The sequence below is a fragment of the Macaca nemestrina genome, chromosome 5 (genome assembly GCF_043159975.1).
Source record: "Macaca nemestrina isolate mMacNem1 chromosome 5, mMacNem.hap1, whole genome shotgun sequence".
NCBI lineage: Eukaryota > Metazoa > Chordata > Mammalia > Primates > Cercopithecidae > Macaca > Macaca nemestrina.
This window is the reverse complement of record NC_092129.1, coordinates 34672845-34961202: the sequence shown is the minus strand read 5'-3', so window position 1 is coordinate 34961202 and position 288358 is coordinate 34672845. Positions and strand designations below refer to the sequence as shown.

Sequence of the window (288358 nt, the reverse complement as noted above, 5' to 3'; positions counted from 1 at the left end):
CCCATCCACATACAGCTCCCAGTCTACTGAAGTTTAAGGATGGTCTTGGAGGTTGGGCCCACTAGAATAAACTAAGTCCAATACCTCTCTACACGGTTATGTTCAACTGAACTCTCTGATACTGGGAGCAAGGTGGCGAGGTTTAGGGTGTTGTAAACTTCAATGGTTACATGGGGATTTTCACAGAGCAAGCTTTGGCATCTAGTTAGTGTAGCATTTGTTAGCTAATGATGTCTTTTGGTATTTATTAAAGTCACCACAGCATGGGGGAACTTTATGTTTAGGTTTTGCCCAAGAGTTAGCTTATCTGCTTCTTGTGCTAACAGGGCTATTGCTGCTAGGGCCCTTAGACATGGGGGCCAGCCTTTGGAAACCCCATCTGGTTGTTTTGAGAGATAGGCCACCGGCCTTGGCCAGGGTCCTACAGTCTGGGTTAAAACTCCAACTGCCATTTTTTCTCTTTTTGACACATATAGCGTAAAACATTTTGTCAGGTCAGGCAGGTAGCCTGACCTGAGTTTTTCTTTTAATTCATGAAAAGCTTGTTGCTGTTGGTAGTAATAGATGTAGTTTATCTAATCTACATTTTTATTAACTGTCACCCACTAAAATATTGACTAAATCCTGTAGCTATTTGATTTCAAGCTTTAAATTGATCTAGTATTCCTTTTGGGGCTCCAATTGCATCTAAACAGATGTGAGAGTCAAAAGACCCATAAGGGGCTTCTATCACTTTATGATGTTTTATTTTTTTTTCCCTCTGGTTAATGAAATGCCAGGGTGAAAGGCATAGCCAAATGGACTAAAGCACAAGTGCCACTCCAGTTATTCGGCAGAGTGCCCAGTAAAGGTCCACCACAGTACCACCACACATCCACTCAGGGATGAACAAGGGCTGACTGATAAGTGCTTGAAAATTCTTAAGCTCATCACATCTCTTCAGATGTCCAAGGAATGCTGTTTCCTCCCTGTCATAAGAGACATGACTTGAACCTAGTGTTGGGAGATGGAAGCTGGATGGCCCTCGGGGGCTGACCCACAGGGTGCCAGACTACGGGATATAGCAGAGAGAGCTTGGCATGACTTACTACTCCAGGCTATAGAATCCTGGAAAAGAGCTACCATGCAGCCTGTGCCTGGCCGACTGGAGGACCACCTTAGGGGAAGGGGGACAATCTGTGCCTCTGGCCTGCCATGTGCTCAAGCATAACAATTGCTTTTGTTTAACATGCAGATGGAATATTTGATCCATTTTAACCGGGCATTTGCATTTTGGTATCCTGTCTTTATTGCTAAAGTTTGTTTTAAGTCTTTAACTTCTATGATCCTTTAGTAAAATGAATGTATGATTTTAGGAAATTACAAAATTCAGTTGGGGCAGTCCATCCTAGCTCTTTAGTAGTCCACAGAATGTTGGACCAACTATGGCATAAAAGCTCTACATTGGGGTAAAGACTCCATGTTGGCACTGGGGTCTTTATCGAAATTTCCCCAGATTAAATGGTCCTAGTTTACTTATGTCCAGTCTGAGGAGAGTCAGGAGGGACAGAAGTACTTTTCTGAAGTAAAAAGCTGTCTTTGACTTGGCAAGTCTCCATAGGGTATAACAAGGCAAGCATTAAATGCAATAGTTTGAGGTGAAATTGACTTGGTTATATTAATAACTAGATGGTTAGCAATAGAACAAGGAAAAAAGGAAGAGTAATAGAATAGATGAAAAGAGTTAAATTTTTCTTAGCTTTAGTTTGGTAGGGTTTTCCCCTGGGACTATGGCCCATCACTCTAGATGGAGCGGTGGTTTCTTGACTCGGGTGTGATGAGTCCATCCTTTTTTGCTGTACAAACAGCATTCTTAGTGGTTAGCAGCACAATGTAGGGTCCTTCCCAGGCTGGCTCGAGTTTTTCTTCTTTCCACACTTTGATGAGAACGTGATCTTCAGGCTGGTCCTAGTTTACCAGAAATTCTAGGGGTGGTACACGTGCTGAAAGTCTTTTAGGTTTTGAGGGAAAGGAAAGTGGAAGATAAACCAAGTATATAATTTTTAAGAAATTGACTTTTGTTTTAAATGTGGGAAACTTGGCAGTGGACTTTATAGTCCTTAGTGCGTTTTTACTGAGAAATTTCCTTTAGGTACTTTTATTAGTTTTTAAACCAAAGAAAGCCAAATACCATTTTATATTTAACAATGCTTTTTGTATGATTTTTATACCAGATAAGCTAAATTTTACCTTTATATTAGTGTGTTATTAATGTTAAACCTAATTTTAATAAAACCTTGTAGACATATTTATCCAATTTTTAATGTTTGACCATAAGGTAAGATTTTATAGACTCTTTTTAACCTTTTATAATTTTTGCTAAAGAGCAGGTTGATGCTTTAAGAAAAACCTGCTATGCTTTTATTTTAATGTCCAGTTTACAGAAAAACTGGGTGATACATCTTTAACTTTAGCCAATGTTTACACACAGAATTTTCTTTCCAATTAACATTTTAAAACTTGATTAATCCTTTAAAACAAAATATACATATTTTTAACCTTTTTAAGTAGGTAAAAACTTATATTCTTATGCCTCCTTATAATTCTTTTACCAAAGATATATCAAAGGTATATTTTACTTTCCTTACACACCTTGCACACAAACTTTTTTTTTTTTTAATTTAGTTTTACATTCAGGAGGCCTATTTACTTTTAAATTATACAACATTTCTTGCATAATTTTTTGTATAACATTTTTCTCTTTCACAACTTTCACAGGCAATTCTTTGACATGCTTCAACTTTCTGACTTATTACAAATATTTATGTCTTTAAATAACCAGTTAATTTATTTCAGGACAAGAATGTACCATATAATACTTCTTTTACATAAATTCTGCTCCCCCCTTTTTCCCCTTTTTCTCTTCTTTTTTTTTTTTTTTTTTTTTTTTTTTTGAAGATGATAATCATTCTTTTTCAAAGCAAACTTCTTTTATGTCTGTGGACTAGACCACAAGATTAGAAGTTACTATAATACATGTCACACTGTTAACTTTTACCAAACTTTACTTTTGTTGAAAACCTTGTATATCTGGGAATTTAATTATCTTTTGCTATTAATAAAACCTTATTTTGTCCAAATTAACTTAGAATTGGTATAGATGGCTTTTTTTTCTGACAGAATAGCCCCATACTTTAAGATTTTTGAGTTAGTAAGCTACTTTTTTGCTTTTTTTTTTTTTTTTTTAGGATAGTTCTGAACTGAACTAGTGAGATGTGCTCACAATGAGGTTTCCTCTAAAAGTTATTTTTTTTACTTTTTTTTTTTCTGTTGGCAAAGCAGTTGCCCCTACAGATTGAATGCATTTGGGCCATCCATGGGTTACTGGGTTAAGGATTTTTGATAGGAAGGCCTCAGTGCTTTCAGGATATGCCCTTGTTTACACTGACAACAAACTGGTATTGGAGTGATATAGGGTTATGGAAAATACCTTCAATTATCAATCACAGGTTTTAAATTTACCTTGACTTTTAAAGGAATAGGGTACACAGTTTTTTTTTTTCTTAACTACTTGTATATATCTCTCTTTGACTTTGTCTCTCTCTCTTTGACTTTCCTTTTGCCTCTGTCCCTTCTTCTCTTTCTCTGGTCTCTCTTTCACCTCTCTGCCTCTCTTATGCTGCAGTTTTCTCAACCACTGTGGAGAGATCTAAAACCAGCTATAACCAAGCATCTATGTACAGGAACTGGTCTGGGTGCCCTGGATTTACAGGTTGCCTTGTGCCATACCTTTGAAACAAGGGACCTGTCCAGGCTTCCTTCTGATGGCCAACCCACCTCTAATGCTGGTCAGTCTATTTTACACAAAGTTTTAAGGTTTCCTGGTGTCATAGTACTCCATAGTCTCCCTTAAATCCTTTTTTGAAATTTTTCAACATAGTTCCTAGTAGGGTGGGCTTTTTTGTGCCTGACCCATGCTTCTTCGAGACAAAACACCATGCTCACACCACACGCACACCACAGAACAAAGAACGAGTAAAAAGGGCACACACACACTTTTGCAGTTTATACCAAACCAAAATCGAAACCAGAATCAGAGTATCAAGAAATTCAAGCCAAGTCAAAACCAAAACCAAGGTATCAAGCAATTCAAGTCAAGTCAAAACCAGAACAAAAGTGCCGTGGGTGATCAGGCCACACTTCCACTCAAATGGAGTGAGCAAGTTTCAAAGACTAGTCTTACCAAGTTTCAGATGTCCAGACTCCAAGTGGCAGTTCCTTCCCAGTGCTCAGCCACTGTGTTAATCCTCCACGGGGGCCTTCTATGCGCTGCTCTGGCAAGGTGTTCCACCAGGCCAATTGCTTACCCAGCAGCGCTCTTTGGATTGCATTGCTCAGGCTGCCCAGAGTCCCCTGCAGGAATGCTCCACAGGGTAGGCCTAAGCTGCCTAAGGGGCTGCCTTGGCTGTCCATCAGTCACCTCGCTTCCCAGTCAGGGAACCAAGACATGTAGCAGGACGAGCCATGGACAACACCCCTCAGACACCGAGATAATGAAGAAAGTGGCATTAATCAGCTGGAAGCATCGGTCGACTAACGTCTTAAAATCCGAGCTTGTCAGGTGCCCAACTTCTGTCCCTTTTAAGGGCTCACAACTCTAAGGGGGTCCGTGTGAGAGGGTCATGGTTGATTGAGCAAGCCAGGGGGTACGTGACAGGGGCTGCAAGCGCTGTAGTCAGAGTGAAACAGAACAGAACGGGAGGTTTCACAATGTCCTTCCATACAATGTCTGGAATCTGTAGATAACATCAGTTGCTAGGTCAGGGGTGGAATTTTAACTGCCAGGCTTAGGTCACGCAGGCCAAGGCCTAGTTTCGGGTCTGGTTCCTTGATTTCGGGTCTGGTTCCTAGGTGCCGGCTACCTGCCTTTTGTTTCGCTTTTCTTTCCTTTTCTGAGTATAAAACAATATAAAACAATATGAGAGGGTCTGTCTCTCTTCTCTCAACGGTGCGGCCTAATGGGAGATGTTTGGGTCGTGGAGGCTGATCACTCATGAAAAGTTAATGTCCTCACTCAGGTGAGTGAGTTCTCACGCATTCATCCCCAAGAGAGCTGATGTTAAAAAGAGCCCCATGCTTTTGCTTTCTCTCTCACCATGTGATCACTGCACACATCAGCTCCTCTTTGCCCTCTATAGTAAGTGGAAGGAGCCTCAGGCCCTCTCACCCGATGCAGATGCCCAATTTTGAACTTTCTAACCCTCAGAATCATGAACCAAGTAAACCTTTTTAAAAAAATAAATTACTCAGCCCCAGTATTCCTGTATAGCAACATAAAACAGGCTAAAGGGTTTCTTTGCTTTGCTGTTACTGGCTAAATAAAAAACCTTTGAGAAAGTAATCTAAGACTGAGATTTCTCCTTAATCCTCTCTCATCATGAACCTGTAACCAACCTGTATGGGCTGGGCCAACTCACCTCTTTATCTCTCCTCTAAAGTACTTCTCCATATCTTTCCTTTGTTTCCACCATAAAAGTCATAAAAAGGTAAATCTCGCTAATTGTTCCCACTTCCTCAGTTCCTGTTTACTCTTATTCAATACTATTAATAATCTACTTGCTAAAATCACTAAAACCTCCCAAATTGCCCCGAATTTTAAAGAAATTTGAAGTAAATGATAATCAAAAGGTAACATCAAATCTACGTGAGATAACCACAACAATCTCTAATTTAAAAGACCTTCCCAAAATAAAATTCTAAAAGTATATTTGTATAGAAATTCTAAAAAATGAAAGCTAATCTACAGTGAAAGAAAGTAGATGAGTGGTTGCTGGGTGACAAGGAGGTGAGAAGGGTCCAAATAGAAGGATTATGAAGGAGCATAAAGACTCTTTTGTGTGTGGTAGTTATGTTCATTATCTTGATTGTGGTGATAATTTCACAGGACTATTCATATGTCAAAACTTATCAAATTGTGCACTTTAAATATGTGTGGCCAATTTTACCTCAATAATGTTAATTTTAACTAGCTGATAAACCCAAAATAAGACTGAAAATACACAAAAAACAGAAAGGGCAAGTGGACAACAATTAGCAAATGGCAGATTTAAATCATCCATATCAATAATTACATAAATGTAAATAGACTAGACACTTCAATTAAAAGGTAGAGATTCTCAGGCTGGATAAAAAAGCAGAGCTACCATGTGCTCTCTACAAGAGACCAACTTTAAATATTCAGGGAGAGATAGGTGGAATGTAAAAAGAGAGAAAGCAATATATCATTAAAACAATAAGAATAAGGAAGCTGGCATGACTATATTTATATCAAACATAATAGACCAAAAGATACATACAAGAATGTTCAAAAAGGCTTATTGATAATAAACAAAACATGTCCATTTATAGTAGAATGAAAAAATAAATAGTTATATATTTATTCCATGGAACACTCACAATAATTAAAAAAGAAAAAACTACTCCAATATGGTGTACAGTAACATGTGTTGTATGAACATGAACAAACAGAAACATATATTGCTACAAGCAATAACAGATGAATGTCATAAGAGCATGGATCATATAATTCCATTTTTGCCTTACGAAGAGACAAAACTAATCTATGGAAATATAATACAGAATAGTGTTTACCTCCAGAGTACCAGCAGGAAAGAGCAGAAAGGAATTTCCTAGATACTTAGAAATGTTCTATAACCTCATCTTATTGTTTATTTCCTGGGAGTATATATTTGTATTAAATTCATCAAGTTGTACACTTAAAATGTGTACATTTTGCTGTGTGTCCATTATAATTTCAATTAAAAATTTTTTAAGTCAATAAGATTTTTTAAAAATTAAAACTTAATATTTCTATTATACTTTGAGTAAATTAGATATGAATAAGTACCCGAAAGTTTGATCTAGAGAGAAGAGTTGGCATTGAGAGGTATTCAGAATTGAGGGATAGGGAATTAATGGTTTCTGACTTACGGGTTTTCTTAATCTGTCAGCAGTGAAATTGTTCTTCTGATTTTAAAAATAAATGAAATGAATAACAACTACTATATGAAACCAAGTTCTCTGTTATTACTAAAATGCCTTAAATCAGGTCAATGCAGTCATGAGACTGAAAGACTTGTACACCAGGACTGTCTTAGTCTTTTTGGTATACCATAACAAAATATAAGGCTGGGTAACTTAAAAACAGAATTTTATTTTCTCACAACTCTGAAGGCTGGGAAGTCCGAGATCAAGGTGATGGCCAATTCAGTTTCTGATGAGGGCTCTCTTTCTGTCTTACAGATGGCTGCCTTCTTGCTCTGTCCTTATAAGGAGAGAGAGAGAGAGACAGAGAGAGATCTTCCCTTATTATAACGCAACAGTCTTATCAGATTAGGGCCCCAACCTTTGACTTTACCAAGGCTTAATTGCCTCTTAAAGATCTCATCTCCAAATATAGTCACATTGGGGATTAAGGCCTCTACATATTAATTTGGAGTCAGGGACACAATTCAGTTAGCAAGGACACAGAAAATATTTTTAGAGTTACTTACAGAGCAACTATTTCCAAAAGAATCTGAGATAGCTAACTGGTGATTTGGGCTTACTTGTAAAATAACCCTTATTTCATGCCATTTCAGAAAGCTGAATAAAATATCTCATAAAGTGATAGAAAATTAAACTCATCCATTTAATGATATCTGGTTAAGCTGGAGCATCTGGGTTTTATGTTTAAAATAAGTTTGCAACCAGAAAATGTTTTATTTTTTATGTCAATTCTATTTCATTTCTTTTATTGGGGAAATTGCTTAGGCAACAACATCTGTTTCCATGAGCACTGGGAGAGGACTGCATATTGACAAAGCATGCAGTCATAAACAGACAAGTAAGAGGACAAAGACTCTCCTAGCTAAAAAATGGAATGACATGCAGCAATACAAATTAGAGAGACCTTTGAGCAAAAGAAAAAAAATTGTTCCCAAGAAGAATCATAGCAGTCAAGGAAATATTCTACAAAGAATGATAATGGTTATGAATTTTTTTAAGTATTTTATTTTTACATGACAGAAAATAGTCAAGATTTAGTGCATAGTGGTCACTGGTCTTGAAAGCTCCTTGGAGTACAATTACATGTGGTTGTCTTAGATTCCAATAGAAAGGGCATATAACTAGGTCAAGTAGCAAATTATTCTATGTTATAAAAGTCCTAGTTACAGAAGAGAATCTGATATGAGGATCTCATATCTAACTTGTGCTAAAATACAAGAAGCCTGGAGTTCCACAATTAATTAAGCAGCTCATCAATGAAATAAAGAGTCCAAACCCTTTCTATCTTTCCAGTGTGCATCTTCATCTATTTGGTGCTTTTGCTTGTTCTCATGATTTCAAAATGGCAAAAATCTATACTAGATAAAGCAAAAATAGAAAAATGTCAAAGTATACCACTACCAAAAAACCATCAAACCACAAAGGAAGACAGCAACCCAGAAAGAAAGAAGCAAAATACTGACAAAACAACCAGAAAACAATTAATGAAATGGTGTTAATAAGTTTTTGCTTATCAATAATCACTTTGAATGTAAATGGATTAAGTTATCCAATAAAGAGACATAGAATGACTGAATGGTTTAAAAAAAAAAAAAAGGCAAGATCCAATGATATGTTGCTGACGTGAGACTAACTTAACTTTTAATAACACGGACTAGGGTCAGGTGTGGTGGCTCACACCTATAATCCCAGCACTTTGGGAGGCTGAGGTGGGAGGATCACTTGAATTCAGGAGTTCAAGACAAGCCTGTACCATGTAGTGAGACTTTGTCTTTATCTGTCAAAGAGAATATTTTTAAAAATAGACTATATACTAAAAGCAAAAGTAGGGAAAAAGATATTTCACACAAAGGAACCAAAGGAGAACAAGGATAGCTATTCTTAGATAAAATATACTTTAAATTTAAAATGTTAGAAAAGGGATCAACTAATCAAGAGGATATAACAACTGTAAATATCTATGCACCTGATATTTGAGCACCTAAATATATAAAGCAAATGTTAAAGTATCTGAAAACAGAGATAGATTGCATACAATAATAGTAGGGTCTTCGATACCCTATTATCAACAATGGGCAGATCATCCAGACAGAAAATTAATAAGGAAACACTGGACTCAAACAATGCTTTAGATCAAATGGACGTAACTGATGTTACAGAACATTACATCCAACAGCAACAGAATATGTATTCTTTTTAAGCACACACAGAACATTCTTCACAATGGATCATATGTTAGAACACAAGACAACTCTCAGCAAAGTTAAGAAAACTGAAATCATATCAAGTACCATTTTCTGATCACAATGGTATGAAACTAGAAGTCTATAACAAGAGGAATTGTGGAAAGTTTACAAATCCATGGAAAGTAAACAACATTCTCCTGAACAACAAATGGGTCAATGAAGAAATTAAAAGAGAAATTGAAACAATATCTTGAAACAAACATGGAAACACAGGATACCAAAACTTATGAAATGTCACAAACCCAGTTCTAAGAGGAAAGTTTTAAGCAATGATTATCTACATCAGAAAAGAAGAAAGACATCAAATAAACAACTGTACACCTCCAGAAAATGTAAAAGCTAATTCTACCAAACATTTAAAGAACTAATACTAATTCTTCAAAAGTTTTCCAAAAAGTCAAAGAGGAGGGAATACTTTGAAACTCTTTTTATGAGGCCACAATTACCTTGATTCCAAAGCCAGACAAAGATATCACAAGAAAAGAAAACTACAGGCCAATATCCTTGACCACCTTAAATGCAAAAACCCTCAACAAAACACTGGTAAACTGAACTCAACACACTAAAAGAATCATTTACCATAACCAAGTGAGATTTATCCCTGGGAGGCAAAGATGATGCAACGTACACAAGTTAAATAAATGTGATTCACCACATAACAAAATAAAGAACTAAAACACATAATCATCTTATTAGATGCAGAAAAAGCGTTTGACAAACTTCAACATCCTTTAATGAGAACAGCATGGAACAAATTAGATATAGAAGAAATATATCTTGAGCTGGGCACAATGACTCACACCTGTAATCTAGCACTTTGGGAGGCCGAGGTGGGTGGATCATCTGAGGTCAGGAGTTTGAGACCAGGCTGGCCAATATGGTGAAACCCCCTCTCTACTAAAAATACAAAAATTAGCTGGGTATGGTGATGCACACCTGTAGTCCCAGCTATTCGGGAGGCTGAGGTACAAGTATCGCTTGAACATTGTCTGATTGTTGGAAATATAAACAGCTAATCAAGATTGGCGTTTTTAAAAAAATAAAATTAAAATTTTAAAAAAAGAAATAAATTTAGTCATTTATGACAAAATGGATGAAATTGAAGAACATTATGCTAAGTGAAATAAACCAGGTGCAAAGAGACAAATGCCATGTGTTCTCACTTATATGTGGAATCTGAAACAATCAAATTTTAAAAAGCAGAGAGAGTAGAATGGTAGTTACCAGAGACTGGAGGGTGTGAGGAATGGGAAGGTGATGGTCTAAGGGTTCAAAGCCTCAATTAAACAGAAGGAATAAGTTAATTTTTGTTGTTGTTTTTACTTTGTGACATATTGCACAACCTGGGTACTATAATAATAATGTAGTGTAATTTAATTTTAAAAATATTTTTAAAAGTTATAATGCAAGAACACTTTCTAAACAAAAATATAATAACATTGAAAGTGCCCATTTTACACCAGGAAAAATTCACCCAAAATAATAGAAACCAAAATATAGTATATTAAAGCATCAGAGTTGAATAATAAAGAATCATCTGGGAAACAAAGCAAACTATCCAGTTATTTATAAGGAGAAAAAATCAGGCTGGCTTCAAATTTTTCACAGCAGTATTCAATGACAGAGAAGCAAGATCTACAAAGCCTTCAAAAAAAAAAAAAAAAGAAAGAGTGATTCATTGATTTTATACTCATGTACTCGAATTCAAATACATACACATCAAAAAGCAAGTTTTGAGCATGCAAGAAATCCAGAAATATTATTTCTATGAATTATTTTTAAGAAATCTCACATTTCTTGTCTGGCTTTACATATTAGGGCTTTTTTCCTATTATTTTTGTTTTATTTTGGGGGGATGCTGATTATCTATCTATCTATCTGTCTATCTGTCTGTCTGTCTATCTATCTGTCATCTATCTATTTATCTCTATTAAGAAATGATGGCCAGGTGCTGTGGCTCACACCTATAATCCCAGCACTTGGGGAGGCCAAGGCAGGCAGATTGCTTGAGTCCAGGAGTTTGAGACCAGCCTGGGCAACATGGCAAAACCTTATCTGTACTAAAAATGCAAAAAGGCAGGGTGCAGTGGCTCATGCCTGTAATCCCAGGACTTTGGGAGGCTGAAGGGGGTGGATCACCTGAGGTCTCGAGTTCGAGAGCAGACTGCCCAACATGATGAAAGGCTGTCTGTACCAAACACACAAAAAATTAGCCAAGTGTGGTGGCGGGCACCTGTAATCCCAGCTACTCGGGAGGCTGAGGGAGGAGAATCCCTTGAACCTGGGAGGCAGAGCTTGCAGTGAGCCGAGATCGTGCCACTGCACTCCAGCCTGGGCAAAAAAAGCAAAACTCTGTCTCGGAAAATAATAATAACAAAATAAAAATAAAACAAATAAATAAAAATACAAAAAGTTAGCTGAGTGTAGTGGCACACACTTATAGTCCCAGATACTTGGGAGCTGAGGTAAGAGAATCAAATGAGCCCAGGAAGTCAAGGCTGCAGTGAGCCATGATCTTGCTCCTGTACTCCAGCCTCGATGACAGGAGTGAGACTTTGTCTCAAAAAAAAAAAAAAAAAAAGGTGGGTAACCACAGCAAAATGCTTGCTGGTACATTTTGAATGTCTCTAATTACAAACTGAAGACCAAGACAAACATGAGCAATATAGTAACAGGAGAGAATTTAAATGTTATATACCCTAACAATGAAGATACACTAATAACAGGAGGAGAGTTAAGGGGTAAATAACATTATTTAATGATGAAAAATCAGATAAAAGAGGTATAAGCACATTTACTAGTACAAAGATATACCCCCCTCCACCAAAAAAGGAAAAATAATTTAAATTTGGTGGCAAGGAAGAAGTAGAAGAAAATGTTATACTAATTTATTTCTTAACATAGAAAGCATTGATATTTACTTAAAAAGGTGAGAATATAAAATTATACATCTAATATATATTTAAAATTTTATATTCTATAAATATAGAATTGTTGAATTATGTTTATAAAATTATAGAACACACATTCTCTTAACTGACAAAAGACTTCTGCAAATGAGACAAGACAATGGATCACATTGTTAATGATTTTTAAGCCCTAAAATATCCAAAATAACACACAAGGTAAACACCTAAAATCAAAGATATTATCATATCAATAAATGTAAGCTCATCTATTGAAAAAGAATTTTAGGTAGTAGCTCAAGATGGTTGCAGCCCACTGGTTCCAACTGAACAAAGACTGCACCCAGACTCACAAGAACTTGAAGTTTTCCTCTGTTCTTTCTGCCTCCAAGAGAAGCCAGAGCTGGACTCTCACAAGGATAAGAAAAAGAGCTCACTTATTTTTGTCTTATTTCAAATTACTTCCACCACAGGAAACTTGTCACTAATAAAGAGTTCCCAGAAAAGGCTGTGCTGGAAGTAGTGAAGTTTTATAACACTGCATCTCTTGTGCAATTGCTAAGGAAAGGATACAGCACAATATGAACTGAACTTCACTAGGCTGTGTGAAGTATGTACACAGAATCCTGTAGAGTCAAGGAAAAAACCTGACCCAGATGGCCTTCACTTGTCTGATTATTGGAAAAGTAAACAACTAATCGAGATTGGCATTTCCTAAAAGGATGGAAATTATGGCTAAAATAATTTTACCAATGTCATTGTCTTAAAACCTACCAAAAAGCAAAGATTCTTCAGGTGGGCAGATATCCAATATAGACTGAGAATATAACACCAAAATTCCAGGGATCGAGAGAACCCTTCTACAGAGTACATCTCGGAAGCTTGCTCCTGTGCCACATCTGAATTAATACCAGTTGAAGCTAAGCCTACCAGTGGAGAGCTGTTTTGGTTGCCACAAAAGAATTCCAACCCAAATCTAGGAAACCAAAAACAAATGACACTTCAGGCAGCAGAAACCCTTTCAAGTTTCTGCTTTTGTTGTCTTAGTTAGTGTTGTAACAAAGCTTTACACCAGCAGTTGGTTTAGTTTGTCAGTTGAAGTCTTTATGGAAATTTAAATCAGAGGAGGACAAGATATGGCCAAGTGATTTGCCTTGTTTTCACCCCCAAGTGAGCTATTTGCAACTACTTGCTTTACTCTATCTTTCCTTTTCTCTCTCTGTAATTAAACTAAAGTTTTGAATAAAAGTACTGTACCCTTATTTCTTATGAACAAATACCTATTTCAGGAAGAAAAAAATGAGATGCAAAGGAAAGCAAAGACTGTTAAAATAGAGAAAAAAAACACTCTAATTATATATGCTGTCTACACAAGACTCACTTTAGATCCAAAATGCAAATAAGTTGAAAGTGAAAGGACAGAAAAAGATATATATACCCTTCAAAATCAGTAATCAAAGAGACCTGGGGTGACTATGTTAATATCAGAAAAATAGGCTTTAAAACACAAGTTGTTACTAGAATTAGGCAAGGACATTTTATAATAAAAGGGTCAAAATGTCAAGAAGATATAACAATTATAAACATATATGCATGAAACAACAGAGCCCAAAATACATGAAGTAAAAACAGATAGAACTGAACAGAGAAGCAGACAACAATAATAGAGGCTTCAATAGCCCACTTTCAACAAGGAATAGAACATCTAAACAGAAGATCAATAAAAAAAAAAATAGAAAACTTAAACAATACTATAAACTCACTAGACCTAACACATCTGTAGACCTCTTAGGATCAGATTATTCTGTATTATTTCCTTAACAATTGCACAAGAGACCCAGAACAGCCAAAACAACCTTGAAAAATAAGAACAGGCCGGGCGCGGTGGCTCAAGCCTGTAATCCCAGCACTTTGGGAGGCCGAGACGGGCGGATCACGAGGTCAGGAGATCGAGACCGTCCTGGCTAACACGGTGAAACCCCGTCTCTACTAAAAAATACAAAAAAAAAAAAACTAGCCGGGCGCAGTGGCGGGCGCCTGTAGTCCCAACTACTCGGGAGGCTGAGGCAGGAGAATGGCGTGAACCCGGGAGGCGGAGCCTGCAGTGAGCTGAGATCCGGCCACTACACTCCAGCCTGGGCGGCAGAGCGAGACTCCGTCTCAAAAAAAAAAAAAAAAAAAAAAAAAAAAAAAAAAAAAAAAAAAAAAAGAAAAATAAGAACAAAGTTGGAGGACTCACACCTTCCTGTTTCAAAACTTACTACGAACCTACAGAAATCTAGATTGCATGGTACTGGCACAAGTATAGATCAATTAAACTTGAAAGCCTAGAAAGAAATCTTCACCTCTAGGATTAAGTGATTTTGGGCAAGTATGCTAAGCCCATTCAATCAGGGAAATAATAATCTTTCAAAAAATTGTGCTGGACCAACATCCACATGCTAAAGAATGAAATTCCATTTTTTCCTCACCTCATATACAAAAATTATCTCAAATAGATAGAAGACCTAAATATAAGGGTTATCATAAAAGTTTTAGAAAAAAATAGATGAAATATTTGTGTCCTTGCATTTTTCAATGGTTTCTTCAATATGACACCAAAAACATACTCAACCAAAGAAAAAAACTAGATAAATTAGACTTCATCAAAATGTAAAACATCTGTGCTTCAAAGAACACTATCAAGAAAGTTGAAAGGATGTAGAATCAAGAATACATAAATAACTCTTACAACTCAACAGTGTAAGACGAATAACCAAAATTTTAAAGGGGCAAAGAGTTTTAACAGACATTTCTCCAAAGAAGATATGCAAATGGCCCATAGATGCATACAGATATGTGTCACTATCCATAATGGAAATGCAAATCAGAACCACAATAAGATACCACTTTATGCCCACTTGTAGGGCTATAATCAAAACGACAGATAATAGCAAGTATTGGCAAGAATGTGGAGAAATTCAAACCTGCATTTACTGATGTTGGGAATATAAAATGTTTCTGCTGTTTTAGAAAACTGACATTTCCTCAAAAGATGAAACAAAGTTATCATATTACCCAGCAATACCACTGCTAAGTATATACCCAAGAGAAATGAAAGCATATGTCTACATAAAAATTTGTACATGAATGTTTGTAGCAGCATTATTCATAACAGCCCAAAAGTAGAAACAACCCAAATCCATCAACAGATAAATGGATATAAACAAAATATGGTATGTTCATACAATGGAATATTATGTGGTCATAGAAAAGAATTAAGTACTCATCCATGCTATAATATGAATGAACCTTAAAACCATTATGTTAGGAGAAAGATGGCAGACAAAAAGGATCACATATTGTACAATGCCATTCATATGAAATGTCCAGAATATGCACATCCAAAGAGACAAAGGGCAGGTTAGTGGTTGCTTGGGCAGGTTATAGAATGATGGGTGAAGGTGGAATGGAGAGTGACTGCTAATGTGTATGCAGTTTCTTTTTGGGGTAATATAAGTCTTAAATTGTGGTGATAGTTGCACATCTCTGGAAATATACTAAAAATCAATATACTGTAAACGTCAATGGGTAAATTTCATGTTATGTGAAATCTATTTCAATAAACATGTAAAATGGGGGAGACTACTATTTAGTAGGCATAACTGCTTCTACTGCTTTTCTTCACCTCATCTCTTCCTAGTCCTTTAGCACTAGGGCAAAAGAGTAAGGGCACTTGGTAGACCCTGTTTTGATAGTGTAGAATAGGAGGGGGAAAGCTTTGGAAGACCTCAGATGCAGTGTCCAAAAATAATGGTACTTTTGTGACTATCTTTAGAAATACCTTTATTCAATGTGCTGGGCTTATGCCTCTTTTTGGTTTCTAATCTTAGCCAAACCTGTCTCACTGTAATGTTGGTGATTCCAGTCTGCACCCTGTAACTGTTGCAGAGCTATTTGGGGGTTCCTGTGCCTCTCCATCCCCACATATTTCCTATTACTTCATTCCTGGGAGCACCATATTGTTTAGCCTCAAACCCTGTGATTGATCAGGGTTGGATGATGTAAATGGGAAGTCCTCCTCTAGGTTGTTACCATAAGGCTTATATCTGGACTTCCTCAGAGCGTGTGGGTCTCAGTGAGACAATTTTGGAACTCTTAATAACTAGAGTCTTGCTTTTTTGTTTTTCTTTTTCCCTGGATAACCTTCAGTATTATGTCACGTTCTACTTAGAAATATACCTTCTCTGGAAATGCTCTTTTGATAAAAAACTTACCTAAGAGTGATCATCCTAGGTGCCTTCAAATCTATCATTCTTTATGACCCATAGCTCATTGCCTGCTCGGTGGGTCTGGAGTGTAATTTTAGTACAGACTGTAAATATCTTTTGAGCTTATCATATTGCTATGCCCCGGTTAGTGTGACTCTTCTATTGGCTTCTTTCTTTCATTCCTTGTTTCCCTAATTCTGTATAATAGAATAAAAGCATACACCATGGGATGCGGGTGTTGATAAATACATGTATACAAGCCACTGTAAGTACAGATGCTGGAGTCTTAAAACTCTAGCCAGCACTCAGAATGTTCATAGCTGCAAAATGTAAGATAATTACAGTGAAAGCACCCATCACTTCTCCCTTCTAAGCTCCCAGACACCATTTCTTTTCAGAAATGAGGCTTTGGATGTATTCAAGAAAAACAATAAAAACAAAATTAACAGAAAGCCATTTTTACTAGCTTAAGACAATAGGTGTGAAAGAGGTACTCTTTGGCCAATTAGGGTAAGTCATATTAGGCTCATGAAGACAAAGAGGAGCTAAAATCAGGACATTGTGTCCAGTTCATGCTAATTGTTTAGGTTCCAGCCCTTTTATTTCCTTTCCTGGGAACTTCTGATAACCAACATGGCCCAAGTTCATATCTATGGGCCTTGCCCCTGGTCCTACCTAAGCTGTGTTACCAAGTTTTCTAGGAAAGAGAGAGGTATTCTGGAAGGGCGAATTTCTCAATGATTATCTCATGGATAAATTTTATTCTTAAAAACTGATATTGAGCCCTATAACAGACACAGATGATATTTATGCCCTTGAGGCCTGGTTTTAATCAAGTTTTACATCTGATCACCACCTAATATCAATTTAAAATTTCCCAAACCTTCAGGAATAAGAGCAGGGTTCATTGTTAAGATCTCTAGGCAGCATCTTAGCCAAACTGCTTATAAATGGAGCATAGATCCTTTCTTGAAAACCTTCTCTCCATTCTTCCTTCCTTCTACCCTCAAGGAGAGGCTGGCTTATTACTGCAGAGTTCTGCCCATAGTTTGGGTCAGCACTCACTCCCCCAGTGCCAGATACTGCCATGCTTGGAGCGTCTTCCTTGCCTTTTTCTTTCAGCTGAGGCCTTGCAAGGACCTTGGGGATGGACAGGCTGTGGATTGAACAGACAAGTATAGTGAGTGGACTGGCATCCCTGGGATGACAACAAGCAGTCCACTTCCTATTTGTTTCTCAGGCATCAAATACTTTTGCTTGCTAACAAGGTAGGGTGACTCCTCTAGGGTGATTTTGTTTCTGCACATTTTGTAACTCTCAGGGGTGTTAGTGAGGTACAAGAAAAGAAGAAATTGAGATGCTCAAAGAACAGAACCAGAGGGGACACTGCTCCCTGTAGCATGGTTTTCATCTAGACATTAAGCAGTTATTTGTTGGGGCCATTGGCTGTGATTTGTGTGTTTGAATAATGTTGAAATGCTGTGAGTGACTTTTTGTTAATAAAGGCATAGAAGCAAACAAATCAAACTTTTCAGATTGGATCACACACACACACACATACACAAACACTTAAAAACAAAATGATTCAGAACAGTTCAAAATAACAGGGTGATCAAAAGTATACCAGACAAATGCTATCAAAAGGAAAGCAAACGTATGAATCTTAGTATCAGTAAGGTTGAAAACTAGCCAAAGATAAATGCCACAATGAAGGGCAGTTTATAATACTATGGGGTGCACATCACACTAAATATATTAGGAATGCTTATGAACCAAATGATATAACAACAACCATAAAAGAGAAAAAGAAGGTACAAGCAGAAATAGAAACACACTAGAGGTAGACAACTGTAATGCACCTACCTAGGCTATGATGGATACAACAGTTAAAAATTAAGTAAAGACATAGAAATGCTAAATAACCTAATAATAACATTCATCTAAGAGTAATCTAAATCTTCCATTCATTTTCTACGTATTAGTCAAATATATCTATAAAAAACTCATCAACTATATGGTTATCCTGAGATATATTTCGTACAATAAAGACAGGATGAATACTTGGCTTTGTTGTTCTCTTATGCACCAGTTTTCAAAATTTTGGTTGTTTGCTGAGCATCTTCCAATAGTAGTCCCCCATTGTTGTGTTTCTGTATCATTACAAATTCACGATTTTAAATATATTTGCAGTGTTTCAATCCATTACAGATATTATTCATATTAATGGTTAAATTGTCCCATCTTAATCCAATGGGAACATTGTGTTTTTTCTTTTTCTTTTTCCTTTTTTTTTTTTCTTTTTTTTTTCTTTTTTTTTTTTTTGAGACAGAGTCTCACTCTGGACCCCAAGCTGCAGTGCAGTAGAACAATCTTGGCTCACTGCAACCTCTGCCTTCCAGGTTTAAGTGATTCTTCTGCCTCAGCCTCCCATGTAGCTGGGTTTACAGGTATGCACCATGCTTGGCTAATTTTTGTATTTTTAATAGAGATGGGGTTGCACCATGTTGGTCAGGCTTGTCTTGAGCTCCTGACCTCAGGTGATCTGTCCACCTCGACCTCCCAAAGCGTTGGGATTACAGGCGTGAGCCACTACAGCCAGCCAGGAACATTTTCATGATGATTCCTGACTCCTTTGACATGACAACAATAATATTTAATAGCTCCTTTAATTTCTAATGTGCAGGATGTCTCAGGCTTATTTTATTCACTTCTTGCTCTAGACCTGAAATCAGTCATTTCTCCAAGGAGAGCTGGTTCCTTTGGAAATGGTATTTAGAAATAATAATAACCTGGGTTCTAGGAGTGCTCATTGTTTCTAGGACTTTTTAGTAGTTAAAGTAATATATATTGAAAATAAATCATATGTTCATAATGTTATTTCCAACTCAGATTTACCTTTTCAATTGTGACAGTCTCACTTTGTCACCCAGGCTGGAGTGCAATGGCGCAATCTAGGCTCACTGCAACCTCCGATTCCCGGGTTCAAAACATTCTCCTGCCTTAGCCACCTGAGTAGCTGGGATTACAGGCACCCACCATCATGCCCGGCTAATTTTTGTATTTTTGTGGAGATGGGGTTGTACCATGTTCGTCAGGCTGGTCTTGAACTCCTGACCTCAGGTGATCCACCGGCCTCAACCTCCCACAGTGCTGGGATTACAGGCATGAGCCACTGCGCCTGGCTGAATTATGCATTTGTATTTGCTCTTTCCCACAACTAAAATACCATTTTCCAGCATTACCGTAATTGCCCATTTAATATACATGCAACATTCTCTCTCCCTCTCTCTCTCTCTATATATATACACCAATACTAGCTCCAAGACATGATTACCGAAAACAGCTTATAATTGATTTTTCTTGGTCTTTAGGGTGTACCCACTAGTCGTGTATAGTCAAATTAATGTGTTTTTAAGGTATTTGAAACAATTCCTCTTTTGTGTGGTTACACTTCCAACTTGATATACTATTGTGTTTCTTTGTTTCATTTTGCTTTCAGCTTTTAGAGATGGCTTTTAAAATTTTTACTGTTTATAATTATGTAACATATTTACACTGTTTTAAAGTCTATAAAACAAGGTACATATATATTTAACATTTTTTCATATGTTTGTATGTCTTGATTTTTAATATATTTTCTGGAAGCTTAGCCTTGATCTTTGTTCTCCAGGATTCTCAATTATTCTATGAACTTCTGAACATCTTTTAAAAAAACTCTTTCTCTATTTACTGTGTGAATTGCTTCTGATGCTTGCAACTGGGGGAATGACTGTTGAGTGGGCAGCTAATTCAGTTTGCAGACTGATTTATGCTTCCCTGCAACTGGCTTTGCATGAACAAAATTTCAATAAGTGACAGATTTGAGAGTTACTAAAGTTTCTATTGCGCCTTTCCCATTCTCCTACCTTCTCCTATATTCATGTAACTGAGGGAAACACACACACATGATTTGCCACAAAATGGAAACACAAATGTTGCAGGACAACATTTGATCACCACCTCTAAGATATGAAAGAGGTGGGAATAAATTTTAAGTAGCTAGCTCAGTTGACATCTCATAGAATTCCTGCCCTATCCTATTACGTACAGTTTTACATACATTTCAAGAGTTTCATTACACTCTCTGAGGCCAGTACATGGTTCTGCTCCAAAGGAAGGTTGAGAAGAAGTTTAAGCTTATTGGGAGCCTCGCTTATTGTGTTGTGGCCACCAATGTGCGCTCAGAGAGTGCTTTCCTTTATCAGATTTCAAAAGACACAGTGCAATAGCGCTGTTCCTCCTGGCAGGTGCCAGTGACCTCCAACCTAAGTGGAGCATCAGTTCCACTCTTTGAGTCCAGTGTAAGTCTGAATTCAGAGTGTCATCACATAGAAGCTGTGAGAGAGCACACTTTCCCTTGTTTATACTTGGAAACACATGGCACCCTGAAAAAAAGTGGGAGTTTTGAAAACTATGAGTTGGATCTGAAGATGAAATATAAAAGTGTCATATTGAAATAGCAATACTTGTTCCTTTCCAAAGCTAAGAGTCCTTCTACAATCTTCTAGACATTTCTGATCATAGTGTATTTTCTACTTGTCTTTGGCAGCAGAAACAACTTTTAATCACTATTCAAAGTAGTCTAGCACTTTCCACACAACTTTAGTTCTTATAGAAAATGGCAGTGCCTTGGCTGTAGTTCCAATGTCTTGTGGTACATTTTCCGAGAAACATTCATAGATATGCATCCAGAATATTCCTAACTCAAATGAATTCGTTAACTTCTACAGAGTTCACCCTATATAAGAATTCATACAGCCCACGAGCACATCAAAACACTTCAGTCACAATACTGTTTTTCATGCATGTGTCCTAACAATCTTCTTTTCAATGTCCCCCTAGAAAATGTTTTGGAAGCAAAAATAGCAAACATATACTGAGGGATCACTAGGGGCCTGGTATCGTTTTATGGCTTTGTTATATATGATTCTACAGCACCATCTTGGTTAATCACTACAGCAACCTTGTGACATCTGTATACTATTTTGCTTTTTTTTTTTTTTTTTTTCCTTGAGATGGAGTCTTGCCCTGTCACCCAGGCTGGAGGGCAGTGGCATGATCTCAGCTCACTGCAACCTCTGCCTCCTGGGTTCAAGTGATTCTCCTGCCTCAGCCTCCTGAGTAGCTAGGATTACAGGTGCACAGCACCACACCTGGCTAATTTTTATATTTTTAATAGAGACAGGCTTTCTTCATATTGGTCAGGCTGGTCTCGAACTGCTGACCTCAGGTGATTCCCCCTGCCTAGGCCTCCCAAAGTGCTGGGATTACAGGCATCAGCCACTGTGCCCAGCCCTACTGCGCTATTTTGTAGGTGAACAAACTAAGGCACAGAAATATTAAGTACTTTACCAGAGATTGCATAGCTAGAGAATGAAGGAGCCAAGGATCAAACCCAGACATAATGACCTTGAGCCTGTTCTTCAGTACACTTGGTGCCTTCCTAATGGAAAATGCTAGCAGAGAAGTTTCTCAATCATTTACATGCTTTTATGACACATCCTAAGGTTAGTGGAGCTACAAATTGTCTTTTGAATAGAAGTTTTATCTGTCTTTGTCACAGGCATGAAATATTTTCCTTTAAATCAAATAAACCAATAAAACTAAATTGCATAGCCCAATTAAAATGTACTTTCTACTTGCTAGGAACAAATTTAATAGTCCTACTTATACAGAAAAAGAGCCATTATTTGAAATCTATCTTCTTTTTTGTACTTGCAAACTGATTAAAATTTTGTTACTCATTTATCTAATGAGAATTTAATGGGTTACCCACTCTTTTTATCTAGGCTCATAAACGAGAAATCCAAAATCAAGTGGAAAGTTGCAGACGTATATATTCATGAGACTGTTTGAGAACACAACAACATTCAAGTAGCAGCAGATACATTTTGAAATTTTTTATTATATAGTTAATGTTGTATTTGTGGTGTGTGCATATGGTTGTGCGCTTGTGTCTGTGTGTGTAACATAAGAGATACTATTCTTCCCAATTATTGCACCTTTGGGAAAATGCCCAAATTCATTGATCCCCATAGTTTTTAAAGGGTTCATGGAATTATATGCACATATATTTAGCACACAGTATTTTTCAGAGTTGAAAGAGCCTGGAATTCGATAAGAATTCAGGCCAAATTTTAGTTCTGTAACTTTGCACAAATTATTAAACCTTGCTAAGCCTGTTTCTTAATCTGAAAAATGGAAATGCTACTCATCTTGTAAGGAGATTGCTAAGATTAAGTGAAATAATGTTTAAGGAATATACAGCTTTTGGTACTTTAGATGTCAGTTCCAATTCTCTCTTCCCCTCCGTCTTGTATTCTTTCCTCTCTTAGCAAAGGGGTGGTGAGCCATGGGGAGGTAGAGGTAGAAGTGTCTTCTGCTTAGGAGAAGCCTTTACTTGAAGGACTCAGCAAACGCTGGTGGGATCAGAGAAGAGGAAGCGAGCAGCCTTCTTAGGTTCAAAGTTTTAAGGAAGAGAGAAACAAAAGGACCTAAAATTCCTTTCCACTTATCTAACCCATCCTACCAGGACAGAAAAGTAGTTAGGGATTTTGGTGGAGACATAATTGACAAGCACTTGGCCCCGTTGGGTCATGTGCCCTTTCACACATGGGTGGCTGTGAAAGAAAGATGAGGTTCTTGGGATTGTAGCGGGGGAACCACTTGGGGAGGAGGCTGTTGCTCTTTGCTTCTGTGATGTGAAACTACACTCAGGCTAGTGGATGGATGCCTCTGCACCATGGGACTGCATTGCAGAATCCCTGAGATACCCCAGGCAATGAAGGAGCTGAGCTATTGTCACAGCTGACACCTGCTGTTGACCTCAAGACTTGCTCTCTTCACCTGGCAGTGCCTGACTCCAGCTGTCAAAGGGATGCCGGCTGAGCCACCAGAGCTAACTGTGCTTCCTAAGCTGAAGGCAAGCCATTGGCAACTGCATTTCCCCACATCTTATTCCTCACAGTGCATCTCAGTGTCCTTATTGTGCCTCAGCTTCCTGATTTTAGCAGAGAGAGAGAGCTCTTTGGACAGGCCAGCTCTGGATATTATTTTACAAGTCATTGCTATAATATCAGCTTGGAGCCTGTTCTTCCCAGATCCTTACATGGCCACTTCCTTCTTATTCCTCAGAGAGGTCCTCCCTGTAAACGTCAAAGAAGTAGAGCCTTCACTTTCAGGTCATCTTCTAATGTATTACCTCTTTGACTTCCCTTCTCGCACGTATTACTATCCAAAATGTCTTGTTTACTTATCATGTCTTCCCTTACCTGAAGTCAAGCTCTTGAAAACAAGAACTTTTCATGTATAATTTAGGGGTTGGCAAACTACTGTCAGTGGCCCAAATCTGGCCTACTGCCTGTTTTTGTAAATAAAGTTTTATTAAAACACATCCACACCCACTTATTGACATATTATCTATGGCAGTGTTTGTACTACAATAGCAGAGTTGAGTGGCTGAGACAGATACTGTCTAGCCAAAAAAGCCTAAAATATTTATTCTTTGGCCCTTTATAGAAAAAAAAATTGCCAACCTATTCTCCCTTGATGGGCTTTAGATACTGTTGCATTGAAAGGTTATGATAATATGAGTAGCTAAAGAATCGTAACAGATAATATTGATATTTATCCTTAAAGTTTTCCACTGTTTTTTGTTGCTGGTGGTGGTGGTGGTAGCATGTTTGGTAGGAGTCAGGACTGAATTTCCTGCCACATTTTCAGAGCCACATTAAACAAATGGATTTGGTCCAGAAAAATATCAGTCTCTTAAATATACTTTTAAAAATAAAGTTCATTTTAAAAGACAATGAAAATTCATTACTGAAAATGTAGAATAGGTGGGAAAAACACAGTCACAGAAACACCTGTGGCTGTTTTTTCCCAGGCATGCCCTCTTAAAAAAAATTAAAATTAAAATTAAAAAAAGAAAATAAAATGTAGAATAGGAAAAAATTAACTCTATCCCATCTTTCAGCGACGGATGATAACATTAAATACTCTCCTTTTGGATCTTTATTCCAAATTTAAGAAATTTTTCAAAGTTTTGTTCATATTAGTATTAAAATATTTCTATTTTGCTTTTTAATTTAATATAAAGAATATTTTCTTATACATTAGTAAGGAGTAATTGGTGGCAAGTCACAGAAACAAAGACTAAGTAAAAAAGAAAATTGATTGAAAAGTTTTAGGGTAGCAAACAGAACCAAAGGAAGTTTAAGGCCAGGTGCAGTGGCTCATGCCTGTAATCCCAACACTTGGTGAGGCTGAGGTGGGTGGATCATAGGGTCAGGAGTTCAAGACCAGTCTGGCCAACACAGTGAAACCCTGTCTCTACCAAAAATACAAAAATTAGCTGGGCGTGGTGGTATGCACCTGTAGTGCCGGCTACTTGGGAGGCTGAGGTAGGAGAATCACTTGAACCCAGGAGGCAGAGGTTGCAGTGAGCTGAGACCATACCATTGCATTCCAGCCCGGGCGACAAGAGTGAGACTCTATCTCAAAAAAAAAGGAGGCTTAAGTGCAAAGCAGGTTCTTCAGGGGGCCAATAGATCAGCTAAAGTTGTTTCTAGACTTGTATCACTCTGATCAATATTCAAATGTCTGGCAAAGAGAGTCTGACTGGCCCATCAGGAGTCCTGTTGCCTCCTTTGGCCAGGGGCGACTGGGGCATCTTGACTGACAGTTCGCCAAGGAGGAATTCAACAGAAGAAGGAAGTGTGCCTCCAAGATACTGAGGTGATATTACTAGTGGAAGCAGAGGAGGCAGTCCAGATAAAGACAGATGTCCACTGTCTTTGTTTCATGCTGCTGTAACAGAATACTTGAGACTGCATAATTTATAAGGAACAAAAATTTCTTCCCTCACAATTCTGAGGCCAGGAAGTCCAAGAACAAGGAACTAGCATACGGTGTGGGCATTCTTTCTGAGTCCTCACATGGTGGAAGGGCAAGGGAGGGGCAGACTCTGTGTCCTCACAAAAGGGCAGAAGAGAGAGAATCAAACCTCATAAGCCTTTTTAATAACAGCATTAATTCATTCATAAGGGAAGGGCCCTCATGACCTATACACTTCCCAAAAGGTCCCACTTCCCAACACAGTCACATTGGGGATCAAGTTTCCAACACATGACTTTTGAGGGACACATTTAAACCACAGCATTCCCTATGACATGTTATTACAGACTTTTCATAAATTGGTTTAGACTATTTTCAAAATTGATGTCAGAGCCAATAATTTAACAGGATGGAAAGAATTTTCCTTTGCCTCTGATCCCACACACGTCTATGATTACTCATCTCTCTGACATTTTGCCATCTCTGAGCATTACAGCTTATTCCACGTGTTCCCTCTTTGCCTCTGTTTGGTCCTGTGGATCTTTTATTAAGACACACAGAGATTTGGTGCTTGTTGTATGAATTGGGGTCATCAGCCCTGGGTGCCTTAGGACTGCAGGAGAATTCCACAGCATCTTACAGTATGGGTTAAGGAAAATGTTGTCTGTGAGAAGAGGAACCTTCCAGAGCTAAGGTTAGAAAAAGAAGAAAATGCAGGAAATCTTGTCCTTCTGTTTTCTCCATGAAGGGACATAATAATACCAGGCGCTGTGCTGATAACATGTACAGCATGGGTTTGCATTCCAGGAGAGGGCCCCAAGTCTTCTGGTGCTTTGCCTTTTAATAAGGCTTTATACAGAATGGATTTGGCTTGTCAGCTATTTACATGGTACTGGCTGCCCAGCAGTGTGAGAAGCCAGCAGTGCTCTGGGAAGCTGAGCTTGGACACACTCCTCCTATTAAGAGTAGGGAGCCCTGGTCTCAACTAGCTTGTCTTCCAGTCAACCCACAGTGAGTGTGTCAGGTGGCTTGGCACATTTTTCTTAGGTCCAGGAACCAACTTTCTGCAGTGGAAAGGAAAGAAGAGAAGTTCAGAGCAAAACTTGCCCCTCAAAATGGAAACCAACCTACTTATATAAGTTTGTGATTTTTTTACTTAGAAATTGGAATGTGCTCGCTTGTAGCATTTTTTTGTCTCGCTTACTGTGAGACCTCAGACAAGTGACCCAGGAGCTTGCTTGTTCTTCACCTCTCTTTCTCTTACCTCCCCTCTACAGTGTTCAATCTATAATATAAGTAGTTGGACTTCATACTTCTTAGATGTCTTCTTGCTCTTAACTCCTGTAAATCTATATTTATAGAATTAATTATAAATATTATTTGGTGAACCAAAAAATGCCTTCACTGGCTAAGTTCTCTTTAATGATGTAATATTAAAAATTTCTTTGTAAATTTTTCCATCAATCTAGTCTCATAATGGCTTATGTAAGTGCCTCAATATATCTACAGATAGGTATTTTCTAAGCTGCCACTATAGATGGTTTATAGTTTACTCATCTTTTGCTCACGGTTGCAAAGCAGACCCTAGAAAATGGTACACCTCACACCATTTCACCATATGCCGGAAAGCGTGAGAAACTAGTAATCAGGAAATAGAGGCAGTTTTATCTGCATTTGCAAGGTAGCCATGTAGCCTCAGGAGAGTTAATCTACTTCTCTGGCCCTCTGTTTGATGCCTCTCTCTCAGACATCGTCTCTTAGGTGTTCCTCAAGCATTCTGCTCCTCCTCCTAAAATCTGGGAAAGTGGCCAGGCATAATGGCTCATGCCTGTAATCCCAGCACTTTGGGAGGCCGAGGCAGGCAGATCACTTTAGATCAGGAGTTTGAGACCAGCCTAGCCACCATAGTGAAACCCCATCTCTACTAAAAATACAAAAATTAGCCAGGTATGGTGGTGGGCACCTGTAATCCCAGCTACTCGGGAGGCTGAGGCAGGAGAATAACTTGAACCCAGGAGGCAGAGGTTGCAGTAAGCTAAGATTGCACCACTACACTCCAACCTGGATGACAGAGTAAGACTCTGTCTCAAAACAAACAAACAAACAAATCTGGGAAACTAGGAACATTTCTCTCATCTACCTTGTTTTCTCCATCCCTTCCTGGTCCAGATATGGCCAAGCAGTAATGTGTTTACCATGTCCATGTGGGCATGTAGACAGCATGGGCTCAGTTTCCCCTCTTGCTCATACTCTTTCCTAGGGTCCTTTTAGAATCATGTATTTCCTAGACCAAGTATTTTGTGTGTGTGTACTTTTACTTGTCTTTTGATCATTCTTCACAAATGGCAAGAGACAATTTTCTCTCCCTTTCTCTTTAAAATAATTAAGCATGATCTCTTGCTATTGTTCCTCCTTCCTCATATTATTTTAAAGAATTGACTTGATAGAACTAAAAGTAAGTAATTATTCTTGATTTCCAAATATCTTTATATGCTACTTTTTATAGGGAGAAAAAGAATATTAGTTGATAAAATAATCCACTTGCTATCTTCCCACAATATTTTTTCGTTTTTAATAACTATCAATTATTTGACTTAACTGTCAACTTTGGTGGCATAAATATTAATCCCCAGTCATAGACGGTTGGGTTTCTTCCTCTGTGCACATAGTTATCCCTGAATGAATTTCATTTTACAAACTATTGATAATGCTGAAAATTTGTTTTTTTATAAATGTGTATGACTTTGGAATACTTTGAATTATAAAACAAACTAAAAATATGATGATTGAGAACATTCAACATCTTTAATTCTTTTTTCTTTTATTTTAATCACCTATTTTGAGAATTAATTCTAATTAATTTTCATTGTGACTTAAATTTGCAAAAACAACAGCTAAATGGGTTTAGCATTTATCATTTTTATGTTTCCTAGACTTGGAATTGGAATTTTGCCAAATAAATATTTTTAAATACCCTACATTTGCATTCCTTCTAATAATCACAAACGTGAAATCACTGAATTCTCACAACTAATAAACTAACCTAAAGTATCACCTGAATCAATTTGGAGGTTGCATTTACTTTTAGACACAGTCCCTTATTGAGATCAGATTCAAATCTTGGTTAAGACACTTATTAGTAGTTTGAGTTGGTAATGTATTCACCTCCCTGAGCCTCACTCTCCTTGCGTATACAATAAGGATGGTAACATTGGCTTCAAAGGATTAAGGTGAAGTATAAATGGATATGTATTTGAAGTATCCAGCAATCAATAATGACAACTATTACTAATTGTTAGACATTTTAAGGCAGTTAAATAAAAAGTCTGACTCTTATCAAAATATATCTCTATCATTTCTATCCTTTGAATGGTCATTGAGCAGCAGTTTTGGGTAAAAGTACTTCAAGAGAGCTCAGAAATTTAAATCAATTCAAAATGTACCAAGTACAAAATGCCAAGTTCTTTGCAAAAAGATGAGATATGAGAACTAGGTAAGAAACAATTATATATACAATGAATTATGCGAGTATAATAGAGTGGAGGGGTGCTGTAATGCATACAACTAAAATATGTGTTCAGAAATAATTTGAATAACAAGTTACCATTAATTGAGACATATTTCTTGTGAAACAGAATAGTAGCTTCTCACTACCCAGACCCCTTGACCTTCAGTCCTCAACAATTCATAATCAACAGATTCTTCCTGAACTGCTGAAGATGGAAAAACAATTTTTAGAAAAATCAGCACAGCTTTATTTTTTAATTAATGTAGTACATAGTAGTCATTAATTATAATAAAACTATAATAAAGTTAAGAATGATGATGAATTTTCAAAAATGCGAAGTTTGAGTTGGTTTTCTATTATTAGCAGGGTTGGATAAAATTGGGCAATATTTCATTGATTGTAATGTAATGCAAATGGCTGAATCTTTTCTTAGTTTTCTGTTTGTAACTATATGAAGTTGATACAAGGGAAAAATCTTTCAAAATAAAAAGCCTATAGTCAAAAGGAAAATTATAAAACATAACAGAGAAAGTTAAAACTTTAACAGACTAAAATTCCTGGATTAATGCAAATGACAAAACGCCAATATTTTCATCTAATGAAATAGACAAGTAACCAGAACTACTAATTCCATAATATAAACTGGCCATGATAACTTGGGTAATATAAAAAGTCAATCATGGCCTGTCGCGGTGGCTCACGCCTGTAATCCCAGCACTTTGGGAGGCCAAGGTGAGTGGATCACGAGGTCAGGAGTTTGAGACCAGCCTGGCCAACATGGTGAAACCCCATCTCTACTAAAAATACAAAAATTAGCCAGTTGCAGTGGTGGGTGCCTATAATCCCAGCTACTTAGGAGGCTGAGGTGGAAGAATTGCTTCAACCCAGGAGGCGGGGGTTGCAGTGAGCCGAGATCACATTGCACTCCAGCCTAAGTGACAGAGCATGACTCCGTCTCAAAAAAAAAAAGTCAATCATTTTCTTGCTGTTTTCTTAACTATAATTTACTTAGGACAGGGAAAGTGACCTGAGGTCTAACTTCCACTGTCTTTGTCAGTTCATTCTGTACAACAAAACAGCACAGACTATTTTGCAGAGATTAACACATATGTGTAATCCACCATATTTAATCAAAACTTCCACAAAATTCCTTTTAAAATTAAATAGTTTGAAGTGTTTTGCTATTAAATAAAATTCATAAATAATTTGTATACAAAGACTTGGAGAAATAAAATCAATGCACTCATTTAAAAATCTGTAATAGATTTATCTAATCTTTATTAACATCTTGATAGTATTATTAAAATCTAATGATTTAATAATTTGTTAGGTTATGTGTATTGGGTGTTTGACCTCTAGGTTCAAAAACCAGCAGCTTTCTTTATTAATATTAAGTTGTTTTTCTACATCTCTACATCTCAACTACAGAGGGAACATAACAATAGTGCTACCACACAGAGGAGTAAATGATATAATATCTGTAAATCATTTGCACAGTTCTTGGGACATATAAATTGCTCAGTAAATGTTACTGTTTTTATTCTCATTGTACTTAAATACAAATTGAAAAATTTAGCCTCTGCTATATAATTTGAACATAAAACCATATGTTATACTTACTTGTTTCTTAAACATTTTTGAATACTGAGAAGCAATTACTCTATTACAACTTTTGAGGAAGCAATTGACTTAGACTCAACACAATGTCTTTTTACCTAAAGTTTGAGAGTCTAAAAGCATATCATTTTAGCTATATGTTTTGAAAACCTCAGGCTGTGATCCAGGTAGAAAATCTTCCTTTTAGTTTTTTTAACTGCTGATACTTTGTGTTCAATCTAATAACAGTGACCTTATACTTAATGATCTAGATTTCCAATCTATGAAAAGGAATTTAAAAGAAAAATTACATCATTGAAGAAGCCACTATCAAATTCAAAACTCACTACAATGCTCAAGCACTGCAGGGAATAAAATTATTATTTTCAAACTCAGTGCAAAGACTTGGAATTGATTTGTAAAAAAGGACTTGCAAAAGTAAGTTTTACATTAGAGTTGAATGATGAGAGTACTACACACAATATCATTTAGTTGTGCCAGAAGACAATATGATTACATTTAAGCAAGTTACATCAGAGAAAAACTTAGTTGTTTTCATATTACCTTATAAAGTCAAAATATAAATTCAATTTGTCAATTTAAAGAACTACAATTTCCCTATTTCCTTTTTTTTTTTGAGACAGGGTTATGCTCTGTAGCCCAGGCTGGAGTGCAGTGTCACGATCACCACTCACAGCAGCCTTGACCTCCCAAGCTAAAGCGATCCTCCCACTTCAGCCTCCTGAGTAGCTGGGACCACAGGTGCACACCACCATGCCTGGCTAATTTATTTTTATTTCTAGTAGAAACAGGGTCTCCCTATGTTGCCCAGACTGGTCTCGAACTCCTGGGCTCAAGTAATCCTCCCAGAATGCTGGGATTACTGGCATGAGCCATGGTGCCTGTCCCTCTATTTCCTTTTAAAGTTTATTGTGTATTCAAACAGTTTAGAAAAAATGTATAAAGATTAGAGTGTAAAGAAAAACTAGTTTTCAATTTTTGACATGACAAGTGAATATTAAAGCATGGATCACCCATTTCCTATCTGTAGGGTAGGAAACCAGTGGTAGGCTGAACTCTGAACAGAGCTCTGTATGTGGTCAAGGACAACCATCATCTTACACATTAGGTCAAATTTGCTATGCAGATTTGGCAGTGATCTGGGACATGTAACTTCTGGGGTGATGGAAATGTTCATTATCTTGATTATGATAATCGTTTTATGAAAATACAGATATAGATATATATGAATGGATAGCCATATATTCATGGATATATACGTGTGTGTCAAAATGTATCATATTGTCCCCTTTACATGTGTGTCATTTGTTGAACATGAATTAAACATTAATTAATTAATAAAAAACCTCTTATTGATATTGGGAAGAAATAGTCAAACAACCTAATAGAGAAATATGCACTTTATATAAAAATAAATAATTGCACTTCAGCCTGGGTGACAAGAGTGAAACTCCATTTCAAACAAACAAACAAACAAATAAATAAATAAGGATTTTGAACATATGAAGAAATAATTAACTTTACACATAAGAGAAGCAAAAATTAAGCCTCAGCTAACTACATACGAGTGACAAAAACTCCATAGTTTGGCGACTTCCAATGAATGACAAGGAAGGATGAGAGTTAGAAACCACTCTTCTACGTTGCTAACAGCAGTGAAAACATAAATGATAAATCCCTATGGAGGGCAGTTTGGCAATATCTACCAAAATTTCTGCAAAAATGACAAATGCATTTAATTTTAACCTGGTGTTCGTTCTCTGGAAAATTCATTCTACAAATTGTGATACTTGTAATAAATGACATATGCAGCATTGTATGGGGCTATATTCAGGTTGCAGAGGTATATGAAAAAATTATCCATAAACCTCACTTTTTAAAAGGAAGTAATTTGGTCTTAACTGCAAAAGCCACTAGTTTGTATTAGAGAGAATGTTTCATAAGATTAATTTTTAAAATAAAGTTGATTTCTACACCTTGAACACTAGATTAATCTTATAAATTCAGCCCATAAGCTTCCACAATGATAGAATTCAAGTGATTCTCCTTCAGGGTTTGGATTTAAAAAGAGAAACCAACTTACCCCCAAGAACAAATATCGCTTTTCAGCCTGTCTTGTTTTTTAAAGTGATTCCTTCCTAAAAAATCGCTGTTGAATGGAAGCTCAACCAGACGCTTGACAGTTTTTCCTCCATTCAGCTGGGGTTCCTTGATGACCTCATTTGCTTTTCATTCACATTGCTGGACTGCTGGGAGGACAGTGTGAAGCTTCTGTTCATCTGAAATTTAAATCAAATCCTTTCCATTTTTAGTGTGAAATCCAAAGCCTCAATGATCACTAACAATCAAGGCAGAGAGTTAAAAGTTGTCTAATAAGATTGATGGGTGCAGCAAAGCACCATGGCACGTGTATACCTACGTAACAAACCTGCACGTTCTGCACATGTATCCCCGAACTTAAAGTATAATCATAACTGTGATAGTAAGTACAGCACTTAAATGAGCTCTGTGAGTCTTTCTGGTGAATTATTGGACCTAGGGGGGTCATGGAAATCCACAAATTTGTAGCCACCCAGCTAGCCAGAAGTAAGGGTAGCCCTGGAGACCTCTGAACTTGCAGTTGGTGCCTGAAGTAGGGGAAGCCCTATGGGAGACTGTGCCTTCAGACTTTGCAGTTTGGAAAACTCGTTGTGCTGTCCTTCCTGAAGGACAGCCAGCCTTGTCTCTGCCCATCAGAAGCTTGGCACAGTAATCTCAGCTTGTGTCACGCAGCAAATGACCTGAAACTTGTGCCATATCTCTGAAATGCTCCCTTTATCTTCCCACTGGCCAGTTCCTTCAAAAAGCATCTTGAAAAATATTGTAATTTTTTCATTAAAAATATTGGTTTCTCAGCAAATAATATCAAGTGCCCCTTTCAAGTCATACCATTAGTAAAAGAAATAATAAAGGAGCAATAAATGCTAAGTACTAGCATTTGCTAATAGCTTTTTTGTGATACCTCAGTTTTATGAACCAAGTACAGTTATGATCTTTCTTTTCGCAGACGAGGAAAAGGAGGTTTAGGTTATGTAACTTGTCCAAAGTCATACATCCAGAAAGGAGGAAAACCAACATATAAACCTCACTTTTTTTACTCCATCACTTGAACCTGTAAGCTGTATACTCTCAGAACATACTGTTTCCAATTGTGCTGACAGGTAGATGTATTACTGGAATGAGTAGCACTCTTAATTTTGGTTTTCCAAGAAGTGGATCCTGAGAGACCTTGGATGCAAATAAATACTAGGAAAGGAACAGAAAAATGAAACAGGATAGTAAGACAGCCTGTAAAGAGTGAATTAATTAGCCCATTAACGCCATCGGTAACTGAACTCAATCCTGCTTGGGAACTCTCAAAGTCTGAGTAGAAGTTGTGCCTCTGAGAAATCTATAATGGCCTTGTCCAATCCTTTGGGGTCTTTTAAACACCAATCAGTCTGATGTAAGACTGTTCCCTTTCCAGCCTATCCTGGGCAGCATGGTCTCTAGTTGCAATGGAATTCCCCAGACAGTGGACAAAGGCCTTTCCTACACTGTATTGGCTAGGCCTGTGAGGCTGTGGGTGGACACTGACAAGTTCCTGGGTCACTATCGATCCAGGAACTGTCTATCTGTAATGTCTACTACAGTAGCCACATGTGGTTATTTGAATTTAACTTAATTAAAATTAAATAAAATTAAAATTTGTATCCCCAATCATATTATTCACATTTCAAATGCTCAATAACCATGGGGTAGGAGCCACAAAACTGACTAATGCAGATATAGAACGCTTCCATCAAAACAGAGAGTTCTGCTGTTCAGTGCTAGTTTATGCTATGTAGGATCATTTTTGGAACGTTCCTTCAAGAAAACAGTTTGGAAAAAAAAATCCAAACTATAATTGTTCATACCCTTTGAATGAATATTCCTGATCGCTAAAGGAAATAATCCTTGAACTACCTATGAGCCGCCTATGAAAAACGGGGATCAGCATAGCATTGTTTTCAATAACACACATACACACACACGGAAACAATTTAAACACCCAGCATTTAAAAGGGATATCTAATTAATTCATACTTCTGCAAATTGAAATGCTGTCACTAAAAATTACTTTTTTATTTCTATTTTTTTTATTTCTTTTTTTTGAGACGGAGTTTCACTCTTGTCACCCAGGCTGTAGTGCAATGGTGCGATCTTGGCTCATGGCAACCTCCGCCTCACAGGTTCAAGTGGATCTCCTACCTCAGCCTCCCCAGTAGCTGGGATTACAGGCACCCATTGCCACACCTGGCTAAGTTTTGTATTTTTAGTAGAGACAGGGTTTCACCATGTTGGCCAGGCTGGTCACGAACTCCTGACCTTAAGTGATCTGCCTGCCTCAGCCTCCCAAAGAGCTAGGATTACAGGTGTGAGCCTCTGTGCCTGGCCTAAAAATTACATTTTAGAAAGTTGAATAATGTGTGAAAAAATTTTATATCAGGCAAAATGACAGAAGTATGAAATAAATATAAATTAAAAAATAAACCGTGTATTATCTTAACCATTAAAATATATGTTATAAGATTTAAATATTTTTCCTTATATATTTTCCATATTTTCTATCATGATAATGTTATTTCTATTATAATTAAAAATATGTTGTACCCATGCACACAATTTTTAGGTCTTTGAAACCTTTATTTTCTTATTTAAGTCATTAATAGCACTGTTGAGCAGAACATGACTAAAGGCTAAACTGAGGGGCAAGACACTGAGAATCTTCCCCCAGGTGAAACGTAGCTGCCTCAGAACTTTTCAGGTGTAAGTATTCAACCAATTTTAACTCTTCCTTACTGTCTTAGCACCCAACCCATATTTCTTCATCTTGACTACAAGATGTTAATAAGAGTTCTGTAAGCATGTCTGAATATGTTTGCTCATTCAATTTATTCAACAAATATTTATTGAGGAACCACTCTGTCCCAAGCTAAACAGGAAAGGTCCAAGGACTGTACATAGAAGAGGCGAAGAGGCTGGGCGTAGTGGCTCATGCCTATAATCCCAGTACTTTGGGAGGCTGAGACAGGTGGATCACCTCGGTCAGGAGTTCGAGATCAGCCTGGACAACATGGTGAAACCCATCTCTACAGAAAAGTACAAAAATTAGCTGGGTGTGGTGGCAGGTGCCTGTAATCCCAGCTACTCGGGAGGCTGAGGCAGGAGAATCGCTTGAACCCAGGAGGCAGAGGTTTCAATGAGCTGAGATTGTACCATTGCACTCCAGCCTGGGAGACAGAGCAAGACTCTGTTTCAAAAAAAAAAAGAAAAAAAAAAAAAGAGGAAGAAGAAGAGGCGAACAAACCTAGCCTTACCTTTAAGGACAGCAGACCACCATGTTCTGGGCATGAATTGAACAGCACAACCAAGTCTCCCTGCCCAGCAATTACTGCTGGGCTTCCCAACCTGCTGAACATTCACATTATATACTTTGGATTGTGATGTAGACCCTCTAGGTGCAAAGAGTTCCAACGTAATACCGTTCTCCTGATAGGCTCGAAGTAATAGCTTCAATTGTTTAGGAACTCTTAAGGGCACTCTGTGCAAATAAATCTATGTTATTTTCTTTAACCATTTTATCATCAGACCTGTTCTGCACCACAAATTATATTACATAAGATATAATACTGTACATCAAATTTGCTGTAAAACATCTTATAATATTTGTATGAGCAGGTAATTGTTTTACGAATTATGACTGGAGAAAGATAATTTCTCCAGCTGTGAAAATTGCCTGTATTTCAGAGTCTGTAGTTATCTGTTTGACAGCCATTAAAACTGGTTGCTGTGGTGAGGTTTGCTGACTCTCTTTTGCTTTGAGCTTCCTTCCCCTCCTAGCTCCTCCCTATGCAGTTCATTTACTCATTATGAATTGATGACTTCCTTCGTGCCACTAAGCACTAAAAATACAAAGTTGGATAGGAAACAACCCTTGCTCTCAAATAACACAAAGTCTAATGGGGGAAAACACAGGTCTGTAATCAATTTTATTCCTAGGTGACAAATGTCATAATGGAAGCATAACATGATGTTATGGTGCACCTAATTCATGTTTAGTGGCCTCCAGTTTCTCTTAATACCTTATGACTTACCTCACTGTTTAAGAAAGTGTCAGCACACAGGTATAAATCTCAGTCCAATAGCTCAGGAGCACAAGACATGAATCTTCCACTGTTCCATGGGAATTTATATTCCCATGAATACTAAGTTCATGGCTCTGAGCCCCACTTCCACCAGGGTAAGGAGAAAGATAAGCAACCTCAGTCCTTCCTGGGGATCTCCCGCTCTTACTTCCTAGGGCTGTGCCATGAAGTCTACGACATGGGCGCTGCTAAGGCATTGGGAATGAATGGGTGCTCTAGTGGGGAATCTTGCCTTTGGTCATCAGACATGTAGTTTTCTATCAAAATACCCACTGTCCCTGTCGACACAGTCCTCAGGACCAGAGGCTCACTACTACATCTGGGCCATGCTTGGGCACAAGAAATTGGTCAAGGCCTCCGGGGCTCCCGTTTGTGCAAACTCACAGCACAGCATTGCTTTCTTGGGCATTGCTGTCTTCTCAGCAGTGCTACCAAGAAGGCAGGCCAAGGTCCTTCTCTCTCAAACGACTTTCTCTCCGGTCTAGGCCTCCTGTCTTTATGTTTCACCAGAACACACTCTCTAAACCTGGGAAGCACCTACATTTCCCTTAAGGCTCAAGCTTTTGTTTATAAAAACCAGAAACACCTGTAATAATTTATTGTTTCCACACTGCCCTGTTCCTTCCCAATGGCAAGGAGCCCAGAGCCCACTTGGGAGAGAGGTGGCAGTGAGGAAGAAGGAATGTGGGCTCGGGAATGATCCCAGACACACATAGAAATCCCTCTGCCCAGTACTGTCTGCTTACAGCTCCCCCATGCTGACTTCCATCAGGGTCCACGTTGAGTCCATTGCATGCAGTTCAAGAGAAGACTCAAGAGGGAGGAACACGCATGAAAACATCTTTCCTTGTTTCTGGATGTCTGTTTTCCTTTCTGCCTTGCTTAACACCCACGGCTCCCAGCCCTGACCACACATTGGAATCACAGAGGAGAGCTTTAAAAAAATACCTATGATCCACCCTCTTGAAATGCTCATGGAATTGGACTGATATGGAAGCTGGATATCAGCTTTTTTTAAGCTCCCCTGGAGATTAACTTGCAACCAGAAGTATGAATCAAACCATTCCTGTGTCCATCCGTTTCCGGTTCTCCCAAATTCCATTGTGTTAGCCCAGCCCTGCATTTTTTGAACTTTCAGGTTCATCATGACATGCAGAAAAAAACAATTTTTAATGCACAGTGGGTTCAACAAGTGAGGCTGCTTGAAGCCTCTGGACACGTCGAAGAAGCTCTAGCTGCAGCAAAGAGAACAATCAAGTTATCACAACCCGTCAACAGACTGGAAGTCACCAATGTGCTGAGACACTGGAGTTGTGAACACTTTGTTAAGATATCCATCTGGCTTTGTATATACAACATGTATATCATATTATAATGCTCAGCACAGGGAATACAAGGATGGAAACACACAATTGTCATCATGCATGGGCTTCTGGTTTATATTAAGATGAAAATACCTTATAGGCTGGTATCCTTAAGTATAACTAGTTTTACTTGCTTTGCTAGACCTGATTTTTTTTTACAAAGGGTATCCTTATTCAACTAGCTGTGTGTCCTTGGGCAAGTCACTTGGCTTTTCTGAAATTTCTTGTTCCCATTTAGGAAATGAGAGGATTTTACCAGATGTGGAAGATCCACATAGGTCTCCGTGTCTGCTGATGATGCAGCAGGAAATCAGAGGACATTGAATGATTCCTTCGATTTTTCTTTTCTTTTCTTTTTTTCTTTTTCTTTTTTTTTTTAGATGGAGCTTTGCTTTTGTTGCACAGGCTAGAGTGTGGTTGCACAATCTTGGCTCGCTGCAACCTCTGCCTACCAGGTTCAAGCGATTCTCCTGCTTCAGCCTCCCAAGTAGCTGGGACTATAGGCACATGCCACCATGCCCAGCTAATGTTTGTATTTCTGGTAGAGATGAGGTTTCACCATGTTGGCCAGGCTGGCCTTGAACCCTTGGCCTCAAGCAATCCACCCACCTTGGCCTCCCAAAGTGCTGGGATTACAGGCATGAGCCATCATGCCTAGCAAGATTCCTCTGAATTTTTGAACTATCAAAAGCAGATCACTAAAGCAGAGATTTGAGCAGCTGCTTGCACACCCCTATGTTCATATCAGCATTATTCAAAATAGTCAAAAGATTGGAAAAGCCCAAATGGACGAGTTAATGGGTGCAGCACTCCAACATTGCACATGTATACATATGTAACAAAACTGTACGTTGTGCACATGTACCCTAGAACTTAAAGTATAATTAAAAAAAAAAAGAAAAAGCCCAATATCCACTGTCAAGTGAATGAATAAACAAAATGTGGTATGTACATCAAATGGAATATTATTCAGCCTTAAAAATGAAGGCTATTCTCACACAAGCTACAAGATGAATGAACCTTGAAAATATTATACTGAGAGAAATAATCCAGATATAAAAGAACAAATATTGTATGATTTCACTTACATGGCATACCTAAAATAGTCAAATTAATGGAGATAGAAAGCAAAATAATGGTTACCAGGTACTAGGACTGCAGGGTGAATATGGGAGTTATTGTTCCATGAGTACAGAGTTTCATTTTGGGGATGATGAAAAAGTTCTGGAAATGGATAATAGTGATGATTGCACAATAATGTGAATATACTTATTGCCACTGAATTGTACCCCTCACAAAGGGTTAAGATGGTAAATTTTACATTATGTATATTTTTGCACAATTTATTTAAATGTAAAAAGATCAGGTTACTGTATTTATTGTACATCCTTAGCTTTATGAAAAATCCTTGTAAACACAATATTACTACATTAATTTCAGTGATGTAAACAATTTTTTTTTTTTTTTTTTTGAGACAGAGTTTCACTCTTGTCACCCAGGCTGGAGTGCAATGGTGCGATCTTGGCTCACTGCAGCCTCCGCCTTCTGGGTTCAAGTGATTCTCCTGCCTCAGCCTCCTAAATAGCTGGGATTACAGGCGCCCACCACCATACTCAGCTAATTTTTTTATTTTTAGTAGAGACGGGGTTTCACCATGTTGGCCAGGCTGGTCTTCAACTCCTGACCTCAGGTGATCCACCCACCTTGGCCTCCCAAAGTGCTGGGATTACAGGAGTGAGCCACCATGCCCAGCCCCTCATAATTATTTTTTAAGGTGTTATACAAATTTATCAAAGGTATAATTTGCGCATAGTGACATTTGGGGATGATTTGCAAACTTTGACCTATAGGGCTCTGTACATTGGAAATAAATCATAATAAATCTTTCAATTTCTCCTCAAACTTGGCTGATCATAAGAATCAATGGTAATGATTAGAAATACTATGGGAACTCACTCCACCCACCTGAATCAGAATCTTCTAAGAAAGGACTTAGAAATCAATATTTTCATGAAGTACACCCGTTGCTCTTATATTAGGTAAGTTGGAAAATACATTTTTAAAAATCAAATTCTGAATTCTGAGTTCAACAGAGAGAAACATAGGAGATCAGCAGCAACCTCTGCACCCTTCAATACCACTTCAAGCTCCAATCTGCCCATCAGGCCCTCCAGAAAGGTAGAGTGACAGCTTCACTAATGCCCTTTCCTGGGAAAACCTGTGCTGTCCTGAATTACTGCAGATACTTCTGCAACAGTGGATAGAAAACTGTACCAGAAAGAGAACAACTAGATGGGATAACTCAACAAGTGATCGGATCAATTCGATAAGAAGGGTGATGTGATCAGAAGACAATGGAGCCAGGATTAAGCCAACAGCAGGCTGACCGCTCAATTTCCTTAGGCGTCTCTCCTTTGCACTTTACCAGGAACAAGTGCCCAGGCAAGCATTTTTCAAGCTGCCAAATGCCAAGGAGTTTGAAATGACAAGTTAGTTTTTGGCCTGGTTATAGAAATACTGACTTTTCTCATATCTTAAGCTTTGTGGATAACCTAATATATGAATAAATTTTTTTCCTCTTCTTCCAACTACTCTCACCTTTATCTTGGTGTACCACATTTGTTCCCAAATGTAATCAAAGAATGGTAGAAGTGAGTAGGCAACAGTTAAGATTGAAATGTAAGGATTTTTAAAAATAAGTTTACCATGGAACAATCTAAAGAGGAAAGCTATATGTTTTTATAATCCTTACGGTCTTTATTTCTAATATGCCTATCTTACTGAAACTGATCCAGTCATCCCATAGATAATTTTTCTTAATAAACATAGAAATTAACCCTTCTGGTTTTAAAGCTTGAAACTCACCAGATCCAGACAATGAAATACCAGCCTCTCATTCATCTAATTGCTCCCTTACCCCTTCCACATTCCTGTTTTCCCATACATAGTTAACATTTCTCCCCCGCTATATAGACCTCTAATTTTAGTTGATCAGGAAGAGGGATTTGAGACTGAGCTCCCATCTCCTGGACTGCAGCACCTGATTAAAGCCTTCTTCCTTGGCAATACTTGTTGTCTCAGTCATTGGCTTTCTATGCAGCAAATAGCAGGACCTAGACTAAACCCCTTGTGTTTCGGTAATATTATTTTTTACTTGTTATCATTCACATAACCTTTTCCTTTCCTCCTTACTTTCTTCCCCATGCGCATTCACTCTCTTGCTCAGTACTGCTCTCTGTCTCTGTCTGTCTCTCTTTATCTCTCTCTCTCTAACACACACACACACACACACACACAAATTCAAACACACAGACTCATATTGAATAATGGACTATAGCCTGCCAATTGGTATGAATTTTACCTTTTGGGCCAACTCTAAAAAGAGTGCTTCAGGCTGGGCGCGGTGGCTCATGCCTGTAATCCCAGCACTTTGGGAGGCCGAGGCGGGCAGATCATGAGGTCAGGAGATCGAGACCATCCTGGCTAACACAGTGAAACCCCGTCTCTACTAAAAATACAAAAAAAATTAGCTGGGCATGGTGGCACGTGCCTTTAGTCCCAGCTATTCAGGAGGCTAAGACAGGAGAATCGCTTGAACCCAGGAGGTGGAGGTTGCAGTGAGCTGAGATCACACCACTGCACTCCAGCCTGGGTGACAGAGGGAGACTCCATCTCAAAATAATAATAATAATAATAATAATGATAAATAAAGTGCTTTTGTAACAACAAAAGTTTGAATATTCTGGCCTGTCCTCACATGAACCTAGGGCCGGCAGAAGCATGAGCATTTGTCACTCATGAGAAACACAGGGTCCCATGCCTTTTTTTGTCTCCACACCTCCCATCTGTGCTTTTGATACGGGAGGCGGGCAGGGAAGTGCTGCGTAGAGAAGAGTGGGGTCCCTGGCTCCACCCTCGGGCCTGTACCCATGGACATAAGTGAGGATGGACACTCCTATTTTCATGCCAAAATATTGAATTTTCCAAGAGCACCCTGGCCCACCACACCCCCATCCTGTGCCTATAAAAAACCCTGAGACCCTAGTGGGCACAGACACAAGTGGCTGGATGTCAAGAGGAACACACTGGCAGAACACACTGACAGACTCTGGCAGGCCATCGATAGCAGTACGATGTGGACCACGTGGAATTTGGGGATGGCTGGGGACGGTTGGAGGAGAGTCGGGCCACTGAGAGGCCTGACTCCAGGGGAAGACCACCTTCCCATCCCATCCCCCTTGTAGATCCCATCCATCTGCTGAGAGCTACTTCCACCATTCAATAAAACTGTGCACTCATTCTCCAAGCCCATATGTGATTCAATTTTTCTGGTATATTAAGGCAAGAACCCTGTGATACAGAAAGCCTTCTGTCCTTGTGATAAGGCAGAGGATCTAATTGAGCTGATTAACACATGACACCTGCGGACAGCTAAGCTGAAAGAGTGCACTGTGACACACTCCCACTAGAGCTTCAGGAGCTGTAAACACTCAACCCTAGATGCTGCCATGGGGTTGGAGCCCACGCTCCCCATGACCTACCCATCTGCATGCTCCCCCTAGGGGTTTGAGCTGCAGGGAACCAAAGAAGGGAGTCACACCTATCGCCTGATCTGTGAGGGCGTGTCCAAGTTTCACTTTGAGTCACACTGTATTAAGAAGACCCACTACCTTGTGTCCTCTTCTTCCTGTAGAGGTCTACAAAGTCAGACCAGCACTTAATGTAACAGATTAAGAGAGCCCAGCTTGACTGTACCAGCTGAGCAATATAGGCGGATACAGAAATCACCTTTCATGTGTTCTAACAAATGAGTACGTCCAAAAAAAAAAATAGTTTAATAGCTGTAATAGTTTAATATTGTAAGTTCTTGCCACCACTCAGAGCTATAAAACATTCAACTATCACCTGCACTATCACATACACACTGAGCTCTGTAACAGGAATTACATTCAGTCAATGTGTCTGCTAAATAAAGGTTTGTGCATTTTAGTTCAATGATGTAGCTACAAAGAAAATGAAGCCTGGAGACACTAGAACCTTCTGAGATACAAAGCTTTGAGTCCTTGACTTTGAATTCAACGTCTAAATTCCAATACATTATTATTATATCTGCCTTAAGATTGATATAGCAAATTTTTTTCTGGTTAGTGTTATTTCTTCTAGGAGCTTAAGAAAGGTAACTAAGGGAGAAAAAGATATATTATTGTGAACATATATGTACATACATGGGTATTTGTCACACTTGTCAGAACCTTCTTCCTTTGAGAGGTGCAAACATTAGCTGTCTGAGATCTATCCTGTTTCAAACTTACCTTATGTGTACTGTGAGGCTCCCAGTCTCGCTGTCTTTCAATGGGGCAGCCACTACTCAGTTGCTGCCATTCAGAAATATGGACCCAGTATCACCAGAACTTTTGATCTTTCAAGAGAAACCAAGATTCCAGATTTGTAGGTGATATCTTCCATTTTTCAGATAAAACAAAGTAACCAGAACCATACCCACTAATCAGATTTGCCTGGAGGAGGAGAAGGTGCTCTCTCCTTTGATCTTCTGATCTCGAAGAGATGGACCAAAAGCCTCTCCAGCAGTAATCTGTAAATATCACTTTTTACCTTTTCTCTATAAAACTCTAACTTTTCTGATATTAAGATAAAATTCTTTCATTGAGAAAAATTTAAGAGTAGCAGATTACAAACAAAAAACATTAATTCCTCCAAATAGAGGTTGCTACTTCTGCCATCTAGTACATGCTTTCCCAGTCTTTGTGTAACTAAGCATTTCATTCTACTTTTATTTTATTCTTTCCACAAAACTGAATCATACTGTTTTAAATCTATTTTCATTTAACCACATCCATGACTGTTTCTCTCTATATTGTTATTTTTCTAGATAAAATTTTTAATTACTACATAGTATTTTATTTTAAATATAAATTACTGTATTTCATTGGCCAATTCCTATTGTGGAAATTTTGTCTGTCCAATTTCTTCGCTATTCTGACCATTGCTATGGCAAACATCTTTTGTGTTCATTTCTGTTAATGTCTCTAGGCACATTCATAGAAATGCTATTTTGGGGTCAGAATGTAGAAATATTTTTAATGTTTTTGGCTTGCATTAGTACCCTTTGAAGTTGGATAGATTGGACTCAAATCACTTTTGCCTTTACAAGCAAAGGAACCTTAGGCGAGTTACCTTGTAAACTCCAGGACTTTCATCTATAAAATGGGAATAATATGACAGGGCAAGTTGTGCCACTTTATACTCCCCTTAGCAATGTGTAAGATAACATTTGACCTTGCACTCTTGCTAATTTTCACATTTTCCAATGGAACAAATGGAGATGGTATTTAATTCTTTTTATTGCAAATAATGTAGATTTTCAGATACTGGTTTAAAATTTTGTGCAAGGGTTACCTATTCCTATTTTTTTCTATTGGTATATTAAATTTTTAGTTGGTTTTATGGATTATAGAGTTGACCCTTGAACAACATGTGTTGGAACCTCTCAGGTTCACTTACATGCAGATTTTCTTCTGCCTCTGCCACCCCTGAGACAGCAAGACCAACTCTCCTCTTCCTCCTCCTTCTCCTCAGCCTACTCACCTCAAGAAGATGAGAAGACGGGTGTGAAGATCTTTATGATAATCCACTTCCACCCACATCGTAAATAGTAAATATGCTTTCTCTTCCTTGTTATTTGCTTAATAACATTTTCTTTTCTCTAACACATTTTATTGTAACAGTACTGTATATAATACATATAACATACAAAATATGTGTTAATTGACTATGTTATCAGTTAAGATTTGGATCAGCAGTAGGCTATTAGTAGTTAAGTTTGGGGGTAGTCAAAAGTTATATGCAAATTTTCAACTGCATAGCGGAGTCAGCGTCCCAACCCCTGTGTCGCACAAGGGTCACAAGGGTCATGTGACCCATGAGTTTTTCCTTTTTAGTCAAATCTATCAATATTTTATTTTATTATGTAATCTTAGATTATTTTAAACCCTTTTTAATTTTTCATATTTACATATTTAACTTATCTGAGGAATTTATTGTGTAGGTGTTATGAGACATTTTCCCAACAAAATGTATTGACTAATCCCTTCTTTGTCACCAATTTTAAAGATCTTTTCAGTACTTCCATATGAATATTTATGTTTCTAAGTTTCTATTCTGTTTCAATATCTGTTCTCTTTTCCTCCAGAACCATGCTGTTAATAGTATAACACTTTTTAACGTCTGGAAGTGCAAGTCCTTTTGCCAAGCATTTTTAGTTCTTTTTACCTATTTATTCTTCCACATGAAAACTAGTCTCATAGTAAGTAAAACATATAACCATGCATGATTATTAATTGGAATTTATAAATTAATCCAAGGGTAAATGACATCTTCAAACTATCAGGACTTCTCAGTCACACATCCAGCTTTTGATAAAATTCAATAGCACAGTTCACAGTTACCATCTCTGGCAAAACCCCCTAGGATTGTTATCTGTGTTGCTGAACCATAAGCTTTGGCTGTCAATGAGGCAGAAGCAGGGATAAACCATAAGTTTGACTCAAAGGCCAAAACACCAGGGCATTTGTGACTCAAAGGTTCCAGAGTTCCGGGACTCTGGCTCATTGCTATTTTTGTTCATTAATTTAACTAAACCCCCCAGATAAGTGGCTGTTTAGTTTCTTTGAAAATACGAAAATTGGCTGGGCACGGTGGCTCACGCCTGTAATCCCAGCACTTTGGGGGACCGAGGCAGGCAGATCACAAGTTCAGCAGTTCGAGATCCGCCTGGCCAACATGGTGAAACCCCGTTTCTACTAAAAACACAAAAATTAGCCCAGCATGGTGGCACGCCTGTAATCTCAGCTACTCAGGAGGCTAAGGCAAAAGAATGGCTTGAATCCGGGAGGTGGAGGTTGCAATGAGCTGAGATTGTGCCACTGCATTCCACACTTCAACCTGGGTGACGGAGCGAGACTCCATCTCAAAAAAAAAAAAAAAAGAAGAAAGAAAGAAAAAGAAAAAAAAAGAAAAATATGAAACTTAAGTTACTATGACTGTGCTCACCACTTTTTCCTTCAAATTTATTGGAGGTGTTGTGAATTACAGACAACTCTGGTAAGTTGCTAGATAAAAAGAACCAACAGAGACACTAATCTTTATAAAAGTAAGATTTTAATAACTTAAGCCATAGGAAATTACTGATCTTGAATTCTTATATGTACAAAAATGGCTGTTTCAGCAGAATTCTCAATTGCAAAAATGTGGGACCAACCCAAATCCCCATCAATCAACAAGTGGATAAAGAAACTGTGGTATATATATGATGGAATACTACTCAACCACAAAAAGGAATGAATTAATGGCATTTGCAGTGACCTGGATGATATTGGAGACTATTATTCTAAGTGAAGTAACTCGGGAATGGAAAACCAAATATCGTATGCTCTCACTCATAAGTGGGAGTTAAGTTATAAGGATGAAAAGGCATAGGAATGACACAGTGGACTTTGGGGACTTTTGGGGACTCAGGAAAAGGTGGGGAAAAGGGTGAGGGATAAAAGACTACAAATTGGGTGCAGTGAATACTGCTCCAGTGATGTATGCACCAAAATCTCACAAATTACCACTAAAGAACTTACGCATGTAACCAAACACCACTTGTTCCCCAATAACCTATGGGAATAAAAATTTTTAAAAAATAAAATAAAAATAAATCCTTATAATTAAAAAAATGACTGTTTCATATGCTTTAGCATAATGGATACAGACAGCCCCTTTTGGTGTGTTTCACCTGCTTGGTGTCTGCAAGCTTTATAGATGTCACTCCCTTTCAGACCAGGATGTATGAAAAAAATTAATAGTTTTGTTCCTTAAATGTTTAAAACATTAATATAAATATCTATGTTTTCAAAAACGAAGGAAAATTGGTGCATGTATGAATGTTTAGTAGAGGCTAAGGCCTTCCATCTCATACACAATTTGCTTCAAGAAAGAATGCTTTTCTGTCATTTATTTGACTCAGCTGCCTAAATAATCTTTCCAAAGCATGGAACATACTCTCAGTTCAATGACTCTCCCAAGCTTAGGCATATCTATAAACTCTTAACATTCTAAGCCTTTCTGCAATCTTCAGACCCTGTCTCCTGTGGTTCCCTACCATGTGGTGCCTATTCCAAGCAGCATGGTCCTCCCTGAGGTTCCAAAACATGACTCGTTTATTTCTGTTTTTTTACTTTGAGTTCATTACATTGGTCCTGCTTTCTCCAGTTTTTTTGCTATCTAAACTATGTCCATTATTTAGATTCCAAATCAAGATCCATTTGCTTCCAGGACACTGTGGGAAAATCCAGCCCCAGGGTGCTTTCTAAAGCATCCATCATAATTGGCTGTATATCATATTCTGCTTATCTATGTATCTTATCTTCTTAGTAAGGCTTCTAACTTCTTTAGTGTATCATCATCCACCCCACTTTGGGCTAGCTATCTAGTCAGTAAACATCTTGGTGACTAACATATGCAAAGTATTTGAGTTGACTATTTCAGTGTTTATTTCATGTGGTCTGGCGATGGTTGGAAGAACATCATCAGGCCATAGTGGATGAGATGTTATGTTCCATTGGAACATCATGCTGCTATTGAGACACCGGAGTACGAAGAGGTCCCTGGAGAACCTCCAACCAGCCTGCGCACTAAGAGAATGGCATGGAGCCACGGAAGTTCACGCAGTTTGCAGCAAGGAGGACCTGGCCTCTCTTATCCTGGTGTGGGAACTTGGAATTCAATCTGTGAGATGAGAAGCATATACTAGCAGGACTCTCGCTCTGCTGAGAGCCAGTTTCCCCTTATTTTCCTTTTAGCCCAATAAATTCCTTTTTTCTCACCCTTCAAAGTGAATGTGAGCCTTATGTTTCATGGCTGTGTGACAAGAACCCAACTCTTAGCTGAACTAAAGAGAGAGTCCTACAACACTATCACCTCCCATGGTAGCAAGGCTGCTACCCAAGAGAATTGCCCCGACATTGTTGTATGTGACAGCCACATCCTTATTTTTGTACCTCAATTTTCCTTCTTTTATACATGCGCAGCCTGGAACTGATTTTTGATAAATGTTTCGTCCCTTCAAGTTCAGCCACGGTAGGAGATACTTTTTCTCAGGGCAGAATGAGGTATTGATCCAGGAGACGGCATATGCTGCCAGCAAAACTTTTAGGAATCTTTTATTGTCTCAGCTTTTGGACTTCAGAGGAATAAAACTAAAAATGCAAATAGAAAGAAAGATGACAAAAAGTGTTCATAGTTTCTTAAAAAGTGCTCTTTGGTGGTTGATGTTTTTATGTTAGATTGCCCCTTGAAGATTATAAATCACATTCACAGCAGATGACCCTATAATCTTCCTTTGTAGTTTTAACAAATTTATTAAATAAAGCTTACCCATATTCAGGCTGCTTTAGCTAAAGTCTTACCTCTTCTTGGCTTTAGTTAGATGAAGCCCTGTAATATTTAATACAAATTTATTTTCTTGATTTTTAATTCAATGAAATAATGGAATGGTTTAGCAGGAGCATTCATACATAATTCTTCTTAAAAATTATTAATTTTTAATTATTAATTCTTCTTAAAGAATTATTAATTCTTTAAGTATTAAAGAATTCTTTAAGTATTAAAGAATTATTAATTCTTTAAGTATTAAAGAATTATTTTATTAAAGAATACTTTAATTAGTAAAGTATTATTAATTCTTCTTAAAAATTATTGTGCCTTCAACTATTTAGGGTTAATGCTTGCCTTCACATTTTGAAATATTTTCAGATGTTTCTGAAGCTCAGAATAAAGCTACCAGATATATCTTTTCTCATTTGATATATAGTTTATGCCTTCATGGTGTAGAAGATCATAAATAACATATCCATAATTTATGTGAGAAGAAGTTGTAACGTTACTACTCAAAAGATGTTACATTGTTTAGTCAGTGATACCGTTTTATAAACTCTCCAGAAAAACTACTGGGCAAAAACTATATGCTTTTTAATGTTATTATGTTTGTATGACGTTATAATTTAACCTGTTTTCTTTTTCCCAGAAGTAGAATTGTGGTAAAAATCTGCAAATTTAAAAATACGTGACCATTTCCAAGTACTCATTTTATTTTCAAATTTCCTTTTATCCATAGATGACTATAAGGCAGTATCTTCTGCTCTGCATACCTTTTTATCGTAGAGCTTAGAGAATTGTTTTATTTTTTCTTTATTTTCTATTTTTTCCCTAAGTCCTGATCTTCGCAAGGAAGCCAGAAGTGTGACAGAAAGGTGTGATTTTTAATTTACACCAGAGTCTCGCAAATAATGACTTTTCACACCCTGCTATTGCTGCTTAGCCTAGGGGAGGAGTTCTATGGCTACTGTTTGTCATAGCAAATTAAATCCACTGCTGAAATTCAGAAAGATGTTCTTCTATATTTAACCCTTGTTTTCAATTTTTCAAGTTGGTGTTTGTGAATACTTATGAGTATGAGGCTTAATACTTTGAAGTCTACCTGTTTTCTAGGAAATGATTCTTGAAGACTATCTTTCCAGCTTGTCACATATGCAAGGTAAACATCTTTCCCCTTTTCCACTATTTTAACTATAATGTTCGTAATTGTAACTTATTTAAATATACAAAAATGAAAAATACAACAATAGTTCTATTTAAAACTTCCATCAATAAAATTTAAATTCACGACTAATAAACATTTTTATCTTTCCTTATGATTCCATTTCTCCAAGAGTAGCTTTTTCCTTGGTCTTTATAGAATAGTCAGTATCTTAATGTACAAGTAAATCTATATCATTTAGATTGAGATTTCAAATTGACAAGTAATGATAAAAGGTTAAAATGTTTTAAATTTATTTCAGTTCCCTCCCCACCCACCCCGCCTCCAAGTCCATCAGAAGTCCTTTGGATTTAATTACAAAAACCAGAAATAAGCTTCCTTAGGGAAATAGCTTTAGGTTTTCTAAGTGGTTGGAGACAAGCGGCATGCAAAAATAACTGAAATAGTTAAAGAATGTATCTTGCAAACTTTGCCTACGCTTCTTTCACAATAATTATTAACATATTTAATTATTTTCCAATTTTGAATATGCCCAATTAAGTAAAAAATTTTCAGTCAGAGTGGTAGTTTATCCTAGTTATCTCACCAATCATAACAGTGTCCAATAGAGTTCTAGAACTCAGAGGGATATGTAAGAGTAGTATTGGAAGGAAGGACAGAAACATTCAGATTCTCCTGAGAAATTTGGGTCCTACTTCCTCCTCTTGCTAAAGGAAAACAATGAGAAGCAGTAAGTTACAATCTCCTTCTCCTAGCTAGGAGAAGCAAGGGGTTAACCAGTCTTGGTTTACTAAGTATCTCTGTCAGGCTTTTATCTGATCCTTCCTCCCTTCCTCCCCTGCCCACCCCTTCTGTAAATGTCAACCACTTCCTGAGGAGCCTGGTACTGGTGAATTTCACACCTTTCTTTTCTTTGTGAAGAAACCTGGGTGTTAATGGTACAGGATTGGGTACCATTGTGTGTCTCTGGCTGTCTGTTAGTAAAGCTTAGGATGCCTGTGGAAAAAAAGTAGGAGAAGGTGAAGAAATCTGAGAAATGAGATACTAGGAAATAGTTTTAAATCAAGTCTTATTTTTAAAGTGAGTGTGTGTTTTGTTAGCAATTTTTAAATGTACATTGTAAAAATCGTAATTTTTAAAAAGCTTAACATTGAGAGTATAAAGGAGTCTAGCAAAGGAAGGGGCTATTAAAAAAAATTAAGGCACAATCAGAAAGAAAAGCTGGAGAATTCTCTGACCTTTTGCTCTACAGGTGTATTTACAGGAGACAGCAATGGAAACTTGGTCAGTTGAGCAGGTCTGCAGTTGGTTGGTGGAGAAAAATTTAGGCGAGCTAGTTCATAGGTTTCAAGGTGAGTTGTTTATACTTTCCAAAAATTTTAATTGAGCAACCTAGATATTCTGATGTCCTCTCTTACTGAAAATTACTTTTGTTGCCAAATGTCTGTGTGCATGTAAATGTGGATGTGGGGTTGCTGCAGTAGAGAACTTTACATTTCTTTATGGACTGTAGCAGAGTTTCCACTTGAAAGTAACATCCACAGGAGAATATAGTGTTTCAAGAACTCAAATAAAATAAAGTCTTACGGGTCATTTAAAATACATATTTGATATATGCATTTAATATTGCTTTTGTTCTTAAGTAATACAGTATGTACTTTTTGTAGTGTTGGGTTTATAAGGTTGAATACCGGCTAGGAGTTATTACGAAGAATAATTTCCTAAGGTTTTTTTCTTTATAAAAACAATACCAGTTAGAGAGAACTAGAATGGGGAGGGTGTTAATGTGGAAATAATAAGTTTTTTATTGTGATTCCACGTTCTGGTGCTTTCTTAGGACCAGGCATTGATTTGGAATTATGCAACATTGGAGTTCTGTCTTTGTCAAAAATATGGATACATTTATAATGGCAGGGGACAAGTTTAGATGATCCTTTTATCACTAGAGGGAATTTTGCCTCTTCAGAATGCCTGTGTTTTGCCAGAAAGCCATGTAGAAACTAATTTTTTTTCTTTTTCCCAGAGGAAGAAGTAAGTGGGGCCGCTCTTCTCGCACTTAATGATCGGATGGTTCAGCAACTGGTAAAGAAAATTGGGCACCAGGCTGTTCTGATGGATTTAATTAAAAAATACAAGCAGAACACTCAAGGACTGAAGTCCCCAGAAAACCCCAAAGAGGCAGCCCTGGTCATGCAAACAGAAGCAGCCCGAGAGTGAGTATGTTCATAAATGGCCTTAATTTTTTTTTTCCCAAGTTTTCCCAATGGTGTCTAGAGCATGACGTTTGGGTTTAAAGCCCTTTGAAAATTGTGATCATTTTCTGCTAGACTGTATGTACAGTATTTCTAATATTTGAGCAAAGGACGTTGTAAAATTTTAAGAGTCAAGAAACTTTCTTATACACCATTTTTTAAACACTGATTCCAATCATTAGGGAAGTCCTATTAGCAAGGATTTTCTATGTAAAATGCTGTGGAACAAGCAGGTGAAATAGACATGTAACAGAAGGACAAACGGATCCTGAAGCTCTGGTTTTAAGATCAGGCTTTGGAAAAGGCATCTTGATTGCTCCTTTGCTTTTCCCAAAACTGTTTATTTATTAATCTAGTTATTTATTTTCCTAGGATTTCTTAGAGTAATGAACTTATACTCTCCTCTAGTTGCCTTTACGATGTAATTTGCTAAACACATTATTGTCACATGAGTTTTCTAATTTTTTAAGAGTATCCTTATAATAATGAATACTATGAAACACCCCAAAAAATCATGTAGAAAAAGTAGTGGTGGCAGATAAAAGCTCTGAAGTTTGGGGATGGTTTTATCTGTTTGTTTTTTAATCACTGACTTCTGCAATGGAAAGAAATGATAACAGGATTTATAAGGCTGAAATTTTCATTTTACACATCCATCTATGCCCTGGGATCATTTCAGCCATTCTGATTTGATTTTTCCATTTTCAAGATTTTTTTTAAGGTTTCTAAGATTAAATAAATTTTAAAGATTTTGATGATTGATAAAATCTATTCTATGTTTTTACTTTAATTTTTTGAGATTAGATTGGTAATAATAAAGATTTCTCTCTTTCTCCTTGATAAGTAATATAATGGTAGAGACCTGACATAAGCAAGTTTATTTCTAGAATATTTGAATATTTGGGACATGGAGGGGAATAGGTAGCCTTGAAGGGATGGTATAGAGCTGGACTGGAAATTCTACTAATTGATTTTTTTTTTAAAAAAGCTTTTTGGTTTTTTTGGAGATGGATCTCAGTCTGACCCCCAGGCTGGAATGCTGTGGCAGGATCATAGCTCACAGCAGCTTCGAATTCCTGGGCTCAAGCAATCCTCCTGCTTCCGCCTCCCAAGTAGTTGGGATTACAGGCACTCAACACCATGCCTGGCTAATCTATTTTTATTTTTTTAAACAAATGGTGGTCTCACTATGTTGCCCAGGTTGGTCTCCAACTCCTGGCCTCAAGCCATCCTCCCACCTCAGCCTCCTAAAGCGCTGGGATTACAGGCAAGAGCTGCTTCGCCCGGCCCCCAGCTGATTTATTTGAAGGATTTCTAAACATTGTTTTGGCATATCTGTGTAAAAGAGGACACTCTTGAACATGTAAGTTTTGATGAAGTTCCCATTGCAAGCTTTTACTCCTTCCCAGCAAGGGAAGGGTAGGAACCTGAAAGAGAGATCAGGGTAATTTCCTTGTATTTTGGGATGAGTAGGACTTTTGAGCTGGAAGTTCCCTTCCATTGAGTGGAATCTTGATATTGCCTTAGGCACAGCTTAGAAGAAAACAGGCAGTCTTGTTTCCACTGCAAATCAGTTTGTAATGTTCTCAAGCAAAAGAGAACTGGCTGGACTGCCAGGAAACCTGGGCTTCCTTCCTCGTTCTACCACTGACTTGGATTGATTATATTAAATGTTGGCATTCCTGCTTCTTCATCTGTACATTGTGAAAAGTAATATGGTACTTACCTCCTCTTTAATTCACACTGATGTTAGGAGTATCACAATCTTTGAGCAAATCTGTCCTTTTTCTCCTAGACTAAAATAGTCCTGTGTTAAATATGAAACTTTGTTAACCGGGTTAAGAAAGCTAGTTTCAAACATGGCCAAGACTGGGACCACTGTTTGTCTGGGGATTTATGAGTGGGGACTTTGCACTCTACCCACAAGCAGCTGACTCACCTTAGGGATTTGTTTGTCTTGTATTTAGATTAAATTCTGCTGGTGCAGAATTACAATTGCATGTGAGAAGAGAAAACTTACTGCTTTATATTTGATTAAAATGCTTGTTGGTTGTATTTGCTTATTGTCAAATATATTTATTAACTATGTTGTCACTTGACAATCATCAAGTGAGAATGATAGTAGAAAGAGGTATGAGAATACGCTGTGTAATTAAACCCCCTTAGAGAGTGTTTAATAAAGATAGGAGACTTGGTGTACAGAAGAACCCTGAAGCTAGCTATCAAGACACCTGATTTCAACCCCCTGTCATGATATTAGCCCTTCATCCAGCCTTGGAAATTTGTCTGACCCCTTTTAGTTTTAGCTTCTTCAATTGTAAAATGAAGTAGGTAGAATAAGTGATACTTTAGGTCCCTTCTAAAGAGTCTGTGATGGCATTCTAGATCTGAGATAGCTGATAGGTTTCCGTTTGAGTAGATTCCCATTAATGGCTAGTGGTTGCCTGTGTGAACCCAAAAGTCTCTGAGAGAGGTCTCAATCAATTTAGAAAGTTTATTTTGCCAAGGTTAAGGATGCATCCATGACATGGCTTCAGAAGGTCCTGATGACATGTGCCCAATGTAGTCAGGTACAGCTTGCTTTTATACATTTTAGGGAGACATAACACATTAGTCAGTGTAAGATTTACATTTGTTTGAACTGGAAGCGCAGAACAACTCAAAGCTGGGGCTTCCAGATCACAGGTGGATTTAAAATTTTTCTGATTGGCAGCTCAGTGCAGTGGGTCACGCCTGTAATCTCAGCACTTTGGGAGACCAAGGCGGGCAGATCACTTGAGGTCAGGAGTTCGAGACCAGCCTGACCAACATGGTGAAACCCCGTCTCTACTAAAAATACAAAAATTAGCCAGGCATGGTGGTGGGTGTCTGTAAACCCAGCTACTCAGGAGGCTGAGGCAGGAGAATTGCTTGAACCTGGGAGGCAGAGTTTGCAGTGAGCCGAGATCATATCATTGTACTCCAGCCTGAGTGACAGAGCGAGACTCTGTCTCAAAAAAAAAAAAAAAAAGCCAGGGGTGGTGGCTCACGCCTGTAATCCCAGCACTTTGGGAGGCAGAGGCAGGCGAATCACGAGGTCAGGAGATTGAGACCATCCTGGCTAACACGGTGAAACCCCGTCTCTACTAAAATTAGCTGGGCGTGGTGGCGGGCACCTGTAATCCCAGCTACTCAGGAGGCTGAGGCAGGAGAATGGCGTGAACCCAGGAGGCAAAGGTTGCAGTGAGCCGAGATCCGGCCACTGCACTCCAGCCTGGGTGACAAAGCAAGACTCCGTCTCAAAAAAAAAAAAAAAATTCTGATTGGCAATTGATTGAAAGAGTTATTATCAATAGAAATGTCTGGGTTATAAGGGGTTGTGGAGACTAAGGTTTTCTCATGCATATGAAGCCTCCAGGTAGCAGGCTTCAGAGAGAATAGATCATAAATGTATCTCTTTTTTGTTTGAAATGGAGTCTTGCTTTGTCTTCCAGGCTGGAATGCAGTGGTGCTGTCTCGGCTGACTGCAACCTCTGCCTCCCAGGTTCAAGCGATTCTCCTGCCTCAGCCTCCTGAGTAGCTGGGCTATAGGCGCCAGCCACCACGCCTGGCTAATTTTTTGTATTTTTAGTAGAGATAGGGTTTCACTGTGTTAGCCAGGATGGTCTTGATCTGCTGACCTCGTGGTCCACCTGCCTCGGCCTCCCAAAATGCTGGAATTACAGGCATGATCTACCATGCCTGGCCCATAAATGTTTCTTATTAGACTTAATGTCTGTGTTGATGTTAATGCTGGTCAACTTTTCCTGAATTCTAAAAGGGAGGAGGATATAATGAAGCATGTCCAACCTTCCCTTCCCATCATGGCCTGAACTAGTTTTTCAGGTTAATTTTGGAGTGCCTTTAGCTGAGAGGAGGGGTCCATTCAAATGGTTGGGGGCCTTAGAATTTTATTTTTGGTTTACACCTGGCTTTTTTTTTTTTTTTAATGGAGTTTCACTCTTGTTGCCCAGGCTACAGTGCAATGGCACGATCTCAGCTCACTGCAACCTCCACCTCCCAGGTTCAAGTGATTCTCCTGCCTCAGTCTCCCGAGTAGCTGAGATTACAGGTGCCTGCCACCACGTCCAGCTGATTTTTGTGTTTTAAGTAGAGACAGGGCTTTGTCATCTTGGCCAGGCTGGCCTCAAAATCCTGACGTAAGGTGATCCACCTGCCCTGGCCTCCCAAAATGCTGGGATTACAGATGTGAGCCACCATACCCGGCCTGGCACGTTATTTTAAAAAGGATTTGTAGGCCACTTCTGGGCAGGATATTTAGCATCTTGTTGATACCTCAGCAAATGATGGGGATATGAAATAGGCGGGCATATTTGCAGTTGCTTTTTGGTGGTTGTTCTTGTTGAAACTGGTAGAAAAATCATTGGTCAGGAAGGTGAAAAACTGAGTTCAAATCCTGGCACTGCTACTGAGTAGCTCACCAGGAGTTGCTTTGCCTTCTAGGCTTCAGTTGCTTTACTTGGAAAATGAGGGAGTTAGTAGAGTGTGTTTCTAAGATCATGAGGTTTCACAGATAATAAAATGTCTCCCAAAGTGGCAGAAAGCAGAGTAGGGATCTGAGAGTTTACCATTTAATTTTGCCAGACAAGAATATTAGCTAAAAAAGAAACATTCTATAATCACCATCATTTCATAAAGGAAAATATTGTCTTTTTTTTTTTTTTTTTTTTTTGAGATGGGGTCTTGCTCTGTAGCCCAGGCTGGAGTGCAGTGGTGAGATCTCGACTCACTGCAAGCTCCGCCTCCCGGGTTTATGCCATTCTCCTGCCTCAGCCTCCCGAGTAGCTGGGACTACGGGCGCCTGCCACCACGCCTGGCTAATTTTTTGTATTTTTAGTAGACTCGGGGTTTCACCGTGTTATCCAGGATGGTCTCGATCTCCTGACCTCGTGATCCGCCTGCCTCAGCCTCCCAAAGTGCTGGGATTACAGGTGTGAGCCACCACGCCCGGCTGGAAAATATTGTCTTAATGCCATTTCAAAATAGGATAGATCAGTGAAAACAGCATTATGAACTGGCAGCAGTCTGCCTCCTGGCACGTAGAACCAATTAATTAAATGACGCCAGAGGGGCCTTCTTTCCGTTCTCTTACTCATGAGTCTAATGTGGAACTTGGAAGTGGACACAGACCATGATATTTACTCTGGGCTGGTGCTACCCTCTGAACTGCTGTGAGATCAATGGTCATGTCACCTGTTGAATAGTGCCTGACCCACCTCTTCTTTCTTCGTTACAGGGATGAAGAGTCCTCTAGTCCAGCCAGCCATGGGGAGCAAATGCCATCTTTCTATCCAGCTGAAAACTTTGATAATGGACTAATTGACCAAAGAGTATTGAAACAGAGGTGGGGATACCAACTTTAAGACAGTTTAAAGCCAAATAACATTCTTCTCTATTTCTTCTTGATAAAGTTTCATATGTTTAGATGTATTTCTAATTTGAAACTTTTTGTTTTCCTGGAAGGGAATATATTTTTATCCAGTGATAAAGATATTTGGTAAAAGATGAAGATTAAATTTCCTGATCTTTGTACTGTAAAAGTGAAGTTTTAGAATGATAGTGTACATGTTTCAAGTGTACATTTTTAAGGAAAAAGAGGATTTCTCTGTGATAAACTCTTCAAGGTGATTGGCAGTAGTCACAAAGATGAAATTTATTCAGTGAATAATGTTCTATAGAGTATCCCTTGGTGGAGTTTGAGTTTTGAATTTTGTAGTTGTTGCTTTAACTTGACTCTCCCGTTAGGGGGAGGTACGCATTTGCTTTATATTCCAGTTGTTTTGGTAAACATTTCCTCCATGTTCCTACACTGGGTTTTACATAGTGTAATATTTCAATATATGGATTACAGCAGAACAAAGGAAAACGGTAGACTTAGAGAACCACATGTAGGATTTGGTGCTGAGATGGTCATAGGTAAGATGTGATACGGAGGTCACAGCATCCCCTAGAAGAGTGGTTCCCAATCTTTTCGACACCAGAGACTGATTTCATGGAAAACAGTTTTTCCGAGGACTGGGGTCGGGGGGATTGTTTGGGGATGAGTCAAGCACATCCCATTTATTGTGCACTTTATTTCTATTATTATATTCTAATATATAATGAAATAATCATACAACTCACCATAACATAGAATCAGTGAGGGCCCTGAGCTTACTTTTCTGCAACTAGACAGTCCCATCTTGGGGTGATGGGAGACAGTGACAGATCATCAGGCATCAGATTCTCAGAAGGAGTGCGCAAGCTAGATCCTTCACATGCACAGTTCACAATAGGGTTTGCGCTCCTATGAGCATCTAATGCTCACTGATCTGACAGGAGGCGGAGCTCAGGTGGTAATGCCAGTGATGGGAAGTGGCTATAAATATAGATGAAGCTTCGCTCGCTCACCTGCTGCTCACCTCCTGCTGTGTGGCTTGGTTCCTAACAGGCCATGAACCAGTACTGGTATGTGGCCTGGGGGTTAAGAACTCCTGTCCTAGAGCATTTCACAGCCATCCCACCCAGGCAATCCGTGCATCCATAACTCAGATTACCTATTGTCTCCAGCCACTAACAAGCAAATGCAATGCCTTAAACGTAGTTCATTGAAAAGAGAGACTGTCAGCTTGCACAGAAAGAATAATCGGGCAATAGACAAGAAAGGATGTAGTTTTCACAAACCATTTACACCATCAGCTCGTTTTGCCCACACAGCAGTTCAGAAAGGTGGGCATTATTCTCTCCTTTTTGTAAATGAGTACAAACGAGATTTAGAGCAGTCAAAGGGTTTCTAGCTATTTTTTCGAAGTGGGCTGTTACTGCCTCAGCACAGGACCTAGCCACCCTCAGCATGAGAGCTCAGGGGACTGGGCAATAACCTCTGACTCAGGCCTGCAAGGTCCCAGCAGCCCTATGAGCGCAGAGAAGAGCAGCAGCTTTGATGAGGAGCTCCTGCAAATGGGCTTTGGCTCTGGGCTGTCCTTTCTGCTCTCTTTCCCTCTCTTCAACCTTGGACCCCACCTCCAGCCCCATAGCCTCGGTGCCTCAAGATCTCCCAGTGTAAGGGCCCACTGACTCTTGTTTGGGGTGGCGACGAAGAAGGTGGAAGGGCATGTCCTACGTGTGAAATTCATTGCCTTGGTCTTCCTGGATTGAACTACGATTCAGAAAGTGGAAATCCATTTGTAAAGTGGCTTCATTCCCCTCCTTCCCACTCATGGGTGCTTGCTGATTCCTAGAGCTTGCCTGTGATTGGCTCCAGGTGCACGGAGTAAGCCATGAGCTCTCCACTACCCCTTCCAACAGGAAGCTGCTAATTGCAGCCAGTCCACATGTCTACAACTGTGGAAGTGTGAGTAGAGTTGGGGAGAACTGTGATTAGCCCCAGTGCTACCTACCCTGGTAGCACTGTCTCTGTATCCTCATCTGCAAAATGGAAATAATAATGATACTTTCTCATGGGGCTGTTTTGAGCATTAAGAATAGAGAATGCCTGCCAAGTTCCAAGCAGAGTGGAAGCACACAGAGGACACTCGGTGTACAACCATTTCTCCAGCCCTGCTCCTGGAGGTGTTCCTACTTTCCTTAGGGTGTCTTTTCTCTGCCTACTTAACACAGCAGATGAGGATGCAACCTTCTATACCTGTAGTTCTTCTTTTTTCTTTTCTTTCTTTTTTTTTTTTTTTTTGATGACATGGGGTCTCACTCTATCACCCAGGCTGGAGTGCAGTGATGCAATCAGGGCTCACTGCAGCCTTGACCTTCCAGGCTCCGGCAGTCCTCCCGCCTTAACCTTTGGAGTAGCTGGGACCACAGGTATGCACTACCAGGCCCAGCTACTTTTTTTAATGATGTGTAGAGATGAGGTCTCGGTGTGTTGCCCAGGCTATCTTTCCTCCTTTCTAAGCCTTCTGACATTTGGTCCTCATCATGCTCCTGTGATACTGGCTGGGCAGGGTTATTCCAATTGTTTTCACATGGCTCACTTAATGGCATTTCACATTCTTCATAACACCTGGCAAGGGGGAGGAGAAAAATAGGACTGGCTAAGAAATTGAGAGAAGTAGAAGGGTTTGGAAACTGGAAGTGACACGCCCCTATCTTTATCTCTGGTCGTAAAGTCTATCCTAAGCCCTTCACTTCTCTGTTTACCACCAGCTGCCCATCTCTGCATGCTGTACCTTGGGGTTAATGTTTCAAAAAGTAAACTTATCTTTCCTGACTTCGTATGTATTTGGCAGTAAGAAACAAAATTCCTCTCACAGTAAAGACAACGGGAGTTTATTGTAAGCAAAGCATTTCCCAGCATCTAAGGGCAGAACAAGTAAGTTCCCGAGCATGAAGAAACAGGCGCTGGAAAGCCAGGCAGAGAAGTGGTCCCTTCCTTTCTCACAGGTCGTCTCTGTCTCCATTCTGCTTCCCTGTCTAGTCGGCCTCATTTCCTTGCTTCTCCCTACAAGGACAGATTTATCATACTACTTCTGGCTGTTCTGCTTCCCTCAAACTGCCTGGCATACGACTGCCTTGCCCTAGTACTAACTCCAATGGAAATTCTCCCTATAAACAGCTCAGGTCCTCCCAGCCAACTGACTCTGTCTTTCAGTGTTGCTTTGTTCATGGGCCCAGCTTGAATCAAGTGTCCTCTCCTGGGCAATCAGCTGTGTGGGAGGAGTGGCCCATAAAGGCAGGGTGAAGTACCTATTTTAAATATTTCCCCTGTGGCCCTGCCGTTTATCCAGGGCTGTGGATTGAGAGGGGGCAGAAGATTCTCTCCCCTCCAATGTCCTATCTCAGATGGTGGCTCCACCATCCAACCCTGTGAGCCAGATTGTTGGAGCCACTCTTGGTCCCTTTCTCCTGCCCCTCTGCCTAGGGCACTATCCAGTCGACAGTTGTTGATTAAGGGCCTCCTGTATGATTTTTGTGTCATGGTGTGTAGTTCCCTTCCTCTGCTCAACATCCTTCTACAGAAAGCCTCTGGTGACATTCCAGGCCAGGCACGGAGCCCTTCCTCTGTGTATAGTACCATCTACTTATCTCATGCTTGACTTGTAAACTAGCTAATGAAATTGATCACTTTAAAGTTTGTATTCGCTCATTAGACTATAAGTGCTTCAAGGACAATGACCATTTTTTTGGCTATTGTAAACCTGGCATTTAGCTTGGCTGCTTGCACATAGAGGCTCAATAGGAGCTTTAAAATGGAACTTGGGGCCGGGCATGGTGGCTCATGCTTATAATCCCAGCACTTTGGGAGGCTGAGGCAGGTGGATGACCTGAGGTCAGGAGTTTGAGAGCAGTCTGGCCAACACGGTAAAACCCTGTCTCTACTAAAAATACAAAAATTAGCCTGGCATGGTGTCGTGCACCTGTAATCCCAGCTACTCAAGAGGCTGAGGCAGTAGAATCACTTGAATCCAGCAGGCAGAGGTTACAGTGAGCTGAGATCATGCCATTGCACTCCAGCCTAGGTGACATAGTGAGACTCTGTTAAAATAAAATAAAATAAAATAAAATAAAATAAAATAAAATAAAATAAAATAAAATAATCTTGGGATGTGTGAGCCAATGAAAGACTGAATACACTTTCATAGGAAGGGATAAATATTTGAATAACATCAATTTTTTTAGATATTTTAATACAATCCATATGTTAATTTTTTTTTTTTTTTTTTAACAGAGCCAAACTCCAGGGGTCTATAAGCCATTCATCCATAACAGGCTAGAAATCCGAAGGTGTTTGACCACAGGGCTTTCTTGAAGCCAGCCTTTTTCAAGAGGTAGAGAGGGATGGGGAATAAGTGCCAGCTTTTGGAGTCTCACATATTGGGTTCAAATCTTGACTCCTCCATTTGCCCACCAAATGGTTTCTGAACCATGTCTCCTGAACCTCAATATGTAGTCCTATGAGGTCCCAATGATAGAACGTATTAAAGCACCTGGCAGCTGTTACCACACCTCACAAGCTGGCAGTTACCATTCTTGTGGGGTTTTTTTTTTCCTGTTTTCCCTGAAGTGAACATGTCCATTCCATCCAGATTGTTTGCTGACAAAAAAAAAAAAAAAAAAAAAAAAAAAAAGCCTGGAAACTCACCTGACTCTAGCTCTTGGAATGGCTCTAACAGTAGTGCAAATGAGATGTGTGTTCCAGTGGGTGAATTGGGTGTCCAAGCAAACGCTAGAGTGCTGTGGCACATTGCATTTTTCTCCAGTGACAGCAGATACTGTGCTCTTTAAAAAATTTTTTTTGATACAGGGTCTCACTCTGTCACCCAGGCTGGGGTGCAGTGGCACTATCTCAGCTCATTGCAACCTCCACTTCCCAGGCTCAAACAATTCTCCCACCTCAGTCTCCTCACTGCAAGCATGCACTGCCACACCCAGCTAATTTTTGTATTTTTTGTAGAGAGAGGGTTTCAACATGTAGCCCAGGCTGGTCATGAAGATACTGTGCTCTTTACTGAATTGCTTAAATGCCCTTTCTGGAAGAAGAGATTAATAGGTCCCATATTCATCATGTGCTGGTGATTTTTGGGAAGAGCATTTTTTTACAATGTTATTCTTTGTTTTTTTTTTTTTGTCTATCCTATTTGAAACTGTTCACCTCTCTTTTATAGCTAATAAGGCATGAAATCAGATAAACAGGTAGAGGCTTCCTAAATGCTACTTTCAAGACTGCTCACTTGAATTTTAAATATATGTGTCCAGATGTTTTGCTTCTGTTTTTGGGTATAATTATAAATTAGTCATGGTTTCATGCATATGTAAAAATTATTTTAATGACAAACTTTCTTTTTGTTCTCGGTCTGGCCACTGCAATGAAATGGTGTAGAATAAGCTAATCCTTCTGCCTTTGCTCAGTGATTAAGGCAAATGTCAATGGATTTCAACACATCTGATGTATTGTTTGCAGGCTCTTCCACACGGGTAGTTCAGGCAAGAGGCCACACAGTTGGGTGTGCATCCAATACCAGTGTGCAATAAAGGGAAGCTGCAATGAAGTGTGCCAGCCTAGTTATGGGTTCATTAATGCAGGTTCCAATTAGATGTGTGATTTATCTACTCAATTCCTACTCCTCAATTCCTTGGTCCCCTAGGCCAAGAGCTCTGGGTGAGGGAATGATGAGAGGAACCAGTCTTATTCATCTATCCAGTCCCTGACACAGGTGATCAACAAATGTTCATTGCATGAAGGAACAGATGTATTGAGCATTTTCTGTAGGCTCTTGTTAATTGAAATATATGTGACCACAATAGATAATGCAAGAGCCTTGTAGGAAGACACGGGGGTGAGATGCAATATCTTGAGATCCATTGTCACTCATGGTGATTCAATTATAGAGCTAAAGGGCAGATGGTCTGGGAGAGCAATAAGTATAGATATTAGACCAGGATGTCAACCTGCTAATAGCCAGGGTTGGTAAGTCTGGAGATGAAGATAGGCAAGTATTTGAGTTTAGTTTTAAACCCTAGCTCTGTCATTTACCAGCTGAGTAATCTTGGACAAGTTATATAACCTCACTAGGTCTTACTTTTCTTATCTGTAAAATAAATAGAAGAATGAATTAATTTATGAAAAAAACTTAGGAGCTCATTAGTTTTACCTATTGTTGTTCTTGTCTGGGCAGTCACTAAGACACAGGGTCCAAAGAGATTTAAAAAAAAAATTCTGCTCTCAATTCTAACAAGTGGTCCCAAAGCAGAAGCAGCTCTAGGAACGGCAGGTAGACCAGCAGTATCTGGAAACCTTCCCAGGACTCAGGGCTCCAGGCAAGAGGAGGGTATGCTTCAGGCCTCCCAGAAGGCCTGGGACACCTGTTGGTTGTTGCTGTAGAAAACAAAACAGAAACAAGGTCTATGAACCAATATGTACCATGAGGTGAAGAGGGAAGTTTCAAGAATCTGATTAGAGAAGCCAGTTACCACTGAGACGGGGGGAGGGGGGGGGAGGGGGGGGAGGTGGGCATCAAAGACCACACAGGTGTTGAATTGACATGTTTAGATCTGAGTCCCAGGGCAGTGGAGCAAGGATCTGAGAGTGAAATGCAAGATCCCATCATTTTGTACCACTTGCATGTGTAGAACCTTATGCCTAAAGGTTCTGTGTTGTGGAAATATTACATACTAACTCTATTCCTTGATTAGAGATTCCCAGCATACAGTAATGTAGTAATGTAGGCTTTGAGAAGTCCTATAGTAAAGCAAACAAACAAAAAAACCGACTTAACTTTGTTTAACCCGGGATTCTCTTTGTGTAACATCTATTAACATTACAACAAAACACCTTAGGAAATACTTATTTAAAGATTCCTTACCTAAATCAGGATTCATTCATTCATTCAATATGTAAATCCTTACTGAGTGCTTACTATGTGTGAGGCTCTGTTGTAGGTACTGAGGATACAGTAGGGAAAAAAGACTGACCAAGCCTCCCACTTTGCAGAGCTCACCTTCTAATGTGGGGAGAAAAATAAATAAATATAACATGAGATGATAAACGTGCTTAAATGCTATGAAGACCAGTGATGCAGAAAAGCAGGAGTAGGAACAGAGAGTGAGCAGTGTGTGTGTACGTGTATGTGTCAGTGTCTAGGAGGGCTCTGTTTCAGATGGGGTTCTCAGGGAAGTCCTTTCAGCTTTGACTAGGTGATATTTGAGCAGGGACCCTAATGATGTGAGGAATATTGGCTTTGAGCTAGAACCAAACTTTCTCTCAGGGGAGGATATCTGTGGACCCAGCCAAACAGGAATTACAGAATCAGGGGAGATTGGGCTGACATGCTTGATAAAGAACCCTGACTCCTGGTCATTTCTGTTAAATGTATTATTAAGTCTTTATAGAGGTCCAAAATAATCTTGATTTCTAATCCTGTTTTTCTTTCGTTCAGTCCAAATTACTGACTATACCCCATGCGCTAGGTACTATGTAGACATGGAGTTGGGGGTGGACACTTTATTCCTTTCCTTGGGGAATTTAGAGTCTGGTAGGCAAGACAGATATGTAAGCGAGTACCTGCAACACAGAAAAATATGCCGAAAGAGAAATGTAGACGTAACACAGAGAGAGGGAGAAGTAAGACTTTCTGGGAAGTAAGCGTGGCAAAGACCCTTGGGGAAAGGCCCACAAATACTGAAGAGGGATTTTGAAAGATGATTAGAAATTTATCTTAAGGAAAATGAAGCTGTTGAAGAAAAGGATGTTTACAGTATGTGCAAGGTTACAAACACCTGAAATCGCATGGAGGATTCTGTTTGGATTATTTTCAGAATGTGACAGAGACAGAGAAAATGGAGTTGCTATCACCAGAAAATGGTGATATTTTGATAGAGAGGTAAGGAGGGGAGTTCTATGCCATGCTAAGCATCTCTTAACTTTGCATATTAGATTCATCTAGTGGACTTGCAGGAAAAATACCAATGCCCTAAACTGATGATTCTCAAATTCTACTGTACTTATAAAACACGGAGGAATCTTGTTAAAACACAGACTCTGATTTAGTGGGTTGGGGTGGGGGCTGGGATTCCGCAATTCTTAACGCCAGTGCTGTTTTAAGACCATTTTTTGTTTTTGTTTTTGTTTTGAGAAGAAGTCTCACACTTTTGCCCAGGCTGGAGTGCAGTGGCGTGATCTCAGCTCACTGCAACCTCCGCCTCCCAGGTTCAGGCGATTCTCTTTGCCTCAGCTGGGATTACAGGCACCTGCCACCATGCCTGGCTATTTTTTTTTTTTTTTTTTTTTTTTTGTATTTTTAGTAGAGATGGCTATTTTGTGTGTGTGTGTGTTGGCCAGGCTGGTCTCAAACTCCTGACCTCGTGATCCACCCGCCTTGGCCTCCCAAAGTGCTGGGATTACAGGCGTCAGCCACCACGCCCAGCCAAGACTATGTTTTGAGTAACAAAGCATTAGATGAATAAGAACTTCTGGGGATGAGAACAGCATCGGTATTTTCCTTTTTTTAAGTTCCACAAGTAATTCTAATGTATAGTGAGAATTGAAAACTACTGCTGTACGTTAGGAAATAATCAAAGAGATTCAGTGATTTGATCAGGTACACATACTTTTCATCATTTATTGTGGCAGTGATGTAGAGAATGGATTGGAGAAAAATTAGAGGAGGAAGACCCATCAAAACACTAAAGTTCAAGCAAGAATTGATGAAGGTCTAAACTAAGCTGGTGGTAATGGCCATAAAAAGGATGCTTAAATATAAAATCAACAGGACATGGTGAGTCTGTTAATGAGGAGAAGGGGAGAGTTTGCTAGGTGGTAAACTTTCTCCTGTACTTCTGGCTTGTGTAACTAGCGGTGCTATCAACCAATATGAGAAACCAAACATGAGTATAGCATTGCGAAGAATATGACCAACAGTTTATTCAATAGAACTTAGTGGGATGAAAAATAGGGATTCTGATAAAGCTACAGCTTCTGCTCACTCTTTTCCATATTAACATTTCATATAAGAAAACACTCAACAGAGTAAGTCTAAACAGTTCAATAATGCCACCACCTCCCAAAGAGAGGCCCTCATCATTTTTGTTTAAAGACCCAATTTTCTGTATTCCTCAGTAGCTACCAAATGTCCTTGCTCACTTTGATTGTTGGTGATAAATTAAACACATTTTAATACTTATGAACTGCAAAAATAGCACTACTGAACCATTTTGCAACAACTGAGTATGTCATGCCTCATTACTTTTTTTTTTTGGCGGGGGAGGTGTGGGGACGGAGTCTCACTCTGTTGCCCAGGCTGGAGTGCAGTGGTGTGATCTCAGCTCACTGCAACCTCTGCCTCCCAGGTTCAAGCGATTCTCCTGCCTCACCCTCCCAAGTAGCTGAGACTACAGGCATGTTCCACCAAGCCCAGCTAATTTTTTTTGTATTTTCAGTACAGATGGGGTTTCACCATGTTAGTCAGGATTAACTCTATCTCCTGACCTTGTGATACACCCACCTCGGTCTCCCAAAGTGCCGGGATTACAGGCGTATGAATGAGGAAGAAAAAAGGAAAAGAAGGACTCAGAGGTGATAGCTCTGTGAGACTTGTTGATATATGTGTCGTGGTGGTAGATAAGATAAAGGCTGAGTTTCTGAAACTTTACATTTCTGTCAATACCAAGAGGAATTGGGGAATGGGAAGATTTTTTTAAAAACTTTTCTTTTTGCTTCATTTTTGATGAATTAGGGCTTCAAAGACTCCCGAGGCCTTGAATCTCACATTGGGGCCCAAGAACATGGAGGGTTTGTGGGACATCTGTCTAACTTTGCCAAGACATGGTGCCTGATGCTGGTCACATCTCTCTTTTCTTTGGGCTTGATTATAGATTCACACATGCATTTCAGACATGTAATTCCTCTGGAAATCTCATAAATGTATTGCCAGGTGTGAAAGCCCTGGGCTATAAAACATAAATTAAAAGCAAACATCAAAATTATAGGAATGTGACTCAAACGTTTTTCTGAATTCACAGTGGGTGCCATCAGTTGCTGCAACAAAACAGCATTCTCTTCATAGTTTATAGGTGCTTTGAAGTGACACTGTTCAATATTTTCAGAGACAGCATCTCACCTTGTTCATTGGCATGTGTCTCTCTATTGGGCTCTTCAAAACTTCTTGTTTCCTTTGTTTTTTTAGCAGTAGCTACTCTTGCCAAGGTAAAGCAGGAAATTCCCAGGTTACTGGCATAATTAACTCAGAAGCAGAATTTCTGGTTCATCTGTAATTTGGTAAAATTTGTTCCCTGTTTGGAAGGGGTGTGCACCATAATATCTTCTGTCCTAGGATAAAATGACAGCAAATTCTTTAAATAGATATCTAAGCCTCCACTGGCTTCTTCCTATTCTATGCCCCCAAAACATTTCAGGTTTGGGATGTTGCAGAGATCACATGCCATTTAGCTTCAGAGTTGATAACATAAACTGGGTATCCCAATCTATACCATTTTCAGTGTATAAAGTCTGCAGGCTTGGATGTAGAGAGGAATTAAATGAAAATGGGATGCCACAATACACCTACTTGTGGGACACAATTTCTTTCAGTTCAGTCCCTGGAGAGCAGCATAGTTTCACTGCTTTCTCTCCCAGTGGTGGGAGTACTAATAGTACTGCAGGTGGCACTCGAGATGAGAAGACCAAGCCCTGTAGCCAGGATGTGTGTTCTTCAAGGCAAAGGATTCTGCTCGTCCCTTATTCTCCTCCCTGGAGGACCAGAAAGCAATACCATTTTACAAGACTAGGAAAGTATCACAGTTCCTCAAAGCAGGAGATTGTCTCCAAGTGGGTGCCCTTGGAGAAAGGTACAATTTGCGCCCCGAAATTTGGGAAAACACGGATGATTTATGAGCTATGACTCTAAAGGTCAACCAGGGTTCAGCTGAGTGCGATATGAACTCTCTCCTGGGTCCCATAAAGCCACATGGGGTACGACTGAAGCCTGGTGAGATGCTGAGAAAACAGCTTTCGGAGGGTTTATTTTTGGTGTGTTTGACCTTTTTGTAATTCTCCACAGTCACAGTCTAGTTCTCAGATACCTTTTGTGTTTCCAGAGGATTCCACCTCAATCCCCAGATCTGCCTCTCTAGCCTGCCTCACTGGTTTTCGTATCTCAAATTTATGGGCTTAGTGACCTGGCACTTCTCTTCACTCACCACTTGACTTGGTGCCTTGCTAGTGAGTGGTTTCTTTGTCATGAGTGGGCTGTTTTAGCATAACAGAGAGCTCCTTTTTGAAAGGGAACAATATTACGTCTGAAAACACAAATTTAGGCTAGATGTGGTGGTTCACATCTCTAATTCCAACACTTTGGGAAGCCAGGGCAGGAGAATCACTTGAGGCCAGGAGTTTGAGACTAGCCTGGGCAACACAGCAAGACCTCATTTCTACAAAAACAAATTTAAAAAATTAGCTGGGTGTGGTGGTGCATGCTTGTAGTCCTAGCTACTCAGGAGGCTAAGGTGGGAGGCTCCCGTTGAGCCCAGGACTTTGAGGCTACAGTGAGTCATGATTGTGCCACTGCACTCCTGCCTGGATAACAGAGAGAGACCCTGTCTCTTAAAAAAGAAAAGAAAACACAAGTTTATAGAACTACAGACTATCTTTATCAGTCATAGAATGTTTTCTTTGATATTTTTTATCTTTCTCAAACATTCTGAAATCTTTCTACAATATTTTTGTCACAGACTATTTCATTCAACAAGGACATAGGAAAATCAAGACAGATAAGGAGACTAGATGTAGTTGAGTGCTCACGGGGCCAGCATTGGACCAGGCCAGGTCGGGGATTCAGATGAGGGAACCACATGCATGGCAGGAGTGTGGCAGTGAGTAAAACCCAATGGAGAAGAAGGCTTGAGATAAACCTAGAAGAATGAGGGCAACTGAGGGCATTCTAGGTAAGTGAAGCAACAGCGAACACATGTATATTGCATTCTGGAGATTTAGTAAGGCTTGTGTCTGGACTGGATCTGATAATTCACAGTGTGTAGTAGATGATAATAAGAGAGTACAAAAACTCCTAATTAGTAAATATGAAGAATTCAAATTTGGGATTTTAAGAAATTACAGACCATTGAATTTTATTTTTCTCATAGAATTTTAAAATCCTATCACCTGTTTTATTTGTAGAAGTAAAAAGAGAAAGAAAAAATTCCTTTAAATTTAAGTCGATGAAATTGGAAGCACCAATTTCAACAAAGCAAGAAACTGTGGCTCTGTTTAAAAAAAAAAAAAAAAAAGGAAGGAAGCAACAGTTTTAAACTCTTAAGCTTCCTCCAATTCAAAAAGAAATGCTGAAGCTTTCTGGTTTGGAAATTGAAGAGCTTACTTTTTCCCTAAGGCAATATTATCCACTTTCATGGGGATTAAATAACTGCCAAACACTGAGTAGCTCCAAAAGGGATTTAAATACAGAGAATGGACTCAGAGTTTTCCTTCCAAATGCGAATATTTACATCCAAATATGTCAACAAATCATAGTTATTTTCCTCTTCCTGGGGAGCCCCAGGAACCCAAAGAGATGATAATTAAGGAATGAGCCTGGCTCAGGTTACCCTCAGAAATAGGAAGCCGTAACTCTCCTCTCAGGGAGACCACATACTGAAGATGTTATTGGTCAAAGAGACTAACATAGTAAACTCTCACTGCATAGTAAACTCTCACGGTGTCTAATTGCTGGGGATAGAGGAATCCTGAATCACCTATGTCGCTCAATACATATATGGGTTACATTGTCCGCACACAGGAAGATTATCATGCCTATGACAACTGGAAAATGTGAAATCGTGCAAAAGGCAGTAGTCAAGTGCTGAATGTGAACTTGCAGATCTTCTATATACTTGATCTTTAAACTATGGGACTTATAAATTTGAAGTTATAGTTCCACGTTGGTTGCCAGTGATGTTTCAGTACCAGGAATAGTGTTTGAAGTTGGACATGATTATGGTGTCAAGCAAGATTGGCTTATTTTGCTTGGACCTTGGACCATGTCTTGGTTCCAAAAGTAGCCCTGGAAGCCATTGACCAGTTCTACCTGCCCCCTCCACTGATTAAATCGGTGTTTATGTTAAATTGGATGATGGATCAGAGAGGAGAAGGGTTTATGGCTGTATAGGGGGATAAATTGTGAGAACCTGAAATTAGAAAAAATGAGCTACTTATTTTTTTTTAAATCTCTTTTCCCCATGTTTTTCAGGTTGGATCATTTCTGTTGATCTGTCTTCAAATTCAGATGACTACTTCCTCCTAAATCTCCATTCTGCTATTAATCCTATCTAGTACAATTTTCAATTTCAAATTTTGTATTTTTTTCTTCTAAATTTCTATTTGTTTCTTTTAAACAATTTCTATTTCTCTGCTAAATTTTCCTGTCATTTCAGTCATTCTGGCATGTATTCCTTTAATTCACTGAACATTGTTAGAATAGCTGCTTTAAAATCCTTGCCAACATCTGGTTCATCTTAGCATCACATTCTAATGATTATCTTTACTCTTGAGGATGGATTACATTTTCTCGGTTTTTTTTGGTATATTACATAATTTTGGATTAAATATGAATGTTACAATGTGGAGTCTCTTGAATCTGTTGTGTTCGCCCAAAGAGTGTTGACATTTTGTTCTACGAAACAACAAAATTGGTTGGACTCACGTGGAAAACTCAGTCTCCTGGGTGTCGGTTAAAATCTGTTGAGTTCTTTTATCTTTAGTCCAGTTATGCATGTGTGTAGTTCAGGATCATCCAGAGATTTGATCAGTTTATATACAGATTGTGGAGTTTTTCCCTCATTAGTTCATTCTTTTCTGGGGTTTTCCTCTTCTTTTCCACAGATGCGGTTGCCCGAAATTCTGCCCCCAAGTCTTTGCGTCCAGAAATACTACAGGGTTTTCTATTTGAGTTTTGGCAGCACATGGTGAGGCCTGCCTCCAGGCCAAAAGCCATGAAAAGGGAACCTCGTCAAAGGCCCAGTGTCTTCCTCTTGTTCTAAGTGTAGGCTTCTTTTCAAAACCTGCATTCTGTTTTTCACCTTTCAGTGTTTTCAGTTAGTTTTTTAAAAATGTGTTTAATGTTTATGGTTAATGTTTGCGAGATAGCTGGTCCAGTGGGAGCTCATTAAGCCATTCCAGCAGAACTCTGCTAGGAGACTATCGAAGCAGTCCACATTTGAGTGGCGAATACTTGGATTAGTGTAGTAGCATGAACCATGGATATAAGTAAATAAATACAGAGATAAAATATAGGGAAAATTTCATGACACTCAGGAGTGAAAAATGAAGGTAAAAGAGACATCACGATGTTAAACCTGAGTTGCTAAGAGAGACGGGTACAGTAAAAGAAACAAGGAAATTGGAATTCTGTGTGTTAATCCACACATACCGTAGACTTGGTGACCTAAACACAGATGTTTATTTTTTGGTGGTTCTAGAGGCTCTAAGCCTGAGATCAAGGCACTGACCTCTTCCGTTTCTGTTGAGGACCCTCTTTTTCACTTGCAGATGGCTACATTTTCTCTCTGACCTCACATGGCATACAGATCTTTTAAGAATACTAATCGCATCATCTCAGGGCCCACCCTTATGATTTCATTTAACTAAATTACTTCCATAAAGGTCTATCTCCAAGTACAGTCACATTGGAGGTTAGGGCTTCAACATACAGAATTTGAAAGGAACACAGTTCAGTTCCTAGAACATGAGAGCCTAGTTTTGGGGGGTTTTTTTGTTTGTTTTTTTAAAGATTATTAATTATTTTTGGATTTGTTGAGTATAAGATAAACAATGTACAAGTTGTTGTTGGAGATCTAAGATGGAGCATGGAGAACAGATTATTGATGATAGATTTACAGTGCATCAACATAGAGCTCAGAGCTGAGGTCATGGGGCTGGGTGAGTCTCTGAGGAAGAAAGCAGAGAGCAATACAGAGGATTAAGCGGGCAGGAACCCAGCCATGTGCAAATTCTCACAGAAAGTAAAGGAGGTATAAATCAGCAAATAAACAAGTTGTCAGAGAGAACAGAAGAGAGGCAGGAAAATGAAACAGTGTCAAGGAAGGTAAGGAAGAAAAGGGGTGTGAGGAAGTGGTCAATAGCACTAAATGCAGTTACAAAGGTCTTATAAAAGGCTGTGGTCAAAAGGCCCTGCATTGGTCAATTAGGAAATCATTATTGACTTTTGAGGAAGCAGTCCAGGTGAGGTGATTGGGAAGAGAGTCAGGTAAGAGAGGTTAAGGAAAAGCAGAATGAAAGTGATTTGAAAGACATGCCTAGAGCATAAATGGGTAGCCAAATCTACAGGGTAATGAATGCAATCACGGACCAGTGAAGTGTCCATATCTTTGCCCAGACCAAATCAAATTCAGCCCTGCTTAGATAGCTACTTCTTTCAGATGTCTGGTTTATTCTTTCCACAAAAAATCACTGTATTATCAACTCTGCTAAACAATGTTATATACACTGGAGATTAAACAAATAGTCCCCGCCCTCATATAACATCTGTGCTGCTTCTGCTCTCCACCAACTGCTGTTTTGTGCATTCAGATTTTTCTTTAGAGAGCTGGTGCTCACCTGAGCCCGTTCTTAACAGAGCCATCTTTCCTACCCTGTGTGAGCCTCATCAGAGTATACCATATGCTCTTTGGAAGTAGGGTAAGAATTGGATATTTTTTCACTCTTACTAAAGTTAGAAAATGTTGGAAAGTCAATTAGCTTTTTCATGAAAACACCATCTAATCATTTTTTAAATTAGCACCTAATACAATAATGATATGGCCAATTATCAAATGTGTTGTCTTAACTTTACTGTAAGTTTTATTTTATTACAAATATAAGCTCTACATATAAGCTGAGAGTTTAGTAAGCAGTGAACTCTGAATCAGTTAGCCAGGGGCCAATTATAGGCATTAACATGTTTTAAAAGCTTCCTGGTTGATTTTGCCATGCACCCAGGATTGAGATACTTCGGGCTAGATATCTGTTGTTTTGTGGTGCTGATTTTGTCAAAGAGCCTGGTTCTGAGGTGGGAACAGTAATATAACCGGCCTTTGGGTTGAACTGCTGTCTGCTCTCTGCCCTTACTTTTGGCTGACTTATTTTGGTGTTCTGCCCAACTCCAGCTTAATAAAAATATTATGAATAATCTTAACCCCACAGTAAAGCTTTTTTTTAATCCAGTGCTAATATAATTTTACAGATGAGAAATAATTTTGCCTGCAGTTATCTACTTGCAAATTAGAATGTATTTTTAATTTCTGATGAATCACTTTTCATGTGTAATACTCATTTTGACTGGCATTAGGTGGCATGGGTTGGTTTTTAGTCAATTCCAGAGTATCTTCTTACATTGTTTTAATGTAAAGAAAATGAAAATTTGATGCTTCTGATCTTTCCTAATACATTACTCTATTTAGAGCAAGATGGAGTATCTGTCTTCTTGGATCCTTTATGCGTCTAGCTACATTCTGGATGTTTGAGAGAAATAATAACATGCAGTATAGTCTCTGCCCCGACACTGAAAAAAAAAGGGGGGGAAGTATGTAGAATAAAAAGACAAACAGCGTAACGAGCTTTATTTTATAACACTGGAACATTGAACTTATCTGTTGAGGTGGTACTAAGTAACATAACAACTTCAAAACCTGGACCTGGCAGGCAGCTAATTTAGCTACTTGGAAATTATTAGGAAAAAAGAGATAGATGTTAAGATTACTGAAACCAGCTTAACACCTGCCAAGTTACATCACTTTTAAAAAAATGCTAGGAAGGGCTGAGCACGGGGGCTCACACCTGTAATCCCAGCGCTTTGGGAGGCCAAGGTGGGCGGATCACGAGGTCAGGAGACTGAGACCATCCTGGCCAACACGGTGAAACCCTGTCTCTACTAAAAATACAAAAAATTAGCCGGGCATGGTGGTGGGCGCCTGTAGTCCCAGCTACTCAGGAGGCTGAGGCAGGAGAATCGCTTGAACCCGGGAGGCGGAGCTTGCAGTGAGCTGAGATCGCACCACTGCACTCCAGCCTGGGCGACAGAGCAAGACTCAGTCTCAAAAAAAAAAAAAAAAAAAAAAAAAAAATCCCAGGAACGCACAAAAGACATCCAACAAAACTGGCCATTACTTTATATTCCTTGGTCTCAGTAGATACAGGAGGGGTAATTTGGCCATGGGAGAAAGAAACAAAGTAATAGAATATGGAAGAAAATGAGGATTGTGAAAGAGTAATTGGCGTTTAGTAGACCCCCAATAAATGCTGGTTGAATGAATGAACAAAATGAAAGAGAAACATACTGAAAAACAGATTGGGCTACAGCAGAGACTTAAATCTGGAAATTTCCTGTTGTGGTATTAAGTATTAAGTTATTGGTGTGCTTATCTTAGCCAGGACATAATTTCACCACTGATAGAGTGGGGACCGCCAAAGGGGGGAAAAAGGAAAGGGAGCTTGTCATAAAAAGGGATGTCAGAGTGCTTTCTCCTGTGTGCTTGATTCTCCATATTGCATTATAGCTCGTGCATTCTTATAAAGGATGACCTAAAATGCTAAAAGAACCCTAGCCTTTCAAAATTCATCTGAATTTTGGGCTCCATGGATATCTGAAAATTAACCTACTTAGGCCAACTTAGGAAATCTTCCTGTTGTCTTCTACTTGGCTTGCCTCTGTTTCTTTACTTCCACCACAATCAATCCTATTTATAAATGGGTTAAGAGCTACGTAGTGCCTTTGATTCAATGTTAGTTGGATACTTTATTAATATTATAGAGTCTTCATTTTGCACACTCAGTGGTCAGTCACTAACTTTAAGGCTTGAATGTTGTTCTGATAATTTTATAAACAGTGTTATTGATGTTTCATTTACATAGCATAAAGTTCACCCATTTAAAGTGAACAAGAGGCTGGCTGTGTTGGCTCATGCCTGTAATCCCGCCACTTTGGGAAGCTACGGCAAGAGGATTGCTTGAGCCTAGAGTTCGAGATGAAACTGGGCAACATAATGAGACCCCACCTCCACAAAAAATAAAAAAAATTAGCTGGGCATGGTGGCACGTGCCTGTAGTCCCAGCTATTCGGGAGGCTGAAGTGGGAAGATTGCTCGAGACTAAGAGGTCAAGGCTGCAGTGAGCTGTGATTGCACCCCTGCACACCAGCCTGGATGGCAGAGCAAGACTCTGTCTAAAAAAAAAAAAAAAATTGGCTGGACGCAGTGGCTTACGCGTGTAATCCCAGCACTTTGGGAGGCCAAGGTGGGCAGATCACGAGATCAGGAGATTGAGACCATCCTGGCCAACATGGTGAAACCCCATCTCTACTAAAATACAAAAAATTAGCCAGTGTGGTGGCACAGGCCTGTAGTCCCAGCTACTCGGGAGGCTGAGGCAGGGAAATCGCTTGAACCCGGGAGGCGGAGGCTGCAGTGAGCCGAGATTGTGCCACAGTACTCCAGCCTGGCAACAGAGTGAGACTGTCTCAAAAAAAATTATAGTTAAAAAATAAAGTGAATAGCTCAGTTAATTTTAGCAGCTTTATATGCTTGTACAACAAATAATCACTACCCATTTTACCCACCTTCAGCCTCAGGCAACTCCTGATCTGCCTTCTGTAGTTCTAGTTTTTTTTTTTCTTTCTTTCTTTTCTTTTTTTTTTTTTGAGACCGAGTCTCGCTCTGTCGCCCAAGCTGGAGTGCAGTGGCGCGATCTCGGCTCACTGCAACCTCCACCTCCCGGGTTCAAGCGATTCTCCTGTCTCAGCCTCCCGAGTAGCTGGGACTACAGGCGCACCACCACACCCGGCTGATTTTTTTTTTTTTTAGTAGAGAGGGGGTTTCACCATGTTAGCCAGGATGGTCTCAATCTACTGACCTCGTGATCTGCCCGCCCTGGCCTCCCAAAATGCTGGGATTACAGGCGTGAGCCACCACGCCCGGCTGTAGTTATAGTTTTCTGTAGCCCTTCATAGAAATTTCATCTGGATGGAGCTGGAATATCTGTTATTTATATTTAATTTAGAAACTAAGTTCACCTTATCAAAATAGGCAAAGACCAACTAAATTAGGTGGATCTTGTATTTCGTTATAAACAGCAGCAGAATAAATTAATTAAAAGAATTTTCTTAACAGGTGCTAAGACTTTATGGCAGGCCTCATTTGCTTTGCTGAATTGCAACATATTTTCTTTTTGTCAAGTATATTGTCTAGTTTTGAGCTATGCATTACATTTTCTCTTTAAGAAAAAAGAATTTGTATGCATTTCAGCTTCAGGCTTTATTCTAAAGTCTATATTATTATGACTTTTTCTAAAGAATAAATATGTGTTGTGTGAATGGACAAAGACACTTAATGAGCCTTCAAACATTTGTGGATGGATGAATAGATGGAAGATAGCTTGATGACTTCCATATATTTGGGTCTCGGGAAAGTTGTTTATTTCGTAAGTTCTCAGGATGTAGCAAATTAATAAATTGCATATATTTGGAATAGAATTTCATTCTTTGTGTGTTTTTATTTCACAGAAGAAATGTGAAACATATTCTAGCTAGAAGCAAAGCATTACAATGGACGAAGTCCTATGTTTTACCAGAGTTTCCCTATGATGTCAAATGCATGTTAGCAGAGCAGAAGTGCCCGGATCACAGCATGAGGATAAGGATCATTGAGTTTCTTCAGGCCGACATGACTAAGTATCTGGAAGGCTCACTGTGAGTGACAACAGGACAGGCTTGCTGCTTTGGGAAAGGGTCTGTTTCGGAATAGAGTAGAATTCACGTGGAATCAACTCTCTTCAGATTGTGGATGACATATTGGTAATAGGTCCCAAATTGCCCAATATTTGAATCTCTTTTTGTTATGTAGAAAAATGTGAAGAAACATGAGTGTAATTTAGACTCATCTTAAAGGAAGGAATGTGGGCCGGGCGCGGTGGCTCAAGCCTGTAATCCCAGCACTTTGGGAGGCCGAGATGGGCGGATCACGAGGTCAGGAGATCGAGACCATCCTGGCTAACACGGTGAAACCCCGTCTCTACTAAGAAATACAAAAAATAGCCGGGCGAGGTGGCAGCGCCTGTAGTCCCAGCTACTCGGGAGGCTGAGGCCAGAGAATGGCGTGAACCCGGGAGGCGGAGCTTGCAGTGAGCTGAGATCCAGCCACTGCACTCCAGCCTGGGCTACAGAGCGAGACTCCGTCTCAAAAAAAAAAAAAAAAAAAAAAAAAAAAAAAAAAAAAAAAGAAGGAATGTGGGCTGCTTGAAGTGAAACATATCCTTCTTGTTTTGGTGAACAGGTACCCCAGCACCCAGCAGTACAATGACGTAGTTAATGCCCTGCTGCAGGCCCACCCTTTCCTGGATGAGGACGGCTGTGGCTTTGTAAGTGACCACCTGGGACCATTCTGTTAATTTCAGACTATCTTAAAATAATAGCCTTGTGTTGCCCAGTAATTTTATGCTTCATCCATCTTTTCTTGATGTCTCTCTCTCTCTCTCTCCCATTCTATGTATCTACGTCTATCTGTTTCTATTTTTCTAACTCTTTTTTTGTCTCTTTGGTCTCTCTCCGACTTTGTTTCTGTCTTTCACTTTTTGTTAGTCCATGCTTCTTTCTTGACTTCACGCGTGCTCTCTCTCTCTCTCTCTCTTTGTCTGTCTCCTTGTCTTCCCTTTTTCATAACTTCTTCGTCTCTCTCTGTCCTATGTTTCTTTGTCTTCTTTGTCTCTCTCCATCATCATATTGCTGCTCTCTCAAAACTTGAAGCTCAGTGTAACAGAGCTGATGAAGAGTTGCCTAGGGCTGAGGGTGGCCAAAATGGACAGTGATTATGGTTGCACAAGCATATAAAGTTGCTAAAATTAACCGAGCTGTTCACTTTAGAATCTTAAGGGTTTTAAGGGTTAGGAAGGGTCTTTAGGAGATGTGACACCTAGAAAGAGAAAGACATGGCTGCACCTGCTTCAGAGCTGTCATCAGGTGTTTCTTGCCTTCTCAGACCCAGTGGAGCTGTTGTCTGGCTTTGAGGTCCGGGCCTCCAACCTTACCTGGCCCTGTCACATCTCTGCTGTCCTTATGAAAGCAGACCCCTAGGATACTTTGGGGCAGCAGTTCTTTGTTTTTTAGTTTAGTTTTGTTTTGTTTTTGGAGACAGAGTCTCGCTCTCTCACCCAGGCTGGAGTACAGTGGCGCGATCTCAGCTCACTGCAACCTCTGCCTCCCGGGTTCAAGCAATTCTCTGGGGCAGGAGTTCTAACCTCTGGTTGCACATTAGGATTCCTAGAGATTCAGGTTGAATTAATTTGAGGATGGGACACTGTCATTAACATTTTTTAAATTTCCCAAAATTATTCTAATGTACAACCAGGGCTGAGAACGACTGCCACTGACATTTCAACACAAACTTTGCTGTTTGAACTTGCCTGTCTCCTGGATTTCAAAGACCAGTGTCTTCATTGCACAACAATGTAAATATAATTAACACTATTGAACTGTACCTAAGAATAGTTAATAAAAAATTGATTTTTGACGCTGTAACTATATGAGTTAAGGAACAATTACAAAGAGCTATAGCTATGTATAGGTAGCTATGTAAAGGTAGACTGTCTGTTATTTCCTGTATCTATATGTCATGTGCATACACGTTGGTAGTCATATCTAAAGAAGACAGATGTCTTTTTGTACTTTACTGTCTCAGATGTTTGTGAAAAGATATTTTTTTGCTGTGCTTTCTTAAGGACATGGAATTTCAGCAATTAATTCCAAGAACAACAAAGGATAAATGCCAATATCTATGCATATAAGGACACTTTAAGGTCCTTCCCTCCCTCCCTCTTTCTTCCTTCCTTCCTTCCTTCTTTCCTTCCTTCCTTATTTGTATTTACCCCCTCCCTCCCTCCCTTCCTTCTTTCTTTCCTTCCTTCCTTCTCTTTTTGTATTTTAAAGAAAAGGTTCATTATATATGGAGAGAATCACAGAATTTTCTCAATGGGAGAGGCCATTAAAGCTTTTTTTCACCACTCAGACTGAGGAAAGATGTTGTATACCATGTCTGGAAAAATAGTAATTATTGAAGCCAAGATTAGAATTCAGGTATTCTTGCTTCTAGGATGACATCCTTTCCAAAATATGCCGCTGCATATAAAGCATACTACAGAAGAAATTGAATTTTCTCTAAAAAACAAAACAAAACGAAACAAAAACAACAAGGCAACGACAACAACAATACTAAACAAACCTGGCGCCCCAACATTGACAATCATGTCAATATGGCTGACAAAACTGAGTCTCAGAATTTCTTCCACACTCGAGATACATCTACCGACTTAATATCTAATCAGTGTTACTGTGTATAGAACTTGTGGGTTTTTTTTTTTTTTTTTTTTTTTTTTTTGAGATGGGGTTTCGCTCTGTCGCCCAGGCTGGAATGCAGTGGCGCTATCTCAGCTCACTGCAAGCTCTGCCTCCTGGGTTCGTGACATTCTCCTGCCTCAACCTCCCAAGTAGCTGGGACTACAGGTGCCTGCCACCACGCCCGGCTAATTTTTCGTATTTTTTAGTAGAGACGGAGTTTCACCGTGTTAGCCAGGATACAGCTTGTGTGTGTGTTTTTAAATTTACATTTATTGTTTGAATAAATTACATATTTATATAGTTCAAAATTCAAAAACTACAAAAGGGTATAAAGAGAAAAGTTTCCCACCTGCCCTTGCTTCTCCAGCCACCTAATTTTCCTCCCCAGAAGTAACCAATGTTATTAGAGTCCTTCTAGAGAATCTTTGCATATACATAAGCAAATCCATATTGATCTAATACCGTTTGACCTTTAGTTTCATGGTTATCAAAGTGAGACACATACAAAGTAACAAATACTGCTTTCTTTGCTCTTGTGCGCATTTTATCCACATCTGTTCCCAGTGACATTCACTAAAGACCAGTTAACTGATAAAGAGACGTGTGCAAAATTGCTTAGCAGATTAGGGCTCAGATTTGCATCTGGTGCCTGGATGGATGTTTACCCAAATTCTCCCTGCAAAAGTGTATGAGGTTGTGTTTCTAATGTTACAGTGGAAAATGTACAAAATTTCAGAGAACATTAATGGGAGGCAGGGGTGGAGAAAGAAAAAGAATGCACAAACTTGGTTATTTTTAGGGCTAAGTTTATTTTTAACTCTTTATTTTGAAAAATTTTGGGCCGGGTGTGGTGGCTCACACCTATAATCCCAACACTTTGGGAGGCCAAGGCGGGCAGATCACCTGAGGTCAGGAGTTCGAGACCAGCCTGGCCAACATGGTGAAACCCCATCTCTACTAAAAACACAAAAATTAGCTGGGCATGGTGGCAAGTGCCTGTATTCCCAGCTACACAGGACGCTGAGGCAAGAGAATCACTTCAACCCAGGAGGCAGAGATTACAGTGAGCCGAGATTGTGCCATTGCACTCTAGCCTGGGGCACAAGAGCGAGACTTCATCTCCAAAAAAAAAAAAAGAATAAGGACAATCTCTTATATAACCACAATACCATTTTTATACCCAAGAAAATTAGCAATAATTGCATAATATATACAATCCATATTCACATTTCTCCAATTTTTCAAAAATGTTTTAAAAACAATTTTTTGCCATGATATCTAATTGAGTATTATGCATTGCATTGGTTATTATGTCTCTTTAATTTCTTTTTGCCTAGACAGTCTCTCCAAACCCTTTTTTATTTTTCCGCATATTTGCTTTTTAGACAAGTCTAGTCCAGTTGCCATGTAAGGTGGTCCACATTCTGCATTTGAATGTGCAAAGGTCTGCTGGTGATGCTGTGGACTGCTTCATATGTCACAACAGGAGGTCTGCAATTTCAGGGTCATTTTTTATTTCAGAGTGGTTGACAGAGAGCTGTCTTCATGTAGAACTTTCTATACCCTCTCTAGCTGGAAACGTGGAAGAGAGGGATGATTATTCTGTAACACAAATATTTCCTACTGAGTCTGCCTACCTGAGGCATCTGTGTAAGTAACTCACGGTGTCAGGCGTATAGCAGATGCTCAGTAAATACTCATTGATTGAATACTCATGTGGAAGATTGTATTTGATTTGTCCTTTTTCTGTTCCTATCAGACAGTTAATAAAGAGAGACAGGAGAGCCTAGAAAGAAGAAATTGGCAATTTAAAAATGTCCTAGTCGTTGATTGCTGTAATACCTCCCACCAGGTTCAGCATGTTTAGAAACCCTTCAGAGCTGTAGGAAACACGTGGGAAAAAAAATGTACTGTACTTGCACTAGTTCATATTTCATGGCTAAGAAAAATACAAGCCGTTCTTTTTGTCTGTTCTGTTGTAAAACAGCAATGGTAAAGTCCAAGCTCGCAAGCACGCCTGTGGGAGGTGATAAGGCATCTCTGACTCATGCATACCCGGGAGCTTAATCAGTGCTGCAGCCGTACTCCAGCCCTCAACCACTGCCTTTCTTACTAGGGCTGTTGAAGGACTTTACAAACAGCACTTGAGTTTACAGATATCTTCAATGAGTAACTACTCACTTGAGTCTCCCAAAAAGCCAGTGCACTTAATAGGACATATCTTATTTTTCTGTTTTATAGTTGAAGAAACTGAAATTAAGAGGGGTTACTTGGCTAATATGTATTCAGGCTAGCTACTTGGACCTGCAGTCTTCCCAGCTTAGGCTATGGTGCATTCAGGGATTACTCTTATTGGGACTTACAAACCATATAACCAGGAATAGCAAAATCTAAGTGCCAAACATTTGGCTAATGTTATTTTGGTGGCATCCCATTTGACCTGTGAAGAAATAGAGCTTAGAAAACATGCCCAAAGCCACTCAGTGACATACCACTCTCTCTCATGGCCAGGGCTCAGAGGGAAACACAGGCCTATATGCCTGCAAGGGTTTTTTTTTTTTTTTTTCCTTGCCTGAACTCACTGTGGGGATCTATTCAAGCACATGACATTGCAGGGGAGATGAGCAGCAGAAGCAGTCCTAAGTCACTGACTTCAAGAAGGGTTGAGCCAGCCGGGTGTGGCAGCTCATGCTTGTAATCCCAGCACTTTGGGAGGCCCAGAAGGGTGGGTCACCTGAGGTCGGGAGTTTGAGACCAGCCTGACCAACATGGAGAAACCTCGTCTCTACTAAAAATACAAAAAATTAGCTGAGCGTGGTGGCGCATGTCTGTAATCCCAGCTACTCAGGAGGCTGAGGCAAGAGAATCGCTAGAGCCCAGGAAGTGGAGGTTACAGTGAGCCGAGATTGTGCCATTGCACTCCAGCCTGAGCAACAAGAGTGAAACTCTGTCTCAAAAAATAAATAAATAAATAAAAGAAGAAGCAGCGTTGGGCCACCACTCATGCAGTGAGTTAGTTACCAGCTAAGCACTGCCAAGACTCAGAGTCTTGCTTCTGGTCTGTCCTGTTGACATCTGCATCTCCTGCTTCATAGAGTATTGACACAAGGTATCAAACATTTATAGTTTCCAGCATGCATGAAGCACTATGCTGGACTTGGTGGGCAAAGCAGGCATGAGCCTTTCTTTGTGTGCTTATAGCCTAGAGGGAGGGAGGGAGGGAGGGAGAGAGGGAAGGAAGGAAGGAAGGAAGAAAGGAAGGAAGGAAGGCAAAGGAAAATAAAAGAAAAAAAAAAAAAGAAGTAGAAATAAAAACAGACAAAGTGTCACATAGATGAGGGTAGATTACCACTGTGGTAAGTGCCAGTGAAGAAAGGGGAGCTCCAATGCCAAGCTGTTACAGAGGCCAGAGGAGGCTTCCATGAAGCACAGGCTGAGCTGAGACCCGAAGGCAAAGCAAGGGTCAACTACATACCAGCTAGGTGTGGGAAGAGAGGGATAAAGCTTTCCAGGCCCAAACTGAAGGCCCAGCAGTGGAAGAGATGTTGGCATATTGAGGAAGAAGTCCAGGGGTGCTTCCTAGGTGTTGTCCATGTCTCTGGTCTCACAAAAACTCCACATGCCAGATACATCCTTCCAGAGCTCAAATCTGACCATTCACTCTCCCAACTCAACATGGCCTAGGAATACTTCCTATCCTGGCTGTTCTGATGAATTCTCTATAGAGCTTTAAAAAATACAGACATCTGGGCTCCATTCCAATCTCCCGAACCAGCATCTGTGTAGTCTCGAGCAGTAGCAAGCAGCAGCATCGCATGGGAACTTGGAAGAAAAGGACACTCTCAGCCTACCCCTGACCTCAAAATCAGAGACGCTGAGAGTGGGGCTCAGCAAACTGTGCTCTAACAGGTCCTCCAGGAATTGATTCAGGCTAAATTTTGAGAACCATTGCTTTAGAGGAAAGACCAAGGGCAAAAGTTGCTATGAGGTTCTAATATAGCCTGTCTACAGAGACAGATTTAAGATCTGGTTCAGGATTACACTGAGGCTCCTTAATGGGGTGACCATGGCCCTTGATGATTGGGCTGGCTCCTCTCTCCCACCTTACTTTTTACCCCATCCTCTATCATTCCCTCATCTCGAGCTCTGTGCTCCAGCCTCTCAAAACTCTTGGTAGTTCTCCAAAGGGCACTAGCTCTCCCTCCATTCCATTGCACATGCAGCTTCATCCTCCTGGAACTTCTGTGCATCCACCCAACCGGTATTCCCTGATGCTATCCCCATCCCTTCATGCAGTTACCTGACCCTAAGACCTAAGCCTCAGTTTAGATTCAAGAACTTCCTACAGGAAGGCTTTTATGATCTCCTAACACAATGTAAATGAATGATGTATCTTCCCCTATTATAATAGTTTTCACTCTATATTAAAATCACTCATCCCTCTGCTACACTGAAAGTGAGGTCCACCTACACCCTTCTGCCTCCCAGAGTGGGGACTTGGTCTTTGTGTTTGAAACAGTAGAGGCGCCGCAGATACTTAGGGAGTGCATGCCAATAGTACTCACCAAAACAAATTTCAAAAGGTGACAGAAAATTATTTTTAAAGAAAATGCATCAATCCATAAGCCACTATCAGGTCTTTTCTAGAACCCACTAGAAAAATGGAGTTGGTTGTGGAGACAGCAGAGTCTAGCGGAAAGTATCACTTTTGGGAATTAGAAAATCTAGTTCAAGAACCGATATATTTACTCAATAACCATATGACACTGGGGAAAGATTTCTATTTCTGTGACTTTGTCTTCTTACCTATAACTTAGGGCTTATAATTTCTGTAGCAGTGTCACAAGATTGCTGTGAGGGTAAAAGGAAGGATAGATAAATATTATTTCTATTACTATGATGTGAAAATAATTTCAAGCCCAAAGATGATAGGTATGTGTTGTTGTTGTATAGGTGTATTGTTTATATAGGATTATCTCAATCTCCTTGAAGATTAACTAGCCTGTTGTGTTATTTTACAGTTTTTATGGAAACGAGCCCTCAAAGATCGCTTTAAATATGTTCGAAGACCCATAGAAGATGATGAGCAAGTGATTAGAAATAAGTGTAAATTTGGACACCGAAGAGGCCAGAAAAGGAAATCTCTTGCTGATATAAGATTTGATGAAATTAAACTTGTCCAGATAAAAGTAAGATTGAATTCATAAATGTTCTGATGACTTGATGGATTGATATATTGATTAAGGAATAATAAATACTACCGTTTAAAATAATTAAAACAAAATGAGATAACTTTTTAAAATTTGAAGTATAGTCAAGAACCAAGAAAGTCTGTTTTGCATGGCTAACAATGAGCATGGTATTTCCAAGAAAAGAATTCCCAAAGCAATTACTAAACATCTCATGTCCAGTTTTTTTTTTACAACCTTCAAAAACGTGGAAAAACCCTTAAGTTCCGAGTCCTTGAATGATTTTTTTTTCTCTTATCCTAAAATGCATCTTATGTTCTTGATGCTCTTATTGCTACAGGAAGTTTTTTAATACTCACATTGTCTGACTTAGGTAGCCTCCGGTCTCCAGGTTTCAGGAAAGAAATAACCCACATGCATGGATACAAAACTCCATCATGGCCTTCCCTTCCCTGCTGGTCCTGAAGCCTTTCCACCCAACCCAGAAGTGGCTGTCGGGAGCTCCAGGCTGAGGGTCCCTGGGAGGGCCTGGAGATTCTTCCCTCAGCAGCTGGGAGGTCACGGGAATTCCAGTTGTCCGAGATCCTGTACATATTCCTTTTCTACCTCAGAGCACCGAAATATCCTCAGAAACAAAAATTTCCCCTGCTATCAAAGTAGATTGAACTCTTTAAGAAGGATGTCTGAACTACCAAATATGAAAGTGAAATCTCTTATCTTCCCAATTCTGTTTCTATCTTAACCCCGTATGAATATGTAAATCCTAACTCTTCACCACAAACATGTTTATATTAGTGAATGTACTTGGTGTAAATATTCTATTTTCTTTTTCATCTGGTGTATTTATTTGACAATAAAAGGGCAAATCACTGAGTCACCTCAGTTTTATTAGTGCTAGTTATAAGATCCATAGGATAGGAATATTTTAAATATATTTTGTAAACCACTCATCCCAGCATCATGCATAATGCAAAACTTGGATGAAAGTATGTACTTTAAATGTCTTATTCTAATTTTCAGTGAGGCTTTCAAAATGATAGGTCAGTTAAGATAACACAATTCTATAACTGTTCTTTGACAAAAAGACAAGACAGCTGAAAGGTGCCCTAAATTTAGTAGTGAAACTTTTTAGAAACTTTGCAAAATTCTAATTACAAACTAAAATTATAAGATAGAATCATATTTATTTTGAAATATTTTATGTTCTTAAAAATCACTTTGTGAGAGGGACCCAGATGGCCGAATAGGAACAGCTCTGGTCTGCAGCTAGCTCCCAGACAGACCAATGCAGAAGGTGGGTAATTTCTGCATTTCCAACTGAGGTACCCAGTGCGTCTCATTGGAACTGGTTAGGCAATGGGTCCAACGCACAGAGGGCGAACAGAAGCAGGGTGAGGCATTGCTTCACCTGGGAAGTGCAAGGAGCCAAGGACCTCCTTCCCCGGGCCAAAGGAAGCCATGAGACACTGTGCTACCTGGCTGGGTTACGACACTTTTCCCATAGTTTTTGCAGTCTGCAGATCAGGAGATTCCCTCGTATGCCTACACCACCAGGGCCCTGGGTTTCAAGCACAAAACTGGGTGGCTGTTTGGGCAGACACTGAGCTAGCTGCAGGAGGATTTTTTCATACCCCAGTGGCGCCTGGAACCCCAGTGAGACAGAACTGTTCAGTCCCCTGGAAAAGGGGCTGAAGCCAGGGAGCCAAGTGGTCTTGCTCAGTGGGTCCCACTCCCATGGAGCCCAGCAAGCTAAGAACCATGGACTTGAAATTCTCACTGCCAGCACAGCAGTCTGAAGTTGACCTGGGACAGTCGAGCTTGGTGGCGGGAGCGTCATCCGCCATTACTGAGGCTTTAGTAGGCAGTTTTCCCCTGACAGTGCTAAGGAGGCTGGGAGGTCTGGGCTGGGCACGGCAAAGTGGCTGTGGCCAGACTGCTTCTCTAGATTCCTCCTCACCGGGCAGGGAATCTCTGAAGGAAAGGTAACATCCAAGCCAGGGGCTTACAGACATAACCCCCATCTCCATGGGACAGAGCACCTGGGGGAAGGGGCAGCTATGGGCACAGCTTCAGTGGATTTAATCCTTCCTGCCTGCTGGCTCTGAAGAGAGCAGCTGATTCCTACAAGAGGGATTCTCCCAGCACAGCTCACCAGCTCTGCTAAGGGACAGACTGCCTCCTCAAGTGGGTCCCTGACCCCCGTGCCTCCTGACTGGGAAAGTCCTGCCAACAGGGGTTGACAGACACCTCATACAGGAGAGCTCTGGTTGGCATCTGGCCAGTGCCCCTCTGGGACGAAGCTTCCAGAGGAAGGAATAGGCAGTGATCTTTGCTGCTCTGCAGCCTCCACTGGTGATACCCAGACAAATAGGATCTGGAGTGGACCTCCAGCAAACTGTAGCAGACCTACAGAAGAAGGGCCTGTTAGAAGAAAAACTAACAAACAGAAAGCAACAACATCAACGTCAACATAAAGGACTCCCACACAAAAACCCCATCCAAAGGTCATCAGCCTCAAAGATCAAAGGTAGATAAATCCACGAAGATGAGGAAAAACCAGTGCAAAAACACTGAAAATTCCAAAAATCATAATTATTCTTCTCCTCCAAATGATAGCAACTTCTTTCCAACAAAGGCACACAACTGGACAGAAGATGACATTGATGACAGCTTCAGAAGGTGGGTAATAACAAACTCATCTGAGCTAAAGAAGCATGTTCTAACCCAGTGCACAGAAGCTAAGAAACTTGATAAAAGGTTACAGGAACTGCTAACTAGAATAATCATTTTAGAGAGGAACATAAATGGCCTGATGGAGCTGAAAAACAAAGCACGAGAACTTCGTCAAGTATACATCAAGTATTGATAGTGGAATCGATCAAGTGGAAGAAAGGATATCAAAGATTGAAGATCAACTTACTGAAATAAGGCATGAAGAAAAGATTAGAGAAAAAAGAATGAAAATGAATGAACAAAGCCTCCAAGAAATATGGAACTACATGAAAAGCGCAAACATACGATTGATTGGTGTACCTGAAAGTGACAAAGAGAATGGAACCAAGGTGGAAAACACACTTCTGGATATTATCCAGGAGAACTTCCCTAACCTAGCAAGACAGGCCAACATGCAAATTCAGGAAATACAAGAGAAAACCACTAAGATACCCCTCAAGAAGAGCAACCCAAAACACATTGTTGTCAGACTCACCAGGGTTGAAATGAAGGAAAAAATGTTAAGGGCAGCCAGAGAGAAAGGTCAGGTTACCCACAAAGGGAAGCCCATTAGACTAACAGTAGATTTCTCTGCAGAAATCCTACAAGCCAGAAGAGAGTGGGGGCCAATATCCAACATTATTAAAGAAAAGAATTTTCAACCCAAATTTCATATCCAGCCAAACTAAGCTTCATAAGTGGAGGAGAAATAAAATCCTTTACAGACAAGCAAATGCTGAGGGGTTTTGTCACCACTGGGCCTGCCTTACAAGAGCTCCTTAAGGAAGCACTAAAAATGGAAAGAAAAAACTGGTACCAGCCACTGCAAAAACAAACCAAAATATAAAGACCAATGACATGATAAAGAAACTGCATCAACTAATGAGCAAAATAACCAACTGGCATCATGATGACAGGATCAAATTCACACATAACAATATTAACCTTAAATGTAAATGGGCTAAATGACCCAATTAAAAGACACAGACTGGCAAACTGGATAAAGAGTCAAGACTCATCAGTATGCTATATTCGGGAGATCCATCTCATGTGCAAAGACATACATAGGCTCAAAACAAAGGGATGAAGGAATATTTACCAAGCAAATAGAAAGCAAAAAAGAGCACGGGTCACAATCCTAGTCTCTGATAAAACAGACTTTATGCCAACACAGATCAAAAAAGACAAAGAAGGACATTACATAATGGTAAAGGGATAAATGCAACAAGAAGAGCTAACTATCCTAAATATATATGCACCTAATACAAGAGCACCCAGATTCATAAAACAAGTTCTTGGAGACCTGCAAAGAGATGTAGACTCCCACACAATAATAGTAGGAGACTTTAACACCCTACTGTCAATAATAGACAGATCAACGAGTCAGAAAATTAACAAGGATATTCAGGACTTGAACTCAGCGCTGGACCAAGTGGACGTAATAGATATCTGCAGAACTCTCCACCCCAAATCAACAGAACATACATTCTTCTCAGTGCCACACAACACATATTCTAAAATTTATCACATAATTGGAAGTAAAACTCTCCTCAGCAAATGCAAAAGAATGGAAATAATAGTCTTTCAGACCACAGTGCAATCAAATTAGAACTCAGGATTAAGAAACTCACTAAAAACTCACTGTACAACTACATGGAAATTGAACAGCCTGCTTCTGAATGACTACTGGGTAAATAATGAAATGAAGACAGGAACAAAGATGTTCTTTGAAACCGGTGAGAACAAAGACACAATGTACCAGAAGATTTCAGGCAAATATTCCTGACAAACAACAATGCAAAAATCTTCAATAAAATACTGGCAAACTGAATCCAGCAGCACATCAAAAAGTTTATCCACCACAATCAAGTCAGCTTTATCGCTGGTATGCAAGACTGGTTCAACATATGCAAATCAATACACATAATCCATTACATAAACAGAACCAATGACAAAAACCACATGGCTATCTCAATAGATGCAGAAAAGACCTTCAATAAAATTCAACATCCCTTGATGCTAAAAACTCGCAATAAACTAGGTATTAATGGAACATATCTCAAAATAATAAGAGCTATTTATGACAAACCCATAACCAACATCACACTGAATGGGCAAAAGCTGGAAGCATTCCCTTTGAAAACCGGCACAAGACAAGGATACCCTCTCTCACCACTCTTACTCAAGATGGTATTGGAAGTTCTGGCCTGAGCAGTCAGGCAAGAGAAGGAAATAAAGAGTATTCAAATAGGACGAGAGGAAGTCAAATTGTCTCTGTTTGCAGATGACATGATTGTATATTTAGAAAATCCCATCATCTCAGCCCAAAATCTCCTTAAGCTGATAAGCAACTTCAGCAAGTTCTCAGGATACAAAATCAATATGCAAAACCAACAAGCATTCCTATACACCAATAATAGACAGACAACCAAATCATGAGTGAACTCCCATTCACAATTGCTGCAAAGAGAATAAAATACCTAGGAATACAACTTACAAGAGACATGAAGGACCTCTTCAAGGAGAACTACAAACCACTGCTCAAGAAATAAGAGAGGACACAAAGGAAAGGAAAGACGTTCCATGCTCATGGATAGGAAGAATCAATATCGTAAAAACGGCCATACTGCCTAAAGTAATTAATAGATTCAATGCTATTCCCATCAAACTACCAGTATTTACAATAGCAAAGACTTGGAACCAACCCAAATGTCATCAATGATAGACTGGAGAAAGAAAATGTGGCACATATTCACCATGGAATACTATGCAGCCATAAAAAAGAATGAGTTCATGTCCTTTGCAGGGACATGGATGAAGCTGGAAGCCATCATTCTCAGCAAACTAACACAGAAACAGGAAACCAAACACACCGTGTGTTCTAATTAGTAAGTTGGAATTGAACAATGAGAACACATGGACACAGGGAGGGGAGCATCACACACCAGGGCCTGCTGGGGGTGGGGGACAAGGGGAGGGAGAGCATGAGGACAATTACCTAATACATGTGGGTCTTATAACCTAGATGACAGGTTGATAGATGCAGCAAACCACTGTGGTACATATATACCTATGTAACAAATCTGCACTTTCTGCACATGTATCCCAAAACTTAAAATGAAATAAAATAAAAATCACTTTGTAAAATAACAGCATTACATTATGCATAAGTTGCTTTCCTCAAACATTTGATTTTCAGTAGAATAAAGGTGGAGTTCCTTTCAATTCAGTTTTCCCTCTTTTTCTATGAGGTATTCCCCACCAAAATTCAATGGAATTGATGAATGGTAAAATCAATTGTCCCCAGCCTTAGAACTCAAGGGTCAGTCCGTGGGATCAGAGGTCACACCCCTGGACACGAGTCTAAATGCAAACCCCTCTCTTGTGTTGACACATCATCTTTGAACCAGCTTGTACACTCACACTTTCTGTCCCTTCTTCATGGAACTACACTCTTCGTGGTTTTTCCTTTCTAGCCCCCAAGACATGCTTGAATCCTAAGATGAACCCTGCTGTGGTCAATCCAGGGCCCTTTGCTACAAAATGAACAGAAAATTGAATGTATTGAGGTTAGCAGTTAAAGGGCAACGGAATTTAGTTTTGACCTTCCTGCCAGCTAAGGCTAAAAAAAAAAAAGATGATAGGGTGGTCATTGTTGACATCTGCAGAGACAACATTTTTGCTGGCAAACAAATCTAATTGTTAAGGATTTAACTTTTCTCCCCCTTACAAATAGTGCAAATTGCTGATTCTTTGAAGACTATAGCCTCTCCGTTTATGCTCTCACGTCTGTAAAGCAAAAAGGTTTAAAGGTTGTGAAAACTATTGATAGTGGAATATTACAGAAACACTCTGTCTCTGTATTTTGTATGCTACATGGGGATTAAGCAAATGTACAAACGCTAAGAAGTGTGTTTATTGGGGGGGGGCTCCATCCTTTGAATTTATCTCATATAATTTTATTTTTCAGAGTGATTACCAACATTATTTTTAATCTCTGGTTTGAACTTCTTCCGTTGATAGCTCCTTTGTAATGTCTTTAAGAATGCTGAGCCAGGCACGGTGGCTCACGTCTGTAATCCCAGCACTTTGGGAGACTGAGACGGGAGGATTACTTGAGTCCATGTGTCGTATATATTGAAAGCAGCCTGGGCAGCACAGTGAGACTCCCTCTCTACAAAAACTAAACAAAATTAGCCAGGTGTGGTGGCATGTGCCTGTAAGTCCCAGCTACTCGTGAGGCTGAGGTGCGAGAACTGCTTGAGCCGGGAGGTTGAGGCTTCAGTGAGCTGAGAATGCACCACTGCACTCTAGCCTGGGAGACAGAGCCAGACCCTGTCTCAAGGAAAAAAAAAAAAAAGATTTTTGAACATTAAAAATGTTTTAAGACACACTTGGGTAACTCTCATGTTTTAAAATTTTTTAACTGAGCATAATATTTTTATAACACAGAAAAAAATTATTTCCTATGCTGCAGAGATGGAAAATGTTGATGCAGGCAAGATACAGGGGTCTGGCCATTCACTCAAAGGCAAGAAAGTGGGTGTGGCTAAACTGGAGGAAGATCTTGGGAAGGGGTAAATAAAGGAAGAGATTTTCTTTTGTTTTGCTTAATTTTGTTTCTGTTCTTTTTTCTTTGGTTGTCTGATGGAATTTACCAAAGAATTGAAGGTAGACGTCTCAATGAAAGAAGGCAGATTTTTTTTTTTTTTTTTTGAGACAGTGTTTCACTCTTGTTGCCCAGGCTAGAGTGCAATGGCGTGATCTCAGCTCACTGCAACCCCCGCCTCCCAGGTTCAAGAGATTCTCCTGCCTTAGCCTCCTGAGTAGCTGGGATTACAGGTATGCACCACCACGTCCAGCTAATTTTTTGTATTTTTAGTAAAGATGGGGTTTTGCCATGTTGGGCAGGCTGGTCTCGAACTCCTGACCTCAGGTGAGCTGCCCACCTTGGCCTACCAAAGTGCTGGGATTACAGGCGTGAGGCACTGTGCCCGGCCAGGGTGGATTTCTTAGTCCCGTCACATGGGCTTCCACAGGTAGCACCACCTGTGAGTCAATACACCTGAGTTCCTCATGTCCCACTGCTAGAAAGACTTATCATCGTGTTAGATAGATATCTTTGCTTGTCAGAATCCCACATTGTGTTCCCAGACCAATCTTGCAAAATGCTGAGTATTTTGCAATGCTTAAAAATGCCTTTCCAATCTCAGTACCTCATGTGGCTACATGTATGGTTGTGCAGTCAATGCAGCAGCTGTGCCATCTCTTCTTATGCATCTTTTACTTTTAGGTCCAGAGAGTGTATAGCCCCATGAATTGATAAATCGGCTTTCTTTTCTTAAGTGTCTTTTACTGTACCTCATTGTGTATTTATAAACAGATATAATTAGATTCTCAAAACAGTACACTTAACTGAGTAATTTCATAAGTTGCTGACAGTCTCTTGTTAAAATGATGAAAATGTTGGATTTAAAAGCTTAGAGGACTTGTGTGGAACTGCATGGCAAAGTAAGATTGTACTTTATACAGTAGTTTTTTTTTTTTTTTTTTTTTTTTTTGTCATAATCCTTAAGTGTTAAAGTTGAATGAATCAAACTCCTTACTTCATGGCACATTATCACTGTTGCCCTGTGCTGGATCTTTCTCTGGTTTTATTATTCCTTTCTGTCCCCATTTCTATCTGCCTTTCTCCACACTTCTGACTGTAGGGAACCATTTTAAAGCGTTTCGTATGTATTTTTTGTTTGTTTGTAAATGTTCCAGAATGTGTTCTGTCATTTGGGATTCATGTGTATTTGATTTAACATAAATGGAGATTTTTTACCTCATTCAATTTCACCTTTTAAACTGACACTCTTTTAAAGATTCATTTGTGTATATTTCAAGTCCATTGATTTTAACCATTATAGAGTACTCTTGCCTCAAGTCCTGTTCCCACTACAAATTGCACCGCAGAGAACACTGTTATACAAACCTGGTTATGAAGCTGTGTGTCCTTTCTTTGGGTTGCACATCCAGAAGTGGAACTGATGGGGCTCAAGACACGTGTGTACTTAATTTGACCAGTTGCTCTTCAAAAGGACTTTGCTAATCTCACTCCCACACCAGTGCAGATCCCTGTATTCCAGCCAACGCCTACCATTATCTAGCCTTCAAAATGCTGCCAAGACTAATAGGTATAAAGTATAATTTCATTCTTGTTGTGATTTACATTTCCATGGATTACTGAGTCTGGGCATCTCTTCACGTGTGTGTTAGCCTTTTGCATCTCTTCTAGAAAATTACCTCTTTAGATCCATTGCCTGTTTTCGAATGGGTTTGCATCTTTTTCTTGTTGATTTGTAGACTGCAGTCTTTCCCATGCCCCAAGTCACAAAGTTTCTCCCTTATTCTTTCTTCCATTATGTTTGTAATTTTAACTTTCATGTTTAAATCTTTAAGTAATCTGCAGTTCATCTTTGATAGACCAATGGAATAAGAAAGAATGCCCAGAATACACCCATGTCTATTTGGGAACTTAATGCACAATAAAAGTGGCACCATAAACCCATGAAGAAAATGGGCTGTTTTGTAACTGGTGTTGAGAAAGTGGTTCATTATATGGAGAACAGCATATACAGCCTGTTCTTAAGCCATTGTATATTGCATTTTCCACTAGTGTTTATTACTTAGTACCACTTAGTGTAGAGACATTTTTTGTTGCCCAGTGGAGGATATGCTGTGCCAGGGGAGTCCCTCAGTGGAGAAGATTCTGTGTGGGTTCATCCTCATTTTCAGAAGAAGGAGAAGAGGGAGTCCTCTTAAACCATCCCCCAGGACCCCCTTGTAGCATCTGCCCTCTCACAGAATGACATCCTGGGCTGTGGTGCCACAAATGGAGGGAGTGTTGAACCAAAAGAAGGTTCTGAGCATCGGCCAGCACAGGGAGCACCAGGACAAGCTCTGCCTAGCCCTTGGGGGAGTATCCTGCTGTAACTGGATGGAGATGGACTGGTGGAAGGATCCTGCTCTTACTATCCTGACCTTAGGATGAAGGAGGTCGTATCTGGTCTACATGGGGCATGGGACCTTGGATCCCCATGTCATCACAGCTTGATGTTGATCCTTTCCTTGGGGATCTCTTCATCAAAAAAATTCCCTGGTGGTCCTCTTGGCCTCTGTCAAATGCCCCATTTGAAGCATCAGGATGTAAACATACTTACCGAAATGCTTAACTTCTTAATACTTTCTTGACTAATGCATGCATTTTCTTTTCTTAATTACTAAAGTTTCTTTCAGCCAGTAGAGCTATCAGACTATTATCATAAACTTTTTGGCCATGAAAAAAAAAGCTGACATTGATAATAGCCAGCGATTCTTTAAAAATTTTCTGAAAAAAATTTTGACTTGTACTGTATAGGTGTCTAGCTCTTTACATTTATGGCTGATCTTTTCAACTACTTTGAAAAGTTTCTTCTCTGTCTTTATGGGGTAAATTCACTCTAAATTTGATATTTGGTGAAAATAATTTTGTTTTCTTGAAGCAGAATACAAAGGATGTAAATACCATTTACATCTCAGCTGGAGCTTTTGCTTATCTCTTTCTGTGTTTTTTGTTTGTTTTTGTTTTGCTTTGTTTTGTTTTCTAACTGCAATGGAGTTTTCTTGATTTGGAGGCTTTTAATGTTACGTAGGTGGATAGATTATTTTATCTTTGTCAGTTAGTTTAGTCTACATTTGGTTTCTATTTTGCTTTAAGAGTTTTAAATAAGTAACTTAGTCCTATTAGTTTCTTCAAATTTTCTTTTAATGTCATCTGCTGAGAGGTCTACATTTTATGATGTATTCATTACTTCTGATTTCAAGTTCCTACAATGTATGTTGTCTTCTCCAGAAACAACAGTTGTTTGAGGTTTTTAGCTTCTTGTTTATCATATTTCTAGTAGTTTTATTTATCATTGAAAGTGAAGTATTGAAGTCTCCAACTATAATTCTGGAATTGTCTATTTTTCCTTTCAGTTCTGTCAGTTTTTGTCTCATGGTTTTGGGGGCTCTGGTGTTAGGTGTATATAAGTTTATAATTGCTATATCTTCCTGATGTAACCCTCCTGGCCCTGTTACTTACCAGTGTAACCAATTCTTTCCCTTTGTACAATCAGCAGGATTGTACTTCTCCACCCCCTTGAAGTTAGGTGTGGTCACAAGGCTGGCCAATGAAATGTGAGCAGATGTGACATGCGCGTTAAAGATCCAGCATACAATTCCTCATTTACCTCTTTTTTCAGTGACAATTGACAACATTCTAGATGATGGAGCCATGTCCTTGGGTAAGGAGGATTAGGAGCAGGGCCCCAAGATGGGCATGTCACATGTGTGATAAACTTTTGTCACTATAAGGTGTGGGGATTGTCAGGTGCAGCAGCGTAATCTTGCCTGTTGCAGATAATACCAGGGACTCCAAACACACTATGTCAAGCATTGGATCCACTTCTCTGTGATTCTCCTGTGCCTGTGCTGGCTTCATGAAGCAATGAAGGCATTTTTTGAGGATCAGGCTAGTCCTGCCATCCTCCCTTGTGAGTTTACAATCTATGTCCTTGTACCATCTTTAGCATGGGGAAATATATGAGAGTTATTGCCATTTGTTATAATAAGAACACTTAGAACATAGGGAAAAAATGATTTTGTTTTAAGTAAAAACACCTAATTTTTATTTTTACAGCTAATTTATTTGAAGATTCTTTCTAGGCCCTCAGTACTAGGAATAGATTGTCTCTTTTGTGAATTTAATTTTAAGGACATTTCTCTAAGTCTGAAACATAGAGGAAAAAATACCTAACATTTTACCTCATTCTGATATGACATATTCTATCAAATATATACTGGAACAACATGGCAATTTCTTTAGAGAGGATAACTTGTGCCTCTTATTTTTTTTTTTAACCTACTTTATGTGTAGGATACTGATGCATGGATTTGATAAATGCTTTTAGGATGTTCTTGTATTCCATAGTCTTCCACATATTTGCTAAATAAGTTAGTTAATTAACTACTAGGTGTTAAATTATTAACACTATACCTATAATTCATTAGTCTCTTAAAACATTTTATTTTCCTACTTATTGGGTACATATATATCCTATAGCTTTGAAAGCTATGAAATAGCTTTGTGTGTTAGATTTCTTTGGCTTAGAAATAAAATATAATTAAAGTTGTTCAAAAACTACCTAGTGAGTCAAATGTTAAGAATATTTACTAAGTTTCTTTGGATTTATCTTATGACAGTTACTGTTGTTTTTTTACTAGGCCTGACACATAATGATTTATTGTATAAATACTAATTATTTTATAGCCTTTTCCACAGATGTTTCTCTCATGATAGAAAATTGAACAAGACAGCAAAAGTTGAAGAAAAATCTTGACACTTAATTTCATTCTACATAGAGTGCAATTACTGTCATTAGCGGGTGGCATATTTACTAATACTGCAAAATTTTACAAGTAAGCTGCACACTTGGAAACATGGGGCAAGGTTGCGTGGGTGAAACTCTGCCTGCTGATTGACTGAGACACATGCCTGAATGCTAAGCTAAGCTACTGTTCAAGTTCCATAGGGGGTACATCATTTCCAAGTCAACACTTGATGACAATAGAATTGGAAATGAGGATGACTGGGATTTGGTATGAGGAAATCCCTAGTACCTAACACCACACTGTCCAATAGAAATATAATATGTGCTGCTTATGTAATTTTTAATTTTCTAGTAGCAGAAACTTTTAAAAAGTAAAAAGAGGCAAATGGAATTAATGTTAATAGTAGATTTAACTCACTATATGCAAAATATTATTTCAACACGTAATCATTCTAAAAAACTGTTAATGAGATATTTTACATTCTTTTTTTGCATACTAAATATTTGAAATACAGTGTTTGCAGCTTACATTTCAATTTGGGCTATCTCTGGCGGGGGGGAAAAAGCCAGGTTCAGTGGCACATGCCTGTAGTCCCAGCTACTTGGGAGGCAAATGCAGGAGGATTGCTTGAGCCCAGGAGTTAGAATCTAGCTGGGCAACAAAGCAAAACCCAGTCTTCTGTTAAAAAATAATAAAAATGACAATAAAAATTGTTAAAAATTAGAAATATCAATTTGGGCTAGTCACATTTCAAGTGCTCAGAAGCCACACGTGGCTAGTGGCTGCCATACTGGACAGCTGAGACAAATACACCCTTTGGGTAGTTAGAGAATGAGTGAGATGACAATCTACAGAGAACATTATAGTCAGCAGGGAGTATGTCCAGTTATTTGCTGGTGATGTTCAGAAGCTACGGTCCACAGTCTTAGGTATGGAACCTTGATTTACATAGTGCCTTTAAAGTAGATTTTTCTTAGGGTATTTACAAGAATTATTCAGGGACCAGATGCAGTGACTCATGCCTGTAACCCCAGCACTTTGGGATCTGAAATGGGAGAATCCCTTGAGCCCAGGAGTTCAAGACAAGCTTGGGCAACATGGCAAGATACCTTTTTCTTAAAATATTATTTTAAAGAGAATTATTCAATTTTCATAACACGATACTCTCTTTGTAAACTTATTCAGATTGTGGGATATAGAACAAAGTTATCTTTATCAAAGTCAAGATGAGTTTTTATTCATTTCTGGGAGATAAAAAAAGCTATAACTACATTTTTAACTATGCCGTCTTACTACTTCAAAAGCAGTCTCATTCTTCCGTTGAAATCAAACTTAGAAATATTCTCCTCCTTATTTCTGTTCCAGCTGTCAGCTTAAACTAAAAGTTGGCTATTACAACCAACTCTCTGGGAGCTTAGGTTGCTGTGGTGTTGGAGTAGAGAGACCACTCTATGTTGCCAAAACTGGTGTGGTAAAGGAAGCGTAGCATACACTCGTTATACAATTTGTTTGGCTGTAACTCAGGTTAATGTTCTGGTTAATTTATGCTGATTCCTCTAAAGTCACACATCTCACAGGTGAGTCCTACATTTCCCTTCAGTGTATTTCTTGGCCTGAAGTGATCTCTTCCCTGCTTCATGTCTTCTTCCATTGATTCTTCCTTGAGCACGGCCCTCCATTAACTTTCTCTACTGAGACAGACATCTTGAAGTCAACAGTCAGCAGCTGTTTCCAGCTGCTGTTCTGTAAGATTCAGACATTTCTTACTCACTAGTTCCCTCATTTCAATGTGCACTGTTAAAGAAATCAGCCTGTTAGAGAAGTGGGGAACTACCCTAACAGAAACCTCAACACCTGGGCATCTCTGTGCTTGGAAAAGTCACTTCCCTTTGAGGTTCTCAATTTGCCCATCAGTAAAGTGTGAGGCATGGACTAGGTGATTTCTAAGTTCTTTCCAGCTTTAATAATACATAAATCATTAACAGTATATCTAACAATATATAAATCTAATAATATGTAAATCATTAAAATGGTGAGAATTTTAAATTCTGATGTAGCCTTCTAATAATTAGGAAAATCACTTCGGTCTAGAATACAACCCACCAACACTGTGTTAATCCCATCAGTCTGATCAGGTGGAAGCTCTCTAGAAATGTTATTTTCATGATTGGGTAAGAGTTTTGGAGGAAGTAGTACATTATATACACAGTAGTATTTAAATGTCAGTATCAGCAATTATATAACTTCTGTATTTCAGTAGATGAAAGAAAGCTGTTTAATTAAAACATTTTTTCTGTACTTTAAAAAATTAGAATGTTTTCTACTTAAGAAATTGTCATTCTGTGCATTTGAGACATACAGAAGAAAAAATATATATAACATATATGTAGTTTATGAGACAAAATAAACACTGTTAATCCAACATTTAACTTTAAACTAGAACACTGCCTGCACCATTGTGTGTGCCTGAGTTTTCCTCCCCTCTCTCGTTACCTGCCTCTCCAACACCACCGGCCTCTAGAAGTAATCACTACTCTGAATTTTATGTTTATCGTTCACCTGTTTTTAAAATAAATGATATTGTCACATATGCATAGATTCTTAAGGGATATATTGCTTAGTTTTGCTTTTTTCTTTCAAGCACATATTTTATTTGAATAAATCCTCTGAGGTCCTTTTTTTTTTTTTTTTTTTTTTTTTTTTTGAGACGGAGTCTCGCTCTGTCGCCCAGGCTGGAGTGCAGTGGCCGGATCTCAGCTCGCTGCAAGCTCCGCCTCCCAGGTTTACGCCATTTTCCTGCCTCAGCCTCCCGAGTAGCTGGGACTACAGGCGCCCGCCACCTCGCCCAGCTAGTTTTTTGTATTTTTTAGTAGAGACGGGGTTTCACCGTGCTAGCCAGGATGGTCTCGATCTCCTGACCTCGTGATCCGCCCGTCTCGGCCTCCCAAAGTACTGGGATTACAGGCTTGAGCCACCGCGCCCGGCCGTGAGGTCCATTTTTATGTTCAACAGTTTAAAACATATACAAACAAAACTTGAAAGTAGATGAAGATCTGACATATCTGAAACTTAAAGTTTTTTTTTTTTTCTTTTCACCACCTTCCACATTTTACATTTGAAACTCCTTGGCTTCGTTGACAATCCATTATCCTGGTTCTCCTGCTCCTATAATTTTCTCCCTTTCTAGAAATCTAAATCTAGATAATTTATAAGAAATATCAAATCTGTATCTCTGCATTCACAAGTTTCCTAGCTATTCTTCCAACCTCAATTAAAAGATTTCATTGCCTTTAAGTCCCAGCTTTAAATCCCGGCCCTCTATGGTTTTCCACAATCTTCAGATTCGCTCTACTAAACTTTCCCGTAACATGCTCTGCCCTTCCTGTCTCTCCACCCAGAACTGTCCTTCCTTCTTTCAAATTCTATTACCCCTTAAAATCTGATCAGTTCCTCATCTTCCACGAATTTTCCTTCACTACTCCAGCCTAAAACAAATTCTAGTTTTGCTTGTTTTTGAGGTTTACAAAATGATATGAAAACTATATGTTATCTTTGATAAGTTCCTTTTTTTCGCCCAATGCAATGTCACTGGAATTCATCCAGGTTGTTCAGTTGAGTGTAGTTTATTCGTTTTCCTGTTGGTTTAATCTATTGTGACAGGCAACCAGTTTATTTGGTTCTTCTCTTCTTAACAGATATTTGATTTGTTTCCAGTTTTGGCTGTTATGAACTATGCTGCTGTGATTATTCTTGTATGTGTGTCTTGAAGCATATGTGAAAGCTTTTTTCAAGGATTTATACTTAGGAGTGGATTTGCTGGCTCACTGGCTCACAGGGTGTGCAGATATTCAACTTTATAAGACAGTGCCAAATTATTTTCCTGGATGATTAAGCTCCCTGAGCAGCACTTGTTAATCATCTGATTTCTTTTCCACTCACCCACCCCCATGCAATGCTACCACCCCACTTCCAATCTATTGGGAATAAAATGGTACCGTGTTTGGTTTCCATTTCAGTTATGTATGAGGGTGATCATCTTTTCATATGTTTATGAAATATTCATGTTGCCTCCTCTGTAAAGTGTCTGTTCATGTCTTTTGCCTATTTTTCTATGAGGCTGCCCTTTTTTTCAATTTACTTATAAAAATCCTTTGTATATTCTGTATTCTACTCCTTTTCTAATTAAATCAGTTCCAAATATCTTCTCACAGTTTGTGCCTTGCCTTTTAAATTTCTTTCTGGTGTCTTTTGACAAGGAAAGACAAGGTTGCAATTTTAATGTAGTTAGAGTAATCAGCCATTTATCTTATGATTAGTGCTTTTGAGGCAGGAGAATAGGGTCTGGAGGCAGGAAGCCTAAGGCCAATTTGCACCAACTTCCTAGAACTGAATCAAAAGAAAAACCCCAATTTACCATGCCCAGGTAACAAAGGGGTCAGAGGCTACTCCCTTTGCAACCTCCCACCCGCCTCTGTGTGGCAGATGAAAAATGGAAAGTCATCTGTATTAGTCTGTTTTCACACTGATAAAGACATCCTGATAAAGGTATCATGATAAAGACATCCCTGAGACTGGGCAATTTACAAAAGAAAGAGGTTTATTGAACTAACAGTTACACTTGACTGAGGCGGCCTCACAATTATGGCAGAAGGCAAGGAGGAGCAAGTCACATCTTCCGTGGATGGCAGCAGGCAGAGAGAGAGCTTGTGCAGAGAAACTCCCATTTTTAAAACCATAGGATCTTGTGAGACCCATTCACTATCATGAGAACAGCACGAGAAAGACTTGCCCCCATGATTCAATCACCTCCCATCTGGTCCCTCCCACAACACCTGGGAATTAGGGGAGCTACCAGATGAGATTGGGTGGGGACACAGAGCCAAACCATATCAATCTCTGATTGGTCCCCTCTTGCAACCAATCAGGCTGGTAGCAGGCCTAGTCTTCATTTGCATTGGGATATGACTTTGTTACTTCACTTCAGCCTCTGGTCCCTTCCCACAACCAATCAGACATTTGCATAGAGTGTAACTTTGTAACTTCACTTCAGTCACTGATTGGTCACCTTCCACAACCAGTCAGACTGGTTGTGGGCCTCTCCTTTATTTACATAGGGTGTAAACTGAGTCACCAATGGGAAACCACTAGAGACTATTTAAAACCCAGTAAATTTTCTTGAGCAGCCAGCTTGAGCCTGCTCCCACTCCATGGAGTATACTTTCATTTCAATAAATCTGTGTTTTTGTTGCTTCTTTATTTCATGGCTTTGTTATGCATTTCTTCCAATTCTTTGTTCAAAACACCAAGAACCTGGATGACTTGTAGTCAAGGCCCTCCACTGGTAATGCTTTTAAAAAGGAAATCCTTTCTTACCTTGAAGTGATAAGAAATATTTCTATATTTTCTTTAAATTTTTTTAAGTTTTTGCTCTTAAAATTTAACTTCTTAAGCCATATGGATTTTTTTTTTCTTATGGATAGAAAATTTTCTTGCACCTTTTAGAAAAGAGTCCTTCTCTTCCTCAGATTTGTGATGCCATCTCTGTTGTTTCCTTGGCTCTGTGTCTATAAGCTCTGCTGTTTTCCACTAGCAAAGTCATCTATCCCTGCATCAATACCAACTTCCTTACTTACATAGCTGTAAAATGGCTTGATACTTTCCCATCACTGCTTTATTATTCTTTAGGAATGCCTTGGTTATTCCTGAGTTTTTTAATCTTTCAAGTGAGTTTTAGAATCAGCTAGTCAAGTTCTGATTTAAAAAAACTTGTGGTTTTCAATAGGTTTGGTATTTTGACAGAAATATCGAATCAACAGCTCTACTTGGAGAAAGATGACTTTCTTACAATATTGAATCTTTCTAGCTGTAAACATAATAGACTATCCATTTATTTAAGTCTCATTAATATTTTATAGTTTCATAATTTTCTTAAAAGTCTTGCACATTTTTTGTTAGTTTTATTCCTAGGTATCTTACAAGTTTTTTTGCAGTTTAATTTTTTTTGCAAAACATAATTGTACAAAATTTTATTTTCTATGTTAGTATGTGTTAGAATATTTATCTTGTATTCAGTTGCTCTGAAAAACTCAGTTGTAACAAATCACATCTGCATAATTTTAAGTTTTCTTTTGAAGAATCACATAATTTATGAATAATGACAATTTTATTTCTGTCTTTTCAATTTTTATATCTTTTATTTACTTATCTTACTACTCTGACTGGAATTTCAGTACAGGCTGAGTAAGAGTATAATAAATCATCTTTGTGTTGCTTCTGATTTTAAAGATTATTCTTTTAAAATTTCACCATTAACAATCATATCTGTCAGGCGCGGTGGCTCATGCCTGTAATCCCAACAATTTGGGAGGCCAAGGTAGCAGATCACTTAAGCCCAGGGGTTCAAGACCAGCCTGGGCAACATGGCAAGACCTGTCTCTATAAAAAGCACAAACATTAGCCAGGTGTGGTGGCAGGGCCCTGTAGGCCCATCTATTGGGACGCTGAAGTGGGAGGATCACTCGTGCCTGGGAGTTTGAAGCTGCACTGAGCTGTGATCACTCCACTGCACTTTAGCCTGGGTGACAGACACAGTGAGACCTTGTCTAAAAAAAAAAAAAAAAAAAAATTATGTTAACTATAGGTTTTTAGGTATATAACTTTATAGGTTTTGAAAATTTCTGTTATTTTGACAAAAGTGTTTTTCTTTAATCATAGATGAATATTATATAAGATACTTTTTCTGCATTATTTGAAATGGTCATGTTTTTTCATCTTTAATTAATGCAGTATATGATGTTTACACGTGTTTAGATAGTCCAAGTAAAATTACAGAACTGTTGTAATTTTATTATTATCATTTATTTGTTTATTGAGACGGAGTCTCACTCTGTTGCCCAGGCTGGAGTGTAGTGGCACGATCTCGGCTCACCACAACCTCTGCCTCCTGGGTTCAAACGATTCTCCTGTCTCAGTCCCCCGGGTAGCTGGGATTACAGGCGTGCACCACCACACCTGGCTACGTTTTTGTATTTTTAGTAGAGACAGGGTTTCACCACGTTAGCCAGGCTGGTCTCAAACTCCTGACCTAAGGTGATCCGCCTGCCTCGGCCTCCCAACATTTATTATTATTTTTGTAGAGATAGAGCCTTGCTATGTTGCCCTGGCTTCTCTCAAACTCCTGGCCTCAAGTAACCCTCAGCCTCAGTCTCCCAAAGTATTGGGATTACTGGGTGTGAGCTGCTGTGCCAAACTATTCATATACCACATTTCTCAAAACCTACTCTTTTCTGCCCCGAATCTTTCTCTAACAGTGGCCCCCAAATTGAGATTTTAATATGACAGTATGTGAAACGTAATGGGTAAATCAATCATGTTTTCTTTTAATTTACTATAGTTCCCTTGCCAATTTCAAACCACCCTTGAGTTTCTGAGGTATAATAATTCAAGTTAGTTCTTCCTTGTTTCTAATATCTGCACCTTTGTTCATCAATGAGAGTGACCTGCACTTTTCCTCTCTTACACTGTTCTTTCAGGTTTGGGGATCAATGTCATAGAGGTTTCGTAGGATGGGTTAGAGAGTATTCCTTTTTTTTCTTCCTTTTTTCTTTTATTTTTCTTTCTTTCTTTTTTCTTTTTTTTTCTTTCTTTCTTTCTTTTTTTTTTTTTGAGACAGTCTCACTCTGTTGCCCAGGCTGGAGTATAGTGGTGTGATCTTGGCTCACTGCAAATTCCGCCTCCCAGTTCAAGCAATTCTCATGCCTCAGCCTCCCAAGTATCTGGGATTACAGGTGTGTGCTACTGCGTCCAGTTAATTTTTGTATTTTCAGTAGAGGTGGGGTTTCGCCATGTTGGCCAGGCTGGTCTTGAACTCCTGGATTTAGGTGATCCTCCTGCCTTGTCCTTCCAAAGTGCTGGGGTTACAGGTGTGAGCCACCATGCCTGGCCTCCGTTACTTTTTCTTGAAAATTTTTGCATAAATTTGAACATTCTGTTTCAAAAGTTAAGTATATTTTGTATAAAATATACTTAAAACCCTCAAGTCTTTCTTGATATTTTCTTTGTGGAAATACTTTTATCTTCCAATTAAATTTATGTAAGATTATAGGAACTTCTTCTTAATTTTGATAATTTTATTTTTCTAGGAGTTTGTTCACTTGGTTTAGGTCTTGTTAGTCATTCTGTGTCCACAGAAAGTAGATCTACTGAGGCTTTCCTATGTGCTTGTAAAAGCCTTGATATAAGAGGACTGTAGGCTCCTTATCGTTTTTTTCATCCTTTATAGGTATCATCTGTTCGCATTCTGGTCAGCTAGACGGCTGATCAACTTTCATTTATGTGCAGTTCAGCTGACTGTCCTCTTAACTCATATTTCTAGAAAGATATTTTTCTTATTTCCTCAAAGCTGATTGTCTTAGATTTTCAACAAGAATAAGTGAGGTGTTTCTTAGCTGCCCCCACCCCGCCCAACTTACCCTGTTGTATGGTGAATAAAATTATTAGTTTAATGATTTAGCATCAGAAAATAACCAGTTATTATTTTGAATTTGGATTATATGGCGTGGTACTGCAGCTATAAAAAGTCATTTAAAAAGAAAAAAGATAAACAATAGTAATAACAAAACCTTAATACTTTTTTTTTTTTTTTTTTTTTTTTTTTTTTTTTGAGACAGAGTCTGGCTCTGTCGCCCGGGCTGGAGTGCAGAGGCCGGATCTCAGCTCACTGCAAGCTCCACCCCCCGGGTTTATGCCATTCTTCTGCCTCAGCCTCCCGAGTAGCTGGGACTACAGGCGCCCGCCGCCTCGCCCGGCTAGTTTTTTGTATTTTTTAGTAGAGACGGGGTTTCACCGTGTTCGCCAGGATGGTCTCGATCTCCTGACCTCGTGATCCGCCCGTCTCGGCCTCCCAAAGTGCTGGGATTACAGGCTTGAGCCACCGCGCCCGGCCAAAACCTTAATACTTTTAAAAATATCTTCTTAACATTTTATCTTCTAAAATTTAAATGCATAGAAATGAGCAACATTTTATTCAGTGGGAACCTTCTGGATAATCTATCTCCATATAAAAGGATAACACAGGAATTAAAGTAATTCTTTTAGATCTTTCAAGAGAATAGATTATAATTCCATGATAAGTAATTAACTATCTAATTTATTGTCATTAAAGAGTGTCCATTTATTAGTTATGTTCAATGTCAAGTGTAACCAGGCATGGCGATACTCATCTTAGGAATGAGCTAAGAGTGTGCAGTAACAGCCTGAAATTCATGTTTTCATAGAAACATGGAATCCATTGATACGTTGAAAATGTTTTGCAGGAAGAAGCTGTTTGTTTCGATTCTGAGCTGGATGAACATATTAAGTGGTTCCAGCAAGAATATGTGAAAACAGAAAAGGACTGGAGAGAAATTGACAAGAGAATGAGCCAAACTTTGGAAATAAGAAGAAAGATGATTGGCAGCCAAACACCTCTGAAGGACATTCTTAAACTGTTTCCTTTCTTGAAGTGTCCTTATCAGGTATCTTTATTCACTTTATTCTCTCTATATATAATATATATAATATATATGTGTGTATATATACTATATATATATTAAATATATATACACACACATGCACACATATCTATTTTAATATTTTATAAATATATATATATATTTTTTTTAGACAGAGTCTTGCTCTGTTGCTCAGGCTGGAGTACAGAGGTGCGATCTCAGCTCACTGCAACCTCTGCCTCCCAGGTTCAAGCGATTCTCCTGCTCAGCCTCCTGAGTAGCTGGGACTACAGGTGTGTGCCACCATGCCTGACTAATTTTTGTATTTTCAGTAGAGATGGAGTTTCACCATTTTGACCAGGCTGGTCTTGAACTCCTCACCTCAGGTGATCTGCCTGCCTCGGCCTCCCAAAGTGCTGGGATTACGGTGTCCAAATGGATTTTTCCCTCTTTCCTCTTGGAGTGGTAACAGGACAGCATAGCGAGACAGTGGGGGTGAATCTCAGTGGGATGTGAGGCCCAAAGGGCTGCAACCAGAGTCATTTGATAGGAGTTTCAGGAAGCGGACCCTCCCCACCCACCCTCTTTCCTAACCCTGAAAAAGGAATATTAAAAAAAAAAGAAGAATTTCAGTAAGCATATCCAGATAATAGGCACCGGCTGCCTTCAGAACTAAAGAGTTCTCTGTCATTGGACATATTGTGGAGGCTGGTGGATCATCACTTAGGGGCATTTTGACAATGTGAATCATTATCCCCTGTCATGCTTTTATATAATCAAGGGAGTTTATTAAGGAACTGTTATTATGCATCCTTACTAAAAACATGTTTCCTTTATGATCCCACATAATTTCATAAGTGTTCTTAAAAATACATGAAATTTAGCGCCGGGCATGGTGGCTCACGCCTGTAATCCCAGCACTTTGGGAGGCTGAGGTGGGTGGATTGCTTGAGCCCAGGAGTTCAAGACCTGCCTGGGCAACCTGGTAAAACCCCATCTCTACTAAAAGTACAAAAATTACCTGAGCTTAGTGGTGCATGCCTGTAGTCCCAACTATTCTGGGAGACTAAGGCAGGAGGATCACCTAAGCCTAGGGAGGTCAAGGCTGCAGTGAGCCACGATTGGGCCACTGTACTCCAACCTGGTGACACAGTGAGACCCTGTCTCAAAGAAAAAAAAAAAATTATATACATATATATATACACACATATACATATATATATATATATGTTTATGAAATGTAATGGGTGAATCAATCAAATACCCTTCCATTTAGTTCACTTAGAGTGGCCATTCAAGGGTCTTTCACAATTTTAGGGTAATTTTTGGTGGTGGTATATAATGAAAGATCATCAAAGGTTTTACCCGAGAACATATTTCATGGAGAAATTCTATGTATTCAACTAACCAAATTAAACATGAAACATCTACATATTTTTCTTCTGAACAAAGGGAATTAGGAATTGCCTGTAGGTATTATTTTAATAGTGACATAAGTAGCAAATGTCTGAATGCTCCTCTGTAACAGCATGTTCTCAGTGCTTTCCAAGGATTAATCTACCTAATCCTCTCAGCAACCATACGGTGGCTTTCGCTTGTTTCCCCTTCATCTTTGGGTTATTAGGAATTGTAATAGCCAGTCGCCTCTGGCTGTTAGAAAAGTATGCCAAATGGACACAGCTGCAAAATACAGTCTTAAAGCAAAAGCCTGTCAAACTTATGGTCTAAACATTTCTTACATGTAGAGAGCATGTTTTAATATTAACAGTTCCCAAAGTGCCTAGCAGAGCCACACGTGTGACACAGCAATGTAATCTTGCTGTTTTGAATGCTGAATGAATTAGTGGAGGTTGGTAAGGCTGTTGTGATCACTAATGTCGCAGCCTTAGGGGTCTTCATTGGAGTGCAGCCTACAAAGTCCTACTGATGAATATAAATGGACTATGTTAAGCAGCTTTTTATTTTTTTATTTTTATTTTTATTATTATTTTTTGAGACGGAGTCTCCCTCTGTCGCGCAGGCTGGAGTGCAGTGGCCGGATCTCAGCTCACTGCAAGCTCCGCCTCCCGGGTTTACGCCATTCTCCTGCCTCAGCCTCCCGAGTAGTTGGGACTACAGGCGCCCACCACCTCGCCCGGCTAATTTTTTTTTGTATTTTTTAGTAGAGACAGGGTTTCACCGTGTTAGCCAGGGTGGTCTCGATCTCCTGACCTCGTGATCTGCCCGTCTCGGCCTCCCAAAGTGCTGGGATTACAGGCTTGAGCCACCGTGCCTGGCCGAGCAGCTTTTTAAAGAACCATTGGTGACAGTAAGGTGGAGGTCTGTCACAGCTTGTGTGAGGAGCAGAGAGATTTCAGACCTGAGGCTGTCCCCTGTGCTTTGTTAAGGCCTCCCACTGTGGCATAGGTGTATCTTCTGCACCATTCCTCAAGTATTTCACCCTTTATATCCAAAATATGGAGTATGGTTTTTGTAATGACTGTACTTATTGAATAGAGTTGCCTAGTGACTGTTTTTATTGATTGATTGATTGATTGAGACAGAGTCTTACTTTGTCACCCAGGCTGGAGTGCAGTGGCACAATCTTGGCTCACTGCAGCCTCTGCCTCCCAGGTTCAAGTGATTCTCCTGCCTCAGCCTCCCAAGTAGCTGGGACTACAAGGTGCACACCACCATGCCTGGCTAATTTTTATATTTTTAGTAGAGATAGGGTTTCACCATGTTGGTCAGGCTGGTCTTGGAACTCCTGACTTCAGGTGATCCACCTGCCTTAGCCTCCCAAAGTGCTGGGATTACAGCCGTGAGCCACTGCACCTGACCTTATTGATTGTTTTAAACAAAAGAACGAATCATTTTCGGTTTTTCCAGGATGTACCTCCCTAACTCAGCCCTATGCAGCTGGGATTTCCAATTTATAAAACCCTCGTGTGCTTCCTAAAATAAAAGCAAGTTTGACCTTGCAAATACCTAGTTAACAAACAATCCCATAAGAAGACAGTTGTCCCTGCACCAAACCACCCCCACCGCCTGTTGCTCCTGCCATTGTGAAAACACTGAGTGCTTAGGGAGCTGGTGGAGACAGGGTGGCAGAACACTAGCAGCTGAGGTGGGGGGTGGTCCTGACTGTTAACACTGACCCTCCATCACCTCCATGCTCATTAACCTCCTTCCTCAAAACACTTTCTTTCAACAGAATATTTAAAAATTCAGAATGTAACAATTTATTAGATTATCTAAAATATTATCAACTAAGAATGTGTTACTGGGATCTATTGGATATTGCACAAGGCAAGTAGGAGGGAGTTGAGAGAAGGAAAATACCAAACACAAACTGAAACCCTTCCCCAAATTTTCCAAAAAATCCTTTCAGATGTCATAGTTTCTGCTTTCCTGAGAAACAATTTCAATCACCATCTCTTTAAGTGAAGTACATGAGAATCGCCGCTAATAACGTCTCAAAAAATTTAAAAAATAAAGAATCTGAGTTTGGTTTTGGCCCAAATGGAGTAACTGGTACTGGCCTAGTCTTCCCACTGTTAACATGGATAAAGCTGAAAAAAAAAAAGTATGTATGAGGCAACTGCACTCAGGCATTAGGCAACAGGCATTGCAGGACCCTGATCCTTGATAACAGGGAAAGACATAGGATGTGCCTCAGTTTTGTGCATGGGTTACTTTCTAGCTCACTGTACAGAATGGTGGGAGTCAAGCAGAATGCGGAGGTCTCACGGAGCTACACAGGAGGAGATCAGAGTTGAGGAATGACGAAGCAGCTGGCCTTTGTCGGACAGGCACTGGAGGAAAGTGGGCTAGAGCCGAAGTCTACACACGGATGCCCTGGGGATCCTTGGCTGAGAGCTGAGACTTCACACAGTGTTGCTAATAAGAATTCAGGCCAGGTGTGGTGGCTCACGCCTGTAATCCCAACACTTTGGGAGGCTGAGGCAGGCAGATCACTTGAGGTCAGGAGTTCGAGACCAGCCTGGCCAACATGGTGCAACGCTGTCTCCACTAAAAATACAAAAATTAGCTGGGTGTGGTGGTGCACACCTGTAATCCCAGCTAGTTAGGAGGCTGAGGCAGGAGAATGGCTTGAACCTGGAAGGCGCAGGCACAGTGAGCCAAGATCATGCCACTGGACTCCAGCCTGGGCGATGGAGTGAGATTCTGTCTCAAAAAAAAAAAAAAAAAAAAAAAAAGAAAGAAAAAGAAAAGAAAAAAGAATTCTGTTCCAGTGTGTAGAGACGCTGCAGAACACCTCGGGCATTCATCTGAGACTCCAGAAAGCAATGCCTCATGAGTGAGAACCATGCCTAAGTTTGAGCCAGGACCTTAGCTAGGACTAAGGACAAACAACAAAAGAAAATTGCCCAAAGAAATGATAAAATCAAGTCTGAAAGGACCAGAAGATCGACCAGTAATTTATCTGCCTATCAGAATAAAATTTAACACCCTTTAAAGGAACATAATTTAATCCAGACTCCCCACTAGTGGACCATTAGAGGTTACAGTGAGCACTGCCATTCCCATTTCCACCTCTTGGTTCCTGGACCCATGAATTCTGGCTGTGGAAGAAACTGCACCGTGTCCTGGATGCCAATTCAGAGCTTATACAGCCTGGGGGAACCTTGTCCCAGCCCCACAAGGTATTGCCACCTAGCTAGTGCTGTAACTGAGTCTTCAACAGGCCACTCCACCAGTCTGGCAAGCCAGCTGCTTCAGGACAGGATGGTGGGGAATGTGATAAGACCAGTGAATTCCATGTATCATCACTATAGGGAATCTCAGCAGAGAAATGAAATACATGCAGCAGAGAAATGAAATACGTGCACACATGCGCACACACACACACGCACACACGAACCAAACTGAAACTCAAACCTGAAAAGAACATTTATCTGAAATGAAAACATCACCATGTGCATAGGCTTAAGAGCATATTGGAAAATGAAAAGAAAGGAGCTGTGAATCTGAAGATAGATTAATAGGAATTATCCAATCTGAGTAACAGAAAGAAAAAGGATTAAGACGATTAATTTGTAGGACATAATCTGGGGTTGTGAAAAAGTGGGCTTTTTTTTGTTCCAATGTTTATTTTAGGTTCAGCAGGGGATACATCGTGCAGGTTTGTTATATAAGTAAACTGCATGTCGTGGGGGTTTGGCGTACAGGTTATTTCATCACCCAGGAGGTGAGCATAATACCCAATAGGTAATTTTTTGATCCTTACCTTCCACCCACCCTCTAATCTCAAGTAGACTCCGGGGTCTATTGTTCCCTTCTTTGTGTCCATGTGGACTCAGTGGTTAGCTCCCACTTACAAGAAAGAACATGCAGTATCTGGTTTTCTATTCCTGCATTAATTTGCTTAGAACAATGGCCTTCAGCTGCATCTATGTTGCTGCAAAGGACATGATTTCATTCTTTTTTATGGCTGTGTAGTATTCTGTGGTGTACGTGTACACTTTCTTTATCCAGTCTGCTATTGATGGGCATCTAGGTGGATTCCATGTTATTACTATTGTGAATGGTGCTTCAGTGAACATATATGTGCATGTGTCTTTCTTTATATTCCTTTGGGTATATACCCAGTAATGGGATTCCTGGGTCAAATGGTAGCTCTGTTTTAAGTTCTTTGAGAAATCTCCAAACTGCTTTCCACAGTGGCTGAACTAATAATTTATATTCCCATTAGCAGTGCATAAGTGTTGGAGAGGAAGGCTTTTCTGTGGCTGACCATTCACAGCTGAGAACTTGGCTACACAGACGTTTGTGCTCATAAGTAAATACATTGAGATATAATGGGAGCCAGGTATCTCACTGTTGAAGAGAGTTAGAAGCTTGGGAAGGGGAAGGTTAGGAAAAGCCCTGTGGTATTGGTTTGGATGTGAAAGTATCAATGTGAACTCATGGTTTTAGTCTTTATGTATGGCTATTTAATATTTACATATAGATATATAGTTATTGATATTTCTGGATCAATGGGTGCCTGTGTTTATGTAAATTAAAACATTTCCTAGATTTCTTCTAAGAGAAAGTGTAGAGCAATAATATGTCTGTAGCAAGTAGTACACCAGGGCTGAAATATTTTTTTTTTTTTGGTTGGGTATTTTTTTGAGAGAGTGTCTCACTCTGTTGTCCAGGCTGGAGTGTCATGATCATGGCTCACTGCAGCCTCGGCCTCCCAGGGCTCAGGCGATCCTCCTACCTCAGCCTCCTGAGTATCTGGGACTACAGGCATGTGCCACCATGCCTGGCAAATTTTTGTATTTTTTGTAGAGATGGATTTCGCCCTGTTGCTCATGCAGGTCTCAAACTCCTGGGCTCAAATGATCCTCCTGCCTTGGCCTCCCAAAGTGCTAGGATTACAGGCATGAGCCACAGTGCCTGGCCTAAAATCTTAGTTTTTAAAGATAATTCTTCATGAAAAGGAATCAGGGTTCTTGGAGAAATAGCTCACTACACGGGGGCAAAACAAAAATGAAAACAACAACAAACCAAGACGAGTTTGAAATACTGTGTAATGCCAGAAATGAAGGAAATGCTTGCACACTAATAAGGATATGCCAGGAGGGGATGGGAATCCATTTGAAGCGGCTCCTACTGGCCAAGCCTGGGCAATTCGAGCAATTCTATAAGCAATGAAAGGATCAGATTTGTAACCGTTTGGGTAAAATGGGAATTTATTAACCTGTAGTGATAGAAATAAATAAGTAAATATATGTGGAAGAAAAGAAACTATCTTAAAACAGAAAGCCAACTAACCCATGTAGAAAGAATGGAATTAGAAAAGTCGCCATTTGGCAACTATTATAGTAGTACTTGATTCAGGCAAGAATCATTAATGGATGTGGAATCTGATGGATCAGAGTTATACAAAGAACAAGATATTTAAATAAACTCAAGGTATTTCCTTATAAAATACAACATATATTAATTTTACAGTGGAAAAACCTGGTGAATTCCATTTTTAATCAAGTAATAAAAGTTATTATCTCCAATACTGGAATCAGTTACCATTTTGTGCTTCCGGTTACAGTGAGAAATGCTAACATTCTTGCCAGAAATGCACATCTGAAATATCGTAAAACTGCCAGGGAGAAATGTTCTACAAAGTAACTGGCCTCCACTTTTCAGAAACTGTCAAGGAAACTAACAAGTTGTTTGAAACTGGAGACTACAGAGACTGTGGTATCTAAATCTCGTATGTGATCCTGGATTAGATCCTGGACCTGTTAAGAACATGACCAGAACAACTGGCAAATTTGAATGGAATGTGTAGTAGATTTTCCTGAATTTGAGTGTCCTTGTACTTAGGAAATACACAATGAGGTATTAAGGAATAGTGGGGCATTATGTCTATAGCTCATTTTCAAACGGATAAGAAATTGGGGGAAGTTGCACAGGGGGCACTTGTAAGTTCTATTTACTATTTCTGCAACTTCAATGTAAACTTGAAATTATTTCAAAACAAAAAGTTAGAAAACAAATTCTTAGGCTATGAGCCCAGAACAGTGGAGTATTCACCTTCTTCGTCCTTCACTTCACATCTTCCTGCTGAGAAAACAGTTTTCTAAGGGTATTAATCTAGATTAGTGGCCCACTGTGGGTTGCCTGGTAACAAAGACACTGTGCCTTATGCATTCCAGCTTTCTGACAACTTAACTTTCAGACCTAATCTCTGGGCAATTTATAGTCTACCAAAGCATTCAAGGAACAATGAGGCCCAGTGGGTAGTATGTGATTGTTCTTTATAGTTTTAGGAAAAGCAATGACTAAATTTAATTCATATGAGTGTGGGTGGCTAACGATCTGATAATGCCACTCTGTTAAAAACAAGAGGGGGAGTGGTGGGGGAATCCTCTGAGGGGGAAGAATTCAGGCAGTGGTAGGAAGGGGTAGTTTGAGGAAAGGGGCTTCCATAAAGTAAACTGGTTTTGCTTTGACCTTGTAGTCCAATCTGCACATACATTGTTTCTTTTTCTTTCTTTTCAAGACAGGGTCTCACTAAGTTGCCCAGGCTGGAGTACAGTAGCACAGTCTCAGTTCACTGCAGTCTCAATCTCCCTGGCCTCAGGCTATCTTCCCACCTCAGCCTCCTGAGTAGCTGAGACTATACACGTGTGTCACCATGCCCAGCTAATTTTTGTGTGTTTTGTAGAGACAGGGTTTTGCTGTGTTGCCCAGGCTGGTCTCAAACTCCTGGGCACAAATGATCCTCCTGCCCTGGCCTCCCAAAATGCTGGGATTATAAGCATGAGCCACAGTGCTCGGCCATATATTGCTTTTCACTGTTTACCTCTGTCTACTCTTACAGTGTTTCTAAAGCACTCTCCTTTCCCTAGATTTAGGATACTATGGTTAGGTATTTTTCAGGGGTTGCTTCCTAAAATCAGTTTTGGTCTTTGCTGCTTGTTGAACAAGACGTAACAATGTAGTTTACCTAAAGAAATGTAAGCTCTTAGAATCTTAGCTGGGTAACCCAAATAGCCTACATATGCATATACCCTTTGAATCCTCAATTTAGTTGAGTCTGCATCCAAAGTTTTAATTCTGTAGGTTTAGAAATTTGCCATGCCCATTATTTATCATTTCACATTCATTTCACGCTTTCATTCTTTTCTCCTCCCTCATCCTAAGGCTTTAATTCTCCACTAAAACTTCTAAAATACCGAGTACTTAGTTTAAACCAGCATTCAAAGCTTAATTCTAAAGGTTTTATGTCTTTACATTCTATATATTAGCTTTTCTTGTGATCTGATGTATGCACTGCTTTCTTCTTTTGTCAGATATTCAGAGAATTCCAACTTCTTACAAGAACAGATATTTATAAGAAAACAAGGCACATTTTGGAATCCTATTCAGAAAATATACTGACTTCTTTTTCAGTGGTGGACAATCCAATCAATATTCTATTGCAAGAAAAAATGAAACATTACACAGATGAAGACATGTTGAAATGTTAGTAAACCTTGTGGAGCGGCGTGATTTTGTCTGCTGTCTGTCAGGATATCTAGAGAAGTTATGCTTTGGTAGTCAGTAAAATTCAGTAATTTACATTTATTGAGTTTAAAAATATATTTAAAAATTATTAAAAATTTACATTACTAAAATATATTTAATAACAATTTTCAATATTTAAGTAATAAGTGAAACTGGTGGGGAGAAAAAAAGTTTCAAATTAGGGGAGGAGGAGAGCTATAGATTTGAAAAGTATACTGGATATTGTAAAATTATATTTAGGGAACTAGTAGCCTGTTAATTTTACAATACAAATCACAAGGGGCAGTATAAAATCTTCCTGGCTGATGGACAGACAGTACGAACTCTTGTCTACTCCTGGCAGTGCTCTGGAGGGCAGACATGAGGTTCTGAATGTTTTATTAGAAGAGGGTGTGGTTTAAAAAGGTGTGAAACACTGATCTAGGAAGGTTAGTTTGTTTTCTGTCCAAGGTAACAAAAAATCCAGATGTTTCAATACTAGCTTAGCTTACAACTGCTAAAAGCTTATTTTTACTTCAAATGTTAACGTATTTGCTTTGACAGACATGAAGCTGACAGCCACATGTTTACTCCTCCCAGATGTTTTTGGGGATGATCCCAGTCTTTTTGTCATCATGAATGAACAGGTGTGTAGTATGTGAATAGCCACTGGTTTGACATTTTACATCTTCATGCGATTATTTATATATTTAATTAATTAATTTATATTTTTGAGATAGAGTCTCACTCTGTTGCCCAGACTGGAGTGCAATGGCGTGATCTTGGCTCACTGCAACCTCCGCCTCCCGGTTCAAGCGATTCTTGTGCCTCAGCCTCCTGAGTAGCTGGGATTATAGACATGCACTACCACGCCCAGCTAATTTTTTTATTTTTAGTAGAGACGGGGTTTCATGGTGTTGGTCAGGCTGGTCTGGAACTCCTGACCTCAGGTGATTCACCTGCCTTGGCCTCGCAAAGTGCTGGGATTACAGGCGTGAGCTACCGAGCCCAACCGCGATAACTTATTTAAAAGCAAAGTTGGTGGCCTATTTTGAAGTATGTTTGTCGTATTTACAAATATGCTACATTGCAACAAGCCCATTTATTGTAACACCATGATTAAGTTCAGGTCTGTTTTATTATTTAGCTATTTTACGTATCACAGTAATGACTCCATTCTTTTTTTCAGGTGCAAGTATCCACACCTGTGTTGGAAGTTAAAAACCCTTTCAACATGGAGGTCTGCGAATTTTCTTTATATTTAGAAAGGGAGAGGCTCACAAAGGTGGACGACTGTGTTACAGCCTTGGCTGCGCTAGTAGCTGCCTTTCACGTATTTGGGATTGAGTGTCCAAGAAGACTGTCCCAAACCTTCAACTTCCTAGAAACGTTGATTTTTGATATGCACAGTCCCTATTTTCCTTCTTTGAAAGAAAAGGAAAAGGAAGTAGGATTTCAACTCCCAGTCACTTAATAGCATGCCAAACATTGTACTGGAATTTACCTCTGGGAAAGCTGAAGCTTCATAAAAAATTGTTTTGATTTAGGGTTGTGGTAGAGGTAGGTATGAGAAAAATAATCTTGTATCATAGATGCTAATGAATTTCAATGCTTTCTGTCTTTACACTTAGATATTAAGTTCTTTGTGAAATTCTGTAATAAAATTCTACTTCATTAAAGAGCTGTCGATTTATTTTGAGTTTTTAGAAATTCCACGGTTGAAGTTATATTTCCAGAGGTGCCTCGGTTTTTTTGAAATACACTGTACTCAAATCTTTCAGCTTAGAGAATGGCCTTGGACTGAACTCAGTGTGCACACTTTATGCCCAGGAGCTGCACATTTGCGGCCGGCCTGTGGGCTGTCTCTTTGGTCTGAACATCACTTGGGAACATTTTGAACTTGCACATTTCAAGAAGGGACACATGAACTCTTCTCTCCCTCAGGGGATCTGCCTTGCCCCAGGAGATCTGGTTGTCTTTAATCGCTTGTTGGGAATAAGGGCTGCGGCATTTTTGAGGTCTCCTCATTGCTGGCTGATCTTGCTGGTACAGGTCCTCATGTCTGTGACCTGTGTTCATCTGCTACTGCTTCTCGCCTTGGAGACACAGTGACTCATCCTGCATGCCCAACTGGCTACTGCCCAGAGTTCAGTTCTATCTGTTCTGCTTTTAACAATGGCTGCATAAGTACCTTTTGGGTCTAACAAGACTCAGTGCACTCTCCCTCTTTCCAACTATTTCACAAGGTAAAAACTCTAAGGTGCCCCTTGATGTTGTTATCAAAATATCAACATTACTTATTAGCTTTGAAAGATAGACCAGGTCCTTTTGGGAACAGAAAAGGGATTTAAATGTGTTAAAATACCTACACAGCATAATGGGATTAGCATTTCCCGGGTTACATCATCAAATTAATTTTTTTTAAGTTGAAGAAAGGTTCATGTGGGCTGGGCATGGTGGCTCATGCCTATAATCCTGGCACTTCGGGAGGCCAAGATGGGCAGATCACCTGAGGCCAGGAGTTTGAGACCAGCCTGGCTAATACTGTGAAACCCTGTCTCTACAGAAAAAACAAAAATTAGCCAAGTGTGGTAGCACATGCTGTAGTCTCAGCTACTTGGGAGGCTGAGGCAGGAGAATTGCTTGAACCTGGGAGGCGGAGGTTGCAGTGAGCTGAGATCATGCCACTGCACTCCAACAGGGTGAGACAACAGGGTGAGATTGTGTCTCAAAAAACAAACAAAAAACAAAAGAAAGGTTCATGTGAACTATTGAAGAAATAGTTTTACACTACCCATCTCTGGAAATACTGCAAAGTATTTATTCTATCACTGAAATGTCAACAGCCTGCTAGATACCTTTCTCTCTAATAAGGACTGTTCATTAACATGCTGAAGCCAGTGAGATAAAAGAAGTCAAAGAACAGTTGCCCATTTCTATAATTATTAATTAACTACTTACATCAGGCAGAGTAAGTAACAATTCGGCACAAGTCATTTTGCCTAACCTAGTTCCTATCCTCCAGTACTCACTTCTTCCCTTTCACTAGAATGTACCTTTAGTTCCTTGCAAACTTTCCTTTATTTCCCCAAATCACTCCTTCTTCCTTTTAGTCCTTTATTCCCAAATAAATTTACCAAGTTCTTACAGATTCTTTTCCTTATAAGGTACACACCCCTATGGCTAAAGTTGAATGACAGCCTCTCTCAGGCTGGGACAGGATGACAAGGTAGCTACAGGGAAACTGCAGTGAAGTTTGGCTCCAAGCATGACACAAACATGGGCTAACCTTGAAGGTAGATTCAAGCCGATTTTATTGTCTATCTCAATGGTGTATCTATCCCCAGTGCCCAGCACGGTTCTGACACTTGCTAAATTCAACATTGCTTGACCAACATACCCTATTTTATTTAGGGGCTGAGTCTACTGAATCTAGAAGTTGCAGAATGGCAGCCTGAGGACAAATATCAACCTGCAGAAAGGTTTTATTCGGCTTGCACAGTGTTTTCAATTAAAAAAAAATGCCTTTAGATGGGAAAGTCCTATTCAAGGTGTATATTTCTATTCCTCCCTTTTCTCTCTTTTTTTTTTTTTTGATATGGGATCTTGCTATGTTGCCTGGGTTGGTCTCGAAATCCTTGGGCTCAAGAGATCCTCCTGCCTCAGCCTCCTGAGTAGCTGGGATTACAGGGTTGAGCCACTGAGCTTGGCTTCCACCATCTGTCTTACCCCAAGCCTGCATCTCTCATTTCAGAGATCTCCCTACAATCATGGTGCCCTATATTCTCTGTTAAAACTTAGACTATATCCCAGGGATGGAGTGGTGAGAGTTTTCACCTTCTTGAGGTACAGTGAATTCTGCACCACCCTATGGATGCTTAATGCCTTGCCTCTAACATGTAACAACACGCTGCATAGAATGAGTGGATGTCTTCAATAAGATTTTAAAAATCAGCTGGGAGTGGTGGCTCCTGCCTGTAATCCCAGAACTTTGGGAGGCTGAGGCAAGCAGATGACCTGAGGTCAGGCGTTCAAGACCAGCCTGGTCAACATGGTAAAACATCATCTCTACTAAAAATGCCAAAATTAGCCAGCCGTGGTGGTGGGCACCTGTAATGCCAGCTACTCAGGAGGCTGAGGCAGGAGAATCACTTGAACCCGGGAGGCAGAGGTTGCAGTGAGCCAAGATCACGCCACTGCACTCCAGCCTGGGGGACAGAATGAGACTCTGTCTCCAGAAAAAAAGAGAAGATGTTTAAAATCTCATGATTTAAATTATGCTTTAGTTCTATGCTTTACACTTGAAAAGAAAAATTCCCAATGGGGATGAACTGTACTTGACCTAACAATATAATCTTTCAGTATTTTTGTCATCATCCTGGGACACAGTTTGACAATTCTGAATCCTACAGATTCATTACACAACTAGTAATGTCCGAATACTTGATGCTCTTCCTGCTCTTGTGCTGCCTCCCCTATTTGAGAAGCTTTCTTAAAAATCATACATATGTAAAAAGCATCTGCAATTAAGATTTTATTTCATTCATATCAGATATAACAAGTACAACTTGAATGTACAAATTCTGAACAAAACATAAAAAAGAAAAAAACAACAACAAAAAACTTATTTAAGCAGATTCATGCAAATAAATGACTGGGACACTGTAGATGTCACTGACCCTGTTTTACCTTGAATTGACAAATGCAAAGGACTGCTAATGGACTTCCAACAGGGACATCAAAGGAAGTCCTACATCATAAAAAACGAAAGCAACTAAAGAAGAGGTGGAACTTCCCCCAGAATTCAGACAGCATGCTACAAACTTACTTTCTATTTTTAAAATAGTCCTTGAATAAATATCCAATCCTGGAATCAGAAAGTACATCAAAAGACGGACAAAATAATTTACCTTTTGCCTTAGAAATGCATTCTTGCAAAAGAAACACTACCAGCTATCAATTTATAATCAAGGGTTTTCATTTAAAGTGCATCTGTATGCTTATATATCGAGGCAAAGTATTCTACAGAAAAAGGAATCCTTCCAAGATGGAGGTTCTTGGCTAATTACTTTGGGAAATCACCTCCCTGATATGTGAGAATTTCAGATTTTGTGTCAAATGAAGTTGCTCCTTCACACCTTGCCTTTTCAGTAAAACCACGACACTCGACACTAGCTCTTCAGCCAACCCTGAAAAAAACCTTTGGGTTTGGAGGACAATGCATGACCTGAGACAGGGCTCTTTACAGATTAGTGTTTCTGTTGACAGAATGAGCTCTCAGTCTCTGTAAAGCACCACAGTTTCCTCAATGACAATTAGAAGCTCAAGATCATCTCATAAATAGTTCAAGACCCTCACAAACATCCCCCCAACCATAACTGCATCCAACTGCATACTCCTCTGATATCATCTGGCTCTTGTAAACACGGGGGCACCAAGATGCGTGAGACTGATGCCACTCAAATACACTACCTAATTTATTTATGTTTATATATTTTATTTTTCAATTCCATTCTTTTATATACACGTTTTTGGTAATTATAGTAAAGATGCTGGTGAAAAGTAATTTGTTTAACATTTCATAATGCGTGCAAAAGGAAAAACACTGATTCAAAGAAAAGTCACTCTTACAACTATTCAGCCCTGACAATTATGACAAGCAGTTAGGCAATATCATGACTTGCAAAGTTATACTTAGCATAATGTTGCAATTCAAAATATGGCACAAAATTAACAATACAGATAACAGTCCTACCGGCTAAACTTAGCCAGGTTTTGACTAATTTGGTTTAAATTGAAATTTGATTATATAAAAAGGTTTCTGAAAGTATTGAAAAAGAAACAGTGTACATGAAAGAGAATTCAACAATGTTTACAAAATGCCAAAAGTTCTTACTCTGCCCCCCCATTACCATAAATAATTAATGAAGTCCCCCTTTCCCCCCGCCCCCCAGACTCAAAAAGATTTACAAAGATAAATTTAGCTCAGTGAACAGAACCAAAAGATGACTGTTGTTAGACAGTACCTGGTTAAAAGCTCAAGCACTTTCATAAGAATTCATATATATTGTCTCTTGAGGAATATAAATAATCCGATAGTGTTGCTCTTTTGAGTTTTGGAGACTTCCCATTTAGGAGTTATAACCGTCCTTGTGCTTTGAATAAAACATGAGCTTTAAAGCAGAATGCTGATGGTATTCAGAATTCACCATCTTCAAAGTTCATTGTGAGAATTCTTCTCTGCAGCTTTGAACATCAGGATGGAATTGAAAATTTTGAGAGCAGGGCCCAGTTTAATGCTCATAATTTTAACAATGTCTGTTTGAGTCATAAGTAGAAATGCTTCTCCATCAATTTGCTAAAATGGGGGAAAAAACAACAGAATGTGGATTAACAAGATGCAGTGCTGTAGAAAATATTCAAGGTTAAATTATCAGCTGTCTTCTACATAGCAATGCTAAAAAAGCACACACAGAAGTTCATGTGTGCAATGACATTTCCTGATATATGGACCTTTTTTATCCACAACGACACACCCAAAAGTGGACTGGGAACAAAGTAAACTAATTCCCCTGAAAAATCAGCCCACAGGAAAATAGAAGGTACTCATACCTTCCTGTGATCACTCTGAATTAGGTGTAGAGTTAAGAAGAATATGGAAAAATTCAGGGTGGCCAAAGTCTAGTTTTTATCATGGCAGTTTTTAAAATTAGAAGAGGTGACAGGTACATGAATGTTAGTGGACATAAAATAATTCAGAAATACATATCAGCTAATTCCAACTTTTTTTTTTTTTTTTTTCAAAATTAGCCTTCCACCATGAAGAAAATCAGAAAGATAACACTTATTTCTAGTGTGGCCACAGTTAGTCTTTACACACTGAAGAAAAGCATTTACTAACAGGGGCAATCAAACAGTGAATGTGAGGCTGGTGTTGAGAGTCACTGACTTTAAGGTGGTTCTTCTAATACTCGGGTAGGGTAACCATGAGAAAGACCCTTCCTCTCTCTGGGCATCTTCTAAGACAAAAGTCTATGCTTCTGAAAAATAGGCTACTATTCTCTGGAAGTTCAAAGGTACAACACATCTTTTAGGTTAAAAGATAAAATGCTATGAAGAAGATGTCTGGCTTACTGGGCAGAGCAAAGAAACAGTCTTTCAGCTCTTAGGTAACTTTGTCACCTTAAAAAAAAAAAAAAAAAAGTTTCCCTTTCAGTTTTCCCACCTTATACAAAAAGTCAAATGCACGTTTGTTCTCTGCCTTAGAACATCAGAAACCTTGACAGCAATGCACTCTGTTATGGGATGAATGGTGTCCCTGTCACAAATTCGTATGTTGATGTCCTGACCCCCAGTACCTCAGAATGTGACTTTTATTTGGAAATAGGGTCAAGGCAGAGGTAATGGTTAAGCTGAGGCCACACTGGAGTAGGCTGGGTGCCTAATCCAATTATGACTGGTATCCTCATAAAAAGGAGAGATCTGGAGAGACACACATAGAGGGAAGGCAATGTAAAGACCCAAAGAGAGACTACAAGAGACACACATAGAGGGAAGGCAACGTAAAGACCCAAAGAGAGACAACCATCTACAAGTCAAGGAGAGGCTACAAGTCAAGCCCAGGAGAGATCCTTTCCTCACAGCCTGCGGGAGGAAGCAACTCTGCCAACCCCCTGACTTCTAGCCTTCTTCAGATTCTCAGCTTCTAGAACTGCGAGACAATGCATTTCTGCTATTTAAGCCACCGGTTTGTGGTTGGCATTGTTATGGTGGCCCTAGCAAACTAAGACAACTCTAAATGCCGCTAACAGTTCTCTAAACAAAGGCTGATATAATTAAATAGCTACTTCTTAAGATTTTCCTCTCTCCTTTAAAAATGAAAGACTTGTAAATATAGACTGCCTAAATGCTTCATCAGCAAGAACTGGAGTCATCTTAGACAACTTCTTCAAGTAACAATTATATGGAAAAAGTGTGCTAATTTCAGTAAAAAGATATTCTGCTGTTGTAAACTAGAAGGAAAAATTGTTCCAATGTTAATCTCCAAGTGCAACACCGTTAAGCGGCAGGTATGAGAAATGTTCTCCTGTTTTTTTTTTTTTTTTTTTTTTTTTTTTTTTTTTTTTTTTGAGACGGAGTCTGGCTCTGTCGCCCGGGCTGGAGTGCGGTGGCCAGATCTCAGCTCACTGCAAGCTCCGCCCCCCGGGTTTACGCCATTCTCCTGCCTCAGCCTCCCGAGTAGCTGGGACTACAGGCGCCCGCCGCAATGTTCTCCTGTTTTTTGGAAACATTTCGTCTGTTCTCATTTGCTTGTGCTATGACAGCCCTCTGATAAAGCAAGGTCAGGAAGAAAGGCAGATCTATTAACATTTTGCTCAACCAAAGCAGACCTTAGTACAATGGATAGCCTGTAGAAGTCTTCTAAGTCATTAATGAAAGTGTCCACTGACATTCCCAAAGAGCCCACTACAAAGACTGATTGGTTTATTATAATCTTGGCCCTACTGAAGGCTTGCGGCAGACACCAAGTCTCCTTCTGAAACTATGTAAGAGTATAACACAACAGATGACTGATGAAAAGAAACATTCAGAGAACTTAGTGGCTGGGATTTGAAGTTAAAAGTGGGACAGGAAGGATACATTTTGGTAGGTTGTTATTTATAAGGTTACATACACTAGAAAGAAAAATCTTGAGGCTACTTCTAAACTCTTTATTACATACAGGTTGCTCTGACATGTGGCCATAAGAATAAGCCTTTACTGGAAGGAAGTAAACTTTATTCAAGAAAGTAGACCCTAAGAACAACAGTGACCACTGCAATGTATTACAAGGCTTACTTTTTTTTACTAGCTTCTGCAATGCATATATAATGCTATAATTCCAGACCCTACGTGTCTTGCTAATGGCCCCAAACGAGGGAGAGGGATATGGAATTCAGGAGCTCTTGCCTTCCATTTCACTGCCCTTTTCACTGTGCACTATTTGTTCTTTTCCAATGCCTTAACTCGAAACCACAGTGACATGCTCTGTCTGAATGAGTCTTTCTCAGAGTGTAAAGGCATGAGTGTATTGACTCAATAAAAATATACTGAATGTCTATTATATTCCATACACTCTTCTTGGGCCTAGACATATGGCAGGGAATAAAACAAATAAAACAAAAACAAGCAAGCAAAAAACTTTTTGTGCAGTTTACATTCTAGAAGTGGTAGACAGACCATAAGCCAATAAACATACTAAGTAAGCCAATTAATCAGTAAGTTAGAAAGTGACTCATGTTGGCCAGGAGCAGTGGCTCATGCCTGTAATTCCAGCACTTTGGGAGGCTGAGGTCAGTGGATCACTTGAAGTCAGGAGTTCAAGACTAGCGTGGCCAACATGGTGAAACCACATCTCTACTAAAAATACAAAAATTAGCTGGGTGTGGTGGCGCGCACCTGCAGTTCCAGCTACTTGGGAGGCTGAGGTATGAGAAGCACTTGAACCTGGGAGGCAGAGGTTGTAGTGAGCTGAGATTGTGCCACTATACTCCAGCCTGGGTGACAGAACGAGCCTCTGTTTCCAAAAAAAAAAAAAAAAGGTGATTTGTGCTATGATTAAACAGAGCTGACTAGGAAGATGAATGGACAGCAGGAGCAGGGATGCATGTGTGGCGCCAAGAAGCAATTTTTAAGTCAGAAAGTCAGGGCAGGACTAATTGGTAAGCTGGCATCTGAGCAGAAGTGAGCCACATGAAGATCTGGAGGAAGAGCGTTCTGTGCGGAAGGAGGAGCGGAAGCAAGCCTGGACAATCAGAGGAACAGCAAGGAGGCCAGCGTGTAGACCCGTGAGGGGCAGAGCAAACAAAGAGCCAGGGGCAAGAGAGGTAACGAGGTATCACACCGCAGGCCCTTATAAGGACTTCTGCTTTTATTCTGATTGAGAGATGAAGCTATTGGAAGGATCTGAACAGAGGAGTGACATGGTTTGACTTAGGTTTCAGCAGGGTCACCTTGGCTGTGCTGGGAATAGACTGCAGAGGAGCAAAAACAGAACCAGGAAAATGAGTTTGGAGGTTACTGCACTCATCCAAGTGGGAGAGGATGGCGGCGCAGACCAGGGTGGTGGTGCAGTAGAGTGATAGGGTTTTATATGTTTCAAAGATACACCGAATAGGATTTTCAACAGATGAGATGTGGCGTGTGTAAGAGAGAAGTCAAGGATAATTTCCAAGAAGAGCCTATCTGAATACTTGTACTTTGCCTTTTAGAGATGATTTATAAGACTTCAGTTAGATTTGTCCTATGGTTTACTTGTAGGACTCAAAACCCAAACCCACTGACTTTGTGAGACACTTGAGAACAAGGATTGGGTTTTACTATTTTCGAATCATCCTTCTCACAAGAGCATGACACGAAGTAACATACACATGGTCGGAATTTAACAAATGTGCACAAGATGAATGAATGATGGTGTGAATGAGTGAGTAATAGATATCGACAGACAATATTAACTATCTCACTCCTCTAGAGAAGGATCTGGCTTTGAGGGTATTTGGTAACTGAGGAACATCTCCAAAGACAATTTGCCATGAATAAAAAAATTACTCAAAGAAATACCGTATCATTTTGAATTTAGACTTGAATCTTACTTAAACTGAATAATAGAGCAAACCTATATGGATTATCTAGATATCAACAGAATAAAAAACAGAAGTTATAAAAGAGATGCATTATAAATTTATTTTCAAAAATGCTTTCTTATTTTCAAAGGTAATGACTACGTGACACTTTCCAAGACAGACCAACAGCTCCCTATGTGGCTCTATGTCCGCTAGCGATAGAAAATGAGTTCAGGCTGAGCATAGTGGCTCATGCCTGTAATCTCTGCACTTTGGGAGGCCGAGGTAGGCAGATCACCCGAGGTCAGGAGTTCCAGACCAGCCTGGTCAACACATGGTGAAACCAAGTCTCTACTAAAAATACAAAAAAATTAGCTGAGTGTGGTGGTGGGCACCTGTAATCCCAGCTACTTGGGTGGCTGGGGCAGGAGAATTGCTTGAACCTGAGAGGCGGAGGTTGCAGTGAGCACTCTAGCCCAGGCTAGAAGAGCAAGACTCCATCTTGATTAAAAAGAGAGAGAAAAAAAACAGAAAATGAATTCAGAATGTCAGTGAAGACACTTAGGACTCAGGGAAAGAAAATCTGAGTAACTGCCAATTAAAGATCGAATAGAGAGAAAATAAAACATTTGCACAATAAGAACATAAATCAGAAAAAGGATGTTGGAAATCAGATCCTTGTGCATTTTAACAGGCTTTCCTCTAATGCATAAATTATACCTCACAGTATAACAACACTGATAACTGGTGGCTGGATTGTTAGTTGTGTCTACACTCCTGCCATACAACTGAAAGTGTGCTGTTCTTAACAGTTGAGCTTTACACATAGGGGCAAACAAGGTGTGTATGCGTGTAACTGTAGACAGCAGATGTTGGAGAAAACCTTCTGAGATTACTCAGTCTACTTTCTGCCTTCTGGCAGGAGTAGACAGAGCCAAAATCAGAGGGGTAATTGACTGCTTTACTTGGAAGAGATGACAGGCAAGTGGCTTATTTTTCAAGGTCTCTACTGAATAAGGGTCTCCTGCTGTATGCTTACAGAATTAAAAGTTCGAAACCAGATTCCTTTTTATTCTAGTGCTCACTGCTGTAAGTGATACCATTCTTAATCACCCCTTACACTGAAGTTTTGGAGAGGTAGTTGAAAACAACTAATGAAATAATCTTCCAAAAGTGGACTGTGATAAATATCTTATTATAAACATTACTGAGGAATGTATATGACTTAAGGGATTTTTTTAGACATAATGCTAATATTACTTATTATAAACCTCAAATGGAGTCAATCATGTTGTTAGAATGATGTTGGAAAATAAAATAATGGAAACTAATTTCACTTTATTAAAAAGATAAAACATTGCTTATTTCTTTCCTTGGCTGCTTCTTCTGTACTATGAACTGTATAAATGCATGCTATTAAGTTCTGTGGGTTTTCTTTTTAGAAGGAGCCTAGTGTTACTGCTGTGGGGCATCATAAAATGGTACTCACAAACATTCTTTTGCATCTCATCTTATACAAAGACATTTTTATACAACTGATTCATACTGCCTGTTAGTATACATCAATTTGTCAATTTCAACACAACCCATCTCTTTTTGACTCTGCCAGTTCCACACATTTCACCATCCACTGCATTTCAGTGCTTTGATCCCATTAAGTAACATATTGCAATTTAGTGGAACACTTACTTCATCTTTAAATACCTTTCCATGTTCTTCACACCCAGGTAAGCTCTGTATAAATTCTGACACCTGTCAAAAGCAATATCAAAATTCCCAGTTAAAAAACATAGTCAGAATCTAAATGCTACAGGTTCAAAACATGTAACCCATATGCGTTAGTTATTTCTCTCAGAATGATTTCTTCTCTTTCAGAAAAAAAAGACTAAACGCTACCTACATTCAATGTTCCACACCTCTTAAGCCAGTACTCCTGTATCTGGTGTCTGGCAGCAAAGAAAATAAAATATACCTCGTCGGTGCTCCATTTGGAAACTTTACTGGCAGGGATTCCAGCGACAGTTGGAAGAAGTTTGCTTTGCTGCTCCCAGCGCAAGGGGAGACATGGAATTGGGGACTTAAAGGACAGAAAGACAGCTGACCGACGCTGTGCCTGCTGGACGGTGGGTTCTTCCCGGGCACCTGGTCAATGAAAACAAATGGGCAATCACTCTCTGAAAGCAGCAAGCCCCAAATGCCATGCATCTCCCAGATAATGAGACTGGGGTGGGGGTGGTTAAAGCATTGGTTCCTTTCAGCATTATGCTATTGAATAGGCTCTTCTTTGTCTTTACTGAAGGTCACTATAAAAAACAGCCTGTAAATTCAACTGATATTATTTGCTACAGCACTCATTGCTAAAAATATGCTTCATTATGTTGTTCAATGTTGTCTCTTTAATGCTTCAGATAAGAAACAGGCCTCAAAGTTTTTAATGGGAAGGAAAGTTAGTCTTATCCTAGGAAGTTGCTTATTTGTTCCCCTTTCTGCTTTGGATGTTGTAAGGGTAATAGCCAAGTTGCATCTCACGTCCAACACCTGTGTTTACCATGTATTCGCAGTTAGCGTCCTTTCTCTCCTTCTGTCTCAGGGCTTGCTTTGGTTTCTTAACTTCTTACTTACTAATCATACTGATTTCTTAAATAGCCAATTTAGTTTTTTGACAGGGATATGAAATTATTGCAATAAAAATAAAACAGCAGAAATGCAAATGCTTTTGTCATTTTTTAATTTGTTCAGATCAAAATTAAAACTATTAAGTATTCTTACTATAGCCTGGGCTACAGGACAAGGTCCCATCTCTTAAAACAACAAAAAAAACCTACTGAATATTCTATTTTTACGTTAGAGCTTCTGAATCCAAACCTAGTTTTATGGCTGCTTTCCTAAAACAGCCATTCTCTAGCAAAGGATTTTTGCCCTCTGGACGCTTGACTTAGAGCTGTCAATCGTCATCTCCTTATGGTCCTTTAGAACAGAAATCTTTTCTGAAAACTAGGTATTCAAAGCACCTAAGAAGAAAGGCACCTGGCACCTCCCCTACATTTCCTCTCTGCTCACACACCAGCTCAGTTACAAGGACACCTCAATTCTATCACAAAAGCCTTGCTTTTGTATTTCTATGATCTACAGAAAGATGTAGAAATCACTAAGTGTAAAGCTCACTGAATTTTCACAAAGTGAACACACCCATGTAACCAACACCCGGACTGAAAACAAAACGTGGCCAGCACACACTTCCAATCACATCTCACCTGTCAAGCAAAGGTGACCACTTCCTTGACTACTAACACCATAGATTCATGTACCCTCTTTGGAATTGTATTTAAAATGGGAACTTGGGTATCTGGCTTCTTTCTCTAAACAGCATGTTTCTGAGATTCATTTGCATTGTTGTGAATAGTAGAAGTTACCTTCTCTTTGTTGTATGGTTTTTCGTGGTTGTGAATACTCTGTAATTCATTTGGAGATCATGAACAATGAGCATCTGAGTTGTTTTTAATTTGGGGCTATTACAAACAGTGCTATTACAAACATTCTTGTACAGATTACTTTGTCAGAGGCATTTGAACCAGAGCAACTCCATCTTGAGCAGGAGCTGGGTAAAATGAGGGTGAGACCTACCGGGTCTGAGACAACTGCATTCCCAGATGGTTAAGACATTCTAAGTCACAGGATGAGACAGGAGATGGGGACAAGATACAGGTCATAAGGACCTTGCTGATAAAACAGGTTGAAGAAGCCAGACAAAACTCACCAAAACCAAGTAACCTCTGGTCATCCTCACTGCTACACTCCCACCAGCACCAGGACAGTTTACAAATGCCATGTCAACATCAGGAAGTTACCCTATATGGTCTAAAAAGGGGAGGCATGAATCCACCCCTTGTTTAGCATACCATCAAGAAATAACCACAAAAATGGGCAACCATTTGGAGTAGCCATTCTTTATTCCTTTCCTTGCCTAATAAACTTGCATTCTCACTTCACTCTCTGAATGTGCCCCAAATTCTTTCTTGAATGAGACCCAAGAATCCTCTCCTCAGGTCTGGATCAGGACCCTTTTCCGGTAACAATTTCTTGAACATATGTATGTATTTCCATTGCACATATACCAAAGAGTGAAACTTTGAGGTCAGAGCATTTGTGTACACTAAGCTTTGGGAAATCCTGCCAGCTTTCCAAAACAACTGCACAATACCTACCAACAGCATATGACAGTTCCAATGGCTTCACTTCCACACCAGTGCTTGGTATTGTCTATCTTTTTCTTTTTAACCATTATAGTGGGTGTATAGTGGTATCACATTATGGTTACAACTGCATTCGATGACTAATGATATTGACAATCTTTCCCTATGTTTATTGTCCACATAGAGAGGCTATTTTGTAAAGGGCTTATTCATGTTTTATGTCTATCTTTCTATTGAGCTGTCTCCCTTTTTTCTTAATGATTTATACACGTTGTCTATATATATTCTGGGTAGAAGTCCTTTGTTGGAAATATGTATTACAAATATCTCCTCCCACTCTGTGCCTTCCTTTTTACTTTCTTAATAGGGTTTTTTGAATAACAGAAGTAAATGTAATAATGTCTAATTTATTAATTTTTTCTCTTATGGCAAATATCTTATATGTCTATTAAAGAAACCTGTGCTTACCCCAAGACCATAAAAAGAGTTTTCTCTGCTTTCCTCTAAACACTTTATGCTCTACCTTTCATGTTTAGATCTACAATCCATCTGATATTTATGTCTTGTGTATATATTAGGCAAGAATCAATATTCATAGATTTTTTCCATATAGATTTTTAATTCTCCAACCATGATTTACTGAAAAGACTATCCCTTCCTTTCCCCACTGTGCTGCAGTGCTAGTTTTAACATACGTATCAGTGTCTTTCAGATTCCATATTTTGTCCCACTGGTCTCTTTATCCCAATCCATAGCTTTAATTACTATCACTTTGTAAGTATACTGATGTCTGTGATGTAGGTCTTTTCAAGATTGCCATGGCTACTGCATTTGCATTATCAATTTTACAATTCGCTTTAAAAAAAAAACAACAAAAAAAACCCGCTAAGATTTAGATTAGGCTTTCTATCAAACATATTTCTACTAGACAAATTTCCAATAGATAAATTTGGTTAAGAAATGACTTCTTTACAATATTGAGTCTTCCAATCCACAAAGAAGCAAAATCCCTCGATTTCTTTGGCTCTTCTTTAATGTCTCTCATTAACATTTTGTCATTTTCAGGTAGAGATCTTGCACATCTTTTGTTAAACTTATTCCTATGTATCAGATGTTTCCTGAGGCTGTTATAAGTGGTAAATTTTTTAAAAATTTATTTCTTACTGTTCTGTTACAGTTTTCTGATACATTTATTCTTAAACTAGCCTAATCTGAAATTTGAATTGCTCTGAATGCTAGAAAGTCACTATGCTGAGTCAAAAATCTGTTTTATTAGAGCTGACACCCACTGGTGCTGGTTCTACCTCATTGAGCTCATACAGAGAAATTCTAGTGTCTGCTCCACATGAAACAGTTCAAATCTTCAAACACGTTTTAAAAAGCCATCATTATCCCTCTTTCCACATTTCATCCAGCCAAGCTCAAAGGTGTAGGTCCTCATCCTATTTTATTGAATATCTATTATGAACCAAATATATAAACCAGAAACAGTTTGTTTTTATTCTCTTTTCCTTTTGGAATTGCCCAGAGTTTAAGCAACTTTTGTGTAGCAAAATACGAAGTAACTTAAAACATCTTTTTAATCTCGGGTATTCTAAAGAGCTTAGCTATTATTTGAAATACAATATTTGTACATATTTCATAAGACATTTTTATATGAAATGGTAAGACTTCCAATTCTACACTACAGTAAAACAATAGGGCTGACTTTATAATTTGTATCCTGAGTGGGTGCCATATAATTAGTCTTTTCCAAAACTATAGTCTTTGTCCTATTACTGTTTATGTTCTATCAACACTCAGCAGTGTTCATTCTATCACTGCAGATCTACTCTATTTTCATTTTATTTTCTGCTAAACGCTGTATTATTTACAATTCATTTCTAATGTTCCGAACATTGTTCCTCAGAAAAATAACTAACCCATTCTAAGAAAATCACTAAAAACACCAAAGCCCTTATGTTTGTGGTTGCCTCTGCATGTCTTTAAATCTGATACTATAAATAGGCCTAGACATACATGCTTTTCCAATCTTAGTACCAACTCTGCATCCTTCGCATTAAGACTTTCCTTCCTTTCACTGAGTCTTCTGATAACTAACTGATGTTATCAGCCACAGAACATGCCACCTCCTATGATTTTAATCCAAAAGGAATAAAGAAAGCAGCTTCATTTGAGCAAATCTGTACTGCATTCCTTGAACTGCCAGAAAAGTGACTCCAGGTTTTCATTTTAACATGTTATGATACAGGCTAAAATAAATGCAAATACATTCTGGCTCCAGCAGCTGGTTCAGTGCCAAGAGTGAGGAAGGGTAGGTTTAAATGTGCACAATGAGACTCAGGAAACATAGCCTAGTGTTCTAAAGACATTTCAGCCACCGTCCTTTGCCTAGGACCCTATTTCTTGCCACCCTCCTCTCAAATCATTGACATGCATGGAAAAGAAAACTTTTTAAGAAGTTTTCTATATTTCTGAAGTTTCCTGTGATGAAAATTGACCAAAGGTATGTGATCAAACTCTTTTCTCACTCGCCCCACTTGGTTTCAGGTTGTGTGCCTCCACAATGAGTACAAATATTTTAGGCTGACTGGGAATAACTAAAATTACCGTATGGAAGGAATGGTCATCCTTCCTGATTCTTGATTCAACAATCTGATACATTTTATTTGTAGAACCAAAGCTGTCATCCTCAACAGTGGAAAGATAAGAATTAAGAGAAAAGTGACAGTACATTAAAATGGACACAGTATACTGCAGAGAAAAATAATAACATTCCTTATGTTTATGAACAAATTAATCTACTCAGTCTAATGTTTAATCAAATAATCACATTTCTTCAAAAAAATTTTCTCAGTGAGGCCTATACATATGTATGAGAAAGACACAGACACTAAAGACCCTCTAGTCATTCATAAGAGGCATAAATACCAATGTTTTGTTGAAAAAAAAGATAAAAAGATTTTTATGTGCCAAATTTGAAGATCCAAGTCTACCTACAAGTCAGACAGGACCAGCTGAAAAGTGGCTTCCAGTCTTGGAACACGGTACCACCAATATCCCTGGCCCTACAAGCCATGAGATATTGCATGGTATAAGGAACGTACTGTTAGAATCTCTTTTATACTCAAATTTCAAATATTCACTGGCAAAGTCCCAGTAAGAGGTGCCTCTACCGACCCTGCACCTGTGCACCTCCATCAGGGTCAGCTGATGCTCTCTGGATAGACTGGATGGATGCTACCTTCCAGTGAGATAAAAGAATGTTTCCCATTCTTATCTTCATCATGCACTGGTATGCTAAAGAAACCACAAAACACTCCAAGGAAGCAGCTTTGGGCAAAAGTTTTTTCTCTCACCTGGAAAAGATTCCTTCTGAGTTATCATCCACTGACTCCACAATTCCAAGTTTAGAAGTTCATCTTAAGAAAATAATGAAGCATGAACGCCAACAATCATCTCCAAGCCAGTTACAGTGGAAGGTCTCTGCCACGTATGTAACTGTACTCTGACGAAGACTACATTTCCCAGCTTCCTTTTCAGCTAAAAGTGACCACATGACTAATGGACATAAGCAGAAGTGGAATCTACAATATCCTATGAGTTCTGCTAATTGGACTTGGAAGTGCTCTTAAAGGCTAAGAGCACACCCACCACCACTCCCCCAACATGTCCCTCCTTCCTGCTGGGTAGAATAGTACTTTAATGGCTAGCCTTCCAGCAACCACTTCTAACCCGTGATATGGTGTTGGGAATAGGTACTCTGCAAGGCAGAGCAGCAAGATAAATGGAACCTGATTTCCTGATACTGTTAAGTACCATTTCAATCCTGGACCAAGCTCTGTACTTCCTTTATGTGGAAGAGAAATAAGCCTCTTTTACCTTACATAAGTCACTTTTATGTGTTTATATTACACACACACAGCCCCTACGATTCTAATCACTACTAAAGTTTATTGCAAAAACATTTATAACAGAGATACAAAATAACTAGCCTAGATGACCCAACAGTAGGGGATTGGTTTGTTAAGTGATGCTACATCCATCCATAGAATATTTAATATTATGTTGCAAGAAGTATAAATACTTACGCAAACTGCAGGTTACAAAGTAATTTATACAACACTTCAGATAGAAATAGTCTAAAATAGTAGGTCCCCACCTTCAGAAAATGGTATAAAATTACATGTAATTTTGATTTCCTCCATTTTGCTTCCCTGTATTTGCTAATTGTTCTATAATAAACATGTATTATTTGGATAATAAAAGTTATATAAACCAACAGCTGGTATCAAATAAACTACTTAATGTTACTAAAAAATGACAAAAAAAATGGAAGTCTCACTTTGGTGACTTGGAAAGCAATTTAACGCATTTGTGGAAATATATCATTAAAACAACATCAATTGCTGGGTCTCATTAATATCAGAAGAAAATGACAGATGGGAGTAATAGTAAGAAAAATAAGTTTGTGGATCTTTGACTTCATTATTTCATCCCTCTAAAAACACAGAAAACAAGGGATTTTTTTAATGTTGATTCTTAGTGATAAAGACCTGCTTCTATTGTTTACTGTATGAAAGTTGTTCATTCAGCAATTATTTATTCAGCACTGTGCTGTATCAGAAACTCGACAGCTATATAAATACAGCATGTACTTGCAGACTTTTGTTAGGCTACAGAGGACAATGACCCAAAATGTGGCACTTTGGCATGCTAAATGCTCTGAATTAAAGGAAACTGAAAGGCCTCAGAAGTAAGCCTCAGAAGCAAGGTCTCCCTCTGACCTTCCCCCATGCCCTGGTCTCTCTGATCCCTTCTTTCCCATGTGCAGAGAGAAACTCTTTATCTGACTAAGAAAACTTCTTTCCAAAAGAAATGCAATTGCCAGCTTAGAAGTCTCATCAAATAGCCAAGAAAGACTTAACCACTAAAAGTCATCACCATGCCCAGAGAGACTTTTCATCTGTTCTTCTCAGAGCAGCTCCAAGACATTACCCAAGAGACATTATCTACATAATAAGACAACATTTGTTCACAGTGAAGTTCTGCTCCTTGCCTTCCTGCAATCTCCCACAGAATTCAGAGACACTTTGTCCCAGGCCATAGTTCTTTGGGCTCATTCATTTCTCCTGAAAATTATTTACTACACAGTTGCCTATTCCAATCCCACCCCCACTCCCCTTTCCTCTATGAAAAGCGGTCATAAGCTTCAACCATTGGCCCTGAGTCTCATATTTGCAGGACTCCCACGTTTATGCACGTTAATATATTCTCTTTCTCCTATTAATCTATAGTCAGTCATCTCAGTGAACCTTCAGAGAAGGCAGAAGGGAAGCTTACCCTCTGGTCCCTACACTTTTTTGAAATGAAGTTTAATAAATAATAATGTTGTTATCCAAAGTATAAATTTGCAAATCAAATCTGCTCACGTGTCTCTCATTTCTGATTGAGTACAGGTATTAAAATTCCTGATCTGGCTTAGGGTAGAAGAAAGTGATGCAGAGAAAATACCTTTGTAAGAAGACTTTTCAGATAAAGATGATCCTGAAATAAACATCCTCTGGTGTTTCAGGAGAAACAAGACAATAAATCTTCAATATAGGCAACACTATCTAAACCAAATATGAGGTCTTTTGGTGGAAAGAAACATCTCCACTACCACGGAGGGTAAGAACCTGCTTCTACTAGACTGTTCCCATTAGGGCCCAACAGAACCATCATGTGGTAGGCTGACCCAGGAGGCCAAGTGCCAGACAAAAGGAGGTACACATTATGCTCCTTGCCGCTTGCAAACTTGGATCCCAATCTGCTCCCTACTTCTCCAAGCCTGAACGATGCTAAGTCGACAAGCCGCAGCAGGAGCTACTGCTCACCACTTGTTCTGACTCATTTCTGTTCCTCTAGGCCAGTGGCAAAAGTGAAACCAGAATCTTCAAATGCCTTGTCTCAGTCTAGTTTCAAAACAATGCTTTGAGGGAGCTATCACGAAGATGAGGAAACGGAGGTCCAGCCCTGACGTGCTCAAAGCCACACTGTGAGGCGGCAGCAGCACCAGGAAGTGATCCTCAATCGCCTGCCTCCTAATACCAAATATAGGGTTGTGGTCAAGAGGGTCAGTTTTTGAGTATGATAAACCTGGATTCAAAGCCCCACTCTGCCACTGACCAGCTCTATATATTCCTGGCTAAATCAAATTAACAGTATTGTAGTAAGGATGACATGATATTTCTAAAATGCTTACCCCAGCATCTGGCATATAGTAAGCAGTTGGTAAATGGGAGATGTTATTCCTCTGTTGAAAGAAAGGCATATAACTGGGAGTATATTGGGTATAAAATAGTAAAAATGAAAATGAGTCAATAACTCTCTTAGGCTAACATTTCATGAATCTATAAAATATGCTTTCAATATGAAAGGAAAAAATAAAACCAGAAGAAATGGGATATATCTCTTAATATTTTTACTAACTGGTGACCAAATATAAAAGGATGAACAATAAAAGTGTTTGGGTAAAATAAGTGAATTCACGGCACGAAGGAATATAGATAAAATTAACTTCCAAGACACTTAACTCAGGCATGAACGATAACTGTGGATCACTTCAAGGTTAATAATCAAAATAAACCAATGGCTAAGGAAGCAAAAAGCAAGCCTGACTTTTTACATGAGAATCTGGCATGTTATAAAATACAATTCAGTTCTCTCCACACATGAGCCACCCAGGAGAGTGAGTGGTTGCAGAAGAGAAAACAAAACCATACCTTTCCCAGGAATACAACAATTTAAATTTGAAGGTCAAATCATTCAATTCTTTACTAATGGGCCTTCCATAATGGTAGGAATGAGCTACTTATTCAGGTAGAGAAGACAGAAGCAAAAAAAAGAGAGGGAGAGAGGGAGGGAAAGAGGAAAGGAGAGAAGGGAGGTAAGGAGGGAGGGAGGGGAAGAGGTAAGGAGGGAGGGAGGGGAAGAGGTAAGGAGGGAGAAAGGGAGGGAAGGAGGGAGGGAAGTACTGAGTTAAAGTCCCCAAAGATCAAATTCAGTAGCATAGCAGGAATCACCCCCCAAAGCTCATAATTACACATACTCTACTGAACTAAACAGAATTAACAGAAGAAATGGATGGGGGAGGGAAATATCCTTTTTTAAGAGGGGTGTGTGTGTGTGTGTGTGTGTGTGTGTGTGTGTGTGAGTGTGTGTGTGTGTGTGTGTGTGTGCATGTGTGCGTCTTTTAAATCAACTTGCTCCTAGACTCAAAATAGGCCTCATGGGCCTACTGAGTCTTAAACCCTCTTGACACTGTAAAGCAACTTAGCGTGGTTTCTCAAGTCTCCTCTACAATAAATGCTACCCACACTGCAAGGGGCGTTCTCTCCCACTCCCATGCCACCCCAGCCAGGCTAGGTTTGAAAGGGCTGCTTCTGCCACTGGAGGAGTGGAAATGAGAATGAACACTGGTAGGCACCTGTAGGTTCACAAGAGGGCTCCGGAAGGGAGCACATCTACCCGACCTTCAGCCTCGGGTTTGAAAGAGGAATTGTGCCAGGACTCAAACAGGAACATTAAGCGTTTACTGTTCTTCACAAAAGACCTTGGGAAAACTTCTCGGGATGCAAAAATGATCAAACAGAAAACAATTACCATGGGACCTCTCATAAAAAGTTCTAGAAAACATCAGAAGAAGAGCACTGAGTTATAGACAGAAGAGTTTCATGATGTTAGCAATGCACAAGGGGAAATAACTCTAAAAAACAAAAATAGGCTACGAAAAGAGAACAAGCCAACGTAGGAAATCACAGGAAAATAAGAGACATTGCTGTTAAAATTCATGTTAAAGGCAGTAAATAGCACACTTGACAGAACGAGAGACTGAGTGAGTTATTTCAACTTGAAAAACATGTCGACAACATCACAAAATGCCGAAGTTGGTAAAATAGTAAAATACTTTCATATTGGTTGGTAATAGTTACTTCCCACCATGTAGTCAGTCCCTTGTGGGACTTCTCCAAGATCCAGCATCTAAGCGTAACTTCTGTTATAGCACAGAGCCTCCAGGACCCCGCTCCAGTACTAAGATGACCGTTTAACTGTCCTGTGCTATGCTGGTTACCAAATGAGCTGTTAAGTATTTTTAATATCATTCCTTGGGTCTAGCCCAAGAAGAATAGGTATTACCTTCCAGAAAGAGACAAATGAAGTAGAAGTATTAATAATAATCAAAACTCTTAACTCTAACTTAAGGAAGCTTTCTGGATCTAAAGAAGACTGAATCAAAGAATCAAAAAGGCTCATGACTTCTCAGGCAAACATCACAAAAGAAGGCTCAATTGAAGAGCCAGGTTCATTTTCAAATCCAAGAGAGTGGACTGAATTTAGCTGGCCTAAGCTCACATAGTTAAAAGGATATTTTGGTTTGTTTCTTTTGTTCTGTTTGATTTTCCCTCAAAGAAGAACAGACCAAACATCTGGCTGAATATAGTGAATCTGTGGTGGGCCATTCTTCGCGCCCTTCAGAAACAGGGCTTCATTCTCCTCCCTGTGGAACGCAGATGTGCAGAGCTGCCTCCCTCTCTGGAACTGCCCAAAGTCAAAGGGAGCTTCCTTGCCCAAGGATATGTGCCCCTCCCAGCAAACATCCGAGGATTGGTCAATTCAGAGATACGAAAGTCTGGTTCCCTTGCCTGAATTTGGGAAAACTCCGAACGGCCACCTGCACAACTTGTGAGATGGGCTAAGGCCTCTGCTGTAACTACATCACAGCTCAGCTTCTCGGTCTGCCCAAACCTGCTTCTTTCACTCTCTCACTGGTGTTGCTCCCAAGAATACTCACCAACAAACCTCTTGTACAAAGCACTCTCAGCATCTGTTTAAAGGAAATCCAATATAAGGCACTCAGCCAGGGCTCTATTAAGAACTGAGAGGCAGGAGGAAACACACTGACTAGGCTCTGAGAGGTCCCCAGTGTTACTGAGAAACGTCTTCAGATGTTATAAGGCCTGGTTTCGGACAAAGCTCCCTGATTTTAGGTGAAGACAACCAGTAAACTACTGGACGGTGCTATCCAGTACTGGACAAAGTGCTATCCAAATCTCTTTCATACAAAATGGTTCTTGAAAAACGATTTCAAAAAGATAAAAAAATCTAAAGCTAAGAAAGATGTTAAAAGGAAGCCTAGAATTGTAACATGATTTCACTATAGATACATTTTATGATACAGTCTTATTCAAAATGTTTCAGAAATGTGAAAAAGAAGAAAAATTATATTGATTTTAGGAGGCTAAAGCCGGATGAGAAAGTAAAGGAGAACATTATAGACCAATCTCACCTATAAAAATATGTGCAATAATTCTCAAAAAACTTACTTTATAAAGCTCTCTTTCACAAACAAAAAGTAGGACAATAAGCAAAAACATGCACATTGAACTACAGGTTTTACAGGTAAAAAACAACAAAAATAAATGACTTGAAAAATTACAAAATTAAGAATTATATATGAATCCTAGCAATGGTTCCTTGAAAGGAATAATAAAACAAAAACTTAGGCAATTCAAATCAAGAAAAATAGAAAGAAAAAAATTAGAAAGACATAAAACTACCAAGAAAAATAAGAGAATACCATGCATAGTACATGTTAATAAACTGGAAATTCTCCATTACGCAAACAATTTTCAGAAAGAAATTATGAAAATTGGCCCAGCATATAAAATGTTAAATAAACACTGAGTTAAAAAGATCACTGAGAAACTAAAAATGTTATCAAATTATTACTCCCTGAACAAGCTTAAAGCCTAGAAGATTTTATTATCAATCAATCTGAACTTTTAATGATCAGGTAATTCCATACAATAGACACTTATTCCACAATACTACTACTATTAATAAAAGTGAATACTCCAGCCACTGATGCACTTAATCCTCACAATAATCCAATGATATAGATGCTATTACTATATCCATTTTACACAAGACGAAACTGAGGCACAAACAGGTTAAGTACTTTGCCCAGAGCTAGCCACACAGCTAGGAAGTGGCAGAGCTGAGACCTGAATGAAGGCCACGCTCTTACCTCCTCTTATAAACCACCATTCACAAAGAAAGGCCGAAGCTTTCGTCTAAGAATTCAAAATAGCCCTGATAACAAAACCTTCATAAATTAAATATTTTTCTACCTTTTCCATAATCAGAAACATTTTAAATAATCGAATACTTGCACAGCACTGTTCTAAGCAAGCTACAAATGTGACTGTACTTCATTCTCATTATGATCTGATGAGGGAGGTATACTATCATCATCCTCCTGGATAGATAAAGAAACAGAAACACTCACAGGTGTGTGATGACATGTCTAAGATCACAAGGCAGCACGTGGCAGAGCAGAGATTCCAACTCTGGCCATTTATAGGGTTTGTACACTGTGCTACATAAACACCATAAAGGGTGCTGAAGACAGCACTGACTATAACTTTTAAATTAATCATAAATGATTGCTTTATGAAAATCAGATATGGAAATCAAAGCATCACCTATGAAATAGGTCACTGCAAGAAGTCATCAGGTGCCATTCTCAAATCTTATAATAATCTAAACCAGACTTTTTACATGAAAAGCAAAGTTCACAGGGACAATCAAAATCACAATCAGTCATTTTCTTACAAAAATAAATAATTACTGTTATATTTGATTTATAAATAAATACAATCTATACTATGACTAACAGTTATTACAACTTCATGGCTTAATTAAACCATTAAACCACTGCATTTTTTTTTTTTTTTTTGAGACAGAGTCTCGCTCTGTAGCTCAGTCTAGAGTGCAATGGCGTGATCTCGGTTCACTGCAACCTCTGCCTCCGAGGTTCAAGTGATTCTCCTGCCTCAGCCTCCCGAGTAGCTGGGACTACAGGCATGCACCACCACACCTAGCTAATTTTTGTATTTTTAGTAGAGACAGGGTTTCATCATGTTGGCGAGGCTGGTCTCGAACTCCTGACCTCAGGTGATCCGCCTACCTTGGCTTCCCGAAGCGATATATTTTTAACAAAGATGTAGGACAAATTATTTCCTCCAATATAACTTAAAACATTGTTCAAGTAATTTTTTTTCATTTTGTGATATTAGATTAAGACAATATCTGGATTTCAAAACACATTCTGAATTGAGTTTTAAACATAGGAAGCAAATGACATCAACAATACTAAAGAAAATGTGTGACAAGGTCCAAAGAGAATGTCTTACCAAACTTTATGTACAATACTGTACCAATATGTGAGACTGTTAATACAGACCATAAATGAATCTATATAAAAAATTACATACTATATTGATACTGAACAATAAACTTTTATTGCCTGCAAAAAAGAATAAGGTAACCAAACTTAAAGTTCATCTTTTGCAGCCATAAAAAAGAATGAGATCATGTCTTCTGCGGGAACATGGATGGAGCTGCAGGCTATTACTTTCAGCAAACTAATGCAGGAACAGAAAAACAAATACCACACGTTCTCACTTGTACATGGGAGCTAAATGATGAGAACCTATGAACACAAGGAAAAGACAGACACTGGAGTCTACTTGCTGGCGGAGGCCAGGAGGAGGCAGAGGATCAGAAAAGGTAACTATTGGGTATTGGGCTTAATTCGTGGGTGATGAAATAACCTGGATAACAAACCCTCATGACATGAGTTTACCTACGTAACAAACCTTCACATGTATCCCTGAACCTAAAACAGTAAAAATAAACAATAAAATTCATTTTTAACATAAAAGAGACTGTTGTATTCCAGTTAAGGCTATGATTGTTTCATATTAGCAGTAATACACATCAGTAATATGAGAATTATTATGGCTACCTCTGGCTTCATGTGATGTTCTCATTTCACTTTCTGTTCTCTCTTCAAAGTCTTCTTTGACATCATCAGCATGCTGGTCTCTGAGAAAAACAGGCAATTCAATATTTTACAAGAGAAACATTTTTTAAAAATGGTTCAGAACTGCATCTCAACAACTGCTTTTCTTAATTTTAAACTAAAGGATGCTACTAAAGTGTTAGAAAGGATATACAGTTCTACTACAAGGCAATTAATTAATAATACCTATAAATGTCCATTTTCTTCGTTATCAATTTTCATTTCCTATTCAGGAAGAAGATTTTAAAGCTAAGGATAATAAAATGAACTATTCTGGAAAATGTAGCTATTGAATATTTCAACTACAATTTGGAACATGTATTCATGTGGAATTTTACTTACACAGTTTGGTAAGACTTCTATTTAAAGAACGAAGATGTTTTGAAAGTCCACACCATTTAACTAAGTCACTATACACTACTCAGCACCAGGATTCGGATGGAGGCTAAGATTGGCTAGGGGGAATCAATCCCAATTCTAGGAAGCTTTTCCTGGTTTAATCAGGTCAAGTTCACCAGCTGAAGTGATTTCACCTCTTTCTGACCGGGAATAACCTAATGCTAAACTAAACATGCCAGAGATGCTGAAAAATGGAATAGACCCATTACAATCTTAATTCAGAGCTTTACTCCTTATGTCAGGGGCAAAAATGGTTTTTTTTTTTTTTTTTTTTTTTTTTAAAAAGGAACTACTTTTCTTAAATTTCAGGGATTAAAAATTCTTCACCCTAATGTATTCCATTCTCAGGATTCACAATAAACCCCATTTTGCAATTTCTTCTATCCAGAATATGCTATCTGGCCTACACACTTCAGTGCTTTAAAGTATTCTGTGTTTATGATGTGCTATTGTTTCATACATGCTGTTACCATTACAAATACATGAGAGTTTCTTAAAGATCCAGAGCATAGTTCTGTTCAGTTTTAATAACAGCAAATACATTTGAAACAAAATATCCCAACAAATATAAAAGGAGTTCTATAGTTTTAATTACAAAGGCACTAATTGAGTCTCCATTTGAAAATATAATAACACCATGATACTAACACAGTAAGCATGCAATAAATACATTTTCTATTTTTATTGCTATTTTTAAATTATTTATTGTTTATTGTTAATCATCCTGTGAGGAGATATTATTTTTAAGAAAGATCATTTCCAGGAGCAAATGTGAAATTTCATTTGAATCTGAGCTCCCTGGCTTAGTTCATGCTAAAAACAACTTGCTACAACTGCTGAAGTATACTTGCTCTTTTGACAATGGGGGAGAATCATTATTTTTTTTCCAAGAGAAACCAATTAAATGGCAACAGGGTCTCTTATGCCATAGAAAGGAGAGGGACGAAGCTATAGTAAAAACAAATGTAAGAGTATCACTGATAACTGGAGAAAGAACATTAGTTGAAGTATTGATAAAAATTGTGTTTTCTCTGTAAAAATAATGCTGCAGTTATGCTCGGTAATTACAACATGTTAAAATTAGCTTACCATGCTAAAATTAACTTCTATGAACTTCCAAATTTGTTTTATATTAAATCGGAAATAATAGTGCACAAATTCTATCCCAGAAAGTACTGTGGTCAACAAATAGTTTGTAGATGGCTATATTAATTATTATTAAAAACCATACTCTACAGCGATATAACTTAAAATTGGCATTTCCCAAATAAAATAAATGTCCAATTATTGTGGTTTTTCTAGAAGCTCTGATGAGTAGTTGATTTTTTTTTAATAGAGAAACGTCATGAGTCCAAAAGCTAAAAAGTCAAAATTTTCTGTATATTTCAGTTTTCAGGATCACAATTATCCATGATAATCTGCAGTTACCCTTTTGTGGTTTTACTAAAGCATACCATTCCTTTAAAGTAAGCTTTGTTAAAATAAAGATAGAAGACTTGAGCTATGAGAAAAGTTCCCTTGTTTTCTTTTTTTTTTTTTTGAGACGGAGTCTCGCTCTGTTGCCCAGGCTGGAGTGGCCAGATCTAAGCTCACTGCAAGCTCCGCCTCCCGGGTTTACGCCATTCTCCTGCCTCAGCCTCCCGAGTAGCTGGGACTACAGGCGCCCGCCACCTCACCCGGCTAGTTTTTTGTATTTTTTGGTAGAGACGGGGTTTCACCGGGTTAGCCAGGATGGTCTCGATCTCCTGACCTTGTGATCCGCCCGTCTCAGCCTCCCAAAGTGTTGGGATTACAGGCTTGAGCTACCGCGCCTGGCCAAGTTCCCTTTTCTTATGCCTGAATACAATGACAATTACTTATTTCCTGAACTCCAAGAAAAAGATCACTTTCCAAGAGGGAACAGAGATAGAATAAGGAAGTAAAATCTTTGACCCAAAAAACTTCCTCATGCCTGGATCTGACATAACCTATCCCAAAAGAGAAGCAGAGTGGAAGCTATGTACTCTTACATAATTTATGTTGCTTCATTATAGAGGCATGTTCAGTTTTCACTGCCCCAGTTTTAACTCATGACACTTCATTAAACTGGAGCCATACAAACCTGGGAATATATAAACACAGATATGTATTTTTACCGAACGGGAAGAACTCCACAAAAAAATGTTTACTGAATGTTTTATTTCAGATTAATGTATTGATTCTGTCAATTCCTTCAAATTAAAAGCACCTACGCTCCTGTGGTTCTATGTGCTGTTTCCTTTAGCTAGAGAGTGGAAAGGTGGAAGACAGGGTCAATCTGCGCAGTCTATTAGAACAGGCATTATGAAACAGATGGGTGAATAGAACCACTGGAGCGAGCAGAATCTTAATCGAGCACATCCAGACATGTGGAAACAGTTAATATTAATAAGAAAAGTTCACTTCTTAAGAACACAGTATGAGCCAAAGACTGACTGAGCTTTTTACATGCCCCATATTTCATAGCACGTATTGAAGGAAGGTTTATTATTATAGCCACAGAAATGTAGAGACATTAAGACCAAATTCACAGGGCGAGTATAGCACCCGTTCTTTTTGACACCAAAATCCGCAATTGGATTCAGTTGTTTTTTATTTTTACACTTGTGCTTTTCCAAAATAAAGTATGACATAAAGTATGAAGTTAAAGGAAACAAGCTTTTTGTGCCATAAACTTATTCTCCAAATTTTCTTTCATTGACGAGGTCAGGAATGAAGAGCCTGACTCCGTATTCTCATTTGTTTTACATTTTATTTAAAATAAAAATTGAGGCCAGGCACGGTGGCTCATGCTTCTAATACCAGCACTTTGGGAGACTGAAGCGGGAGGGTTGCTTGAGTCCAGGAATTCAAGACGAGCCTGGGAAACACAGTGAGACTGTGTCTCTACCAAAAAAAAAAAAAAATGTCAGGCAGGGTGGCATGCACCTATAGTTCCAGCTACTTGGGAAGCTGAGGCAGGTGGATCACTTTAGCCCTGGAGGTCAAAGCTGCAGTGAGCCATGATTGCACCACTGCACTCCAGCCTCGGTGACAAAGCGAGACTCTGTCTCAGAAAGAAAAACAACAACAACAAAAAAATTGTTTATTCAATTGGACAACCATTATTTCTCTCTACTATAAGGTTAAGAATTTCATTACGCAAATTCTGGCTGAATATGTACTGTGATGAATCTTCCTCTACACAAAAATGAAATCCTTGTTCTAGAATTTCAACTTCCTAAGCAAAATGTTATTTTAGCTACATAGTCTTCCAATTACAGATAAAATATGATTATATCAGAATGCCAAAACTCTGGGATAACGTTACAACACCCTCTGGAACATAGTAAAAGATACGCTTCTTGACAGATTTTTTTTAAATGACAACCAGAAATATTTTCAGGCTATATTTTAATATCACAATTATTGTCAACCTAAACATTTCCTGACCTGCTTTCCTTGATCAACATTTTTCACTATCAACAATTTCCTTTCAAAGGAGGGTACAAGCTGTTTAGGCACAAGTGTGCGATTTTTTTTTTTTTTTAAAGAGACAGGATCTCACTCCGTTGTCCAGGCTGGACTGCAGTGGTGCCATCATTAGCTCACTGTAACCTCAAACTCATGCTCAAGTGCTTCTCCAGCCTCAGCCTCCCAAGTAGTGGAAACTACAGTCATGCGCTACCATGCCTAGCTAATTTTTAAGTTTTTATAGAGACAGGGTCTCACTATGTTGCTCAGGGCTGGTCTGAATTTCTGGCTTCAAGTAATCCTCCTGCCTCACCCTCTCAAAGCATTGAGATTACACACATTGCAGATGGGTGCCTGAATCTTAACATGGAGGAAGCAGCCCAGCAATAGTGGTTACACATGTGGTCTTAGGAAGTGAAGAGATCTGGTTTAAATTTCAGTTCTGCTACTCACTAGGTTTACGTGACCATCAGCAAGTTACTTAATTTCTCTAATTCTCAGTTACATCATTGGTAAAACAAGGATAACAAATCCTTTACCTCAGAGGGGCATGTTAAGAACGAAAAAATGTATAGAAAGCGCTTAGGACAGAGCCAGGCACTTAAGTAGGAGCATGATGCACAGCAGCTATTCCTAGATTATAAATTACTTATATTTTAGGATAAAATTATCTACTGATACCTGTTTTCTTTAACCTTATTTCTTCAACTATTAAAACAGCTTTTAGAGTAATGGTTCCAAGCACAGACTACAGTCAGACTGCCTGGGTTATAACTCAGGTCTGCTATGGACTAGCTATGTGGCCTCTAACCAAGAGGTTCCAAGTTTGTAGAATGAGGGTGTGATGATGACAACTACACCACATAAGGTATTATGAAGATTAAATGATAGGCACCGACATAGGTAAAAGCACCTGCAAAATAGCAATTTCTCTTGGAATTTCAAAATTTTCAAGAAGCCATTTACTGCAACATTTCTTTAGTTGCAATTCAATTCAATTCAATTCAATTCAATTCAATACATTTCAGTTGTATTGAACTGAAATACAATCATAGTGAAATCTTAACAATACTTTTGGCTTTTAATTAAGATAGTGGAATCCACTTGAATGGAAAAATGTATTCTTTATGACTCAGCAATTTCTTTTTCTCTGTAATTATGTGTCACCTTTTAGAGGTCTTACTGTCTTACTGTAATTATGCTTTGTGATGAATTTTAGTAAAACAGACATTAGAATGGTAAATGCATAGGATGGCAGTTGAATATGTGCAGCTGTATTTCTTCAAGTCTGTTTATTTTTCATATGAAAACAATTTCTAACCAATTATGTTTCAATTAGTCCCAGTCTGTTAAAAAATACTGAAAAACAAATTATTTTGCCCCAACTTAGGGATTTATTGATTTCAGTCACTTCTTTAAATCCACCATGAAAGGAGGCAGATGCAGATTGCAACGTAGATTGAAATATTTGCCAACCGGGTTAGGAAGCTCGGATTGACAGTTATTGTTGGCCCAGCGTCACAGACATGGCTATCTTGCCGTAGCTCAAGTGTAAAAGCTCACTCCTTAGTTTGGTTTGGTTTAAAATAACCTCACCCTTCTCTTTTCAAAATAGCTTATTCTAGTCTCATGGGGCCTTTGCAGAACCGAAAGAGACTTGTACTTCCCCAGTAACAAGCAGGGATGCTGACTACCAGAGAGCTGTAAGAAAATGTAGTTTTTCTGTTTTGGCCATCAAAAGAATGTCTCTTTGCATGCTCCCAGCATTTTTTTTTTTTTTTTAAAGTTTCTGAGCTGTGACTCACTTGCAGGTAAAAAGATCAGGGAATGAGAATCTCAGGGGTTACACTCTACAGAAACTTTAAAAGAATACTTGAACTGCCTCCAAAATGCCTCGTACAAATGAAGAGCGACTGTACTTGAGCTTCAGGTCAAGGAGGTCACCACCTTCGAAGGGATTCGGAAAAAGATGGCAAATAAAACCAGTGGGGCAACTATGAGCAACATTCAAATAAACAGCTTTTAAAATTCAATTCCTTTTGACAACAGCAATGGTTTTACTGAATTATGTTTTCATAAACACCACCCAGGAGAGGTAAACATGGTTTACTGTGTATCTAATGAATAAAAACATTTTGGTTAACAGGCCTATTTAATTATAATTTAGCATAAGGACCATACGCCAGTGAAAGAATACAATAAAAGGAATATAATGAATACATAAGGTGGGTATTACCAAGATAACAAGGAAAAATCCTCCGGAAAGATTCAGTCAGCAATTAATCCTCTTCTTAAATGAAAAGCCTTAACCAGTAAGGTGAGGTTTGGGAAATAAAGATGATGTCTCTTAAGAGTGAGACTCTATTACTTTATTGTTGTTGTTGTGGAAAAGAGAACAGATGTCACTGCCTTTCTACTCTACAGAAAAGGGTCTCCTGAGTCAGAAATTGGTGATATTCAAGGAGAGAAAATAAGATCCTGTTACAATATTGTTCCAACAACTTCACAGGCATATAACAATAACACACTCATCCTATCCTTGCATTTTGAATGGTTGCCTTGGTGTCACAGTGGCTGGCATCAGAACTGTGAGTGATTTAACTAAACACTGAGCTACTCTTTGGGGTACATAAACAACTACACAGATTTAAGTCAGGCTCTGAAGAGCTGGAATAGGAAAACACTTCCAGAGCTCCTAATTCATACCTGGAACCCATCAACAAAAAGGAAGAAGAGGTTTTACAATAGCCAGAGCATGCCTAGTCATTGAAATTACTTCCAGCAATATTCAACATCAAGCTCTCAGCCCAGAATACCTCAGGGGGCAAAAAACCAACTTCCCAAAGTTTACTAATTAACTTTGGTAATCTTTTAGAATGGCTGGCTCTAAATTGATTTTATTCTACTTGATGTGATAGTTTTGCAAAGTAAATAGATTTATATACGCTCATAGCTTCATACTTTATCTTAGCTTGCTTTCCTATCTGTTTAACTGGGTACAGACTTGGCTTTCGGTGTGACTAGCAAAATTGGATTCGTGTTAAAAATACAAACCAGATTGATGGCTGCAATTCCGGCAACGCTCTATGTAGTTCTCGTAGTGGAAACACTGGTCTTACAACTCGAGAAGCCATTTTAATGGCCTATAATGAACTGAACAGACTGATTTCTGCCATTGGATCAGTTAATAAGCAGTGGGCATTTGCCTTGCAAGATAATCTAAGCATTTGGCAGGCATTTTAAAGATGCTTTATTGGTTTCTGTAGTTGATGTTTAGCAGGCTTAAACAACATGGGAGCTTAAAACATTACGTGATTTTTAATAGAGATAGTACCTAATTTAGAACACAATTACAAACAGCCGTAGAACAGATTTCATGAGAACACGGCTATGTGGGATGGATGCCCGATGTTTCCCAACTGATAACACACTGTGAAGTATTACCCCTGAAAAGGGTATCTTCATTCAGTAGAGATTCCCAAAGCCTGGTTTATAGACTACTTGCATCGGTCACCTGGGAGAGCTTGTTAAAAATGAAGATTCCTGGGCCGGGCGCGGTGGCTCAAGCCTGTAATCCCAGCACTTTGGGAGGCCGAGACGGGCGGATCACGAGGTCAGGAGATCAAGACCATCCTGGCTAACACGGTGAAACCCCCGTCTCTACTAAAAAATACAAAAAACTAGCCGGGCGAGGTGGCAGGCGCCTGTAGTCCCAGCTACTCGGGAGGCTGAGGCAGGAGAATGGCGTAAACTCGGGCAGCGGAGCTTGCAGTGAGCTGAGATCCAGCCACTGCACTCTAGCTTGGGCGACAGAGCGAGACTCCGTCTCAAAAAAAAAAAAAAAAAAAAAAAAAAAAGAAGATTCCTGTGCCTTCATTTTTATGAACACAAGAATTCCATTTCCTGAATCAGTACCTCTGGGAGCAGTGCCTCAAAAGCCACATTTTTAACAAGCATCTCAAATGATTCTGGTGCAAATCAAAGTGTGAGACTCCCAGTTTTCTTAAGATATATAGAGAAACACACATATTGTTTTGCTCAGCTGTAGACATGCAGAGATTTAAGTAATCAGTCCCTAGGAAAAAGCTACTCCACTCACTGGTAGAGCCCATGCCTCAACATTTTGCCTCTAGGAGCAGCGTGAGGGCAGAGATGAGCTTTCACTGTCCAGAGCGAAGAAAGCGTCTTTTCACAGCAAGCACTGGCACGAAAGACACTCCTCGTACTTCCGATGAATAAATGGATCGCTGGGATAGGATTGTATACTCACATTTCTATCTATAAGTACCACGCACTCACATTTCTATCTAGAGCCACTGGGACTTCCCTTCACTCACATCCATTTGACAAGTCTCTGTAGGAAAAGAGATCCAAGCATTCAGCATACCTACAGGTGGACTCAGGGTGGGACCATCTTAATATCGGGCAGAGCTTCCTGATGAGGATGTCCTGAATCCTAAGGTACAAGTGTTCTGAGATATTGATCCCCGCAGCCCTCTGCACCCCTCTCTGGTGACTGGGAGGCAGCCTCATCCATTTCTTTGGTGTTTGACACAAACATTGTCATTTCTGTGATATCATTTTCTGTGTCGGCCAGGAAACTAAACAACAACAGTTTGGGACATCCCACCCTAATTAATGAGAGAGTGCAGGTGTGTTTGGGGGGAATTTATCTCATCATTTAATAATCACTCCTTACATATCTGGTGTGGTGATCTCACAGTTCAAAGTGTAGGAGTTTTAACTGAACAGAAAGGTTATACAGCTATTGCCTCTTAGGCTACGTAACTGATAGCTGTCCACGGAAGACGGATGGATAGTTCGAGGTCACTACGGCACACAAGGGAGTGTGCTCAGGTTAGGGCAACTTGGAGAAGAAGAAAAGACATGGCCCCTGCCTTTATGGAGCATATCATCAAGCAAAGTACACAGAGGTGTTTACCCAAGAACGTCAATGGCATTGGGTCGTGTGATGAGAAAGCATGTAATGAAGGACTTGGTCCAAAATCTGGATGAACAGATAAAGCTTTCCTGAGGAAAGGAGAGTGAATCTGATGCCCCAAAATGAGAGATTAGCTAGAAGATGGCACAGAGAGGATCTAGACAGAGGGAAAAGGGGTATCTCAGCACAGGGTGGCTGAAGCATAGGTTGAAAAAAGAGCTTGCAGAGACAAAGCAGGAGAGTTAGGCAGGGGCCAGATGACACAAGGCTTTGTAGGCCATGCTGAGAATTAGGGTCTTAATTCCAAGAGTAACGGGAAGTCACTGAACGTTTTGAGCAGGGGGATAGATGCTCACATAAATATTTGAGTCCGGACTCCAAAGCTCTAGCCTGGAAGAATGTGGTGGGCTGAGATAGGACCTCAAATCTGAGTTTTAAGGAAGTCCCAGGGGATCTGGTACGAAGCCAAATTTGGGAATGAGTATGATGGAACATTAGCTGCCCATGGCTCTATTCTGAGCAGGTGACCTTTAAAATAATGTTATGATAGGAAAAGGACATTCATTCCTCACACAGTTAATTTATGCTAGTCCTATTATATAAGCTCTGAATCAAAAGCAATGCTAGCACATCACTCATTCTGGGGACTGCCTGGCATCTGGAATAGGTAATGGGTTGGTGCCACAGCCCCCCGCTTCACTTCAGCACACACTAGCCTGATCCACCTGTCTTGCCTGCACTGATTTCCTGCAGGACTTCCCTGGGCTCTGGCTGCTTGGCAGGGAGGATGTGCCGGGGAATTAACATGTACAGTCTCACTCTGTGGTTCAAGGGAATTGGTGTTTCAATAGTTCAGCTCCCTCATCCCTATGGTGGGCTAACTCTGAGATGTGTATTTACAAGAAATCCCAGAGTTTTCCCAGCAGGTCTGTGTTCCTGCTGTCTGTGGTGGTAATCGGCGTGACAACAAAGCTTTTTCTGGCTGCCTGCCCTTCCCTGCATCACTTCCTCACTTGCCTACTGATATTTTCTTGACCTCCCAAGTAAACCACTTGCAATTAAATCCTTGTCTCAGAGTTTGCTTTCAGGGATGCAAATTGTCTCTTGTGTGGCAAAGTGCATTAAAAAAAAAAAAATGTCTGGCAACCAAATTTTAGTAAATTCTTAAGAAAAATGCAAAGAGAATTTGTTAAAATCTAAGTGGGAAATTACATCCAGGTGAGTAATGTGGTATTATGGGAATCATCCTGCTTGAGCAATCTATTCAAAGTTTAACTTAAGAACAGCAAAGAGGCCAGGTGCAGTGGCTCACATCTGTAATCCCAGCAGTTTGGGAGGCCGATGAGGGAGGATCACGAGATCAGGAGATTGAGACCATCCTGGCTAACACGGTGAAACCCTATCTCTACTAAAAACACACACAAAAAAATTAGCTGGGCGCAGTGGCGGGTGCCTGTAGTCCCAGCTACTCGGGAGGCTGAGGCAGGAGAATGGCATGAATCCGGGAGGCGGAGCTTGCAGTGAGCCGAGATAGCACCACTGCACTCCAGCTCTAGCCTGGGCAAAAGAGCAAGCCTCCGTCTCAAAAAAAAAAAAAAAAAGAATAGCAAAGAAAACTAGGTATTGATGGAACATATCTAAAAATAATAAGAGTTATTTATGACAAAGCCAATATCATACTAAATGGGCAAAAGCTGGAAGCATTCCCTTTGAAAACTGGCACAAGACAAGGATGCCCTCTCTCACCACTCCTATTCAACATGGTATTGGAAGTTCTGGCCAGGGCAATCAGGCAAGATAAAGAAATAAAGGGTATTCAAATAGGAAGAGAGGAAGTCAAATTGTCTCTGTTTGTAGACGACATGATCGTATACTTAGAAAACCCCATCGTCTCAGTCCAAAATCTCCTTAAGCTGATAAGCAACTTCAGCAGTCTCAGGATACAAAATCAATGTGCAAAAATCACAGGTATTCCTATACACCAATAATAGACAAACAGAGAGCCAAATTATGAGTGAATGCCCATTCACAATTGCTACAAAGAGAATAAAATACTCAGGAATCCAACTTACAAGGGACGTGAATGACCTCTTCAAGGTGAACTACAAACCACTGCTCAAGGAAATAAGAGAGGACACAAATGGAAAACATTCTATGCTCATGGATAGGAAAAATCAGTATCTTGAAATGGCCATACTGCCCAAAGTAATTTATAGATTCAATGCTATTCCCATCAGGCCACCAGTGACTTTCTTCACAGAATTAGAAATAAACTACTTTAAACTTCATATGGAACCAAAGAAGAGTCCATATAGCCAAGACAGTCCTAAGCAAAATGAACCAAGCTGGAGGCATCACACTACCTGACTTCAAACTATATTAATGTTACAAGGCTACAGTAACCAAACATCATGCTACTGGTGCCAAAACAGATATATAAACCAATGGAAGAGAACAGAGACCTCAGAAATAATACCACACATGTACAACTATCTAATCTTCGACAAACCTGACAAAAACAAGCAAGCGGGAAAGGATTCCCTATTTAATAAATGGTGCTGGGAAAACTGGCTAGCCATATGCAGAAAACAGAAACTGGACCCCTTCCTTACACCTTATACAAAAATTAAACTAAGATGGATTAAAGACTTACATGTAAAACCCAAAACGCTAGAAGAAAACATAGGCAGTACCATTCAGGACATAGGCATGGACAAAGACTTCATGACTAAAACCCGAAAAGCAACTGCAACAAAAGCCAACACTGACAAATGGGATCAAATCAAACTAAAGAGCTTCTACACAGCGAAACTATCATCAGAGTGAGAAGGCAACCTACAGGATGGGAGAAAATTTTTGCAAGCCACCCATCTGACAAAAGTCTAAGATCCATAATCTATAAGGAACTTAAACAAATGTACAAGAAAAATTAAACAACCCCATCAAAAAGTGGGTGAAGGATATGAAGAGACACTTCTCAAAAGAAGACATTTTGTGGCCAACAAACATGTGAAAAAAAAGCTCATCATCACTGGTCATTAGATAAATGCAAATCAAAACCACAATGAGATACCATCTCATGCCAGTTAGAATGGTGATTATTAAAAAGGGGAGCATTAGCACAGTTAATGCATGTGGGGCTTAAAACTTACGAGATGGGTTGATGGATGCAGCAAACTACCATGGCACATGTACACCTGTGTAACTAACCTGCACATTCTGCACATGTATCCTACAACTTAAAGTAAAATAAAAATAAATAAATAAGTAACAAATAAAATCTTCCCCCCACCAAAAAAAAAAAAAAAAAAAAAATAGTAAACAAATGGTCCAGTAATTGATTCGCTCCTAAGGAATAAAGACATATAATGAAACAAAGTAATCTATTCCTCTTTCAACAACACCAATAAAAACTAACATTTGGCCTGGCACGGTGGCTCACGCCTGTAATCCCAGCACTTTGGGAGGCTGAGGCAGCAGATCACGAGGTCAGGAGATTGAGACTATCCTGGTTAACATGGTGAAACTCCATCTCCACTGAAAATACAAAAAATTAGCCGGGTGTGGTGGCACGCGCCTGTAATCCCAGCTGCTAGGGAGGCGGAGCCAGGTGAATCCCTTGAACCTGGGAGGCGGAGCTTGCAGTGAGCCGAGATCCCGCCACTGCACTCCAGCCTGGGTGACAGAGCGAGACCCCATCTCAAAAAACAAACAAACAGACAAAAAAATAACATTTATTGAAGGCTTATGATTTATTAATCATTATTCTAAGAGCTTTATATTTGCACTTTTCATCTTGTGTAATCCTCATAAATTATGAGATTCAAAGCAAAAAGCTATTGAGTAATTCATCAAAGATCATAAACCTAGCAAATAGGGAAGCCGAGATTTAAATTCAAGCAGTGCCCCATGTTCCTAATCACCACATTCTGCTGCTCTTTTCTGGAGGAACAGAAAACACCATGGTGTGCTCTTGCTGTGCTGGGTTTCAACTACTTACTCATTTCTTCCTTGGGTCTGCATCAGAGACAGAACTAATCTTCAGAGCTACATTAAGAGCTTAGATGGCCTTGCATGCAGAACAATGGCAAAAAGCCAAGTGTTAGTTGCATGGGAGGAAAAAAACCCCTAAGAGAGTTTAGTTGCATCAACCTACTACCTCCAAAGTTTTAGGGTCTCTCACTGGTTTATGTACCTTAAACTATAACTAAGACAGTACTAAACAGAAAAAAGGTTGGCAACCTCTTTGTATACTGCTGATTTATCCAAGGTGGAACTGACTTACTGCATCTTGGTTATGTGGGAAGAAGAAAGAAAAAAATATAAAACTCTAAATAAATACTCGGAAAGTCTAAGTTGTAGCTCTTTTACATTTCCTACATATTAAAACTGTAGTTTTGGCCAAAGCTGGTACAGAAAGTGAGTCAAGAAGATGCAGTGCAAGCCTATGAACACCTCTACAGAGCACTCACCTCTGAACCCTTAAGAAAAAGACTCCAGGGTATCTAGGGAGAGGTATAAAGTCATGACACTAGGACAAACTGAGTCCTACCACTGCTTCTCACTCCTGGCTGATCTCAGGCCAGAGGAAGGTCACTGCTGCTCTGCCAGTATCTTCTCAAAGGTTAGGTAGACATGGACACCTCTGATCATTTTCACAATAACCAAATGAGACACTTTGAAATGATGGAAGACACATGCACACACACAATTCAAAACAGAAGATTACTAGTAACGTGGCATGCTCAGGATTTTCCTGAAAAGAAGGCAATCCACTGGGACATGAGTGGAAGGGTATTTCTTTACCTCTTAAAGATATGTTTCAAGCCTTGGGTTACACTCAAAGGCAAGGTTTATAAGAGACAAACAGGAAGGGAGAAGGGCTCTTTGATCTCTTTTTCATCTTTTTGATCTTTTTTGATCTTTTTGATCGAGACCATCCTGGCTAACACAGTGAAATCCCGTCTCTACTAAAAAAAACACACACACACACACAAAATAGCCAGCTGTGGTAGCACATGCCTGTAGTACCAGCTACTCGGGTGGCTGAGGCAGGAGAATCACTTTAACTCAGGAGGGGGAGTTTGCAGTGAGCCAAGATTGCACCACTGCACTCCAGCCTGGGTGACAGAGTGAGACTCCATCTCAAAAAAACAAACAAAAAAAAGAGTAAATATGCAAACATAGTTCTGTGTATACATTTTATGACCTTTTAAAGGAACACATCTTGTACAACTTAAGTAATTTAAATCAGAACATTCTACTATATGAAACTGAGGTGTATGCATGCATGTGTGTGAATTCACATAGGCAAAAATGCTTTCCTGGAAACACATAAGGACAAACCATTAAAATATTAATAGAGGTAACTGTAGTTCACTCTAAACTTAAAAACAAGCAGGTATTAATGTATAATTTGGATAATTCAAAATAAAAATAATTTTAAAAAGCATGAAGATTTTAATTTCTGAAAAGAACAATAAAGAGAGGCTGCGTGTTTAGAAAGAACGGAAACGTGGTGGTGGCCTACAGGGCAGGTCAGTGGATGGAGAAATCTGTCAAGTACCAGGGGGTGAAGGAAGCAGCTGTTTAGGAAGCCCAGTGATTAGAATCCTTCTTTTCAGACAGATCAGAGATGAAGCAGGAATTTGCCCTTAGAGAAAACAGATTAGAGAAAGGGTATCTTTTTTGTTATGCGGCAAAGAGTAGCATCAGCAGATGCCCAATAAACCAGTCTCACAATTTGGCAGTTTTGTTTATTCATTTTTGCATTTTCTAATAGTAGCAAAATATACATAACATAAAATTTACCATTTAATGGCATTTTGTATATTCATACTGTTGTGTATTTGGTATTTTCACATGCAATTTTGTATTTTAAAAATGTGTCAAAAAGCTATTTTTTTCTCTTCGACTGAATTATAAACACCCAGGAAAGGAGATAGATGGCTTGATTCTTTGCCTCATATTAAGAAGTTGGTGGTACCACAGCAAAGGCTTGGAATCAACCCAAATGTCCATCAGTGACAGACTGGATTAAGAAAATGTGGCACATATACACCATGGAATACTATGTAGCCATAAAAAAGGATGAGTTTGTGTCCTTTGAAGGGACATGGATGCAGCTGGAAACCATCATTCTCAGCAAACTATCGCAAGAACAGAAAACCAAACACCGCATGTTCTCACTCATAGGTGGGAATTGAACAATGAGATCACTTGGACTCTGGAAGGGGAACATCACACACCAGGGCCAATTATGGGGAGGCGGCGGGGGGGAGGAGGGAGGGATTGCATTGCGAGTTATACCTGATGTAAATGACGAGTTGATGGGTGCAGCACACCAACACGGCACAAGTATACATATGTAACAAACCTGCACGTTATGCACATGTACCATAGAACTTAAAGTACTAAAAAAAAAAAAAAAAAAAAAAAAAAAGTCGGTGGTAACGCCTTACACCACTCCTTCCAGGGTACGTAACCAGGAACCTGCTATTGTTCACTGGTTCACTGTTAATTAATCAGATCTCTGATCATGACCAAAAATGGTGGTACAGAAAGACAGACTGATAAACTGGGAATTCTAAAGGGATCCTCACACCATGTTAGATGGTGATAGTGGCAAAGAAGCAACTATGGCAATCACTGGCCACTATTATTTTGTAAGCCACAGGACAGACAAAGGAAGGCGGAATACAAAAAAATCTTCCAGGCAGCACTACTTTTGGGGTCATGAAACCATTAATATCTTGCTTTCTTTGTTTTTTTTTTTTTTTTTTTTTCCTGAAACACTATCTTGTTCTGTTGCCCAGTGTGGAGCGCAGTGGCATAATCATAGCTGACTGCAGCCTCGAACTCCTGGGCTCAAGCAATCCTCCTACCTCAGTCTCACAAATAGCAGGGTCACCTGGATGACTTTTAAAATTTTTTATAGAGACAGGGTCTCACTATGTTACCCAGGCTGGTCTTGAACTCCTGGGCTCAAGTGATCCTCCTGCCTCAGCCTCTGAAAGTGCTAGGATTACAGGCGTGAGCCATAGGTGTCCAGCCAATACTTTGCTTTAATGCTTCATGATTTATGTCAATGCTATTCCACCTTCAAAATAGTACTGGAAATGAGTCAAGACAGAGGCTTTCCTCCCTTTAATATATGAGAAAACTCGGGGAGTGGATAGGACTTGACTTGCCTATTACAGGAATGACTGGTCCTCCTGAGTGAGTAAATGATCAGACACTCTAAGTGAGACACTGTATCAAGGAACTGGAGACAAACTTAAAAATGAAACCAGTTGTTCCAATAGAATTTGAATCTCTCCAATCTTGCAGCTTACATGCTGCAGGCTACATTCAAAAACAGCTCCTAGTAAACCCAGGACTCACCCTCTCTCTGTGGTAAAGGCAGTCTTCATTATTCCTGTAAGTGTCCACTAAGCAATCGCCTACTGCGCAGGGATACTTTGTTTGATGACCGTGTCTTTTCATACCAGGAGTGGCCATGGTACCTTAAGTAGTGATGTACTCAGAAATACACTGTCTTGATTATGAAGAAGCCACAGAATCTGTTCTTCTTTTTTGTTTGTTTTTTCGAGACAGAGTCTCGCTCTGTTGCCCAGGCTGGAGGGCAGTGGTGTGATCTCTGCTCATGGCAAGCTCCACCTCCTGGGTTCACGCCATTCTCCTGCCTCAGCCTCCCGAGTAGCTGGGACTACAAAGTGCCCGCCACCACACTGGCTAATATTTTACATTTTTAGTAGAGACGGGTTTCACCGTGTTAGCCAGGATGGTCTCGATCTCCTGACCTGGTGATCCGCCTGCCTCGGCCTCCCAAAGTGCTGGGATTACAGGCGTGAGCCACCGCACCTGGCCAGTCAGGTATATTTTCAACAGTCTCCAAGAAAACATTGCTATAGGAAACAAAACATCTAATATTAGCTCTTTGATTACCTGATTTCAGGGGATGAAGAGCTTTCATTTGCATCTGTCCTTTTATTTCTTGGAAATGACGGACTAGCCGGAGGCATCTCACCACTTAAGCGGTCTGGAAAAATACGGTCTTTATTCAAATTGATTTCTGAATAGGGACAGTTGGCAGCACTAACAGATTAAAAGAAAAAAGAAAAGAAAAAGAACATTGAACATTTCCATTAGGCCATACTTCTTCCAATTAAAATGACAGGCTACAGAATATAAAATTCTAACATTTAACTGAATATGTTAAATTGTTATATTTTATAATCATACATACAGCATATTTTATCTTTAAAACATAACAAATATATACAAATAGGAAATGGGTTTTTACACTAGACTTTAAGAAAGAATCTGTTGCAATCTTCAGAACTGAGCAAGGGTCACTGAAGGACTCCCTCTGTGTGTATCTCTGGAAACAATCAGCCCCAAGAAAGAAACGCTTAAGACATCATTCAGGACAGAGGTGGGAGAGAGACTGATTGATTGGTTAATGGAGAAGATTTGCTTCTGCTTCCTAAGGGGATCCTCCAGGCCCAGGGCAGTCACAGGCTATTTAATTTCCTTTTTTAATAGTTACTACACTCCAAAGGAAGGAGGTTTCCTCGTGGGCTGTTCCTGTGTTCAGGTCTGGACCTATGCCTGATGTTCTAGAAAATACATGGGTCAATATGTAGCTAATCTTGTTCCTAATACGAAAAAGGACCAGAGGCCAACTTGGATAATGATGCATCGAGCTCATTTCCCTTCCATTTGTGACTACCAGTTGGTCTCTCAGGTCTCATTTGGTGATGATTCCTGAAAGGAAATCGAGGTCACTCATTGTTAACTCATCATTAGTTAGTATATTCCTGTGCCCAGGCCTCAGCATTCCAGTCTCTGAAACAACTGGGCAACTGCTGTCTCTCAGACCCCAATATACATGGGCCTCTCCCAATAACTGCCTATCGTGCCTCTCTGCTTTTGGGAAGCATTCTTAAATCTGGAAATGGTTTGGGCCTTAGGTAAATTACATCAGAATCTTCTATGTTCTTTTCTTCAGTGTAGAAGACAGAGAGAATGTTGATAATCACCCAGCGAAAATTTTTAAACAGTGTCTAGCTACCCTGCACCAAGAGGATCTGAGACACCCTCCTAAGAAAAGGAGGGAAGAGTTTAAAAGGGCTGCCAGCCAGGTGATTCTGATAATGGCCTATAAGATTTATCACAGATATCTGGTAAGCAAAAATTCCAACTTTAGTTTCTTTAAATACTGCTCATCTACACTGGTATCTATGCAAAAGAAGAAAGCAAATAACATGTGATCATGTGCTGACATAAATTTATATAATGTCAGCTTAACATCAACAAAAACAAAAACCAGTGACATTTATGGAGCACTTATGATACATTAAGCACTGTGCTAAGTGCTTTACATGCAATACTTTACTTTATCTTGCCAACATCCTAGAAAAAGGCATTTCATACAACAAATTAAAGCTTATAACAGTTAAGTAACTTCAGTCTTTATTTCATTCATTTATTCACCAAGCACTTATCATGTATCTATTGCGTGCTAATTACCTTTCCAGGCACTGGAAACTCAGTGGACAATAAAAAGACAAGAAACCAGCTCTCTGGTTTCATGGAGCTGATATTCCAGGGGGAGATCAGCAATACACAATTATACACATAAATTAGATAACTTCATACGGTGATACATGCCATGAAAAAGAAATACCATGATATAAAAGAGGGTGTGAGGATGCTATGATGGAGTGGTGAGGAAGGTCCTCCTTGGAGCAAAGCACCCGAGCAGAGCTATAATAGTCAGGAAGTAGGACCTGTAGGGAAACAATGTGGGGAAGAATGTTCCAGGGGATGGGAGGGGCAGTGCCAACAGGAAAAGCTTGACTTGTTTGAGGGAAAGAGAGACCAGGTTGGCTAGAGTGTGATGGAGACGAGATGAACTAGGAGAAGCAGGCAGGCAAATATTATGTAGCACCTAGCAGGCCAGTCAGGACTTTATACTTTTAGCAAACGTTGTATCTGAAGCTGATGGAAGATATTCAAATAAGAGAAAGACAAAGTTTGATTTACAATTTTAAGAATTACTCAGGATGCCTTTGGGAGAGAAGATTTTAAAGGCAGAGAAGATTTCAAGGGACGGAACTGGAGCTTGCTTAAAAGTTATTTTTCTCTTTTTGGAGAGAGGATTTTGAAAGCAGAGAAGATTTCAATGGGACTAAATTGAAGACAGAAAAGTTGTTCAACAGGTAAATATATGATGTAACTTGGATTTGTGTGGTTGAGATGGGGCAAAAATGAAGAGGACAGTCATGGTATCCTTTGTCATCCCAAGAAGACCTGTGGATGGATGGGAGATGGGAAGCAATGGAAAGGAAGAGTTCAGGAATGGCCATTTGGTTTTTGGCTTGAAGATCAGGGTGGTAACAGAGAAGCTTTTTTTCTTTTTTTTTTTTTCCTGAGACGAATGACTAAGGGGAAGATTTGGGGGTAACATCAGAAACTGTGGAATTTGTTTATTACATCCGAGCAGAGATGTTACTTGCCCAAGGTCACATAGCAATGAAGTAGCTCAGCAAAATGAACACACTATTTCACGCATCACCTTGAGCATGGGGAGATGGTAGTACTTCATTTTATTCATTTAGTAATAATGTGAAGGAAAATCCATTCCCAACTATGATGTCTCTTTTGAACACCAGCCCTTTATATGTTTCACGGGATCCTAATTCAGAGTTCATGAATGCAGGTGACCAAAACCAGTTCTGCCTAGCTTGAGCAGAAACACTCACTGGAAGGGCACTTGACAGCTCAACAGGAAGGCCAGAAAAATCCGGCTTGGGTAGGGAGCAGGGTACAAGCAACACACTCCCTCAAAACGATTTGCACAGGAGGAGGCTGCTGCTGGGCATGTGGCCCTCACGTCACTGCTCTCAGCCCCCCTGCCCTTTCCAGGCCCTGGTCTAGTCCTCAGTTCCATGGAGGCTGCAATCACAAGGTCTGACCTGCCTTCACCTCATTTCTCAAGATGGAAAGCCGGATGGCAACATCTGATTGGGGGGTGTGGGATTCCTGCCCACAGTGAAACTGCTAAAGGCCTGAGAAAGGGAAGTCTGGGTCCCTCGTGGCTCCCTAGTAAGAGGTGTCAGACCTAACACTCATCTTGACCTCAAGGAAAATACAAATGTTCACTAAACATTTCTACTCAGATGCCTTAGGGTCACCTCACAATAAACATGTTTAAAATCAACTTTATCATCTTTAACGAATCATGCCCCTCCACCCAAAAATGATTAAAAATTCACTCTCCTAAAAGACAAAAAACACAACCAGCTCCTCCTGCTGTTCTGACTCTGTTTCTGACAAGATAAATTTATTAACCCAACCCCAGGTCTTCACCATCTTTGACTCCACTCTATTATTTGTTCCTTATACTGTGTGTTTTTGTTGCAAATTTATCTACTTAAGCTTTGTGACAGTAAAAAAAAAATAACAATTCAAAGACAACTTCTTAGTTTCTTTAAATAAACCGTATGCAGCTATTCCTGGAATACCATGACCAGCATTTCATTCATTGTTAAATACCTGGCCTTATAATTATTAAATAACTGTATATATATTAAAATGGAAATTTAACTGGATATGAAGAAAGTGACAGGTTCTCTTCTTTACCTCATCCACCTCCAAAGATGGGAAGACTCGCAGGATTCTTAGATGGTCTGGGTCCCCAATTTAACACTAATTACGGTTACAGTGTAGACAATTTATATTCTAAGCCCTAGGAGGGCAGCATCTTCACCTATTTGTTGAATAAATGAAAGAATATCTCTCGAAATCACCATATGTAAACTTGGAAAGCTCAAGAGAGAGGTAAGACTGCTGGCCAGAATGAGACTTACCATTTAAATATCTTTTTTTTTCCTTTTTTTTAAAAAATAGATTGCTAGGACCAGAGAGTAATTTCAATTTCAAAACCTCAACCTAAAGCAGGGAAAAACATTCACAGCCCTCACAGTAATGATTTACTAATGATCTACCAAGGGTAGCCTATCAGCTATCGATTTTATGTTAACCCCCTTTCTTTGAACCCTGAGAAGAGTCAAAAGGGTCAAGAAACCTCCCATTTTCACACCTACTCTGGGGTAGAGAGGAAAGCGGCTGGCTCCTGAAGTGGGAGCTGGTGACGAAATGAAAAGTCACAAAATGCAAAAGGAGCTCAGGTGACAGGACATGCATGGAGGGGGGCATCAGGGAGCCTCATTCTGATCCTGCTCTGCTGCTTCATCCTCCACTCAATAATGAGCAAGCACAGGCTCCGAGATTCTGTTTCATCTGTAAAATGAGGATGATAATAACAAAACTGACCTCAGGTTAAGTGCATTACCCAGAACAAATGTTTACATTACCTATTTAATTCTCACAATCCTAAGAAGTAGTTCCTTTGGTGCTTAAAAAGGAATGTTGTTCAGTGTCATTCAATCGGTTCCTGATGGAATTACATCAGGAATTGTGGCTGTCTCTTAACCACTGTATTATATGGGTGAATAGTACCCTTGCACATTGAAGAATTTCCTTATTCCTAACCCATGACAATGAACTTGATCTGAGAGTACCACCTTCTAGCAAGATGCTACTGCCTGCTGTCTGTACTCATAGAGCTAACATGGATTGTGTGCTTACTATGTGTCAGGCACTGTTCCAAAATTAACTTCTTTACTTATCATACTATTCTTTTTAAGCAGATACTACTGTCACCAATTATTTTATAAATGAGGACACTGGCACAAAGAAGTTAAGTATCGGCTCAAGGTCACAAAGCTTTGTACAATAATCTTATCTGATGGCTTTAACCACAAAAGCCAACCTATAGAACATGGATCAAGTATTTCACTATTTTATCTACTCCCATTAACAAGCTCTTTGTATAAGAATTAGAGTAAAATTCACAAGTAATCATGTTTTTGAGGAGTTGGAACGACTCCTGTGTCATTTCAAAGAACACAAGTGACATATGTGATCTGCATCATGTTAGAAATGTTGCCTTTTCTTTTCCATATTTGTTCTGTTATGTACAGATACAAAGTTGTTAACTTCTAAAACTGCATATGAACTTTAAAAAACTCACCAGTGCTAATTAAACATCTATGGAAAAAGTTGGTTCTCACTAGGCTTATAGACTTCTAATTTCTCACATACTAAGTTTCTAGTGACAAAACTTTAATAAGGTGTGGCTTACCACATAACGTGTATATATTCTGTCATGGTTAGACACGTGCACATGTATATATACAGCTCTTTACTATTATGCAACTCCTCAGCAAGCAGAAGGATAGAGTCCCATAGGATGATACTGTTCTCTACCGTAAGTACTTTACTGAGGTGCATCCTACACTATTAGCACATTATTTCACATATCAGCTAAATATGCAAATACTTGCCCCACTGGCTCCTCTAAGGAGAATCATTTTCACACTCTGTCCTGACAAAAAACATTAAAAAAAAAAAAAAAAAAAAACAACCCACAAGGGGGGCTCTATCAGGACACTGTGCATTGCATGAATGCCCAGCAGTTAAGAGCAGGGACTTAAGTGCCTGACAGGCCTGAGCTGAATCCTGGTTCCACCAATGTACAATCTCAGGCACTTACTTCAGCATTTCAATTCTCTGTCTCCTCATCTGTAAAACAAGAACTAGAAAAGTGCCGAACGTTCACAGAGTTCCTGTGAGGACCAAGTAAGATCACGCATGTTAAGTCCTTGAAGCAGTAACTGGAACATAGGAAGTCATCAATAAATCCCACCGATTATTATTATTTAAAAAGAAGAGTGACATTTAACCCCTATTGTGTAAAAAGAACAGCAGCAAAAAGTAAACAGCAATAAAAACTCCGTAACACACCTCGTTATGAATGCTCTGCTTCCCTCATAAAAAGCTGATGCTTCTCTCTGAGCGCCACTCCACTCTTGCCTCTAGGAGAATGTTTACACCAGACTGGCCTCTTTAGAAGGAGGGACCCTCTCCCCTATACAGCCCCTCACCTAACCCAGCAGGTGACACAAAGGTTTGTTCATGGATAGATGCATGCTGAATTAATACGATGTTTACAGCTTGCAGGGGCATACCAAGAGTTACTACTGTTTAAAACATTCCACGGACTTCATTAATATCCTTTATATATTGCTGAAAACATTGTTTCCTCTTTTCTTGTTTCATTTCTCCAAGACTAAAACTTACATAGAAAAGATTCAGTTCTGAAGGGACTCGATATGTAGAATGTCTACTTTTTTTTCTGAGATGGAGTTTCGCTCTTGTTGCCCAGGCTAGAGTGCCGTGGCGCGATCTCGGCTCCCCACAACCTCCGCTTCCTGGGTTCAAGCGATTCTCCTGCCTCAGCCTCCCGAGTAGCTGGGATTACAGGCGCCCGCCACCATGTCCGGCTAATTTTGTACTTTTAGTAGAGATGAGTTTCTCCATGTTGGTCACGCTGATCTCGAACTCCTGACCTCAGGTGATCCACCTGCCTCGGCCTCCCAAAGTGCTGGGATCTCAGGCGTGAGCCACTGTGCCCAGCCAGATGTCTACTTTTATATAACTTTATTTCCTTTAACATCTTCCCATTCCTTACCCTCTCTCTTGGTAGGCCAAATAAATGAAGTGACAAAGGGAAACACTGTGACACAACCAGTATTAATGTTCCCTTGCTAGAGAGTTGGAATTAAGCAATTTGGCTCCTGAATATCCCTAAAGATGAGAAAACCACACCCACATCCAACCCTTTCACTGATCATTTATATTTCACCATTTTAAAAAATGTTAAATTATCAAGCTTCATTGTTTAGACACATGTTTTGTTTTAACACTTCTTAGATCAAATTCAAACACTAATCTTCAGAGAAGGTAATAACAAATGCTAGTCAAAACAATGTCTCTTGCTTATGTGTTCGTTAAATTGGTTATTTTTGCTAAAAGAGCAACTTTCTTTGTTATCTATGCAAAGAGTGCATGTTTTGATATATGCAGTTTCTCAGCAAATTAATCCAAAGAGAATTTTCTCATTATGTTTTCCTAAACACAGCATTCTTAGTAAGAACAAAAATAAGAGCCAGTGAAATGAACCTTTCAAAGAATATCCATAATGCAGCAAGCTCCTCCACAAGTCTACTAATGAAATGGAAAACAGGCTGTGCCAATTAAGGATTAATATCCTGCCAGAAAATGAGCTTTGAGTGTTGTAAATAGAACAGCATAGTCAGGGAGTCTAAGAACACCCAATTCAAAGACTGAGAAGGGATGTTAGCACTTGGGCAGAAACTGGGACCTCCAAGAGTTCTGTGAATTGCATCCCTTGGTCCAGAGGGCTTGAGTCAACCAACAACTCTGCCCAAGGCACAAAATCTGCTAGTTATGCTCTCTATATGTGACAAGAAAATGAATACAGGTTTTTTTATCAATGCTTTCCTTTAAGCCATCAGGTGTACTTCTGCCTCTCCTTCCAAGAAAACGAGTCATTCTCTATTATGATTCCAATTCCACTGGAAAGGGTTCCTTACCACGTTTCTCTATAAAGTCTTCCACTAATCCTCTTAACAAGCACAACACTGCATCTGTGAAGAAATGCTCTAAATATAACGACTGAAACTTGGTGAAATGGGTGTGGCCCAGCTGAGGAACCCTCAGAGGTCCACCTGCACACTTGGGGAAAGGCAGTCCTGATGAATGGCTGGGCCATCAAGGAGGGGACACAACCGTCACCATGGACCTTGCTGTGAAAGCCAAACCTCTCCACTCAAATGTAGAGCAGCCCTAAGGAGACCACGGACACCGCCGTAAGGTGTGTCTTCCTTCCAGAAGACCAAAAAAAGTTTTGTTTAATCTTCAAATTGCACCTCAACAACATATTGTTAGTACTGACTCATTTAAAAATTTTGTTTTTTTTCTACACACCTTGAGCAAATTCTCTTTGCTCCAACCAACACTTTGTGCAGCAGAAAGGGATGTGTGCCAAAGTTCTGATATTATTTTTTATGTTAGGTTTTAATTAAATTATGTGGCGGGGCGCGGTGGCTCAAGCCTGTAATCCCAGCACTTTGGGAGGCCGAGACGGGCGGATCACGAGGTCAGGAGATCGAGACCATCCTGGCTAACACCGTGAAACCCTGTCTCTACTAAAAATACAAAAAACTAGCCGGGCGAGGTGGCGGGCGCCTGTAGTCCCAGCTACTCCGGAGGCTGAGGCAGGAGAATGGCGTAAACCCGGGAGGCGGAGCTTGCAGTGAGCTGAGATCCGGCCACTGCACTCCAGCCTGGGCGGCAGAGCGAGACTCCGTCTCAAAAAAAAAAAAAAAAAAAAAAAAAAAATTAAATTATGTACAGCTTTTATAGCTCCATCAGCCTGTGAATTCTTTGAAGGTTGGGTCTGTGACTAATTTATGGAGTAGTGTCTTGAGAGGCCATTAGAGAGGAGTGGTCCAGAGCACAGACCCCTGAGTAACACTGGGTTCCCTTCTCCGCAGCTGTGAAGTAAGGCCAGTTACTAACCTCCCCAGTACCTCCGGTGGCCTCACCAAAACGTGGGGGGAAAACCAGTTCTTACATCATAGGGCTGTTATGAAGAGTATCCAAGATATGTAAAGCAATTAAAGCAATATCCGGCACAGAATAAATAAATGCTCAATAAATCTTAGTTCTTGTTGAAAAAAATGCTGCTCGAAAATATTTACTGAATGAGTTTCTAAACATATTGGTTGCAGTTTGAATACCTCCTCCAAAACTCATGTTGAAATCTGACTGCCACTGTGACAATACTGAGGTGATCAGGCTCTGCCCTCCTGGATGAATAAATGACATTATCGCTGAAGTGGGTTCGTTATCATGGGAGCAGTTGTTATAAAAGCAGGTTTGGCCCTCTCTGGCTCTCTCACACATGATCTCTTGCCCTCTACCTTCTGCAGTAAGAAAGCCCGTCGCCATATGCTGGCCCCTGGATCTCAGACTTCCCAGCCTCCAGAAAGTGAGAAATAAATTTCTTTTCTTTACAAATTACCCAGTCTACGGTATTCTGTTATAGCAACACAAAACAACTAAAATAATATTGGAAATTTAGTATGTTCATGAATTATTTCGGGCATCTAGATTTACATAATAGCTGAAAATCCAGCTGCCTTCACTAGGCAATATTTAATAACGTCTAAGATGTATCATATTAACTTTTGGTTTGCAGTCAGAAAAGCAACAAAAAGGATTTGCAAATGGAATCATCATCTTGTCTATGCTCAGACTTCTCACTCTGGAACATACTGAACCTCATAAAACAGAATGGAGAATGTTGAAAAAGGAAGCTAAGAAGCATTCAAGGTCGCAGAGATGAAAAAAAGGGAAAACCATATCCAGATGAAAATAATCACACCAATTTTGCAATTCCTATTAACGTTTGGAGGAACAGGTACAGTAATCTTCAAAATTTTTAAAGACCTAGATTCATAACCTGTACAAACTAGATAAACAAGGAATCATTTTTCTTACTGGGCAATCCAATTACTAAGTAGTCAGAACATTTTACCGACAAATTATTATTTTAAAATATACCTAAATAGGTGATACGTTTATTCCTTAAAAATGCCAGTTGAATGACAGGAATTTCTTAGTATTTCAGTAATTTTTTTTTTAAGAGACAGGATCTTGCTATGTTGTCCAGGCTGACCTCGAACTCCTGGACTCAAGTGATCCTTCCACCTCAGCCTCCAAAGTAGCTGTACTTCAGTAATATTTTTAACTCTCTACAAAGATCCCCAAATCACCAAATACATCACATTTCAAGTGTATAAATTTGGTTTCTTTTTAAAGTTACTTAGGGATAAGATAAAAATATTTAAAAAATGTGTTTCGGACCAATGCACTCTCATGTTTGACTATTTATATTGTGCCTTTTGTGATCTTTGCTGCTAATCTACAATAATCTCAGCTCTCATTATTCAAATTATTGAGTCACCGAATCAGATAATATTCTACTAAATGATATCAACAGAGTCTCAGTTCTTCTCATTATTAATGATCAATGCAAAATAACTATTGCAGAAATTAAGTATCTGTAAAACTAGTCAGGTTGCCAAGAAAAGTCAAAAGGCTAGAGTAAATCCATTTTAAACCGTGAATGCATTTTCTCCCAGGAAGATTTTACTATAGATGTTCCCTTCATTTTTACATGATCACCATGGTAACCACATTTCTTATGGATCTGAATTTAAAATTAGTTCACATCAATTTAGTATACATGAAATTCATTATATATACATGTATATGGAACAGGTACCCTATATTAGACCACGTCAGTGACAGCTACCACATACCTGTGAGGGCCCAGATGTCTTGCTCTCTTAAAATGGCCAATCCCTTTACATCCCGGGGTTGAGCATCCACCGTGTTCTGAAGCTTCCATTAATTCTAGGGGGCCTATGAAAAAGCAAAGAAAAGAAAGAAGGGGCAAAATATTAAGCAAAAATCTGTTAAGAGTCAAATGTCTGGGATCAGAATAAGGAAGAAAAAGACTCCCTAAAAATCCAATTTTTGAATCAACACACAACATATATAAACAGAAAAAGCAGATCCTATAAAAAGGAAAAATATTTTAAAAGACACTACGTTTAAAGGTTTTTCCTTATGACTGTTCACACTAGTTATCTTTCTTCAACAACGAAATGGTAAACTCTGATCTAACAATCTTTCAAAACACCATAAAGTCCAGAGATATCTAAATATGAATTAACAAGAAGAGTCAAACACCTTTTATTAAATAACATAATTAAAGCATGACTACTCACATACCGTGAACACTTCCAGTGCTACAGAAGAATCCAGAATGACAGTTCCAGATCCCTCCATGCTCTTCCTTCTACATTGCAGAGACCCTCCCTCATTCTGACCACTGAGGTTAGTGTGGGCTCTCCTGGAAACTGTTCTAAGCATTCAGACACATTCGGTTTTGTTTGACTTTGCCACATAAAAGGCACAACATAGATGTTTTATTTTGCCACATAAAGGCCCAATATCCTTCTTTGGTTTTTAACTTCTTGTCTTACAAATTTTTCTGTTGCAATACTAACATTCTTTGTGACTACTGCATAGTTTCTACAGCACAGTACACCACAATTTATTTAACTAATATTTTCCCCCAAGCTTTGTTATTCTAAACATGCTACACTGAATGCCATGTACATGTGCCCTTATGCAGGTTGTATGGAGCATCCGGAAGTGAAGTCACTGGATACAGGAAGTACACTAAATTTTTTAAAAACTTGATAATAATTTATTGTATTTCCTACAAATTTTTTTCTATAATGTATACATTTTCCTCCAAAATTAAGGTCGTGGTATGTTAAGTTCTCCATGTGTCTTTTCTAAAATTTGAATTTAACTGAGATTTGTATTAAGATAATTATAGATTCACAAGCAGTTGTACATAATAATACAGAAAGAGATCTCTTTTGCACTTTGCCCAGTTTCTCCCAATGTTAACATTTACCAAAGCTATCATATAAAATTACTATCAGAATGCTAATATTGAAACAATAAATTTTGAAAGTCTACAAATTGTCTTCCAAAAATTTAACATGAATTTTAAGAGGTGATATTTACTTCTAAATAAAACAGAATGTCTATACATGCTTTACTTTTTCAGGCATGTTTTTTTTTATTTATATTTCTGTGACTATGGTAATTAAAATGTAGTAAAAGGAAAGGATTACATAGAGAAGAAACATCAGTAGAGAGAGGAAGAGAAAGAGAACGGCTAAGGAATAAATCTTAAGAATGTTACTTATGGAAATGGAAATACTTTTACAAGCTATTTGTGTCTCTTACTCAAAGGAGGCTGAAGGGGATGTCCTGTTTTTGAACACCAGCCTACAGGGTGAATATCAGGAGAATCCGCATCTATCCAGTAATCATAGCAATTATTCCAGCCATCAAAGTGAACCTGGATGACACAAGGACATTAACAGTACAAATTAAGTCACAAAAATTCCTGTAATCAAAGTTCTGCCCACAGCATAACCATTTTCATTTTAACATATATAGTAGGATTTAAAACCCAATAAATCAGTTCAATTATTCAAAATACTTCACTCATAATGTGAAAAAAAAAGACATCTTTGAATCACCTTCAATGTATTATATAACCAGTCATAAATGCTCTGCCAATAGTTCTACAGACATATTATGTGTATTTCTCAACACCATGAGCAACATGAGAACAGGAACTGTTACAACATCTTCATATGATCAACATCAAGCACCCAATAAAAATGCAGAAGGAGTTAAAAATTCGGGTAAGGGAAGGAGGGAAGATGAGAGGGGAAAGTGGAGAGGAAGGAGAGGAAAGGAGGACATTTCAAGTACATGTCAAGCCTTCTGGATTTGTGTTGAAAAAGACTTAAAAAAAAAATTCAATGCCTGCTAAACACACATGCAATTTACAAAATATCCCTCCACCCAGTGTGTTTTTAGACATCATTTTTTTTTCCTTGCGAATAATTACAGTTTTTCTCAAATATGTGTTCTATTATTGTTTTATTTTAAATTATTATGGGTATATATTTATGAAGTACATGTGACATTTTGATATAGGCATATAATGTATAATGATCAAATCAGGGTAACTGGGGTATCCATCACCTCAAGCTTTTGTCATTTCTTTGTTTTATGAATATTCCAGTTCTACTAGTTACTTAAAAACATATAAATTATTGATAACTGTAGTCACCCTAATATGCTACCAGATACTAGATCTTACTCATTCTATCTAACTGTATTTTTGTGCCCGTTAACCACCCCCACTTTATGTCCTGCTCCCTGCTATGCTTTTCAGCCTCTGGCAACCCTTATTGTACTCTCTTGTCCTCATGAGTTCAATTATTTTTAGCTCCCACACATGAGTGAGAACATGCAATATTTGTCTTTCTGTGCCTGGCTTATTTCATTTAACATAATGTCCTCCAGGTTCACCCATGTTACTGCAAATGACAGTATTTCATTCTTTTTTATGGCTGAATAATATCCATTGTGTATATATACCACATCTCTTTATCCATTCCTTCAACTGGTGGATACTTAGGTTCCTTCCGTATCTTAGTGAGTGTGAAAAGATATGTCTTATTATAAAGCAGTCACTGCTTTATATTGGGTGAAAGGGCAGTTAGTCTTCTAGTGATGGTCACTAGGAATCGATTATGTTTCTTTTAGGTTATTATACATTTTTTACCTTTTAGGAAGAAGGGATATACTGAAATGCTTTAGATATTTTATTTTTAAATCAAGTTTGCTAGTTATATCCACTGATCACAGAGTATTAACAAAACAAGTCTGCCAGTTAGATTTCTTTTTTAAAGTCTACGAACCTCTCATTCCTTACAAGACAACAGATGCCAGACGGATAAAAAAAGTCAAAACACTAAAAACTGAACAATAAACATTTGAGAAGAATGTGTGAATGAACTTATTTGTAATCACAGAGTGGGTCAGCCTTTGTAAGCAAAACACCAAACTCAAAAGCAGTAAAAGACTGATCAATTTGATTACATGAAAATTTAAAGCTTCAGAATGGCAAGTATTATAAACTAAAACGAAAGACCCACAAGAAACTCCCCAAAATGCATTTGCAACACCTGTGTCAAGAACTCTGCTCCTCAATTTATAAAAATATGATGTAACAGCACAAAAAGATGAAAAATCCAATGGAAAGATGAAAAATGGATACAAATAGCTCATTATCTGAAACATAAATATAAATGCTTACTAAAGATATGAAAAGACAATAAATTTGAGGCCAGGCTCAGTGGTTCATGCCTATAATCCCAGCACTTTGGGAGGCCAAGGAGGAAGGATCACTTGATCCCAGGAGATCGAGATCAGCCTGGGCAATTTGGCAAACCCCATCTCTCCAAAAAAAAAAAAAGAAGAGAAAAGAAAAGAAAAACCTAAGTGTAGTCCCAGCTACTCAGTAAGCTGAGGTGGGAAGATCACCTGAGCCTGGCAGGTTGAGGCTACAGTGAGCCAAGGCCGTACCACTGCACTCCAGCCTAGGTGACAGAGTGAGACCTTGTCTCAAAAAAAAAAAAAGAAGAAGAAAGACAATCACTTTCACTTATAATTAAAAAACTACAAATTAAAATCACAAGATGCAATTCTTCTCCTATTGGCCTGTCAAAAATGGTCACATTTTGGTCATTCCTACAGCTGATTAAGAATGAGAATAAATGGGTGTTCTCATAGACCACTGACAGGAGCGTTAACTGCTTAGATATTTCTGGAAACCTACTGGGCAATAACAGCTGAGCACTTAAACGACATTAATTTTGACTTGATAATCTCAGTAACTCATTGTTTGTATTAGAAAACAACTAGAAGTTACCACAGTGCCCATCATCAGGAGACTGGTTAATAAATTATGGTATATTCATATAACGAAATAGAACATAGTTAGTAAAAGTATATATATGTGCTTAAAATAATGTTCTTCGCAATGAATCTACTTTCTTAAGCTTAGAAATAAACTAATCCTAGAATCGAAATCCCACAGAAGATATGAAAAGATGTGTGTCAGCAAGATAAGAGGATAACCCAAGAAAAACAAAGTATGTGATCCAGGAAAATGAAACACAACCTAGTCTGTCAGTAAAGAGAAGTGTCAGGATGAAAGCTTTGTACCAGGCTTAGAGTATTTCCACCCAGAGTGGAATAGGTGGCTGCTGACTATGAGAAGGAATTCGAGAAAAAAAAAAGAGTATTGATGTAAAAATTTTCTCCCATTCTGTAGGTTACCTGTTCACTCTGATGGTAGTTTCTTTTGCTGTGAAAAATGCTCATTATCACTGGTCATCAGAGAAATGCAAATCAAAACCACAATGAGATACCATCTCACACCAGCTAGAATGGCGATCAGTAAAAAGTCAGCAAACAACAGATGCTGGAGAGGATGTGGAGAAATAGGAACGCTTTTACACTGTTGGTGGGAATGTAAACTGGTTCAACCATTGTGGAAGACAGTGTGGCAATTCCTCAAGGATCTAGAACTAGAAATACCATTTGACCCAGCGATCCCATTACTGGATACACACCCAAAGGATTATGAATCATGCTACTATAAAGACACATGAACATGTATGTTTATTGTGGCACTATTCACAATAGCTGAGACTTGGAACCAACCCAAATGTCCGTCAATGATAGACTGGATTAAGAAAATGTGGCACATATATACCATGGAATATTATGCATCCATAAAAAAGGATGAGTTCATGTCCTTTGCAGGGGCATGGATGAAGCTGGAAACCATAATTCTCAGCAAACTATCTCAAGAACAGAAAACCAAAACTGCATGTTCTCACTCATAGGTGGGAACTGAACAATGAGAACACTTAGACACAGGGCGGGGAACATCACACACTGGGGTCTGTCGTGGGGTGGGGGGGGCAGGGGGACGGAGAGCATTAGGAGAAATACCTAATGTAAACGACGAGTTATTGGGTGCCGCAAACCAGCATGGCACATGTATACCTATGTATCAAACCTGCACACTGTACACATGTACCCTAGAACTTAAAGTATAATAATAATAATAATAAAAAGATAGAGTATTGAAAATACACTGAGCTTTTGACTCAAAGGCATGTGAGATCCACTGTCACACTTGTAAAAATTTAAGAAGACAACAAAACTAAATTATGAACAAATTACTGACTCCCAGAAAAACAGTCACAAGGAAAAGATTACTTTGCTCAACAGTGAATGAGAACCAAACTATGTAAAATAACTGCTGAAAAGGTAAGGGGAAGGGAAGAATAGCAAGATCTAAATCTCAAATTACCACAACATGAAGAAAATAAACCATATGTAAAGTTGATGAGCTGAGAAAGAGTAGAATATAGGTAATATTTTAGAAAATGACAGATAAAAAGGTCCTAAGCAAGAGCTAAAAGAGCCAACCGTTTTTGCTTCCGGGGAGCCAGGTTGGGGAGTGGGAAGGAATGAGGCAGGAATAATCTTCTGTTACTAAAAACATAAATGAGAGCAAAACCATTCTGGGCCATTTTTCCTCAATGGCATCTGATCAAATATAGAACAATTTTAAATGTTTTACTATAATAGCTCAAGGTGTGAAATATGTAATCTTAAAAGATGATTTTACTCAAGAGTTGATTTTATCACTGAAAAACTTAAAATATTAAGCTACACTAATAACTTGGTCTACATTTTCCTCTTCTTCCTTCTTCAAAAAGATTAGCTTTCCTGCTGTTTAATCTCCCATTTATTAAATAAACTCCTACTCTTGCAAGCTTTTTATATTCTCAGAAACTTCTGATGAATTCTGAAACTTAGTCACTGACCCCTGTATACAGGCCTTTTAAAGACCTCGTAAATACAAAGATGTTTGTTCCGTGGTTCATCTTCAGCTACGAAATTAATTCCAGTAATCACCAAAAGATAATTGTCAACTGTAGCCCTCACAGCCAGCTATTTCTGGGGTGTTAAGGACTGACCAGGATGTTGTATTAGAGAATCCAGCTAGAAGTAAGAGGTGGAATCTAGTCTACACTTTTCCTGTTAACTAACTGAACTACCCACTTTAGCATACTTGACCTCTCTGGGCCAAAAATTTCGCACGTGTAAGAGAGTTGATCTACGTTTTTAATTATAAAAGTAATCTACATTCTGGAAACTAAACGATTAAAAAACCTAATCATTTATAGTTTCAGCACCCTGAAAGAAGCACTGTCATTACTTTGGTAGGATTCTTTCCAGAATTGCTTATATATGTATTCTTGTAAAAATAAACGATAGCAGATACCAAAACATAATGTAAACCTGAATTTTTCAATTGCTGATATTAAATAGTCTTTGAAAGTATTTAATTTTACCATCATGTAGATATAGAGTAATACATTTTACCCATCAGCTACTGCGGTTGCTTCCAATGTTAAGTACTATAAACAGCACTGATATATTTTCCTGGGAGTTTTCATTTTTGCATATTCCTTTTCGCTATTCCCTTAACATTCTTAAATGAAAGGATAAACAACATTCTACGATTTTGTTAACCTATTGCCAAACTGCTCTTTGGAAAGGCTGACACATTTTATATTCCCACCAGCCATATGTGATAATTAAATTTTCATGCACTCAAACCAATATATTTTTTTTCAATTCTGAGCAATCTGATTTATAAAAGTAATATTGTGCTTAATTGTAAATGTATTTGATTACTAGTCTAGATTTTATTTTAAAAAATACTTCTAGTTCTAAAATACTGATTGCTTTATGACTTACTTTACTACCAAATATAGTAAGAAAATGTACTTGAAAAAATGGTAAGCACAGGTCTTGCATTTATAAAATTTTCTAAAATGCTACATGATTCTATAATCTTAACGGTGAATTAAATGTTAAAATTTCTATTCTATAGAAACACCACATTTGTGTAGTTTTTCATGTTATTTTATAATTTATTTTCTTATATACTATCTTATTAGAGACAGTTGAGAATGTAATTTTTTAAAAAAGAGCATAAACTTAAGACTCCTAGAGCTTAGAACTGAGATGTCATTCTGCCACTGCCAGTAATTAACAACTCATTTAACCTTTCTGAGCCTCTGCCTCATCAATAAAAGTAGTAACAATGTACACTTCCCACAAATGTTGAATAACATGAGAACAGAGTTACCCTGTAAAACATCATGTACATTTAAAGTCTTGCTGTTGTAACTATTATTCTTCCTAATAGGAATTCCAAACAATTGTATGAAGGAAGTAGAACAGGCATTGTTCCGGTTTGAGGGTGAAGTTAATGCTTAAGTCAGAAACAGAGATGAGTTCTTCCAGCTCGTTTCCTGAAGTCCACTTCACTTTATCATGGCTGGACATAACAAGCTGATCCCATCTCCCTAAACATTTGCTTATTTTCTAAGAGGCATCTGACTTTTACTACTCTAATTAAAATCTGATTTTATTCATGAAATTATTCACCTTTACTTGGCCTATATTAAGAGACAGGATGTTCCTCTGAAAAGACTACTACTAATCTACCCCACAAAAACATTAATCTTTATTTTTTTTAAAAAAAGGGCATACTATCAGAGAATGATATATCTTTTCTTCTGAATATACTACTACTTTAATGTGTGGTATCTACTTTCTTTCTCCCAATACATACTCAAAATATTGAGTCATTCATAATTAACGATAAATTGTTTTACACAGATTAAAGGATAAACCTGGAAGAATGCTGATTTACAAAGATGCACAGCCAATTATTTTGCATATTCCTATGATTTTGCTAATTACAGGACTTCACAAGTTTAAGTATCTACCAAAGTTTTTATCCAAAACGTCTATAACAAAAGATAAAGCCAATCCACCATACAGAACACTTACTTTTACTCGGTGATCATCTGTGTCTGCCACAGTTGCTACTCTAATAAACATGGGGTTCCTTTTGTCTACGACCTCAAGCTTCATTTTTTTCTGGAATCCATGAGGAGGTTTCTGCCGTAACAAAAAATTTTACACAGTGAGATAAAGAGGAAGAGAAGGTAAACTTGATGTTACAAAGGAGAAGAAGAAGAAGAAGAAGAAAAAGCTGGCCGGGCGCATTGCTTCATGCCTGCAATCCCAGCACTTTGGAAGGCTGAGGCGGGTGGATCACTTGAGGCCAGGAGTTTGAGACCAGCCTGGCCAACATGGCTGAACCCTGTCTCTACTAAAAATACAAAAAGTAGCCAGACATGGTGGCATGCACCTGTAATCCCAGCTACTCGGGAAGCTGAGGCACAAGAATTGCTTTAGCCCAGGAGGTAGAGGTTACAGTGAGCCGAGACTGTGCCACTGCATTCCAGCCTGGGCAACAGAGGGAGACTGTCTCAAAAAATAAAAATTAAAAAAAGAAATAGCTGAGCTATTTAGAGAATGATGTCACAAAAGAAGACAGAAAAATTTTAAATGGTTAGAACTTGCTGTCATTTTTGAAATAAAGAAAGAAAACAAGAGAACCAGCCTTTCAAACTCTCAACTTCCCAGAGTAGCTCTGAACTTCACCCTGTCTGTCAAAAAATTCCAACACAGATGCATGAGCAAGGGAAATAGCAAAGTAAAATTCAAAATACTGTAGTTATTTGATTACTCAGAGGGAAGACAAGACATTTTTCTTATTAGTTGGAGGTGTACTGGCAAAAATCTACAAGCATAAAATTTGTCTTTAAAAAGAGAAAGGAAGAACATTAAGGTGGTTGAGATGAGACACCAAAATTAGAAGTGGTAATGGGGGCAAAAAGCAGAAGATATCTTTAAAACAGAAAATTAGCAATCAAACGTAAAGGACAGAATCGGGAATGGGTTGGGGGAATCAACAGCTACCTACGCCTCAGTACTCAGCAGAAACTTATAAGCCTCTGAAAAAGTCACAGACTGTGGAAGATAAGGTGATTGTCTGACATGACGTTAGGCAAATCAGTTAATTTTCTGAGCTGCAGGTCTCTCTTCTGTAAAGTGGGTATAAGTGTTGCTGGGCAGGATGCAGTGGCTCATGCCTGTAATCCAGCACTTTGGGAGGCCGAGGTCGGTGGATTGCTTGAGCTCAGGAGTTTGAGACAAGCCCAGGAAACACAGCAAAACCTCTTCTCTATGAAAAATACAAAAATTAGCCCAGCATGGTGGCATATGCCTGTAGCCCCAACTACTCAGGAAGCTGAGGTGGGAAGATCACTTTAGCCCGGGAGGTGGAGGTTGCAGTGAGATGAGATGAGATCGTGGCACTGCACTCCAGCCTGGGCAACACAGCAAGACTCTGACTCAAGCAAACAACAAAAAAAGGGTTGCCATCAAAATTAAGTATGTTATGTAAGTATCACAGAGCAGTCAATGCAAGACACCTAAAAGACCAAACTAGAAAAATCTGTTTTCTCTCTGTTGTGACACTAGATATGTAGGCTGATCCTAATGTAATTGTATTCATTTAAAGTGAAGTGTAATGCAGCTCTGCTTCCCATTAGACAAGAGTTTAAAGTTAAAGGGGGGAGGGAGCGTGGATAAAAATTCATAAATACGGCATAACTCTAAACAGTTTTCTTTTTTAAATCTTCAACTTGCTATCAGATGAAATTACACACATTTTTTGATATAGTTTCTCTTCATGCCTTATGGTTTTGCTCTTAAAATTTTTTATGTTCTTTCTTCTAAATTTGGACCTATACCTAATAATTAATTCTAACATTAAAAATCCTAGCAATTTATACATAAAAGGATCACCTAAAGAAAATTATTTACCATAAGCTAATCATGACACATTTTAAAAAATAAATATTTGATATATTTTTCTCTTCCATTAAATTCATGAGAAATACAAATTATAAAGCAAGCTATTTGAGATGAAAAAATAAGAAATATGTTTCACTTCTTATTCCTTCCTTGCATAAAAATGAGGTTCATTTGAATCTTAATACTATATTTATATGCAAGAAGCAATGACCCTGGGTTAGAAAGATACTGTAATAAAAGCGGATGATCTTGCATTTTGGTAATTAAACATGCTGATCTATAGCAATAAAATAAAAAAAAAAAAACAGCATCTCAGCTTGCCATAAACAAATCCAAATAAATTATCAAATGGTTTTTATTGGAAAATATTTTCATGTTCTGTTCTGGTCTTTTAGAATATCTAGCTAAAAAGACAAGATTGCTATAAGATTTCAACAACTGGCCCCACATAGTATCAAGTAGAATTATTTTCCAAGGAGACTTTAAAGTCCAAAATCAAAGCATTTTTTTGGATGACAGTAACAAAAATCCCAGTAACAATTTTGACTTTAAAAACTGTAAAAATTCAAAAACATCTTATTTGGTGCTCTATTTTTTTCTCATTCCTGTTCTGGTTTACTAATACCACTTGTTCTGTTCTTAAATTTCAATAAATAAATGATCTCATCCACACAAATTAATCAAATAGTATAAAATGTATCATCTTACCACTTTGAAAGCTCTTGCAGGAGCAGGTAAAGAATTGGTTTCTTCTAAGTATTTATCCCAAGAAAAATGTTTCACATTTGGATAACCTATGAAAGAAAAATGTAAATCCTATGAGGTTTGTCCAACAAAAAGTATAAAATATTATAATCTAGAAAATTATGTTCATATATACCTGACAACTTTACTCACACATTCACAGCTATTAGTAATAATGAAACTGTTTTCATCTTGATCATTATTTTTCTATTACTTTTAAAATGAAAATTTTATAGATATATATAATTTATATTTTCAGATGAGGATAGTCTTACAAGACAGACACACAAATACCCTTTAGCAATTTTGTTTCTATGAATCTAGAAAAATCTGACATATGTAATAAAGGCAACACACAATTGTTTGTAAATGTGAAAATTAAGTAAGTTAAATGACCTTCAATATACAAATATGCAAAAAAGTGTACATAAGCAGAAAGTACTTATTAAAAAGAACACGGTAGATTTATATCTATTAATATGTGAACAATTCCAGATATAACTTCATATTGTTAGTTCCAACAAACCCGCACAAATGATGTAACATTATTCATAGAATGTGTAAAAATATCTTCTCCTTCCTCCTGCCCTCTTTTGTTCCCTCCAGGGCCCCAAATCCATTAGGCAGGCATGAACAGGAATAAACAGTGGTCCAGTATGGTGGGAAATTAGCCACATAGAGGGAACTGAGAAAAGCAGCAAATATATTGGAGATAATGTTAGCCAGGTTTGAGGGAAACTGGAATGAAGCTGATGCGTTGGATTTGAATTGGAACTAATGGTATAAATTCACAGTTTTCAATATATGAACAGATACAGAAATAGACATAAACATACATTTTTGTATATATGTATACACATGTATTTCCTAGCTATATTAGCTGAAATGCCTGGAAACACCAACAATCTTGTAGTAAATAAGCACACTTAGTGTTCAGATCTTAGTTTCTAAATATCATTCTCTACTAAAAAGAAGCATGGAACCTTGAAGAAATGGGTGACTCTACGGTGGGGTCAGGGAAAGTATGAGATAAGCCTAGCTGTGCCATAAAATAAGAAGTTCTCAAAAAATAAGAACATTTCAAAAGGACATGAAATGTGCCTAAAGGGGTTATAACTGGTTAATATCTGAGAAAATCTGAATATGAAGATAATGCTAGCAATCGATTATAACTCACTGATAAAAATAGTAATCTATGGGTCTACCCTGATATAGATAAATTGAACAAATAAATAGGAAGATAAGAAAAGCTATTCTTTGCAGGAAAATATCAACTAATTTTGTATAGGAAATGATAGAATAAGAAAAATTACAGTTTAACACTGTCAGAATAATATAATTCATGCTAGAAATGTCAACAGATGCTAAAACTAGCAAATGATATTGGGACGAGATACACAGTCTCAAAGTATCTCTCCAGAAAATACTTATTAGTTACAGAGAAAAAATAACTCCCTTAGTGGACAAACCGAGCAAACACCATCTTGATCCATCAGTGGTAAAAGCAAACCAGTAAAGAGACAGACTGACATCATGAGCCACCTGAGAGAAGGCAATGAAAACACAGCACTATGTCTATGATATTCCCGCCAAAAAAGCACAGCCTGCGTATGATCGTGAGGAAATACCAATCTGACTCAAATTAAGTAACATTCTACAAAATAACAGATCTGGAATCCTCAAACTTATTAAGGTCACAAAAGTCAAGGAGAGCCTAATTAACAGAAGCTGGAGGGATCTGACAACTGAGATCCTTTTGCTAGGAATGACATCACTAGGACAACTGGCAAACGTGACTGGGTCTCTGAGTCAGGGAAAAGATGAGTTCTGCACTGTTCTTGCAACCTTTCTGTACATTCAAAATTGTTTCAAAATAAAATGCTTAAAGAGTAAAGATGCAGCCGGGCGCGGTGGCTCACGCCCGTAATCCCAGCATTTTGGGAGGCTGAGGCAGGCAGATCACGACGTCAGGAGATCGAGACCATCCTGGCTAACATGGTGAAACACCGTCTCTACTAAAAAATACAAAAAATACAAAAAAAAAAAAAAAAAAGCCAGGTGTGGTAGCATGACTGAATTCGACTGAATTATAAACATCCAGGAAAGGAGATACATGGCTTGATTCTTTGCCTCACGTTAAGAAGGTGGTAACGCCTTACACCACTCCTTCCAGGGTACGTAACCAGGAACCCGCTGTTGTTCACTGGTTCATTGTTAATTAATCAGATCTCTGATCATGACCAAAAATGGTGGTACGGAAAGAAAGACTGATAAAAAACTGGGAATTCTAAACGGATCCTCAACCATTTTAGATGGTGATAGTGGCAAAGAAGCAACTATGGCAATCACTGGCCACTATTATTTTGTAAGCCACAGGACAAAGGAAGGTGGAATACAAGAAATCTTCCAGGCAGCACAACATTGGGGGTCATGAAACCATTAATATCTTGCTTTGTGTTTTGTTTGTTTGTTTGTTTGTTTTTCTTGAAACACTGTCTTGTTCTGTTACCCAGGCTGGAGCGCAGTGACATAATCATAGCTGACTGCAGCCTCGAACTCCTGGGCTCAAGCAATCCTCCTGCCTCAGTCTCACAAATAGCAGGGACTACAGGTGCATGCCACCTCACCTGGCTGACTTTTAAAATTTTTTATAGAGACAGGGTCTCACTATGTTACCCAGGCTGGTCTTGAACTCCTGGGCTCAAGTGATCCTCCTGCCTCAGCCTCCGAAAGTGCTGGGATTACAGGCGTGAGCCATAGGTGCCTGGCCAATACTTTGCTTTAACCCTTCATGATTTACGTCAATGCTATTCCACCTTCAAAATAGTACTGGAAATGAGTCAAGACAGAGGCTTTCCTCCCTTTAATATATGAGAAAACTCGGGGAGTGGATAGGACTTGACTTGCCTATTATAGGAATGACTGGTCCTCCTGAGTGAGTAAATGATCAGACACTCTACGTGAGATGAAACCAGCTGTTCCAATAGAATTTGAATCTCTCCAATCTTGCAGCTTACATGCTGCAGGCTACATTCAAAAACAGCTCCTAGTAAACCCAGGACTCACCCTGTCTCTGCGATGAAGGCAGTCTTCATTACTCCTGTTAAGTGTCCACTAAGCAATCGCCTACTGCGCAGGGATACCTTCTGTTTGATGACCCTGTCTTTTCATACCAGAAGTGGCCATGGCATCTTAAGTAGTGATGTACTCAGAAATACACTGTCTTGATTATGAAGAAGCCACAGAATCTGTTCTTTTGTTTGTTTGTGTTTTTTTTTTTTTTTGAGAGAGAGTCTCGCTCTGTCGCCCAGGCTGGAGTGCAGTGGTGTGATCTCTGCTCACTGCAAGCTCCACCTCCTGGGTTCACGCCATTCTCCTGCCTCAGCCTCCCGAGTAGCTGGGAGGCTACCACGCCCAGCTAATATTTTGCATTTTTAGTAGAGACAGGGTTTCACCGTGTTAGCCAGGATGGTCTCATTCTCCTGACCTGGTGATCTGCCCGCCTTGGCCTCCCAAAGTGCTGGGATTACAGGCGTCAGCCACTGCGCCCGGCCCAGAATCTGTCCTTTAGCACACAAAAGAAACTCAAAGTGATATAAAACAAGGACACTGTTTATCAGCAGTTACACTGTTCCCGGTTAAAGAGACAGCAAAGGAGCTGAGAAGGCTCTATGGCCAGAGGCAGACAGCAGAAGCGCCTGAAAACTTCAGCGAACACAGAGGCACTACTGGCATGAAGGTGCAAAATCTATTTTAGAACCAGGAATCACGACGGAAAAAAGAAAAGTGAGCGTGTGAGTTATAAACTAAGTAAAAAAATCTAAAGCCTCAATTTCTCACTTAAATGTGAACATTGTACTTCTGTGAGGACTGATGCTGACATGAAGTCTGTTCTCCAATCTACACACAACTGCTGTCCCTCTTATCCATTTTTCTGGACTTGTTCAAGCCTTAGACAATTTGCTTCTATAGTTAGACAATATATTTAAATATATACTAATATAAAGTCTAGAAATGAATTTCAAGTTGAGACGTGAAAGATTTTTTAAAACAGAACTTATTTTTTTTCCGAGAAAGACAAAATTTGAGACTCTGTTATGAACTAAGGCAATACTTAACATAGTTGAAAGTACATTGGGGTGAGCAAACTAACACCTGCAGGTCGGTTGCCTGTTTTTGTAAATAAACTGTTACTGCAACACACCCACGCACAATGGTTTACCTATTGTCTATGGCTGTTTTTGCACTACAATTGTTTTGAGTAGTGGTGACAGGAACTGCATGGTCTGCAAAGCCAAAATATTTACTATCTGGCCCTTTACCGAAAAAGTCTGTCCACTCTTGAAGTCTATGAATAGTATTAGACACATTAAAAAACACACACCTGGTGGAGTAATAAGGGTTCTTCTATGTTCTTTACACCAACCAACTGGATGAATGTGTGGACTGGACGCTTCACACCTGTAAGTTATACAAGTTAAAAAACTGCAATTATCAGGACAAATTCACAAAAACTAGTAAAATAAAAAGAAAATTAGAGATCATGAACACTTTACAGAGAGTTTCATTTATTACAATCAATCTAATTTGGAAAAAAATGCTAAACCAAAGAACTTTTTAATATATTAATATCAAGTGGATTTTTATTAGATAAGTATTACACGGATTTGACACCACGCAATTTTCTTTTCCCCACAAATTTTGTTATATCCAGTAACTTCAACTACAGCAAAAATGCAAACATAATATCATTAAAATCTATAATTTAGATTCATTAAAATCATGTGGAACAATAAACTTAGACTGTGTGTACATAGGCAAACCAAAATTATTTCAACATCACTAAGGGTAAACGCACAAAGGCAGGGAGTGTGATCATCCTTAATGACCAACATGTTATTTCTGTTACCCATTAGAGTAACAGAGACCAGGAATTAAGACAAACTGTTACTCTCTTTTCTTTACCTCTTTTTTCTCCTTTCTGTCATCTCTATTACGGTCAAGTATCTATTTTTCTAAAGTCTCTTTATCAGCATGTGTACCTGGTACATCTAATTCCTTGCTCCTACTCACACTTTTGCTATGTAAGTTTTCCTCTTCTCAACATGCAACACGTTTCAGCCTGTTAACATCATATGGAACCCGAGTGTTCTGCAGAACAGAGTCTGGAAAATGTTCGTCTAAAAGATGCCAGGAGTCCAGTCTTGCTATATTAACTAGGAGGTCTGTTGAGTCTATACTGAGATCAGGAAATCTCAACACAGCCCTCTTGATGGGAAACTAGAAGGCAGAAAGCCAGGAAGGTAATGGTGTGGCTGGAGTTTCTAGGGAAGAAGGAAGTCTTATGAACAGCGAAACAAAGAATTTTCTACAAAATGTCCTAAGTGGGTGAGATTAGCACACAGTCAACCAAGCCAACCTTTCTAAAGGCATAGCCTGGGACAATAATACATGGTGAGTTCATGTAACCACTACTGAATGCTGATTGTTCTCAGAACTCACTTCAGTAGAAAATACCTTTTTCTTAATACTTAAAGGCTTCTTCCTTTATTCAGTTGTTATCTCATACTGTCCCTACCACAAACTATTTTTCTTGTCACTATTTTAGGAATATGAAAAGAAAACAAGCACTGCTGGGTCAATGCCAAGTTCATGCTGCAATTACTATATTTCTTACAATACGTATTTTCATAGAAGATATTTTAATACACAATTCATTAAGATGTACTTTTATAAATCATACAAACAAGGCTTTGGGGCTCTATTTCCAGATACCATAGTGTTTTCCTTAAAAAATCATTTTGGTTATGGATTATTACTAATGTCTTACTGCCTTTATTTTAGGAAAGGATGTTAATTCATAGGTGGCATCATAAAAAATGAAAATATACAATATTTGTTTAACTTTTTTCCTTCTCAATCTAATATAACTTACAGAGTAGTTTTTATAATTATCTGCTGGACTCACAGTGTTTATTTTAAAGTAGAAACATTGAACATGACTCTGTTGATTTTACTGGATATATAAATTGCAATTAAGGAAAATATTGCGGCCTCTTTTTTTTTTTTTTTTTTTTTTTTTTTTTGAGACAGAGTCTCGCTCTGTCGCCCAGGCTGGAGTGCAGTGGCGCGATCTCGGCTCACTGCAAGCTCTGCCTCCCGGGTTCACGCCATTCTCCTGCCTCAGCCTCCCGAGTAGCTGGGACTACAGGCGCCCACAACCGCGCCCGGCTAATTTTTTGTATTTTTAGTAGAGACGGGGTTTCACCGTGGTCTCGATCTCCTGACCTTGTGATCCGCCCGCCTCGGCCTCCCAAAGTGCTGGGATTACAGGCATGAGCCACCGCGCCCGGCATATTGCGGCCTCTTAATGGTCACTCATTCTTGTACTATCTGAATCTAATATAAAGTTTAAATAATATCCAGACACTGATCAAAGTCACCACTTAAAACAAAGAAGCTGTCTCAATAGAGAAGATAAAAATATTGCTGTTTTTATCTATTTTACTTATATTTTCTTAATAAGTAAACAACACTTCACTCAAAAGTTGGAAGGCTGTGATAGCCTTTCTGCTACTATTGTAAAACAAGTCATCTCTTAGTCCCATCTAGTGTTCAAAAGTAGAAATGTAACTGAGAAGAAATATGAAGAACAACTAAAGGTAGAAAGCAAGACAAAACATTGATTGCTATACTCTTCCTTTCTTTTGGGTTTTTATGTATATCATGAAAGAAGTTCATTTCAAAATTTTTGAAGTACATTTCACATATAAATGCAAATTATTCATAATGACTGCTAAGACCCAATGAGACTGAGACAGTAAATTCTCAAAGGGCCAGAAACCAAAGAAATAACTTATTTTTAAAAAATCCATGCTTACGATATAAGGATAAAGTTAGGAGACATGAAGATCCTCATTTTACGGAAATCAAAGAGGTTAAGCGATTTCACCAAGCACTTGGGTAGAAAAGAAAGGGATTCTGGGTTTTGTCAGTCACAGCCAAAAGTTAAGCAAAAACTAATGCACACACACTGGGCTCTGCAGTTTCAGACAGAGTCAAAGGAGAACATTGCAAGACACTTACTTATGGAAAACATCAAAGTCTCTCCATTAAGCAAGAGTGGTTTAGATTATTTGAAGAAATACAGGACACTTGGCTTCTCCACTGCCTATAACCCAGGGCATGATGACTCTGCCAATTTATTATCCAGTACCCAGCTCTCCTGGCTCCCCTTATATGTGAACTCTTCAGGGCCTCCACTACTCTACACTTCACTACTAAACCCCAAACCTCATCAGCCTGAGTCATCAAGTGATCCTTTCCATCCCTAATTCATGTTCAATTCTATTACCCACAGTAGCTGTTTGAAATATTATTAATTTGCTTCAAGCTTAAAATCTTTCATTAACACAACGAATACTTGGAAGAGATAAAGGTGATAGCATCTCATCACCCTCTATCAATTTTTCCTTTTACTTCTTCTTTTTTTCCAGGCTGAGGGGAAAAGAAAGTTTATTTCTTCCTGAGGCTAGCTGCTCCTAGGAGACCTGGTCCCACCAATAACCCACAGTTTCAGAAATCACCGCTCTCTCCCTCCACAGTGGCCTCCTGCCTTCTACCTAAAAACCAAGCTCAAAAATGCTCATGGTGCAGGGAACCCTCCCTAGAAGTCAAGGCAACTTCCTCTTAAGCAGTGATCCATTTGCCTTCAGCACTAAACTTCTCTGCTTAATATCCCTTATTGCTCTTCAACTTTTTACGAGTCAGTTTCTGTTCCTAAAACTCTTATTTTAATCCCCACGACACCTGATGGGACAGGTATTATTATTAATCCCTTTCAGAAGACAACTGAAGTTTAAAAGTGTTAAGTAATGCACTGAATAAACTGGCTGCCATTACCCAAACACATTCTACCCCTGGGCCGAAACACAAGCAAGTGCTTTCCTTAGCCAAGAATATTCCATCCCAACCTCTAAGTACCCAGTCCTTCTTAGTCAAGCTCAAATCCCCGTGTCTTCTAAGAAGCCCTCCCCAAGAGCCCTCCAGTGAGCTTGAGTCAGTCCTTCCCTCCAAGTGCCATCACCCCTCCAAGTGGTTGGTTCTAAAAATTAAGCACTAACCACCATCTAACCCTGCAGCCAAGACAGTGGTGTTTAGTTTCTCTCCTTCCCCAGACCGTGAGACCCTCAGAGCTGAAGTTCAGAACAGCCCAGGTTCCATTCATCTCCACGACCTTCCCATCACCACCACCAACCAGAGCTTCCCAAATTTAACCAAATAGTGACAAGCCTATTAACTGACACTGCTCTAAGTAACTGACAACTTTTCAACATGATTTTAGGGAGACACATAAAATTACTACTGCTCTTAATCTGTAAATGTAAAAGAGATTCATCTCTTAAAAAAAAAAAGTTTACACTACACTTACAGGCAATAAGGAAAAGGCCCACTGCTATATTTGTTCTAATTCACTAACAACGCTTTTCTTTTTCATAGATCTTTTTGTTGCTAATTTTTGCCCTGACTCCACTGGGACACCAAAGTACAATGGAACCAAAAATCGCTGAAGCTGCAACCTCATTCATTCAGGCCTTCTACTAAACAATGGGCCAAATCCTGTTGTCAATCCTTCCGGATCCCAAAAGATAAGGGTACATGAAAACAATATTTTTTAAAAGAAAGGTTCCTTCCTAGTGCCTGGAAGAAAAGAGGAGGTGACTGTTCTCATCGTGTTCTGCCCCAGAGCCCAACCTTCAGGCAGCGAGAACAGAATCAGGAAAGAGGCTGCAGTGGTGGGAGGGCAGCAGCCCCCTGGAGCTACTCTCCCCATGGTACTGACTACCTTCCTGGGTCCCTAAAGTCCTTTCTAGTGCCAATATTCTATTATATCTAGGATTATTCCTAAATCTAACCAACTGTTAAGGAGATAGAATCAAACAGCTACCAACTATCAGTAACAAAAGCACAGAAGAAACCCAGAGGTAAAGCCATTTTTATTCTAGTATATGCTATTTTCCTTTCATAGAAGACTACTTTTTAAATCCTACATACATTTTTATCATGTTCCTCTTTGGAATTTAGAAATGTTTTATTGCAACTAAACATGTAGTAACACAAATGTATACAGACACATATATATTTTCAAATTCCCACTAATGTAAACAAGAGATATAGAATTACTATTCAATTCAAAGCAAAAAATATCTCATTTCCAAACTATTTTAAATTGGGAAAGGCAATCCAATCTGTAACCTCAATTACATACCTAAGTAATTTATGCAGATAAAAACCATTCCAAAATTCAAAGATCAAAGAGCATAATATTTAGTAAAAGTGGAGAAATTCCAGAGCACTTAAGCAATTTCCACTGTGCCTTAACTGCATGTTGAGGAAGAGAACACACTGGTTTCATTTTCAGACAATTAACAAAATATGATTCCGTGTCAGTAGCTGGAAGTCTAAGTAATTCTTAAAGTACATTCCATCCTAAAAATAATTAGTTTGTGCTCATAAAAGCACAAAACTCAAGTTAAAAGAGATCAATTTTTTTCTTTTCTTTGTATTTTTAGAACCCAGGATCTTTTTAGAATCCAGGATCTTTTCTAGAACCCAGGATCTTTCCTGTTTGTTTCCTAGACGTTTGGCATCGAAAAATGAATGTGGCGAATTCTTCTAGACTCTCCCCTTACTTTTTTCCACAATAATGTTTTCAAAGGCAACGCATCTTATGTCAAATTGGCAACTTATACCTCTAAAACACTGTAATACTATGAGACCACAAAAATTAAACTGACATTCACCTATTTTGTTTAAATCAGGCAAAAGCTTTAAAAAAATTCTCCCCCAATGAACCACAACTTAAAAACAAAATATTCTCATTTCAACAGATTCTAGTTATTGGTTTAGAATCATTTATTAAGAAAAGGCCTGGAGCCCAGTTATCACCCCAGTAGTGCCATCATCACAGTCCACCAAGCACAGAAGGAGACAAACAGGTTTGATTCAGGACAGATTTAGACTATTTCCAAAGTTAAAGTTTTCTCATGCACTCACCCATTCAAAATAGGTATAGAAAATTTTTTTTGTTTTCGAAATTTTTGTGTAGAGTCAGGGGTCTTGGTATGTTGACCAGGTTGGTCTCAAACTCCTGGGTTCAAGTGATCTCCCACCTTGGCCTCCTAAATTACTGGGATTACAGACATAAGCCACCGTGCAGGCCCGACAATTTTAAATAAAACCAAAAGCACCAATTTACAGTAAATAGGAGGAACAGAAGAACACAGTAAATAAGATGAGGTTTCAATGAGGAAATCAAACTGGGAGACTCAACAGCACAAACAACCTGGTGTCTTTAACAAAAGCCATAATCAATGAGGAAGAAAGGAGAGAAATAGGCATCTGTAAATCAAACGAGGTCAAGCAAGGCAATCACAAAGTGTATACCTTATGGGACCTAAAACCATCAAGCTAAAAACAAAAAAAAACTCACTGAAACAACTGGAAGAAATATTTAAGTATGTTAGTAATATCATGGTTATTATTATTTTTTAAAAAATAAAACTAATTCCTCTCTTTAGAAGATATATACTGAAATGCTCTGATATCTGTAATTGATTTCAAAACAATTGCAGAGTTGGGATTTGAGGAGTAGGAATACAGAAGAAACATACTGGATATAAGTCGATAATTGTTAGTGCTGAGTAAAGGCTGCAGTAGGGCTGCTCTATTATTCTACTTTTGTGTATGTTAGAAACTGACTGTATTTCAATGAAAAACTTTTATTATAAACTGAATATAAAGATGTCCTACAAGGAAAAATTATGCTCTGCAGAAAAAAGCTGGGGAAAACAAACAAAATACTCGAAAGCACAGTCATTCCTTGGTGTCAGGAGAAGATGATTCCAGAAGCCCCTTTGGACACCAATATCTAAGGATGTACAAGTCCCTTTTATAAAATGGCATAGTAATTGCATATAACCTACATACATCCTTCTGTTTACTTTATCTCCCATATACTATAAATCATTTCTAGATTACTTATCATACCTAATACGATGTAAATGCTATGAAAATAATTGTTATACTGTATATTTTTATTTGTATTATTTTTATTATTGCATTGTTATTTTTCTTTTTTTCATATTTTTGAACTGCGGGTGGTTGAATCGTGGATGTGCAACCCACAGATACAGAAGGCCAATTGTACTTGGGTCTGTGTAATCTAATCATGGAACTAATGGTCTACATTTTTAAAAAATTCTGCAAAAAGCGTAGGTAACATATAATGTAAAGCATTTCAAAAATATGAATAGAAAATGAATTTCAACATCTCTTCTTTTTTAAACAATGCAAGCAAAACTTATGAGTATCTAAGAATCCCATCTGAGAAGTAACGGAAATTATCGACGTGTCTACTGAATGTTTAAATACACGGATGCTAAAAAATAAGGTCAAAAAACAAACTTCCCTGACATTTAGCAATATTTACATGTTAATATTTACTTATCCTATAACATGAGCCATATTTTATATAAATATATCTGTTACTTCTCTAAAATGTTCTCAATTCAAGTGTACTCTAGAAAGAACTAAACACTTTAGAAATGCCTTTTACCAGGAAACTGAATTACAGCAATCAATGAAAATGAATTTGTTATGAAAAATCCTTATTCCAACTATTTAATCAAAATATAATGGCTTTATTATAATTATTTTATAATTACATAATTGTAAAATATGTTGCTTTTACTACTTTGTGCAGGATATCCAAAAACTGCAAGGATTAAAAATAATATTCTTCAATATATTTTGTAGTCAGCTATTATGAATGTTTAAATTAGCTGGTGGGCATGAAAATAAGAAGGGAAGATTAAAATACGTGTGAACATATGTCGGGAATGTGGAGTGTGCAGACTGCACTTCCATAGTAGGAAGTCAACTAAAATACCAATCATAAAGTAGAATTAAAGGATGCTATTTAAAATATATCCCATATGGAACAGGTAAAAAATTAAAAATCTGTAATAGGAAAAAGTGGGGCAAAATATTGGTTTTTTTTGTTATAAGCTTTGCTTTATTACTGTTTTTAAACCGTTTACTTGGATAAACATTACATTTTTAAAAGCATACAACAATGGAAAATGTCTCACCAATAGTCATAGCTCTCATCCCAGTTGTCAAAATGTACCAGGAAACGATTGTCCACCATATCTGTTACCGTAGCAACACAGATGAATGAGGGATTCTTTTTGTCTACTGCCTCAAGCTTCATACCAACTCGAAAGCCCGATGGGATCACTGTCTATGGAAACACACAGATTTAATTAGAGATAAGCACACACTTAACAACCGCAAGAACTGCACACTCTCTGCACCTCCTGCTCAAAGGCCCAGCATCCACTGCTGTATTCACATAATTTAAAAATCATATGCCAGTTTCACAGCAGGGTCGCTTTCCAACAAGCAGCAATAAAAAAATAAAAATGCCCTACTGCTACACCCAATTAGCTATCTGGGTCTCAAAATGAAAATATCCATCACCCCACAGAGTTTAAAATAATTAATTTTAACATGTGTTTTGATGCCTTAATTAGAAAACTATAATAGGTAGGCAAGTTTTATTCACCATACAGTTCATATTTTGTCCTTCTTTTCTTGATTACAGAGTTAACAATGAAAATTATTCACACAAAATATGCACTTAATCTAAGTTAAAAATGTGCATGAGTCAGTACAAATTCACTCCCACTTCTGAAAATATCTCTCAAAAGAGTACTCTACCGAAAGTAGGTCATCTTCATATATGAAAGGCTGCATATTATTACAACTTTTACTCAACACTACAGATACATTTTATTCCTAATAGCAGCAAAAGAATTGGCTGTTGATGCACACAGCTATTCAAAATAGTTGGTAACTTAAAGAAATCCACAGATAATCAGTCATTCAGAACATGGAACAAAAACAACAAAAGTTCTGTAAGAGTGCTTGAGGTTCAGTAATATATAAACATCTCTTACAATCTTTTGTGACGAATAATATCTTTATGTATCTGTCTCTACATATATATTTACATATGTACACACATATATGTAGAGAATTAAATGTCTTCAATTCTAGGGCTCAGAATCAAGCTTATTTGTCTGCAGATATATAGTATACCTAGATACCAATGATGCCAATCACGACACACTACAAGTCATTCCTTCCCTTTAAAAAAAAAAACTTCTGTTCAGACTCAATTATACAGATATTATTCTAACTACTTAGGCAAGATAGATGCTATCTCTCATTTTAATATGATTATACAATCATCATTGTAAAAACGTAGACAACCGTGTATCTGAAAAGGTTAGAATAAGTTGTGTCTGAATGGATGGAACAGGCACTAATGCTATACAGAAGTTTTTACTAAGGATCTAAGTACTGAAATTTATCCAAGTTCTGACCATAAATGTTTGAGTATTCTGAGGTAGAGGAATCTAGAAGTGGAAAAAGTGTCTCTTAGATACGAAATGGAGAGCCCAAGAGTAAGTTGTATGCTAGCAATGCATAATTTAGGAAGACGGTTCAAGGCAGTTCATCAAATCCCTGACCGAAGTCATCATCAGAGAACCAGACAGGGATTCGGAAACTTGGAGCAGAGAGGACACCAGGCTGCTAAGTCTTCCACCGAACTGACCTTCCTCCCTGGGATAAATTTTGACAGGGAATACCAACTGACAATGCACTGTTACACTTCGGCAATTACGCTACCCTCTCAATTAAGATGTTTTAAAATAATAAGCTGGCCCATTAACACTATTAGTAACCTAAACACACACACACACGCATGCACACAAACACAATTTGTCAGTTCTCTAATTCAACCTGGTTTGCATTTGATTAAATCAGAGAACATTTCAGCCATTAGACTGATGCTCTCAAACCAACTGGTTAACAGTGTTTCCCAAATGGAGGATTTTTGGAGTGAGGAGGTTTCTCCTGCCCTTGATATTTATTTATTTCCATTTGGAGGGAATGCTGTTAGTGAAACATTACTGCTTCTCTCCACTGTCTCACTCACTGCTACCTGCCTGGTGACTCTGGGAAGCAGGAACTGATCATACTAGAGAGAAAGCTGAGCTGCAGGGTGCACAGCTTCCACTCTGCTCTTTAAGAATCCAGTGTTCCCTGGGCTTGGGGGATAGGGGTGAAAGAAGAATGAAATCTCTTCAATTCTAGGGCTCACAATCAAGCTTATTTGTCTGCAGATACAAGCCATGCACGTTCTCCAACTTAGCTCTGACCATTTGTAAAGACGGCATTTTGGTTTTTCACTGGCTTGCCCTTTATTCTTTCCAATTAGATCAGAACTTGGGAAAAGAAAAATGTCATGGATCAAGTCTGCCAACGGAGGAACATGTTATGGAAAGTGGGAATACAGGTCAAGAAGTAGAAAAGACACACACATCCAGATTTTGCTTTTGTTTACTGTAAACAAAGCTATAAACTACAGTGAAAATACATCACAGTCTCCAGTGACCTCCTACATGTAAACTGAAACAGGGCTACCTTCATCTGGCTATGTGAATTCCATTTGAAGAGCACTCCCATATAAGTGATAATAACAATAAAATATCTCAGCCAATTTAGTTTTTTATGCATCTTAATTGTAAATCTCACCTGAATCTTATACTACCTTGTCTTCTACTATGCAATAAAAGAGACAACCATAATATGGCTATAAAACATATTTATTCATGAAGATTTTAAGCTAATTTTAAACTTTAATTAAGATAAGAGTACTCTATTTACCAAGGCAATATAATTTATTATAGTTCCTTGTTATCACTTGTAACTGATCCTATGAGACACTCAAAAATCTTCTTCCTTTGAAAGAAAACATGCTTTGCATGTACTTACTATATTCTGATTTTCAAATAATGACTTAGGAGCAGCTTGAGCTTTACATGTCTTAAGATAGGTCTGCCAATTGAATTCTTCTTCTTTATACCCTAGAGTAAGCACATATGAACAGACTGATTCAAATATCAAAATATTTTACACTTAGTTTTCCAGTCCCACTTTTATCTCTAACTCTAACATACCAAAATCAATCAAATGACTTTTTAAATAAACAAAATTTAACTCATAATTCATAACTATGTATATTTAGACTACATTTATTTTCAACAAACTGTATTATTATTTTCTAATTCTGAATGAAAGGTAATGGATATAAAGAAAAGGAATAAGGAAACAAATACGTATTATACCCAGGGCACTTATTATCAGGGTATTTCTACCAGTATTTGGGTAGAATTCCTCAGCAGTATAGATGCTGAACTAGAATAGTCAAAATTCTTTATTTTTCTCTCACCTCGTCTATTTTGGGAAGACTAACTTATAGGAACAAGTGGGAAGTTGGAAATAATAGAAATGAAACAGCTAAAATCTTTTTGGCCTATCACTTCAAAAAGGACAATTAAAGGTTTATGAAGTAAGGATGCTGGCAAATTACAGTAAGGGAAATGTCCTCCCTTAATTTTTACAATTTCATTGAAGTTAACGTTTCTTTTAAAAAGGAAATTGAGCATCTTATTTTATCTGCGAATATGCTTTCTTTTACATTCATTAAAGTCCAGAAGGCAGCATGAAAAAAACAGCTAATAATTTACCATATATAAAAGATCAATTCGTGAAAAGGCTTACAGATTTTCTTTCTCACCCTCATCTTTTCTATGCGATTTTGTTTAATCCTTCAGCTATCTGAAAATACCACTCTGCCATTATTTTTTCACTTAAAGGGATGGCTAATGCACTGAAGTCCTGAGATAGGCCAAAAATATCAACCTAGTAACCTTAATTTTTGACATAAAGTAAACAAAAATAAATGTAATGACTGAAAAAGAAGGGAATAAGATATTACTAAATATGGCCGAGCACGGTGGCTTACACCTGTAATCCCAACACTTCGGGAGGCTGAGGTGGGCAGATCACTTGAGGCCAGAAGTTTGAGACCAGCCTGGCCAACATGGTGAAGCTCTTGCTCTAATAAAAACACAAAAATTAGCCAGGCATGATGGCAGGTGCCTGTAATCCCCGCTACTCGGGAGGCTGAGGTAGGAGAATCGCTTGAACCTGGGAGGCAGTGGCTGCAGTGAGCCAGTATCATACCACAGCACTCCAATCTGGTGACAGAGCAAGACTCCATCTCAAAAAAAAAAAATTAAGGAATACTTTAGGGAGACAGTGAAAAAGATGATATCTGTTATTCTGGAACTTTGATGTAAACATGAAATAGGAAGATCACTGGGGGACTATAACATAAAGAACTCAAATAGAAGAAAAGTAATTGCTATGAGTTCAACCCCCCACCTAAGCCAATTTTTAGTGTTATAGTCTTCTTGCCAATCTCCTAAATATTAAGATCTAAACGGTCATGCATAATTTCTCCGGATTTTCTATATAATGAAAAACTGATTTGAAAAATTAGTTTAAACCAGTTTACACTAAACTTAGTTATGTAAACTAATTTAAACTAATTTTTCAAATCAGTTTTTTCAAAGATATATGTATTTAATAACAGAAATTTGCAGGTAAACATTATTTGCAGCCAAAGTTGAGTATCATGCAAATGTTATTTTACATGAAAATAAGCATATGAACATACTTTATTTTCTTAAGTTGGAGTATACTTTTATTTATTTTACTTTAATAAATGTGGTTTCATCATGAACAATAAAGTTAAATTTGCGCCTATCTGAATTTTCATGAAGTCCGAATTCTTAACAATTTTAACGTAGCATGTAAGAAAATGAGTTTTTACTGAATTTAAAATATGAAACAAAAAGTGACAAAACCTTTTGGAGGATGGAGTTTGTGGCCAGTTTTCTCACACCACCCAACTGGGTGGATATCCAGAGCGTCTGCATTCACCCAGAAGTCATAGCAATCAGAATACCCATCAAAGTGAAGCTTTATCCGGTATCCACAAACCTGAAACAGGTAAAACAGGTTGAACTATTTTTTTTTGATCCAGAATATTCATATATATATACAAAAATAAACATGGACACCAGGCATGATACAGTCTTAATGTTAATCAAACCACCCACATTAACAGCAATAAAACAACTAAACAAATATCCAGAATCTAAAGACAAAAGCTATTACATTGGGAAGAGCTGAGCTGCGGCATTCTGGCAACATTCTCAGTCACATTAGGAGCACACGGATAGGGGGCAAAGCATAATATCCCAAAAGTGCAGGTCCTTTCTCCACTCCCTACGTTGTACCAGGATGTGTCCCGGAGGTAAGCTGGAAGGCACACCAGCACAGCACACTCAGCTCTAGCATGGCCCCAAAGTGGATGCTCTGCCCTGCACTGAATGCTGCAGACCACAGCTGGTGCATATGCACAGAAGTCAAGCGTTTCTTCTCCACCAAAGCTGGGTTGGAAGGAAGAAAGAAAAGCATCTCTCCTGGTTTATTACTTGGATGAGACAGGCTCCTAAGAATGCTAGTAAGAAAGTACTCTGTATAACACATGCCGTACATATGCCTACAGGGCCCCACTTAGGGACATTCTGAGTTAGAAGGTCATATAGGCTTATGAGACCTGAGCCGGATCATACCCTCCCCCTGGGCTTTCAGAGAGAAGGTTCAGCCCCTCGGACTTCTTCCCACTAACACAAGCAGATGTGTTCAGGTAGAAACACATACCACACCAGACCTCTACCCGCTCCGTGAGCATCTGTCCTGCAGAACCCTGAATGATGGACTTAGACCAGAGTGCAGAGCCAGGACAATCAATCCTCAAATAGTGAGGCAGCTGTACAGTTACTGTCATGGCAAGTTCTCTAAAACATATTGCTAAAATTCAAGTGGCAGAACACATAACAGAGAATGAGTTAGTTTATGAGAAAATTAGACATGTGGGGGTCCACATGTATATTTATGGGTATATGATTATGTATACATATATGTATTGTGTGTATACATATATATAAGTATATGCATTTATATACATACATTAATATACACACATATGCATATATACATAAACACACAGTAAAAAGAAGTCGGGATGAATATTTGCCAAAATGTTAATAATGATTTCTTCTAGGAAGTGGTAGTAAAAAGTAAAGGGCAAAATGGAAACGATGGACTTTTAGTATTTTCTTATATGAGTATTTTTTCAATTAAACTGTATTGATACACCACATACATAAAATTTACAACTAAGCGGACTCCCCCCAAAGAGAACAGTCTCTCCATAGAACTCAGACTGGAATCCTTGGGAAATACAATCTCTCAAGAAAGGCAGGAGATACCGCCACTCCCTGCAGCCACCTCATTCAAAGAAGGCTGCTTCTCTCCTCTGACTCACAGTCAGCTGTCTCTGGCCAATCCTAAGAGCTCAGCCCTTCAGTAACTTACAGCCTCTAGTTCTTCGTGGGTACACAGTTCTGAGCTTCTGCTCCCTTGAGCCAAGCTCTCTCTGTTCTCCCCACAGTCTCTATCTCAGGCTCACTGGAAAGTTATGCTTTGAGAAACAATCTCCCACATCCTCACCCTCCTTGCCCACAGTCATACCTAGCTCGTCCTTCTCAAGCCTTTCCCCAAGGCTGCTCATGTTCCCAACTCTACCTCCTGCAGACACAGGAGGGGTTGCTGCGTCCCACCACACCATGGATCCTAGGCCAGTTCTCCTCTGAGGCTCAAGCCACACGGCTGAAGCAACTCTCCTCCTCTTCTTCGCCCATGCTAACCACCCAAACACTTAGCCCTGGCTTATTCTTTTCCTTTCCATCTGAGTACTTTCATCATCCATACGGATGACTTATCCAATACCCTGGCGTTCTGGCTCCCTTCCTCTCTACTTCAAGCCCTCAATCCCATGAATCTAGTCCCCAACAAGAACTGCTCTGCTTCTTAGTATTACATTTAAAAATCCGACCCTGGGACACATACTCCTATTCCAGTCTGTGAACCCAGTTACCCCCAGCATGCCTCTTCCTCAATCTCAACAGAAACTCTAATCTCACACTGATCCCTCTACTTCCTCCCTAGCAGCGCCCCTCACCCCAAGTCTTCCTTTTCTAGCAATACCTCAAAAAACATTTTCTTGACAACATTTTTAAATTTCTGCCCTAACATCCTTTGCAAAATATTTGCCTGGTGACAATCCATCATTTCAGGTATCCATCTTGTCTCCACCTAACTGAGTCTAGTAAATGCTGCTGGGAAGGAAAAAATGACATACCGCCAGTCTTTATTATTCGCATATTGTATTCCACATTTGTGAAGTCATCTACTTGATACAATTTATTTGTAACCCCTAAATAATACATTCTGCAGTGTTCGTGGACATGCACAGACTGACAACACTTTTGAGTCACTCAACATGCATGTTCTCAGCTGAAGTCAATCAAGAAGGCGCTTTACCTTCTTGTTTCAGCTCTCATACTGGGAACAAGTGTGGTCTATTTTTGTGTGGTCTATTTCGTGCCACATGTTCTACATTTTTGTGCTTTTCTTGGGTGATGCTGCTGTTTAAAATGGCCCCTGACACAGTGCTGAGGTGCTGTGTAGTGTCCCTAAGTGCCAAAAGGTTGTGATGTTGCCCTACAGAGAAGAAACTTGTGCTAGATAAGTTTCATCAGGCAGGGGTGATAGTGCTCGCTCTTGTGAGTTCAATTTTTAATGAATCAACAATATATATTTAAATGAGGTGTCTTTAAACAGAAACACACATAAAACAAGGTTACATACTGATCAGCAGATGAAAATGTGACCAGAGGCTCACAGGAAGCTAACCCTCTACTTCCCCTAAGAGCAATGGTTCCATACTCGGTAATTTGTGGAGCATAATTACTGCGAATAATGAAAATGAACCAACAAGAATCAACTCCACCTGAATGCTGGGCTCTGCCACTGCCTAGCAATTCTCCTAGATGGTGCTGTCCAACTCCCTCTCCCATTCTTCACTGTGGTCTTTTCAAATCCTCTTCCTTCTCCCTCAGCTTCTAATCCCACTTTCTCCATCCTCACTCTCAGCCAGTAATTTGTCTTCTAACCCAAAGAAGATGTCTCAAATGTGTGCCTCCAAACAGACAAGCTCCCCGTACCCACAAGCCCTACTTCTTTGCCCCTCCTTCCTGTTATAAAGCAAGAGACTCCTCCGTCTGCCTAAGACTTGGATCTCCACACATATTGTGTGGGTACCATCTTCTCCCAGGCCTCTTCTCTGAACCTTCCAATACTCTCCTTCCTAGTGGCTTCTTCAGAATTCAAATACTATGTTATCTTACCATTACATTGCAAAGGGGCGAAAAAAAAAAAAAAAAAGGCAAGAAGGGAAGAAGGGAGGGAGGGAGGGAGAGAAAAAGAGAAAATTAGTATGGAAAGTAGCAATATGCATCAAAAATTTAAATGTAATTTATATGTCCATACTTTTCACCTGGCAATTCTAGAGATAGATCCTAGACCTACTTACAGATGTAAGAGGACGCTCACTGGACCCTTGTTGTTTTAAATTTTTTAATGAAAAAAATGAAGCTCACTCAGTTGTTCAATATGAGAGCAGTTAAATGAATTAAAGTCAATTCCATAACATGGAGTACTATCCAATGGTTAAAAAGAATATGTATGCCAGGTGTGGTGGCTCATGCCTGTTATACAAGCACTGTGGGAGGCCAAGATGGGAGGATTGCTTGAGCCCAGGACTTCAACACCAACCTGGGCAACATTGCAGGACCCCATTTCTAAAAAAAAAAAAAAAAAAAAAAAATTATCTGGGCATCAGGTGGTACACGCCTACACGAGAGGTCCCAGCTACACAAGAGGCTGAGATGGGAGGATCGCTTGTGCCCAAAATGTTGGGGCTACAGTGAGGCCATGTTCACGTCACTGCACTCTAGCCTCAGTTATAGAGAGAGACCCCGTCTCAAAAAAAAAAAAAAAAGTGAGTGTGTGTGCGTCAAAAACAAAATGCAGTACATACTATTATACACAGAGAAAACATCTGGAAGGCACACAGTCAACTGTTAAGGGTCATGCTCTCTGGGATATGGAATACGAAAGGAAGGAAGGGGAATGGGAAAACACTCTTACACTATTAATAGTTGAAGTTTTCAGAATGAGTAAACATTACTTTTATAATAAAAAATAGGGAAGGTAAAATAAATTTGCAAAAACCAAAAGCTGAAAAACAGACATATATCATAAAAATTCACTCTCTCTTTTACAGTTGAACTTCTCGAAAGCAGTCTATACTTACTGCTTCCTCACAATCATTTTGTAAAACTCAATTCTGTTCCCAAACACTCCAATTGCCCTGGCGCAAGACACAATTCCCTCAGGCTCCTTGAGAACAATCACAGCTTCTGACACCACTGCTTCTTCCCCACTTCAACTGCCCAGTCTCCCTGGTTCCTACTGCAGGCCCCTCTCCTGGTTCCTTTCTCTGCCTCTCGCTGTTCCTTTTCAGGATCCTGCTCTATTCTTTCTCCTGCACCATTCTCTTAGTATTCTTCAGGGATAGCGACTCACGCCTTGTCCTCTCCCTGGGCAATATCATCCACTTCAAAGGACAAACACAGATCATCCACCAAGAAACTCTGACCCTCCCCTTCCAACTCAAAAGGGTCTAACAAAAACTCGAGTCCAGGAAGGAGAGAACATACAATGTCTGATCAAGTTTGAGAGTGACAGTATTCTCACTGTAAATAAAATCTACAAAAATGTTCCACAACAGTTTTCTGATATGAGTAAGAGAATCCAGTTACTTCCTTTCACTACATAATACACGATTACAAGCTGCAAGTTCCTTTAACACTCAGTGCCTCAAGTTTCTCATCTGAAAAATGGGAGGGAATGGGTTCTACCTCAAAAGGTTGTTTTGAGAACTAATAAGAGCTAACAGATGGGCCAGGTGCAGTGGCTCACGCCTGTAATCCCAGCACTTTGGGAGGCTGAGGCAGGTGGATCGTCTGAGGTCAAGAGTTCAAGACCAGCCTGGCCAACATGGCGAACCTCATCCCTACTAAAAATACAAAAATTAGCCAGGCATGGTGGCACGTGCCTGTAGTCCCAGCTACTCGGGAGGCTGAGGCAGAAGAATCACTTGAACCTGGGAGGCGGAGGTTGCAGTGAACCAAGATTGCGCCACTGCACTCCAGCCTGGGTGACAGAGCGAGACTCCATCTCAGAAAAAAAAAAAAAAAAAAAAAAGAGCTAACAGATGAAAAGTACTTCGATTAGCCGCAGGCACATAGTATACCCTATGTAACCGTACGTTATCATTGACTGAGGCTGCCATGATCCAGCTACCACATGGTACTGCGTTCTGCAGAAGCCAAGCTTCTTATAAGTTCATTAGGTAATTAAACAATAGTATGATACCTAAAACTAGTACACAAGACTATCTTATTCTTTTGGGAGGAATTTTTTAAATAGATAGACTTCTGGCTCAAGGGAGGGAGCAAGGAGGAGGCTAGCATAGGAGGAAACACATTTTTTAAAGTACTCTCAGTAACATATGTATGTATAATTGACTTGGTCATTTTTTCCGGAAAAATTTCATACAGATACCTTAAAATACTTACATATATATGTGTGTGTGTGTGTATATATATAAAAAAAACTATCTGTTGGTCTGTTCCTTATGTTAAGGAATACAGTAAGGCAAAGGAAAGGCTATAGAATCAGACAGACATGGGTTCAAATCCTGGTTCTACCATTTTGAAGCTGTGTGGTCACAGTTTTTAAAGCACTCTCAGTAATATATTAGACTGAGATCTATATTTACATATTTGGCTTGGTCATTTTTTTCCTGAAAAATTTCACAGAGATACCTTGAAATACTGAAAAAGAAAACAAAACATAAGTATCTGTTGTTCTGTTCCTTATGGCAAAGGCTATGGCATCAGACAGACACTGGTTCAATTCCAGGTTCTACCACTTTGAAGCTGTGTGATCTTGTATCTATTATTTCATCACTCTGAGCCTCAGTTCCCTAACCTACAAAACAGAGCTTGGGGAAAACCACAATGTGCACAGGATTCTTATAAAGATTAAACGAAATAATGCACACAAAACAGTAAGCACCGTGCCTGGCATGAAATACAACCAATGGCAGTTTTTCCTCATTTTAAATCCCCATAATCACCATTTTATTTTAAAAATAAAGATGAGGCAAAGCTTACCTCTGCCACGGTGAGGACACAGTACACAGACTGATGCTCAGGATCCACGCCTTCTAATTTCATGCCAACTTTGAATCCGTTTTTGTTATATGGAAAGGACTGGTGCTAAAATGCAAAATGACAGCAGCTTTAGTCCCTTATCCCAAAGGCCTAGTTAAAAATGTAAATAGTTACCATTTTAAAAATAAAGACTAACCAAATACATAATTTCTAAAAATCCACAGAAAAAGAATAAAAAACCCAATGAAAAAATGGACCAAGGCCATAAATAGATCCTAGGAAAGGAAATGTAATGCCATATACCCTTTGTGTTCTACATATTTGAAAAGATGTTCGACCTCATGCAGAAGAGACATACAAAGTAAAATTACACTAAGATATGTTTCACCTGTCAGGCTGATAAAGATCAAAAAATTGGACAACACTGTGTTGGTAAAGCTGTAGGAAAACAGACACATGCACACATCACTAGGAAGAATGAAAATTGGTACAACCTTTAGCAATTTCGTAATATCAATCAAAAAATTCTTTTTGACACAACAATTCTAATTCCAGGAAATTACCCAAGAGATACTCACACATGTGAAAAATGACTGGTATGGAAGACTATTCACCAAAGCATATAGCAAAAGATTTGAAAGTATATATGTATGTATGTGCAAATCAATAGGGAGCAACCTAAATTATTACAGAACAGGCCTAAGATGGAATACTATGTATTGCTATAAAAGAATGGCAAAGAGATTCATGACTCAGGATGGAATCATCCTCAAACTGTCAAGTTAAACAAAAAAAGCAAAGTCCAAAAAGTATACAACATATGTTACCATTTGGTTTAAGACAGAAAGGGAAGGATCTGTGTGTGTATATATATATACACACATACATTGCTTATATGAACATATAATTTTCCAGGAAGGGAATATAAGAACTGGTAACACTGGTTACTTCAGGAGAGGCAAACCTGGTGCCTGGGGGACAGGGCTATGAGAGACATTCTTTATACTATCGTAGTACTTTTATATTTTGAATCACATGCATTCATTACTGATTCAAGGAATTAGCTACATTTAAACTTTTTTTTTAAATGTAAAAAAGTCTATTCTCTAAAGGACCAAAGCTACAGAAAATAATTAGAGAACAAGTTTATATGTAATTACTACTATATTTAAATCAAATATTCTTAATGTAGATGTATCATCCTAACATTTACTATTCATCACTTTTTAAAAGCTTGCTATGTTCGTACCTACATAAAAATACATCTATGGCCGGTTAATTACATACCATGATTAAATATAATGAAATAATTTAAACCAAGGGTCAGCAAACGCCAGTCTGTGGGTCAAACCCAGCGCACCATGAGTTTTATAAACAGTCTTACTGAAACATAGCGATGCCCACTTGTCTAAATATTCTCTATGGTTGCTTTTGTGCTACGACGACCTGAGTTGTTGCAACAGAGGCCACATGCTCTGAAATGCCTAACATATTTACTATCTGACCCTTTACCAAAAAAGTTTACCAACCCTTGTTTTTTTGTATGTGTGTTTTTTTGTTTGTTTGTTTTGAGACAGGGTCTTGCTCTGTTGTCCAGGCTAGAGTACTGTGGCAGGATCGTAGCTCACTGCAACTTTGAACACCACGCTCGGCTATATTTTTATTTATTTATTTTTTTAGAGGTAGGGTCTCACTATGTTGCTCAGACTGGTCTCGAACTCCTGGCCTCAAGTGATCCTACTGCCTCAACTTCCCAAAGTGATGAGATTGCAGGCAGGCGTGTGCCACTGCACCAGGACCCCAACCCTTGGTTTAGTCCAAGGACATCGACTGCTACTCAGAACTACATCTGATATCTATATTGTTAACTGATTTTAAATCACTTACGACAAAACACTTTTATTGTAGCTAATATAGTGACTCATATTTAGATGTTTTGTTGTGATAGTATGTAAATTGAAGTAACTCATTTTTCATCTCTCAAAGCCACAATCTTGTCGTGAAATTTCCTAAGATTTTTTTCTTCATCTGCTAGTTTTTCACGGTAGTATTAGTACCCTGTTAAAATTCATGATTGCAAGCTCATAAAATGCTGAGAGAAAAGAGCACACGTGTCAGTGTGCACCCACATGTGGCATGGGGAAGGTACACACACGTCAATGTTAACTGCCCTCCATATAAACACATGCATGAAAAACTGTATGCTGAAAAAATGATCTCCAGTCAAATTTCAGTGGAAACAACAATCCTAATTCAGGCTGGTATCCCAGCTCCTGTGCCCTTGCAGATCATGTCTCTAGAAGGGCCCATACCTCCTTGAACAGCTTCGCGGGCACTGCCACAGCTTTCTCCTCTTCCAGATAGGATGCCCAGCACCACGCTTTCTTTCCTTTAGGAGGCAGACCTGAAAGGCAAGCGAAACCGAAATGACAGAATTTCCAAATCTAAGCCAGCAGGGCTTCATCTGTGAACTCACACTTCCCTGACTGATACTTTGCCTGGCTCTTCTCTGCCTTCCAGGGCTGGTATCTCTCAATCTCTCTTCCTGGCTCCTCTTCCCAAGAACCAAGATAAAAACCAAACTGTGGTTTGCACCCTCAGTGAGGAGGGTAGGAGATGGAAGTGGAAGAACTTAGAATAAAGGAAGATGACAGCAGGAAGTCAAGACAAAACACTACCACAGAAGCTACAGGAAGGGGGAGCTTCTAGAAGTAGGATGCTCAAAAAATTTTCCCTAAGAGATCAAGAAGTTGAGGACTGTGGAAAGGCCAGTGCATTGAGTGGCTGCTAGTCTTAAAAAGGAAGGAAAACAATCAATATAGTGAGAGGCAGATTTTTAGGTGCAAAAAGAATGCGTAAGTGATAAAAATAATGGAGGCACTTAATATTCGTTTTATATATTTTGGATTAATTAGAAAAAGACTGGAAATGAAGGAAAAATATAATAGCCTGATGGGGAGCAAAGTTGAGAGAAAGGTACTTTGGGGATGAGACTGGAACAGGCTAAGGTAGAGTACACAAAGAGAAGAAAAAAATCGGAAAACTTATGGAAAAAATGTGACTGAAGGAACAAGGTCCCAGAAGAGCCAGGGGCCTGGAAGTTCATCTGGGGTAAAAAAGAAGGGCAAGAGAAAGGATGGCCAAAGAAACAGACATTTCGAGGCAGAGCGCAGAGGAGCTGAGGAATTTGCACCCTTCATCTCAGTGACATAAAACAGAAGGTCAGCTCTGAAAAGACACAAAAGTTAAGCTGTGTGCCTGGGGCAGGTGGGGCTATTTCCAATTTTTTAAGGAATTAACAGAACAAGGCTAGAATGCACCCCAGCACTGAGGAGGAGCGCCTGGTCCATGGCCCTGGTTTGTCGGGACAGTATGACTGTGCAGGCTGTGAGCTGAGGCAGGCAATGGGATAGAGCCTAGCGGGGGACACCCCCCAGGGCCTCTATGGAAGTGACCCAAGGTCCACAGAGAATAAGCAGAAAAGTACATCGAGACAAATACTAAAGGGAAGGGCTTCAGGGCCGGCTTCCTCCTGGAAATAAAATGCTGCATGAGGAACAATGGAACAAACAAAAAAAAAGGGCCAGGGAAGGTGGCTCGCGCCTGTAATCCCAGCACTTTGGGAGGCGGACCCGGGCAGATGGCTTGAGGTCAGGAGTTCGAGACCAGCCTGGACAATATGATGAAACCCCATCTCTACTAAAAATACAAAAATTAGCCGGGCGCGGTGGTGCACAACTGTAATCCCAGCTACTTGGGAGGCTGTGGAAGGGGAATCACGTGAACACAGGAGGTGGAGGCTGTTGTGAGCCAAGATTGTGCCACCATACTTCAGCCTGGGTGACAGAGTGAGAATCCATCTCAAAAACAGAGGGGAGGGGAAGGGAAGGGAAGGGAGGGGAGGGGAGGGGAGGGGAGAAGAGAGGAGAAGAGAGCAGAAGAGAAGAGAAGAGAAGAGAAGAGAAGAGAAGAGAAGAGAAGAGAAGAGAAGAGAAGGAAAAAAACAGGTTCCATGCCAGGAGCTCATATTTTGAGAGGAAACATTAAAAACCTAAAACTGTGGGAAATGAACAAGAACAGAGGTTTTAATAAAGACGCAGAGGCAAGAAACACCTACTTGATGAGGGGGACAGAGAGAGAGAGGGAGAGAGGGAGAGAGGGAGAGAGGGAGAGAGGGAGGGAGGGAGAGAGGGAGGGAGGGAGGGAGGGAGAGAGGGAGGGAGGGAGGGAGGGAGAGAGGGAGGGAGGGAAGGAGGGAGATGAGGAAAGGGGGACAGAGGGAGGCAGGGAGGGAGAGAGAGAGGGAGGAGGGAGGGAGGGAGGGAAAGAGCGGAAGGGAGGGAGGGAGAGAGAGTGAGGGAGATGGGGGGACAGAGGGAGGGAGGGAGGAGGGAGGGAGAGAAGGAGGGAGGGAGGAAGAGAGGGAGGGAGTGAGAAAAGGAGGGAGGAGGGAGAGAAGGAGGGAGGGAGGGAGTGGGGGAGGGAGAGAGAAGTAGGGAAGGAGAGAGAGGGAGGGAGGGAAGGAGAGAGAGGGAAGGAGGGAGAGATGGAGAGAAGGAGAAAGGGAGGTGGGGGGGGAGGGGGGAGGGAGGGGCGGGAGGGAGGGAGGGGGGAGGGAGAAAGGGAGGGAGGAAGAGGGAGCAGGGGAGAGAACAAGAAAGGGAGGGAGGGAGGAAGGAAGGAAGACAGTTCTCATGCTTACCCTGAAACCACTTGAAAGTTATGAATTTTCATTTTTTTCCTTATCCTCAAAATCTCAAATCTTTATTGACAAAACTAAATCAAAGAAAATCCTGAAGTAATACTTTAACTGCCATGACTAAAATTTCCACCTGTGTGAACCATTTTCAATTCCATAAAGTTACAAGTAAGTCTTTATTTTCATCAGCTCACCCTGCTTTAATACAGCCGAATCCCCTCGTCTTTTCCTCCGCGCTCTCTGCGAACCCCTCAGGATTCTTACATCTTGTTTGTTCTCCTACAAAAAGAAAGGAAAATTATGACTTTACAGTTCAAGATATTGGCACCAGTGAATAGTTAGCTGTCAGAAAGCACTTTTTCTGTTGTTCTTTTCTTCAATTTTACCTTATAACTTTTAAGGAAAGTAAGAATAGAGTTCATTTGAAAATTGTGTTGCTTCTGGCCTGAGGTTATTATCAACTAAGACCGTATCCATGTATTACCCACTGGAAGGGCATGGACACCGCTCCCCGCTCCTTGAAACACTTCCGCCCTCAGCTGCGTGACCACTCCGCTCTGATTTTCCTCACGCCTCACCGGCACCTCTTTGTCTCCTCTGCTGATGTCTCCTCCAATCCAGTTCCCTTCTCTACCCTTTCTAGTCCCTTTCCCTGGGTTTTCAAGGTCGTTTTATAGGCCAGATACTCCCAATCCACATCCCCAGCTTCCTCTTCCTGACTCCATGGGGCTGTACACAAATGCCTACTTGGGCTCTTCATCTGGATAGTTAATCAGCATCTCAAACCCATCAGGGCCAAAGGACTCTTTGTTCTGCACTCCACCCTCATCTTCCCATTCTCAGTAAGAGACATGATTATCCAGTCAATTGTTAAAGCCAAAATTCTAAGCGTTATCCCTGATTTTTCTCTTTTCCTCACACACTCTGACAACCCTACCTCTACTGATTCCCAAATCCACAGACTTCCATCTTCTTTAGCCTTCTTACAGGTCTGGTGCAATAAACTCCTATCTGGTTTCCCTGATTCCACTCAGGGCTACAGTGGTCATTTAAAACATACATCATATCAAAGCATTCCCTTGTCTTAACTTTCCAGAGGCTTCCCCTGAAACTCAGAATACAATGAACACCCATGACTCTTGTTTACCATAAAACTCTACATGCCCTGGGTGACACGTACCTCTTCAACTTTATCTTACTCCATCCTCTCCTAAACTACAGTGACCAGACTTTCTTTTATTTCCTCGAACAGAACATGCTGCGCAAGTTCTTACCTTGAGGACTTTCCTCTGGAAGTTCTACTACCCACAAGACGCCTCACCCTTAACTTCACATAGCTGGCTCCTCTTCATTAATGAGATCATGCTGTTCATGTCATTGTCTTTGGGAGGGCTCCCTTACAACCGGACCTAGAGCAGTCAGCCTATCCTAATGTCCTATTTTAATTCTCAACGTAGCACTTATCACTAGGTGACATTTCTCCTGTTCACTTTGTTTGTAGATTAAATACCCCCTAAACAAGAATGCAGTGTCTCTGCCAGGAGAGACTCTGTCATCGATCTGTCTTATGCATCCCCTGTATTCTCAGCTCCCAGCACAGTGACTGGCAAGTAACAGTTGTACAGTACTGATCTTAAGGGAAACGCTTCCAGATCTCAAAGTTCCCTTTTCCTATAGGACCATTAATAGATGCTTTAGAAATATGATATTTATGTTTTAATTCACACATTTTGAATGGCTTTTCCCCAAATATACCTCATATTTATGTGCCCTTTTTTAACCACTCAGATAGTTTTATGAGATCTGTCTGCAATTTAATGAAATTGGATTGGCATTTTGTTGTCAAGAGGAATTTAAGATTCATCTACAAGACTGAATGTGTTTAAACGTTCCCTTTCACCCTAGCACTAAATTTCAAGACATCCCACTTTTTCACCCTGAGAGAAGGATACTATGTTTATGATTCGCATTTTGAGATCAAGACAGTGAGGTGCAGAGAGGCCACGTAACTTGTTGACAGTAACACAGAGAGTCCTGGAACCCACATGTGAACTCAGTGGGCTCCAGAGCAGTGCTTGTGACTGTGATGCTACCCACTAAAGACGCATCCCTGCACTCCTGGTGTCAGGCAGAGGCACTCACCATTTCATCATCTCTTTCTTCTCCATCCTCCTTGGGGTCCACTTTCAGAGATAATTTTGGTTTTTTCTTCCGACTACACTTAGGATCTTCTTCCTCGTTGTCTTCTTCTATGTCCCTTTCTTCCTTCTGATCTCTGTTGTGTTTATAAACCCAAAATAGTGACAAGAGACAATACCTATCAAACACCTACTTGTTGATCATCAATGCAACAATCATTAAAAAAAAAAAAAAAATCACCCTCCAAAGGAAAATTCTTTAACTATCAGGAGAAATCTGTAGGCATGAGACTATCATATATCAGGAACACTGAAAACCACTATCACGTATGACATCTGTCAGGGCAGAAAATGAAAATAACCCTGTATATTAATTTCAAAAGGGGGCCAGCGATATGTATGAAATAGGTTCTAACAAGTTATTTGTCTGTCACATCTACCATCTATACTAATAAAAGAATTATTTAGAGATACTTGTTTTCAGGGTCAAACAAGGATCTAGCAGTTATTAAGAATGAAAAATCCAACCAAAAACAGGCGAAGTGTAACTCTGTGAAACATCAGTTAGCCAAGAAAAACAAGACAGTTCCAGCTGGGTGAGGTGGCTCATGCCTGTAATCCCAGCACTTTGGGAGGCCGAGGCGGGCGGGTCATGAGGTCAGGAGATGAAGACCATCCCGGCTAACATGACGAAACCCCATCTCTACTAAAATACAAAAAACTAGCTGGGTGTGGTGGCGTGTGCCTGTAGTCCCAGCCATTCAGGAGGCTGAGGCAGGAAAATCGCTTGAACTTGGGAATGTGGAGGTTGCAGTGAGCCAAGATCACGCCACTGCACTCCAGCCTGGCAACAAGGTAAGACTCCGTCTCAAAAAAAAGAAAAACAAGACAGTTCCCAAGCCTGTGCTGATTAAAATACATGGGAAACGCCACTGAAATATAAATGTCCAGTCGTTTCTTTGTAGTATACAATGATATGCAAGAAAAACACCTGCTTGGCAGTAAGCTGAACTTTGTCAGACAGTCCCCAAGTGGGAAGGTCACACACCACTGCCAGTCACAGCTGATGCCGCTGTCTCATAATCCTCAGTCCACCCCTTCAGATCATCAGTGACACAACTCACTACTACACTCTTCCCTATGGCCATTTCCACACCGGTGATTACAAATCAGTGGAAGCTTTATGCCATATATGGAGTTTTAGCCAAGTTACCTAAGAATTCCCAAAATATAAACAAAACTATGGTTCTATAAATGTGTCATCAAAACGTGTATGTAGCCCAGAAAAAACTAAATACTCTTAGCTGAAGAACAATCAAATGAATGGAAACGGAAGACTGAAGGCAGGGGCAGAGGCTGTTTTGCAGGCAGAATGTTAGTAATACAACTCAAACCAGGCACGACAGACGTCACCAGGTCCCATATAGGGGTTAGGGCCCACGTGGCCCTAAAGGAAAAGTCTCTGGGAAAAAGGTATCAAAAGGTGACCAATGTCAGAGAGCATCAAACTTCTATATTCTCAGGCACCATGACTTTGGACTCTAAAACTCATTTTATAGATGGAATGGGGAAAAAACCTACTTATCTTTGATGTGCCGAGCACAATTCTGGCTGCAATAGTTTCCTCCAGAAAGACACTCATCTACGTTGCCATACTGACAACAGTTCTCACAGAACTGAAGCCCTTCTACTTTCACTGGATCCTTCAACCTGAAAGGCACCCCAGTCTTCTCTGAAAAGACTAGAAGATGAAAAGAAGAAATGCAAATTAAAAGCATGACAGAAGACATTCTAAAATACAATTAAACTTTTTCTTCTAATAATTTTGTTAGCAACACAATAAAGAATAGTGTTTGTTGAATGAATGAATGATCAAATGATAGTGTTTTTGTGGGGTATGGGCTCTGTAAAAATCACTCAAGTCATTCAAATAATGAAAAAATATTCTGCAGAAAGGATAAACAAAAGCTTGCCCAAGGCTTTTCTACAGAGTTCAAAGTAAAATGAAAAAAATTTCATTAGTCACTAAATTCAGAAGACGCATATATCGATCTATAAAATCCTCTTCTATATTTGTATCTTTCAGAAAATTTCAAAGGATCATCTTTTATTTCACATTTATAATCTGTTGATGAATGATTTTGTTTCACTTAATTGGCTAAATCAACATCTCATCTATTACGCTTTCAATGTAGTACATTTCCTGAATCATAGCTATCCAAATTGTGCAGAAACTCACATCTCCTTTTGCCTGAATTGTTAGGCTAATCATTCATTCAACCAACAGTTATTAGGCACCAATTTATTCTAGACATTAATAATGATAGTAGAGACCTTGCCCAAGAGAGCTCACAGTCTAGAAGAGAAGAGAGGCAAGAAAACCAGTATTTATAATAAAATGTGATACATGCAATACTAGAGGCATAAACAACGTCCAGAAGTAGTACAGAAGAAGTGATCCATTCAGCCTGGGGTAAGGTCAGAGAAGGATTTTCTGATAGAAAGCCTCAACAGGGTTTTGAAGGCCAAAGAGGAATTTACCAACTGGACAAAGAGAGAAATGGCATTTGAGCCAGAAAAAGCAGCATGAGTAAAGGCAAGAAAGCATGAAACCACATGATGTGTTGGGAAAATTACACATAATTCTGTGCTGCTGGCACTGCCAGGACACAACCTACAAAGAAGGAAATGGAGACTGAGGAGACAAAGCGAGCAGGGAGGTGCACACAGCACCCAGATCTTTGTATGTTCTGCTAAAAAGGCAATGAGAAATCAGTGAAGTGTCAGGTAAGCAATCTATGTAAGTTCCTCTGGCTTCAAGGTGCAGGACCAATTGGAAGGGGATAAAATTAGAAGCAGACTGACATCTGCAATAGCTCAGATGAGAGTTGAGAAGAGCCTACATTAAGGCTGTGGCAAAGATGATAGGTAGAAAAGGCCAGATCTGAGACATATTAGGAAATAAAAATCAAGAGGTATAAGTAACAGGATATGGGGATGGGAAGAACAAATTCAGGATGACTCCTATATTTCTTTCTTGTCCACTGGGTGGATGGTGCTATTGTCAACTGAAATATGGGTTAGGGAAGAAAGAGCAGGTTTGTGGGGAGGGGAGAAAGAAATAGAAAATGAATTGCATTTCAGACGTGGAGTTTGAGGTACCTGTGGGACATCCAGGTGGAGATGTCCAGTAGGCAGGTGGAAATACGGGCCTGGAGCTCGGGGGAGAGGTCGGGGCTGGAGATGTAGATTTAGGAGTCATCAGCATATAGGTGTTAGTTACAACCATCGGAGTAGATGAGAAAAAAAGTGGCAGGCTTTTGGCTAAATCACCTGTGTAGGCTACAACATGGATTTACTTAATTTCCAACTAACCTTGTGCTACTACAGATCTGGCATTAGGAAAGAAGACAGTTTATAGTTATTTTAAAATATAAAAGCTGGCTCCTATCAGTTTCATTATAGAAATTTACCTAACAACATGAGGGATAAAAATTACCCGGGGCCTTCAAAATTCCAGCCTATTATAAAATTTTTGATATTCTTATTTCGAATCTTTCAAACGCAAGAAATAAAATGCAGATGACCCATCCTTACCTTCTTGAGCAGTTGGTACCATCCAAGTGGTGGTAGCCGTTGCTTTTTTAACATTTTCCATCTCATTCTCATCTGTAATAACTTCCAAGGCTCCAAACTCATTTACCCGAAACTAGCGACAACAGAGCAGAAAGGCAAAATTTACAAAAGTGCTCAGGAAAGTCATTAATTATTTAATGGCTGACACATATAGTCTTCAAGCAAATTAATTACATGTTAAAAGTTAATTTAGACAATTATATCCTGATAAGCCTCCCAACAATACTAAGACCTTTGCATTTTACTAGTTTTGGAATTCAAGGAAGGAGAACAGAACAAAGCAGCAAGGTCTGCTGAAGGATATCAACAACCCTGCTCTGCCCTGACCTATAGAGTTGGTAGTTTACTTGATGGGCTATCATTTCGAACACACTTTGTGTGTGTGTGTGTGTGTGTGTGTGTTAACTAATTCTTACGTCATATTTTTGCTTATTTAAAAATCACATTTAGTAAAAGGAAAATGACTCTTTTCCCAGGAATCAATTTGTCTTGCCCAAGCTCACCCAGTTCGGAGAGAAGGAATATCCCTATGCCAGAAATAATGGCCTGGACATCCTTTTCCTTATAATCCAAGACGTGAGCACAGAAGGCTGAAGCATGAGCCACATAACCCCAATGCCAAACTTCCTCTTTCTTCCACTGCTCTTTAGAATTCTGCATTATCTTCATTTATAGTCCTCTAAAATAACTGGAAATTTCTCTGGGAGCTGAACAAGTAGTCTACCAGCTACACGCCGATTTTATCACTAAAAAGCAAGAGCATCTTGATTTCACGGACATTCCCATTTCAAATACTGAAAATTTCCTTTCACCTGAGAGCAAGCTTCAAACAAAATAGGTTTCTACAACGACCTGTTTGTACTGTGTGTACGCATTGAAGGCTTAGCCACTACCTACATGTGGAGACCCTGTTCTCTCTGAAACAGCGAGGTTTACTCACACATTCATGAGTTTCAAGCAGTTTTCTGTATTCCTTCTGTTTTTCCATAAAACAGAATAACATTAAGGACCCACTAATTTTAGCAGGTGATGAAAAACTAGAAAGCTCAGAATTCAAAAGGATAGTAAGATGTTTCAGATCTTTCAGAGAAATTATGAGCATGCAAATATGTAGTGCTTAAGCAAGGCCCTCCATTTGCCAATCCGAAAAAAATCGATCTGGACAACATGCCAATATAATGATTTATTTAACTAAACTACATTCTGACTGCAAGTTGGAAAACTCTTAGGCAAAAAGTATCAATAATTATTCTTTCTATCAGGTGAAAACAGCACCTTAAACAATGTTCTCTGTATAGTCCACAACTATGAAATGGTTTCTAGACTAAATGTGTGGAAATGATTAAGGATTGTGAGAATGTCTTCTCCCTATTACGTATTCCAGATACAAGTTCCCAGGTAAAATGTGAGTACTATACCAAGTGCGTATACCAAAATGTCAACGTAGGAAGAGGCAAAACTTTATTTAGAAGGAAAAGAGCTAAAAATAACTTCACTTTTGGAAAAAGAAATCTTTAAAAAAATGTTTTTAATGATTACTCTGAAGACAGAATATTTCAAAATAAGGCTGACAGTACCATCTGCTGGGCAAGAGCAGAAAGAACAAGCTACCATGATAATTATTAATTAATGACATTAAAGAATGTGATAAAAATAAATTTGAATTAAAATTCAAAAACAATAGGCACAAGCTTGACAATGCACTTCAGGTAATTTTGCTTTTACCTTATGTCACCGATGTTAATTTATGCTTATTTGACAAATACAAAATGTAAGAAATAGCATCAAACATTTACATTAAACAGAAAGTCTCCCATGGCTTAAGTTTTCAAATTGCTGTAAAACAGCAAACCACTCTCCATTTCAAAGACCGAGAAAGAAAACACCACTGAGTGAAATCTCCAAGTCAGAACTCAGACCTCTGACATCTGGAAGCTTCAGGTTCAAACACTTTCAAAGTTAAAAGGAAAGATTCCCACAATGCAACATTCAATCCCAGTCAGTTTTTCTTTCTCCTAAAATTTATTGCCAGTAACTGACCTACAGTCTAAGTACAAAGTAAAGATGCAATGTCACTTCGGGGCACAGTTCACTCTTCTAAGCCAAAGATCCACAAATGGACTTTGAGGGTTGATTAATCCCATAAAATAGATGCAAAATTATGATATGTGCATATACAGCTTTCTGGGGATACGATTCATAGTTTTCAAGGCATGTTATAAGCCTGAAAAAAAATGAAGAATATCTGCTCTTACCAAAGTTGCTTATCTCAAAAATTAAATACCTCAAAACATTTTCAAAATATCCTCTCATATGCAAAAACATATAGGGATCAAATTTTTCTGTGACTTCTCAATTTGGGCTTACTGTGTCTTCCACAACATTGTTATCATAGAAAATGTTAGACCACAAAGGTTGATAGGTCCTGCTAACATTACTGAAGTCCTACAGACAGAATTCCAGAGAGACTCATACATTTCCTAACACTATGTTTTCCAATAAAACACCCAGGTTCTGAAATTGGTGATGCTTTCACAAATGGTTTTGGAATGATGGAAACTTCACATTTGTTTATATTTCTTTAAAATCATTAGTTCTTTTAACCTAGAGAGCTAAAATATGTATAAAAACTTGCCAAGTGGCTCCATTCTACAACCAAGAAAGTCAAAATTATAAACTTTACAAAAGGGATTTAATATTAAGCAAATAAAACACATCTGCTGACTTTTTCTGCATGTGGATATATCCAGGTCAATCAGAAAACAATTATGCCTGAAATATATAAGGGACTGCACATGTTTTGTTTGGCTTGAACTACCTTTAATTGATTCAACTCTATTTTTTATTTTTGATTGTAGAGTCAAAGGATCTTTTGCCTATATTTGCCTGATTTAATAATAAATCATTAGAAGATGCTGCTCAGGTTATTGTTTTCATTTTATTACCTTCAATGTTGAGGTGTGAATAGACTTACCAGTGTATTTTAAGGGCAAAGATGTTTGATAACTAAATTGTTTTCAACGTTAACCAAAGCAAGGCAAAAACCGTGTATTAAGAGTGCGGTGAATTTTACCGTTGGGTTTCTGCCTGCTCCTGCAGGCAGGGTCTTGCTCTTGGCTAACTGGCAATTATTCTTACTAGATAAGATGCTGTCCTCTCAGAAGTGTATCTGCGTTTTACCGAGAGACCCTGAAAGACATTATGACCCAGAGGAACAATTGTCTGTGGATAAATTTCAGACATCATTAGAAGTTCAGGTACGGAAACTGCTCAGGTATGGGAAGCCCTACCACGTACCCCTGCACTGCCACTTAATCACCTCCCTATTCTTACAGCTGGCCCTGAGACACTAATCTACAAATACTAATTTGCATTTTAAAAGGACAAACTAGGCATCGGTAAAGTTTCCAAAGCTTGCTTAGGCAAAAGTGTTTTAATGACTATAATATTTTCAAGAATGTCAGTGGACACTTGCTGTTTCTCCCTTAACACTCTGTACCTTCTTAAGCTACTCCCTCTTCCGGAAGCCCTTCTCCTTCCCTTCCTCCCTAAAGTATTCATGGAGACTCCTACATATTTCCAGGCACCTGAAGCTCAAATGACATCTGCTTTTCAAAGCCTTCCCAATCCCTCCAGCTGAAATAAATTTTTACCTCCTCTAAATTCCTGTAATATTTTCCTTGCATCTCTTTTGATATGAAAGTGTTTCCTCTCTTTAGACAGCAGTATAGCAGTGGTAAGATAATCCACTTTAAATATCAGAAAAGTCTGGTTTTAAGAACCCTACCAGTAACTGACCTAACCAAGTGAATTAGCCATCCCAGGCCTCCATTTCCCCATCTGTAAACTGACAAGAGAGACAGAACTACCTTTAAAAAGGTAAAATAAAAGAATTAAATAAAAAGAGGCAGGTAGTGTTCAGCAGAGAGTACGTTCTCTATTCTTTCCCCTACTGCACCCAGAGGAGACGTCTGTGCTCTGTTTATATAAGCGTTCGATCGCCCAGTGTGGAGAAAGGATTCCAGCAACAGGGAACAGTAAAAAGGGCCCAGCATGTGAAGGCTTCAACTAGTGGTTTGGGCTGCGTAGAAAACAAGAGTGGCAGTGGGAGTGAAATGAGACATGGCCAGAGAGGAAAACAGAGGCCAGACCACCAAAAAACTCTTGTGGTAAACTTAAGGGGCTTGAACTTCACCAAAAAGATTCCGGCAACTGTTAAAAAATGTTAAAAAGAAGGGCGTAACTTGACTGGATAACAATCATAGGGCTTTTACAGGAAAAGTTATTTTGAAACAGCAAAAATTGAGGCATATAAAAACCTGTTCCCATGATAAGAAATAGACTTCTATAGATTTGCTGACTATATTACCCACTGAAACACAGAAGCCTGGGTAGGATAAAATAGGCAAAGAATGATGTGAGAGAGAACATTTCATGACTCATTGAAAGTTCTTTCTAATATTCTAATTTTGTGAAAAATCAATTTCTTAATCAGATTTCTCAAGTAACTTGGATTTTAAGTAGGAAGCAAGTGAATTAGAAATCTTCAGTAATATAATCAATTGGGTCATCTCTGAATCTCAGATAAAAAGGGTCATAAGGTAAAAAAAAAAAAAAGACATTTAAATTATTTTTAAAGTGAGGCATCAAACTGTCTACAGTACATGAATTAGATACATGGCAATTACCCAGATAATAAGATGGGTCTGAAAGTTATTATCAAATAACCCAGATGATAATACCTGTTAAATGGCTTAATTACCTGATTACCTTAATACAAGTAATAGGTTAATTTCTCAAACTCATTGCTTAGAAAACCTTAAAGCAATCCAGATTTCTTAGGGATAGAAACTTCTCTCTATTATTAAAAGCTAACTGAACGAAACTTACAAATTTCATCATCCACGTGACAGTTTTTTTAAAAAAAGTCATTGAGAAGAAAAGGGATAAAAACACACAAGGGAAATAAAGGAGTAAAGCAATTAAAAATGGCACTTTACATAGTAAGTCATAAAGCCAGAAAAAATACAATTTGTTAAGTGTTCTGTAGCCATTATTTTGTTCAGTTCTCAAAACCACCTTATCACATAGATTCTCAGTTTTACAGATAAGGCTTCCAAAACTTAGGCAATTGAAATAATTTGAAAAAGCTTGAGTAGCTATTATGTAGTTGACATGACCAGTTTGAGAAACAGTTTTTCTTTCTCAAAAATGTTCAGCAACCTTTCTCTGTCATATGCTTATCCAGATGAATATTTGGAGAATGTTAGCGCAGGTAAAATCCTTAGCATTTGTTTAATTCCTAATTTACTGCAGAGGAAACTTGACCCAAAGAGATTAACTGGCTTTTTCAAGGTTATACAGAAATAAAATTGAAAACCCAATCTCCTCTCCAGATTCTACTAAACCTCAGTGCAACATTTTTGTTACACTAAACTCAGAGATGTTGGCACATTACACTTAATTAAATAAAACCCAACTAAAATCTAAGTATTTTTCCAATGACAGGCAGATTGTCCAAATCTCACCACTGAGGATGAGCTAGGGCAGGCTTGGCTAGGATAGTTGTCAAGCAGCCACTAAAAGGGATTAGATTCCAAGAGGCCTAAATTAGGGAGCAGGAATTTCTATTCAAGATAGCCTAGAATACCAAACATTTGAGAGGCAAACCAAGCAATGGCCTGTTGGGGAGATGGGAAGTTCAAATACCTGAACGATCAAGTGCAAACACAAAGTCTAAAGGGCCCCAGACAGGTTCAAGGTTCCAGAGATAGGATCAGAGCAAAAGTAAATTAGAAATGAGAGATGGGGGTAGTTGGTTTCCCAGATGGGTGCTTGCACAACCATGTTTCATGGGACAACAGAAGTGGTCCTGGAATAGGTCTGGGGTTACTGGGAAAAGGAGGCAGGGCAAGGTTATACAAAAGCAGCAGATGGAAGTATTGCTCTCCAAAGAGTTCTCATCTACACTAAGGCAGACGGATTTACAGGAAGAACCTGATTTTGAACAGGTCCCTATATAAAAATCCATATTTATAGTATAATTTAAGAGAGGTGAAAAATCCTATTTATTCAATACTTTAACGTTATCCAGTTTTTAAATGAGAACTCTAGGACACAGAGAATGTGGCTATTCATTCAAAGTTACAAAGCCCATTACTACAAAATCAAAAAAAGATAGGTCTTCTAAGTCAGTCATTTCTATATTCATAGGCTGCCACGATAAGAGTCAAAACTGAGATGATCCTTCTTGAAACTATAAATCAATTTGTGCAAAATAAGCACATACTGCAGAAACAGTCCTTACTCCCCTAATCCAAGTGACAAAGGCTCTGCCATTCCATCAGCATTTCAAATTGTCTTGCACATTTATTGTGGAGGTCTAAGCATCATCTAAAACCCACACTATGATTAATGCCTTTAATTTTTATTTCACATATGTATCCAATTTTAAGTAAGCATGCACACAGATGCACACACACATAATTGTATGTAATAGAGAGAGCTTACCTTTAAGTCACTTCCTGGTAACGTGCCCACTCCATCTTTCCAGTCCATAACACTGAATACATCAAACTCTTGACCACTTGTGCTAGAGGCAGATTCAGTCATGATTTATTTTTTAACCTTAAAGGGGAAAAGAAGGCATATCACTAAATATTCCACACGGAAATCTGTTTTTAATTTAGTACTCATTAGTTCAGTTCCCCTTAATTACATAATTTTCTTCATCACAATATCCCATATTCCTAGATCTAAAAACAACTACTTCAAAAATATTAACACTTTTTTCCTAGTACAATCCTTGGAAAAGTACAGAGAAAAAATATTAATAAAAATTTCTAAGTTAAAAAATGTTATGGTAAACATTTTCTATTCACAAACAAAAGAAATGCATTGATTCAAGGCATATTCACTTAAAACAAAAAGTCATAATGCCATATGGATAGAATTCCTTGCCTGTAAGTAGTCTGTTTTCTGTTTTAAGACACTAGAAAAAAGTAGACATGGATAAAGGATAATCTGCCAATTTATTATTCTAGGAAATTGGAAAACAGTCTCAAATGTACAGCAAACACCCATTAAAAGTCTCTGTTAAGATAACCAATTTGGCTACCTAAACTGTGACAAAATTCCTAATTTTCATTTTCTAAAAAAATTGGAAAACAAATTTCCAGTGATTGTAGTATTGATATTGTTCTGAGACTGTTGTCTGTGTAACATGAGAAAAACAAACAAGTAATTATGTTGGTATCATAGACAACTGAAGAAAGATTGACGGGTCCTAAATTTGAATGGAAGTATCAGTATGAATTCATGATGTGTTTTATCTTTAGAAATATGTGTATTTTCTAGTTTTGTCCACTGAAACAATCTAGAAACAATCATCAATCAACAGTAATGAGCAGCCTAGCTTCAACTGTGGTGTCTAAATACCATTTCTCACAATTCTCCCCATAGAAGGAGCTGACTTTTGCTAAATAGCAGGAAATGTCCAAGATGAAAACTTAAACATCTTGTCAAACAAGAAAGCAAAGAAGCTATCAAAGACAATGGAAGTCATATCCAAAGAACTCAAGAGCCAACCTGAATAGGCCCCTTCTGGCCAAAGAAAGACAAAGTAGCATCCTTACTATCCTTACTAATTACTAGCTGCAGTGAACTGAAACACATCAGATAAATGTAAATCCACAAGTTCATAATGACATTCAAAGCAAACAAATAAACCAAGAACACCTCATTGATCACCTTTTCAGGATTCAAGAAAACCAACTCACTATTTGGAAAAGGAAACACGGATTTATCCTGCCTTTCCAGTGTGATCTGTATGTTAGAGTAACCACATCGTTGGGCAGATAAAGTTTCCCCTTAGAAAGAATTCCAGCTAATAAATGAAGAAAGAATGATAGAATATTATAAGTTGTAACCTTTAATAAATTAATGGTTCTAGGCAACGACTATCAATGGCTGCCAGGAATGTAAACCCAACACCATCTATGAAGTAGCCTTGCCAGGAAAAAACAAAATCAAACCTAATCTGATCAAGTCTATTTATAGAAGCTGGCAGAGAAAGAAAGCCTGTTAAATCACACCACAAAGATATAAGGAAGAAAATCCAGATTACCAGAAACTCTTTAGCAGCATTTCTCAAAGCATGCATTCCTCAAGGGTCTCTGAGACCCTTTCAAAAGGTCCAAAAAGTCAACTGTTTTCATAAAAATACTCACACATTCTTTGCTTTCTTCGCTGTGTCGACATTTGCACCAATGGTGCAAAACCAAGAGAGGATAAAATTGCTGGTGCAATGGCAATAACTGTAGTAGCAGCCATTGCATTCTTCCCCGCCATGCATGCACAGTAAATAAATGTCAGTTTCACTAAAGACCATTATTGATGAAGTAAAAATAATAAATGTTATTAAGTGTTGATATCTGAATATACATCTTTTTAATATTCTGTGCGATGAAATGGGAAGTACTTTGACATGCCAAAGTACCATGGATGCAAGCTCCTGATTTTTAATGGAATGCCTTTTTTACTTAACAAGCTATATTTATTCGGGTTTGGATGTCTGGTAAATATTTTGTCAAAAATTAATGAAGTGGGCCTGTCAAATGAAGGAAAACACTAACAGTATTTGTAGCTAACAATTAAATTTGAACCTTCAAGAGAAAAATCAAAATTTTGTAAGACTTACAAGCATCACCATAAGCTTGCCAGCTTCCAGATGGCTAAAGACTTTTCTAAGGCAGTGGATGGGCGGTGATAGTAATGGATATGATTTTTAAAATATTTCATAATGAAATATGTCAACACTTGAAGATCTGCCCAACTCGGTTAAGCAAAATTTTCAAAATGACCAACGCATGATGGTACAAAATTATGCATAGGTAAATGATCCATTTAAAGTGCAAGATGGACCAACAGATTTTATTTATTTATTTATTTATTTATTTATTTATTTATTTATTTATTTTGAGACAGTTTCGCTCTTAGTCACCCAGGCTGGAGAGTGCAGTGGCATGATCTCGGCTCACTGCAACCTCCACCTCCTGGCTTCAAGGAATTCTCCTGCCTCAGCCTCCCGAGTAGCTGGGATTACAGGTGCCCACCACCACATCTGGCTAATTTTTTGTATTTTTAGTACAGACGGGGTTTCAACATGTTGGCCAGGCTGGTCTTAAGCTCCTGACCTCAAGGGATCCGCCTGCCTTGGCCTCCCAAAGTGCTGGGATTACAGGCATGAGCCACTGCACCTAGTCCCGACAGATTTTAATGTAACAGATCATGATTCATAATTAATCAGGTTCATTGGTAAGGTTTCAAACTGCACACTGCAACTAATCTTTAAGAAACTACCACAACCTGTCAAGTTTTAGTGTGGTAACTAAGAATGTCCACTATTAAATGAAAAGGCTATTAAAATATTCCTTCCTTTCCCAACCTCATACATGCATAAAACCAGATTTTCTTCATATACTTCAAGCAAAACAACGCAATGCAACAAGAATGCAGAAGCAGATATCCAGCTATCTTCTATTAAATTAGACATTAAAGAGATCTGCAAAAATGTTTAAAAATGCCATTTCTCTCATATTTCTTTTATTCTGGAAACTGTGATTATATTTCATTAAAATTATGCTTATATATGCTATCATGTACTGGTTTTACTGTTATTTTTAAATAGTTTAAACTATTTCTAATATAGCAAATATTGATATATATATATATAAACTATAAAAACAATACCTCTTTGAGCTTTCAACCATTTTTAAAAGTGAAAAGGAACTTGAGACCAAAATGTCTGAAAGCCAATACTGTAAACTACATAAAAAGATGGGCAAGGAAATATGAAATTTAGATGAAAAGGTATTTAAGAAACACATCAACCAATCACAATATTACAATTCATAGATATTCTGTGGACCTTGATTTAAACAAAAGATTATTAGACAGGAAGGAAAGTATGAATGCCAAATTGGGTATTTTATGATATTAAAGAAACACCGGTTTTTTTTTTAAGAGAAATGACAACATGTACTTTTAAAAGAGGAGTTGTTCCTTGTATTTTAGAGGTACAAATTGAAATGAAAAGATGAAATGATGTAATGTGAGAAATTTGCTGTAAATAATGGGATGAAGTGGTAGTAAGACTGGCAATGTGTTGCTAATTGTTAAGATGTGTAAAGGGTCCGTGATAGTTTTTATTCTACTACATCCTAGTTTTGTATATGCTTGAAAATTTTGTTCAAAAATTCAGGATTTTTTTGAAGTGCAGTCCCCTTACATATATAATATACACTCACTTTTAAATAGTCAATAGGAAAAATTTCTGTTTCTTTTAATTACAGCTAATTTCTACTGGAATTTACTAGATGCTTCAGTATTTTTTCTTCTGTTTTCCCCCGTAAGTAGAGAAAACATCAAATATTAGACATATTATTAAGCCTACTTCTGATCATTTCAAAGCTTACACAATCTAAATTTGAAGAAGAATCAGATTTTACAGACCTCAAAAGCACAAGCCACAAAAGCAAAAATAGACAACTGGGAATATATGAAACTAAAAAGATTCTGCACAGCAAAGGAAACAATCAACATAGTTAAGATAAAACCTACACAGTGGGAAAAGGTATTTCCAAACTATCCATCTGACAAGGGATTAATATCCAGATTATATAAGAAGCTCAAACAACTCAGCAGCAAAAAAGCAAATAATCCAATTTGAAAATGGGGAAATGATCTACATAGATATTTCTCAAAAGAGGACATATAAATGGCCAACAGGTACATTTAAAAAAACGCTCAGAATCACTAATCATCAGATAAATACAAATTAAAACCACAAGAAGATATCATCTCACCCCAATTAAAATGGCAATTATCAAAAATGTAAAAGAAGAAATGCAGGTGAGGATGCAGAGAGAGGGGAGCTCCTATATATATTGTTAGTGGGAATACAGAGTAGTATGGCCATTACAGAAAACAGTATGGAGGATCCTCAAAAAATTAAAGACAGAAATACCATATGATCCAGCGATACCACTACAGGGTATATATCCAAAGGAAAGGAAATCAGTATAGCAGATATCTGCACTCCCATGTTTATTGCAGCACTATTCTCGATAGCCAAGATATGGAATCAACCTAAGGGTCCATGAGTGGATGAATGGATTTTAAAATGTGGTTTATATACACACAGGAATATTCAGCTATAAAAAAGAATGAAATTCTGTCATTTGTGACAGCGTGGATGAGCCTGAAGGACATTATGTTAAGTAGGTAGGCACAGAAAGACAAATATCACATGTTCTCATTCATATGTGAGAGCTAAAAAAGTCTCATAGAAGTAGAAAATAGAACAGTGGTTACTAGAGCCTGGGAAGGGTAGCGGGAGGGAGGGAATAGACAGAGGCTGATTAACTGGTATAAAACTACAGTTAAATAGGAGAAATAAGTTCTAGTGTTCTATAGCATAGGGGGTGAATATAGTTAAAAATAATTTACTGTATGTTTCAAAAGAGTTAGAAGAGTGGATTTTGAATATTCCCAAAACAATGAAATGATAAGTATTTGAAGTGAAGGATATCCCAATTACCTTGACTGGATCACTACACATGGTATGCACGTATCGAAATATCATACGTATACCATTAATGTGTACAATTATTATGCATCAATTAAAAGTAATTCTTTTAAAATAAGATTTCACTACCATTTAGATTGTGCCTCAAAACAGGACCTAGGATGTAAAAGGCTGAGGAAGAATTAATCTAATCAATAATAGAAACATGAAATGAATTAAGACTTAGTATGACTTTTCTCTCACTAAATAGGTAACAACCAGCAATGATACAGACTCCCTATGAAGTGATGTTTAAGGGTGGTAACTTTTTTTTTTGATAGACAGTAGAGTGATAGAGTATCTTCCCCCTGGTGGATAAACTTGGTAATATCCAAGTGATCCTTTAATAAAAAAAAGTTTTACTGTTCTTTCTGGTAAAATCTCTAGATAACCATTTCCATTATTTTCTTTGGCAAGTACACTTTAAGGAAATTTAGTGAAATTATCTTATAGTATGAAATTGTCAGCTGTGACTATCCTGGTTATTACAGTTTCCATAAATATAATAGCATTTGATAATAGCATTTGTTCACCAGATACTAAGTGTCAGGCACAACACACACTTTTGTAAGTTTGATTCAATCTTACCTTCTTTCAGAAAAGGATTCAAAGTAGCAATTTACATACATTATTTCAATAATTTCTTTTTCAGAAAAAGAGGGATTTTATCATCCCTCTAGTCTACATTGAAGAAACTGAGGTGCAGAAAGATTTGGTAACTCAACCAAAACCACAGTCGGTAGCATGGCCAGCATTTGAACCCAGGTCAGTCTGATTCCAACAGTGAGCTTTCTTTGTCAACCATTGTTTAACATTTACAGAGCTTTGTCCCCCTCTGAAAATCTGGCAAAATCTACTTTCACCAGAATATGGTACACCTCAGAACATGACAAAACTAGTTTACTGGGCCAAAGTTCTTAATATAAATATCAAGTCCACATCAGTGCAACAGGTATCTGATAAAGTACCTTCAAAGTACATGCTTATTAACAAAATGTCAGTAAGACATACAGATGCCACAAATAGATTTTTAGTCTTTTTCTACCTAAAAACCATATATGTATAAAATTCACAGTAGCAAAATCCTGTCTGACAGGAGGAACAGAAAGTAGCAGATATCTAAAAGCTAGCACGATACATAACCTGCAGTAAATGTTCACGTTTTAAGAAATACTCAGAATATGCCTTTGCCATATGAAACAGTAGTAACGTTACACAATGTACCCTGCCTGAAAACATGTATTTAATATTTGTAAAAATTGTTTTCACCCATATTTTCATTCTGAGGTTTGTAGAGATTCTGTATACAGTATTATAGCATAAAAATATTTACTATGTTGTCTTTCTCATCATCTAATTTTGAAGCCTATGGGTACTTTCATTATCACAAGACGACTGAATGGCTACAACAGATTGCTTTTCCACCATCTATCAATGAGGTAGAACAGCCAGCAATCAATATTATTTTAAGAAAAGCGGCTTCTAAGACACCCCAAGTCTTCCTCCCTTGTTGTCTCTCTCTGTAAATGTGTACACTTGCATACAAACATACAAAGTCCTTTACTTCAACAATTTGTGTTCCTAAGACTCGGTAAATTTTTGCAGTACTTAGAAATGGTCTCATTGTGTTTTGTTCTTGTAAGTATCACCTGGTGCTACACCATAATCCACCTGTATTCCACAGGCCACACACACACACACACACAAACAGGTAAGAGAGTCACAATGCAAGTCACAAACACTATTTCTCCTTCTGCAGAAAACCCATCACAATTTTTTTTGTTGTTGTTAAATGGTGCTGAGATTTGCTAAGGAAGTATCTTAAAAGTACACCCTGATGGGTCCTCTGTGCTACCAGACAAGATTCAGCATTTTCCTCCTCATCTCCTCTAACTCCTATTGGACTCCAGCCACTACTAATGTCAGAAGAGGTAAGTTTGGGGTTCAGATGTCCACCAAATGCATCAGAGCAGCTTCTGATTCCCACTAATACGTATATGTCATGGCTGACCATGGCTGCAACCAAAGGCATTGATACCCAGCGTGCTGCTACCACCGCCCACTGTGGATGTCATGTCAAGGAGCCGATGACTACTGAAGACAGAGACCACTACTGCTGGCACTAGTGCAAAAGTATTGCACTCTGAAAGTCCCTGCTTTGTGAAACAATTTGCTTTTATTACAATGTTCTTCCCCTCAGCCTCCAACAAAAGGGCTGGAGAACAGACTAAATGACATATGACACTTTCTTCAGAATTACCTCCCATCTCTCTCCTATACCACTCCTCATCTCCAAACCAAAGTTGTGAAACCTGACTCTCCCTTGAGATATTCTATCTCCTGGATGAACCTCCTCACTCACTCATGTAAATAAATCCCTGGCAGCCCCGGTCTACCATGTACCACTTACATCAGGTGGTAATTAAACTAGTTAATATCTGATATTCAAAAACCCCTATAACACTTTCTATTCAAAAACCCCTATGAGGAAGCACACCACTCATATATTGATGCTGGCTCCTTTTTCGTGTCTGTTGAATGTTTAAATAATTTTTTTAATGAATAAAAATGAGTTTTTAAATCCAGTTTCATGTTTATTTCAAAGTGTATATTATAAAAGGCATGTCTTCCCATGAAAATATTTGTTATTAATGCCAACAACTGAAGCTACAGCACAGACGTCACGAAGGAAAATCCAGTTCCACAAAGCTCTCTGGTAACTTAACTAGTACTCGTTAACTATATGTGCACATTCATCAGCTCAACAGAAGGATGAGAGGAGGAGGTGTAGGGTTCACTCCTCCACCACTCAGGTATGCATTCGCAGACTGTGTATTTATGGTTCCTACCATTCCTGAGTGACACCTGGAAGTTGCTGTGACATTTAGTAATTTGTCATTTTGCAGAGACATGATTCTGAATCACACATGCCATAAAGCTGGGGCAAGGGCAAGTTGTCCAGCCTGGCTGAGACCCAGGCATGCTCTTAGTCATAGTGCTTAGTCTCAGTGCTATGAACACTGTAAATAAAGTGATAAAAACTGTATCTTATTAAGAAATGAAACAAAATTAACTGCTGGTTGAGTCTAGTGTTGATGACAGAATGAAGGGAGTATGGGGATGTTTATGAAAGCGATAGGCTAGCCACAAAATAGAAGTTTCAGATAAATTAAAGACTGAAATGTCAAATGCAATGATGACTCAGACACATTGTGTGAACAAAACTACCAAATGCTCCAAAAGGAAATAAGTAGAAAGGATGTGTGAATTTGTTTCAATAAGTGCTCCAGACAGTACACAAATCAGTCATCAAGTGACATAAGTATTTAGGGGTCCAGAGAGACCATTTAAATTTTTCAATTCTTCTTTAGCAATTTTATGGAAGGAATTATGTGCTAAAATGATTTTTTTTTTCAAGTTGAGAATTGTGACTGGCTTCGGACATCGACCTCACAAATGTCAAGAATCTACTGTATCTCATTTTGACTAGCGATAAACAGTTTGTGTGTCCTTCATAATCTTTCCTTCCTACCACTTCTTTGCTCCTATCTGCCAGCAGTGGATAAAACAGAGCTCAGAGTGAGGAGCAGGGACTCCTACGAGCTGGGTTCCTGCAGCATATTCAAAATAAAGAGCCTGCCTGGGGCTGAGATGAAGGGAAGATACCAGTCCTCTGAGATATAAGCAGCACAACCTAGGAGGTGCACAGCACAAAGCAAAAGAGCGGGCCCTGCCTGTAACCCAAAAGTCTGCACCTGCAGATAAGGGAAGAAATACGGATTACTGAGAAAGGGTATTGACTGTAGTCTGACCATTCCTGGTCAAACCATTGTTCTCCAAATATTGTCTTTAAAAGAATGGCTAGCTAATATTCCTCAAGACCAGTTAAATAGTTTTAATAATCTTACAGTTGCTTTTTCTTAAGAGCTGCATTTTATAGCTTCATAGTTAACAATTACATTTTTCAAAAATAAGGTATAGAGATGCTATGGTTATGAGTTGAGAGTGGTTGTAAAATGAGAGTAGACATTACCTTAAAAGCAGCATCTGAGAATCAGATTCAAATTCTGTCATTCAGATAACAGGCCTGAGATCAGTGCCTGGTGTCAAGGAACTGAACTTGCCAGTTTTTGGTTAAAAGGGCAGTGTATCTTTTGTAAACAGTGTGTCAGGAATACTAACCCTCAAATCATTACTATGAACCAAACAAAAATGACAACTATGCTGAGGAGGAAGACAGCAATGAGAAAAGCCAACACCCACTGTAGAATCCAACACCTTGTTGCTATGATGCCTACTATGTAACACCATCAACTCAAGATGATTTTTTGTTTACTTTATAGAAATCATCTTTGGTCGCCAATCGCTAACTGTCGAACCTGGTGCAGAATGACATACTCAAAACTCCTAAATGTCATTCTTCAGTAACATCATCTACGAGTCTCCCCACTGCTAATCACCTTATGAATGCAGCATATAAAACTGCTTTGGGCCTCCCCACCCCACTCACCCAGCTCCCGTCATCCTTTCATAGGTGCAAACCAAATGCTTCATTGATTATCCTCAAGATTTGCTGTACGTACTCTTACAGTTCCTCTTTCCATCCCCTACCCTTCCCTCAGCTACTTCCTTCTTTTCCTCCTCTTCGTATCACTTTCCAAAGTTTGACAATTACTCACTCCATGACTTCCAACAAATCAATCTCTCATTTTTTGCACATTTTTGAGACAGGGTCTTGTTCTGTTGCCCATGCTGGAGTGCAGTGGTACAATCATGGTTCACCGCAGCCTCAACCTCCTGGGCTCAAGCAGTCCTACCACCTTAGTCTGCCAAGGAGCCAGTACTACAGGTGCATACCAGCACACCCGGCTAATGTTTTAAATTTTTTGTAGAGATGGGGGTCTCACTATGTTGCCCAGGCTGGTTTCAAACTGCAGGCCTCAAGCAATTCTCCCACCTTGGCCTCCCAAAGTGCAAGGAGTACAAGTGTGAGCCACCATGCCTAGCCTGATCTCTTAAAGTCTCAATTTCCCCATGTGTAAAATGTAAAGAATAACAGAACCTTTCTTCAAAATTCATTGAGTAATGGTGAAGACAGATGAGATAGGCCAGGTAATAACACAGCATAGTACTTACCAGATACTAAACAGTCAATAAAAAGTTAGCTTCTTGTTATAATTATCTGGTTTAACAATTATTCAAATTCATGAAAGCCACTCAGTGACCTTAAAAAAAAATTACGCAGTGGCTTGCTTATTTATTCATAGAGACAGGATCTCACTCTGTTTTCCAGCCTGGAGTACAATAGCACAAACATAGCTCACTACAGCCTCAGCCTCCCAGGCTCAAACACTCCTCCCACCTCAGCCTCTAGAGTAGCTGGGACTACAGACACACAACAGCAGACACTACTCTAGGTTATTTTAAAAAATCATTTTATTTGAGTAACATCTATGGTAGTAAGCCATCTGTGTTCAAACCTTTGTCACAAGATGTGAAGATCACTACCTAAAAAGTAGATATGATCAAGTGTGGTGGTTTGCACCCATACTTTCAGCACTTTGGGAGGCTAAGGCAGGAGGATCGCCTGAGGCCAGTGGTTCAAGACCAGCCTGGGCAACATAGTGAGACCCCATACCTACAAGAAAATGCAAAAATCAGCCAGGCATGGTGTTGCACACCTATGGTCTCAGCTACTCCAGAGGCGGAGCAGGTGTGATCGCTTTGAGCCCAGGAGTTTCAGGCTTCAGTGAGCTATGATCACACCACTGTACTCCAGCCTAGGTAACAGAGTGAAGCTTTGTCTCACCAAAAAAAAAAAAAAAAAAAAAAAAGTAGATACATTATTTTTATTTAATATTATTACTATAATAGTAATATTTATTTTTATAGTAATAATTCCTCATATTTATATGGCACCAGAAAAGACTGCCAATTTCTTTATAAAGCAACACATCTGAAGTGACAGTGAAGGCTTAGCCACATGAAGAAGGTACTGGACCTGAAGCTCAGGCCCTCTTTCCAGAGGATACCCTGTCCTTGGAGGAGCCTAATGAATGGTCACCATGCCGGTCTGACTGCACTTAAACAAGACTAAAGGCCAGGGCAACATTCCGCAAAGTCTGCTCCCCAAAACACAACTTTTCAAAGACCATTTATTCATGTCCCCTGAGAAAGGGGTTTGTGGTAAAAGAAATGTCTAATACCCTACGGTCTTTGGGAGATGTCCAGGGCACACTGATGTGCAACCATCTGTGGAGTGCCTTCCCAGCCAAAGTTTCCCAGAGTCACTGAGTCTTGGCACGATTATCACATCACATCAAGTTCCATGGGATCCCTCATTTGGAAGGCACTGAGCTACAGAAAACAAATTCAGGAAATCACATGAAAGTAAGGTACTGTTTTAGAGGATAGAGTTTATTCATCTTCAAGTTGGATTCAACTACAAGGATGCTACCTTCTAATCTAGCTCCCAGTCTGAACCTGTTTGTTGGTGTAGTGTCTAATACCAGGGAAGGTCCTCAGGACTTGTAAGTACTTTGAGTCCAGACTTGAGAAAGTGATTCTGAGAAACGTATGGCCCCTGCCTCCTAAGATCTCCCTATAGCTCTCAGATTTAGTTTGTGATGACCTTCTTTTACCTCCATGACACCAGAGAAATACAGTCATTAATGGAAGGACTCATGTATCCACAAATACAAGGTCACATGGGGTAATCGTACAAAACCCATAAGCCTAACAAACATGAAAGGGAAACAAACATGGTGGGGCACATTTCTTCAATGCTTTGTCATTTTTAAAGGGTATCGTCAATACTAGCCTATTTGACCCTCATAACTACTTTCTTAAGACTGATAAACATTATCATCCTCATTTCACAGATGAGAAAATTGAGGTCACCCAGCTAAGAAACAGATTTTATCTTCCAAGACGTTGCCAACACATTGTATTTTAGTCAACCTAGAAGACAACTTAATGTAATGGAAAGCAAAGGCTTTGGAGCCCCAGTGCCTGGGTTGAAATCGTTGAAATCTTTTTTTTTTTTTTTTTTTTTTTTTGAGACAGAATCTCGCTCTGTTGCCCAGGCTAGAATGCAGGGGCGAGATCTCAGCTCACTGCCAGCTCTGCCTCCCGGGTTCACGCCGTTCTCCTGCCTCAGCCTCCCGAGTAGCTGGGACTACAGGCACCCGCCACCATGCCCGGCTAATTTTTCGCATTTTGTTTAGTAGAGACGGGGTTTCACCGTGTTTAGCCAGGATGGTCTCGATCTCCTGACCTCGTGATCCGTCTGCCTCGGCCTCCCAAAGTGCTGGGATGACAGGCGTGAGATGCCGCACCCAGACGGGTTTAAAACTTGCTTCACAATTTACTAGCTGTATAATCGTAGCCAGGGTACCTAACCTTTCTTGAGCTTTAGCTCCTTCATCTGTAAAATGGGTTAGGTATATTTACTCCATCGAGGTGTAAACACTTTTTAAAAAAAAAAAATATGCACACTAGAGTGCTTTGCACATAGTGAATGCTTGGTATATAAGTTACAGTTATTCTAAAGAAAAGACAAGTGGCCGGGAGAGGTGGCTCACTTCTGTAATCCCAGCACTTTGGGAGGCCAAGGCAGGCAAATCAAAAATGGTCAGGAGTTCAAGACCAGCCTGGCCAACATGGTGAAACCCTATCTCTACTGAAAATACAAAAATTAGCTGGGTGTGGTGGTGACTGAAAATACAAAAATTAGTTGGGCGTGGTGGTGCACGCCTATAGTCCTGGCTACTGTAGATGCTGAAGCACGAGAATCGCTTGAACCCAGGAGGCGGAGCTTGCAGTGAGCCAAGATCACACCACCCACTGCACTCCAGCCTGGGCGACAGAGTGGGACTCTGAGTCAAAAAGAGAAGGGCAGGGCAGGGGAGGGCAGGGGAGCAGAGGGGAGGGGAGGAGCTCTCCAGGGTACACATGACCTCCAAGCACCAGTTTATCAGATCTCTGAAGTCTCACAGGGCAGAGGAATGAAAACTGTACCAAGGCCAATACCTTTACATCGAAAAAGGCCTATTTAATTTCTCAGGAGTCCAGATATGAGGATAGGGAAGGTGGGCAGCAGGGCAGTCAAAAACAATGATACGACTCAGATTTCACGGACAAGTAGATTTCAAAGTGAATTTGGGAGACTGATATAAGGTCAATAGCTGTTAGTTTTGCCAAGTTCTTATAAAGAAAAAAAAAATTTAACTGCCAACAAAATAAAAACGACATAATTTCTGAGAAACTACTCAAGACTAAGCCATTGGCAATCTTACTATGACGTTTTTGCTGAGGAGGCATAAAAACGTCCTCACATACCAAATGTGGTTCCAGGACCTGCTTTCAAGAGAGCTGGTACAGCGGCAAACAGAAAGTGCTGTGAGAGATTAAAGCAAGAGGCCAGTACAAAAAAGAGAGATGAAAGCTCTGGGTCATCATCCCCAAAGGGGCTACAGTGGGAGTGTTTCTCTATAGGAGCACTGGAGTATGTATGTGCAAGTAAGATGCCAGGACCAGGACATAAGTGGGCTGGGAGGACAGAATCTATACACTGATTATAATGCTCATGACATTGTATCTTGATCATCTACTTACAGGAGGTTTTGAAGCAGAGAGACCTTGATTTACCCATTTTGTTATCTCTTATGAATATCCTTAGTAGGTACTGATAAAACTTATCAAATGAATCAATAAAAGAGAAGAGGAAAATACAATACACTGCTGGAGGGGAATGGAAGGGGCTTGGGGACAGGAAAAATCAGAGAAAGACCTTCATCTGTCCATCTAGCTCATATTCTCCAGTGAAAATTCTAACTAGGCTGCTAAGTATTTGTTTACCTCTTTGGCAGAAGCATAACATCACCACTCCAAGAAACTCTCCTTATATAAGTGTCAGTGGAGAACACATCAAAAGAAGTTAAATTCAAACCTCTTAAACAGACTTATTCAATAAGGATAAGAGAAAAATCTAAACTCACACTTAAAGCATCTCTCAACAAACACACATTGCTACGAAGAAAAATATTCCTTTCAAATCAAGCATGACAGAGACCAGCTTTGATATTCTACTCACCCTGCCTGATAAGAACTCTGAATCACACACATATTGGAATTAATGTCTGTTGTGGAGAGATGTGAAATCTGCCCTAAGGACCTAAGTTCATAGATTTCAGGCAGGAAAAACTCTAGATCATTATTACAATGTGAGAACTGAAATCTTAGCAGCATCAAGAACAAATCCTTGAGAGGCTGGGTCTTCCGTTCTCATCCATCCCTGCAGAGGAGACACCTGAGTGTGAACTAATCCATGCTGCCTTTAAACATGAAATCAGTCATTACAGCGGTTCCACCTTATTGATATTTTCTCAGAAACGCTGTCCCTTTTTCTACTAGTCATATTTTAATGTGAACGATCCTATTTATAATGTCGCTATGGTCTCTCTGATTTGCCACCTTGTCTGCCATGGAGATCATATGCAAAGGGTAGTCACCAAAGGCAACCTTTACAAAATCTCAACTTCCTGCCCTTCTGTGTTACTGTAAGAAGGACGAATTATTTGAGATTCTGTGGCCTAACCTACTTACTTCCTCTAAAGAAGGAACAGAAAATGAAAAATGCCTTTCAAGAAAGAAAAAAAAAAAAAAAAGGTACACAGAAAGTGAAATCACAAACTGACATTAACGGGCCTATGGCATATTTAATAGACTCTCATTAAATGCTTTTATTTGAAATTCATGTTCAACGTACAGACTATATCTCAATTTGAGCCAGAAATATTTTTTAAAGTGCTATCATATCATCAACATACTATATTAGAAGGGTAATAATAGAAATTTTACACCCATTAGAGGGATTCAAGGGCCATAAAAAGAACAAAAACCTGACACAGATATTTCTATGCATATGCTAAATATGCATGAACTGAAATTTAAAAAGAAAAACTAAAAGTACTCTCTTGTTCTTTTTTATTTTACTTCATAATTTTTAATGCTAAAAGTAGTATCTTCTTTTTTCTTATTTTGCTTCATATTTTTATAGAACATAAAGCTAAAATTAAAAGCTTTACACTTGATTTCTCTTTTGCATGTAATGAATTAGATTTGGCTAGATTTTTTTTTTCTTTCACAGAAGTCTACGGGCTTATCTCGATAACCATTTGTAGCCAACCTGCTTATCAACAGACTGAACAGCTAAGCCTCAAGTCCACCCAATTAGACCACAAACCAATACAGTTAATTACTAAGATCATTTAATAACCAGACCAGATTGACCACCTAGGAATTTCAATTCACTATTCAGAGTTCAACAGTGTAATGGATGGAGAAAAATAATCAACTGATTTTGGTGCCTGAGCAATCATACCCAAAATGTTCTGGTAGCTAAACTAGCTTAATTCCACAAAATTTATATAATATAAAGATATGGTCCAGCCTTTAAAAGGTCTGGTACACAGTATATGCTCAAAAAATGTATTAAATAGAACTTCAACAAAAGAGAAGCAGCCCATTACCTTGTAATCAATGCCCACAATGGCATCCTTCTAAGTCAAACTGAAGATCTGCTTGATCCACCGTAACTCATATAACAGAGAGATATAATTCCTATTGCAATACAAAACCACCCGATGAGTCAAAATAGACTCTTCACCTCATTTTGCAAACATGGGACATACTCTTTTGGTTACAGTGTATAACATCAGTAATTATAGCACTCTTGCTCAGGATCTTAGTCATATTCCCTGTTTTCATCTTTTACTTTGATTCTAGGACACATTTCTACCACACCACCCCTCCATTTTCTCCCCACCATTGTCTCTCTTATTTTAATTTTCTTCTTTCCTTTTACAATCCTGGCTTTAGAGTAAATTTCATAACCTACTGAGCCTACCTTGGTAGATTCAGGTCCCACTCTTTCATTGACTGACTGCTTTATATATATATATTTTTTTCATAACTAGTCCTACTACCTTATTGGATCTCTTCCTACAAAGAACAAAAGAAATCTTTATATAAATAAGCCCAGTGTTTCCCAAACCTATTCTGAGTAATGTTTTATCAACAGTTTGTGATTATTTCAAGGCCATGGGCTAGACCAAGGTGTTCTTTTCAGAATAATTCAATAATTGGTCTTTTCTCAATTCTTGGTTTTGAAAAGAAAAAAAAGAAGAAAGTAAAGCCAGTTTTTCTTCCCATCTGTTTTTCTTATACCTGTTCATTATTGCTCATCTTAGTAAACCAATGTAAAAGAGCACATACATTAATCTGGAAATGTGTTGTTTTTAAAATATTCTGTGTGTTACTATTTTGAAAATCAAAAACCTAAAGATATATCAATCATATGCCAGTATCATTTTCCCTGACTCCACCCCTTTCAAACTGCATGATATGAACAAGTTACTAAGTAACTCTGAGCACCAGTTTGCTCTAAAAGACAAAAAATAATACCCAGTGCTCGAGGTCAGTGAAAGTATGAGAGGTAACAGTCAGTGCCTAGAACAGTACCCATACAGAAAGCACTCGAAGTATTTTTGGATGAATAAATAAATATAAAGCATCTAGCTTAATGCTTGATCTTCAGAAGGCACTCGATATACAATTGCACTTAACATTGTATATCAACACTTCATAGTGTTTTGCAAAGAGCAACCCCGTCTGTCGTCTGTCGGGTCCTATCACAGGAACACATTTCCCACCACATCCAGAGATGCCATCACAGTGTCTACAGCATTTATCTACCATTCACCCATACTTAACCATGGCTTTGTTTTGTTAATTGCCATCATATGTGCATGGGTTATCTCCCCAACTAGATTAGGAACACACTGAGCCCAAGGATTGATGCTCGATGTCTTTGTAGCCCCAACACATACATTCATTCAACCCTGCTGTTAATTGTTGATTTTGTGAAGCAGTTCACAACAGTAATTTACACAAAATAGAGGCTCAATAAATATCTGTTGGTGGAACACAAAACACTGATTTACAGTGTATATGGGAGAAAGAATAATAAGGCAGAAGACATTTTACTGTTACATATAATATGCATGCCATTCTTTTAATAACCATCCAACTAATTAATTCCAAGACTACTCAGAAAGAAACTACAGCTTATGAAGAAAGTTCCCTCATCCAAGATCACCCAACTTAACTTTACTCAAGTTCCTCTCAAAGATCCTTGTTCATTCCTCCAAACTATCTTGTCTCCCAAATGGGAATTTTCTAAAGGTCTTCCCCAATTTTACTTCATAAATCAAGCTTAGTTATATACCAAGGATACCCTTTCCTGGTGCTTCTTTTCATTCACCCACTGCATAGCTGCCACAGTCAATACAAATCCGTTCATAATTTCCCACTATTGATTTACATCGACAACCATCAATGAAATAATTTAATACAGTAAAGAGATAATCTGAGAATATTCCTATTAGATAATTAAGCCCTTTACAAAATGTATCTTCCATGGATCCACTGAACTTCAAGATGTCACGTATAAATGTGCACACATATGAACGTATAAATAGTTCTCTCTAAATACAGTATCTTTACCTATGTTATAAGCATCCCCAAATCCTTGTAAGGAACAAATCCCTCAATAGTAGCAAGTGGTAACACTGGAAGACAGTGTAGATCTTCACCAGAAAGTCACCTTGCCAACACACTGGTCAAAGAAAGAATCACCTCGATCCATCTTGCTAGACTCTTGCTAGACACACAAATCAGGCATTCCTTGACAGTGGGTGAAGGGCTTCTTACTCATTTCTGAAGACGAAGCACTAAAAGAGGAATGCATTATATTGTGCTATGTGTATTGGATAATATGCCATTGTCCTGCATCAGTTAGCCCAGAAATCCATGTTTCCTGGCTCAACAGCTCCAAAGAGTGCTGGAGCCCTCATCCTTTCCTACTGGTACCTTGTGAAACTGTTACACTATTATTAGAAGAGTTCATTATGTCTACTCCCAGAGTAAGGATCTCTAGAACTCCTCAAGAGCAAGGATCTAGTCTTTTAAGTGTTCAACACTGTAAGAGCTCAGAAAGAAACTGGTTAAGTAACTAGCAGAAACAATACTGCAGGGATCACTCAAGTTACCCATCCTTGGGATGCCAACGGTATATCCCACACACCACATAAAGTAAGTTCTCTCACAAATTCTCCATCCTAACTGCACTACTATAAACAGCACTGGCTGAAATATGGAATTCTTAAAAATAAACTACCAGCCCAGTAGAAATTCTTTAAGAACCAACTCACAATTACTCAGGGACTAATTAAACAGGATATAGACTTCTTTTTTCCTCCCCTATTGGGTTTTTGGATTCTTAGAACATTGATTGGATAATCTCCAAAGACTGGAGATGAAATAAAACTAAAACTTGTCAGGGTTTATTTTGTCAGGTTTAGTAGAATCAAATCGAAAATAATAACAGATAGTACTTGCAATTTTTTTTAATCTAGATTTTACATAGTTGGCTATAATTAGATTGCAGCCAAAGAGGTCTAGAAAACAAAGAGGAAAAGCCCTACTTGGACCTTTCCTAAATTCAGTCATTCGGAGGACTCATGTTCTGGCCCCTATAGTTAGTTTAAATCATTACTACTCCACTTACCTATTTTCTCATCCTCATCTCCCAGCAGACTCATGCAACTAAAATATTAATTACAGTACATTAATTCCCCTCACACCAACCCTTCTACTTTCATCACCCTACCATTTTCACAATTAGGCATCATTTTAAAGTATTTCTTTCATTTACTCCTTCTACTTATTCAATGACTAGTTTGGGATAAATAAATTTCAGGTTTTATATTCTGCACCATGTTAGAGCATGGTCTCTTCCCTCAAAGAGCCAACAGTATACAAGAGAAACTACTTTTTTCTCAAGACAAGATACACTCCTAGAAATATTCTGAGAAATCCGTATCATACACACATCAGAAACCAATCTAAAAATTTTAGCCAAGAGTTAAATCAATATATTCTGACTTAGACAATCTACCTCCAGCCCTTCACAAAGCTTGACAAAGGTAAAATGATATGACCACTATACATCTGAATAACTCTTTATGGTTCTCAAAATCTGATTTTATTTGATTCTTTTAACAAAAGATACGAGGCAAGTATTGCTCCCACTCTGCAGATGAGGAAATGGAGGTTAAAGGAGGTAGAGTGACATATACAAGGTGATATATCTAGTTATTGAATTTAGTCTTCTGATTCCTATTCTAGCATTCTATCCACAGACTCAGTGACTTCCCAAAGAAAAACAAGCAGTATCTTCAAATCAGCACATTTAAACATGAAACTCACCATCTTAGGAAACAGATTTTACTCCGCTTGAACTCTACTTGTCTGCATGACCCTCCTATAGCTGTTCTTGCCCCATTGTCTCTGCTGCATACTACATGGACCACATCTACTTATTTTGCTAATTACACAATTCAAAGCGATCCACGAGCAGCAAAAGACAATAAACTCCTGTCAATCATTTTTATATCAATAATTACTCATTTTGACTTCTAGATTACATCTGGCCCAATGAAGGTTGTTAGTTCTGCTCTAAAAAGGTAGGCTAATTTTGGTTTTCTTTTGTTTTTGCCAAACAAGATTTAGCGACCCCTTTATTACTCAAGACGGCAGAAAAACAGGCAGAAAAGGAAAGGGGAAGATTAAAGGAAGAAAAAAACAAAAACAAAAAAGGTATAAACAGTAGAAAGCACTGGAGTAGCATAAATGTACTGAAATGTTCTACCCCCAGAGATGGCTGCCCCCTCTGCCTCAGAATGACCTTTGCCCTAAAAGGAGGTCCTGGGGTATTGGAAAGAAGCCAACACCCTCCAAAATTACCAAAGAGGTATTGGTAGACAACAGCTGTATTCCCTTTGGAGGTATGTTCAAAAGTTGACAAGTCTAAGCTAACACACTGAAACTCACACTCATAACCGTGCAACATGGTACTTGGCACAAGTCAGCCCATCTTGGATTTAAGCCATAGAAGTTATGTGACAAATACCCCCAAAGCACTCAATGTAAATTTCATTCACAAAATGTTACCACTGGCCCCCCCAAGACATTTAGAGTTCCAGAATCTTCCATATCACTGTATAACGATGTAACACACATAATAATTTACAACCCTTTTGTTCCAGTTTTTCTACTTTTTCAACTCCAAAGAATAAGACAATTTACTTTCAGTAGAAAACAGGTGCTAAAATCCTAATTAAGAATCTAGTAAGTAAGCCAATACAAAGATTATCCAGGACAATCTCATAACTTCCTAATGTTTCATTCAAACTACAGTCACACTTAGTGTCAATACATTCATGCATTCAAAGCAGTCCCACAAAATGATGTTTTTCTGCCAAGCCCTTCTCATACTCTCCTTCCTGATCTCCAAATGCAGCTTTTTAACATTTGCAGGTATGTCAAGCAATTTGTTTCAACAAGTGGGTCTTACCTTTAGGCGGTGATAAAACACAGAACTCTCTGGCGATCTTCACAATTGCTGTCCACTCTCAAGATTTCTCCTAAGGGTTCTATCATTCGTTTAAAAAGAGGGAAGGTAAAATCAAAACACTGTCATCAAAAAGAAACCTTCAAATCCACAATCCCCAATTAAGAAGTTTACATTCTGAATCACTTAGGCATAATTTTACACCATGCCAGTCGGTAAATTAAAATAAAATAAGCTGGTTCTAGATGAGTTGAAATGGATTTTAATCATTCCTATCATTCCCATGTCCTAAATTCACCCAATAAAGTGTCTCCTATTGTATATTACAGGCAGGTGAAAGTTACAAGGATCATTTGAGTCAACTTTAATTTCGCTCACTGTTTTTATCTTTAAAATTAAAGATATTTTACAGAATACACACTGGAAAAAGAATAGATATTATATGAACAGTTTTAACCCATACGTTTAAGGACTTTAAATCACAAATTATACAAGTATTCAGAAACAATTTCGTACTCAGTGAAACAAAATTACAGTCTTAGAACCAAAAGGGACTACTTATTCGGACTATACATAACTATACAGCTAAGAAACTACATAAAATTGCCTTATATTTATCAGAGAGTAAAATGAACAGCTCATATAAAAGGCAAATCTCAACTAAAGGTCTTTTCCATTTCTTCAAAAGTTTTAAACACATTTCAACTTCGCAGTTTTATTAACATTCAAAATGAAGTCATCAGCTGAGACTCATAATTAAAAATTGATCAGGTACAGACACCGATAAATGCAAAAGCAAACAATTGTTTCCAATTCAGGGAGCGATCAATCTCAAATCCCAGAATAAGAGCAAAGTGTTTTTCCCACATAACTCATGTCGGATGGAAGTTACAGGGTCTGAGTCCTCAGAATTCATTGCTCCGATTTACTAAACTTTCAATTTCTGATCAAGCATCCTTTCACACAACATCTGGCTGCTCGCTCAGGTCCTCTAATTACTTCCACGTCTGAACGGACTACGTAGCTACAAGTAAAGGCCAAACTTTGCTCTCGGCCTTCCGAACTTAAAGACGCGTTTAACCACTAGAGGTCTCCCCTTGGCCAGTTTTGCACGTTCGCTATTTTGCTGCACTTGAAACTTTCCGGAGAAATGCTCTCTACTCGAGTCAGTGTTTTTCTAAAAACTTGCGCAAAAATCCACGCGACCGAGATAGCCAGCACACAGCCTCTCGGACTCCCTAAACCAATAAAGACATCACAAACAACGCTCTAGGAAAACCAAAAGGAGAAATGGACGCACTTGCCCCGGCCGCGCCCCCCCACCCCAAAATCTTATTTCTCATCTCAGTTCCCCCTAACCTAACAATTAAAAATCTATTTTTGTTTCTATGCACTCTGAATGATCTCGAATGCATTTTTCTGGCGGTGGCCCCGAGGTGGAGAAGAAGCGGGCCAAGGGATGCGGGGCGTTGGGGGTGGGGGCGGTGAGGGGGAGGGCCGTGCTCACAGTGCCCAAGGAAGTTGCCTAAGGAAAGGGACTCTGTTTTTCGGGTCCCCTCAAAAAATCGGCGGGGAGGGGGAGGAAAAGGAAGCGGGGTGGTGGCAGCAGGGGGACTCAGAAGGGAAACCGAAGCAACGTTTACCTCCGTCTCCCGTGGAAGGGTGGGGTAGAGCCGCGGTCCCCGCGCCCCGGAGAGCAGTTAGTTACCCCCACCTCCCTCCGAGCGCAGGCGGACAGACCGACGCCCCCAGCCCTCCGCGGGGACCCGGGAGGAACCCGCCCGCTTTTAAACTTTCTCTCACGGTCGCGCTGCGGGCCGTGCTTTGACCGGGACGGGGGGAGGGGGGAATCGCAGGGCCTTTTTTTTCTTGAAAGGTAATTAAAGTTTTACCACCAGTCCAAAAGTTGCGCCCTCCCCCCGCCCGTGCCACCGTGCCCTCCTCCCCCTCCAGGGCTCTCAAGTTTTCCTCCCTGCCCGCCGGCCCCCACACTCCACCAGCTCGCGGGGCGCGCGGCGGATGCCTCGGCTCCTGCGCTTCCCGATCCCCACCCCCGCCGGCCTCTACTTCCCCCCGCCCCGCCGCCGCGGCGCGAGGACGGCCCGCGGGGCCCAGGACGCGAGTGTGCAAAGCCCATTATTCCGGAACGGCACACGCACGCGGCGCGAGGCGGGCGGCGGCCCCGGCCCCGGCCCCGACCCCTCTTTTCCTCCCCAGGATAAGGCAGGCGTAAACAAGTTGCAGGAAAAGCAGCCCCGCGCCGCCCCCACCCTCCCCCCCCAGCCCGCCGCCCCGGCGCGGCCGCCGCCGCCGCGACCGCCGCCGCCGCCGCCTCCCGACACACGCCCGCGCCCGCGCCCGCACCCGGGCCGGCGCGGCGCGGCACGGCGCGGGGCGAACGCCGCGACGGCGCGGGCTCCCGGCCCGGCCCGCGGCCCGCGCCCTCTCCCGCGCGGACGGCCGCCGCGGGCCCGCGCCGCCTCGCTTCCCAAAGCACTTTCCTGCCTCGGGCAGAAATAAACCGGAGGGTTTATTTTTGTGCAACTTTCCCAAAATGGCGGAAATTGGAGCTGATCTATATGAAATTCTCACACACTCGGTCGGGAAGAGGGAGGCGGCGAGGAAGCCACGCAAACTCTCGGCCGCCGAGCCCCGCCGCGGGTCCGTGTGTGTGCGTGCGTGTGAGTGTGCGTGTGCGCGGTGGGAGTCGGGCAGGCCTTTCCGCCGCGCACACACACAGCACACGCCGGGGAGACGCGCCTGCACATTCAACCAGTCCATTCTCCGCAGCCCGAGAGGGGAGAAAGTGGCCCGGCCTCTTTTCCCACTGCCTCGGTCTCCCGTACTTGTACTTCTCGCGCTCGCCCGCCCGCTCGCTCGCTCTCCGGTGCGCGCCCGGCACAAAGGCCACACGGGCGGAGGGGGCCGCAGGGGCGGCGCGCGGGGCTCGCGCCTCCCGCCGCACCGATCCGCGTCCCCGGCCGCCCCCGCGCCCCCCGCCGGCGCCCCCCGCCTCGGCGGCCGCGCTCGCCGCCCGGGCTGCGGCTCCGCGGCGCCCACCCGGACACGCACCCCGGCGGAGCCCGGCGCCGCCGCGCTCCCCCACCCCGCGCCCGGTGTCACGAAAGCGACCAAAGTGACAAGCTCGGGGGGCGCGGGGGAGGGGGCCACACGCATCCCGCCGCCTGCGCGCCAGCCTGAGCCCGACGCGGCCGCCTCGCCCCGGCTCCCTTCCGCACGGCCCCCCACACCCTTCCCCGTGTGCGCGCAAAGAAAAAAATACAAGTCTCTCCTCCCCCCATTTTTTCCTTTCTCTTTTCTCTCTCTTTTGTTCCTCTTTCACACTCGCACTCACTACTTCAGAGTGAGATGCCCAGAGACTCCCTCTCCAGCCGTTTCCGAGTCACTTGCCCACTTTTTTCCCCGGGATTAAGTTTTCTCCTCTTTCCCAGAGGCGCAGAGAAGTGGGGGAGAAACCCCTTCTGTCCCTCCCCTCCCCTGATCTGTTTCACAAGACGAGGGTGCGCTTCCTTCCCTCTATAGGGCTCTTAACTTTCATCCTCACCCAGAAAAATAAATGAATGGCTTTTGCACGGACAAATCTTCAGATTAATTAGAGATTAGATCCGATCAACCGCTTCTTACCCCCAAATTTTCTCTTTTTTTTTTCTCCGTCTCACGAGTAGTCCTGACAAATGGTCCAGGGCTGCGGGCGCAGTGCGCATGTGCGCGTAGAGTCAGGGCTGGGGAGAGGGGAAACTGCGCTGGTGCCGGTGCCGCCGCCGCCGCCGCCGCTGCCGGGGAGGCTCGCTCTGGCTTCCCTGTTACTGCTGCTGCGCCTTCGCCGCTGGAAAGCAGCAATAAAGCCGGGTGGCAAATGCAGCTGCCCGCAGATCCTGTTTCAGGTGCATCTTTTCAATAGCCCGGTCACCGCCTGAGAGCTGGTTCAAGAACAGTCCAAACAAATAGGAAACACTGCTAAGGTTCCAGATTTCTTTGTCTATTTTTCACTTTACTTTTTTTAAAGGCAATTCTCAGAGCAGCGAATCCACCATGTGCTGCGAAATGTATGCATTCAGCCATTAAAGAGTGGGCCTTAGTCTTGCACAAACATTACCCAAAGGCTAAATACATGCTACAGGTCATGAAAAGTAACAAAGTTGTAAGCTTTGGGAGAGTACAATCTTCCCCTCTTTGATGGCTGGAAGAATGCATAATAAAGAAAGTGTGCATATAAAACTTGTGCCTTCTTTCCGCTTCCAAAGTGCGGATCTTTATTGACAGCTCCAACATGTTAGGCCTCTGTCGAGTGATAGGCTGAGATTCCTACAGTAACTTAGAAATCACTGTGAAAGTCCCTTGGCAATAAGCAGGTCCAGGACTACCCTCTTAACGTATTCAGTCAAGATGGCTGAGCGGTCCTAAATGGCAAAACCTGTCTTTGTTAAAGCGTCAAAACTAGATCAAGAGAGTATTACATTTCGGTATTGACAGCTTTCCGCGCATTGACTGCAGGCCGCCATTTGGCAGCTTCACCGGTCTTCTTTTCTACTGAATAGGAGTACTTACAAAATAATTCGAGTAATTAAAGTTTTAATAAATATTTTGATGTCAATAGTAGAGTTTCTGTGTAAAAAAAAAAGTAGCATGTGTGATTTTAGGAATGAGGGAAGCATGTCTTAGATTTCGCAGGGGTGGGGAGGTAAGGGGAAGTCCCCATCCGCAGAGTAGACTATTTATTTTGCATCTAATAAAGGGTAAAGGAGGCCCTTTTCTGAAACTGCTGCCTGAGGCCTAGAATTTAAATATATCACAGATGGAAGTTCTATATTAAAAATCCTTCTCCAAAATGTAGGGAATATTATTCTTGATTGAAATTTTTCACTTAAGGAATGTTTCTTGAACCAGTTTCAGAAAATAAACTCTTAAATTCTTTCCTTAGGACCATGAAATTACCCTATAGAAGCAGACCACCCGATATATCTAATGTTGGTGTGCTGACCAAATTCTCCAAACCAAAAATCAGGACATATGCCTTAACAGGTACTCCAGAACAAAGGAACAAATCCTGTGAAGCTGGAAGGAACTTATAAAATGCTTCATATGTTGAACAGCCGTTGATTGAGGGGTGTGAAGTAGAGAAGACTGGGTAGTGAGAGCTATAGATGATCTCAAACCACCAGTTCACTATTGATTTCACCCACCACCACATTCAACCCTTTTCAGAGCTGTTCCCAAACAGCTTAATTAACTGATCTGAATTTCAGCTTCTCTCCTTTTCTCTCTAGCCCTTGAATAATAAGCAGTGAAATGGCCAAAGGCAAACTACAGGAGGAGAAAGAAAAAAAGGGCATGAGCTATGTACAAAACTAAGACCTTGCCCCCAAAGAAACTAAATTAATTTTAGATTCCTTTCTGAAAAATCCATTTTAGATTCCTTCTCTCAAGAAAATTTCTAGATGATATTTCTGTTGTACATATGTTTTCAGAGATACTGGTTCAACAGTCTCTAAATGTGTATTAATGGCCTACCTGTGCTAAGTGCTCTGCAAGGTGCTGGGAATAAACAGGTGACCAAAACTAGGCCCCAGCTACAAGGAATTCAGCCTCGTGAGAGAGACATTGTAGTAAATTGGGCATTATGTTACAGTAATGTTATATGGAAAATGTTATAGCAGAGGTATGTAGAGCAAACACAGCTGAGCACCAGTGGCAATAAGGAAAGGCTTTCCAGTAGAAGTGATGGCTAAACTGATTCTTGAAGGACAAACATCCAGGGTACATGATGCCATCCTTCTTCCCAGAAGGTGTCTGGGAACATGAACCAATCAGAAAAGTGCTTCAAGAGCAAGGCTTGCCTAGAAAGTGTACTGACAGAGGTTCACTAATAGAAATAAGAATGACTTGGGGCTCTCTACAATACACTGTCTTTCTCCTCCGGAGATCATTATTGAAACCTCATCTCAATTTTTCTCAAGATATGGTTCAGGATAGTAAAGATTTTGAAAGTACTCACTTACAGGAATAATGACTTTAAAGGCTGCTGTCAAAGTTTTCTACAAAGAATCCTTTGGTGCCACTATCCAAAACAGAGGCAAAACACATTATTAGAAGCTAGGTAACATGATTTTATTCTTCACGTAAATGTGTACTATTTACTGGACCTTTCCCATCTGTTCACTAAATGGTAATATACTAGCAGAGGCTTCTTTGCCATCCCTTCCACCTTCCGCCATTCACTCGCTTGTTAATGATTCATGATGAATGCCTTCTTTCCGGCATCATTTAATCTCATCATCCTCTACCACTCTCCCACCTTCTCACCCCACCCTCCTCCACCCTGCCACATGTAAATACCAAATCCATGCTTCAGGTTCAGGTCTATAACTTCCCTGACATCCCACACTCAGCTATGGGCTCACTCCTTTATTTTTCTTTATATTTATTTGTTTATACCCAAACCTGTCCACCCCAAAATGATTTCAGGTTACTACATTCCCAAATATTCCGAAGCTAAAGTCATTTTACATAGAAAATGTTTTAAACCAATCACTGTACTCGCTCTCCAGAGAATTTTTTAAGCTTCTCATCACCCCATCTCCCACCCTCATGGATGTCATTCAGAACTTCTCACTGTACTCCATCCTGGAATGTCGATGCTGCATGAACTTCATTTTAGAAACCTTAGCTCCTGCGGGACGTGATGGCTCATGCCTGCAATCCCAGCACTTCAGGAGGCCTAGGTAGGTGGATCACCTGAAGTAAGGAGTTTGAGACCAGCCCAGCCAACATGGTGAAACCCCGTCTCTACTAAAGATAGAAAATTATCTGGGCATGGTGGTGAACGCCTGTAATCCCAGCTACTTGGGAGACTGAGGCAGGAGAATCCCTTGAACCCAGGAGGCAGAAGTTGCAGTAAGCCAAGATTGTACCATTGTACTCCAACCTGGGCAACAAGAGCAAAACTCTGTCTCAAAACAAACAAACAAGCAAACAAACAAACGCTTAACACCCTTTTCCTAACACTATGCTTGTCCTGCATTGATAAAACAGGTCCCTCATGTCCTGGAAAAATTCAAGGATTACATTTTCCATGAGCCAGCCCTTCACAAATTGAAAGTGCCCAGGAGTGAAGTCCAGGAGACTAGTGTTCTAATCCAGTTCTGCCACTACCACTGGGAACCATTAGGCATGTCACCTCATGTTTTAGGAGCTTCAATTCTCCCCCTACTTAGACAAAGTAAACAGAATAATTGATTTTTTCCCTTTTTTTCTCCTTTTAATTGGCCCTGCTTCCTGGAGTTTTTGTTGTTGTTTTGTTTTGGAGACAGTGCCTCGCTCTGTCACCTGGGCTGGAGTGCAGTGGTGCAATCACAGCTCACTGCAGCCTCGACCTCCCACGCTCAAATGATCTTCCCACCTCAGCCTCCCAAACAGCTAGGACTACAGGTGCATGCCACCACGCCCGGCTGATGTTTTTTATGTTTTGTAGAGATGGAGATCTCGTTATTTTGCCCCAGTGGTCTCAAACTCCCGAGTTCAAGTGATCCTCCTGCCTCAGCCTCGCAAAGTGCTGGAATTACAGGAATGAGCCACTGCGCTCAGTCTGATTTCTGAAGTCTGTTTGAAAGCCATGTATCTCCCCACCCCTTCTCACATAACAGCAACATAATCACATTTTATTTCAAATAATATGGAACCGAGAAAGGGATTTTTAAGTAAAGAGTAAAGGCTCATCCATCTGTTAGGTATCATAATGTTATCAATGAATAGCTCATTCAGCTTGGCTTAAGCCTGGTACTAATGAGATGAAGGTCATGGGCTTCATTCCCTAATGGCTAGTTAGTTTTGATCTGTTTCATAGCCACAGACTGCTTTCCTAACCCTGGTCCCTCATGTTACAATGTGTGCTATTGGTCACAAGTCTGTCTTAAGGTAAAATTGAATCTTTCTATAGAATTTTTCTAAAAGAACAATTCTTGAAATCATCCTTTTAATGTATTATCTTACTGTTACATGTGAGTCAAGTTATTGATTTTTTTTAGCCTATGTAATTGTGTGCTCTATGTTTTTCCAACTATAAAAATGATCTTAACATTGATTTGGCCAAAATTCTTATCATTGATATTTGTAAGAGCTGAGTTTGGTCTTCCTGTTAATGTTCTAGATAACACTGAAATGTTCTTATAGGCCTTTTCAGTTGAATACCAGTCTCTTGCTTGTGATACATCTGTATCCAACACTCAGCACAAAGTTTGTGATAGTGAAACGTAATTGAAATGCTGAGTGGGGGAAAAGGGGTATAGTACTCATCAGGTGAGGAAAGGATTATAATATGTATCACATTCTAAATATCATAAGGAAATTAAATATATAAAGATGTGATGTGAATATATATTATCATTTCATTTAGATATGAAGAAGGTAAGATGGAAATATTGCAGGCATATTCAAAAGAATAGAATAATATGGGATTGTCAACTGACTTCTAAATTAAAAAGAAAAAGACAGTTTATAATTCTTCATAACACACTCACTTAAAACCTAAATTCAGAAGCCATATTACAAACAATATTGGAAGGAACAAGCCAGACTTCAGAACATGCCTGTGACAATAGCCCCCAGTACAGTTCGATCCTGGTTCTAGAATGTTCTTTCCATTTGACCTGGTCTCCTGGCCACAGCTGATTGGTCCAGGATTGGACATGTCATCTAAGGACTGAGTAGAGTAGCAGGGGTGGCCTGTAAGTCAGCAGGGAGTGTGCTTCCCCATATGAATGCCCAATTATATTCTCACACTTGGCCACATTAACTGAAGACACTGGGGACACTGGGGATAAAAGTTAGTTGACAGCCATTACAAAAATGATTAATAAACAACTCAGAGAGAAAAAGCATGGGTGTATTAGCGATTAAACAGTAGAAACTGTGCATAAGTAGAATCCATAAGTTAGGGAAAAACAGAGATAGGTGGCAGGAGGCCCAAAAGATAAAGGTGCCAGAACTGCAGTGGACGCTGCATGTCGTCTTATTCCCAAATGTCATTCCAGTTGTGTGCGGCCTGGTCACTCTGTGGTTACCAGAAGAGCTACTTGTAGAGCAGGATTCCTATCTTCACTGGTATCCCAACAAGAACTCCTCATCACTTATGGAAAATTGAGGCATTTTTTGAATGGAATAGAAAAACCAAAGACCCCAAGCAATGTGTATGACTCATTCTCTTTGGCCTTACAAAATTAGAGAGGACCAAATTAGACGGTCAATTTAGTCAACCCAGTACCCAGTCATTTTTTCTCATTAGTGGAACATTCAGGCTGGATTTCAAGGTTCAAATCCCAACTCCACTACTTGCTAATGTGTGATATTGGACAAGTTATTGAAACTCTCTTGCCTCAGTTTCTATATCTGTAAAATGGGGATACTGACACTACCTAGCTCATGAGGTTGTTATGAGGATTTAATGGATGCATCCAAAAAAATCCTTGGCACTTGGTTAGCAAGCAATAAATGTTAACTTCTTAACTTTTTCCTGCTTTATTTTTATTGAATATTGACAAATTATAATTATATATATATTTATGGGGTATAAAGTGATGCTATATGTATACAATGTAGGATGATTGAATCAAGCTAATTAACATGTCCATCATCTCAAATAATTATCATGTATTCCTCCTGTAACGGGAACTTCGTACCCCTTGACCCGATTTCCAGCCACTCCATAGCCTCTGGTAACCACCATTCTATGCTCTCCTTTTATGAGTTCAATCTTTTGCAGCTTCCACATATAAGTAAGAATATTTGGTGTTTCTCTTTCTGTGTCTAGCTCACCTCACTTAGCATAATATTCTCTGGGTTCACCCGTATGGTCACAAATGGCATAATTTCCCTCTTTTTAAAGGCTGAATAGTTTTCCATCACGTGTATATGCCACATTTTCTTTACACATTCATTGGCTGATAGACACTTAAGTTGTTTCCCTATCTTGGCTATAGTGAATGATGCCACAATAAACATGGGAGTGCAGATATCTCCTCAACAGGCTGATTTCAAATCCTTTGGATATATACTCAGAAGTAGTATTGCTCAGTCGTATAGTATTTTTATTTATAGTTATTCTAGAAGCCTCCATATTATTTTCCATAATGGCTGTATCAATTTACATTCCCACTCACAGTGTACAAGGGTCCCCGTTCCTCTACATCACTGCCAACACTTGGTATCTTTTTTTTTTTTTAATGAATAGCCATTCTGACAGCTGTTCAGTGATATCTCATGGTGGCTTTAATTTGCATTTCTCTAATGATGAGTGATTTTGAGTAGCTTTTCATGTACCTATTGACTATTTGCATATCTTCCTTTGAGAAAGTCTATTCAGGTGCCTGGCCAGGCCTTTTTCTGTTTTCTTCCCTGTGTACTCCTAGCACCCAGAATTGTACCTGCACATAGAAGGCATGCAACACACACTTATTCAATGACTTAAAGAAGTATTCTTATGTGAATTATTACGCTGCTCTTTGAATTGTGTCTTTCCTGGCTGGTTACTGGACCATAGGTATTGTATCAGAGTTACGTTCATGGGCAACATCCTCCTAAAAGTTCCTAAAAGCATGTAAACAGAGAGTGTTAATGGAATTCATAGGCCCTATTTCAAAGGAGCCTGCTGTTCAGAATATATTATCTTTATTTAGCATTTATATTACACTTTTACATTTTCAAAGCCCTTTTCAGGTTTTTAACTAAATATTTGTTATAACATTCCTATGTTATCTTTCATAAGGGAGATAACTGAAGCATGGTTCCAATTGCTAATACCTATATCTAGAATTGAATTTATCACATAAATACAGTAAATGTAACTATATATTTAAAAAATCTGGAACATTACTTTGTTCACGTAGAATGCCGAATGGAATGTCAATGTAAGAGAAGAAGACAATCTGTTACTTTAAATTATACTAGCTATGCCTTGCACTGGTTCTATTTCAGAAACTAGAATCAATAGAAAGGTTTTTAAACTGAGGTTTCTCAATGGGTTTGAAGTCTTTAATGAATGAAATTTTGAAACTCAATATTGAAACGTTTCACCATGTCTCAGTAATTTCCCCATACTTTTCTATGACAGTCTCTTCAAGAAAGTAGTTCTCTCCCAGTGCCAGTATGTTGGGGGTTTCTGCATGTATGCCCTTAGAATTTGTTGACAGTGAAAAATAAAACTGGTAACAATCAGCATGCCATCAATAAAATCGGCCAAGAGTTATTTACCTTAAGGGTCTATAAATAAGGTTAAGGAGATTTATGAAATACCCAAACTCAATCAGGCAACTCTGTATAGTTTCAGGAAAGTGGGAAAATGTATCAGTGTGAAAGATACTGAGTTTCAGTCACTCTTTCGATGGGTTGCCTTCACGGTAGAGTAAAATCATCCTAACTCAGAGGAGCCCTCTGAGTCAAGCTAGATAATCTACTCATTTGACCCTATTTGACTCCCTTTTCCTTAGCCCAACCAGCTGTTTACCAATCTTGACACCAGAGCTTCCCACAGCCTCACAGTGTTGCCTCTCTATCCCAATGTAACTACTTCAAGCCAGGTGTGGTGGCTTGAGGCCATGAGTTCAAGACCAGTCTGGGCAACATCGTGAGACCCCATCTTTAAAAAAAAATAAAGTTAGCTGAGCATGGTGGTGCACACCTGCAATCCTAGCTACTCAGGAGGCTGAGGCAGGAGGATCGCTTGAGCCCAGGAGCTCCTAATTACTGTGAACTGTAATCTCACCACTGCTGTCCAGCCTGGGCAATAGAGTGAGACCCTATCTATAAAACAAAACATGAAACAAAACAAACCAAAAAAAAACCCACCAAAAACTGTCAGCTCTTCCTTTCAACTTGCAAACTCTCTTTCTCTCCTCTTCCTGGGGAAAGAATATTCCTATTTCTCCCCGACCCTCACTATCCCTTGAAATGTGCTCCTGATCACAGCCTGTCTCTAGTCCTTCATGAATTTCCATTATTTTCCCCAAATTTTCAGTTGACTATTCTCCACTAGCTTTTTCCTCACAGCCAAAAAATTATGCTCCTATCTTCCAGGTCCTCAAAAAGAAAACCTTTCCTCAAATCTGCATCACTTCAAACACTGTGCCATAATTTCACCTTTCCTTTGCTCCCAAACTTCATAAACAGGAAGTTTACACTCACTTTCTTTGTTTCCTTACTTCCTTTTCATTCCTCAATCCACAGACACTGCTATATGTACTTTCTTCTCTGTAAATTGTCCAATGACTTCCTAAGTGTCAAATCTAGTGGCCACAGTCTATTTCCTATTTAAGGTTTTAGAAGCACTTGACGGTGTTGACTAATCCCTTCTTTGAAATGGCCTTCCCATGCAGCATCTTTGTCAATTCACTGTTCTGGCTCTTCTCTTATTCCTCAAACCCAGTCCCACTTTCTCTTGTCACACGATAGATACATGTGCTTCCAGAATTAAGTTCTGGTCTTATCTTCTGTCATGACAGTCTCTCCTGAGTCAGCTTATTTATGTTCTTCCTCAGCATCGCTTTAAGTCATCTTTGTGTAGAGATGGACTATATTTTTATTCATGAGCATTTAACTGAAATTTACATTGCCGAATTTTTGAGAGATGAGTCCACATGGATATTCCATGTGTTTGAAGACAATGGAATAGTATGGTGTGTTTTTTTGTTTTTTTTTTAAGTTTGAACTTTGCCATTAGATCTGGTTGGAATCCTACTTCCACCCCTTTACTAGATATTAGACAGTAACTTATTCTACGTAAACAGGGTATCTTCCCATGTACAATAATCCATACTTCACAAGGTCATTATCAAGATTAAGTGAGATAATGCGTGTGAGGTACCTAACACAAAAGAGCTCAATAAATGGTAGCTATTGTTTTTGCCTGCTTCTTTTTCCTCTGCATTCTTCATCTCAGTTTGTAATGTCACCATGCTCTCAGGCACTGATTTAACAACAACTTCCTCTTCCTGCCACCCACATCCAGTTGGTCAACAGCTCCTATTAGCAGTTCCACTATAATATCTCTACTCCCAGCCAGGCACAATGGCTCACGACTGTAATTCCAACACTTTGGGAGGCTGTGGTAGGTGGATCACTTGAGCTCAGGAGCTCGAGACCAACCTGGGCAACAGGGTGAAACCTGGTCTGTACAAAAAAATACAAAACAAAATTTAGCTGGGCATGGTGGGGCATGCCTGTGGTCCCAGCTACTGGGGAGGCTGAGGTGGGAGGATGACTTGAGAGGCGTAGGTTGCAATGAGCTGAGATCATGCCATTGTACTCCAACCTGGTGACAGAGCCAGACCCTCTCTCAAACAAACAAACAAACAAACAAAAGAAAAATAATTCTACTCCCTCCTGGTACTATTTCCTCTGCCACTGCCCTACTTTGTCTCCTGCCAAGATTATTACCCTGTATTTCTAACTACATCTTTGCCATTACAATTATATTCTTCAAGTATAGTGTTGGTAATGTTGCTTACCTGCTCCAACCCCTTTTAAATGGTTCCTAATAACTTCAGAAAAACTTTATCTCCTTGGTATGGTACTTAGCACCCTGCAACTTCTGGAACGGATTAACCTTTCCATGTGCAGCCCCAATCCATGAGTAAGCCACACCAGGCAAGCCTAATGCATTGTCATTCTTCTTTCCTTTTGTTCATGCTATTTCCTGAACTTGAAATGCCTTCTTTCTGACCACTCTTGATCTATCTCAATTTCTAACTCATTTGAAAAGGTATTTGTACATTCATGTTCATAGTGGCATTATTCACAATAGCCAAAAATGGGAACAATCCAGATATCCATTGATGGACGAATGGATAAACAAACTGCAGTTATATATATCCAGTGAAAAATTTATTATTTGCCCTTAAAAGGGAAGGAAACTCTGACATGTGCTATAACATGGATGGACCTTGGTGACATTTCAGTGAAATGGGCCAGTCAGAAAAGGACAAATACTATATGATTCTACTTATATGTGATAACAAGAGTAGTCAAATTTATAAAGACGGAAAGTACAATGGTGTTTGCCAGGGGCTGGAAGCAGGTAAGAATGAAGAATTATTGTTTAATAGGTCCTGGACTTTCAGTTTTGAAAGATGTAAAAAGTTCCTTAGATAGATGGTGATGATGTTTGCATAACAATGTGAATGTACTTACTGCCACTGAACTGTACACTTAAAAATGGTTAAAATGGCAAATTTTATGTCTATTTTTCCACACCTCAAGCAATTTAAAAATTCATCTTTAGTGGCATCTATTAAGTACCAGGAACTGTGCTGGGAATTAGGAATACAAAAACAGATAAAATGCTCCCTGTCCTAGTGGGCATATGATTAAAAAGGGCTCAAATTCAACCTCTATATGAAAATTTCAGGTAAGCACACTTGAAATCTAAAGCTTTCTTCTGTCTCTATATCTATTTTAGCACTTGTCACATCCTGCTCTGTATTGTGTCTGGTCCTTGTAAACGTTTGTCTCTCTTTTGAGATAATAAAATACCCTAAGGTCAGGAGCTCTGTCTTATCTATTCATTTTTTAATCTATCAAAGCACTTAATACAGTTCATTGCACATAATGGGAGTTCAATAAATACTTGTGGAGTAGAATAGAATGGAATGGAAGTGAACTCCAGCCATCAGTGATGTTCTGGGCCCAAAATGATACCACCTGATAGACAGTTCTTCCTCAGAATGGTTGTACTGACCAGTGAATGGCATTCGTCAACAAAAAGATCAAAGGAAAGCCTCACTTCAAGAACACATCTACATCACTCAATACCAAGTACACACAGATATTATGGATTCTGTTCATGATCCTCAGTAAACATAACCATCATCTCATATCTGAATTAATTTTCCAAAATTTCAAATTTAAAGCCATGATTTAAGCATGGATGGATGGATGGGCTTAGGTACCATCCAGCCCACTTAAAATCAAAGCTGTGAGCCAACCATTAAGAGTTTTGTGTGAACAGAAACAGCCCCAATAGTTGGCTGCTGTCTGTGGCCCACTGGAATTTGGAGGAGTATATCTCGTAGCTGGTTTGATTTTGAGTACATAGCAATAATCAGCACAAATAGCACTTTGGAATCTATACTTTTCTAACCTCTGATAACCCTTTGATGATAAATCATCTAGGTAGCAACAGGCATTTAAGCCTGTCTTTTTGAGTGTCAGGGATTCTTCCCCCCTTATCAAATTGGGATTTTTCTCTTCATCTTCAAGAACAGAGGTCTTTCTTTTGCTTTCTAGATGAGGCATAGGCCCCTGACGCTTAATAATTATAAAGTGTATCGAATGACTACTGTGTGCCAAGAACCATGCTAAGCATTTTACATGCTTTATCTCATGTTTTTCCTTGACAACCCTATGCAGTAGAAAAGTGGCTTTCTTTTCTGTGTGCCTGTCTCAAATCCCTCTCCTTTGTTTTCCTTAAGAACATCACATTTTCCCTTTTGGAGGCTTCCTTCCTCCTTCCACGTGGTCTTGGAGTCTGTCCATTCTCAAGCTTCCGGACATCAAGGAATAGGCAGGTGATGAGAATGAGGCCAGTTAGAGTCTGTCAGGAAAAATCTGACTCATGGGATAAGGAACAAGCGTGGATGTAGGCAGATTATTTCAAAGCCCATCCTCAAAATTCCTCAGTGACACCCTCACAGTCACCTCTGTGCCTATTATCCATAAGGCCTGATGGTTTAGCTTTTCCTTCAATTCTGTGACATATCAAATTTTGATCCAACAAATTCTACCTTTTTTTTCTATCTAACATTAGCTGGAAGCAGTTTCTTATAAACTATACATCTTCCCAATAAAGCAGTATATTGTTTCCCATTGCTATGCAGCAAACTACCACAAAGGTAGCTACTTAATGCACATTTATGACCTTACAGCTTCTACAGGTCCAGGCTCTGGACATAACTAAGCTGGGCCCTCTGCTCAGGGCCTCACAAAGTTGCAATCTAGGTGTCAGCCAGGTCTCCTCAGAGGTTTGGAGCCCTCCTGGATGGTGCGAGAAAACCCAAGGTTGACCCTGAATCAGTGCATTTTCTAGAAGACACAAGATCAATCCCAAAGGGAGGATCATGTATGGGAAAAGAGTAAACGAGTTCACAGAAGAGGGAATAATAAATTCTTACCAAAACGAGAGGGTGAGAGATGAAGTCTTCCCAAAGGAAGTGAACAGGATTTTGCTTTACAGAAAAGTGAGGAGTTGCCAGGGAACATAGAAGAAGCTTCCTGATGCTCTAATTTTTAGTGTGGGGGGTCCCCAACCCCTAGTCTATAGCCTGTTAGGAACTGGGGCCCAGCAGGAGGTGAGCAGCAGGCAGGTGAGCTAGTAAAGCTCCATCTGTATTTACAACCACCACCATGGTTCATATTACTGCCTGAGTTCCACCTCCTGTCAGGTCAGCGGTGGCACTGAATTCTCATAAAAGCATGAACCCTACTGTGAACTGCACATGTGAGGGTTCTAGGTTGTGTGCTTCTTATGTGCTTCTAATGCCTCATGATCTGTCACTATTTCCTATCACCGCCAGATGAGACCACATCTAGTTGCAGGAAAACAAGCTCAGAGCTCCCCTGATTCTACGTTATGGTGAGTTTTATAATTATTTCATTATATATTACAATGTAATGATAATAGACATGAAGTTCACAGTAAATGTAATGCACTTGAACCATCCCAAAACCCTCCCCCACTGCCCTCCTGACCCACAGTCTGTGGAAAACTGTCTTCCACGAAACCGGTCCCTGGTGCCAAAAAAGTTGGGGGACTGCTCCTTTCATGAATTCCTCCTCACTTTTTCCTGCTCATTATAAGCTGACACATAAGCTTTTTTATAATTAAGAGATGGTGATAAATTACCCACACGTTGAAATTCCATTTTCTTTGGTTGGCCTAAGAAAGTTTGGAAACCAAGGAAAAGAAATACATTTTTGTTCTAACTGTAAATCCCATCTCTACTAAAAATACAAAAATTAGCTGGGTGTGGTGGCACACGCCCTGTAATACTAGCTACTCGGAAGGCTGAGGTGGGAGAATCGCTCGAACCCAGGAGGTGGAGGTTGCAGTGAGCCAGGATCATACCACTGCACTCCTGCACTCCAGCCTGGGCAACAGAGAGAGACACACAGTCAAAAAAAAGAAAAGAAAATAGTACCTTAATAGTACCAGTAGTGCCATCACTGGGCTACATCGTGTATTAACCAGTTTATTGATCACTAATTTTCTTATGTGATTAATCCTATTGCTTCTTGGAAAATTAATTCTTTCTGGTAGGCCAAAGGTGCCATTGACGGCCAACAAGGCAAATAGCATCAAGGTCATGGGAGAAGCTAGAGAAAACAGAGGAGAAAATAACATTGTACATTTTATCAAACCATAGTATATCTACACCAGAAATACTATGTGTATTAATATTACTAGAAATTGTATATGAAACAATAAAACAAATAATGTGAAGATAGAGCTGCTTAATGTAGTTGCTAAGAGATTTGGGATTTTTTTTTTTTTCTTTTTGAAACAGAGTCTCATTCTGTCACCCATGCTGTAATGCAATGGTGTGGTCTTGGCTCACTGTAACCTCCGCCTCCCAGGTTTAAGCTATTCTCCCGCCTCAGCCTCCGGAGTAGCTGGAACTACAGGTGTGTGCCACCACAGCTGGCTAATTTTTGTATTTTCAGTGCAGACGGGGTTTCACTATGTTGGCCAGGCTGGTCTCTAACTCCTGACCTCATGATCCACCCGCCTTAACCTCCCAAAGTGCTGGGATTACAGGCATGAGCCACCACAGCTGGCCAAGATGTGGGATTTTTAAATTAAAATTGTTGAGATTCCTAGAGCCCATATGCTAGCCAAAATTGTCCTTCTATTTTTTATTAATTCAACAAATATTTATTGAGTACCTACTATATGCCAGGTACTAAAGTAGGTTCTGAGAATAAAGCATTAAATAAGACACATAGCATCACTCTCTTTAGGATGTAAAATGTAGTGGAAATATTGTCAATAAGCGGGCGGTTATAAGACATCATTATATATCCTATAGTAGATAAAGTTACAGAGTCCTATGGGAACATGAAGTAAAAAAAGGTTGTTGCATATCAGGAACCAGGTGAGGTATTCTGGAGGAGATGGCATGTACGTTGATATGTGAAGATAGAATAGAAGATGTGGGATACCCTGCAATGAGCCAAAAAATCAACAAACACCAAGAAAACTTGTGAGGTTTCCCTGGGAGCAGGAAGAGGGGAATTGAGGACTATCATTTTTTAAATTGTTTGAAAATGTTAACATTCTTTTAAAAATTCATCCCTGCACACAAAGATGCTTAATGATCTCATATTTATGAGCTTACAAGCACTTCCCTGCACATCTAAGCAAGAACTCAAGAATTTGTTTTGCTTTTCCTTAACAGTCTTTGCCTGGAATCCATCTCCACTAGCTCTGAAGTCTTGCCTTCGTAAGGATGGCCACTGTGAACTCGGAATTTGAAAATGCTGGGGCCTCCTATTCATTAGTGCAGTCAGTGCCAGCTGCTTCAGGCCGTCCTACAAAAGTTTTCAAATTGTTTCAACCATGACCCAGACAAATACCAAAAACTTACTACTTCTCCCAAATCACATTGATATAGGATAATCAACAATACATTTTATCTATTACAATGGACTTTCCAACTTAATTTTCATTTCAATATTTTCAAGTTTTAATCAGTTAATATTAATTTTTGATTGCAAGCATGTAAATTGTGTAGGTGTATACATACTCAGCCCTCAACTCTGCTGTATTCATGTGAACACAGATTATGACACTGATGTAGCCTATTTGTATAGAGCTGTAATACATACCTTACTTTCTTAAAAATAACTATAAGCTTATACATTGTACAACATATATGGAAATTACAAATGCACTTAATCTTTGACTAGCAGTTCTACTTTTGTCCTACAGATCTTACCACACATTTGACATGATATGGATACAAAGTTATTCAAAGTAGCAGTGTCTGTATAAACAAAATAATTTTAATAAATCATCAGCATGACGTTGGTGTAAAAATTACATAAATTCCTGCAACGAGATAAATAATTATATAAATTCTTGCAAAGAGATTTATGTAGCCATAAAAAGAATAAGGAATCTCTGTATCTCTTGATATGGGTCAATTCTGAAGACGTGTTGTTAAGTTAGGAAAGCAAGGTGGAGCAAGAGTAAATGCAGTGTGTTTTGTATAAGAAAAGAATACATAAAGGATATGGGCCTGGTGCAGTGGCTTACGCCTATAATCCCAGTGCTTTGGGAGGCCAAAATGGGAGGATCACTTGAGGTCAGGAGTTCGAGACGAGCCTGGCCAACATGGCAGAAACCTCATCTCTACTAAAACTACAAAAATTTGCCAGGTGTGGTGGTGCATGCCTGTAATCCCAACTACTTGGGAGGCTGAGGCAGGAGAATCACTTGTACCCTGGAGGTGGAAGTTGCAGTGAGCTGAGATTGCGCCTCTGCACTCCAGCCTGGGTGACAGAGTGAGACTCCATGTAAAAAAAAAAAAAAAAAATATGTATACACACACACACACACACACACACACACACACATATATATACACATAAATAATATGGATGTAGCATAGATATGAAGAAAGTTAATATATGCATAGACAAATGGTTCTTGGTCTCAGGACCAGTTTACACCCCAATGGGGAATTCAAATAACTTTTTTCACTTGGTTTGTATTGACCAATGTTTACCATATAAGAAGTTAAAATAGGCTGGGTGTTGTGGCTTATGCCTGTAATCCTAATACTTTGGGAGACCAAAGCAGGGGGATCACTTGAGCCCAGATCTTTGAGATCAGCCTTGGCAACGTAGGGAGACTCTGTCTCTAGAAATAATTTTTAAAAAATTAGCCAGGCATAATGGCATGTGCCTATGGTCCCAGCTACTCAGGAGGCTGAAGTAAAAGGACTGCTTGAACCCAGGAGGTTGAGGCTGCAGTCAGCCACGGTCATGCCACTGCACTTCAGCCTGGACAACATAGTGAGACCCTGTCTCAAAAAAAAAAAAAAAGACATTAAAACAGAAAAAATTTAAATGTTTATTTCAGAATGGCAAACCCATTACATGTTAACACAAATAACTGGGTTTTCCAAACTAAAAAAAAGGTTGAGTGGTATATTGTTATATTTTTGCAAATCACTTGAAGGTCTGCCCTAATAAAATACATCTGGATACTTACACCTGCCTCTGCATTCAATTTATTGTGCTGTGTTGTCCTGGTTGAAGTATACAAAGAAATATTCATTCAGATATGAGGCTAGGAAACAAAGAAGTATTGTTAGAGTCTTTTCAGGTAATTGTGGATGTTCTTTGATATTACACAAAACTTGACAACTAGTAGTTTCTCAAAGGTTAGTTATAGTATCTGATATATTATCAAGTACTTATTCATACTCTGTTACATTAAAATCTATTGTTCCCTTCCACTTTGAGTGGTTCTTTTACCTATGCATGATTTTTTACAGATCTGGAAAATACCGATCCACTGAGTTACATATCTTCCAAATATTAACACATTTTATTCTACGATATTAAAAAATTGCATATGTTTTATCACTATCAATTATGACAGAAAAGTTTTTAGGTATTGAGAGCTGTTGAGCTCAAAGTGGTAGATAAAAGCTTTCTAAAATTCTAATTTTACTTAAAAGTTCAAATTTTATCATTTGCAATTCATACTATCATTCCTGTCTTCCAAGTAACAGGCTTATTTTATTCATTTTTGAACAAATATTTGCCAAACAGTCTCTGACTAACCGTGGTTTGCTTGTCATTCTTTCAAGTAAACATGGTGCTCCATGAAGTATTTGGCTATTTGAGTTTGCAAGTCAATCACACAAGTGCTTTTTCTTAAGTTGACCACAGTACCTTCCGTATGCAGCAGAAGCGCTTCCTATGTACTTTGTGTAGCATCAGACAGAATATTCAGAAGATAGGTACTCAAGAGTCAAGATTTAATAAAATTATTAGCTTTTCCTGTACCATCAAGGATATTCTTAAGTGAAATTTGAATGTTTTCATCAGTAAGTGTGTATCTGTTACTGATCTAAGAATAAAATTACCTCTGCTACAGTTTCATGCCACTCTCTTGATATATGTCAATGTGCCAGTGGTTTCTTGTTTGTTTTCCAAAACAAAAGAAATTAGTGCATCATCTGTGCAAATGCCAACACTGATAGTGGCAACTGGTGTCTTATTATCATTGTGAAAATAGTTTTGATTTCATGGACCACTTCAACGCATCTTGGGGACCTTAGAAATTTACAGATCACACTGCTTTTTTTTTTTCACAATCATTTATTTATTTATTTATTTTATACTTTAAGTTCTAGGGTACATGTGCACAACATGCAGGTTTGTTATACATGTATACATGTGCCATGTTGGTGTGCTGCACCCATTAACTTGTCACTTACATTAGGTATCTCTCCTAATGCTATCCCTCTCCTCTTCCCCCACCCCACAACAAGCCCAGGTGTGTGATATTCCCCTTCCTGTGTCCAAGTGATCTCATTGTTCAATTCCCACCTATGAGTGAGAACATGCAGTGTTTGGTTTTCTGTTCTTGCGATAGTTTGCTGAGAATGATGGTTTCCAGTTGCATCCATGTTCCTACAAAGGACATGAACTCATCCTTCTTTGTGGTTGCATAGTATTCCATGGTGTATATGTGCCACATTTTCTTAATCCAATCTGTCATTGATGGACATACAGATCACACTCTGAGAACCATTCACATAAAACATTTCTGTAGCAATAAAATAGAAACTGGTTACATTATTTGCCTTCGATGAAGAGCCCTGGGTAATAGGGGTCAGGAGTGGAGAAAGACATTTCTCTACATATGCTTTTTACTTTTTAAATTTGAATCAAGGGAATGCATTAGTCATTCCGAAATTAATTTTTAAATGATTTTAAAGAGCATAAGAAACTTGAATGCTAGACCAAGAAAAGTGAGGAGACAACATATTTTTATATATGAATAATATTCAGCATGGCTTCAGAGTTACAAAGCGGCTGACTGGTGCCATACTCCGATGACTTTGGAACCATGGCTCACAGGATGCTTAGCCTAGAGACATTCGTTAGGCTCACACACAAACTGCCTGTTAGCACAGTTCAGGCATGGACAGTAAACAAGGGACTTGCAATAAATCACACCACCATTTGATAACAATAAAACTCAGAGAGGAAAACCGGAAACTATATGTGACTGCAAATGATTAAGGACATCCAATAATCCCTAATTACCATTGACTTTTCTCCCTCTGACAGTCCCATCTCCATTTCCAAGCAATAAATCTGCACAACAAAGGTAAGTACTTATCACATAGAAGGAGCTGCCCTTTTCCATAAACTGTCATGCTTTCCTGCATCCTTATCTTGGTCTACCTGACTCACCTTGCCCTTCTATTATCTATAGCAACAGTTATAAACTCGGTGGCTCACAGGTTCCCAGCGGATAATATCAATGAATAAAGCAGGCCACGGAGAAAAGAAGCGAGTGGCCCTCCATGTGGCTTGCATATTTCTGCTTATAGTAGAGGTAAACTGTAGAAAATATGTCACATTCCTCCTCACTCTATCATAAGAAAAACAAAAAGTTCAGGTGTGATAAGAAATGGGAACTGACACATGCCCTCTGAGTCAGAAGGATAAGAACAACTGGTGGGGATGATGGCAAGCTGGGTCAAGAGGACGCCTGCTCCTCGACTCTCCTTAGCAGCTCTGGATCTGGCGTTGCCATTGGAAATGTGCACTCAGTGTGATGGTCATATCTTTCACTTCACAAGAAAATATGGAAATCTGTATTTTTATGGTACATTTTCTAACTTTTAAAAATCAGCAACTACTTGGAAAAAAATTCTTCTAAAAGACTCTGCAGTCTTTGTCTACAGGCAAACACTCTCTCTGTCAAAGAAAATGAGCCTAGGGGCTGATTTCAGACCACAGGCATATAGCTTGACATCTCTGATCTAAATTAACTGTCTAATATCTTAGTGAATACCAGCTGAGCCCAAAGAGAATTTCAAGGCAGCTGACCTGTTTCTCTTCACCAGGACAGTTTATTCCAGCCAAGGCTAACCTCCCAGTGAGGGAAAAAGAACTATCGGCGATTAAAGGTATCTTGGCTGTACACTAAATTAAAGAGGCTCTGCACACTGGGATAGGTGCACACTTGAAGGCTGTGAGTAGTACAGGCAAACTTGAAAACTGTTCACATCTGAGGAGGTGGGCTATGTTGTCACTAATGAGAGAGAGGAACTCAAACAATCACACAGACACCCTGCTCTATAAGCCACAATACCAGCCCATCACAAGGGATATTCCAGTGCCAAAACTTTGAGAGCTTTCAGCCTCAGTCAGATTGAGGGAAGGTAATCCAAGGGAAGCCAACCAATACCTATATGCACAGCACCTGGGCAGTATTCAGGGCTGTCTTACGGTGGCCCCCAGTGGAAGGAGGCGACCTAACCAGCCCTGCCAGATCTATTTCTTGGCATCAGACGCACACCCACAAATGCTGTGTTTCTTCCATACTGGGCTGTTGTGGTCCACTGAAAACATTTAAAATGGCCCTTGGGAATTTCTGGTGACTCTGCCCTTTCATGTTAACATCCAAAATGCAAACTCCTATGTCACATGCACATAGGCAAGACACATCTGGGAAATAATTACTTCAAGCCCTCTTGAGCTCCAAGCACCTCTGAGATAATAACACCCCGTATTTTATCACTGGCTTCTCCCCTTTTCCTTCTGAAGATACAATATCATTCTGGCGGAAGTAGGTGCCCTCAGCCAAATGACATGCATAAGCTCTGCATGGGAGGCCCAATGCTTCTCTATTCATCACAGAAATATTTTACTTCCATCCATTACTAGCCACGTTGTGTACCCACTCTAAAAAGATTTCATTTAGACATTTAAATCCATTTATCTACCTACAGTAAATAATAGACCAGGCAGAAGAAATGCAAAACAAACAAACACCTCATCTTCCCAATAATACACCTGATCTACCACACTTGCTATGTGCAGAACTCATTGCAAATCTCCACCAACAGCATTATCCTCTATAGCAAAAAAAAAAAAAAAAAAAATCCTACTCCTGTAACTTCTTTGCATCACCATCTTTTTAGAGACTGTTGAGTGCATGGAATCATTTCAAGCTACCCAAAAGGAGTTACAGGACTTGCTTGAACATGACAAGGACATAAAACCAAAGATATTGGACCTAGAAGACAAAGTCAGAATTGGAGGGACCATTTGTCATTCTTCTCCAGGCACATTCATTCTCTCTAGCTTTTCAAAGTTGTTAGAAGACTATTTCTCAGGACTGTCAAAATTGTGAGAGTAATAACTGAACCTCAAATGGTCGTAAAATAATTAGATACGAACTGCTCAGCCCTAAGATACATCTGGTTGACTTACTCAACTTGAAAGTATAAAAATAAATTATTCCAATATCTGGACAGAAATCAGATCACCTCCCAAAAAAAAAAAATTGGCATCACACTTTTCTCCACAGCAGTATTTAATGCCAGAGATGATGGTAAAATGCAAAAAGTATTCTAAAGTAAAGAAAGTAGGACCAAAGAAAGTTTTCTCAGGCCTACTGTATGTTAGTAAAAATGAACATACCTAAGCAAGAAAGACCTCAGGGAATATAATGCACCAAGCTCTTCTTGCAAAGAAAAATAAATTCGATGACAAAATCCAGTTGATAAGAAAATGAATCAAAATTAGAAATTGAGGAATAGATAAATAGTGGCAGAGCAACACATGGTGAGCAATTAATCCATTTCCATATAGAAAACTACTGGAACATACCCAGCTTACTGGGTATATAAATACAGTAAGTCTTGACAGCATACAAATAAAACAACTTGCAAACACGGCAAAGTTGAGAGGCAGATGACAAGAAGCATGAGTGCCGAAGTCTTCATCTTTCATAGCAATGAAGCAATTGATATTGTTTAAAAGCAGAGCACTTAGTTGAAAAAAATAACAGCTTTGACCTCTTTTTTAAAAATAAACTCTTTTAAGCTTTCTAAATTTTTTACAATTTTATTTATTTATTTATTTATTTATTTATTTATTTATTTATTTATTATTTTAGAGACAGGCTCTTTCTCCATTGCCCAGGCTAGAGCACAGTGGCATAATCATGGCTTACTGCAGCCTCAAACTGCTGGACTCAAACTATCCTCCTGCCTCAGCCTCCCGAGTAGCTGGAACTACAGGTGTGCACCACCATGCCTGTATGGATAATTTTTTTAAAACTATTTTTTGTAGAGATTGGGTCTCACTGTGTTGCTCAGGATGGTCTCAAACTCCTGGCCTCAAGCTGTCCTCTCACCTTGGCCTTCTGAAGTCAGGCAATTATACGGGGCGAGCCTCCACACCCTAAAGTTTAATTTTTAAAAAGAAGAAACAATGGGCCGGGTGCAGTGGCTCACACCTGTAACCCCAGCACTTTGGGAAGCTGAGGTGGGTGGATCATGAGGTCAAGAAATTGAGACCATCCTGACCAACACAGTGAAATTGCGTCTCTACTAAAAGTATAAAAATATTACCTAGGCGTGGTGGTGGGTGCCTACAGTCCCAGTTACTTGGGAGGCTGAGGCAGGAGAATCACTGGACCTGGGAGGCAGAGGTTGCAGTGAGCTGAGATTGCGCCACTGCACTCCAGCCTGGTGACAGAGCCAGACTCCATCTCACAAAACAAAACAAAAAAAACCCAAAAAACAAAAAACAAACAAACAAAAACAGAAGAAACAATGTGTTTTGTGGTGAAGAAAAACATTTGAAGTCTGGCAATTCTTTTCATTTTTCTTCTATTAAATAAAATTAAAATTGTTATTTTTCAAATGAGATCATTTTACAAAAGTCCATCCTTCCATCCATCCACCCAGTTGTCTTTCTCGTGTGCTTTCTATGTGAATAATGGTGAATACCGGAGGGGTTGCTTAGTGGCAGTTCAGATGCTTCCATTTCTATACATGCATGGAAGGGTGGTTAGAATAAAGTTCCTGTAGTGTTAATGCCTATATCTTGGTGGTAGAATTTGTGATTGTTTAAACCTTCTTCACATTTTTCAATATTGCTCAAAAATTTCCAAAAATCCACTCTTTTAACAAAAATGGGGTTTTTCGGGTAAATAAAAGCAAAGAATTCAAATTTAATTTATATTTTTCAAGTCTTCCTCACATAGCATTGAGGAAATAAAATATTTAAGTAAATGAACGACTTAACCTTGAATACTTCCCCATACACAAGGCGGCCATCCAGAACCTGGGCTTGCTTGCATTGTTTTGCTTCAATTCCATCTCCTCAGCTACACTCTCTTGACTCTGCAATCCCAAACTTGAGTCCTACCCATGGCCTCTCCATTCCCAGAGTTTGACACCTTATTTCCCCCTATGGACTCCATTCATTCCTGGAGGGATCCATGCTGCAATTTTAGTTCCCTCAAGACAACAGTGTCTCCTCCCTTCTTTAAGCCTGATTTCAATCTACATAGCGAGTGCTTATTCTACTCAAATTAATTTAACAGAACCCTAGGGTTTGTTCAAAATTGTAATTTATGACCTACTAGAAATTATTCTGACTTTCCGCTGAGTATCAAGATTCTAATACATTTTACCATTTTAGTAATACTGTATACAATATTGGATAAAATTAGAAACAACTTTTTTTAATTGGCTGTCCAGCATCCAAACCCCTGCCTTTGAGGGATTTTCCAAGGTATGGACCTTTGCTTCACCTGCTTTTGGATACTGACAAGTTGAGAAGTCTGTATCTCTCTTTCTCTCTCTCTCTCTCTCTCTCACACACACACACACACACACACACACACACACACACACACACACACACACGCCCCATCTCATGTACATCCAGACCTAGACATGCCCAGTCACTTGAACCAGTTTAAGATTAGAATCTGGAGGGAGTGAGTGAAGCAGAGAAATAGGATGAGTGGAAAATTCATTTTGATGGCAGCAGCCGTAGCAATAGTCACTGGATGCAGTGCCATCGGCAGTGTGCGTGTCCTGTGCTGGTGGAGACAGGTGGGTGAGCTGCAGCCTCTATTGTTCAGCTGTGGCTATGATTCTAGCTGCTTAGCCTTCCTTTGTTCCTGCCTGTTTTCAAAGCCTGGCAATTTTAGTCTTCCTGGTAATTCTGTGGGCTATTGAACAACCTTTCAATAAATTCCTTCCTGTTTCAAGCAGCTTGCATCAGTATCTTTTGCTTGCAATTAAAAAGCTTGATTGATACTGTACTTGCACTCTTTGTATATATGTATATTTTAAATTATTGGCTTAGGACCTCCTACCTTAAAGTCAAATTCTGATAGTTGTCTGTATTGCTAATTCTGCCTATTCTTTTAACAACCTATTTATCTGTTTTTTGTTTGTTTCTTTAACTACGGATTCCATTTTTGTTTTCTAGTAATTCATTCACATTGCACTCAGTGTTGTGCTGCTACATAAGGATAAAGAGAAAAATGACACTCTGTCTGCCATTGAAGCGTTCAAATTCTAGTAGGGGAGGGTGGGCTGGGCACCGTGGCTCACACCTGTAATCCCAGCACTTTGGGAGGCCCAGGCAGGCAGATCACTTGAGGTCAGGAGTTCGAGACCAGCCTGGCCATCCTGGTGAGACCCGCCCCCCCCCGCCCCGTCTCTACTAAAAATACAAAAATTAGCCAGGCGTGGTGGTGCATGTCTATAGTCCCAGCTACCTGGAAGGCCGAGGCAGGAGAATTGCTTGATCCCAGAAGGCGGAGGTTGCAATGAGCCGAGATTATACCACTGCACTCCAGCCTGGGTGACAGAGGCTCTGTTAAAAAAAAAAAAAAAAAAAAATTCTAGTGGGGAAGATAAACAAGAAATTAAATAACAAGGTGATAATCATGAAATAGGGGTGGACCTGAGGTATTACAGGATATTATAGAAGCGGAGAAGAAGAGTTCAGAGGAGTGGCACCTCAGGAGTCAGGAAACCCCACCTTGTGAGGGAACTTTGAGGGATGAGTAGAGATGAACACAGGGAACCAGTGCAGGAAACACTGAGGTAGTGCAGTATGTTCAGGAATCCTCTCTGAAGCTGGGTTTCTGAAGTGACAGTGCAATGGGTGTGTTTGAGGGCTGAGTACCCAATCTTACGTGATCAGAAGAATTACTCGGGGCTTGTAAAGGTGTAGATATCTAGGGCTCCTCCTCCAAGGTATCTGACTCAGTAGGGCTGAACTGAGGCCCCAGGTGACGCACATGAAAGGGAAAATGTCTCAAGGAATGAGGCCAGAGGCAAAACTCATGAAGGGCTTTGCATGCTAAGAAGTTTGAATTTTATCATAAAAGCAAGGACCCATTGAAGAATTTTAAGAGTAGTGACAAAATCAGACCTCCATTTTAGAAAGTTCATTCAAGCAGCATTAAGAGTTTAGGAAAAAGGAAATTGGCTAAGGAGGGCCAGTTAGGTTATTAGAAGTTCAACACTCTGGCTGAGAGGTAATAAGTGCTTGAATTAAGGCTGTAATCTGCAAAACAGAATCAGCAGATGGAATTACCGTCAGAGGGGAAGAGTCTAAAATGACAGTTAGCCTTAGGGTTTGCACACTTTGTGGATAAGTTTGATGTTAGCTGGATGACATAGAGAAGAGAAAAACAATACAAAATAAAATGAAGAGTTCGATTTTGGCCATGTTGAATTTTAGGTGTGTGTGGGATGACCATCAGTCAAATGTCTTATGAGATCTTATAGGATCTTATGAGGAGTCTGGAGCAGAGAACACGCATCTGCAGAGAAGCAACAGACCAATTGTTTTCCAGATACAGATGAAAGTTGTCGGTGCCATTCAAAGAGCTGAAAAGAAGGCCATGGTGTCCCGGCCAGAAAAGTCCACTCCAAGTTGCATACATGGCGATGCATCCCTATATCCATTCACCTAGAGACTTATGAAAAGTGAAAATTCCTAGGCCATACTGACTGAGTTCTAAGGTGAGACCCAGATATCTGTATTAAAAGAAACTGGAAACTCCCTAAGTGATTTTGTTGAATAATTGGGTTTCAGAACCCTCATATAGAATGGTAGTTCCTGAACGTGCTGCAGATTAGAATCACCTGCTGCACACTGGCTTTTAAAAAACCTAATGTCTCAAGTCTTATCCCATACCAATTAAATCAGTATGGCTGGGGTGGCCAGGTGTTAGCCGCTCTTAATGAACCCCAAGTGATTCCAATGTGAAATAAAATTTGGGAACCACTGATGTTGATTACTGTTAGCTAGATTAGGCCAAGTGAAGTGTTTACACACAGCAGCTGACAGACATGTAGTCAAAGTCCTAGGCATGATGATAGCCAAAGAGCAGGGCCGGACCAGAGCTGAAGAGGCAGCACCAAGCATCAGACCTACTGTGAAGAGGAGGCAGATAAAGCTGACCCATGTGACCTACATAAAAATAAGTGCGGGACCAACACTCTATGAGTGCTATAAGATTAACGATGTTCTGGATAGAAACAGGGAAATAAGTAAAAAGGTCCAGGTTCTCTTATTTCTGTAAATGGATAGCTGAAAGATTCTAAGTAAATTTATTTGAGATTGTACTAGAAGCAAATAGGGAGAGGATTAAAGGATGCTGAGCAAGCCCTGAGGTACAGGATCCTTTAAGAGGCATCAAAGAAAGTGATATCATTATATTTAGGGGAAATGGAAAGGCACATCAGAAAGTTAGAAGGAAAACAGCAAGGGTGATATTGCAGAAGTTAATGGCAGAGAGAATTTCAAGGATGGAATAATCAGTAGGATCCAGTGCTGCAGGGAGAAGTGGTAGGAGAACTAAAAAATGCTAATTGGAAGGCCTGTAATCTCAGCACTTTGGGAGGCTGAGGCGGGCAGATCACCTGAGGTTGAGAGTTCGAGACCAGCCTGATCAACATGGAGAAACCCTGTCTCTACTAAAAATACAGAAAATTAGCCGGGTGTGGTGGCACATGCCTGTAATCTCAGCTACTTGGGAGGCTGAGGCAGGAGAATCACTTGAACCTGGGAGGCAGAGGTTGTGGTGAGCCGAGATCGTGCCATTGCACTCCAGCCTGGGCAACAAGAGTGAAACTGCATCTCAAAAAAATGTTCATTGGACATATCCCTTCATTTATGTTAAGAAAAAAAAAAAAAACTGGAGGATAGCATGCCTTTTCTCTTGCATCCTACTTGATAACAACTATCCTAACCTCATGGAATTGGTACATTACTGAGGGATGGAGAAGTACTATTTGAACTGCATAGCCCATTCACATCATCTTTTCTTAAAGCCACATTGCACAGAAATGATCACATTTCTAACAGAAGCATCCCGAAACAGGTCCCTAAAATAAAAGGAAAGGAATACTCCAAGCACTGTGAAACCAAGAAAAAAAAAAAAAAAAGAGGAAAAGAATAAAATGCTGGCTGGCTGTGAGCTCTGACTAAAAAGAGTCAAACGCTTTAGTTTAGAGAGGTAAAGGCTGAGGGCTGTGATTGAAGCATCCAATTAGTCATCAAGTCTTCTCTACTCTACCTCTGCGACGCATCTCATTTCCATCCACTTTATGCCATTCTCACTCCCACTGGCTTTGTCCATTCTCCAGTGAACAACTCTGTTACTAGTCTCTGGGCTTTAGAAGCTGGTTCATCCTACCATGTCTCACACTGGCTGGGCTCCTGCAGCTCTTTCCTCTTAGAATGTACTTTCTGCATCCCATTCCCTGTCTGACAAATCAGGAAAGGACAGATGGGCTCTGAGTTAGATTGTCTAGGTTTGTGTTCCCTGCCCTGCCATCTACCTGTCGTGTGACCTCAAGCAAACAATGTAAGCCCTCCGTGCATCATTTTCACCCCTGTAACAGGGGCAATGACAGTGCTTACCTGATAGGAACGTTATGAGAATGAAATGAGCTATACGTGGAATGTGTGTGAAGAGCAGTGTAACATTAAACAATTCATCTCACTCAGATTGTTTTCTCATCTATAAAATGCCTACAAAAATCATATCCACCTTATATTGTTATGGAGGTTAACTTAGAAAATGCACCTGAACCAAATCAGCCTAGTGCCTAGTACATACTAAGCATCAACAGATAGCAGTGGATGTAACTGTTAGATCCCAAGTAAAACAGCTATGAATGCTCTCCTATTCCAGTTTAAAGAAATCATTTCTTACTCCATATTCTGCTCTTCATTTTTGTTTTAGTATGGCCTTTATTTCTGTCTTTAAAAAAGTTTAAAAAATTTTTTTTAGAGACAGGCTCTCTGTCACCCAGACTGGAGGGCAGTGATGCAATCATAGCTTACTGCAGTTCAATCATAGCTTACTTGAACTCCTGGGCATAAGCAATCCACAGCCTCCTGAGTAGCTAGGACTACAGGTGTGTGCACATCATGCCCAGCTAATTCTTAAAAAAACTTTTTTAGAGACAAGGTCTCTCAATGTTACCCAGGCTAGTCTCCAATTCCTTGCCTCAAGCAATCCTCCTGCCTCCACCTCCCGAAGTTTTTTTTTCCTTTTGTTAATTATTTACATCTGCATCCTCCCCTCCAGATGATTAGACTGAGGACAGAGAACCATATTTTGTCAATGTATGGTTATACGACCATGCCATGATTTTTAAAAATTCACACAGTAGGTTCTCATTAACTGGTAGGTGAATTACTTTACTTACATTTTTATAATTTTTTTCTTGTAAGTTTGTATTGTAAATTTTCGTGATGCTCAGCAACGATGCAACGATAATATGGGAAAACCCTGTAGGTTGCAGTGCAAACTGGAACAATCTTTTGGAAGAAAACATGGCAACCAGACTTTCCAAAAACAGGAGACTGATTAAGTCACGGTGTATTGATATGATGGAAAAATATAGAATATTACCTATGCCATATCAAACAATGGATATATGTATATATGGTCGTATGGAAAAAAGTCTAAAATATATCATAAGAGTAATAAAAAATATGTAACAATGGAAATTGTTTCCTTTTGTATAAAATTAAAGATAGATACGATAAGCATAACTTTATGCATATTTATGCTTTTTTAAATTGGAAAGTGTGATAAGTAATCGTGTACTTGGAGAAGGTGGTAGGGCAAAGGAGGAAGGGAATGAAGCCTTTCATTTTCCGTTTTGTAACTTTTTGTTTTGTTTTTGAGACGTAGTCTCGCTCTGTCGCCCAGGCTGGAGTGGTAGATCTCGGCTCACTGCAAGTTCTGCCTCCCAGATTCACGCCATTCTCCTGCCTCAGCCTCTCGAGTAGCTGGGACTACAGGCGCCCGCCACCATGCCCGGCTAATTTTTGTATTTTTAGTAGAGACGGGGTTTCACCGTGTTAGCCAGGATGGTCTCGATCTCCTGACCTTGTGATCCGCCCTCCTCGGCCTCCCAGAGTGCTGGGATTACAGGTGTGAGCCACCGCACCTGGCCTCCATTTTGTAACTTTCTACACTGTCTAAATGTTTTCACCATATACATGTGTTATTACTCTTTTTTTAATGTTGATGAGAAAGATTAGGGCATACACTTTTTTGGTTGTTTTATTCTTTGTACCTCAGTGTATTTTTTTTAAGCATTGCAAAAATTTCCCTATATTAAATGCTTTCCAAAATAATATTTTAGTAGTCCTGTGGCATTCTACCATGTAACACATACAATGATTTATTAATCCCTTTTGTTAAGTATTTAAATTTATAATGTTTTGGCAGTTGTGATACTAAAATGAGTATCTGATGATATCTTGAGATAAGTTCTGGAAGTGGAATTGCTGAGGCAGTAGTAAAATTTTGCCATTGGTAAACCTTCTAAGAACAGCAGGTCTTAGAGTACTCTCCTGGGTACCTTGAAAGGTTTGGTATCAATTCTGGAATTAAAAACTTGAAAGAGCTAAAATGCTCTGTGCAACACGGAAGAATTTTGAACCCCCAGAGGCAATGGTGGGGGAAAATAAGGCAGGGAAATAAGACATAAGAATGTGTGCTTCAAGGATGCAGGATGTGGCCTCCTCCCTGTGAGTGGATTTCTATTGGAGACTTGTGAAGAAGCTGAATTGTTACACAGAGAAACAAAAACAGCATACAGCCTGAGGCCAATTACACCACCAAGCATAAACCTGGGAATTAACAGGAACCAGGGGGAGGACTTGAGAGTGTCACCAATCAGGGAGCTGGGCGTGGAGTTGAGTATCACTGACTTGCTTTCTCAGGCCAGACTTTCCACCTCTCTTTACCACACACACTCCTCCTCTGAGGACCTCTGTTTTACAGGTTGGTAAACTCTTGTGATCTATATTACCAAATTGCCTTTGGGGGAGCAGGGGACGTACACATTTATGCTTTCACCAGCCATGGAGAAAGAGGCCTGAGACACCCCACCATCACCAATAGTGGGTATTACAGTTTTAAACCTTCAGCAATTTAACGGAAAAAAATAGTTTTTCTCATTGTTTACTTATATATGATTTTACGTTTTAGAGAAAGGTTGACAATTTTTTCATCTTCACCTCATTTCTTGGAGAAAATGGAAGCCATCAAACAGAACCCTATTTATCAAAACACACTGATATAATAGACACCACCTCTATGGCATTTGGTATGTGCTGGACATGGTTTAAGTGCTCTTATAAATATTAACTCATTTAAAAATTCACATAACAAATCTACAACATAGGTAATACTTTCTCTTCATTTTGTGGGTGAAGAGCTTGAAGTCTAGAAAGAGTGTAACTTGACCACACTTACAGTAAGTGGAAGAAGTTGGATTCCAGCCTGGTTCCAGCTCCTAAACTCTCTGACATGCTACCTCTTCTTTCTTTCTCCATCCTTAACAACTTACCTTCATCATGTCCCCGCCACTGCTTTTAGGCCCTTTCAAATGTCAAAGGCCAATCCTTCTGTTCTCCTTTGATAGCCAGGTGCTCCTGCCTTCTAAGAGCCCTCCATCCATTCTCGTCCTCTCTCTTGCTCATCTTCAACATCCCTTCAGTCCCAATATCACTCACCTTAAACAAAAAATAAAAATGAAACAATCACAGTAAAAAGGAAACAACAACAAGAACAAACCTGTCAAACCTATATTTCCTTCCCTCTACCACAGCTTTCCTCTGTATGATTATCGGCACAGTCTCCAGGTTTTCACCCTCCATTCCTACTCAACCCACTCCAACCTTGTCTCTGCTTCAACCAGCCAGCCCACTAAACTGCATTTGCCAAGTGCATCAATGACGTTAGTTTTTTAATATCCAAGGGATTTAAAAAATTTAATTAGATACAGTGGACCATTCCCTCTTTTTGATATACTTGATAGACTACACACTTAGGGTTTTTATTCTATGCTCCATGTAGCATCTCAGTGTTCTTTGTTAGCTCTTCTTCCTATGCCTAACCTCTAAATCTTAATTTTCATGAAAACTTAGACCTTTGATCTCTTTCCTTCTCACTGTACTCACTCTCTCAAGTTGACCATATTCAGTCTCATGGTTTTAAAAACTATTATCTAACAAATGATGCCTCCCTAATTTATTTTACATGCCAGTCCCACTGGGATATGTCTCAGGCATCTCAAACTTAACCTACCAAAACTGAATTATTTATTTTCCTACCAAATCAGAAATATTCTTTCCTACCCCCTACACCTAATAAATTCCATGATGTCAGGGGTGAAGTTTGTGTTGATGTCTAGAACCTAGCATAGTTTCTTATATAATATATAGGTGGTGCCAATCAATAAGAGTTTAATGAGTGAATGAATGAATTGAAATTTTTTGTTTGAGATAATTCAGAATTATCTTTATAGATCTGCATTATTAACCAATTATAGATCTGTAGGTCTATAATTGTATAATTGTAGATCTATAACAAATCTATAATTGGTTAACAATGCACACTCAGATCTATAATTGGTTAATAATGCACACTCAAAATTAATGAAAGAAACGATAACCTACAGATCTATAATTGGTTAACAATGCACACTCAAAATTAATGAAAGAAGCAATATAAGTACTGAATGATTTTGAAAATTAGAAAGGGACTTTAGACATTTTTTAGTATACAAGGTCTTAGAATTGAAAGGAAACGTAGTTCAGATCTCTTGTTTTATAGATACAGAAATTATTGTTAGTTAACTTACTTGTCCAATATGACATTAGTCTTGTTAGAGCTGGCATAGAACCCTCGAGTCTTGTTACAAGATGGTATATTGTCTATAGATTCATTATACTTAATTTGTGTGTGTATATGTCTGTATATGTGTGTGTATGTACGTGTGTGTGTGTGTGTGTATAGTTCATACAATGAATTCATACAAGGATTTTCTGTATCACTAACTGAAAACGTCTTAGTTATTTTCTACCTATTCCCCAACAGTATCCCCAGGGCCTAGAAAAGTACCTGACACAAAATGGATGGTCAAATAATATTGTTGACTGAGTGATCTGCAGACTTTTAAAAGTTGGTAACAACTGAAATAAACCCTAAGCTTGTTTCTTTATAAACATAGTCACCTATTGTCTAAGCAACAACAACAGTGGAACCCAAGATGCATGGTATGAGAAGTATGAATGAGATTACAGGTAGATAAGACATTTGGAATTGAGCTTGTGTTTTAAAATCTGGGGTCTGTAGTTCTTCTAAAAAGAGGACTAACTACTTCTTACAAATTTTCTTTCTGTGTCAGGTATTTTATAAACCTTGTCTCATTTCATCCTGGCAGCCCAGCTATTAATAGATAGGTGTTATAATCATTTTACATATAAGGAGACAAACTCCAAAAGAATAAATAATTTTCCCAGAGTTGTCTAACAGGTAAATATCATAGATGCAGTTTAAATACAAATCTGAAGTTACAGCATAGGTGATTTCACCTCTGATAGGCTGTCTTCTCCAAGACTGAGTAAAACTGTTCTTTTACACTTATTAGACTACTAAGTTCACATTAATTTTAGGTGGGACAGGGGAGGAAGAGAGGAATTATGCCTGTTTCTTTTTTTCATCTAAAAGAAACCCCAACGAGATAAAAACAAACAAACAAACACACAAAAAAACAAAACTTAAGAGTTCGTGAGAACCAAACTCTAACTCAAGCTTGTCTACGCTGCACCCCACGGGCCGCGTGCAGCTCAGTAAGGCTTTGGATATGACCCAACACAAATTTGCAAACTTTCTTAAAACGTTACGTGATTTTTTTTCCAGCTGTTCAGCTATTGTTAGTGTTAGTATATTTTATATGTGACCCAAGACAGTTCTTCTTGTTCCAGTATGACCCAGGGAAGCCAAAAGATTAGATGTTCCAGCTCTGACTTATTTTTTCATGTTTAAATCAATTTTGCTGAGGATGATTTACATAAAACAAAATGCAACCATCTTAAGTTTATAGTTTAATGAGTTTTGACAAACATACAAACCTGTGTAGTCATCACCCCAATCAAGAAATACAACATTTCTATCACACAAAAAGTTCCATCACCTCTTCCTGGCTCCAGGCAACCACTGATATGCTTTCTGTCATTTTAAATTAGTTTTGCCTATTCTAAAATTCCATATAAATGCAACCATATGGCTTTTTTGGGTGTGTGTTTGGCTTTTTTATTTACTTAGCATTATGTTTTGATAATCATATAACTGAAAATGTCAGGAGTTCACTCCTTTTTATTACTCGGTAGTATTATAGTTAATGAACATGCTATATATGTTTTTATCCATTCACCTATTTTCAAACATTTGGGTTAGCTCAAGGTTTGGGGTAATATGAATAAAGCTGCTGTGATTATTCAGGTATAATCTTCGTGTGGGCATTTGCTTTCATTTCTTGTATTTAAATATCTAGGGGTAGAACTGATAGATCATATAGTAGCTATATATTTAATTTTACAAAAAACTGTCAAACCATTTTTCAGGATGGTTGTATCTTTTGTGTGTGTGTGTGTGTGTGTGTGTGTGTGTGTGTGTGTGTTTTGAGTTGGAGTTTGTCTCTTGTTGCCCAGGCTGGCATGCAGCGATGTGGTCTTGGCTCACTGCAACCTCCGCCTCCTGGGTTCAAGTGATTCTCTGGCCTCAGCATCCCGAGTAGCTGGGATTACAGGTGCCCACCACCATGCCCAGCTAATTTTTGTAGTTTTAGTAGAGACGGGGTTTCACCATGTTGGTCAGGCTGGTCTCAAACTCCTGACCTTAGGTGATCCACCCACCTCGGCCTCCCAAAGTGCTAGGATTACAGGCGTGAGCCACCGCACCCAGCTGGTTGTATCATTTTTACAAGAGTGTTCCAGTTGCTGTATATCTTTCTCAGTGTGTTTGGTACTGATACATTCTTGATCACTTTAGACATTCTAGTGTATGGATTTGTAATCGTACTGCGTTGTAGTCTCATTTTGCATTTCCCTAGTGACTAATGATGGTGAGCATTTTTATTTGTTTAGTTGCCATCTTTATATCTTTATTGCTAAGTAGTCTTACATTGCATGAAGATACCATGAGTTATGTATGTTGATATATTTTGAATTTCTATTATTAGGCACACACCATTTACTTCTTTCTAAGCAGTTGTCCCTTTCATCATTGGGAAATATCTTTCTTTATTTCTGGTAATAAACTTTGTCTTAAAGACTACTTATTTGCTGTCAATATAAACATCTTGGGCTTCTTTTACTTATTCTTTGAACAGTATATTGTTTTCATACTACCTATGTTTTTATACTTAAAATGTATCCCTTATAGGCAGCATATGTAAGGGAACTTCAAAAAGTTTGTGGGAAAATGGAAGTAAAAGATAGAAATATAAATTTTATTTCTCAATATAAACTCCATCAAGTTCAAGACTTTTCTAAGTAATGACACCAGCTATTTAGTCCATTCTTACAGAACTGAGAGTTCTGGGAATGTAACCGTATCAGTGCAGTATTTTTTACGTTATTCACTGGAAAAAAAATGGATTTCTTTTACAGATTTTTTTTTTTTTTTTTTTTTTTAGTTTAGGATACAAAAAGAAGTCAGAAAGAGCCCGTTGGGACCATATGGTGGATGCTTAATGATTTCCCATAGAAATCTTTTCAAAATTTGCCTTGCTTGAGAGAGGAATGAACAGAAGTATTGCTGTGGTGAAGAACTCTCTGGTCAAGACTTTCTGAGTGTTTTTCTGCTAAAGCTTTGGCTGACTTTCTCAAAGCACTCTTGTCATAAGCAGATGTTACCATTCTTTGGCCCTCCAGAAAGCCAACAAGCAAAATGCCTTGAGCATCTCCCCAAAACTCTTGCCATGACCTTTACTCTTCACTGGCTCACTTTTGCTTTGACTGGACCATGTCCACCTCTTGGTAGTCATTGCTCTGATTGTGCCTTGTCTTCAGGATCACACTGGTCAAGCCACGTTTCATCTCCTGTCACAATTCTTCAAAGAAATCCTTCAAGATCATGGTCCTACTTGTTTAAAATTTTCATTGAAAGCTCTGCTCTTGTCTGCAACTAGTCTGGCCACATCGGTTTTGGCACCCACAGAGTGGAAAGTTTTCTCAAATTCAATTTTTCAGTCAGAATTGTGTAAGCTGAACCAATTGCAATGTCTATGGTGTTGGCTATTACTTGTGCTGTTAATTGTTGGTTTGCTTCAATTAGGGCATGAACAAGATGAATTTTTTCCTTGCAAATTGATGTGAATGGTCCGCCACTGAGGGCTTCATCTTTGATATCGTCATGTCCTTTCTTAAAATGAGTTATCCATTTGTAAACTGTTGATTTCTTTGGGGCATTGTCCTCACAAACTTTTCATAAAGCCTTGGTGGTTTCACCATTCTTCTACCCAAGCTTCACCATAAAGTTGATGTTTAATCTTGCTTCAATTTTACAGAATTGATGTTGCTCTGTTAGGAGCTCTTTTCAAACGGATGCCTTATCCTTCTTAGTGCCTTAAATTAGATCTTGTTCAGATTTTATAACAAATTAGTGAGTTTACTTTGGTGTATAAACTTTTTGAAATTTATGCATAGTTTTTTGATAATACACATTTAATATGAATTTTTGAAAACCCTTGTAATTGGAACTGTTTTGTCCAATTTGATAATTTTTTTTAATTGGGATGTTTAGGCCACAGTTAACATTTAATACAATTATTGATATGGTTGAATTTAATAATCAGTTTATTACTTGTTTTCTGTTTTTCCCTCCTCTTTTTTGTCCCTCTCTTATCTCTTTCTTACCTAATTTTAGATTATAGTATTTCAATATTTATTAGTATTTGATTTTAATGTATCTACTATAGACTTTTAAGATATACTTCTTTGTATTTTTTAAAGTGGTTGATCTAGGGACTTATATACATATATACACACATACATACACACACATACTCTTAATGTATACTATTCTTTACACTTTAAATTAATATCGTACTAGCTACTTTATGTACATTATAAAAATCTTTCAACAGTGTAGATTGCTTTCCTTCCTCCTGCCATCCTTTATTTTGTAGATGTCACATATATCTATATATATTGAAAACAACATGTGACAATATTGTAATTTTCACTGTAGAAAGTTAAATATATTTTAAAACACCCAAGAGGAAAAAATAGATATTTATATTCATTCAGATATTTATCATTTCTGATGCTTACTATTTGATCCCGAAATCCCAATTTCCCTCTAGTATCATTTGCTTCAATCTGGAAGGCAATTTCCTTTAGCATGTTTTATAATGCAGGGCTGTTGGCAACAAATTCTTTTAGTATTCCTTTATATGAAAGACTTTATCTTGTTTTAAATCTTGAAGCATATTTTGTCTGGCTATAGAATTCTGGGTTGATTTTTTTTTTTTCTTTCAGCGCTGAAGATATTGCTCCATGTCATCTGGCCTCCATGGTTTCCGATGATAAATCTGCAGTCATTAAAATCATTGTTACTCTGTGTGAATGTGCCATTTTAAGAATGACTACTTTTAAGATCTTAAAAAAATCTTTGGTCATTTAGCAGTTTGATTATAATGTGTCTAGGCATAGTTTTCTTTGAATTTATCCTATCTGGAGTTCTTTGAGCTTCTTAAATCTGCTAATTTATGTCTTTTAGAAAACTGAAGACTTTAAAAATCATTATTATTTTAATTTTTTTTCTGTTTCCATCTTTTTCATACTTCTTGGAAATACTTTGGAATTACATGGACATTAGACCTTTTGATATTTTCCCATACGTCCCTGAGGTTCTAGCTTTTTAATTTTTTTCCTCTCGATCCTCCAGATAGGAAAATGTCTACTGATCTAGTTTAAAGTTCACTAACTTTTTCTTTTTTTTTTTTTTTTTGATATGGAGTCTCGCTCTGTCGCCCAGGCTGGAGTGCAGTGGCGCGGTCTTGGCTCACTGCAACCTCCGTCTCCCGGGTTCAAGCAATTCTCTGCCTCAGCCTCTGGAGTAGCTGGGATTACAGGCGCTCACCATCACGCCCGGCTAATTTTTGTATTTTTAGGAGAGACGGGGTTTCACCCTCTTGGCCAGGCTGGTCATGAACTCTTGACCTCGTGGTCCACCCGCCTCAGCTTCCCAAAGTGCTGGGATTACAGGCGTAAGCCACCACACCTGGCCTTCACTAACTTTTTTTCTCTGCCGTCTATATTCTGCTATTGAGCCCATCCAGTGACGTTCTTATTTCTGTTGTTGTATAATTCTAAAACTTTCTATTTGTTTATTTTTATATAATAGGTTTTCTGATGAGATTTCCTTTACTTTATTTATTTCAGGTATGTTTATTTTTACCTCAATGAAAGTTATAATAGCTACTGTAAAGTCCTTGTCTAAAACCTCCACTATCTTAATAATCTCAGAATTAGCATCTATTGATTGTCTTTTCTTCTTAGAATTGGTCATATTTTTCCAGTGCTTTTTATGACAAGCAATTTTGGATTGAATCCTGGACACTGGCACTCTTATGATGTATAGATTTGGGGTTCTGTTATAATCATCCAGAGAATATTGATATTTTTGTCTTAGTAGTCAATTAACCTAGGCAGGTTCAGATGATAACCTCCTCTTGCCTTCTTTGAGTGGTGGTCCAAATCTCAATTTAATTCTTTGAGTTTTGCTATTTTGAGTCTGTTCCATGCATATGTGGTTCTGGGATTGGCAGAGTTTGTGTTCATCAACAGAAGTGGGTGATGAAAATTTCTGTTGATCTAGCTTAAAGTTCACTAACTTCTTAGGCAAGAAGGCAAGAAAAGGTTATCACCTCTTCATCATTATGTTATCCTTCTGTTCATCAACAGAAGTAGGTGATGAACACAAACTCTGCCAATCCCTAGAACCACATACACATGTAACAGATTCAAAATAGCAAAAGCTCAAAGAGCTACAGATTTGGACCACCACTCAAAGAAGGCAAGAAGAGGTTATCATCTGAACCTGCCTAGGTTAATCAACTACTAAAACAAAAATATCAATATTCTCTGGATGATTATAACAGAACCCCAAATCTATACATCATAAGAGTGCCAGTGTCTAGGATTCAATCCAAAATTGCTTGCCATAAAAAGCGCTGGAAAAATATGACCAAAAGCACTGGAAAAACGAAAAAATATGAGTTAATTTTTGTATTGTGGTGTGAGATAAGTATCTAATGAGTTTTAATTTTGCTTAGTTTTTAATTTCTAGAAACTCCATTTGGTCCTTTTTTGAATCTTCAGTATCACTTATTACACCTTTCTCTTCTCTACAGATATCATCAAGCTTGTTTTATTTCTTTAAACATAGTGAGCATTGTTGTTTTGTATTTCGTGTCTGATAATTCTAACATCTGACATCTTTGTGCATCTGTTTCTGTTGTTTGTTGTTTCTGTTGGGTCACAGTTAGAGTTTCATTTCCTCATTTGCCTCTTTATTATATATTGTGTGTTGGACATGGGTTTGTGGAAATAATGTAAGACCTGTAATGAAGGTAACATCCAGAGATGATTTACATTTTCTTCCATCAGACACTTGGGGGCACTGCCCGACTAAGACTATATTAGAACAATTCAAGTAATTTGAACTTGGGCTGTAATTCTACTTCAGAGTTTTGTTTTAACTTCTGGATCATCCTCACCTTGATGGTATAGCCCATTGGGGTTACCCAGCTTATTGTAGGGAGAGCTCCTGTCTTGAATGAGTTTAGGGTTTTGATTTCCTTTCCCCTCATCATGTGGGTTGTCAAACTAAGGTTCTACCTTTCATAGGTCAGAACATGTTCTCTGGGTAAAGGGTCTTTTGTGTAGATGAAATTATCTGGGTTCTTATTTTCTTTCAGCTTTGGCCTATAACTGTTTTTCTCATTATCTTCTTTGCATTTAGGAAGATATTTTTTGCATTTTTCTTTAGGCTCTTTGGTTGTTTCCACTAGGAGTTGATCTGAGTTGATCTGAATAACCCAGTCTGCAATGCTGTTTACAAGTTTGATTCCCCGCGCTCCACCCCTAACCAATGATTAACCACTTGCCTAAAAACATTTGTTGAAAAACATAGGTCACATTTATGTTTTACTCAATAAATATATTGGTCTGTTTCTGACCTATTTTTTTCGTTCCATTCATTTCTCATTATTCACTGTGATTAATGGTTAGACACCACCACAAGAAGGCTAAATATCCTCATTTCCTTTGTTGGCCTCTGTAGCTAATAGCCTTGATTTTCAAATGGTGACCTAGAACATGCTCATGCATTGCTCATGGGATTGTAAAATACTGCAAGCTTTATAGCAAAAAATTCAGTTACATCTTAAAAAAACCTATTTATGCATTTATCCTTTAATGTAGAAATACAGCTTCTAGGAATTTATCCTGAAGTTACACCACAAAAAATCAAAATTCATACATAAATATTATTTATTACAGCATCTATAGTTGCAAAATATAGGAACAAACTCAATGCCTAGGAAATTGGTTAAATAAACATTATACATTTACACAACAGAGCATTGTGAAGCTGTAAAAAAGAGTGAGGAAGATGCATGTGAACCTATAAAGATTTCTGGGAAACCTAGTTAAATGAAAAATGTAAAGCGCAAAAGAGTTTGTATACTATACTACCATTTGTATAAGAAACAACACTACACATATGTATCCGCTTAATTTTGCAAAGAGAAACACAGAAAGAATAATCCATAAACTTATAAAATTGGTTTCCTTTAGAGGTTGGTGGGAACAGGGCAAACCATTTAGTATTTTAAATATTCAAAATGTAAAATTAAATATAAAAAGACAAGAAGTGATCCATTAACATAAGCAAACCAAATGTGTATTATTAAGAATTATACAAATTCTTAATAATGCACAAGTTTGTGTGAGAAACAAGACTACACATATGTATCTGCTTAATTTCACAAAGAGGAACACAGAAATCATAAACCATAAACTTACAAAATTGGTTTCCTTTAGAGGTTGGTGGGAACAGGGCAAACCATTTAGTATTTTAAATATTCAGAATGTAAAATTAAATATAAAAAGACAGGAAGTGAACAATTAACGTAAGTAAACCAAATATGTATTATTAAAACAATAAAATAATCACTCAGAAATAATATAATACAAGTAACTTTGAACACAGTACTCTGTATAGCTCCAGTAGGATATAGTCTAAGGAAAAAGAACTGTAAAGGATTCTTGAATTTACTCAATAACCAGTTGTTGCTGCTAGTGGTAGTAGTATGGTAAATCTGAAACTATATTGTTGGTATTTATAGAATAGAGAAAATCAGTAAATATCTTAATTTTATTGGGAACCAGGGTTCTTACTGTAGGAGAACAGAGGCGTAAAATATGACATTGGGAAAGGAGAGAAACACATAGTCCCAAGATATTTTTCCTCAGATTACTTATTAATTACATAGGGGGAAATAATAACTTTATAGGGAGAACCTGACTGACACCACTTTAATTAAGGGATCAAAGTCAACATCACCAATATTAGGGCAAACTGACATCATGTGCTTATAATACAAGGCACTGAAAAGAACACAAGATCATTTCCGTGATATTTCTGCCAAAAATGCATGGCCTGCATCTAATAATAAGGAAACATCAGACATACTGAAATTGAAGAATAGTGTACAAAACAACTACCTGTATCCTTCAAAAATATCAACGTCATGAAATGCAAAGAAGCTGAGAAAGTTTTCCAGGTTAAAGGAAACAAAAGAGCCATGATAAGTAAATGCAAATTCATAGCCTATCATAGATCCTAGATAAGAGGGAAATTGGGACAATTTAAATATTGATTGTATATTATACATTGAAATTTATTATTGTTAAATTTTCTCTACTTTATAAATGAACTGTACTACGATCATAGAAGTTCTTAAGTTATGCACACTGAAATATTTGGGGGGTAAAGGGGCAATGATGTCTACATCTTATTCTTAAGTGGTTCTAAAAATAATATATGTATGTATATATTGACATTATGTCTACATATACATATATACATGTATGAAGAGAGTTTATATGCTAAAGAAAGTATGAGACGATGTTCACAATTGGTGAATCTGAGGTTTCTAAATTGTAGGCCATAGGAATCTGAAAGAGTGTAACATAGTAATCAGATTTGGGCTTAGAATATCTATGAAGAAAACACCTTACTGCTTCAAGGTACTTTGAGTGGCACAGTGTCCTGATAGTGACCAGTTAAAGCCTAGAGGAGCCAGGCCTCTGGCTGGTATGGCAGAGCACGGTGCAGATAATGCTTGAGGAGACTGGTCAAAGGGGGCTCAGGATCAGGAAACACCACATTAAAACTTCCAGGAGATACAATTTCAAACTCATCAAACAGGCAACCATTAAAGACCTTCTAATTCAAAGGATTGACGGAATGAAAACTCTCACACACTGCTGGTATAAAATAGTGAATTGGTATCATCATTTTAGAGGTTAATTTCGTTATGTGTCAGTCTGAGTCCAAACAGGATACAGAAACCTCACAGTTATTTTAACAGAGAAAGTTCAATGAAAAGAATGATTAATTCCAACAGAATATTACAGTAACAAGGGATCAGTAATAAGAAATGAACTCTAAAGAACGCAGAAATAACAGATAAAAGCAGTAGCCACTATCTTTGTGGCTTAGATAGATGCCCATGGAAGCGCTCCCTACCCTCAAGGCGGAGATCCCGACCATGTTGGAGAGGGCATGGCGTGGCTAACCAGATGGCAGATAATTGTGATGTCACACTAGTACAACTTGCTGAAAATCTTCCAGTGAGTGGAGGCTGCTGAGGAAACCTGTTCACAGAGAGGTATCTCACCAGAGGCACTTTGTGGCAAAACCACCTAAAGGGTGTTCAGGGGCAGCTGCCGGCTGCTGTGCACTGCAGAAGCCTAATGCTACAAAAGCTGCATATGATGCAGAAGCCAAATGCTGGAGGAGCTGTGCCTGCTTCAGAAGCTTTGTGCTGGGGAAACTGTCGCAGTGTAGGGCTTTCCAGGCTGACACACCAGCACCAGCAAGCAAAACCCTTTCCTTCTGCAGCGCTTCTCCATTGCCCTCAACGCTATAGCTTCACATTGTACCAGCTGACAAAAGAAAAATATTTAAAGGGCCCGAATGCATTTTCATGGAGCTGGCAAAAAAATATAAATTTAGATTTAAATTCTAATAAAGAAACTGGCATACGTTATACCTAGGAAGGTTTCAGATGTGTATACCATATTATTGGGAGACAATTTTCTACAAAGGAATTATCTCAATGCCTCCTGGGTCTAGGAAGCAGAACTGTTGGAGACTGTCTTTTGGGCCCAACCAGGGGAGAAACTGGCATCATAAAACCTTAGGTCACTTTATCAAAGAGCCAAATTCCTGGGAGAGAATACATGATTGGCCTAGCGTGGGTCATATGCCTACACTTTGGTCAAGATACCATAATTCATGGCCCCATTATGACTTCAGGAAATCGAAACCGTGGTAGTTTCCCTCCACCATCTCCCCCAAAATGAAGTTGTATTTATGGGACAGTGAAATTGATTTTGGGCATAGGAAACTAACAGATTCTCTTTGGAGCAGGAGCTGGCAAACTAGTGTTTCTGGGCCAAATCTGGCTCAACATGTATTTTTGTGTGACTTGTGAGCTAAGAATGATTTCTACATTTTTATTTTCTTTTATTATTATTTTTTGAGACAGACTCTTGCTCTGTTGCCCAGATTGGAGTGCAGTGGCATGATCTCAGCTCACTGTGACCTCCACCTCCTGGGTTCAAGCAATTTTCCTGCCTCAGCTTCCTGACTAGCTGGGGTTACCAGCACCTGCCACCATGCCTGGCTAATTTTTGTATTCTCACTAGAGGTGGGGTTTCACCATGTTGGCCAGGCTGCTCTTGAATTCCTGATCTCAAATGATCTGCCTGCCTCAGCCTCCCAAAATGCTGGGATTACAGGCATGAGCCACCATGCCTGGTTGATTTCGACATTTTTAAATGATTGAGAAAAAATGAAAGCAAAGTTATATTTTGTGACATGTAAAAAATCATATGAAATTCAAATTCTAGTCTCCACAAATAAAAGTTTATTGAAGCATAGGTACACTTCTTTATTGGCTATGGCCTTGTGCTTCCATACTACAATGGCAGAGTAGTAGAGTTATGACAGACTGTGTGGTCCCTGTAATGGTTAATATTAGGTGTCAACTTGTTTGGATTGAAGGATGCTTGGATAGCAGGTAAAGTATTGTTTCTGGGTGCGTCTGTGAGAATGTTGCCGGAGGAGATTAACACTTGAGTCAGTGACTGGGAGAGGAAGACCCACCCTCAATCTCGGTGGACACCATTCAATTGGCTGTCAGTACTGCTAGAACAATGCAGGTGGAAGAAGGTGGGATAAGCTGGCTTGCTGAGTCTTCTGACTTTCATCTTTCTCCCATACTTGGTGCTTTCTGCCCTTGAACATCAGACTCTTGGACTTACACCAGTTGTTTTCTGGGGGCTCTCAGGCCTTTGACCGCAGACTGAAGGCTGCACTATTGGCTTCCCTACTTTTGAGGTTTTGGGACTCGGACTGGCTTCCTTGCTCCTCAGCTTGTAGAAGGCCTATCCTGGGACTTCACCCTATTATTATGTGAGCCAATTCTCCTTAATAAACTCCCTTTCATATATACAACTATCCTACTAGTTCTGTCCCTCTAGAGAACCCTGACTAATACAGTCCCCAAAGTCTAAAATATTTATGATCTGGCCCTTTATAGCAGGGGTCCCCAGTGCCCAGGCCACAGACCAGTACCTGTTGGGAACCCTGCCACACAGCAGGAGGTGAATGGCGAGCAAGTGAGCGAGGCTGAGCTCTGCCTCCTGTCAGATAAGCGGTGGCATCAGATTCTCTTGGGAGCATGAACCTTGTTGTGAACTGTGCATGCAAGGGATCTAGGTTGGGCATACTCCTTATGAGTATCTAATGATAAATGAAGATTCTCATAAGGAGGATGAATCATCCCGAAACCATCCCCCCACAACTATCTGTGGAAAAATTGTCTTTCAT

The 288358-nt window shown here is 39.1% G+C and overlaps 2 protein-coding genes across 10 annotated transcripts; one reads left to right on the top strand and one right to left on the bottom strand.

The window, feature by feature from the left end:
* Positions 1-50526: 50526 nt before the first annotated feature.
* LOC105465782 (sterile alpha motif domain containing 3) lies at positions 50527-117142 on the top strand. 4 transcript variants are annotated; one of them, XM_071096459.1, is made up of 11 exons: positions 50527-50615; positions 50849-50948; positions 51620-51809; positions 57124-57231; positions 76859-77044; positions 77628-77712; positions 84706-84873; positions 106296-106496; positions 115262-115433; positions 116019-116101; positions 116644-117141. In XM_071096459.1, the coding sequence occupies exons 2-11, from the start codon at positions 50870-50872 to the stop codon at positions 116926-116928; spliced, it is 1557 nt and encodes a 518-aa protein (XP_070952560.1). In that variant the 5' UTR covers positions 50527-50615; positions 50849-50869; the 3' UTR covers positions 116929-117141. The 4 variants fall into 4 exon arrangements, with proteins under 4 accessions (XP_070952560.1, XP_070952559.1, XP_070952561.1 ...); XM_071096458.1 differs by having other exon boundaries at positions 50527-50676; XM_071096460.1 differs by having other exon boundaries at positions 50527-50948; positions 76862-77044; positions 116644-117142.
* A 2822-nt stretch (positions 117143-119964) lies between these two features.
* Positions 119965-244494, bottom strand: LOC105465599 (L3MBTL histone methyl-lysine binding protein 3). Of its 6 annotated transcripts, none has more exons than XM_011714104.3 (23): positions 244405-244494; positions 240763-240841; positions 220169-220285; positions 213620-213731; positions 213185-213259; positions 211604-211763; positions 210027-210159; positions 208079-208163; positions 205498-205589; positions 203186-203290; positions 196838-196973; positions 194898-194989; positions 192143-192294; positions 184375-184451; positions 179955-180040; positions 177369-177479; positions 170802-170916; positions 169292-169394; positions 158916-159065; positions 142100-142179; positions 128028-128197; positions 127745-127807; positions 119965-121812 (listed from the first exon to the last, which is right to left on the bottom strand). In XM_011714104.3, the coding sequence occupies exons 3-23, from the start codon at positions 220268-220270 to the stop codon at positions 121669-121671; spliced, it is 2343 nt and encodes a 780-aa protein (XP_011712406.1). In that variant the 5' UTR covers positions 220271-220285; positions 240763-240841; positions 244405-244494; the 3' UTR covers positions 119965-121668. The 6 variants fall into 6 exon arrangements, with proteins under 6 accessions (XP_011712406.1, XP_070952557.1, XP_070952556.1 ...); XM_071096456.1 differs by lacking the exon at positions 244405-244494 and adding an exon at positions 243606-243624; XM_071096455.1 differs by lacking the exon at positions 244405-244494 and adding an exon at positions 242403-242670.
* Positions 244495-288358: the final 43864 nt, after the last annotated feature.

What these genes read in the sequence shown, in the direction of transcription:
- LOC105465599 (XM_011714104.3), bottom strand. Translation starts at nt 220,270, where the DNA reads ATGACTGAATCTGCCTCTAGCACAAGTGGTCAAGAGTTTGATGTATTC. An exon ending in AAGAAAGAGATGATGAAATG is followed by an intron (nt 208,164 to 210,026) that starts GTGAGTGCCTCT and finishes TTCTTTTTGTAG; the next exon opens with GAGAACAAACAAGATGTAAG. An exon ending in GAAAGGTATTTAAAGATGAA is followed by an intron (nt 121,813 to 127,744) that starts GTAAGTGTTCCA and finishes CCCCCATTTTAG; the next exon opens with CAAATTGATGGAGAAGCATT.
- LOC105465782 (XM_071096459.1), top strand. Translation starts at nt 50,870, where the DNA reads ATGGAAACTTGGTCAGTTGAGCAGGTCTGCAGTTGGTTGGTGGAGAAA. An exon ending in ATGAGGACGGCTGTGGCTTT is followed by an intron (nt 77,713 to 84,705) that starts GTAAGTGACCAC and finishes GTTATTTTACAG; the next exon opens with TTTTTATGGAAACGAGCCCT. An exon ending in AGATGAAGACATGTTGAAAT is followed by an intron (nt 115,434 to 116,018) that starts GTTAGTAAACCT and finishes TTGCTTTGACAG; the next exon opens with ACATGAAGCTGACAGCCACA.